Source organism: Brassica rapa, chromosome A05, assembly GCF_000309985.2.
Source record: "Brassica rapa cultivar Chiifu-401-42 chromosome A05, CAAS_Brap_v3.01, whole genome shotgun sequence".
Taxonomy (NCBI): domain Eukaryota; kingdom Viridiplantae; phylum Streptophyta; class Magnoliopsida; order Brassicales; family Brassicaceae; genus Brassica; species Brassica rapa.
Window position 1 is genome coordinate 11,525,668 of NC_024799.2, and position 288,358 is coordinate 11,814,025.

Below are 288,358 nucleotides of genomic sequence, written 5' to 3' on the forward strand. Positions count from 1 at the left end.
TCCTTTTTTCTTATCTAAAAGTTATATTATTCTATATGTTTATCAAAGACAATAACATAAAGTTGATACGATTCATTTCATCAAGAAGCCAAACCAAGCTCTTGAGAAACAATCTAATCTAATTTGTTAGAAAAAAATGATTTGAAGTATACGACTACAATCAAAATAACTGATGAAATCAGAACAAAATTTGGTTAAATACACTATCAATACATTGATATCAGAATAATCTTGTTATACGCGTTTTAAACAATTGAAATGCATTCCAACGTTACAATGGGTTGTAGTCACATTCATTGCCTATACTAATCCTGTTTAGAACCCTTGAAATTTATTAATTATAACTAGATAATAACATGGACGCACGCGCGAGGTGAGTTTTTTATACTTATGTTTGTTCATTAAATAATTTTAACATTTGCAAAATTATATTTTTTTATCGATTATAAAATGACGAATACAAATGTTGGTCTCTTAAATGTATAATCATTGTTGAATAATTAACATATTACAGCTCATTTTATTTATTTTAAAACTTCATATACAGACAAAAAAATTAAGTTTTGCGGCTGACACAAATCATTAAACAAGATAGGAAATTGTAAAATAACGAAAGGAGATTAGGTTTTATTTTCTCAATTTGTTTACTATTGACTCTCCATAAGTAATTTCATTTTGTAACTCTATAAAATTGTGCTTTCGCTCTCGTTTTTGTTTCAATGATATGAATTTTGTTATTATTTTTTAACTTCTTATGTAAATTCTGTGAATTACTTAAGTCTAAATTTAAAAATACGGACATCTGTAAAAATTTGTTCCACTCCAGATACATATCTAAAAATCAAACTTTTGAAGAAATCACCGGCAAACTATATTCACAGGTTAGTATTCAAATCTAATATATCAAGTTGTTATGGAATATATGCAAACTCGAAATATAAATATTTGTCTAGTATATATTAACCAGTTCGGTCTAAAAATCATTTAATTTTGAAACAGCAAAATAAATTACTTTTTTTATTAACCTACTCTTTTGAGGTTAGTTATTTAAGAATATACCAATAAAAAATATAAAGTACTTTTCCATTCCATTATATGTAAACTAAGAAATTTTTGATTTATTAAATTATAAACTAAATAACTTATAATAAATAGTTCAAATATCTTATTCTTACTATTACAATAGCTAGATATGGTATTAGGAAGAAACAAATATTAAATGGAGGATCAAATCTATCATTCTTCGAACATACTCAAAAGGAGATGATTGGAATCTTGTCATGATATTCACTAAAAGCTCTCTAAGAATAAAAATCAAGACTGAATTATTTAATCTGAATGAAATAATATATATAAATATATATATATATATAGCGCTTACAATATTAAAAAGTCACATCAATTTGAAAAAGTATATTTCTAGGATTGTGAGGATCAAATAACATATCAGAAATCACATATTCAAAAAATAATTTGTATACATAAAATTATACGCATTAGAGTAATCACATAAATCAAAACCAATATATTTTGAGGGTTATTTATTTAATGCCATGTTTTTGGTAAATAAATAAAAATAATCATTTTATTTACTTTATATGGTATATAATTAAACTTTAGTGATATTGACACATATATATATATAGTATATTTTAATAAAAATATTTATTATTATAACAAAAATTAAACCGTTAATAGCAAAAAAAAATTAATATGAGATTTTCAATACAAATTTCAGAATTAAAATAGTAAGATCTCAATAATTTTTCAATGCAAATTTTAAAATTAACATATTTTATATTTTTATAGTATATAATTTAAATAATTAATATATGTATGTGAATATTTATTAATGAGATTTCATATTAATACGATTTATGATCATTTTTATTCTTCTTGACAAAAAAAGTTAAACCATTGATCACAAAATATTCAATGTGAGACATATACCATTTTTAGTAATTTATAGTCGTTTAAAAAAATATAAAATATAAAATATAAGAAAAAAAAATATTTTTTATTATATGCTTAATGTGAATATTTAATTTCTTTTAATAATATAAAATTAATTAAAAAGAGAGAGAATACAAAAATTGTTATCAAATATATATTATTTATAATCATTAATTGTCATATATATGTTAATCATATGAGGTAATTTTATAGTTTTTATTTAAGAAAATAATTGAGAATATTTTTTTGTACACTACTAATTAATTTAACAGTTAGTTTAATAAAGATATAATATATATTTATGTGAACTAACTTATTTTTTTTAAGAATTCTAAAAAATCATCGTATTGATAACACTTGGCTACAAAAACATGTTGTAATGTTCCAGAATTAATATACATGAAATGTTTATTAATTTATAGATTTTTTTATTGTATGTAAATCATTCGCTCTTTTCTACGTTTATTAAAATTGAAGTTTAACCAAAAGTGTCATTTTTGGCAAAACTATAACGAAGTTAATAATATAACAAAAATTGTGAGAAAAAGATGGATTTCCTTTTTCGCTTTCTTCCAAACTGAACTCACTCAGACTGCAGCGTCTCAGATAATCAATGCTCCCAGAAACTAAAGAATAATAATCAAATAAAGAAAATAATGTGTCAGTTATCAACTGATCATATGATTGTCTATGTAAGGAAACAGTGATCTGATGCATACATTTTAGAAGATTTAAGTAAAATAATGGACAAACAAAAAGGAATCACATGTTGCGTCAATGCTCTTCGAACTTTATATTTGAAATTTTGAGAAGTGAAATATTATACTTGAAATTTTACTTTTCAAAATTTCAAATTTATAATTCTTAAATACTTTTCCGTTTATCGTATTAATCCTTTATATCTCATAAAAATTTCAATTTCTTATAAACTTATTTTTTACACATAAAATTAAATAAAATTTTATAATAAGATTTAAAGTATTTTAAAACAAAATTTAGACAACAACAATACAAAAAAACTTAACAACAAAAAAAGCTTCTAGAAATTACATGAAGATATAAATATTACACAATAAATATTACAACAACACTAATAATCATTTAAATTTGATCTGGAACCTCCAAAATCTCCAAAATATTGTCTAAACAAATTTTGTGTAACCGAAAATGGTTGTTGTTGTTGTTGTCTTGATGTCTTTTTCGTATCATTATTTCTTATTCAGATCGAATGTATTCACGAGTATTAATATCATCGATTGAAATTAAGTCTTTTAGAAATCTTTATTTTCCTCTTTTACTTTCTTGTTCAGATCTAATGTATTTACAAGTTTAAGACCACCTGATTTCAAAATTTTTTAGTTTGTAAGATACAAATTGAAAATATAGAGAGTCATTTTTTTTAGTTTGAAATGTACTAGTTGATCATATATGCAATACGAAAATAATTTTACTGAATAATACAGTATTTTGCTTGAAGTTTAATATTAACCATGTTATTTCTATTTAAAATTTATGTTTTAATATAACATTTAATTAATTAATATTATTGTAATATTTTTAAATATGTGCTTAATTATTTACAAAAGTTTTATGAATTTAAATTGATTATAAAAAATATAAAGACTATAGTATAAAATACAAATAATTTTGAAGTTAAGTTTGAAGTTTTGTTTTTGGAGAAAAACACTTTTAAACTTCAAATTTAGTGTTGTGGAAATTTATTAATAGAATATCTTTTCGAAGATGTTCTTATCTTTGAACGTTTACTTCTAAATTTAATTATTGTAAAGTACTTACCAAACTAAGTTCGTCTTTAAGTTAACTAGTGGCTGGTCCGCCCTACGGGCGGTGGAGTTTACACTAAAATAATTTTATATTAAAATATGTTTTTTATTGATCGAAGAAATATTTTAATTTTATTAATCAAAAAGTACTTTTATTTTATATTTGTTTTTGGAAATTTACTTTAAATTATATTAATAAATATAATATGTTTTTTAAATCAAATTGTATTAATTTTTTTCTGGTTTTGAGTTGAAAAGACCACTAACCTATTTGTGTTAGTGAACTTAAAATTATGAAATTAAACATAAAGTTTTATATTTAGTGCTTTTAAATCTTTGAAATAATTCTACATCAATAAAATCTAAAGCTAAAGCTGTAAAATTTACAACTTAATTTTTAAAGAAAAAAAATCCAAATCTACGTCCCTACCAATCAATCCCTTATATTTTCATATCTATCCGATACTCCTTTGTTTCGGCTAATTAGAACTTTTTGTTTTCCTATTTTTAATATTGGGAAACCATTTATATAAGTTATTTTGATACATGTTTTCTATATTTAAAATCTTAACTAATGTAGTATTTTTATAATTGATAATTTTGTTTGAGCAAAATTTTTCATATAAATATGTTTTGAAGGGTTTTGCAAATTTTTGTAACCATATTAACAATAACGGTTACAATATGAGATGATACTTATTTATTATAAATATTTATTTTTCTAGTTGTTGAAATTTATTTAACCAAGCATTATTTTATTTTTTAAGAAATATGTCATATAACAGAAAAGGAAAGGAAAATGACAATACAAATTATTAAATACGTACATGAATTTGTTTCATTTATACGTAAAAATATTTATGTTATGAAATTGTTCATATTTAACCATGCACTTGCATGAAGTGTTATATTTTGTTAACTTTTTTGAATAAAATGTTAAATATTTTCTTCATTTCTACGTAATAGTATTTTCATTTGTACGTAAAAGTATTTATGTTATGAAAGTTGCATGAAGTGTTATATTTTCTTAATTTTTAGCATGACATTGTTATATGCTTGAATTTGTGTGAAGTGTGAACTTATATACACAATAATTTAGACTCTCTGTAATATTAAAACATATACGGTAGCTCCGCATCCATATGGACAACAAACGGCGACTGCTTTCGTGCATTGCGTGCAAGGTTATCTGCCCTCGGATTTTGTGTTTGTGGTATATGAATGAGCTCTGAGTTATTGAAACTTCTCTTCAAGGCCTTTATGTCTTCTTCCAAATAACTTGCAAATGCTGGGCATTCTTCTGGTTCTGAAACCATATTCACCAACTGAGACAATATGTTGCCAAAGTAATATTAAATTGTTGTAGATTCTTCATGTACCAATGGCCCATATAAGAGCCTCTATCTCCGAATGGAGAGGCGACTGACTCGCTCTTGTATTTTTCGCTCCCATAAGACTATCAAAACCTTCTAGTGTGCTATACCACCCTTGTCCCGAAAATGCATTCTGATTTTTCCATGATCCATCCGTAAAATACTATGGCCCATAAGCACTTTTTATCTATAAAAATAGTTTAGGTTGGACTATTACATTTATTTAACTTCCTATTTTTTTATCCTACAACTAATTTATTCATTATTAAATATATATCATATCTAACCTATTATTTTAATATTTTCAAAATATGATATCTAAAAAATATATTCTTAAGTATCTTCTTAAGACTGCATTTAAAAAAATATAAACATACATTTCTTTTTAATATTTAATTTTAAATAATAAATTTCATAATTTATATTAACTATTTTAAATATTAATAAATTTTTGATTTATAGAATAAGAAATAAAATTACTATAATACTTATGTCTACATATTTTGTATTCATAATTAAATTGATGCACCAATTAATAAATAGAAAGTAACTTAATTAATTTATTTAATATTTTATAAATTATAAAATTAAAGAATAACATATTTTCATGAATTTTACAACATAAATCAACTTATTAAAACAAAATATTAAAGTAAGATATATAAACTAAGAAATCATTTCAGATTTTAATATACATAATTAAATTATAATATTAAAAATAATTTAATATAATAATTAAATTAGAATATTAAATCATTTAAAATAATTTAATATATTTACATATAGTTAATTTTTATAATAATAAAATAAATTTTACCCAATATAACAAATAAAAAATAAATTTGTACTATAATTTAAAGCTTTAAAATATAAGGAAAATTAATTTTCGGTGGGTTATGTAAATGAAATATCTTATTTTCATAAAATTTTATGCATGTAAATTTTTAACTATCTATACTTTAAAAACAGATGTTTAATAAAAAATACATATGCATAAAATTTCATATGGTGTGTTCTTCATTCTGTTCTTGATGAAAATATACAAAAAGGCTTTGTTAATTTCCATGACTTTCTAGTTTTTTTTGTATTTCTATAATATAAGCATACAAAGGTTTTCTATGTTTGTTTCATTTTAATTTAATTATATTAATGTTCTTCATTACTTTCTATTTTCCTGAAGCATGTTTTCTGTTGATATTAATGTTTGGTATTCTTTAATTGTGGGCTTTGCTGGTGTAAAATGCTTTGAATTTTAATTTGTTGATAGAGTCCTACCTGGATAGCTTTAAGACTCAGAATATATTCATTTTAGTATAGTATATAGATAAAGCAAAAGGCGATAACAACAAAAACAAAAGTAAAAGGCGATAGTAGGAATCAAACAAAAGACGAGAAGAAAGTGAAAATGTTTATGTTAAATAAACTGAGTGATTAGAAAAAGAACAACTCGATATACTAGAAATAAACATACAAGTTATATAATTATTACATATCAAAGCGTAGGGCGCATAACCAAAATCATAACCGAATCAGGACCAAAAAAAAAACAAATCCGTTATCCAATCCAAAATGCAAAAATTGCCGAACAAATCTTGTAAAATAATATAAGGCGGTATTAGTGGGAATTGGATTTATTGAGTTTTAAATTTTTTAAGTCTATTGTTATTTGTTTATAGATTCTCACATCCTCATTAATAGCTAGTGTTATTAGTTTGATGATTCTATACAAAATCATTTATTCAAAAAAATGTAGATTTTAATGATTTTACAAATCTATTAAAGTAAGCGTTACTGGGAAATGAATTCTTAACATTTTATCTCACAAAACAAGGATTTGAGAATACTACATATTTCCCTTGAATTTTTAGAATTATTACATTATTTTATTTTCATAGATTTTTACAATATACAAAATTCTCTACAACTCTTTCCAAATTTAACAAATTTTTTAACTTTTATAGTCAACAAATCTATAGAAATCTAAGTCTCACTAAAACATATCCAAATGCAAAAAAACAATTAACGAACCCTAACGATAACCTAAATTCTAAAATTAATTGTCAATAAAAATATGTAAAACATATATGAAATACTCCAAATCATCAATTTAGTTTTTATTTTGGTAGGATACATAAAAATAAATATTAAAACTTAAATAAATACTTTAAATATCAATTACCTATAAATAAGTACTCATTATTTGCTCTTTAAAATAACAAGTTTATTCCATCTATAAAGTAACACATATCATTTAGAAACTATATTTATTTCATGTTTAATTTAACACTTTATTGTTATTTTGTTAATTTGATGTGTTTTAGATTTTTTTTATTCAGTTTAAATGTTTTTTATTTTGCTTTTAAATTTGTCTTTTATTTCGGATATATCTGAACCGAACCTATATAATTTGAATTTGAACAATATAAAAATATTTTATAGTTTTTAGGATGTCTTACAAATATGAATCCAATGTGTTATTATTCAAATTTGATAGTACTTTAAAAGTATTAGAATGGAATTTAGGAGAATAAATTCAAACCTCAAAATACTAATTCAAATCCAAACAGGTACCTGAATGGCCAGTTATATTAAAGGAATTTTAAAAGAAATTGTTCAGGTTTTACTGGAAAAATACTAAAGAAACATATAAACTTACATATTAGGAAGAATCTAAGGAGTTGAAATGTGTCGAGAAGCGTGAAAACGGGTGCAATTTGCTGACTTTGGTCACCGGCCACCACCGGTGTTGTTATGAAATTTTCTTATTATTCGCGACTTTCCAGTTTTTGCCCTATTCTTAATTACGATCTATCCACCGTCACGTGTCAATTTATTTGATCAAATATACGTCGATTATACTTCCAAATTCCAGTCAGTCACATTACGACATTGAGGGGATGATTGATACGGACTATAGCTTTATATTTTTTTGCGATAGAATTTAATTTGTAGATTTATTGGTTGTAACTTTTATTGCTGTAATTTTCTAAAGCACAAATTTTTTGCTCTGAAAATAAAATTATTTACAGCCATGTTTTGATTTTGCAGAGATTTTTTTGCTGTGAGTTTTTTAAGAAAATAAAAACTCGATTGGTTGACATATATAATTTTAGACTAAATTTTGGTTGTTCAGAACATGCATAAACAAGAATACAAACCCAATTCACTATTTTGTCTTACGTAGAGACATATACTCAACTACATGCTCATTTTCTAGGTTTACGAAACCATTTGAACCAGGAATTGAAATCTTAAATCTTCAATATAATCACTATGTGGTAACATCTGCCAAAATCAGAATATCGAAGTATCGAACTTAAAACGGATCTCATTATGCTGAAAAATTATTCTTTCCACAGTTACGTATGAATAATCATTTGAGATAAGACTTATTTTCTTTAAACATCAAATTTTACTTAGACCTGGTAAATACGTTGAACCATTCCTACCGAGACAATATTACATGCAATATGTTGAACGCATGCATGCATCGTACATATGCATCAAAGGATGTGCAAAACCTTGTATATGAGTTTAAGTGGATGTTAGAATAATATATATTGAATCACTGTCAACGTCAAGTACATATGAACATATGATTGTGAAGTATACACATTTTTGCTTTCAAAGATTTTAATTTATCAGTATTGTGGCGGGTTAGCTTCTTCATCCTTTCCAAATAAGAGCTTCTCTGATGTCCTGGCTCTGGTGGTCCCTCTGGGCATAGCAGCATTGTTAAGTGTTGATGCTCATAGCGTACGCTTCCGTCTGATGTAGTTTCTGGATCTAGGGTTGTAGTAGCTATTTTTTGGAGACGAGTTTGGGCTTGCTTTAGACTTGTAACTCATGGTTTTCACTGATGCTAGTCCTCATTGTGTTCACCTCTGTGTCCGGAAGTGTCTGCGTCCGTCTGATGTAGATTCAGGAGCTTCGGTCGTAGTAGCTACTTAATGGAGGCGAGTTTGGGGAGGCCAAAAGACCGGCTCGTCTCCCTGGGTTTTCCTTTGATGCTACTCCCCTTTGTCTCCACCTCTATGTCCGGATGAGTCTCCACTTCCCTTGGTGTAAGTCTTTGTCCAGCTTCTTCATTGGTAACTCAAGATTCATCAGGTGTTGTGTTTTCCGTTTTGTATTTCGTTGTTGTTTAACTTGTTTTCAATTGTCTGTTACTCGTAATCTCTGTAACTTCTGTAAAAAATTCAAAATGGTATAATATTTAATATTTATCTAGTAAAATGCAAAATGAATACTGTTAATCTTTTACCAACCGCTTGTGTTACACAACGATCACAGTGTGTTACACACGAGTTCGAGAGAAAGAATAAGATAGACGTTTCAGGCTTATAAACTTTTCTGAAAATACTTTTGTATTATTGAGATTCGGTAATATGTTTACAACAGATGATTGATCTTTATATAGAGATCGAATCAATACAAGTATAAGAGACACAACTCTTTATACTAAAGGACACAACTTGAAGAGTTACAACTCTTTGTGTAATAACATAAATAACTAACTTATGTAAATGTATCAAGGAGAGATTAGATTATATAGTTTAACACTCCTCCTTAATCATATCTCGACTTGACTCCAAGCTGCTTCCTTAGATCTTCAAATCTTGAACCACCCAATGCCTTTGTGAGAATGTCTGCGAGTTGATCATCCCCTTTGCAATACTTCAGTTCAATGATTCCCTTTTGCTCAGCTTCCCTCACGAAATGGTACTTGATCTCTATGTGCTTCGTCCTTCTGTGTTGCACCGGATTCTTCCCAATTGCTATTGCTGATTTGTTGTCACATAAGATTGGAATGCCTCCTTCAAACTTCTGACCAAAGTCTTCAAATAGTCTTTGTAACCACACTGCTTGATTTGCTGCTGCACACACGGCTATGTACTCTGCCTCAGCCGTTGATTGCGCCACTGTTTGTTGCTTGCTTGACTGCCAACAAAACATGGCTGATCCAAGAGTAAACACATAACCTGAAGTGCTTTTCTTGTCTTCCTTAGAACCACCCCAATCGCTGTCCGTGTAGCCTAGAAGTCTTGGTTCTTTCACGCTTGTGAAGTACACTCCAAAGTTTGATGTTCCTTTGACATATCTTAACACCCTCTTGGCTTCTTGGTAGTGCTTCATGCGAGGTGATGACATGTATCTTGAGAGATAGGCGCTTGCATACATCACATCAGGTCTTGATGCACACAAGTACAAAAGCCCTCCAATGATGCTTCTATACTTAGTCGGATCTCCATACTCCTTGTCATCCTCAACTCCTTTTCCTTGTGGTGTAAGTGGGTTGCTTACACTCTTGCTGTCTCGCATCCCAAACTTGTCTACAAGTTTGTTTGCATATTTTTCTTGTGAAAGAAATATGCCTCCATTGTCTTGAATTACTTCCATTCCAAGAAAGTAGTTCAACAATCCAAGATCCACCATCTCGAATTCTTTCTTCATGTTCTCCTTGAATGTGTTGATGCTCTGAATGTTGCTTCCTGTGATGATTATATCATCCACATATAGACTCACGATCAACACATCTCCTCCTTGCTTCTTGATGTATAAGGCCGCATCATTCATACTCCTCTCAAAACCGTTTTGAAGAAAGTATGAATCTATCCTTCCATACCATGCCCTTGGGGCTTGCTTTAAACCATATAAAGCTTTGTGTAGCCTTAACACCTTGTGTTCCTTCCCGTGTGTCACATACCCAGGCGGTTGTGTGACATACACTTCTTCCTTGAGGTCGCCATTGAGAAAGGCTGACTTCACATCCATCTGATACAATTGCCACTTCATCTGAGCCGCATAGGCAAGTATGGCTCGTATTGTATCATGTCTTGAGACAGGAGCAAACGTCTCAAGGTAGTCAACACCATACTCTTGAGAGAACCCTCTTGCAACTAGCCGCGCCTTGTGCTTGATGTGATTGCCGTTTGCATCGGTCTTGATCTTGTAGATCCACTTCACACTTATCACATTCTTCTTCTTTGGCTTGTCCACTAGTTCCCACGTCTTGTTCTTCTCAATCATGGCTATCTCCTCATTCATTGCTTCTCTCCATTCCTTGGTACCACACGCTTCATCATAAGTGTATGGTTCTTCATTTGCATGAAGACAAGCTTCTATAGCTTGAGCCGCTTCATCAAGCTCTACTCTCGGTGCCCTTTCCATGATATCAACCATGGACTTGAACTTCCTTGGTGCCTCAGAAGTTTCTTCATCTCCACTACTAGTATCATGATCATCATTTTGAAAAGAAATAGGGCTGAAAGTACCTCCAAATTGTTCCTCAGGACTGGATGCACCTTCGGTTTGTTCCTCAGGACTGGATGCACCTTCGGTTTGTTCTTCAGGCGAGTGAGAGTCTTCCATAGACAACTCCAATGTCTTCCTCACTTCTTCTTGCCTTTTCCAATCCCACTTCTTTCCTTCTTCAAACTCGACATCTCTTGATACTTCAATCTTCTCATTCTCCAAAATGAGAACTCTATAGCCTTTGGATTGGTTGCTATATCCAACAAAGACTCCACGCTTTGCCTTGACGTCTAGCTTCCTCCTCTTTTGATCTGGGATATGTATGTAGCATATGCTACCAAACATTCTCATGTGTGACACATCTGGCTTGTGTCCACACCACTTCTCTATAGGAGTGACATCTTCTTCTATTGCCTTTGATGGCAGACGGTTTTGAAGATATGAGGCAGTGTATACCGCTTCTGCCCATAACTTGAGCGGTAAGTCTTGTTCTGCCAACATAGATCTAGCCATCTCCACCAAGGTCCTATTCATGCGCTCCGCTGCACCATTTTGTTGCGGTGAATAAGGCAAGGTGACTTGCTTATTGATTCCTTCTTCTTCACAGAACCGGTTGAATTCTCGTGAAGTGAACTCACCACCTCCATCTGATCTCAGTGTCTTGATGGTACAATCCGACTGCTTCTCCACCATTGCTTTGAACTTCTTGAACAGTGAGAATGTCTCTGACTTTTGCTTCATGAAGTATACCCAACACATGTGAGTATGATCATCCAAGAATAGCAAAAAGTATCGGCTTCCATCAACAGACTGGTGCTGCATCGGCCCACATACATCCGTATGTACAATCTCAAGCTTCTCTCTTGTCTTAGTTTGAGATTCCTTTGGGAAGCTTTTGCGTGATTGCTTTCCAAGTCTACACGCCTCACATGCTTCCTTCTTGACTTTAAACTTTGGTAATCCCTTTACCAAGTCTTTGTCTTGCATTTGTTGCAACCTTTTGTCGCCTACATGACCAAGTCTCTTGTGCCATGTCTCCATCTTTCCTTGCTCACTAGCGCTCAAGGCCTCTTCTACCTGAGCCGAACTCATCCTGATTCGATAGCTTTTGTGAGTCATTGGGATATCCATTATCCTCCTTCCTTTTGCATCATCTATGATGCATCTCTTCTCTTGGAAACTCACCCGGTATCCGCTTGAAACAATTTGTGGAACACTCAACAAATTTTTCGCCAAACCCGGAACCAAGAATACATTTCTGATGGTCTTCTTGCCACCTTTGGTCATGACGGTAATGTCTCCTTTACCGGCTGTCATGACTGTGCTTCCATTTCCAATCTTTATTGGAACCTTGATACTCCTATCAAGCTTTGAGAAGTAACTCTCCTCCTTTGTCATATGATTAGTTGCTCCACTGTCTACTAACCAGACATCTTCCATCACTGTTGTTGCTGCTTCGCTCGCACTGAACAACATGTGATCTTCATTTGAATCTTCTTCGAGACTCACATGTGCCTTCTCTTTCTTCTTTGAGTAGCACTGATTTGCAAAGTGGCCTAACTTGCCACAATTGTAACACTCCTTGTTACTTCTGTGATCCTTCTTTGGATCTTCCTTCTTCTGTTTCCTCCAACACTCGCTCTCATTGTGGTTGTTTCTCTTGCAGAAACCGCACCACTTCTTGCCTCCTTGGCGCTTTGAGTTGTCTTGTGTAACACCAGAATTTTTGTGTTTAACACGAGCATCGAATGCTCCTTCACTGGTGCTTTCTTCTCTTGCAGCCAGCCTTGCTTCATGAGCCTTCAAGATCCCGATCAACTCTGTCATCTTTGTTGAAGTCAAATCGCTTGTTTGCTCCAACACACTGACTATGCTATCGAACTTGGCTGGGAGAGAGATGAGTATCTTCTGTATGAGTTGAACATCTGACTTCTGTTCACCATGATAAGTTAATTGATTTGCCAATTCAACTATCTTATCTGTGAAGACCTTAATGTCTTCATTCTCATACATCTTCAGATTCTCATACTCCCTTCGCAATGTTTGAAGTTTAATCAAACGAACTTGAGGAGAGCCTTCATACTCCTCCTTCAATGCATCCCACGCCTCTTTGGATGTTGATGCTGCTGCAATCCGTGAGAATATATGATCCGATACAGCAGTTTGCAAGATTTGCAAAGCCAATGTATCGTTCATCATCGCTTCTTCTCTAAGCGATCTTGCCCTTGCTGTTTCAGGGGTTTCATCCACTTGTGCTGGTGGGGCTGCTACGCCTTCTTCAACCACAGACCATAACTTCCTGGTCTTGAGAATGGTTGTCATCTTGATGCTCCAGAAGTCGTACTTCTCTCCATCAAATATGGGGATTACTTGATTCTTCATCGTTTCGAATGATTCCGAAATCGTATGACAAAATCCTCTAGCCTCCTTTTCTCCACGCCAAGTGTTTCTCTTACTAGTGCTTTTTCCTTTGTCCTCTCAAACGTAAAGCTCTGATACCATGTTAATCTTTTACCAACCGCTTGTGTTACACAACGATCACAGTGTGTTACACACGAGTTCGAGAGAAAGAATAAGATAGACGTTTCAGGCTTATAAACTTTTCTGAAAATACTTTTGTATTATTGAGATTCGGTAATATGTTTACAACAGATGATTGATCTTTATATAGAGATCGAATCAATACAAGTATAAGAGACACAACTCTTTATACTAAAGGACACAACTTGAAGAGTTACAACTCTTTGTGTAATAACATAAATAACTAACTTATGTAAATGTATCAAGGAGAGATTAGATTATATAGTTTAACAAATACAACATGGCACCATTTATGTAATATCTCAAAACCGAGCCCAAAAAATTATTAGGTTTAAAAGGAAATTTGTTAGGTCCATCGCCATCAGGATTAAACATAGGATTTACCTCTCTTTTTCTTATAAATAGAGGTTTCCTCTCTCTTTTTCTACAGAACAAAACCACAGACAAACCGTGGAGAGATTCGAAAACTGATACTAGGCTTGGGCGTTCGGGTCTTCGAGTCGGGTTCGGGCCGGTTCCTTTCGGGTCCGGGTCTTTCGGGTCCTAAATATTTAGACCCAATAGGTACTTAGAAATTTTCGGTTCGGGTTCGGATCGGTTCTTCTCGGATCCGGGTTGGTTCGGGTCTATAATTAAAATACCCATAAAATACCCATAATTTTTCGGGTCCATATCGGGTCCGGGTCGGGTTCGGGTACTTAGGATATAAAAAAGACATGAAATAACCAATTCTATCAAATTTAGTTAATATTTATCATATATATCTAAAATTTTACAAAATAACCTAAATGAAACTATTAATAATTAACATAAAACATTTTTAAACTCTAAATTTTACATTTTAAAGCTTTATATTACTTAAAAAATATTACAAAATAATAACAAATGTTGTTAACAAAAGATATTTCAACTAAATCATAAAATAATATATATATAAAATAGAACACAAAAACATTATAGTTTTAGATATACATGTTTTTAAGTCGGGTACAAATCGGTTCTTATCGGGTAGGATCTATTCGGGTCGGTTCTTTCCGGGTCCGGGTCTATTCGGGTCGGTTCCTTTCGGTTCCAGGTCCATTCAGGTACAAAAAAATTAGACTCAAAAGGTACTTATAAATTTTCGGTCCGGATCCGAATCGAATATTTTTAGGTCGGTTCCGGTTCGGCTCTTCGGGTCAAGGTTAAAATGCCCAAGCCTAACTGATATCTTAGCCGTCAAAATACCTCTCCTCTGTCTCGCCTCTCTCATTACAAGAAAATAGCTCTATTGCAACATAAAAATTGCAACGTCCATTTTCGTTAATAATTTGCTACGATTATTGCAATATTTTTGCAATAATGAATATTCTTTATAGTTTCATTACAAATTTATTGCAAAATAACAACTATAACAGACGTATGTTTTTTTTACTAAATTTCAAATTTTTACAACATAAATATATATATCCTGAAAATTTTGCAAAAAACATTCAACACTTTTCAATCATTGCTAATTTGCAAAAAAAAAATAAAAAAAAATGTGTGGCAAAAATGTGAAAGTGATTATACTTTCTTTATATATTTTTATAGAAAAAAATAAATGGCTTTCATATATTAATTACAACAAATATATAATATATATTTCTATTGTATATTTAAATATGTACACTATATTTTTTAAGTTTCAGATTGTTGAGATTTGTTAACAGTTTTATGTTATGAATTTTATTTTGTTTTGGTCTAATATGGTATGGCTTACTTATTCCTAGTCAAGAAAAAAAAAGGAAATTAGACAAAATAATCATTTAAATATTCGTTCAAAGATAATTATAAAATAACTATGCTATAAACGTAACTTTTATCTCTTTTTTCCCTTTAATTCAGATAAAGATAGGTAGCTTACAAAAAAAAAATTCAGATAAAGATAGGTCCAAGGTCTTTATCATTAAAAAAAGAATTAATAATTTCAAGAAAAATAAAACTAGATACATACCTTCTTCCAAATCATTAACGGAAAAAAATACTTCTCATCTCTTTAATTATCGACATACCCCAGAATCTCTTTCTCCACTTTTTGTCGTGAAACAGAGCATATTACAGCAGGTTTCATTAATATCACAGTAAGCTGACTCCATCTTTCTTCCTTTGATATTTCTTCTGTAGGTAATGTTACAATTTCCAGAAACGAAAAGAGATATAAATAAAAAAAAAGAGAATTATTGACCTCTGTTTTTTCATGACGATCCCTCTTATCTATTATGTTTCTCTCTGCATTTATTAGCTTTATAGTTTAAGTCTTATAAGGATTGACTTTTAAATTATTTGTTTAACCTCTGTTTTGATCCATTAAAAAGCAGATAATTGTGTTGCTGTTTCCTCCTTGATTGAACGGCTCGGAATTCTTACTTGTTGTCATACGATTCTGTTCACCTCAGTAAGTTTTGTTACATGCGCTCATGATACATGTTTTTATGCATTGAATTAATGATTTATTCAAGGTCTAGATTGGTTGATCGCAGATTTTTCAAAAATTCAATTGTCTTAAGAGTAATGATAATCATGCTACGAGGCAATGGATGTACGCAAGAATTGATCCTAATACCAATCAAGTTTCTAATGCATTTATAGAAGGATTGAAATATTTCTTGGTTGTTGCTAAAAACCATGTTTTATTTACTCAAAAGCAGAAAATATTTTACCCGTGTAGTAAATATGAGAATAGAAAATTTCTTGACGAGCAAACAGTTGTTGGCCATTTATATAACAGTTAGCCCATTTTTAGTAAAGTTTTACACTCTTTAGCTTAAGTTGTTTAGATTAGTCCATTGAGCCTTCCTTTTGTTTCTATAAACCCACATTTTTATTCTCCTTTTAGACCAAGCCTTTTTTGTGTTGAAAGAAGAGTGAATTATTCTCTAACTTTTTTTTAGGGAAAATTGAATAAATGAGACACTTTGAACTTTTATTTGTCACAATAGAATTTTTGATATTTTGGACAATTCTGGACATATTTTACTTTTTTTTTATGAAAAAAATAGTAAACTGAATTTTAAAAATGTTAAAAAATATCAAAACTATTGGAAACATAAGTATGACAATATATATGTTTAAATTGTTTTTTTTAAAGATGAATCATATTTTATTTCATCTTCTAGCTACAGTTACAATATTCATTCTGGTCATCTACTTAGTCTAGAAATCAGCTACTAATGTTTATACATAGATATATCTTTGGTATACAACGTCACCTATCTTTTCTTATATATTCTAACCATAGCTAGGTTACGTTACGTTATAATCAAGAAAGATGTCTTCCGTATACCTTTAGCTTGATAACGACATATAGCCACAATGCGTTGATATACCTTATCTATATTTGGAGCCATGATATGTTCTGTCTTTTACCTTATCTGGCGCTTGGGAAAGAATATGTTTCACATCTACTCTACTGTGTTCTGACTTCCCTAGGTTATACATTCTACAGGAAATCCGAAAAATATGGAAACTTCCATAATCGGGTAAAGATGTTTCTTAAATCTAAACTAAATCTTCCCTAAATATCTCCAAAAATATTTTCTCCCACGATATTTTGTCGTTGTTCTTTGTGTTTCTCTCTTCTTCATCGACATAATCATCTCTCTTTTCTCTATCAATACAACATGGTTCTAATCTATGTCAAATCTGGTGAATGGATGTGTAGTCGCGGTGATGACTGGAGTTTCGTGGTAGACAAAGAAAGGCGTGGTCGAATGGTAACATTAGCAACTACTACTACGTTGAAGCAGCTCAAGATAATGGTGTGTGAGGATTATGGGGTGGACCATAATGCCATTAATGCCGAGTTCAGTTATTCGTTGTTGAATCAAAGACGGAATCCTCCAATTATTATCACCAATGATCGGCAAGCATCTAATTTTGTGGGCTATGCAAAGAGGGAATCGTCTACTACCTTGTGTGTGATGTTCTCTGTTTCTGGTGTAAGTCAAAAGGAACGAGTCAATATCGATTTGAATAAGGAGCTTTGGGATTCAAGTAATGTTGAGGATGAAGAAGTTCCTGAGATAAATCGAGTAGAGTTTGTGAAGCCGTCAAAGGATTCTTGTGTTAGAAGAACGAATCATGTCGCTGCGGATGGTTGCGGTGCTTTAAGGAGTGAAAACATTAAACTTTGTCAAAACAATGGAGACAGTGATAAGGATGGTCGAGCTTGGAGAGGAGACTTCGTGAAGAAGGATCAAATTTTCACAAGTAAAGGGGTTAAAAAAAGGAAAAAAGTTTCCTAGCTACACGAAGTTTACGCTAATATGGTGGAAACCATCCACTGTATGAGAATGTGTCAACAACTACAAGAAATTTATGTTAATACATGTCACATGTACGAAATAAATAATAATATGGTGGTAACATCACAATCGAGTTTAATTGATTTTAAACTAAGTTAATGAGGTCAATCCGTAATTTACTAAACTTAATAAACTTAATTATTTATTAAATTTAATAAACTTAATTGATTTTGTTAATAAACTTAATAATTTATTAAACTTACTTAATAAACTTAATAAATTTATTAAACTTATAAAAATTAATAAAGTTATTAAACTCAATAAAATTAAGGGAAAATTGCTAAAAGAGAACAAAAAAACAAGGTTGTTGTCCCCTTGGTATAAAACCAACATGAAGTTGTCTCAATAGTATAATTTTTCTCATAATCCCAAAACTATCCCTATATTTAATCTAATTAAACACAATTTAAAAGTTAATTTGAATTTAAAAAAGAAGTTAATGGAAAAAATGAAAAAAAAATTGAAAGGCAATCGAAAAAAAAAAAACGGTATAGATATGCATCATAGAGAACAAGAGTTTGTGAGAAGAATCAAAAGAAAAACTATGGGAAAACCATAGATTGATGAAGAAGAGAAGGGAGAATCATTTTTTCTTTAATTTTTTCAAGTAAAATCGACCATAACACGTTTTAGGAAGTTAGAATATTTTTAGGAGATTTTTATAATATTTCCTTAACTGAAATTTCATTAATTTTCGCAAAAAATCAGGTATTCTTATCCGTAGAAGGCGACTTCTAAAAGTTTAGAAGAATGATAAAAATTTTGAATACATTTTCTACTTTGAGTAGACGTAAGAATACATTGTAGAAAACACATTCCCTAAAATTTAGAATACTTTATAAACGTAGAAGATGCATTCGGAAGGAAAGTGGATACCTTTACGATTAGTAGAATGCACATTCCTCTTTTTTAGAAATTTAGTAAATAGTAAAATGGACGTTCTAAAAGAAGTAGATGAACGTGTTTATTTTAGAAATTGTTTTCTACTATACTATTTTATGTTGAAGACGCATTCTACTTTTAGTAGAACGTATCTTAAAAATCTTATTTACCAAGTTTTTGAACAAAACAAAATTACCAGCTTGTGTATATGGATGTTTTATTAATTGTTTATATTTTTAATAATTTTTTTGATTCTCAAAATTATTTATTTCATTAGTTTTCAGAAATACAAAGGGTAAAAAGAAGAAAAAATGGACAAAACTAGTTTTATACCAAAGGGACAACAACCTGGTTTTTTTATTCTATTTTGGCAATTTTCCCTAAAATTAATCATTAATTAATAAACTTAATAAACTTAATCATTTATTAATAAACTTAATCATTTAATAAACTTAATAAATTTGTTCAATGTATAAAGTTTAATAAAATTTTTAAGTTTATTGAGTTTAATAAATTTATTAAGTTTATTAAGTTTAATAAATTTATTAAGTTTATTAAGTTTAAGTTTATTAAGTTTAATAAATTTATTAATTTTATTAAGTTTAAGTTTATTAAATTATTATGTTTATTAAGTTTAATAAATTTATTAAGTATAATAAATTATTAATTTTATTAAGTTAAAGTTTATTAATAAAATCAATTAAGTTTATTAAACTTAATAAACCATTAAGTTTATTAGGTTTATTAAATTATTAAGTTTATAAAGTTTAATAAATTTATTAAGTATAATAAATTATTAAGTTTTTTAAGTTAAAGTTTATTACATTACTAACTTTATTAATAAAATCAATTAAGTTTATTAAACTTAATAAATCATTAAGTTTATTAAGTTTAGTAAATTACGGATTGACCCCATTAAGTGAGCTTAAAATCAATTAAACCCGATTGTGATGTTGCCACCATATTATTATTTACTTCGTACATGTGACATGTATTAACATAAACTTCGTGTAGTTGTTGACACATTTTCATATATTAGATGGTTTCCACCATATTAGTGTAAACTTCGCGTAGTTAGAAAACTTTTTTCCTTAAAAAAATAAACAAGTCTTTTAGAGAATAAAACTTGGTCAAAAGTCATCAATTCTTGTTAAGAATTAGTCCTGGTCACCAAGGTAAACAATATTTTAATTTTGTGATCAATTTTGTGGTTAATACCAAAAATTAGTGCAACATTTATCTCCACTAAGACTAAAAATGTTTTTGGATTTTCCTAGGCTATATAATGCCCCCTCTCATTCCACTAAGAAGATAGTGAACAACAAAAATCTCTTCCACTTCTTCTCTTTATTTCTTTTTTCATTTGTCAATAAGAGTACACATAGAATGAATGTTTACTAAGCTTCTTATTCAAGTAATGTGAATAGAAGAAAGATAGTAGTTTTATCGTGAGATTATAATCTCAATACAACCGTCACACTACGGGGCGTATTTTGAGCTAAGGAAAGAAATTTCCAAGTCTCGACTCTGCAAAAACTCATTATCCATTTTGTTTGATTCATGGTATTTTGGTATTTATACAATGTTCTTTATAATCTATCTTACAATTATTCAGATTATGCCCCTTTATAAATTAAGGTCCTACAAAGTTTGCGCTCTCTTGGTTTTGGGGTCTTTGGGTTCGTTCTTCGTTGGCTTCTCGTCATCGTTCTGTCACCGGTGGCTGAGTTTAGAGTCTGAAGAATCATCACTGGTTCTAAGTGGTGGAACGTGTGAGATTTTGACAGGTTTCAGGGGCCATCGATTGCTCTGTCCTCTCTCTGGAGGCACATTTTGGACATCTCCATCTCAGTTATAAAGATGTGTCAGTTGGCTATATTCGGTAGGCGCGGTCTTTTTCTTTAGTTGCAGGTTCCCTTTGATGCGCTTCGGATCATAGACCCTGGCCAGGATGATGCGACCATGGCTGAGCCAGATGATTCTTCAACAAAGGATAAACCAGGATGGACTAATGGTGAGCATACTGATCTAAAACCAGCTGGTGAGACAGATGACGAGCTGAAACAGAGTGTGGACGAGCTGGATCCAGCTGAAGAGAGTATGCATGAGCTCAAACCAGCTGAAGTGAGAGTGGATGAGCTGGATGAGCTGGGTGAGCTAAGTGACACTACTTTGGAGCTGGATGAGTTAAGCGACACTACTTTGGAGCTGAGTGAGCTAAGTGACACTGAAGATGGAGCTGGTTTAGCTGTTGGACGAAATGGGCCTTGTTCAGCCCAAGGAAAAGTTCATAAAAAGTGCAATACGGGTTTGTTTCTTGCCAAATTCGACCAGCATTTTCTTCAGTCCATTTCAAACTCATTCTTATCAAGAAATATCTGAACAGAGTCAACAAAGAAGTTCGGGTCGTGGGTTGCATTGACTTCTTCAAAGTCAAGTCAAAATTCAACATCTCGGTTCTACAAAAGTCTTTAGTCTTAGTCTTTGTTTGTGTTTTCTAAGTTTCTAGTTTTCCACAATTTCTTTATGTTTTTCTTTGACCATTTCTACTATAAATATGTAATCTCATTCCATGAATAAGACAATGATTTTTTCCCTTTTTATGAGTTTATCTCTTTGTTCTTTGTAGAACACTTCTTGTTTCTTGTTGAGTTTTCTCCAAGTAAACATTCTCTATTTCGTTAGACTTGTGCGTCATATCAAGCAACGTTTAGAAGCCCTTCTTTTGTTGGACTTGTGCGTCATATAAAGCAACAACTGAAGTCTGGTAGTATCAAGATAATTTCCGTCCCTCTTGTGTCACCATTCAATTCACCAGTTCTCCCTTTTGGCGAGTTCATATCCCCTTAGTCCGGCTGAGTGATCATTCCCCTAATTTAGGGTGTATCACCCTTTCCCCTCACAGAAAGGCGGCTTCATGTTAATCCGATTTTCTCCTTGAGTGAACGCATCTTGGTGTTAGGTTCGTAGTCATCCTCAGGTATGGATTTATCGGATCTTTGTTCACTCTCTCAAGCTTAAGAGTTGGAACACATTCAGCAGTGTATGAGAAATGGGATGCATAGCTCCTTACCCTGATCAACCGATTCAGTAGTGAGAAACAAGTCTGATCTGGGGATGTTGAAAACCATTCCGACTTTGTCGACTTAAGCGAGGAGAGCACACGGTATTCTTTAGTAAATGGCAAAAAAATAGTTCGCTTTGTGCCTCACCCCATGGCTGCGTGATTTCTTCAACCAAGAGAGAGCCACTGTTTATAATCTAACTTCGGCTGCTACTCACGGAAAAAGTGTCAATTTCGGCTCCAACAATTTCAGTCGTGCCAAATACGACCCGAACAATTGATCAGTACCAAAATATGACCTCAACTCAATTATAATTCAAAAAAAACTACCAGAACTTCTTAAAACGTGCCTAAATCTACATTGACTCTAACAGGAGTTAGTCAACCGTTAACAAGATAAAACGACGTCGTTTTGATATACAAAGAAAAGTGCCAATTTCGACCCCAACACTCTCAGTCGTGAAATAGTCAGTGCCAAAAACGACCTCAACTCAATTATAATTTAAGAAAAATTACCTAAACTTTTTAAAACGTGTCTAAATCTACATTGACTCTAACAAAAGTTAGTCAAACGTTAACAAGATAAGACGACGACGTTTTGATATATATATATATATATATATATATATATTTTAAAATATATTCATTTCGGAACTCAAACCCGTGTCGGGATATCCTTTTAAAGGGGCACACTAACAACTAGACTAAAGTAATTTTTTGAAATATTATTAGAAATTGAAATTTCCCATTATATAAACTACTATTCTTCTTCATCTTATCCAATTTAAAACTTTTTTGATTGCTTTATATATATGTTTTAGTTATTGTTTAATATGTCTAATATTTTGTACAACATATCTTAGTGAAAGAAAGGTGAAATGCCTCTTAACATTTTTGAGAGTGTTGGGATCGAAATTGACATTTTTTCTTTATTTATCAAAACGACGTCGTTTTATCTTATTAACGATTGACTAACTTCTGTTAGAGTCAATGTAGGTTTAAGCATATTTTAAAAAGTTTGGGTAATTTTTTTGAATTATAACTGAGTTGAAGTCGTATTTGGCACTGAATCAATTATTCGGGTTGTATTCAGAACAAACTAAATTGCTTGGGTAGAAATTTGTACTTTTCCCGCTACTTACTCCCATGTTTTCGAAGTGGGACTATTAAAACCAAAGAACAAAATATACGCGCTACATATATAAAACTTTAATGGGCCCGAAATAGAATTGGGCTTTGGATAAAACTAAATTAAAAAATTGGAAGCTTTATTTTGGGTGGGGGTTGGCGGGAAAATGGCAGCGTCGTCTTCTCTTTCTCTCGGGAAAATCCCTTAAAATTCCGTTAGGGTTTTCTCAGGCAGTTGTGGAATCAATAATGAGGATGAGGAGGAAGGTGAAGCGAGAATCTGAAGCAACCGGCGAAGGCAATGGGAGGAGACATGTCGACGAGTCTGCGAAGAACAAGGGCGTAGATGACTCCGTCCCAATCGACGAGCCTCCGACTCAGGAAGAAGACCAGGGAATTTCTGATCGGAGGATTCTCAGATCTCAGTATCTCGCTCTTATTCACAAAATCAGCCGTACTTACACTCTCTCTCTCTCTCATTCGCCTGTTTCGTCTTGAAAAATCATGGCTTTTTGTTTTGTTTTGCAGATTCTAAAGATGATTTAACAAGGGTCGATTCTGACAAATTCTCCAGAATTTTCAGTGAATTTGAGAACCTGCACCAGAAAGGTAATACCTTTTTTTTATGAGTCGGAGATGTTCTTTGTTATCTTTCAGTATAAGCTTCATTAAGATCCGGTTTGGTTATAATTGATCTGCAGTTCAGAAGCCAAGAGAGCAAGTTGCAGATGCGGAGGCGTTTCTGGATATAGCAAACACCATTATGTCGTCTGTCAAGTCTCACTCTGCTAATGGGGTTTCTCCTGCTGACTTTGTTAATGCTTTGGTCAATGGATTTGGTCAGGCTTCTCTAGGGGTTGATGAAACTTCTCCTGTTTCTATCAAATGGAAGGATCTTGGGCTTGCTGTCTGCTCTACTCTTTTTGTATCATCTTTCGGTTGTTCCACTATGTGAGTTCTCAAAATAGCCTCTCAACATTGACCTGGCTTGCTAACAGCTGAGCATGTTCTGTTCTTTTGCCTGTTTTGTGAATCAGGTTGGGACCTATGAGTACTGAACTGAAGGAAAGGAAAAGGGCAGTCTACAGAAAGCGTACAAAGCCTGGTGAAGGCGTTCGTCCAGAGGAGGTAAGAAACGTTATGTTCGGTTAAGTTCCTGACTGATAATTTGCTCAAATGAAGTATATGTGATTCAATATTGCTTCTAGACTTTACATATGTAACTTTTAACTCCTCACCGAGTGTTTAGTATCTCAGCTGATCAGTGACGTTTAAGGGTTATTTGCGCTGTTTGCAATGTTGTATATGTCTGAGCACTGTTTAATTGGAATCTCTCTTCTGTTGATTGATTTGAATGCGATGGTTTGTCTCTGGAATTTGTTGATTGTTATGTTTGGATTTAGATAAGAAACGATAATAGTTGATTTGAGTACTGTATTGTACTACAGGTGGATGATACACAGTCTGAAGAGAAGACTGATACAGACAAGAACATGGCGATAATGTTTAACATCCTACGGCAAAAGAAGCGCGTGAGGCTTGAAAGTTTGATGCTCAACAGAAGATCATTTGCACAGACTGTAGAGAATTTGTTCGCTCTATCCTTCTTGGTCAAAGACGGACGAGTAGAGATCATTGTTGATAAGACCGGTTCTCATTTTGCCTGTAAGATCACATCTCCATCCACTGATGTCTGTTTCAGATATTCACTTCGTTTAGCTTAGATCTGATTTCCTAATTTGTCTCCAGTGCCGAGAAACGCACCTGCTGCAAATCTGGTGATGTCAGGGGAGGTCATCTATAACCATTTTGTGTTTAGATTTGATTTCAAAGACTGGAAGGTAATAAAGCAGAATCTCACTTAGTTATACCCTCAATGCGTCCTGATGATATCTTATTTTTGTGGTAATGATGTTTGTCTAACAGTTGATGTCTGAAATGGTGCCGATGGGCGAAGAGCTAATGCCACACAGAGAAATTGCAATCGCTTCATCTTCTTGTCCCTCAGACTTCCCACAAGATTCTCAGACAACGCCAATAAGAAAATTCTCGAGAAACCGAGGTTTGGTTGTACAGGAAGATACTGTTGTTGAAGATTCTCCTGACATCGAGGGGGATGGAACTCGAAAGAGATGTAAGCGGAGACTCGCTTGAGAACATTAGTCTTGTTGTATTTAGTATATAACTATATAAGAGTAGTGTGTTAAAAACTCCCGATGCTGTTTGGTTTTGTGACATTAACTTAACTACAGTTTTCGTCCGCGCTACACGCGGAAAATAGGATTAAATATATTTTGTGTAGTATTAAAATTTTTTAATAAATTTATTATTATTTATTGTTATATGAATATTTAGGTTGAGTTTATTTTTATAATTTTTATTAAGTTTTATAAAATTATGCGCGGAGATAGGATCTCTAGTGAGAAATGTTTCACCCTTGACAAAATATAAGAAATCAATTTTAGTGTATTTTATAACATTGTGTAATTATTTATATTTAATACCAATACTATACAAAGAAATAAACTTATATATTAAGTTTCAAATTTTATTAGTTTAAATATATTAGTCACCTATTTATTTTTATATATACTATTTTGATGTTTTGACATAAGTTTAGAAAAAATGTTTAGCATTCTCTTTTGATAGTATTTTCTAATAGAATCAATGTATTTCTTTAATAATTTTTTGTTTTGTAATTTTAAATAGTATGTGTTTAAATAGTTTTTATTTATTTTAAAACTGATATTTACTGTTAATTTATTTTTATTTTTATAATATAACTAAAATGAAACATTATTTTCAAAAAATGTAAACCACTTTAATTATTTATATCACAATTACAAATATAGATATATCAAACATAAATAATTATATTATATAACTATTTGTGCTTTATCAATTAGTTAGAATATGTACATTATAACATACAATTGCGAGTTAGCATATGAAATACTTGGAGCAGATATACACATGTCAGAATAGGAGGGAGGGATTCGCTAAAGCTCTAATTAGGTATCTCCAAAACATGTTTGATCACCAAGAAACACATCTAATTAGTAACTCGAATCGAAGAAATATTAAAAGATCAAACGAATAATAACACTATTATACAAACAAAGATTTTGAGAGATAGATATTTTGAGGAGTCCCTACCTTAATTTCCTATACAGTCTCTGTTAGCTTTTTCCTTGTTCTCATCTTCTACGGCTGGTTTTTTCGTGTAAGTTTTTTTCGACTTTTTATTTTTGTAGACACCATCCATGCTTGTAAATTGTAAGTTATACGTTTATAACTTTCACAGTTACCTCGTCACAGTACTTTAGACAGCCATAGTCCTATCAGTTAAGGAAATGGAGATCGCATGAAAACAGGGGATAGTATAACATAAATCTTCTGACAAAATGTATCATTGTCATCTGGACATTTACAAATTTATAAATTTTAGCTCTAATAAAAGATGAGCATTCTCCCTTTGTATATCCAAAAAAAAAAAAGAAACTCCAATTTTCAACTTACAAATCTTAGAAGTTTACCAGTGTAGTAGCTAGGGTGCCATACAAATCTTCGAGGTTTACCACTGTTCAATCCAAAAAACAAAAGACTGTAATTTGACCCCAAAAAACGAAATAAAAAAGTTAAAACTCTTTTGCCTCAAGCAGCCAGAGATGTTTGAATGAAAGAACCGCTACGAAAAGATAGAGAGAGTGAGGTCATATAACAAAACGGTCAAAGGTTTCTTCTACCTTTTAATGCCTCAGGTTGCACATCTGTCTCAGCTTTCATCAATCTTCTTGTGAGATAAGCTGCGCTTTTCATCTTCCTCCCTTGCCAGCAAACCCAACATGAACCAAGGAATATAATAAAAAAAAAATTAATGAAACTGAAGATCAAAATATGGACATACCTTTTTTTCCGTTAAGTCTTTCATCATAGAGAGCATATTCTATCAGAATATCTTGTCATAACCCAAGTTTCGCAGCCTATCTCTCCTTCCTTTCCAAACGTCTTCTAAAGAATACAGTGATAGTCAATAATTTTGCACAGTTAGTTTCAATCGTTGAGAGAAATGTTTCACCCTCTCTTGAAAATCATAGTGATAATACTATTACCTCAAGAAAGATTGATACTGATAACCTTCAGTTTCTCTATGTTTTTTTTTCTCCAAACCATAGAGAATGAGAACCTAACCAAAATTTTCATATTTAAGAAGAGAATGAGAACCCATCATTATGAACTCACCACATGTGCTCCCCATAAGACATGTGCTTGTAGTAAAAAAAATGGAGAGGCTTACTACCTTTGGGCTTTTTGGTGTCCTTAGCACCCTCCTTCTCCTCTGCAGCTTTCTTTTCTTCCTCAGTCTCATCACCAAAAGGATCCATGTCATCATCGTCATCAGCTGCAGGTGCCTGTTCACAGAACAGAAAATAGCTAAACACATCATTCCTAACTTCATGCTTTGTACGTGATCTTTCCTCTCTTCCCGTTCTTCCTTGACCCCACCACCTTCTCTTCCTTCCTTTCTTCACACTCCGTAGCTTCTCTCCGCCTTCCTCCTCCACGTCCACCTTTTTTGTTAAGATACATTTGCACCGTCGCACACGCCGCATCATTTGTTACTACGTCCCATAGCCCATCGCTAGCAAGAATCATAAACTCATCTTCTTCAATCCGTTCCGTCACCGTAACTTCCGGCTCCGAGCTCACGTACGGTTTCAAGTAATTGTCTCCGATGGCTCGTGACGTGGCTAAAACGCCCAAGACTCTTCGACCATCCCAGTATATCACTCGCCCTCCTGCTTCTTGAATCTTATCCATGGACCGCCCTCCTGAGATAGAAAAAGACACAGCGGAAAAGATTAAGGTTGGAATTTGACCATTATATGGAAAAAAAAAACTTGAAACCTAAAAATTTATCCAATAATTTGGAAATATTCTAAAACCCCAAGAAAATCTAAAAATATTCAAAATCCAAAATAAAACCAAAAACCTAAAATAAAATAAAAATACTTGAAAAAATGAGAAAAACTATAAGTACCAAGAAAATGTATTCAAATACCTCAAAAATAAAATCATTAGTACCAAAAATATGCAATCAAAATATACCCAAAATCTGTGACAAACTATAAATATCCAACATCCCAAAAATATTAGGGATTTTTGATTTATTTTTTTAATTTTATAGATTTCTTGAAATTTTGGATATACATAGATTTCTTGAGGTTTGGAGTACATTTTTGATTTTTGTATGTTTACCGTTTTTCTCAGGTTTTATAGGTTTTCAGATTTTTTTAAAAGGTTTTCAGGGTTTTAGAATTTTCCAAAATTTTGGGTACATTTTTCGGTTTTTGGATAATTTTTGAAAAAATAAATAAATTACAGATGGCAGCTAGCAAAGGAGAAAGTGTATATGTGCTATTTGACTCAACGTGGTTAACCAATATTATTTCATTTCGACTGAAGTTTGATAGTTCATTTAATTTATTCGAAATAAATGTTAGTTTAAAATGAAATCGACATGGTATCAAAGTTGAAGTATTAATATGCAGCAGTGGCCCTGGACAGAAGCTATAGAAGCATGTGCTTCCGGCCTTTTACGAATATGTATAATTTTCTGCCGCCTTTTTAGTATTGTCTGTAGTTCAGTTGGTAATATCCGATGTTACCTTCTAAAGGTGCAGAGTTCGAACCTATTTTTCCAATATAATTAACTTTTCATCATTATTACCCGTTAGGTACAAATCTTTTTTACCTTTAATTACTAGTTCTAGCCCAATTTTTTTATGAGTTTTCAGGCCAGGCCTGTTAATACGCAGGATGAAAATTGTTAAAGTTGGTATTGACTATGTTTTCTTCTTGTTATAAGATAAGATACAACAATAAAAATGAGTTGATTATTGACACTATTTGTCTTTCCTTTACAGTGAGAGTCACTTTCCACTTATGAGACACTTTCTGGTGAGACCTAGGTGTGTTTTTGACAAATTTGTTCTTGTGGACGACGAGTTTCTCATATTTATGTGTTTTCGAAAGATATTTGCTGATCTTTTGAAACTATAAATCTCTTTTTTTTTGTCTACCAATTAGTGTATGATTTCTAATTGTTTTTATTTTGGTTTTTCTTTGTCAATGCCCAACAAATTTTAAGTAGATTTTATAATAAGTCTCCTAAACCTTGATTATATATCAAATATTTTCCACTAATAACATTTTAATTAATTGTATTAAATTTTAATTTACATATTTCATTGTTACATGATTTATACTAATTTTAATCATATTTTTCTTAAACTTTTAAAATTTAATTATAAAATCAACTTACGTAGTATAAACTACTTTATCAGCTTTGGATTTTGCAAGATTAAAATCATAAATGTATTTTCTAGTTTTGTGTTTGTTCATAAGATGTTAGTTGTAGTTTCACAACCTATTAATGTTACTTTTACATTGAATTGAATAAAATTATTTTGTTCTTTAAACCAAATTTTAGGTCTTTTTGAAAATTTCCCTTTTAAGCTACTCCACTTCTTCTTTTTTTCTGTACCAAGATTATGCAATGTTACTTTAGTTGATGTTTAAGATTAGTGTACACATATTAAAAAAAGTACAATTTTTATAAAAAAATATTGGTAACATTAAAATATTATTAAATAAAAATTAATTTAACCAATAAAAATACAGTATTATGTATTTATTTGCAAACGTCAAATGACAATAGATTTTTATATAGGATAGTGAGATCATCACTAGTTATATAATAAAAAAAATTCTTGAAACATCAAATAAATTGAAACCAAGAGAGTGTAATACTTTCATCCATAACCAAGCAATAGAGTACCGGCACAAAAAGAAAATTGTAAAGTTTGATGGGAAATGGTATCCTAAAATCGTTGTAATTTTAAAATTAGAGTGTTAATTAAAACACATTTTATTAGTAAAATATGAGGTGTTTGACTTGTATAAGTAACAAAGGAAAAGGTGAGATATGATAGAAATTTAAGGGGAGAACGAGCTTAATGTCTTCTTCCAGTAAGGGAAGGTTTCATATGAACAAGCTCTTCTTTATTCGCTCCCATGTCTAAAGCTAAACGACCAGCCTCTAAGAATCGTTTCACAGCATCTTCCATATACTTCTTCCCTTGAATCACAGTCATTCCTTTTCCTATTTCTTTAGGATATGTGTTGAGGAATTGAGCTCCGTCAATTCCACTCCGATCGATTCCGGCGAACTTCACGAATCAAGAACACACTCGATTTCACCCGGTTCGCGGTGTTAACGAACCGCTACGTCCGGTTAGGATCTTTCGATCCCCAACTTCCATAGATGAATCGGAAACCACCTCCGACGGGTTTATACACGAATATCACTCACCACCGATCACACTCTGATCGGTTTACAAGGGAAGAGAATCCTAGAGAAAAGACTACCCCAAGACCCAAGAATACAACCTCACTGTATCTCTCTCTCTTGATCTCTCTCTCACTCTCTTGAAGCTTTTTCGGGAAGAAGACGATGACTTCGTCAATCTCTCGTATCTATAGAAGCTGAAGACTTGTTTCTTTATAAGGATTAGTCATCGCACATGCCTCTCACGTGCTTTCAATAACTCTTCTTTTCTAAGACCTTCTAGCTGAGTCAAAGTGTTTCCCACGCTAATATTAACCCACGCTTCAGTCTTCAAGCTTCTTCTTCTAGTTCCATCATGTTGAATCATTATCTCACAATCTCCACCTTGATTCAAGCTTGAGAACTTCCTTGTAAGAGCTGCCTTTCGAACCCAATTGACCAGGCTCTAAACTTGGCATTTTATCTTCATGTACCTGCATAAGTCCCACTTATACAACCCAAACACATAGTAAATTTAATCAACTTACTGCACTATCAATGACACTAGAGACATTAGTCAAGCTCAATCTCAGTGATCACCAAAGTAATCACGTCCATTCTTGAGTTCCTGACTTCCCTATGTCTCCTCCTGAGTTTTACCAGCTTTGACACATTCTTTTGCAAAGCTAAACTCTCATTGATCCTGTGTTTTCATCACCTGGATACCTGAGTTAAACCACTCAGAAACAGAACATTAACAAGCAAAATAATCATCTCAGGCTTGTTAACATCCAACAGAAACCTTCCCTAAGCATGACTGCTTATTAGGTTAGCCAACCACACAGTTACCACTATGGTTTCTGTCACAACCATCAGCCTGTTAAAGTGATTGAGAAAACTTAACCTTTCTTCCTGCAACATGATTCTTGTGCTATAGCCGTTTGTTTCTTTGTCATGTGCACTGACCTTAGAAACGAACTCCCCTGAATCATTTGCAATAGGTCCTTGAATCACACATGCTTCAACCTGAAGCAATCCTTGATTCATACCTGCAAAACAATCTCAACCAACTATATGTTAGTTTAATTCAAACCTGAGATTGTACTTACAGTCACTTGTTTGAACTTTAAGCATCACTCTGCTCCGCTATTGTTTCCAATAGAACACGCCGTCTAACTCCACCTGGCTAGAAAGACTTTCGAAACATTGATCTTTGCTTAACCTTGTCCAAACCCCTTTCTGTCTCAGACTTGCTTGTATCAGACTTGCTCCAGCTCAAGCAATCTTCCAACAGACCTGCATCAACACCTTAAACCTTCCTGATGACGTTTTCTTTCAACCTTGTCTCACACCAACTGCCTCTTGTAGTGTTCCTGAGACTCACTCTGCATCAGCCCTTAAGATATCTCCTCTAGAACCCTGATATCTTCTCTTTGCTATGCCATCCTCTAACACCTTTACATGTAGAAGAAAACCACACCAGACTTGGTGTTTGCATCACATTCTGTCTCAGACCGAATCCATACCTCATTCTGATTCGCTTCAGTCTTTGAACATGCCTTCAAAGCCTGTAAATCTCCCGTGAGTAACAATCCTCTGTTATCCCTGAGCAGAAACTTTCCTTCGCTTCTTTGTGATGCTCCCAAAGACACAAGTAGACCTCACTTGTTCTTAACCCCAATGCAGTTTTACTCCTCTGCATTTTCATTCAATTATGAATGCCTTCAGTTGCTTAACCTTCTGAGATGACCATACTTCCTTATCCGTTGACCCTGACTTTGAAGCTATCGTTCTTGCAGGCCCTGCAACAGACCCTGCAACTAGCCTTTCTTCAACGTGTCCTCATCTCAGATACTCACACCACCATCTCCTTATCCTTGAGATGCCTGCAACTGACCACTAGATGTTCTTACCACCATCAATCACTCCACCAGACTTGAGCAGCCTCCACTTTTACCTCTGATGAAACCAACCTGTGACTGAACCTGTTGACATCTCTTTCTGACCTTGGAACTTTGTCTTCTTCAGATACCAATCACCATGACTCCTAACAAAACCAGTGACACATTCCCTATTAACTCCTTCTCGCTGTGAGCTAACCATCCTCTGAAACCGTCTTGACTTTAGTACTCCACCTGCAGTTAAACCTCTTAAATGGCTTATACTTTATTTACTTGCAGAGACTCCACCTGAAGCTTGAATCCTTCAACAAACTCCAAATATTTCTCAACTTAGCTCCACCTTGAGAGTTAAACATCACTGTCTCGTTATTCAACCATGGATCATTGCTTGATACTGTGTCTCAGCCTCATGACACACACTCATTGTCTCTGCAGCCACTGAAAAAAAAATCGCTTATACCAGAAGATCACCACAATGCTTCCATTTGCTTCTTTGTGCCACTTAACTTGAACTGGCTTTCACTGCTGCAAGCATTCCCTCTTTTGAATGTGTAACTTGTGTCAATCTTTGAGACATTTCTCATGTTGTATCTCTTTGACATCTTGACTCTTCCTTGTCACTGAACTCTGACCATTCAGAACAGAACTCCTGCTGCCATCTTCAAGTACTTCATTACACTAACGAACCGAGCTTTTGGCCGTTAGGAATGTACCATTTTAAAGCCCACTGTCAAGTAAACTAGAAAATACTTCCCTTTCCATAGGTTTCTATACCACTGATTCCACCATCAGTTGCACCAAGAGTAATCATCTTCCCAGCCAAGTTAAGACACTACTTCCCTGTGTCACAACAGCTCTGACCTGAGCTTGTCTCAGTTAATGCAATACACCACAAGAGCTTCTTGCTTCAGCTCCCACATGAGCATTTATGTTTCAGCAGATCAGACTGTCTATTTGCTTTACACACATCTATTCTGCTCCAAACTGATTCCCTCTTGACTTTGATAACACTCTTTGCCTCCTTCTCGCTACTGATCGAGACCTCCTTGAGTTTGTTCAGCTTGGTTATCCCCTCACACAGCTCCACCTCGAACTGTGCTTCTTTCTTGTTTTGACTCTGCCTTGATGTCTTTGTAATTCATATCCTCTATGAAGAACCCATGCTGACTGCCGACATCCTCTTCACATATGATAACCACACGCTGAAGCCTTCATCTGATGAGACCATGCTGAACCTTGAACTCGTTGATACTCTCTGGGCTTTCTTCTCAGAAACTCCTCTGAAAATAACACTGCTCCACAAGTTCTTCTTGCTGCCACTGAGAACTCCAATATGATCTTGCCTCAGTCTCTGTCCAGCCATCTTTTGAGAACGTTCACGTTCTTCATGTTCTTCCCACAGACATGAACTTTACCCAGATGTATTCTACCTCTGGAGCTTCCTTGTAGAACTCACTTCTGGCCTTTTACAATTTTTTTTTTTTTCCTTCATTCCTGGATCATATCTTCAAAGCTCACCACGCCTCAGAACTAACCATCTGAACCTCACAGATTTCATGATCAACCTCTTGACCACATTCACCACGTTCTGTAGACTTCCCAGATTTTGAGCTTCTGATCCTTACCTCTGAGACTAATCAAACACACAAGCTTCCCTCAAATCTGAACCATAACTTGAAAGCCTTCAAAGTTATTTCCCTGCTCTCATAAACTGATTTTCTGGTCTTGATCCATACTCAAAACACCATATACTTCTCTGAACTCTGAAAACCAAAACTGATGTAAAAGCTTCCACCAACACACAGTAGTCAAACCACCTAAGGCGTCCCCTAGTTCTTCGATCTAAGTGTGTTACCTCCTGCTTATTCCCCCAGCAAACACTTGAACACCAGCAGCACGTACTCCTTTCACACCAAGAATTTAACCAAAGAAAACAACTTGAACCTAGTACAACTTTGGCTATCTCCTTCTGCAAAACCAGTATGCCTCTCTTGTGTTCCAACCAGCTTTCAATTCTTTGAGAATCACCAACCATGAGTACCAAGAACATCAACGAAATACATCACACGATGTACCTTGTGAGTGCATCTAATCTTGACAAACATCCCTGATTTGAGCCTTACTCTTGCTTGATTCTTTCTTGACAAACATAACCCTGCGTCGAAAGCTCTCAGCGTTGAGACATCCTCCTCTCGTTAGCTGCCATGATTTCACCCTCTTGAAATCATCACCAGGGATGAGTTTCTTCCCTGAGACTCTGTCTTTCTTCAAGACCGGCGATATCAACATGAACCCAGCTGATACCTTCTCCTTCCTCAGCTCGAGACGTCTCCGTAACGGTAAACCATACGCTCGTCTTCTTTGAAACTTGACGAAGAGTACGTTATCTTTGATTATCTTTCCTCTTTCCAGAACCTGCAATCTCCATCACATAACAGATTCCAGACTCCATAATTAATTGATCCAAGATCAATCACCAACTTAGCTCGTGATATCGCAAACCCGTAACGATTCATCTTTCTTCTTCCTCCGGTTCGTTTCTTGAACGAATCACTTGAAGATCCGAAGCTAATCCACGCATCGCCATAACCTTGCGCTCTGATACCACTTGTTGAGGAATTGAGCTCCGTCAATTCCACTCCGATCGATTCCGGCGAACTTCACGAATCAAGAACACACTCGATTTCACCCGGTTCGCGGTGTTAACGAACCGCTACGTCCGGTTAGGATCTTTCGATCCCCAACTTCCATAGATGAATCGGAAACCACCTCCGACGGGTTTATACACGAATATCACTCACCACCGATCACACTCTGATCGGTTTACAAGGGAAGAGAATCCTAGAGAAAAGACTACCCCAAGACCCAAGAATACAACCTCACTGTATCTCTCTCTCTTGATCTCTCTCTCACTCTCTTGAAGCTTTTTCGGGAAGAAGACGATGACTTCGTCAATCTCTCGTATCTATAGAAGCTGAAGACTTGTTTCTTTATAAGGATTAGTCATCGCACATGCCTCTCACGTGCTTTCAATAACTCTTCTTTTCTAAGACCTTCTAGCTGAGTCAAAGTGTTTCCCACGCTAATATTAACCCACGCTTCAGTCTTCAAGCTTCTTCTTCTAGTTCCATCATGTTGAATCATTATCTCACAATATGCTGTAAGTACATCATCTCCTTTTAGAACCGCAGCTAGTTGTACAAGCTCTTGCTGAAACTCACTCAATTTAGCATTCTCATTCGCCTCAGTCATTCTTATCTTAACCGGTTCGGGTAACGTCTCGGGACAATCAGTTCTAGGCTCTTTCCGGATTTGCAAAATGTTCTCAAACGTCCCTGCCCATTCATCTCTTTTTGTGAGGAAAGGCGTCGATAGATTGAATAGTTTCTTTACAGTCGCCGGAATCGAAGAATGCTCATATTCAGATGATGGGAATGGTGACCCGTTTGGTCCATGTACGACCGTTCCTTTCTCGATCCATGGAGACACAGCTATTGTTGGTACACGAATACCTAAGCGGTTGAATTCGAATAGGAATGGTTCTGGTCCGACTATACCGTCCGGGCTAGGCACATTGCGAACCGGTGTTGGAACGTGGTCGAAATATCCACCGTGCTCGTCGTAAGTGATCAAAAGTAGGGTTTCGTTCCATTGTGGGCTCGCTCTTAGTGTCTCGTACACTTCCTTTATAAACTTCTGAAAATGTGTAACGAAACATTGTTGGACATTAGAAAAAACATTGGAACATTTTATTTGCACTTCATTTATAAATTCTATAATATTAAGTTATTTTATGATAAGTAGCTTAGAGTCTATGTCATGCAAATTTATATTTTTACATTGTCAAAGAAAAAACATATACATCCAAACATAAAAATTACTAGTCTATTATTATTAACTAATTCATATACTTAGTAAAATATTTATAAATTACATAAACCATAATGTGAATATATATATAAGTATTAAATATTTTCAAAGTTATATTAGCTATGGAAAAATTCTATATAACTAATTTTTGTATATTAAATTCTATATAACTAATTTTTAAATTTGATTTTTTTATATTTTTAGTTTGAAGTAAGTATTTCTATTATATGTAACACAATTAACTAATAAAATATGAAGAATCAATTTCGAAATTTTAGAGTTATGTAAAAAAAATATAATTATGTATAGAAGATAAATTATCTTAGTTTAAAAGATTGGAATCTCATCCCGAATAAATTCACGGAAAGAAAAAGTACTCCAATAACGTACTTAAAATATAAAACCCCCTTTTTTTAAAAAAATGTACTAAATAATACTTTTTTACGTGTAATAGTTGAAAATTGACAATTGAATATCGATCTAGAATATTATTTTAATATATCTAATGGTAAAATTAATTGTAATAAACAAATTTCGAATTTTGTAATATTACATGAATTAGAAGTCTTTAAAATCTAAAATCTATTTTATTAACATAATATTTTTTTTCATTTATTATTTTGACGTTACAAAATATTGCTTTAGTTTTATTTGTATATTATTTTTTTAATAATTTAGTTTATTTTTAAGTAATTTTAAAATTATCAAGAATATAATATATTTAAATTATTTATTTAAAATATATCCAAATATGATGTCTCATTTTTATATGTGTTTGCGTTGAACATATTTAATTTGTAGTTTGTATATTTAAAAACATCTTGGTGCATGCCGTTCTATGATTTTAATAAATGTGTTTTCATTTCATTTTTATTACTACCAACATGATTTTTAGTGATCAGTGATAATGTATTTTTAATGTTATGTATTATATTTTATCGTATATTTTCTAACTCTTCATGCGTGCACTTTTTTTAAATCATTTTAATCAGATAATAGGTTTAAAGATGTAAATAAAACTGTGTATGTTGTAAATTTATACTTTTTAGTATAACTGAGCACTATCAATTATGGAAATTATTGTGACAACCCGTCCCGTGGACCACTCGCCCCGTAGACCCCAGTCTCACAGCGCTGCAGCGCATCGACCCCAATCCATCCCTTATGAGTTCTCACTAACTCCATAATTAGGTTGTTGGTGAGCCTCGAACCCAGAACCTCACCCTTTAACAACTCTCTCAACAATCTAATTATGGAGTGATAGAGAACTCATAATCGAGAGGTTGGGATCGGTGCCCTGCAGGACTGTGAACCTAAGGCCTACTGGGCGGGTTGTCACAATTATATTATGATTTTATTTTACTAAATCTTTATTTCTGTGTATACTTTTGTTTTATTTTGTATTTTTACAATTTTATTGTCTTATTCTTTAATTGCACAGAATTGCTATTTCATATACCTTAAAAATCTTCGGTTGATTTTGTTTGTTTTCTTTCTCCAATTACAATGTACGGTTAAACTGGTAAATGTATAGACATGCTATTAACTATACCATTAGTCTAATTATATGTCAATAACAAAGGCAAAATTTTCTAAATAATGGTTATATTTATCTAATTATATTTTCGCCAGTTTTGGGTCTTCAATGGACCAATCAATTAAGGTATACACGTTTTAATTAAAATTAATATGTAATGTTAATATTCATTATAAGGTGATTATTTATGCATACTGAAATTTATATCAGTAATTAACTTAGGCCTTGATTGGCAGAGCCAGGGGTGTTCAATCCGGTAAAATCGAACCAGTTAAAATCAAACCGAACCAAAATAGAAAAAATGGTTTGGATTTGGTAATACCGAATATACCGAATGGATGTCATTTTTAAGAAACCGCGGTGTATGGATATGGTTAGGTATATAAACCGAACAATTAAAATATAATAGCATAAGTTCATGTAAATTATATAATATAATTAATAATATATACGGTATATAATATACCTAATTTATTTTATTGGTATGATCTTCCTACTTAAATGTTTATTTTAGTTATTTAATATTTTATTATAAGTTCAAAATTTTTTTATCAAATTAAAAAAAAACTTATTTTTTTTACTTTTTTGTTTAATAGTATTATGGATTACTCATATTTCTTACTTTTATTTTACAAAACTATTACTCTTATTAACTAAATATGTTTACTGATTATATAAATAGTAAATTAAAAATGGATTATTTAAAAACCAAAATATCACCATGTTATAATTAAATTTAAAGCCGATATTTAATCTTATAATGTTAAAATAAAAGTATTTAATATTTTAATTTTATAAAACATTTAAAAATAATAAATATGTTTTTTAATTTAAAGTTATATTGTAAATTTTATTAAAATTTGTTGGTTTGAGTTGAAAGAATCACTAATGGATTTTTAGTGTACATAAAACTATTAAAAAAAAAATTAAGGAAAATGTAATGATTTATATTTGTTCTTTTGATTTTTATTTCACTTTGATATAGTTAAAGAAAATCTAAAATAAAAACAACTGATACATTTTCTAAGAGTTTCAAATTTTAATATTTACACTAATTATTTCACACGATATTAATTAATCCTTTTCCAAGATAAATAAATTGAAAATATAATGTAATGTAATAAAATTATAAAATATATATTTTAAAGTACTATATAAATCGTTTCAATAAAGCCATAGATAATAGCCATGTAAAAGCTATTTCCCTTTACTTGTTTAAGAGATTCTCGATCTAAGGTTGTTCTTTGTACATAGTAAATTCTATTACATAGACATAATCATTACAAGACTGATCTCCATTTGTCTTTGGTAATAAAAATTATGTTTTAAAGAAATTAAAAAGAAAATCAAATCCTTTTGTTTTGCTGAAAGGTAACAAAGTGGCTGACGGTGAAGACATTCAACCTTGCGACAATGGAGCCGGAATGGTTAAGGTATGTTTCTTGATCCCATGGAACAATGTATCATTTAGTTTCTGTCTGAGATCATGTCTCTATTATTTGACTTAGGCTGGTTTCGCTGGTGATGATGCACCACGAGCTGTGTTTCCCAGCATTGTGGGTCGTCCACGTCACACCGGAGTGATGGTTGGTATGTGAGAAAAGAATGCTTATGTTGGCGATGAAGCTCAATCCAAACGTGGTATTTTAACTCTCAATTACTCTATTGAGCACAGCATTGTCAACAACTGGGATGACATGGAGAAGATTTGGCATCATACTTTCTACAATGAGTTTCGTGTTGCACCTGAGGAGCATCCCATTCTACTCACTGAAGCACCTCTTAACCCGAAAGCTAACCGTGAGAAGATGACTCAGATCATGTTTGAGACTTTCAATGCTCCCGCTATGTATGTGGCTATTCAGGCTCCTGCTGTTAATTTGAAAACATAAAACCAGATGAGTTCAATCCACCAAGATCGTTTGACAGACTGCTCTTAAAAACCATTAGAGGTGGCATAACAATGTTTTAAACGATTTTATTATATAAAAAAACAGGTTTAGATATTGAAAAAATAATCAATAATTTTCTAAATCTTTTTATAAAACGCATAATTTCCCTATCGCCTAATTACCATATAAATATTTTTCTATAAATTATTATAAAACGCATAATTACTACCGTCTAGCTAATTCTTTAACTTTGGTTTTAGATTGGTTTTACGTATCAAATTAGATCTCTCGAGAAAGAGATAGAGAGACTGACCTTGTGATATGTAGAATACTCTTTAACTTTGGTTTTATATTTTTCAACACTCTCTGATATCATTAACAATACTCTCCTTCTGCTCCCTTTCTTTTCTTCTTTGTCATCGACAAAGCAACTGCAACTGCAATGACAACAACAACAAAAACAATACCTTTAGGGACCATTCATCTGATTTCTCTATTAACTTCCTGAAAGCAAAAAGATATAAAGAGAAGAAGACATGCACTTAGCTACATAACAAAGAGACTGAAGAGTACATGAAACACAACATCAAAGATTAGCCTTGTCGCCATTGTCGGTGAACGGACAGTTCCTCTAGATACCTGCGTTGGGTAAATAAGCAAATAAGCAGGAGTCTGTGATACTTTACTTGGCTATCCTGATGGCGTTTTTGGTTGTTGCAGTTTTGGGCAGACTAATGAGGTTGGCCCTTTATACAGTTTAGACTGGCAGCTGTTGCAACTTGCAAGCCATATAACACCATCATCATTTGTACCAATGCAAATTCAAAATATGCAATATGTTTTCTTAAATTGCAAGTATAAGCTTAGTTTGCAAGTGCTCATATTTCTTTCTATATAACAAAGTTTTAGTACCTGAGACATTTCCTTCACACAGTCATGCCAAGATATCGCCAGTAAAAGTCTCCACCTTGGTCACCTCTGTTGAACTGATTAATGCACCATTGCTTTGGTTCTCTGCTAACCTAAAACATGATACGTAGTTAGCTAAAAGTTGTATCATTGAATTATGGGTATTGAAGAAAGGGTAGATAATTTACCATAGGATGCACTTGATAATTTATAAAAGGTCCTCTGCATATGACAAATCGTTGCTAGGATTAAACTTGAATGCACAATCCACACAGTCAATGATAAGGTTCATTAAAAGGGGAAATATAATTTTCTTACTCTTTAAGCTTAAAGGTCTGAAGTATAGGGAAATGTTGGCCATCAATTAGCCTGAGATGGCCGGATACATCTGCAGAACCAATAACTATCATTTCAGAGACTGAGGTGAGGTTGCTCTATCTTGGAAATGCGATACAATATCCTGATTCTATAGTTCGGATCATTAAAGATACAACTTACCGTACAGATCGCCTTCACGTCACAGTTTCCTTTGAGGGCTTAAACCTGAATCGCTTCGAATCAATGGAAAAGCAGTTCCATTCAATCTAGGACAGCACCGAGTTGTGAGCAATGCTGATAAGGGGTTGTTTTCATTGATAATGAAACCTTGTACGATAGTGCCCTGTCCATGTGTGTCAGGTAGAAGATGTCGACGAACGGAAAAGGAAAAAGCCAGATTAGAAAGAAGAGGCGTACCTGTTCATCGCCATAGCTTCAGGCTCTTCAAAGTAGGCTTTCGGGGTTGCTTGGAAGTAAGTTTAGACGAAATTACGAAACTTTTTAGCCATTTATTCATGAGGAGAAAGAAAGGGAGGTGAAAAGAATCCATAAAGAGAGAAGTAAAGAACACAAATGATTGATAGGATGGATAGCTGTAACGGAGAAGACGAAGTAGATGGGATGCGACAGAGATGATGGAAGTTGCAAAAGTGGACTTGATCTGGGCTGTAAAGAAATAGAATGAGCAAGTTCATAAGAAGCCCATCATTTTTCATTGTCGACTTAAGAAGAAATGACGTGTTAAAAAAGAGAATTTTGATTGGTTGAATTTTTGTGAGGACGTGGACACCCTCCCCATTCACCATATTCCCCTTTTAGTATAGGTTAGATGTCTTGTTTAGTATTGTTTTGTTTATGGTAGGAGTGTTAGCATCTAAGTGTCTTTGTCATGTTAACTCTAAAAAGCATCTTCTTTTATTTGATCAAAAAGAGACATTAATCTTGGTAAACTTAATGTTACATATCAAAACGAAAAGCACCAAGTTTGTAAATCAAAAGCCTTGCGTAATACAAATAAAAACCAAACTCTAATTAAAGTAGCTATTGAATCCTAACACCAAACAGCATGAACCCTCCTTTGCTCACCTCGGATTTGGTTTCTTCTTCTACCTTCGTGCCAAAGAAGTTTTCTGTCTTCATTTCTCTTTCAGAAACGTTATGAACCATCTCGTTAACTTCCTTGGGCTCCACGGAACCCTTATCTGTAAAGTAATCAACATCAATCATCAAGAATTTGTTGCTTTGACCTTCTAAAGTCTTGAAATTGCTAGGGACATCGCAAGTGTAGAAGACAATAACATCTTTCTCCTTTAGATTCTTCTCCTTGACGAAACCATTCCATCCTCTGGTGAAGACAAAGCTCTGGCTACTCTTCCAGTAACAATACCTAAACTTCCATTGCCTCATCGCCCTGTCGTAAAACACAACCTCAACATCCTCCACAGCTCCTCCTGTTTCGCCCTCGTCTCTCTCGCTTATGAAAGGCAAATGCTTCACCGCGTGCTTCTTGGGTATCACAAGCCTGTTGAGCTTCCCAACATCGCTCGGTGTCAGTTCCTTGTGGAAAAGCTCCGTGCAAGAGAAACACTTGGTTGATTCTTCTCCTCCTCCTCGGCGCTGTTTTGATCCCACGATGTTGATGTTGGCGATGGCTACCATCTGAGATCTTACTATTAGATAATCGCTGAACTTCTGTTGGTAAGAACTTTCTCTGATCATGTTCAACACAGCTTCCGTTGTGTGGCTTTTTTGAAAGTCCGGTTCGTGGATCGTGATTTCAGACCAAGGGAAGTTCCGGTGCGAGTTAGCGTCGAAGCTTCGGAGCTTGATAGATGCGCTATCGTAAGCAGCAGCGGCTTCAGCAGCGGATTTGAAAGTTCCAAGCCAAATCCGTTTGTGGTCTGCGTAAATCTGAGCGCCCCAGTGACCGTTCTGTTGCTGAACCACACCTTTGTATTTTGTTGTCGCGGTCGGGGAGACAGTAGGTTTCATGCGTTTGGCCAGGCGCAAGTCACTTGAGACGGAAGTATCTGTCGTTGTGTTGGCTTCATGGCTTGTCTCCTTGAGGCTATCCATCGGTAAAAGAAACAAAAGCAAATCTAACAAACAGAAAAGGAGACAGAGAGACAAAAGAGTATTTGAAGGAGAGATTTGAGAGGAGATTAAATCCGTGAATGTTGTATCCTTATCGATGATTCTTTAGAATGATACACTTTCCATGTTTTGTATTTGTTTCTAACTTTTCTGAGGTAAAAAATGGTAAACTTGACAGAGTTGTTTCCATGTTTGTTCTTGTTTCTAAACTTTTCTGAGGTAGAAAATGGTAAACTTGACAGAGTAATTAATTACACCAGAAGCTGTTTGTGGTAACTTTCCCTTGTTAATGAGATTCTTTTTCTGTCAGATATATTTTCTCGGTAGAAAAGTTAATTTTCCTTGAGGATTAAGACAAAGCTGGAGAAAAATATTCAAGTTTTTTTATAAGGACATATTTACTTTTTTTCTTAATTTAGACATTAGTTGCGAAACTTATATCATCATATCATGTCATGTGGTTTCTTGTTTTTGTTTCTGGTTCTTGTTACATCTGAAAAAAAAACTACTGATCAGAGAAATTTAACAATCAACCACATTTCACAGTTTCTTTCTTTACATGCATAAAAGGATGACCATTATAACAGTTTCTTCTTTACATGCACATGGATATTCAAAAAGGATAAGTAACCTGAAATCTCTTGGACGCAGAAAATGTTATCAAATCCTCAGGTTATTCTCATCTTCAAACATAAAAATTAAGCATCTTTGTATTAATGTTGTTTGTCAGTTCGATCGGATATCTAAACGGACTTCATGTACCTGATGTATTGTCCACTGGACCGGCCAACACTTTTATGGTCCTAAAGCAACAAAAAATAAAAATTAAACTCTTAATTTTATGTTAATTTAATGTTTTAAATAATTTTTATAAATTTTGTAATGATTACATAACTATACACAAAATATTTTGGGACTTTTTTCAATCTACTTTATTAAATACTAGGGGGTTTTCCGGGCTACGCCCGGATTTTTTCCTATAATATTAGTTTAGTTTTCTATTTATATTTTAAAATAGAACAAATATGATATACACTGAAACTTGTTATAGAATTATAAACATAAATGGAAATTTAAAAATATTTGAAATAAATTGTTGTGTTTTATTGGAGTTTTATGTAGGATATTAGTAATATTAATAAAAAGTTAACTAAATTATAAGTTAAGATATATATATATTCTTTATCTTGGTTATTTATTTTTATGTAAAACAATTGTAAAGCTTATAATTAGTACTGTATAAATTTTGATTGGTTTTAAAATTATTAAATTTCATTTTTGTACTTGTCTTTAAAAGAAAGTACCACCGACTTGTATACCGGTTCTTTATTTGTTGACTTCTTAGATCTTTTATCTGTGCTACGCGCAGATTGTTTGGTATAGTTAAACTTTTATTTATTTAATTAATTTATATTTATTTTAATACTCTATATCGTAATTTGTATAGTGATTTTTTGCCTCTGAACTCTCATACTTAAAGTTAAAGCCACTAAAAGATTTATAATCCTTAATAAATAAATATATTTGTTAGTATATAATTAACAATTAATTAAAAAGAAATTTTATTGATTTATAATTATCATTGTCTAAAAATAATTTATATTATGTTATAAAGTCTTCATATCTTAAATAAATAATTAGATTTGTTAATATATTATCGTAAATTAAAATGATTTTTTATTTGGTAATAATCATTATATAAAAATAATTTATATTGTGTTACCAAAAATAATATTTTACATCATTATTATTTTTTAAAATAAAAGAGATATATCTCTCTATATATATTGTATATAATTTTATATATACATAAGTGTTTTAAATATTCTTACACGATAAAGGACAATTTTATTATAATAAATAACTTTGTGATATGTAAAAAAATTGATATTTATTTTTTATTAAATATTTCAAATGCATGAGTATTTTTAAACTGTATTTTACGTGATAAAAATAATTTTGCTATGATAAAAAAACTCTGTATGGTTGATTTAATATTAAATATTCTGAACATATGAAAATAATTTATTCTAGTGATATTTAAATTGATAATATATTTATTTATATGAAATTATTGTGTTTGCAACCAATGTACCGTTGCAACAAAACTCTTTCTTGAGGTCCTTAAGTATCTTGCTGTAAAATAAACATGAACATGACTCTGAACCAATGTACCGTTGCAACAAAACTCTTTCTTGAGGTCCTTAAGTATATTGCTGTAAATATACTCTTTCTTCAACCCTTGGACTGTTGTCAAGCTTTTCCTACCATTGCGCTGCTGCACACGGATGTGGACGTACTCCTTTGTTCCCGCACCTGAGTCCTCAGCATTCGCATCAGCAAACGGGTCTGCAGGTAATTAAAAAATAAACTGATTAGCTAATGAGAAACATTAACCATAGCCCATGTTCCAAATATAAAAAAACTGTAACCAAAGATTTAAGATAAGTCTTAAATGGACAAATGAGGCAGATAAGCAGAGGTATAAAAACAATTTATATAGTGAAACAAAAAAATACTTTTAAACCATTATATTATAAAATAAAGGGAATATTCAAATTATATTGAAACATTAGAATTGTAAGAATTAAAAAAGCTAAAATCTCAACGTCGATCATTTACGTCGGTCATGCCTTAGACCATCTCCAATGTATTCCTCATTTTTTTGGAAAATGATTGGTTTGGGTTTGTTCGTGAATTTCAATGGGATGGTTGTTGATTTTTGAAAACATCTTTGATGTAGTGTTGAGGTAATCAACGCAGAAGAAGTACCTGATAGCGATTAAAATGATCAGAGAAAAATTGATGAGCTACAGTAGTCATAGTATAAGATACCAAGTGCTTCTTTTGAAAGCTGTAAATCATTAAGCATTCTAATGAATCAAAGTCTAAACAAAGAAGCATATTCTTTGCAAATATTAGACCAAAGCAAGAGTGGAAATTCAAAATAAAACGACAAATCATAGTCTTGGCTCAATCTGACAACCATAATGCACCGAATGGAATGAGTGCTAGAAGCTTAATTTTCCATGTTTTGCACGCTTAGCCTTATGCGATTTGTCAATGGCACTGCCACTCCAATTTCTCTCATCAGCAATGAATCCACAGCCATTTGAAAATGCACTAACTACATTTGCAGAAGGCCCAACAACTACATCATCGGCAGCAAGTGGGATCTCAAGATGAACTAACGTTTTTAACTTAGCTATCTTAAGCTTTTATTTTACCTCGGCAGATTCCAGCTGTATGTAAGCAAAGATTTGCAGAATTGTCATTGGCTCAGCTTTAGTAACCTCCTCAGCATTAACCAGAGTAGCAATCCCTGGGTTAGAACTGAACCTGAGACAATGTAGAAAACAATAGATTTATCAGGGTCGCTGAAGAAAGAATGAATTCGAATATTACTTGGAATTGACAAACATAACACTGTTGGCTCTATAGTTACTAACCAGCTGAAGTAATCAATAGTCGGCTGGACAACTTTGTCTATGAAGACACGTGAGGATGCCACAGAACTGAGAGCTAAATTCCCTGCTTTTGGTTAACTCATTAAAAAAGACATGTTAGTGACGTGGTTTCACAAATGGCAACATATTGGTAAAGTCATAATTAACACATACGCTTGAACAGCAACGTAATTCTACGTTAGAAATCAACCTGAAATTTATGAGATATAAGCAATCAAAGTCAACAAAACGCTTTTTAAAACATATCAAGCAAGCATTGATATAGAGGTTGCGTGGAGAGAAAACTAAATCAATGTTAGACACTAACCTGAACTTGATGAGCTTTTAGTAATAAAAGTCTAATTTACAATGGTCACTCACTAACATAAGAACATCGATGCAGTGATTTCTTGAAGAGGACACTATTTGGCACAAGTATGTTTATTTCAAGTTCGAGATCATGAGTGAAAGCAAAATATCTAAAATAAATATCTTTAATATCCACACTACTGCCTATGCATTTTCAAAATACATCAGGTAGGTAAATAAGGATAACAGTACCAACAGATGACAAACAGCTTCGCAAAACAGTAAACGTGAGGATTAGCAGTGTTGGGTATCCTTAAGGAAGAAATAGTTACCTGCAAGGCGTTTTGTGTTCACCGTCGTGACTAAAAGCACGGTGGGATTGTTTTCACTGGGTGTGAACTACTTATAGAAATCTTTTGCAGCCTGGTGCCAAAGGTAAATCTTAACAGGTCCCCTGCAAAAAAAAAAAAAAAAATTAATAGAGGTTAAGTTATATTGGTTTGTGCGGCAAGAGAGTAAGCTTTGCACTAAAGAGAGAAGTCTTCATTCTATTAACAGGAAACACTTACCCTTTTGACTGTAAATGAACCAAAAAACGACATGTGATTACCGTAGTGATCACCCCTGAGCTGAGACCCTTGGATATCGTCATGAGAGTGGAACCTAACCTCTTTCCGTCAATAAAAAGGCTGATGTCGTCAAGCACTGAGAGAAAAAAAAATTAAGCAAGAAAGTAATTGTTAAACTCTGATCAGTAACTCGATAAATCTCCTTGTTTCTGCTAGCGTAAAAATTCAGAAGGCTGTAAGTTGTTTCTGCTTTGGATGAGGCGAGTATCGTGGAGCACGAGCGGAGGAAATGAACCACAATCCCCTAACGGAGTAGATATGTAACCCAAAATTCACGACCTTTTAATCTCATTTTGTATCAAACCCAAAATTCAATGAACTCATACCTGTTCGTCGCATTGGAGGAGCTCCAACCCAATAAAGGTCCTGCCTTTTGTAATGTTTCTTGACTCCCAGAAATGGATTAACCGAAAACGGAGCTCAGTTTGGCTGGTAAATGTGAGACCTCGCTAAAGACACAACAACGGGAGGCTAGCCGGTGGAGACGGGAGACTATACTGTGGATTCCATGGAGGTAGCTGTAGCTATAGCTGTAGCTGTGGAGACGGGAGGGGAAGAGATTAGTTCGTTCGTTCCATATTTAAGGTGAGAGCTAAGAACAAAACAATAAAAAAGAGATTAAAAAACGTCATTGATTGATGAAGAAGAGCAAGATGTAACGAAGATTACATAGCAATCATACCGTGAAGACGAAGTGGAATCGTCAATGCTGCTTTCCACACTTCAGATAAAATTAGGGTGGCGAGATTGGGTTCGATCTGGGCCGTTTAAGAAACGGAAAGACAGCCCAAACAAAGAACCAGTTATGATCTTCTGTCGACAGGAACAGCATTGACGTGGCCAAATAATAGTTTCTGATTCGTTGATTTATTAATCTGACGTGGACAGCTTTAGAATGGAGTATATATCCCTTTTAGTATAGTATAGATTTCAAATATGTATAAATATATATATATAAATATAACCACTTAACTATTAAGATACACTAGAGCTGGATCCGCCCGGTCGGGCGGGTTTTTTTTGTTTACGTAATGTAACTAAATATTTTTTACACCATTATATAATCTATAAAAATTATGATAAAATGGTGACAAAAATACATCACATAATACATATATTGCTGTTACATAATTTCACTAATAATAAAAAAAATGATTTATATAACTGTAAATGCAAATATCACGCGAATATTTGTTTTTATTTAACCGATATCATTTTTATTTACCTGATATCGATTTCGCTAGTGGAAATGGAAATGCTAATAGCCTTTCATTGGTCGGGTTTGATAGGCGTTGAAAAGAATTATTTACAACATTTGGGTTCCTTGTAAAAAGAGAAACCATTTTTTATTTTTTAGGAATATACTTTTGTTTTCTATAAATAATATAATATTTTTTTCATGTATTATGTATTTTTTATTATGACATTAGCATAATAATTAAAATATATATTTTAGTTTATTTTTAGTTTATGTGTATGTTTTGCATAAACTAACATATATATGCGAAAATAATATTTGAGATGTTTTGATATGTTTTTGGTCATAAATGATAACTATATTTAAATTTCCAACCTGTTACATAAGTAGTCTTAAGTTTTAATTTCTCAACCTCATATATAAATATTTGTCATGCATTTTTAGTAAAATATTTATATTATGCTTATTACAATGAGTAATTTGTTAGAATGAGTAATTGCATTTCTTGTATTTATATTATTATCAAATTAATTTTATTTTAACTTATTGACTTTAACATTTTATTATATGTAGGATTTTTATTTTATATGAACTTTTTTTTCTTTTTTTTAGAACATTGTTATCTTGTCTAAATGTTTTTCTTTACGTACAAAACTTGAAGAATATTCTTTTGAAACTTTCCCTATTACAATTTTCTCATAAGAAAAATCTTAGGTTTTTTTTATTTTTTTAATACTAATACTTAAATGTACATGTTATTAGCAAATCTAACATTTCAAATCCTTACTAAAGAAAATTAATTTAAGGTAAAATTCAAATTTTTTTTTTTTTTTTGTCATCAACTTTTACAGACTCAAACTGACTCTGTAAACCAAACTGGGTGATCTGCATCCATGTGAACGACAAAAGACAGCTGCTGTCTAACACTGCGTGCTAGTCTATCCGCCATTGTATTTTGCGTCCTTGGTATATAGATGATCTCTGATCGGGTGAACATCTCTTTCAGGGTCTTCACATCTTCCAAATAATTTGCAAATGCTGGCCACTCCTCAGGTTCCGAAACCATCTTCACCAATTGAGAGCAGTCCGTTGCAAACGTAACCTGAAACTGACGTAAATTCCTCATACATTCCATAGCCCAAAGGAGCGCTTCCATCTCCGCATGAAGAGGAGAAAGACTGGCCCTAACATTCCTCGCCCCCAACAATCCATCAAAACCTTCTAAGGTACTAAGCCAGCCTTGTCCTGAATACATATCCCCCTCTTTCCATGACCCATCTGTGAAACACCATCTTCCTGGAATTGACGGCAAAATGATATTCCCTATCTGTGGTGTTGTCCTTTGTTCGTTCACTATTTGTGCCTCAGCCCACAATGTAGATTCTGTTTCCGCTAATTTGAGTGTGTCCATGGGATCCATATCCAAATTACTGAAAACTTTATTATTCCTAGCTTTCCAGATGTACCATAGTATCCATGCAAACTGATGATCTTCCAACTGTGGAAGTACTCTCCAGAATAAATGATCCATATTTGTGAAAAGAGAACCTGTTGGAAAAATATCTGGATTTGATGGAATCTTCGAAAGAGCCCAAACCTGAAGTGCTGGAGGACATTCGAAAAACACATGGTTTATCGATTCCTCCTGGGCTCCACATCTTGCACAACAAATATCCCCTTGAATTCCCCTTGATTGTAAATTCTTCTTCACTGCTATACATCCTGTCAGCAATTGCCAAAGAAAATGTTTTAACTTTGGTGGACACCGTATTTTCCAGCAGAAGGCTTTCAGAACATCCACTGTGGGACCAATCAGTAAAGGTGGTTTCTCTCTGTCTGGATAGATCCGTTCTACCTGATATCCTGACTTGACCGTGTATTTCCCGTGTTTGGTGAAGTGCCATCCATCAGTATCTACCCTCCGAGTCCTGCTCAAAGGAATGCTTTCTATAATTTTTGCATCCTGTGGATCCACCAAAAACCGAATTGCCTGTGAGTTCCAAGTACGTGATGAGGAGTCAATGAGAGACTCCACTGTGAGGTCCGGGTATAAATTGTGTTGATTTTTGTTAGCTGGTCTCGGGCGAGTGGTTGGGAGCCATGGATCATTCCATACAGATATGGAAGAACCTGATCCCACCCTTTTGATTAGTCCTTTGCTTACCAGAGATCTAGCAGAGACGATACTCCGCCAGCCATATGACGGAGAATATGAACGAATCGGTTCCAGAGGTGACCCATTCCTGAAATACCGACCCTTAAAAACTCGAGCGAATAAAGTATTTGGCTTCTCTATTAGACGCCATAACTGTTTACCAAGCATTGCTGTGTTGAAATCTGTGATATCCTTAAATCCCAACCCTCCTTCATCCTTATCTATACATACTTTATCCCATGATTTCCAATGCATACCTCTTGTACTTCCCCCTGGACTCCACCAGAATTGTGATACAACACTCGTCAATTTTTTCACGGTTGCTTTAGGTAAACGATAGCACGACATCGTATGATTTGGTAATGCCGTAATCACTGATTTAATGATCACTTCCTTTCCTCCTTTTGTAAAGAACCTGAAAGTCCATCCATTGACCTTACTATTTAATCGATCCTGAACAAAGCTAAAAACTTGAATCTTTGAGCCCCCCAGGTTTTCTGGAAGACCAAGGTAAGATCCCATCCCTCCAAGATTCTGAATGCCCAAAATATCCCTTAATTCCTGTCTTACGGATTCTTCAATCTTATGTCCAAATTGAATTGAGGACTTTTCAAAATTTATTAGCTGTCCTGAAACTGCCTCATACTCCTTTAAAATCCTAAGAATAGTTTGACATTCTTCTTTTTGCGCTCTACAAAAAAAGAGGCTATCATCCGCAAAAAGCAAATGAGATATCGACGGACAAGCTCTAGCTACCTTCATTCCCGTTAGTTGTTGTCCTCTCTCCGCCTTTTTTATATTTGCAATTAAGGCCTCAGTGCAGAGAATAAATAAATAAGGCGATAAAGGATCTCCTTGCCGTAAGCCCCTATGTGGAACAATGAGGCCCCGCGGTTGACCATTTATAAGTACCCGATATTGAACCGATGATATACATTCCATCATCAATTTGATCCAATGGAGATCGAAACCCATTTTCTGTAGTAGGGCCTTAATAAAGTCCCATTCCACTCTATCGTACGCTTTGCTCATATCCGTCTTAATTGCCATATACTTTCCTTGACAAGCTTTATTTGTTCGCAATCCGTGAAACATTTCCTGGGCGATAAGAATATTATCAGAAATCAACCTTCCTGCCACTAATGCCGATTGAGTTTCAGATATGAGTGAGGGAAGATATATTTTCAATCGCTGGCACAAAACCTTAGAAATAATCTTATATCCCACGTTACAAAGGCTAATTGGCCGCAATTCCGTCATCCTTGTAGGTCTCTCCGTTTTTGGAATCATACAAATATTAGTGATATTTAACCTTGCGTCCATTTCTCCAGAAACCAAAAAATTATTCACCATCTCTACCAAATCATTCTTAATAATATGCCAGGAGTGTTGGAAAAAAAGAGCAGTCATGCCATCCGGTCCTGGCGCCTTCTCAGGATGCATCATAAACAAAGCCTCTTTGACCTCCTCCTCCGTCGCTAGCCTCAGCAAACGTTGATTCATCTGAGGAGTGATACCCGGTGTAACCTCTGTCAGAAAACCATCAAAATCTGATGGAGAAGTGGTACTAAATAGATTTTCAAAATAGTCGATTGCCACTTTTTCCACACCATTATCCTCTGTAATCCAATTTCCCGCAGCATCATGTAGGCCAACAATTCTGTTACGAACCCTTCGTTGCTTGGTTAAAGCATGATAAAATTTCGTGTTAAGATCCCCAGAAGAATACCACATGTTCCTACTTTTCTGATGCCAATATTCTTCTTCATCCTTATATGCATCTTGTAATTTCCTAGACACCTCGAGAATATCCTCCTGCGATCTTGTATTATCTGTTTGTACCTCTTCAAGTGCTTGTTGTAGATCATTTATTTTTTCTTTTCCATAAGGTGGATTATTTTTCCACCATTTAGCAATTTCATGACGACAATTACTAATTTTAGCCACAATACTCTCAGATCTCCCTTCTTCTCTCCCGTCGCTATGATCCAGCCAGCCCATAGCAATTGAATCCATAAGTCCTGCTTGACCAATCCATCTCTTATCGAACCGAAATTGTCCTTTTCTCTTGGTAATTTTATCTTCTAAATAAGCCACCACCGGCCGATGATCGGAAGCCACCATTCTTAGATACTCTGTAAAGGAACAAGGAAATAGAGTATGCCACTCTTCATTTGCTAAGGCACGATCTAATCGACATCGAACCAACACTGCCCCTTTCCCTTTTCCTCTTCTTCCTTGCCATGACATTTTGTTTCCCCGAGCCGGAAATTCTAGTAAACCACTATTTCTTATCATATTATTAAAAGGAACAAACGAATCCGCATTCCTCAAAGATCCTCCATCTTTTTCATGGTTACCTGTAATTTCATTAAGGTCACCAATGATGAACCAGGGTTCAGATCGCGATAGTCCATATCTAGTTAGACGTTCCCACACCTGTTCCCTCATCTTTTGTACTGGGTCCCCATATACAAAAGTAAGATAAACTGTTTTTCCAAGAGCCTCCGCCTCCACATCAATCATTCGGTTACTAGAATATAATACCTTGACCTGATATTCATTATTGTAAAAAAGTGCCAATCCTCCACTTCGCCCCACGGGGTCCACTATGACCAGATTATCATAACCAATATGTGATTGAAAGTTTTGAACAAACTCTGAATCTTGTTTTGTTTCTGCTAAAAATAAAAAATCCGGTTTATGTTTGTGTCTTATCTCTTTCAAATAACTTATGGTCCACTTACTTCCCATTCCTCGACAATTCCAACTCAAAACTCTCATTAAAAACAATTTTTTTAATTTGCTCCAAAGAGCCGGATTGACGAGTGTAATGATACCCATTTCCCATAATCCACCTATTATCGTTCCTTTGGAGCCTTAACCATTTCATAAAGATCCACAATGCCACTACTCGTTTAAAACTCCCATTTTTGCCACTTTCTTTAGTCACAGAGAATGCATGAAATATCATTACGTGTAGCATAAAATAATAGCAATCCCTTTGACCCCTCAACAAAGATAATAATCTGACGTTCTTTACATTTGGCTTACGTACCCACCAATCCAAGAAATCCCGTATTCCATAAAAAACCTTTAAATATACGTTTAACATAGACACAATATAACATAAATCATTTCCTATATGACTCCCATGCCTCATTATCCAAACCATACTCGAACCGACATCACCAACATCATCCTCTATTATCCAAACTGAACTAAAGAATATTAGGCACACTTTCCTTCCCCCACCACTTATCTCTTCTAAAAATCCTCTGTTTCGTGACTGATTACCTTTGTTGACAAGGAGCACCAAAAATGTAGTTCTAGATAACATGTAGAACTCATCAATATACCCTATAAACCTCCCAGCATCCGTTCTTGTCGATCTATAACCCCTCCTGAGATCTATTGACGAGCTAATAATCATCCTTATTAAGAAAATCATCATTAAAAAATATTCTAATAACATTACCAATGAATCCCAAAAACTCCAAGTATTGTGAGAACAATGAGATAAACCACCACAACAATCACCACAAGAAAAAAATATTGTAAACTCCGAACAATATAAAGGTTTAGACTCAATTACACCAGTGAAAGTACAATTTTTCCACAATTCCTTATGACAACCGTATAGGACTTTGCATGAAGAAAATGAGATGTGCAGTATTACGTGCCACACATTGTCCAAATCCACTGTTCCATTTCCCTTATACATGTATTTCCCCGCAATTGACATCATAATAATACCAAAAAAACCAAAGTTTTGAAGCCTCTCATACTCCATGACCATCTCAAACTCATGTTGTTGATCAAAGCCATCAGTGTACCAATCAGTATATTCCATTAAACGCCATGTCAATCCTCTCTCGCCCCATCTCCGTAACCGTAAAGGCCTCCACCACAACTTGTCAACTCTCACCCATTCCTGCCACACACGTAAACAATACCACCATACACCTAAATACAGAGCCAAGCCTTTTCCAACAGACCACAGCACCATACCAACAGACACAATTTGCCTTATACATACCAGCCTCCGAACGTTTCCACATCTCTGTGCCCAAGTAACAGAGCCATTCTGATGATGAACAATTACTCCCAGCAAATTAAAGTACCAGAAACACCAGAAAATAATTTTATTCCAAAATTTAACAAAAATCCAAAGAACCAAAACAAGAATTAATTTCCTTATACCCATTAAGCCAAATAAAACCCCAATACTCAGAAAGCTTATTATAAAAAAAGAAAACACTCCTCCAAAAACCAATTCCTTCTTGCCTGATCTTGCTGTTCCAAATTTAAGAATCAACCACAAATCACCAATCAATCCAGTTCCAAATCCAAAATATTGAGATGAATCGCAATCTAAAACACGTTTATAGTTCGACGATTTCACCTTGATAATGATCGGGGCCCTGCACCGATCAATCCAACGTTTCCATTTCCTTATCTTCCCCAAAATCTCCTTATTGAATCTCAAATCAATCCCTGATTGATTTGAAGGAAAGCCCTTTTTCCAGTCATCCGAATCGCGCTCTTGAAACTCCTTGATGAACCAATCTCCTACGCAAATACCCGGATCCCATCTTCGAGAATACATCAAAACCCTAGATCGCCATTTTTGTCGCTAGAGAGAAAGCAAGTCAATAAAACGCACGTTTAGACTAACTTTTAGGTAAAATTCAATTAAACATATGTAATATCATACATAATTTAAAAATAATTTTCTAATAGCATTTTAGTTATATATATCTAAAAAAATATCGTCAATTAAATAGATTAGTCAAATTGGTTATTTGAAAAGTTTATTAGGTACAAATTTAGAATTATCAAGTAAAATGGATATTTTAAATATGTTCTCATTATTAAGTTTTTATTCCCAAATAAGGCATATCCCTTAAATTTTTTAAATATTGTTAATTGATTTCATTAACAATAAAATTTTGAAGTGGAAGCACTGTAGCCTATTGGTTAAGGTTTAAAGGCTTCTACACCCAGGTTTGGGGTTCGAATCCCAGACTATGCAATTTATTGCAGATTACAGGAAATCCAGGTTTCAAGTCCCGGAGAAAGCGGTTTATCAAGCAATTATGCAGACTACAGAGGAAAGGCTTGCAAGGGATCTTCAACATGGTGCAAGTAAATCTGGTCAGGCGTGGATCTTTATAGGACGGCTCAGGTGATGCAGTTAGGCGTAGGTCTTCATAAGACAGGTAGTATTGTCGGTTGTCGAATCGTCTATGTAATCTTTCCTATATCATAATTGTAAGATCGTAATAAATCAGCGTTAAAAAAAACAATAAAATTTTGAATAAACATTATTTAGTAGAGGATAATACCCACAAATTTATGGAAAGAGGTTTTCTATTTTACATATTAAGGTTTATAGTATTAATGTGCATTAAGTGTAATATTTATCATGAATTTGTTGTGAAATAGATCTAGAAAAAAAAATAATTTAGATTTAAGTTTATTAATTACTTTAATGGAATTGTATTGTAATTATTAAAATATTTTTGTTTAAATAGAACGTAAAGACGCATGATACCGGTTGAATAATTCTTGTTTATTTATAGGATCAGGACCAAAGTTGAACCGAACATATGATATCTCACAACTCAATTATTAAAATATCTTAAAATAATCCAAATAGTATATTAACATAATTAAATTCAATTATTAAAATATATTTTATCTAAAATATTTAAATTTATCTGAATTATCAGAATTTTATCTGTAAATCTCCAAAATATAATATTAATTTGAAAATTTGATTTTTAAAATTTTAACATGAATTAACCAAAACATCTGGAATCGAATGGGATCAAAAATAACTTGAAAACAAAATAGTTCTCAACTTTGTTATCCGAACCAAAACAAAAATAGAAATAACCAAACCGAAACTGAACCAAACTTTCTAAATAATGTATGAATCCTAAACTTCTAAATCCAAAAAACCGAAGAACTAAAATAACTGAACCAGAATCGAACCGAGAACCAAATCTCCATGGCTATACACTAGTATAGTTTTATTTTAATTTTTAAATGAAACTAACTAGCTTTTTGAAAATAAAATAATAAAATTATATTAAACTTTATTAAAGAACAAAATAGTTAAGCATAAAATTATATAAAGTTAAACACGTTTTTTTGTAAAATAAAATTTAACATATGAGAAAAGGTAAAAAAAGAATACCGTTTTGAAGAAGACCAAAAAAAACTTTATTACTGCATGCTTCCACGTACACAAACATGCATATGACTATCCAGGTATATTGTTTGTATTGTTGAAATAAAAAATTATACTCCCTCCGTTTTTTATTATAAGTCGTTTTAGAGAAACTTTTTTGTTCCAAATTATATGTCGTTTTCGGTTTTCTATGTAAAATTTATTAATAATTAATGTTGTATAACCAATGGTAATATATCTTATATTTTTCTATTGGTTGAATTGTGGTTAGGTAAATAATTAATGATGTTTTTGTTTAGAAAATATAAGAAATTAATGGTTTTCTTAATCTACGTGCATAGCTGTAAAACGACTTATATTAAAAAACGGAGGGAGTATGTGTTAAAAAAAAAGATGAGTGCGTTATTTACAGAACCGCACCTTTTTTCATGTGTTTGCGGTTTTCAGTTTTCAGTGTAAAATGTAAATGCAATATTATGGTAATGAATGGAGCCAGCGTTTTTAGAAAAAGCGGGACGTATTTGTTAATGATGTGACAGAATTCTGAAAGTGTCACCAATCAAGAAAATTGTAATTGTTATAGCGGTTTTGGTCAAAAAACGCTTTCACAAAACTATTTTTTTGTTTGTTCAGGTTTTAACGAATAACGCAAAAGCACTACTTATGGTGCGGTATGTCAGAATAACGCACTTTGACCATCTATTATTTAAAATAAAAGTATTTTGATTTTTGATAAAATCTTATAATATTTTTTTATCAGCTATAAATCCCATATACGTTTCTAATAATAATAATTACATCAATGATTTAGTTTCAAGCCTATATTTTAATATTTTAAAACATTTTATTGTTTTCACAAAATTTTAACCATTCAAAATATTAATACTAATCAAAATCTGATATTTTCACAAATCAACACTATTACTCTTATTTGGGTTTAAAATTCATATATATTAATTTTGGACCAAAATAATGACAATTTTTAGCTTTAACCAATTTAAAAAAAAAATTGAACCGAATAGACCGGTCGAACTGGTAGAACCGTTATTTTTTCTCTCTCTGCGGTTACTAATTATATTAAAAACTATATTTAAGATAAGCAAAAAATTGGTCAAAATTAATCAAATCATCAAAACTGATGACCGGTTCCATATCAAAATTTGATTTTTTTTCAAATTCGATTAAAAATATATTTTATTTATTTTTATGTTACAATTTTTTCTGTCAAATCATATTAATTTTTTACCAAAATCGCGTTGTTCTTTCTATCAAAACCGCATTACTTCTTATTTTTTCTATCAATTTTGTTTTCTTTGTTCTACTTTAACTAATAAGAAATATATATACATTTTTTTTCTATTAAAATGCATTAATTTTTTTTTATCAAAACCACACTACTCTTTTTACCAAAACCGCACTATTCTTTTTACCAAAACCGCACTACTTTTTTTATCAAATCCGCACTTGTCCCGCAAACCGCATGAACCGCAGTTGGACCGCACTTTAATTCCGCACCGCTTATTTTTTTAGAACCGCGGTTACCTTATGTGAGTTATAGGTTTCCGTGTGCGGTTTTCAATTCCTATCTGGCAGTTTTTATAAATTACGCAGATAGAAACAATATTTGTGTGATTGGTGAACAGAGTGCGGTTTTCAAAATTCCGCATTAAGTGCTGCCTTCTGATTTCCTGCAGATCATGAAACCAATCAAGAACAACAAAAAAATAGTAAACGATTTTTTAAAAGACAAAGAGACTTGCAAGAATTTGCCTTTCATGGAGAATGTACATGCCAGAATGATGTTAACTTGCAAAGTTTATTCTTCCACCCTTGTCAATGATCTGAATCAAGTTCCTCATTTTCGCTAGACAAAGCATCTAAATTATCTAATAAAGTGTTTACCTACCTGTCTTCCCATGAGACCATTTACTGCATTTTCAAGCCAATTCATCTATATTTTCAAATGGCCGGCTCTGTTCACAGTATACATCCACGGGTTTGTTTTGGAGACCAACTGTCTTATAATGGGTTCAAAATGTGCCAGTGTTTTTATCATCTTCAAAGACCATTGTTCACACGTTTTCCTAAGATTAATAAAGGAAGCTCATTGAACAGAACATAAGTTTTCTGATTACAGATTTATTTTTATGATCATACCAAGATTTTATTTAACATTACGGTCTCAAAAATTCGATAAGGACCCTGTTTAAGTAAACATACCTTTTGGCTAGACTTAATTTTTGACCAATCACGCCACAACAAAACAAACATGCTACTACTTACGACGACCAGGGCCACTATAAGATTCCAGAAACAAATGAGCATCAAATCAAATAATCTATTGGAGACACCAAAAACGGTGAATATGAGTATGATCATAAGTTGATAAGGGTAGTTTGAAGAAGTTAAAAGATAAAGATGAAAATGATGATGAACAAGCTGAGGTCTCAATGACAATTTCTAACTTAAATTATTCATCTCAAGTGCCACTAACTTCTACTCATTTACATGTTTCTCAGCATTTAAGATCATAAACTCCACAAGCTGTAGAACCATAATTTCAAAAGTTTACAACATTTTGCACAGTTAGTGCATGCTTATTTCCATTTTACATGCAAATGAATCGCATGATGACCATAAATCACAATACAAGTTTGCATAGGATTGTCTACATCAGAAAAGGAGAACCGTCAATAGTAGATGCTGCTCTTTTAAGCAACCGGAGGACGAAGGACATGGTCCTGTGAGGTATCAACTGCAGCAGGTGGCATGAACTGCCACATGGCAAAGCCAGGGTAAGTTGTGAAAGGGACAAGCTTACTTCCAGGAGCTTGAGCCTGAGACAGTGTTGGCGGGTTTGGTAAGAAACAAGGCTGCGTGTTGATCGCTTTGAGTTGCTGCTCGATTCTGTCTTTCTCAGTCTTCAGCTTTTGTTTCTCATCACGCAGCTCGTTCTTCTCATCCTGCATATTGACATACATCGTAGGATTAATGGACAGAACCTCTCAAGGGCTAACGTTCTAGAGTTTTTGTACCTTCAACTCCTTGATTTTCTCCTGGAGGTTTGAGTTCAAGTCTTTCAATCTCTGTGCTTCGTCTCTTGCTTGATTCACCATGCGGATAGCGTCATTGATGATAGCAACCTTGTCTGTTTTCGGAGCTCTCCCAGGTTCCAGTACGGAACTCAACTCCGTAAATCTACAGTTAATATTAAAAGATTAAAGAACTTAGAAGATTGAAGAGAAACGAAGAGAAAGAAAGAAAATACTTTTCATTTAGCTTATCGCGTCTTTGTTTCTCCCTACACGCTTTCGAGCTAGGACCAGCATTAGATTCGGATTTGACCCTGAAGCAATGAAGAACATATAAACCAAAAGAACACTACACAGGTTCAAAATCAATCTATATAACAGAAAGCTAGAACCTTACCTCTTCTTTGAGCCAGGTTCTTTGATCACATCCGAATCACAAAGGAAGCCATCAACTTCTTCAACACTGTGAAACAGAAAACTACTTCACATCAGTAGCAGAATCTAAAGTAGAAATAGAGAGAGATCTGTAGATTCATCTACTAGTTTAGGAAACAGAGGAATAAATGCAAAAACAGAGTTGACAAAAAAAAAGTTTCATATTTTCTAACACAACAGGACCATCTTAAAAAAAAAAAAAAAAAAAGTCCAACGTTCTTTAGATAACCCCTACAACACCAAAAGTCCAAAAAAGCCTAGAAACAAAAAAACAATCAAAAATAGAGAAAAATAAACCTGACAGTAGTAGCTGAGCCATCGATCTGCCAAGGGAAAGTGGGACTGTGATGAGAGAAAACACCATCAATCAACAAAGGGTAATCACTGAGCCAGTTGGTGTTCTCCGGAAACACCATTTCTACAAGTCAAAACCAAAAAACGCGGCGGCTGCTTCCGAAAAAGGGTCGACGAATCTGAATAGACAAAATGTGTGGAAAAGTGAAGAAGAGATATTGGTGGTAGAAACTCTCTCTCTCTCTCTCTCTCTCAATCGGTTTCTATTAAATATATATTTCAAATCTCTCTTTTTCATGGATGTCATACACTATTGCCCCACCAATCATCATCGTCCCTTCAAAATCTTTATAATATACATGTCAGAGTTGCCCAATTATATACACATCCTGTGATGTCATTCACATTTAGCTTTCCCGTTTTTAAATCGAAAAATCACATCTTTACGCAAACCTCCCATCATCAAAACAGATCAATTTAAAAAAATCCCCAAGTGGACAGGACATATACGAGAAATTTACAAATCTGGGTTTTTATTTCATACGATTTTACGAACAATTCGAGATGGAATTTCGTTATATCGAAAAACCCACATATTTACGCAAATCTTCGATCACTAAAACAAAACAAATCAAATTTTATCTCAATTTACAACAATTCTCGGCTTTTTTTTTATTCCATCCAAAATTACGAACATTCGATTGGAGAAACCAAAAAGTCTGAACTTTGATTTAATTCCGAAAATGAAGCATATGAACATTCAATTAAACAAGTTAAAGATGGAGAAACAAAAAAACGAAAAGAACAAGATAGATTAAATCAATCGTCATCCCCAGAAGGCTTGGAAGAAGCACCAGCCTTCTTAGGAAGAAGAAGATTATGAATATTCGGCATCACTCCTCCGTTAGCAATCGTAACATCTCCCAGCAATTTACTCAACTCCTCGTCGTTCCTCACCGCGAGCTGAATGTGCCTCGGCACAATCCTCGTCTTCTTGTTATCCCTCGCCGCGTTTCCAGCCAACTCCAATACCTAATTTCAATTTTCAAAAATTAGGGCTTTTTCAATCATAAAGATCCAATCAGGGGAATCAGATTGGTTTTACCTCGGCGGCGAGGTATTCGAGAACGGCGGATAGGTAGACCGGAGCTCCGGCCCCGACGCGTTCGGCGTACTTGCCTTTCTTCAGGAAACGAGCGATACGACCCACCGGGAATTGGAGACCCGCTTTGCTGCTTCTAGATGTTGCCTTCTTCACGGCCCCGGATCCTAGAGTTTTGCCGCGGCCCGCCATTGAAATCGATTTGAGGGAAAGTAAACGTTTTGGTTCTGTGAGTTTTCCGATCTTCTCTCTTTAGTTTATATACAGTTTGTAGATTCCGCTTAACATTAGTGAACCAATAGAAAGAGAGTGCGCGGATCACTGTTTATCGCCGTTAGATTATTTTCTAATTGACGGTACAGATTGGTCTTTCGGGATCTGTTTAGATGGAAATTACCTCGCTGGCTTTTTATAGTTTGATGTTTTTTTTTTTAGTCCCAAACGTTTCCAATCGAACTAAAGAGCCCAATGAATCCACGCTAATCCTTGAACCTTCGCAATGGAATTTGGGACATGAATTTTAATGGAATTTGATGATTTTAATAGTTGAGAATATTTTACAAGTTAATTAGATTTGACAAATTTTATCCAATATTCTTACATAGATTTTCATTACTTGTGTATAGAATTCTATTGATTGTTATTAACTTTTAAGGTAAGAAATTAATGGTATAATAGGAGAAAAAAAATCCAATTATTAAAAAGACAAAATGTCATTGTACCTTTTAATATATAGATATATAAATAAAAATTATTTTTTATAATTTTAAAATATATGGTTTTAAATTTGAACTTTTTATATAAAAGCTTTCGATTTTTTTTTTCAAATTGTTTTTTTAATTCTTTTTGAATTTCGAAAATACTTTTTAAAACTATTTTAATTTTTTTTTTACTTTTATTAAATTTTTAATATTTGTTTTCTACTTTTATGTTAAAGTTGTGATTTGTATTAGGGGTGGGCATTTTATCCGAAATCCGAAGTGGTACCCGAACCCGATCCGAAAAACCCGAACCGAAATCCGAACCGAAGTAGCAAAATATCCGAACGGGTATTGAATTAGGAGAGATTGGATATCCGAACCCGAACGGGTAATATCTGAACCTGAATGGATATCCGAAAATAACCGAACATATGATAATTAATCTTATATTTATAGTTTACATCTTTCATTTTATATAAAATATTCATATTGATACTACACATACTTTAAATTCATATGATATACATACAATTACGTAGAAGATGATTTGCTATTCGCTTAAAATGCATGTCAAACTTTTTATTTCAGCAATTAACAAAAAGTTACATCCAAAATTTAAAAACAATAACCAAATTAATGTCTTTTTAGTTTGAAAATGTTATGTCCAAATCTATTAGCTATGCAATCTATTAAAAATAAAAAATAGTTAAGTGAAAAGTTATATATTTAAATACAAGAAATTTGAGAAATGAAAATTTTCATTTTTTTTCTTCAAAATCTAAATATCCGAACCCGATCCGAAATAACCGAAACCGAACTTAAAATACCCGAACCCGACCCCGACCCGAAGTACAGAAATACCCGAACGGGTTCTACACCTCTATACCGAAATACCCGAAAATCTGAAATACCCGATCCGAACCCGAACGGGTACCCGGACGCCCACCCCTAATTTGTATTATTTCATTATTCAATTTTGTGTGTTTTTGTATGCGAGTGTATTTTATTGCATAGATTTCAAAAATCTTATGGGTATAGATGATATTCTCAAAGTTTAGTGGGGGTTATTGGTTGATGTATTTTGATGAATTTGAAAATCCAAACTAAATTTAGTGTTATTGGTTCTATGATTTTAAAATATGTATTGAAATCATGTGTTATTCGTTTAATGATTCATAAATTCTAATTCAAATCAAGTGTTATTCGTTTAATGATTCATAAATTATAATTCAAATCAAGTGTTATTTAATCATACGGATTTACTAATATATTTGATTTCATAATGTATTTGAATGGATTTGCATGGATTTCTTTGTGAAAAATACAAAGACCCAAATCCGAAGGAAAACCTCCGGATTTGTAAATACTAATCCGAGAAAATTTGAAAATTTGTATATTTTACTTGGATTTATAAATACTATATGGACTAGAGATTTTGTCCGGGCTACGCCCGGATTTATGCAAATATAATTATATTTAATACATATATATTACACATATATATAAATGAGAATATAATTAGTTTGTTTTAAATATGAGTGAAACATATTTTTTTTTTACTATCTGAATATGTATGGATGGTGAAAAAATGTAAAATTGATAAATAATTTGATAAAACTTATTTTAAATCACTAAACTTGCATTTTTTACTTAACTCCTATATTTTTTAAATATTCCTATTTGTTTTGTGTGGAAAGATTTTTTATTGAAAAAAAAAATTGTTTAAAATGTCAGTATTAAAACTAAATTGTAGAGAATTTATATTTAACTAAGTATATAATCTAAATTAATAAATATTTTAAAGAATATTCTAATTTTTGTTATGCTGGTACGTAGCAAGGAATAATATATATTAAACCAAAATGCATGACTCTTATTTAGTTCTTAACAGTAACATCTACAAATGATAAGAGTAAATATAAATAGTTGTAAATTTAAATTATACATGAATAAATGTATTATGCTCTTTCTGTTTGTTTCTCTATATATTTATAATAAGAACACCTTCACTATCTATCTAATCGCAACTCAACCATCAGAATATATATATATATATTAGGAAATATTAAAAACCATCATAAAAATAATAAATTTCATATTAAAAATTAAAACCGGTATATAGTTTGGAAAACCTTATCTATTAGAAAACAGAGAAAGTAGTTTTTATTGTATATATGAATAATTTCAGTTTAAGTATTATATGAGGGCTCAAGAAAATACATACACTTAATCCTTAAAAATTGGTTATGAATATGTATATTTCTAAGTGGCTTTATGAAGTTTTTTAACATTGAACTTAGTGAATATAATCAACACTTGGAATTATATTCACTCGTATATGTAATGTAAATCGTATTGTATACAACTATCTTTTAAGAACCCATTAGAAATTTATTTTTTATATACATAACGTACTGCTACTTCAACTAAGCTTTGAATAACTAATTTTAATTTGAAATTATCGTTCCATCTCTATATTTGTATTTTACTAAGCACACCATTTTGGCAATGAAAACAAAACACACCAAACTGAATCCTCAGGAACACACAAACCGTAGAAACTTTTTTAATCTTCCCATTACAAATATTCTTTTAGTTTCCTTCGTACATTGTCGTCGCCACTTCCAACTCTTGTGTCTTACTTCTTCTGTGGTGTATGAATCTTGTGACTTACTTCTTTTCAGGTGTTTAAGACATTCCTTTCATGTTCACGGTTGGAGTCAAACATACAAATATTAGTATACAGTTGAACAACCATTTCCGCTTACCAAAAACTAATTCAATACCTTATCTACCCAACACTGATTTGTCTCCAGAGCCGCATTACAACTTCTACTCAACAGCTTGGACCTTGAATCAGGCAAATAATGATAATCGAGTTCTGGGGACATTATCCCCTCCAAATTTATTCAATACTCAATAATGTGTACACTAAGAAAAGATTAATGTACATACACATGCCATTTCAAAGAAAAATAAATTACCAGGTTTGTCTTCCTACTCTGTTGCTCGAGCTATTACAGCCACCTCCTGTCATAAACCCATTTTCAGCAGACTTCTTTGAACCACCTTCAGAGACACATTGACCATTGAGATGAATTAAAATTGAGTACATTACTCTAGTTTGCAGGAAAAGCTTTTTGTAACCATGTATATTTAGTAGTAGTGGAGAAGCAACATAATCTCCAAATGGTACAGAAGTGTAGGAAACTACACGTTCACATAACAATAGAATCAGTCGGTGGCAAGCAAATAAATAAGTGGGAGGTAAAAGTTATTCATAAAGGATAAATCTATGTTCAAGATCTCAAATGCTCAAACACCCTTGACAAATCAAACAATTGCGTCAAAAAGTGAAGAATTGTGTATCAGTACCTTTCGTTCCTCTATCAAAGCTCAGTCTTAGGCTCAAGATGGCTATGTTCCATTGACCAGTTCATCTGTCCCTAAAAAATTAATTATCACAAAGTAAGCCAGTTTACACATTTTGTTAGTAAGTTAAACAACATTCAAGATATTGAGCACAAATATATGCTTGACAGAGATTTGGAGATTATTAAACATACATTAACGTGGGAATCAGGAGATTATAGTTTTTTTCTCGGCTTAAGGGGTACCCTCTTCAGCATTGTAGAAACATGGTGAATAGTCTTTTTCAAGATAAGATTTGTCTCGCCAACTGCTATAAGACTTTTATTTGGTACACCATTTATCTATTGTATCATTAAGATCAAATATGCTTGTTGAAGTAAACTTTCAAGAGATAAGAATACATAAACTCGTGTAGCTGTCATACCAATTCTCTCGTGTTGGTGCGAAGAACATCTGTATAAGAAATGGTTTTCAATAGAATCAGAGTAAGAAGATTACAACAATGCCAGATTCACTGCTCAATTAAAAAAGATGACAGCTTTGCAAAACTTATCTAAATCTCTTTTATGGACCACACCTTCAGGTTCGAACACGTGTAGGCGACACTTTTTCAGATTTCTGTAAAAATGGAATCTCGAACCAGTTAAGACGGTTGACATAAGAGAAATAAATTTACCATCAGGATCGAAAATTCTGGAAAAGAATTAAAGCTTTAACCTTTAGGAGTGGTTGATAACTCTCGCCGCTCTTGCAGGCGACTGATACCTTGGAGACGCCACGTTTCTCTTGACAGCAACCCTTTTAATAGACACATCTGCGTTGTTGTTGCTGCTTCTCTTCTCTTTATCCGTTGCAGGAACCAAAACGAACTTGGCAGGTATATTGTTGTTGTTACTCGAATTTACAGAACTGCCAATGCCGTTATTAGGGTTCGTCGTCTCCGATCTTCTCTCCGGAGATCTGCTTACTCGTCTGCTACCGCTTCCTCTCTCCCTACTCCCCGATCGGTAGCTCTTCGAGTCCTCCCTCTCCCTGCTAGGAGTCCGTCTCTTCCGCTCCCGACGCTGCTCGGAGTCCGTCTCTTCCGCTCCCGACGCGACTCTCCGCCGCCGCTGATGAATCTGCCGCTCGGCTTCTTCTTCCTCTCCTCCCTTTTCCGCATCGGCTTTGTCTGCGTTGCCGTTCTTGTCAAAGTCGAAGCTCCTCTTGGATACAGAATACCTCTTGGTTTTCGCCGCCGCGGCGGAGTTGCTATGGCTTAGTCTTCCGCACTAGATCAGTATCGCGTCTACATCGGCTGGAGTCTGGTTTGTAGTAATACCGGTTGATTTCTCCTCGGAAGCTGTTGAGTCCTTCGGACCTGTCTTCGTCGTCTTGGATCGCTCGTGGCTCCTCCGGTGTTTGATCACGAACACTTCTTTCTCGGGTTGTTATTGTCTTGTATGGTCTCTGCTTCGTTCTTGGGTTTTGATTCTTCTGCTTCGAGTTTCTTCGCATGTGATAAAATATTTAACATCATTATTTATTGAGAAAAAAAAAACAGAATTTGGAGAAGATGAAGTGCAAGCATCTGAAAAGAGTCGCGGAAGAGGGAAGTCGCGAAGATTGAAGGCATGGGTTCTGATGGGCCAAAAGATAATTTTAAAAGAGCCCATATGAATTTTAAAAGAACCCATAGAGAAATCCACTTTGTTTCATTAATGGTGATATGTCAAAATAAAATGTTCTGATTGGCCTGAATTTTCCATCCTACGTGGATAGTCTTAGAGCTCTAGAATAAGAGCTTTTAATATAGTTTAGATTTAGATTTAGATTTCTAAATCAATAAAAATATATAAACCAATAACACCTCCTTAGTCTTATGAGTAAAAACAAAGAGAATTTACATCCCAATAACAATAGATTTTAATAGAATCTTAAAATCAATGAAAACTAAACTTTTCCAATAACAAAAGATTTTGAGTAGAATTTAAAAGTCATCATCCCAATAAAAATGGATTCTAATTAAATTTTAAAAATTCATAAACCAATAACAATGGAATCTCAAAATTTAATAACTCCTCTTGAATTCTTCTACCAATAACCCCCCCCTTAGACTTAGTATACACAAACGATGTTAAGTTAACTTGACTTGGGATCCAAGTAAGCTCCAAGTCATTATTAGGTCCATAATGAGTGGGCTTAAACCCCACATCTATATTAGGTCCGTTTTTGGCCGAGCACTATGGAGGAAAAAGAAGACATATCAAACAACTCATGATTCTTCTCCGACCATCTTTTCATTTGATCAAAGCAATCTGTGAGATTGGCTAAATACAATACATTGTATAAAATATAACTTTTGGGATACCAACAGAGACTTGGAAGCCATCAACAAGAGCTTCATCAAGAAACCGTCACAAATCCGGGAGTGAACCAACCCCAAAAGTCCTCGAATCATTTTTAGTTTTGTAAAATTACTTAGCTAACCGGTTTTAAATCGGCAACCCCGTTATTAAAGTATAATTAAAGAAAGAGTCATGCCTTCAATTCGGACCCAGTATACATGGTAAAGACTTTCGTTTTCTTCATTCGTAGCATTGTTCTAACCATGGTGTATTAGAGCTTCAGTAAATGGTCTTGGCTCTGGAGAAACTACTTTGCTTGTCAATAACACATACCGAGAATTTGGTTTTACTATCTTTGCTCTCAACCTTATAGTCATTGGATGCACATATGATCTTTGATCGATGAGTTGGTCATCTGTGCATAACCAATGCTAGTGGAGCTAGTCGTAGGTGTTAGCTCCAGTATTGGAGCTTGTTTAATGTGCAACAGAGGATGTGTAACACAGATGGGTCGGTATGTGAAATATCGGTTCAAAGTTGTTATGAAAGAATGACGTGGAGACATCTATTAAAAGAGCATTGCTTTGGCGATAAGCAAGTGAAGATTTAATGTTAGCGTAATATTAGGAGGCAAAATATTATGTAACATGGTCTATATAGTAACTAGGGAGATTGCCTAGGGTACGGATTTTGGGTGTTATCAACAAGTGTTAGAGGCTGTTCTACACTGCGTTACATTTGTACAATTAGTGAATTATCATCACCATCTGCAAATTTGGATGGATTAAGGATTGGTCTGTGTCAAGTCAAGTGTGACGTTGTGTAAACCGGATTAGACAGATCTTGGAGGATTGTCTAACAGATTCTTAATAAAACAAGTTACGTTATTTGAAAGGTGCTTATGTTCTTGACTATAGATATCCGTTTGATCTTTCATTTGGTATCAGAGCAGGTCACCTTTGTAGACTCAAGAAGTCTACTCATAGGTTGAGATCATGTGACTATCATAGGAACCATGAAAGAACTTGTAGCACTACAAAAACTGATCATGTTGGATGAGGGAAACTTTGGACATTGGAAGGCTAGGATGCAACACATCATCAGAGGCATAGATGAGGATGCATGGATAGCTGTTGAGCAAGGATGGACTGCTCCTACCATGGTTATGAAAGACATATCCATGAGACCCCTACTTAAGGAGAGGTGGACTGACTCTGATAAAGCTGCCTCAAAGTTCAACTCAAAATCTCTCACCAGAATCTTCTCTGCTGTTGACCTCGATCAATTTAAAATAATCCAAGGTTGTGAATCTGTTAAGGAAGCATGAGACACACTTATCAACCACTTTGAGGGGAACACAAGTGAGAGACGTACAAGAATTGATCATCTAGCTTCAAAGTTCGAGAATCTGCGTATGGAAGATGATGAATCGATTGGAAGTTTCATCTCTAATATCAGCTCTATAGAAAACGAAGCTTCAGTGCTTGGAAAGAAATATAATGAGAAAAAGCTTCAGATGTCTCTTAGCTTGAGAAAAAGAGTCTACCTAATGTAGTTTGTCGTTTATTTTGGGTATGTCCGTTATGTATCAAGTTATGCTTTTGGATTGATGAGCTACTCTTGGTTTGTATCAAAGACCTTCAAAAGGAATGGCTTCGGTTTTTATCTCTGATGGTATTATCTCAGTTCAAATTGAAGAGCTTAGACGAGAAAGAAAGGGAGATTGAAGCAGTTCACATGAACGGCATCCCTTATGCAAGTGCAGTTGGGAGTCTAATGTACGCCATGGTAGGATCAAGGCCAGACATAGCTCATGCTGTAGGTTTGGTGAGTTGTTTTATGAGAAATCCAGGACGGATCCATTGGGAAGCGGTGAAGTGGATTCTACGGTATATCAAGGGAACCTATAACTACAGTTTGACTTTCGCTAAGGGTTCAAGTTTTAGAGTGGAAGGGTTCTGCGATGCTGACTACGCAACTGATCTGGACAGAAGCAGATCAGTCACTGGATATATCTATCAAGTGGGAGGCAACATTGTTAGTTGGAGATCTGGGCTCCAACCAGTAGTGGCTCTATCGACCACGGAGTCAGAGTATATGGCTCTAACAGAATCATCTAAAGAGGCTTTATGGCTTAAGTGGTTTTGCGAAGAGTTAGGCTACGAACAACAAGCAGTCAAGATAAATTGCGATTCACAGTCTGCAATATTCTTAGCTAAAAATGGAGGCTATCACGAGAGAACTAAACACATCCGTACTAAGTTCAACTTTATCAGAGAAGTGATAGCAACAGGAGAGGTTACAGTTGTCAAGGTTCATACTAACCTAAATCTAGCCGATATCCTAAAGAAGTGCGTACCTGGAAAGACTCTGGAGAAGAGTCTTGTAAGCATCAATGTTCTGGAGTAGGCTATGTTGCCTACGGCTGTGGAAGATGACAGAGGAGTCGTCTTGCAGCAGGTAGAGGTGTCTTTGTTGGTACCTCACAGTGAATAAGAAAGACTGAGGGTCAGTTTCAGATTCGATCAGAATAAACAGGAAAATTTTAATCTTTTGGAAGATAAGATCTCAGATCAGTTAGCAGACAAGGTGCAAGTGAGAAGGTGGAGTTACCTTAAGAATTGAGTGGGGGTCTTTTCGCTCAGATCTGAGAGGTTTGTTAGCGTCTCAGAAAGTTTTCAGGTCAGAGGTTGTTCAAAAAGCAGTCGTCGTCTCGATCGATGGTAGTTGTCAGGTCAAGTCGTCTTCATCAGAATCAGAAACTGTACAGAGCTGAGACAAGAAGGAAGAGCTGCGTGTAGGTTTTAGCTTCGAGGTGGAGCTTAACCGAAGGAATCGTAGCTGGAAAGAACGGTGAAGCAAAGCGTTGCTCATGAAGTAAGATGAGTCGAGAGTTTTCGACAGGAGACTAGGGTTTCAGATGTTTTTTGTCCGAATGAGAAGAGAAGAGAGAGAGAGAGCAAAGCTAAGGTGGAGAATGTTGTTTGGGCTTTTGTCTTCATTCTCTCGGGTCTTTGATCATCTTGGGCCGTCCACTATCAGAATTGGGCCTCACGGGTTGCTGAAGAAGACACGAGATATTGGGCTTTCGTCGTCGATATAAATATATCTGCAACAGGAGGAAGAGGCCGTTAGAGTTTGTTACACGCAAGAACAAAGCATCATTAGCTTGTGACAATCGAAAAAGAAGAAGCTTGGTTACTTCGCCGCGAGGAATCTGAGTTCGCCGGAGAAGCTTTTCGATCTCATCGTTCTTGTATCTCCTATTCTTTATCTCTTTTGTAATCTGTAACACAAAGAGATAGTGTGATTAGGACCTGTATCAAACCGGAAGTTTATTCCCGGTGATATGATAGTGGATTGGGAGCACGAGTCTCCCTCTAAACGTAACGGACTGATTCGTGAACTGGGCAAACAAATCATACTTGTTTCTTTCTTTACTTAGAAAATAGATCAAACGCAATCAAGATACAACGAGTAAACGTAACATGCATGTTAACAACTTAACAGGAAGATTCATTTGTACCAATAGTATCCAGTTACGAAAACTGAATATTAGAATGCTACCTCCTTATACCAGCTCTTCGTTCTTCCTTTGGAAGAGGAAACAATGCCCCAGAAATAGATGTAACCTTTTCAAAGAAGTCAAACTCTCTATAGAACAAGTCCAAGGCCTTGAGAGAGAGAGACCAATGATATGCTGTCGAACCTCTGACAAGATTGCTTGGAATGATGATTCATTCTAAAATATAACAGAGACACCCGCATGAACACAAAGTGTTACAGCCAACAATACAAAGCTGTAGACATTTTTCCGAGAATATATGTACATGAACATGCTAGTGGTCTTTTCATGTTTAGTGACTTAGTAATTATTATCACTGCTATCTCCAAAAGCTTTTTTTCAAGAACAAGCCCAAGCAAAAGCAGAACTGTGTAGACTATATGAAACCAGTTTGGAAATATATTGGAATGATTTGCATGTTGTGAAAGATTCAAATCTCATCAGTTGCATAATCCCTATGTTAGCCAAAAAATAATACGGTAATGTTTCCACTCTAAAGTCGTTGACACCAAGAAGTACAAAAGGCTTAATAGAGGACAAACCTTCACGGAAGCACCATCTTCCTGAACAGACTCACCCTAGCATTATATAAAACAAAGTTAAATGAATTTACCAAAAACGGATCTATAGGTTCCAAGAAAATTCAAATATTAATAAACACGACGAAATTAAACTCACCTGCAAATGCCAAGTGAGGATATGAGCAAATATGTATAACTTCTTTGGGCAGCTCTAAGAAGATACCCTTCAACCAAAAAAACGTCTTAAAAATGAGTCACCCTTTTAAAAGCCTTAAAACAAGTGAGAGGAACGATTTAGTCAAGTAACATAACACACAACATCAAAGCCCATGGAGATATGCAAATTTTCACACCTTTTAAAGATCAATTAGAAAAACATACTACTGAGAGTCTATCCAGAAGAAGACCAGACTTGGCTTCTGAAAAATGCGTGGCCGATAGATCGAACACAGATATGAAAATATGGAAAGAAAAGAGCGATGTCGTGCTTTTCAATTTACGACTTACCCCTTTATCATAGCGCAGAGACTGCACTAACTGTGGCATGAAGAAAGTGACACGTTCACGGGGATAAGACTCTAAAACGCGCAGGACATAAGCCATAACACGCGGATGCCCCTTGTAAGCAGGTGTGAGAAGCCCAAGAGCCTGTGTAATTGAACAAGCAGCCAAGTGTGGCAGCTGCTGCAACAGCGCTGAGTTCTCTTCAACGGTTTCAGGTGTGACAAAATATGGCAATGCCTCAGGAATTGTACGAAGATCTACTATATGGGCCTACAAAAGTATTACCAGTGAGAAATTTAATCTAATACTACTGAAGCACTACAAACGCATCATATCAGTTTGTAATCTTTTACTTCCAGAGATCTGAAGCATGAACGACCTGGTCCTCAACAAATTTAGGTAACTTCGATAAATTAGTAGCATGAAAGCCATTTATTTGGTTTCCATCATGCCTCTTAACTTCATAACATTACTTGCAGTCTATTTTCAAGTCCTATGTGAAGTGACATATATATAAATTAATCCGTACCTGTACTAGCTGACGGACTTCGGATTTCACAACAATATTTGCCGGAAATCTTGAGGCTAATGATACAGCAAAACACGGATCCACTAAAAAGACAGTTTTTTAACATGCTCGGTCCATTTCCAAGAGCTTAATTTCAGCCGTGAATATGTACTTTCCCTGTACGTAAGTTGCAATTTGAAAGAATTGAGTATCAAACAATTAATGTAGCTAATATAGTAATGAGAAGTGGAACACCATAAAGATGATGTGTTACACTGGACTTATAGGTTGTGCCCAAACGTCAAGCCTATCGGACTCATGCTGGCAAAGAATTTGTAGCAGCTGATGAGCCCAATTTTAAAAAAAAATATTTTCTTGCACCTGAATATATTAGCACAGAACCGTACTCCAAAAGATGACGCCAACTATGCAAAGATTTTCGACAAAACGGTCGTCAGCTCTTAAGTTAGTAAAGGGTTAAACCTTATGAAACTGTTACTAATAATAGCTTTAAGCCATAACAGTTTCAAATCTTGGTAGAGTATAAAGTAGAATAAGCGTCATTTATCATATATTTTATATAAGGCAGCAGTCATCAACACAGCTTAAGAAGGAACAATATAAGTCCGCCATGTCAATAGTACCTGGGCCTCTCACATGTTTGTACGGTCAGCATAACGCTTTTCAATACTAGTTGAGACCTCTTCTAAGTCAGCATAAAAAAGTAGCTTAAAATCATATTAGAACCATATAATACAACCCTAAATAACCCATGGCAAGTAAGGTCAGTTTCTGGTATCAAGTAGACGGTAGAGGTGTTAAAACTGAAACAAGCTTACTCTTTTTGTGGAAATACTCAGCAGAATCAACTATAAATCATCTCTGTCTGAGACCTACGTTTAAAAGCACACATGGGAAACAGAAAGAAGGCAGATATACTCAACAGCTTTAATATGTCCGTCCACACCTGTGGCTGCAGCAACCATACTGGTGTCTCCTTTTGGGATCTTAAGAAATAGCTTTGAAGCATACGCCTTAGAACTCGTGAGCGACCTGTAAAGAGGAGACCCTTAAAAAATAATGAATTCAAAATCTCCATCCATCTTATATAAGACCACGAATTAGAGCATTTCAACTGGACAAACTGTTAAAGAGCACAAGTGTATATATATTCACTCCCTTGTAGAAACCTAGGCGGCTTGCAAAGCTGATTCAATTAAGAACTAACATGGAAACTAAAGTGGATGTTTAAAAGTCTCATAATATTGGTAGAACCGAAAAAACGGAACCCATGCAAGATCAGAGTTCAGCGGCTTTCACTTGCTTTCTAAGGAATGCACACAACAACCAAAATCAGAGAGGGAGATGAACTAAAAGCAGAATTTGATAAATCTTTGTTTCTGGTCTTTACCTGTAGAAGTAGAGGCACCAGAAAAATTTAGAATATAGTTTAAGCGTATATATACAAAATTACTAAGCGCATAATACATTAGCTGCAACCTTCTTTGCATACTTCATGTGAAGTTTGGATACATTACGACCATCATTTCCCATTCACCTTTTCAGCTCCTAACCATTCGACGACATTAAAGTTGGTTGAGAGGCCTGAGAACATTAAATACGATAATGTGATCAATCATCAAAATAAAACATTAGCGATTTCCTTGAGAGGTAACACAGCGCTGTTAATAAAAATACATTTCATTTTGATATATATATAATGAAATTTTTTACAAGCATGCCTGACCAGAAGTAATCTCTCTATATCTGACTTCTCTTTCATGTTGACCAGAATCGATTTTACCTGCTTTCTGAAATAAATTTATAGACAAATTATGGACGGATAAGAAGGATCCAAACGGTTGAGATACTGCAACCCATTTCTCACAGCAAAATGAATAAAAAACCCAGCAGAAAATACGAAATGAAAAGAAAGGTATACTAGAGCATTACATATAACATACCAGTTCCTACATAAATCTGATCATATGAGATTAGTTCCCTGCTGCAAAAGCTGCGTATCAACTCTTCCCTCACAGATGGCTCCAAAAGCATCAAAAACCAAGCAAGAATCAGATAATTTCCTTAGGAATTTTGTCTCCTCTATCTCTGTCCCAGCACACGTATAAACTATTAAGAACTAGGCCACTTCCACTTGCTCCTCTAAATATTTCCAGAATCACAACAGACACGGGTAGTAGGAGGTATGCCCTTGTTTTCTGGTGAATCATAGACAGCAAAAACTTTAAAATAGAGTTCATGTAAATTTTCCACATAAAGTACATACATTTGTCCCCAGTTCTTTGTTAGCAGCAAAATTATTTACATAGTTCATGTAAATTTCCAGGTCTGAGACAGTCCACAGTTGCACAGAAGAAAAAAACATACCTTTAGTGAGGAACACTAACCTCTGCAGGACATGTATAGTTCCAGAGTTACTCTGTCTGCGGTAAATCATTCCCAAACCAAAAGTAAAGTTTCAAAAAGCATACTTCAAGCTGTAACATAGAAGCAAACCATTTTATATTTTTTTTCATACTGGATACAAGATAAGTTCTCAATCATTCACAAGAAATCAAGAACTAAGTAATAGACTACTCACGAAAAAAAGAAAAAAAAAGAAGATTCACCTGTTGACGAGTTTGATACTATAAGAAGCAGTGATCTTCGACAAAATCTCCCAACCGACGCCGACAAAACAGCTGTTTCCCCCGTCGGTGTCCGTGCCAAACATTCAGACATGAACTTGTACGGTTTATTTTAAATAGGGAAACTCACAAGAATCGTGGTTCGTACACATAACCGGACCGGTTTGGTTATTACTGTATAATCTCAACTCTCTTACCGTTCGATCCTTGTAAGATGTTCTCGGTTGAGTGACGCGGTCCAGAAATCAAACCGAGAACTAGAAGGCTAGTAGAACCGTATTAGCATGGCCTATTAAGACCACCTTCATCGGCGGTATGGTGGATTGTTGATGAGTATCTAAAAGAACATAATTAATGGAAGATTTTTACGATAAAATTTTTATTAGAATATTTAAAAGTCAGTTCTTAATTTTTTTTAAAGTTAAAAGTTAAGTTACGGGATTTTATATTGCGTTAAAAACTCTATCCTAAATTTTTTTCATTAATAATGTTCTAATAAACTTAAAATAGTAAAAAAAATATAGGAAAGACGTACATGACCAGTATTTCAATCCAGGACTTGCTAGAAACATTTGTCCCTTCATTTTAATCAATTTTGTTTTAAAAACATAAAATTATACTTTTATATTTTCTACTATTTTATATTTTTTAACTGGATTAGATATCTAATTATATGTAACTATATATAAAATATCTAGACATATCCGAATATTGTGAAAACGAACTTAAACTATAAAATTTTGACTCGAACAAAATGGAATCAAAGCTCGGATATCTGCTATGCATCTATCAAAAAAAAAAATTGGACTAAAACTACCACACAAAATGTAATGTTACTTTTATTTTTTTTTATTTTTTAGTCTTTTATATTTTTGTTCGAATATCCCCAAACGGACATTTTTTTATTTTCCATTTATGTGCAAAATGACAAAATGATTGAACGATATGATAATTCATTTCACATTTTTAATTAGTGCTGGACTTACGTCAATCTCATTGAAAAGCAGAGTGCAACCTCTTTTTGGAGGGCAGTGCTACTGCTAACCACAATAGCTACAGAAGGGGTATTGGGTACCACAACTGATCATAAGCTCAACAGCAAGTTATATAACGATTGAAAAAAAAATACTGGCATGAGAGAAAATGTGTCTAACAGAAATATGGAAGATATATTTATATAAAACATTAGTTTTCTTACATTTCATTATTAGTAGACCTTGTGGTTTGAGCATATATGTTAAACTCATGAGTTTGGGGAATAGCAGCAAGAGAAAAACGAAAACATTATTTTTAACTTCTGTATATCAAAGGTCAAAGAGATGGATCAGATGAGAAACCTAGACAAGCCTACCTTATCACCAGTTTCTTTAACATCACGTTCACTCTGCTCTTTGTACTCTCTGAAACTGAATCTTCTATACTTCTTCGGATTCCCAGAGAATTCAATCTCTGTTTCCTGATAGGGACATATGAAGAATGCTATCGACAACCTCTCCACGTTTGCTGGAGGTATCACTCTATGTCTAACGCTCTGGTACACTCCATTGCTCAGTGCCTATAGCGTATACATAAGATAATTAGTTAGATTTTAGGATGATTAATTACCTAATTGTAAGAACAAAGTCAAGTGATTAGCAACATCTATTAGATTACTTATAACAAAAACATCTATTCGATTTTGGATTAGTAGTGTTAAGTTTTAGGGACTAGAATCTTACACATAACTTTATGTCCACAACTCCGAAAACGTTTTTTTTTTTAAAGAGTTAGGGTTTCCCCTGAATGTTTTCTTATGATCCAGATGATTTATATTGAAACTACTTGGTAAAGGAATTTTTTTTATCACAACTTACGTAGTAAATTCATTATTTTGTTTTCCTTGGAATTAGTTAAAGATACTGTTGTAACTAGATTAACAGAATATATGAATAAATGAATTTTTGATTGGTGATAACAGAAAAATTGAAAACGCAAACCTTTCTTTTTCATTCTATTTACTTACATATCTCGGATAACATTCTATTATATACTAAACCAGATAACTTCCTTTATAGTTTGATATGTACTCTTAGACTTCTATAGTCTAAGTCATTGGGTTGAGAATTAGTCACAAATAATTTAGAAGTTTAGAACTAAGTAGAACGATTTTTAAATGAGACAACATGTAACCTTAAAAACTTTGATAATTAATGATTAAAAGTTACCTGAAACATATCACCAATGTTCACAGTAAGAGCATCCGAGCAAGGTTTTACGCCAATCCATTGTCCATTTTTCTTCAATTCTAGTCCTCCGATTTGATCTTGAGCGAGTATGGTGATGAAACTTGTATCGGTATGAGGAACCAGACCAAACACTTGCGAACCAAAAACACAAGGGTGATACTTGTTAAGCCTTAGAAAACTGTTTTGTAATGCAAAAATATTCTCGAAATACTTCGAGTTCACTTTCACTTGATTCCCCAGTATTTCGCATATCATGTGTGCTACTCGAGCTACCTCTTGCACATACATTGCAACGGTTCTTCTGTAAAAAAGGATAAAATAAATAAAATAATTGAATGTTTCTTCATCTATATGATTGTATAATAATGATATGATGCTGTATTTATGTGTATCTTTAACAACCGACCGATCTATATATATAGAATGTTATCAGAATTTTCTATAACTATAAAATAATTTGCTATGTATATATACTACTAGATAGACGCTTTGTGACTATGAACCTTGATCTTCCAAAGAACCTTAAAATTTCATTCCAAAAAATTAAAATATTTCCATTTACCCATACCAAATTTCAGAAAAAGCTTACAAAAAATCTTAACGAGTTATTGTGCTTGCTAAGAATTTTGTCCTGAAACGAAATCACTATTTGAAATTCAATAATTTATAGTTATTAAAAGTAAACACAATTCAAGAACTAGGGTTTCATCATACGACAGATCTCAAATCAAATAAAGTAGTTTGAAACCTGAAATTGTTGCCCTCATCAGAAAAACTTAAGATCTCAGCAAGAGTGATGTGAAACGCTTCAGAAAAGGAGTACTGAGTCGGGGAAGTGGCGTTAGGGTTTCCCCACCGGTAACAATGCTTTGATGAGTCCGAAAACTTTTCTCGGACTTTCTCATTAAAGGATCGGTCAAAGAATTTCTTGTCTTCACGAAACATCATCTCAAAGACTTCTTTGGGAATCCCATGGTTCACAACTTGAAAGAACCCCCACTCTTTTGCTGCCTCAACCATTTGTTTCACACATCTTTTACGCGTGACTTCCTCGCCATTAGTTAGATGGCTAAGATCGATCACCGGAAGCTTTATACCTGAGGTTTGGACGGTTGGTTCATCACTAGTTGATCTCGGAAAGGAGCTTCCAAAAATGGATGAGAAATGGGTCTCAAAGGGAGGTCGAGAAGCCATGTAAAGCTGCTATGGTTGGGAAGAAATGAAATTTGAGAAGTGGTTCTTTTCAACTATTCTTTTCTTTTCCTTTATATCGATATATGAGGGAAAAACCCTTACCCTCTATATATAGATATAAAATTTCATGTGTGTCGCTGTCAAATCTTCTGTAGACGGAGCAAATTATTAAAGATCATGTACTGTTAGAGAAATGATTAGATACCATTTAGGGCTGATACATATTAATATCAACATGTGCTTTTTCAAGAGAAAAACGTTGAAAAATATGTCTATATAATACTAACGAAAAGTAGCTTAATTAGAGAACATATTAATCTGTTGACGTAGATTTAGCGTTTGATATTTTCATCTTATTGTGGGTTTAATAAAATTTCACAAAAAACATACATCACGCATTAATTGCCACAATAATACACAGCTATATATGTCGTAAAAAATACGAAGCAAATATATTATAATTTATATGGTGCATAAGCTCATACGTACGTGACATACCGTTCAGACAAACATAAAAGTGAAGAAACCTTCCTAATCATTTTCTAGATAGGGAAATATAAATATAATGGGCCTGCATAAAAAAAGGAAGACGTTAAAAAAAAGTGAAAATGTTTAATTAAATATATAATGGATTCCATAAATATTTGATGGTCGATGTGTCTTGACCAAGTCCATGGTGAGTTGGTGACTCTATGGACTGGACTATCGTTAAGACTCGATCAAGCATTAATGATAGTTTCTCAAGCTATGAAACCACATGTTTATGTTTATGTTTCTTTCTCTTTCTCTTTCTCTTTCTCTTTCAGCCCTTACAATAGTTTTTTTCCTTTTATCAAAAAATCCCGACAAAACTCTTGAAAGACTTTTTTTTTTTTTTGTCAATAGTTTTTCTTGAAAGACTTAACAAGCATGTGTGAATTTACATTAATTTTTGACCCAGATATTATAAACATTTTAGTATATATGAATGAAGAGTTCGTTCGTACGTTTAATCTCCGTACCACATAAAAACCATATAAATAACATTCTCATTGGATTTTTTTTTTGTAAAACCTTTCTTATTTAATAAATAAACTAGATTTTGACCCGTGCAACCGCACGGGTGTTTGTTTTCACTTTTCTATACATAAATTATTGTTTTAGAATATAAGTGGTATATATTTTTAATGTTAACCATATACTTAAATATTTATATAACTATTTCAAATACAATAATTTTATAATTTACATGTTATAATTAATTAATTGTTTAAACCTTATGTATTTGCCACTTCTTATTATATATTTATCTTATTGTATTTGCATTTAGTTATTAAGCAAATTAATATATTCATGAGAAAATATATTTAAAAAATATTTTGTATTTAATTTATGCTAAATTATGACCCGTATTTCAAAACTGGATTTCTTTTTACCAATATTTTTATTCTTATTCATTTTAGATAATTTATTATTATATATATAAAAGTGTAAGATATGTTAATTTTTAGACATGTATTATATAGTTTGTTAATTTTAAGTCGTTCTATCATCATATTATATTTTAAATAAATAGTTTATATTTATGAAAATAAAATTTATAAATTTATCAATTGAATATAATTTTATCATATTTATTTTAGTATAATAATTATATTTTAACATGATCATGACTATAAAAGTGGATAAAATAGGATATAATTTATTTATTTTCATTTCTAAATGATAACTTAAAATACATTAAGTTATTGTTTAAATATTACACAGATTTATTAGAATTTTTAAAATATAATATATAAATATATATTATATTTAAAATGAAAATATATTATGATTAAAGTAGTTACAAAGATTTTATATTATTAACTTTAAAGAAATACATGTTAATTTTTATACATGTATTATATAGTTTGATAATGTTAACCCATCTTACCAACATATTAGATTTTATTTTTGAACATAAATATTTTATAATTACGAAAATAAAATATATAAATATATAAATTTAATACAATTTTATTATATTTAGCTCAATATAATAATTTTAATTTAATATGATTGATTATGATTATATAATAACTAAAATATTATAATTTTTTTATTTTTCATTTTATATAACTGAATATATTAATGTATAATAATATTTTAAACTAATTTCGAAATTAGTGAAAATATTTAAATATAATTTCAAAAATGAAGATCTTGTAAAAATCTTTTTTAAACAGATTTGTTAAAATTTTAAAATAAATATATTTATATTTAAAATGAAAAGATATCAAAAGATACTATGATTAAAATATTTTAAAAATTATATTTATTATTAGTCTAAATTAAAATATAGTATGAATTTCTTTGAATAAGTCTATTAGGTCCATTTTAAAAAAAATCACACATGAATCAAGGTTGTGACTTCTGGTTTAATATATAAAATATTACGTTTTCAGCTGAATTAAATAAAACACATAAACAAAAGCTTTTAATGGTTGTCTCTCATGTGGACAAGCAGATTCTTGAAACTTCGGGACTCTTATTTAGAATTTTTTTCCTATTTTCAGTAAGCACATTAAATTAAATGAAAACGAATTTGAAAAGTCAGATAACTTGGATCCGTTTACTCAATTTGGCGGCAATTTGCTAGGCTAAATTAGAACATAGGTCATAAACGCTAATCCAAACCGTTATTCATGGCCGATTAGACCGGACATATTGGATTGGACTTTTTGATGAGGACTTTTTTTTTTTTTGTGAAACTGAAAGATGAGGATTTTTATTTTTTAAATTATTGATGGGGTTGATTTTTCAGAATATAGTTTTTTGGGATCAGAAAACTTGTGACTGAGTTCAAAATGAATTTTCTTTTGTTTGCTTTTACTTTAAACCAATTTAAGTTTAATCCGTGAATCACTATCTAATTTTCTGATAGTGGTTTCAAATATTGGATTTTTTCTTTTTATTTTATAAAAATATATAATTTATATCAGATAATATTCTTGTAACTTATTTAACTTACTTAAAAAGTAAAATCGAACTTAGTTTGTTCATCATATACTCTTTTTTTTATAATACAAATAGTTTCAAATTTATTTTTTCTTATTTCAAAATATAAGTTGTTTTCATATAAAATGCAATTTGGCATTTATCGGTATGGTGTGACTATGAAAATCCATATATACTCATTTATGATTAGTTCAGTTATATATTATCTATGTATTAAATAATATTCCATCTGTTCTTAAAAATGTATATTTATGTGTGTTTTACACATATTAAGAAAACATAAAAATTGATAATAAATATATTATTTTCTGTATTTAGTTATTTTCCATAGTTCTAAGCTAATAAGTATTCAAAAGTAGTTTTTTTTTAAGTTTATAGTCCACCATTATTAACTAACAAAATTGCATAGAAAATTCAAACATGTATTTTGAATAAATTTTTTATGTTAAACATTTATCGTGTATTTTTTAAAAATCATATATATATATATATATTTTTTAATTTTTGTGGTTTTAGCTAAAGTTACTTGTATCATGAAACATAAGACGTATTATTTTAAACATAAAATAAATTTTACATGTGTTTATTATATATTATATTACTCTTATTTAATAAAACAATATTTCGCAGTGTTCCAAAAAGCATTATTTCGCATGATATCACACTATATAAAATATTCTAAAAGCCCAATATTTTCAATTTAATGTGTATTTTCTACACGTTTTCGCTTTTCATGTGGATTATATATCAATGAAGCACGAGAATTACCAAATTTCTGGTTATGTTTTATTTTTTCCTTTTCTTCCAAGTTTGTAACTGTTTGCAAAAAAAATTTTTTTGTAACTGGATAAAAGAATACAATTATTCCGGAAAACTATTATGAACTTCAAATGTGTCAAAACACCCAGCATGTGACATTTTACGGTTTTAGATAAATCTCAAGAAGTTGCCAAAAGAAACTGATATAGATACTTTAGAGCTTCAGATTTAGTTACTGTATACTTTAACTATATATATACCTGAATCATTAAGAATCTTTTCTGACCTTCATACGTCCCTGATACCCAATATTTGCTTCAACAAAATCCTTTTTTTTTGACGAATGCTTCAACAAAATCTTCTTTGTCAACAAGTATGTATAATATGTTCAACCAGGATATGTAAACTAGTGATTATTATTTATGTGTGTTTATCAATACTTTGCTTTTTGTTGAAACTGATTAGTGATAAATTACATCAACGAAAGTGAAAAAAAAATTCTACACTAGAAATTAAACGAGAACACGTATAAAACGAAGAAATTAGCAAATTTAAATATGTTCTTTCTTTATTATCTTTGTTATTTTTGTTTAGATAGCCAACTTTGACGATTTTCTTGATTATAAAACGACAAAATTCTCAAATTTAAATAGGTTCGTTTTAATTGTCTTTGTTAATTGTCTAAGTTGAGACCGATGTTGCACGAGGTTGAACTGCATAAACGGAAGGCCAAGCAGACTAAAACTAAGTATCCAGAAGACACAATAGATCTTCTACGAGATAAACAAATAAACTTAAAAACTACATTCTAATAAAAAATCTGAATTCCATCAAGAGAACCAACATAACTCACATAACTGAAGCCTATCAGCTACTAAATTTGGCAACAGATCAAAACACGAAGGAAAGGATCCAACCACAAACATTAACCACTAGTAGTCGCCTCAAAGATCAGTTCCAAAAACTGATATTTTCTGTCAGAAAAAGGCTGAAGTCATTTTCAAAAGATAAATTTATATCAACCTGCGTATTAGAAAGGAGACATGGAACAAGATTAGATTTTTTTTTCAATCGTTAAAATCACTATTGTCAAACCAGACAGCCGGAAAGACCACATCATCTTCTGACATGAAACTCCAAGATTCCCTCTAGACTCCTTAACTAGAAGTTTGTAAGTTAATAAATCCTCCAGGTCGAGACTAGAGCATGTAATTTTAGAATCATCCTAAGCATCACTCAATCATGTGACCTCTAGACTTTGGGGGTGATTGGTTGGGTTGCAACAATAGAGAATTTACTTTAGAATTTAGTCTATAGAATTTTTTGATCTAATTTTAATGGATGTAGCTTTAAAATTTTCTATAGCTAAAAAGATGAGACTTAAAAAAAATAAGATTTTTATAGCCATTTATTTTGTTTTTTTGCTGTACTTTTATTTTTTTTAGTTGTAGCTTTAAAAACTAATATAAAACATGATTGGTGCTTTTTAAAGCTGTAGATAAAAATTAAATCTAAAGTCACTTCTTACAGCTCAACCAATCACCCACTTTGTCTTCAGTATTTTCCATTTGAGCTAATGGCATTTGGTATGTAAAAATGGATACACATCTATGGTGATGAAATCTGCACAGCTCAAGCAACAAAGGAGGGTACAAGGGCACATAGTTTACGCACTAAAACGCCTAATTAAGCATGAATATAGTTCCTTTTCTGAAAACATAAACTATTATTTCTTAATAATACAACTATAAAGAGAATATGTTTGTAATTGGGGTGTGAAAAAATGTGACTCCTATGGCCAGTGAGATTTTTATAACAACAGTACTTAAAAGTCATATAAGACTCATAACTCATGAAATCAAATCCTCAATGTCGACGATGTATTGTAGTAATCAAGTGATAGTTATTGAATTGGATTGAATTGAATTTAAATTGACTTGACCGAATAAAATATAAGTTTTTTTTGGTGCCAAATCTAGAAACCAACATTAAAATTCAGTCACGAGTGATATGGTATGGCAGTAGAATGTAGATGTCGGCACCATTTTTATATCGACACGTGTAAAGGTCAGGTTCATCGACATTATATTATATTGTTAACAATAAAATGAAGCCCATTCAACTACTTTTGGGCCTCCTCTTTCCCTGTCTTATCTGAAGAACATTCAGTTTTCCACTCTTACTCTTACTCTCACTCTCACTATCATCCTCTCACTTACTCAGTTATCATTATCACTATCATTAAATAATCATTATACTATTATTTTTTCCTTTTCCGATAATGTTATGATCAGTCAATCATCACGATTTTTATTTATATCGGGGCTAAGTTTGTTTCTCTTGTCGACATGCTTATAAACGTTTTAGATTTGATTTATTTAGATGGGTCGTAAGTAGTGAGAAAAGTTAGGCTATGTATTAACGCACTCCTTTTAAAAAAAGATTAACGCACATCCAATTATTTTTTTCTTTGCAAATTACATCTATGAGATTTTACTCTCGTTTTGGCCTAATGTGGGGGATTTTATTATGGGAATTATCTATTAGATCAATATCAAATTGTAAATAATTATAATGGAATCGGAGACAAATTTATTTTTGAATTTAACTACATCGAATTGTTTTATCCTCGATTAGAGCTTAGTTATAAGATTACGAAAACTGAATCAAAAGCAAGTTTAAACTAATCTAAACTTCAAAAACACTACAAAAATTATGTGCATAACGAAGTCCGTTGACGTGGCATTAATTTTTTTAATAAGTTATAAAAGTTTTGAAAATCAAAATATAAACTACAAAATAGAATATATTAAAATATATATTTTAAAATACATTACAAAACATAAAATATTAATATTTTTTTTTTAAAATACACAAATTAGCGGTTGAGACCCTGGAAGAATTCCGAGATAGTGATATCGGTTCTTCACTCCAGTTTGCTGTGCATTGAGGTAGATATGAAATCACAAGGTTGTGGCGCCTAAAGTCCAGGATCACTTGCTTCTCCGGATTCCTAACAGCGAAGACATCTAACAAACTCCCCATAGATTCTAAGCGCACTTTTGTCGCTTCCAAAGTCGTATGGAGCTGAGACAAATCATCCCATCTCTAGGAATAAAACGATGTTTCCCTCGGGACATCGTTCACCGACCCCACCCTTATGTTCGTCCATTTTGCGGAAAACCTTGAAAATGAACAAAAAAGATTGAAAACTAGATATAAGAAACACATAAAATAAATTAACAAATAAATAAATTCTAAGTATTACCTCCTCAAAAATCTTGTCTACATCTTGCATGAACAACTGAACCGGTATACCATCCAAAGACTGTTAAGTCAGCTGGTTCTGGCACTTTTCGATCCGAGCAGCCACTTTGTTGTGGATCCTTTCAGCTTGGAATCCACAAAATCTCCGGTCTTTGTCATATGGGTAGCCTCAAATAGTCTGGAAAGAGAAGGTAGTTCTCTTTACTTTGAAGCCTTACAAAAATAAATTAGATTAAAGTAAGATGTGCTAAATAGATGATATTAATTTTAAGTTACTTATAATTTGTAGGTGGAAGATGGCGTGGGGGAGTCTGTCTCATCATGTGAAGCATCGACAAAAGTCTGTGTGGACCTCTCGTTATATGGGAAGTGGAGCACTGCATGAACACACAGATCGAATGACGGTCGATCCAGTAGCAAAAATACCATCCCATACGACATCCTTCGTGATGTATATCGGTTTCGTCTCATCGCCTTTGTACTTCCAAAGCTCCTTCCAGTCAGATATGGTGTTTGCTAACTATATCTCCGCCTCGGTGTTAAATGCCGCCTTCACCTTCTTGTTGATGAAAATAGACAAATTCCTTTTTTTTTTGCCGCCAAAGAAATAAACAAAAATAGCTACTGTTAGGAAAAATATATGTAAATATTTTTTTCAAAAATATAAAACCATGTAGTGCGGATGTGCTTAGGCATTTAACTCCAGTTTGGGCGTGGTTTGACGAAATATCCCTTCATGGTTTCAAATATGCTCTCTGCCATTCTAAGTCGACTCCAAACCTGCAAAATTATAAGATAGTTGTTAAGAAATTATATTCACTATAAATTTAAATTAAAAAATAAAACGTACTGGTAAGTGTTTGGCAGTCGATCGGGGTCCAATACATCTTAACCTTTTCATCTAGGTTGGGTGAGAAGATCCTTGACGATGTACCGAGCATATTGAGCTTCAGGTGGCACCATCAATTTTAGATAAAGTCTTGGAGCACCATGAGGCGTATCGGGAGCATACGATGGTGCAGTAGGAGCAAAATGAGGCCCATGAGGAAGAGGCGGTGGTGGTGGAGATCTTTGTGATTGACTGTCTGGGACAGTCTCTGGAACTGAAGTAGGAGCCGAGGAACTAGACCCCACTATATCTCCGGTACTAAATGTTACTATAATGTGGAAGCTTCTTTCTTCTATTTCTAAGAGCCATTTACGAGAAAAAAAATTTAAAAAATTTCAGGAAATTAAATTAAATCTTTCATCAAAACTGATTTTGTAACTTAATCTAGTTCTGCAACCTAATATAATTACGTAACCTAAATTTACTGCAATCTAAATTCTAGACTAAGAAAAATAATTACTAACCTTTTTGTTTACGTAGGAGGCTGGATAGAGAATGCTGTAGAGAGTAGAGAGGAATGGCTGACGAGAACGGGAATAAATGAGTTGAATTTATATAGAAAACCAGGAATCATCGTAAATTCGTCGTATATTTACGGCAAATTAACAATGACCCGCATTTTTGGTTTACGACGATTTAACAAGAAACCATGTTTACAATTTTGATGAATTCAAGAGCATATATGTGACACCCCCGATTGAAGATGACCGGAAATGACACGGTCGATGTTTTTTGATGGTCGATCCGAGGTTTTCAGAATACTCCTGATTGCCTTAGACCAACAACCAAAGAACACTAACTCTCCTACCGGATGCCACTCTAGGCTTTTCAAACCGGCAAAGCAATACCCGATAGTTAGTTCGTTTGGGCAATGACTAATATCATATGAAACCCGTACTTTAAAAAACATTATTTATACATTATATATGATTCAAGAGCATGTTACAAAATTTGTTATAAATTAACATCGAAGTTTTCGGTCAACAAATCTTATACATAAGAAATATCAAAACGAATTTGCAAGGACAATAAAACTACCTCTGGCTAATGTTGTTCCTTCCCGTCCTAGAGTAAGCCCTCCCATCTACTGGTTACTTGCATCACAAATGAGTCATGAGTAACTAATTTGCTCAGTGAGTCTAATCCCGCAGCCCAACACATACAATTAATATCCGAGGAATTGACACCATTTGAATGCAGTGAAAATATATTCCATAATTATTATAAATACATATATGACCTATCATTCCATCGATGTGAATCTTATCTTAACATCACCTCCACAACACCCGCCATTCACTCATACTTATAATATAATATATATATATATATATATATACTAAATCCGGAAAACCACCAAGGCTAACCAAGTCTAGCGGAAAAATAAATATAACCATCATCTCCATCAGATATTCCAAGATCGAACATCTAACGCTGCATGTAGTTACACGGCCTCCAGGGTGCGACCCCATAATCGTGTTTCCGTGACCTTGTTCCGTATCACAGACCAATTCACGGTAATGCGGGACTGGACTTTCGGGAGAGTGAGTATACAATAAGACTTCACAAATTTATTGTTTCATACTGACTTATATACGTATATAAATTAGTGCTTGAGAACAAGTACTGAGGTTTGAGATAAACCTCAACGAATATTTCATAATAATTCTTAAGTGTTTACACAAGTAAACACATCACCATAGTGTTTACACAAGTAAACACATCACCATAATTATAGATTAAGAGAATTTCTTATCAATCAAGCAACACACATTCCAAAAACTCATTAATCATCAATCTAGACTCACCTTTAATCCATGAGACTGGCTAAAAAAGACTAGATTCGAGCTTCACTAAGTGTTCACCACTTTCTGATCACTCCCAATACAGAATGAAGACAAGGCATGATACGGTTGGTCTGATCACCCTCTTCGACCATCTGAATTCAAAACATAATGGTTGGAACATAATGTTCATCAGTATGGTTCAGCCCCACTGTTCAAGATTCAGGACAGCTACTAAGTATCTACTAAGCAAAGTTAAGAGCAGGCTCAATTCGGTTCAATCACAAATTGAACTAACCACTGTTCATATCAGATTGGTTAAGTTCATCTAGAACAGTTCAGAATAAATCAAGTTAGCTTGGTTATTTAAGAGCAGACCACAAGATAAGCAAACACTAAACTGTAGAGTTGCAGACCACGATGATTTAACAAGATATATCGTTTATCATACCCTAAACCGAAATCTTGAATCCCTATAACCTGGATACCTAAACTGTATATCCGTAGAGTTGCATTTGACCATGTATTTATGATGAATCATCGTAAATACATGGTTATTGGTCGACCGAATTACGACATATCATCATAAATTGGTCGTAATATATACATTTAACTTTGTGAAAGCATAGAATTCAATGCAAACAAACATTACTAGGTTCCAAAACATTAATAATGAACAAACAAAACATAAACTAAAATAAATGAATAAACACATTTCAAATTGATTCATATTTATGTATAACATAATGCTTGAGCACAAAACAACACAAAGATCACTTCAGCCGGATTCCTCATTCTTGTTATCATTACACACATCACTTTCATCAAATCCGTCTTCATTTGCATCATCCGTCATATCGTCTGGAAGATTTTCATGTTTACGGTAATGCAGGCCAATAAGAAGGATTTCATTGGTAGGTTATTCAGGTACTTCAACTTCATTTATGTAAGAATAGACAGATTATGGTGTGTGAGTGTTGTTGAGAACAGAGAGTGGTCGGATTGAAAGAGAACAGAGTGAAGACAGTAAGTGAGAATTAAAGAGACTGCAATGGAGCAAAAGAGAGATTAAGTGAGATTTGAGAGAGTATGAGAGAGATTCTTGTAACCAGAGATTAGGGAGAGTATAAGAGACTTGAGAATGGTGAAGAAGAAAGGGGAAACTCCCCCATTCAGCTTAATTTCGTAATGGTTACAATGGGGTGGCTTTAAAGCCTTTACAACAAGACAAACAAGACAATAAACAAAGAATATTTCAGGGAATGAATAAATAATATTATCCTGGGCAAATCAGAAGGGCAGACTGGCTGGAGAGAGAGAATGGCACGTCCAGCATGAGAGAAAGTGACATATCCTAACAGCTCTTTGGTCCTTAAGCTGGCATGTGACTTCTGATCTGATTTGAATTCAAACTTGATGTCTAGGCGCCAATTTGCACACATCACTTTCTGAAGAAGATTCTTGGCGCCAGGGACTCCCTCCCTATCTTTGCACCAACATGATTCGTACTCTCTTGCACAGATTTTGCACATCTCTTCTTTTTGGGTGATTCAAGGCAGTCCCGGACATTGCACATTTCATGATCTTCCATGTGCATTCTCAAGGCTTCTCTTGCACTCACTTCTCAGCTTGCGCTTCTTGCTTCTTCATTCCAACACTCCCCCTCAAGCTTGACCATATGAGATCCTTGGACAAGCTTGGAACCTTGAAGAAGCTCCCTCATTAAAAACCTTAGCAAGAAAACCCATTGGGACAAAACTTGCTAAGGGAAAAAGAGTGGAGTTTCCACAAAGCTTAGGGATTGGCCAGTGAGCCTAAGGAACTTCAGATTCATCATGGTGGAGTCCTTAGGCTCTGGATCGTGGCCTAATAGGTATAGCAAGTATGAATCACCATAACTTGCTATCCTTGAGCACAAGTAGCCGGCTGGATCATTTTGTGTCCGGTTTAGGGTCTCCCCCTCTCAACTGGCTTCAAGCCACCTTAGGAAGGCAAGGAAACGACCAGACCATCTTCTCTGAACCCCCAGCAAAGTTACTTGTTCTTTAGAACTTGGCTTGACCTCTTCATGGAACCATAGACTCGGTTAGGATCTCCCCCTCTCGACTGACTTCTTTGGCCATCTTAGAAATGCTAGGACATGACCGGATCATCATCATCATCTTCAGTGAGGCTCAAGCTTATTTTGGTACCTGATGCATCATTTCAAAAGTGCATCAGTTCTTAAGGAAATGCACTCATCACATCAAACTCAATAATAGTTTAAGTATAAGGACAATCATGAATGTATTGAGATGAGTTTAAGGTGCTTCCCTTTTATAAGAATGGCCAGGAGTGGACTCCAATTGAATCCACACTTGGTAAGACACAGTCCGGATTATGGAAGTTCAATCACACACTTGGAACTGAGCTTCTTTGACCCGGTTGGTACTGAGTAATGCAAGAGTGAATCCACCACTTGCAAACTCCAATTTTGATCAGAGGTGAGGCAATGAACGACTTGGATTGGCGCCAGTTGCTTCACTGTCAAATCACCTTTGAGCTTCTTCTTATGACCTGAGCTTGTCTCCCCCTTTCTTTTGGCTTCTTGCCTCCATTTAAGGGTTGAGACAAAGCTTTTCTTTGTTCATGAGCTCAATAGGTACCTGATTCAATCATCCAAAAATTGCATGTATCAATTCTCAAGGGGCAAACCTATTCACACATAAGAATAATAATGGTTTTAGGTACTTCCCTTGCATCAGTTTGTTGAATGTTGGTGAGGATTGCTAAGCACTTGAATCCTCCACGCCATTCCTTCTCTCAACCAGCCTTTGCATTTTTCTCTTGAAGTTTCAGCATGTAGGGAAGCTCAGCACTTTTCAACTCCATAATTTGCCACCATCATGTGATTGCTTAGCCAAGAATTTCCCTGATTGAATACTCCTTGAGTCCTTGAATATAGCTGGTCAGAGTGGTGGGGTGTGCCAGCTTCTTCAGACTGATCACTTAGGCCCCTCCTTATTAAATCGCCATGCAACCTCTTCTTCTTGATCATCTATTTTGACACATAGATGTTGCTGGCCTTCTATGAGGAAAAGAGACACTTAGGAGCTTCATGGATCTTCTGGTAGCTCACTGATTCCCCTCCTCAAGCTTGGCTGAGTATAGGGACAAGCTTGAATGTGAGCTTCAATGAGTTTTGAAACTGGGAGCACAACAATACCAACATCTGCGCTTAAGCCAACCAGTTCACTATCTTCCAGGAGCACAACAATACCAACATCTGCGCTTAAGCCAACTGGATCACCATTTTCCTTCAGCTCTAATGTCTTTAGGCCACCAGTCTCCCCATGACTTAGGTGATGACCTTCCTTATGAGTCTCTTGAACCAGGAGCACAACAGCTCCTACGCCTGCGCTTAAGCCAACTGGTTCTACTCACAAGGTATCTTTACATGGTCAGGACTAAACACCTTGATCCATGCCTCTGACCACCGGCCACTCTTGGCTTAGTGATGGCCTTTTCTCTTGAGTGCACCTCCTGTACATCCTCTTGGCATCAGGTAAGTCACTTCTGAGCAGTTTCTCCAATTCTCCAACATCCTTTCTATCTTCAGGGTAGGAAATGGGCAGACACATAGATAGGATTTGGGACTGGGCAATCTCCACGGTTCAGGAATATCCATCTTGGGAGGCTCTGTAAAACGTGGGCAATGCCTTCTTCTTTGTCTTAGTTTGATGATGGACAGAGATCACCTCTTGTGTACCTGAAACATCACTCAAACTCCAGCAAGAATCAGACCACACACACTAGGATCAGCCCTTGATAATTCACCAAGTCTGATCCCAATGTTTTAAAAATAAATATGCAATGAACAGAATCTAAACAACTCATTCAGTTCAACTCCATGCATACTAACATCACTAACTGCTCAGGTATGATAACTCATCAATAACAAGGCAATTAGGCTCTTTTTATGAATTTTAAAGACAATAAACAGAGACTAAACAACTCATCTAATCATCTTGAACAATATATATAATGCAATACAAGATCAGGAGGCTCTCCTAGACCTTTATCAATGCAACAAGACAATGACAGTAGCTAACCAATCGCCTAGCACAATACAAACAGAAACAATTAATCTAGGACAGGAACTAAACAATACCATGCTAGACAACTCCTAGAAATAATTTAAGAAACAGAGCAACACACACAATTTAAGTATCATGGGACAGAAACTAGGTTCAACAACTCTAGCAACTTGAACCTGTCCCAAGGATACCAAACACACCACTCAACACAACCAGACATAACTACTCAAGCTCTTATTAAAGGTAGGAGGTTAACTTACAAACAAGGAACCTGAGCTGGTTCCTTGAACCTCCAAGGCACACTGTTCACTTGAACTTGACAGATTTGGAGTTTGGGATCTCTACCCCACGCCATTTCCTTGTGTGTGCTTTCCCTTTAGACCACTCATGCTTAAGACCCCTCCTTTCTTCCTGATTACCAGGCGCCACCTTCTGGCACACAGTGAGAGACTCCATTTTGGGAAGAACTTGAAAATCACTTGTACAGACTTGGTTTGGAGCATTGCTTGCCAAACAGCTCCAAAACCTTCTTTCTCCAAGAGATCTCTTCAGGCTGAACAGGAGAAAGGATGATAGACCTTGGGAAGTCTCTGGACACGCCATGTTTAGTCTTCTTCCTCTTGAAGAGATTGAACAGCTGGCTGGACAGAAACTCTCCAATGATTTGAAATAACAATGAGGATGAGCCTATGCTTGAATTGTGGAAGCTTTGAGTTTCAGATACTAAAGACCTCCTTTATCTTGAGTTCTGGTGAGTCTCTTCCCTCCTGGAAAAGCTTTAGACCAGAGGATACAAGGATGAACAGAAACAGAGATTTTTGAAGAGAAGTATGAACTGTAACAGATTTGCGGAAGCTTTATGGATTCTCAGGAGCTTGGAGCTCTGATACCATGTAAGAATAGACAGATTATGGTGTGTGAGTGTTGTTGAGAACAGAGAGTGGTCGGATTGAAAGAGAACAGAGTGAAGACAGTAAGTGAGAATTAAAGAGACTGCAATGGAGCAAAAGAGAGATTAAGTGAGATTTGAGAGAGTATGAGAGAGATTCTTGTAACCAGAGATTAGGGAGAGTATAAGAGACTTGAGAATGGTGAAGAAGAAAGGGGAAACTCCCCCATTCAGCTTAATTTCGTAATGGTTACAATGGGGTGGCTTTAAAGCCTTTACAACAAGACAAACAAGACAATAAACAAAGAATATTTCAGGGAATGAATAAATAATATTATCCTGGGCAAATCAGAAGGGCAGACTGGCTGGAGAGAGAGAATGGCACGTCCAGCATGAGAGAAAGTGACATATCCTAACAGCTCTTTGGTCCTTAAGCTGGCATGTGACTTCTGATCTGATTTGAATTCAAACTTGATGTCTAGGCGCCAATTTGCACACATCACTTTCTGAAGAAGATTCTTGGCGCCAGGGACTCCCTCCCTATCTTTGCACCAACATGATTCGTACTCTCTTGCACAGATTTTGCACATCTCTTCTTTTTGGGTGATTCAAGGCAGTCCCGGACATTGCACATTTCATGATCTTCCATGTGCATTCTCAAGGCTTCTCTTGCACTCACTTCTCAGCTTGCGCTTCTTGCTTCTTCATTCCAACAATTTATACCCGAGTCTTGTTGAAAATATGGGTTTTCTCCACCAAATATTCAGTCCTAAGTGTCATTTTAATAGCAAATAACCAAGCTATTTCGGAATCTTTGATCCGAGGGTATTAGATGAAGCTAACTTAGTCTTCTTAAGATTACAATATGAAAGAGTCGAATTTGTTGTACTTTCTTGCAGCATTGACATCAACAACTCTAAATTTGTTGTACTGGACACCTACGTTGACGACACGGTCGAACCCCATCATATTTGAAGAGGATGCATTTCATCGGCACTAACCGAGACATTCCACTTCAGTAATCTCTTGCAAGTTCCAGTAAAAATTTGTTTTACCTTTCACACATAGTCCGTAGTTAACTATTGCCTTATGTTTCCCATACTCACAAGCATTAAAATTAAAATCACGTGTGAAATACATTGGTTCCGTGGTGATCTTTGTAATCAGATCCTAAACCAATATGTGAAATCAAGGGGATAAAATGGATAGTCATTATCAACATGCAAAAAATAAATTTGTTTATGCAAATTTATATAATTTTTTTTTTGCTAAAGTAGTTAAGGTGTAAAGCTTATACAAAACTACCTAGGTCCTCAACCACTTAACAACATGTAGATCTTTCTGTTTTTAGCTAACAGTGAATATTCCTTCAATAGCTTCTTGAAATTCAGTAACAAATAAGATGCTGATAGCAATATAAATTAACCAATTGTATGGAAACTTCAAGTACTTCAATAAATAAATATTTTAGCTTTAAATTGAACGTTTCCCTAAAAATTCAGCAAAACATATTATGGGATATGTGACGGTATTTGGGACTCGACCACCAAACTTCTTTCAATTTTCCACCCAAATAGCTGATTTGGCATAAAATGTTTGGAATATCATCAACTGCATATGTTAGCGCAACACCACCATTATCATATATTCGTAGATCTCTTTTTTCGTGTATGTACTTTTGGCCCAAAGTAATACGATGTAAAATGAGATGTTTCTTCTGTCAAACTCCCATCAACGATTGATCCTTTCACTTTTGAAAGAATGTTTTAGTACACATAATTAAATCTATTCTATTAAAAGAGAAGCAGTTTTGAAAAATCTACTTATACAAGGTTGTTTGGACTATTTCCTAAGAATTAATAATTTCATGGTCCTACTTAAATTTCTCATAACAATATATTTTCATAAATTTCTCTGATTTTCTTTAGATATTATAAGTGTGTCACTCCTATATTTATGGTAACTACTATATTACCTTCTATAAATCTCACCCCTTGATTATAAATTTTTCCATTTAGTTATTGATATCTCATATACGATTTATTAACCAACATTTTTTTGATGCATTAATATATAAACTCGTGGGTCCATAGACTAATCTATTATGTATGTGACCATATATATATATTATATAATGTTTATTTTCATTCTTAAATTTATATCTATATAAAACGAATGGTATGATGCATGTCACCATTAAATAATACATGCCATTTGAATTTAAATAGTCTGGTAAGTGATACATGTATTTTAAAGAAATGAGTTAATGAAGTATGATAAATAATTATCACAAAATCATGTTTTACTATAGAACCGATCAAACTTAGTAGTATATTATATTATTTTTAATCCATAAAAAACGATATTAACATATAAGTACTGAACAAATTTGAAAAAAATGCATATGAAGTTAGTTAAAAATTATCCTCGGGCCAACTTATTTAATTGAGTTTTTACTATAATTCAGATACAACCACTTAAACCATATTATGAAAAATTAAAAAATACAAATAATTTAGAAAATATTGCTCCAAATTCTCCCTTTTTTTTATAAAAAAATAAGTTGACTTGATTTTTACTTATGAAGCACAATTACTAAAATCCAAAATAATGATTAGTATTTTTTTTTGGGCAACAAATAATGTTTAGTATAAAAGATGCTCAAATACAAGTCCACTTCTGTAATTCAATTTAAATAAAAAAATAAATTTACAAATATAATTAGGTCCAGAATTAATATTTATATTATTTGAGTTTCAAGCTTGCAGGTTTTCGCGGGTTATTCAATTATATATTATATACTAAACACATTGAGATTAGTATAAACTCTTCACTAGGTTTGGAATACCTAAGTTAAACAAGATTTTTCTCTTTTGAAAAAATATTAACCCCGTGCTTCAAAGCTTGATTCAAAAGTTTGAATTGAGTTTTGAAAAAATATCATCCAATTTATATGGGATTTTATCGGGTCAACCAATATTGGATAGCGGGTTAATGATAGTTTTTACGTTTTTACCGACTTTTATCAGATTTTTATATATAAAGTTTTAACAAAATTCAGACCAGATTTATATGAATCACCTGATTTACTTCTGAGACTGTAGGTTTGGTTCGGGTATGAAAACACTGCTAAAACTATTAAAAATTCTATAATATATATACTATTAGATTAACCCAAAATCTGCCAAGTTAATTTTTTTGTCTCATCAACTCAACAAATATAACTCTTACAAAATACACACAAAATGCAACGATGACGTTGTAACATAAGAATACACATATAAAATCTAAAATAAACTATTTGATAAATTATATAATTTTAAACTAAAATTCTTTTACCTTTTTGATATAATAACACTTTATAACTTAATAATATACTTCAAAACCTCAAAACCAAAATAATAATTCATATCAAACAATATTCTTAATCGGAAAAAAACCCGCGCTTCAAAAGCGCGGGTCAAAATCTAGTAATGATATTAAATCACAATACCAATTATTTACCTAAAAGTGCTTCATGGACATTTGTTGGAAGTAGCTCCGCAATGCAGATGGAAGTAGTAGTTGCATAAACACAAGACAACCATGACTCTTCATCTTTGAAAACTTTTGACTTCGCTGAACACATCTTGAGAGATTTACAATGTATCTATCCGAAAACTTCACTTCAGATGCCACCAAATTGAACAACAGCCACCTTTGCATCTTATAACAATTGAAATTGAGAAGTGTGATTTTTTCTATTGCTTTTGATATATAACTCAATCCCTGAACAAATAGCAGATAAGTCAATCTTAACTTTTTGCTATCTTTTGTCTTCTCTTGGACGTTCATTATTGTATGCATGATGTTGTCGAAAAAACTATTTTCTATATGCATTACATCCAGATTGTGTCGAAAAAGAAAATTCTTCCAGTATGAAAGATCTCAAAATATACTCTTTTAGTGCCAATTGTGATGCTCCCTATAATCATCAAGCATATTCCGAGGAACATGCCAATTACTCCCATGACAAACTATTTTTTTGCGTATCATAGTAATCAATTTACTCTTCGATTTTTTTCCTAGTAAAATGTACAGGAAGAGTGTCTCGTACAGTTACTTTGTACCTAAAAATTTCTTGATTTTTCGGTATTGATGGTTAAGAGAAAGAAACCACTGATGGCAATTAAACCAACATGTCTTCCTACCATACTTCAATTGAAAAACATATATCCTTCCAAGACAACATGGAAAAGATAACCTCCCATGTGTTGTCCATTTTGATAGCATACCGTATGCAGAAAAGTAATTTATGGTCCACATAACACCTGCTCGCATCATAAAATTCATTTTCGATGAACAATCAAACGTGCAGACCCTTATTGACAATAACTATTTCAACTCTTGTATCAAAGGTTCTAGAAAAACACCAAGTGACCGTTTTGGATGCTTAGGCTTAGGACCGGGGACTAATATACTCAAAAATAAAAATTCCCTTTACATGCACATTTTCGACGTAAAAACTACTGCTACAATTAATATTTTGTCCCAGACATTCCAAAAGGAATAAATCTATCTGTGCATAATATAAGATAAACATTAAGAATATTTCTAGTGAAACCAGGGTGTACCATATTGAAATTTGTCCACACTTTTGCATGCATTTAGACATGTTCGGCAGACATCTCATCGCTTCAGCAGTCCTCTTAGATTGATATGATATTTTCAACCTATCTGTGATAGGTATGTATCACATCCTTAGGTACAATACCTTTGTCTGCCCTCTTCCTTGTGGTTTATATCGTGGCTTCTTTCAAAAGAAATATTCTTGTGGCTTTTCATCATTTCTCTAGTATATCATACAATTTTCAATGCGCTCATCTATCATCTCTGAATCCAACCAAAGACTATAAACCAATTTATGAATCTCATAGTATAAATCAATAGACAAGTTGTCTTCTGGAAAATAATCTTTAAACAACTCAGCCCATGCATCCACAAAAGCCTCATGTCAAGCATGATTAGTTTTTAATATTCATCATCTTTTATGCCAGAGAATTAAGATAGACCTTCTCTATAACCGAAGTAAATCGGTTGATTTGCAACATCCAACATATTTAAACCTTTTAAATCCAAGTTAGCTTATTCAACATTACCAATTTCATCCGCTATTGTTGAACTTGCTTCTAGAAATGCATATGTAACAATGTCATGAAACCCATTATGATCTACCCTGTCTTTCTGATGGTAACTAGTTTCAGTATGCACATGAATCGGTTCTTCAATATTACCAACCACCTCAAAATTACTATTAATACTACTAGCTTCATTCCCACCATAACCCTCACCATGTTGAAACCAAATGTAATATTGTGGCATAAATCCTCTTTTATCTCCTAATGGTTCCATACCGTTTCACTACAAGAAAATTTTATATTCTTGCACTTCTGACAAGGACAAAACATCTTACCAGTTTCATGCTTAATCGGTGTAGTACCCGCCAGGAATATGAATATATGTAGACTGTTAAGAAATTTCTTCGTCACCCTTAAGTCGGAATATTTGGGCATATACTTCCAACTTCATGGTTCGTCGATATTGCCATCATATGCGATTTTTTTCTTTAACGGTCTGGAAATTTTTTTTTTGTAGGTTTCAGTATTAAGAAAAATGACATATATATAGGAGTTTTTTTTTGGTCTTTGGTAGGTAGGAAATTACCAACTGATTAAAAATGAAAGTACTTTTCTAGGCTTTTATATCACCATAACAACTAATTTAAGAGGAATTATGTTTGGTATATGATACCATTCAATTTACCCTAAGTAGTGAATTACTCTCTCAAATAAGAGGTTTAGTTGCAGTACTTAGGGATCGAATCCAAAAGGAGCTAGGGAACCTATTAAATCTAGTCAGGTTATTAATTCTAGGTGTTTGTTGTTTTATGGTTTAAAAGTAAATAGCAATCCTAATTGAGCAAGTCTATTGCTCGACTAACAAGATGATTGGGGGTGTAACTTTATTGGAAGATATTAGATGCATGGTTTCTATTCAGGTGTTAGAGATTATAATCCTATAGATGCCTAACAGTTGCATGCATGATATATTAGAGCTCAACTACTTAATCACAGTGATCAGCGATGGCAATGTTTCACTGGTTAACTAACTAGATCTTGGATCTCAATTGTCGTCTTTTGATCACAAGAAAGTGTCGATCGATGATCCTATATGGATATCGATCGATACACCTTTCGCAAATATCGATCAATTGTCAGAAGACAATATCGATCGATGCTTCTAGCTAAGCCCTAGGCGCGGGTTGATAATGCTCACTAGTCTCCTAGATCAGCGGTTAGCTCTCTCTAGAAGTCCTAGCATGACATATTAGATTCAGGACATGATGATCAAGGATGCTTGACACATGCAAATTCCTAGGTTCATGTTCTAGTTAGCAAGGCTAAAACAAGCATTAAGAACAATCAATCAATGAATATCACAACTTAGCAAATCTATAGTTGAGGCTAATCCCTCTAACCTATTTGAACCATGAATCTAACAAGTAAACTACTCAGACATAGCTAAATAATTCATGACACAAAATATAAATAAAAACTGCATAGAATAGAATAGATGAATCAATGGAGTTCCAATCACAAATCTCTCTATGATTTTCTCTCCTAAAACTCTCTCTCTCTCTCTCTCCTGCTGAAAGTAAGAATACAATGGTGGCTGAAGCTCTCTTTGCCTCCTAACACTTAGGCAAGTATATAACTATTAGGTTAAAAACTTATCAGGGGTAATCTTGTAATTTGGTGAAGCCTTGGGTTTAAAGTCGGCTGGAACCAAGTTGCGCGTCTCGCGTCTCGACATAGATCGATGGTACAAGATGTACATCGGTCGATTGCTTCTTCTTCGTCTCGGATGAAATCTCTTTTAAGCTCCTAAAAGCTCCATAATCATCACTTTACTCCAAGATACTCCTAAAACTGAAAACATACCTAATAGGATAGAATATATAATATATGTATAGTAAAACATTAATATACCATGGATGAAAATGGATCAAATCCATGGTATATCAACTCCCCCAGACTTACCCTTTTGCTTGTCCTCAAGCAAAACAAACAGGCAGTCTCTCTAAAAGAGGTTTGAAAACAGCAGGGACTTACAGATTTAAAACATAGAAATCATCACCTCTACAATTTCGCAAACCACATCTAAAAAGTCCTAATCATAAAAGCACATTATGCAATATCCTAGCTTAGAAACCAAATTCAACTAGTCTACAACTCAACAAATCATGTCTGACATTCTCCTCTACTAACCTCATTTCTTAGCATAAATATAAAAGTGCATGCTTTACCTTGGGAGTGTCGATCACAGGATGCAAGGATTTTCAGACAAGTATCTGGAACTGCAGGTAAAAGTTAGTTCCTAATTTCTCTCTCTCTAATTTCTCTCTTGAGTCAAAGTCTGCTTCCATTGCAGGATTAGTGACCAAGATTGGACACGCTTCCATGAATTAAGACTTAATGGTGGTTGCCACCAAGCCCTGTTCACTTCTGTTTGACCTATATCCAAGAATTCTTTGTGAAGCGAGCCCTGAAGATTTCCACCTCCAAGTCCCGTTCGAATTCTTTTATTGGAATCTTTATGAATAAAACCTTAATGGTTTTAGCCACCAAGTCTTGTTCAGACTCCTCCTAACTAGATCCTAAGTCCTAATTAAGTAATAAATTTCGGATTTTTTTTTTAGATATCACGAACTACTCTAGGGTCGAAATAGAGAGAGGAAATGTGATAAATGAATCTACACAAGGCGTTACCTTCCAGACTTTACTGAAGAATCCGATCTCATGTATACCAAGCCCCAAGACAAGCGATTATGTCAGGTTTAGTGTTGGAGGTCAGATTTGGTTCCTTCAAACAATCAAGGCAAGTGTGTATAGTTGACAGGTTGATCCACTTTAGCATCTTTAGTAATATCTGTAATCAGTAAATCTAGAATGGTGCTAAAGAGTGGTTAGACATTCAAGTATAAATCAATAATAAGATCATAATCCCTTTCAGATAGCTAAGCATAACTTTATTAAAATCCTTTTATAAGAATCAAAATAAATTATATCAGTAAACCTCCCCCCCCCCCCCATACTTAAATTACACTGTCCCAGTGTAACACAATCAGAGTTATGGTGCAAATAAATCATAAGTACTCAATGTAACAAGTTAGGAAGATAAACCTGACCTGAGTGGGAATCGATCGATGTGCATCGGTAAGCATCGATCGTCGTATGTGATTGTAGGTGAATCGATGTCGACGTCCAGCTGATGCTGCTCATGCTAAGCAGGTTAATCCCACGGGTTCCGATGGGCGAGATCGTCCTCCAAAAAAGGCAAAGACCACTAGCTTGGACTAGAGGCTGGGTTCATCAGATGACAGCGCTGAGACGAAACCATTCCACTTGCAGTTCTCTCATACGAAAGACTGATCCGTACATGCGCATATGGTGAGAAATTTTAAACCGGCAGGCTGTCCACTTCTGTCTCTCCAAAATATGATGGAGCATGACGCCTACGTAAGTATGGCAGTTGCTCATGCAAAGGTATGGGGCATATTTTATGGGTCGGTGTAAAAATGAATTCTCTGAGATCTTGAAGGCTAACAATGAATTCTCTGCGATCTTGGAGGCTAACAATGAATTCTCTGCGACGTTCGAACAACGCTTGAAGGACATCCCATGCACCGATAAGCTTAAAGAATTCAAGAAAGTTGTCTGGGAACTGAAGGTCAGTCTGAAGCTGGCTCAAGAATGAGAATGTGCCAGTATTTCCCAACAAGCCTCTACCGAGAAGAACGAGAATCAGGCCGCTTCCCTCGACGCTCAACTTTGAGTGATCGGAAACAAGAGGAAGGCGGCCTTCGAGAAGGTTTCTTCACTGGAGACGCAGATCAAGGTTTTGGCAACCAAGCAAGTTGAGAATCTTCGCTTGGCTTCCTATGACACTAAGCCAATCTTGCTCATGGCTACCTCAATGTGCTTGTCTCTTTAAAAGAGAAATGTGAGAGGAAGAAGGTCACAGCTGATTGCGAGTCATGTTTTCGAGAGGTTATGCCTAACATCTACGTCATTAACGAGATCATGAACAATAATCTGCTGGCATATGATGAGCCCTCTCTCCTTCAGGCTAAAGAGATCAATCTTGGTGATGAGCTGGACATCACTGCCATGTATGACTTCTAGGTTAGGAAGTTTGAACTCCCTCATATCTCTAAGGAGCTCCCTAACAGCTCCTTTCTGAAGTTGTCTTCTGTTTTAAAGAATTTGTCAGCAACCTGGACTGTTCCAGAATTGTGGAAAGGGTGGTGGAGAACAAGCTGAGGAGGGTGAGAATGTTGTTGGCGGGTAATATACCCTGGTTTTTACAATTTTAGACCATGGTATAAGTATTATTTAGAGTCCATTATATATGTTTGGAGTAGTTTTAGAGTCGTTTCAGGTTCAGGTATGTTTTGGGAAACTTTGGAGATTTTGGAGCTATTTGAAATGAAGAACTATGAAGATGCATTCGAAATTTAGAAATGGATGGAGGCCTCGCACGGATAGATTGAGAACATATGTTGACACAAGACAGAGCTTTGAGTTAGCTTTCTAATTCTACCGGTTTGAGGTCGATCAGATGGTTGGATCAAAAGTTTTGCTCGTTTTACAGACGTGTAGTGTGTCTGACGCGTGAGAAGAAGCTATCGAAGTTGTAGCATAGTGTCGTGCGACACCACCTGGGTGTCAAACAGCATCTAGAATCAGCATCCGACATATTTAATTAAGTTCCTAGAATTGCACTTTGGTCCAATAGTTGCATTTATTTACAAAAGAACCCATAACGTTTCTTAAATCCCATGCCATTGTTGATTTCTACACTTTCTTTTAAGTCTTGTTTTAAGATTGGGAGAGAAGAGAAGAACTCCTTCGGGAGTCTTCTTGAAACTCCTGGGGATTTATTTTTGCAGTTTATTCATTTTATGATTTGTGTTTTGCATCTATCATGCATGTCTGAGTAACCATCTTGTTAGATTTAGGAATTTTCTATGGTTTTGATGAACTTGTGATTTATAGAACTTCTAGGGTAATCTTCTTGCTTCCTTCCTCGTGATTTTTCTTATTGCTTGTTTTTCGAGTAATTAACTAGAAACATGATCTTAGGGTAGTTGAGAAACACGATAGTGGGATCAACACCTGAACTGAATCCTGCTGGGATAAGTTGATAGTCACAACGAGAGTTGGCCTAGGAACTTAGTGAACATATAACATTGGCACATAATGCTTGTCTAGATAATTGGATCCGCAAGAGAGTTGGTGTTCAATATTTTAGGCATCTGATAGAAATCGCAGATAGGGCAGAATAGCTTACTAATGAATTTTGAGTTCTAGGATTGATCTTAATAAAACCCTTGACACCTATTGATTGCAGTTTCAAATAATCTATTTGATAAATCCATGAATCTAACGCTTTTTACCTATCTATTTACTTTTTTTCCTGCTTTATTGTGTTTCATATTTATGGCTTAGCTTAGTGTAAGACCATAAGTCTATTGTGTGAGCTCCAGTCCATGTGGCTTCGATCCTTAAGTAATACAATGACACTCTTATTAAGATAGTTGCTTGAGGTTAGAGTGAGCATATCGCGGGAAAGACTGAGCTCGGACCGTTGTTGTTCACAAATTGATTGTGGACCATTTCTATTGTTGCTTTTGCGTTTTTAATTATTTTAATCTTGAACTATAGATCAACGAACTCGTCCAGATGAGATCCTTTTTATAATATTCTGAATATTGGTATTCTGTTTCGTTGAGTTCGAATAGGCGTGTAATGAACAAGTGGTATCTTTTTTTTTGGTGGACACGTTCGATTTTCAGAATATATCAAGCTCGGTGTTGATTCTTTCAACCAATCGATGCCGATATGTATATGGCCTGGTTTTGGGTTATTTCTTTGGAACGTCAGTGCTTTACCTAGATGTTTTTTTAATTTTATGAATTAGTTCGAGCCTGACGTTGATCTGTTAAAGCTTAATTGATTTATTTAATACCATCTTGATGTTAGGTTGATGATATAATCACAGAAACAACACCTGAAACAGGGGCCAACCGGATGCACCATTCAGCCAACAGAAGGACCAACCAGGATATGTGTTTAGTCAAAACAGTGTATCTCACCAACCAGGAGGAATTTTGCAATCAAACAAATTTTCATGCATGCTACACTCAACAAGGAGCCAGGAATAATTGGAATCATCGTCAAAGATACTCGGACCAGGAAGATATGCATTTTACAAACCAGAGGTTCCCTAGCCCGTCCATCTACGAGTATCCAAGTTTTAAAGTTGTTTCAAGCCCAATGAAGAAGCGTTCCGACAAAAAACAACTCATGGACTTCAATGTGGATCCCTTAGCTTTCCAAAAAGCCCATAATGAACAGAAATGGCTACAGAATTATAAAGTTATGATCCAATCTCCAGAACCGATCAAACCAGTTCTACACTTGTCTCAATTGGAAGCTAACCGGTTCAGTCAGTTTCAAACCAAAAACTGGCTGCCAGGAGATCAATATAGTAATTCAGGAGGCTCATCCAATTATTAAGAAGAGTCAGACAAGTCTGTTCCGTGCACCAGCAACCACATGATCAGGAGGATCCTCATTAACAACAACTTTCCTTATTGGGATGCATTCACACTTGGAGCCATAACTCATCCACGACCCAGCCATCAAAGCTACAAAGTTTTGGAGTCATTTACAACTTATCCAGTAGCCCCTAGATGCACCATAACACACTGGATCAGGCGGATTCCAATCAGACCAGAAGATAGTCCCGGTTTGCTTAATTTGGTTAAACCGACATTGTTTGAGGAAGGTCTTCTACTCCTTCAGTTTGGTTCGACCCAAACCTATTCATGGTAGCCAGGAGATACTTTATATCATACAGAAGGTATCCTATGCGTCCTACCATGTGCTAGCATACAGAGGATTAGGAGAATTCTCTTGCACTCCAACTTGCCTTATATGGAGTCAGCCGACATATATGTCCAACAGCTCTTTCCCTATCATTTGAAGCACGACCTCAGCACATTCCAGACAATAAAGAAGGTTCCCAGGAAGCTCTCTTACCCTTTAAAACCGTACAGGTTCAAGAAGAATCAAGATTCTTATTTGGAGTCAAATCCCATAAAGAGCTCCAACGGCTAGTTTTCGATTTATTGCTTAGTTTTAAGTTGTTTCCTTTAATTTCTCTTCAGGACGTTAGACTAAGATTCCTGAGCATTATATAAGCTCATTGTTAACTTATGTACAAACCACCTTTCAATCCACATGTTTATTCAATAATAATTCAGTTTCTTCTTCAAAGAGTGTCTTTGCGTATATTGTCTATAGTTTCATTTGAGCCCTGTTCGAAAACGCGGCCACCTAGGCGGTGTTCGGAGGTTGACCGCAGTGATTATGATCAAATCGGTGTAGCCAGGAGTTGATCCGCATAAGACCGCTTAGTTTCCTTGTTGACCGCTGCGGGAACCGGAATTCACACCGTCGAGATTTGTTAATCGGAAGAAAGCCAAGTTAACCTAGCCTTCCCTGAAGGTCCCGGTTATCTGCTGGGCCACGCACAACACAATCAATATGAAAGAGTCGAAAGTAATAAATCGTAAAAGAGCAAAAAGAGAACAAAGAGGTCTTATTTCCGAATTCGCGTTTGAGTGTGAACAACATGTAAGATCCTAGGCCACGAGAGCTGTCGGTACGTTCGCTAGTCTAGTTACCTAAGTTCTAACCTAGTCGAGTCGCAGCTCGATAGTAAAAACGAAAAAAAGCCTAAATAATTCTAAGTATTAAGTTTGCTCTGAGAAAGCTCTCTCTTTGCTCCTCGCCTTAAGCCCTCCTTATATACTCTCTCTAGGTTGGTTTGCACCTTTTCCTGGGCCGGATTCGTCGCGAGATGGGATTTTCCATTTTTCGTCACCCTTCATGATTATCTTCGGAAACTTGACATTTATCTTTTCCTGCGAAATAAAAGTAGTCCGTCATATCAGCTTTGGGCTCAATCCTGTTCTAAAATCGTAAGTGGGCCGTTTGGCCGCGGTTCAGGCCCCTTTTGGGCCGTTTTGGGACTTCGACGTTTTTACGATTTTTTCTAAGAAACAGCCGTTGGTTTTTCCGAAAGGATTCCAATTCCCCGTATAGTTAAGGCAACTGGTGTTCAAGCTAACCATAGCCATTCTATAGGCCAGGCAGGAATCCGCTTCCACGACCAAGTTTTTTATAACTTTTCCCAAAGTCTTTCTTTGATAATCCTAAACGAGACGAGACATGGGTATTGTGTCCAAGGGCCCGAAGATTGTGTTACGGGAACTTAGACAAGGATGCACGGTTTCGGAGGAGGTCGGTCCTTGCTTACGATTGAGACCTCATCCAGACTGATCCTCTTCTCGACGTTCCTCGGTTCACATCCGACAAAAACTGTCTTTTACTTGATTAACCGTTTTGCGGGAATGTCTTATTTTCAAGGATCGATCGAGAGTTGGTTTTCCAGTAACTTTCAGGCATTGATTCCGTCGTGATCGGTTTTGACCCCAACAGTTAGCCCCCCAGCTAGTTAGGATTCGTGGACGTGGGTGTGAGGTCCTAGCTTGCGGTATGACTTGTTTTGATGGAATTAGACGTAATCTTTTGCCGAAAGACCGAGAATGAATAGTAACCTTTTTTCCTATACATAGGTGGAGTAATTTTTTTTTTTTAAGTCTTCATTAACTTCTCTTCACAAGAAAATTTCTCTAAGGTAGAAATTTTTCTTATCCTCTCTCTTTTTACCTTTGTGTCAAAGTTTTTGTTTTTCAAAAAATGACTTCAAGAAAGAGATCCAGGGGTATACTTCAAATGCCAAGGGATGGTTCGAGCGTTTTTGCGCATCCGTCGAGGAGAACTGTCTCCCCTTGTTCCGTGGCAAATGGAACTTTCATCGTGGTACGATGGTTGGAAATTTGGTCCGTATAGATACTCGTAGGTATCTAACGCATTTTTTTTTGTAGCGAACAGTGTTCTTCCCACGATCCCCAGGGACTTGTTTGCTAAGCGCGACCTTCTCTGCAACGGTCCGTTCTTTTGGGATTCCTTCACCCTAGACAGGATCCGGAATGCAGTGGCGCTCTACCGATCGCGAGGCATCTCCCGACCTTTACGTGCATCAGACATGGACGAGCCACACCCCGACCCTGTTCCCGATCAGAGGGAGTGAGTTAGGCCCCGAAAGGACAAGGGAATCGCTCTCAAAGACAGAAACTTTGTCTCAGAAGATCTTCCGCTACCCGGATGGAACCCGGGTTTCATCCCCGGTGATGGGAGTGGAACCAGTGAGGCTCCCCTTCCGGACGACTTTTTTTGCCAACCTTCCTCCCAGTTTTACTACTCCAGCGTCACTGGATGAAGCGTTGAGGATATACGTGGTGCGGAAGGTTCTCAGTTGATCAACGAGGTTTAGTCTCTGTATGTTTTAGACTCAGTTGGCGAGTCTTCGTATGTCGCTTCTATGTTTGACCCTTGATTCGTGTAGGGAAAGCGGGTCTTTAATTCAACGCTTGACGGAAGTTTCAGAGAGGCGCGTCTTTTGCACTTCAAGGCCGAAGAGATCAAGAGGAAATTCATCCGTTTTCAGAACAAGATTGCGGAAAGAGAGCGCAGACAGGCTGAGTCCCATTCCCGAGCTCTCATTCGTGCGGAGAGGAAATGGAGGAGGACGATTGCTGCTGAGATAGCGAGGAGAGCTACATTCTTTGATGCTGAGTTCAGGAGTTTCAAGGACGCTCAAGACTACGTGGGTGACTTCCGCGAATGCCGCGGTTCGGTTGGTACCCTTTGGAAGTTGCAGAACGCTGATTTCTCTCTTCTCTCCGAGGTTGCTCAGATGTCGGACCTCATGGATGGGTGCACCCAGGCCGAGTCGATGGTTCCTCCAATCGAGGGGAGGATCAGAGAGCTTTGGGAACCCATCGAGGTTTCGGAGGACACGACGGAAGTGGGAGCCGATGCTGCGGATGAGGGAGGAGAAGTAGATCAGCCCGCGGACTCATTTGGAGTCTCGATGTCCGGGTATCTTGACCTTGATATCTGAAGGTCGTCGGGATATTTTTTCCTTTACCTTTATCTCAAGATTTCGTATGGTGTTTTAGGCCGAGTGTGGCCATTTGTTATTTGAGTGTGCTATGGCCTTGCAAGGTCATTTGACTATGTATGCGGGACTGGCCGTTGGTGGCTTTGAATCTCAGCCGCTATGCGGCCTTGTTATATATAACAAATGTAATTTTAGCATTCTATGGGATTTAGTTTATACTTCTGCCAAGTGTCGAGGGAAAGACACGAGTAGTCACTTCGTATCTTAACTCTTAATTTGTCGTTCAGTTCATTTGCTCTTTCGAGGGTATTCAAAAACGTTTAGGAGTTTTACGATGTTTTGTGAGCGTTTTAGATGTGGGCGATGAGACCTGTTTTATTGTTCTTAATGATTGTTCTAGCCTTGCTAACTAGAATATTGAACCTAGGAATTTTCATGTGTCAAGCTTCCTTGATCATCATGTCCTGAATCTAATCTGTCATGCTAGGCCTGCTAGAGAGAGCTAACCACTGATCTAGGATACTAGTGAGCATTATCAACCTGCGCCTAGGGCTTAACTAGAAGCTATCGATCGATATTGTCATCTGACAATCGATCGATGTTGCGAAAGGTGTATTGATCGATATCCCTATAGGATCATCGATCGACACTTTCTTGTAATCAAAAGACGACAGTTGAGATCCAAGATCTAGTTAGTTAACCAGTGAAACATTGCCATCGCTGATCACTGTGATTAAGGAGTTGAGCTCTAATATATCATGCATGCAACTGTTAGGCATCTATAGGATTATAATCTCCAACACCTGAATAGAAACCCTGCATCTAATATCTTCCAATAAAGTTACACCCCCAATCATCTTGTTAGTCGAACAATAGACTTGCTCAATTAGGATTGCTATTTACTTTTAAACTCATAAAACAACAAACACCTAGAATTAATAACCTGACTAGATTTAATAGGTTCTCTAGCTCCTTGTGGATTCAATCCCTAAGTACAGCAACTGAACCTCTTATTTGAGAGAGTATTCATTCCTTAGGGTAATTTGAGTGGTATCAGAGGTGGTTGCTCGGATTGAAGACCGCCAAACCCAGCTAACCCAGCAGTCTCCCAATGGAATACCGGTCACATTATCCACACCTGAAGTGGATCAGATTTACGAGGAGGTAAAAAATTTTAAACTTTCTATTATTATTATTCATTTAATCTAATATTTTTATAAATAACATTAAATTTTTTTTAATTAAGGTTGTTCCTAAGAAAAAAGGATGTACGTTGGGGATTGATTATGTCAACGATGTCCCAAGAGAGACATCGTCTTATGGTCAGAGACGGGCTGATTGAGTCACTCAGCTGTGTTCCGAGTTGAACTCGACGCGGTCTGCGTTCAGAGCTCGTATGAGTTCAGTCGAGGGCTTTTTGGACCTTCTAGCGTCTGGAAATCCTCATTTGGAGACCATGTTGGCGGAGATGCAGAGACAAAATCTCCTTCCAGAGCCACTCAGCACACATGAGGATGAGGAAGAAGTACAGAGGAGTCAAGACCTCTTCGAGGAGATGCAGAACAACAACCCTTTTTTTTTTTCTTTTTATTGTATTATAAATTTAAAACTTAAATATTTATATAATATTTTTGTATTGATTTATTATTTTCATTTTTAATTATTTTGAAATAAATTTTAAAATATATTTCATTATATGTTTTTGTAAAAATAAAGAATCAAAGCAAATTAGTAGCTAAATTACGTCTAATTAACGAAGAAATTGAAAAATTGTTAGCGAGGAATTTACTACGAAAGTTACGCATATTCGTCGTAACGATTACGTATAAAGAATGATGAAATTAAGTGTCTACTTTACGAGAAAAATTTTTACGTGTACTTTACGAGGAAACTATTACGTGTACTCTACGAGGAAAATGTTTACGTGGCTTTTACGAAGAAATAGCTGACGTGGCTTTTACGACGAAATTATTGACACTACTTTCTTCGTAACTTTACGACGAATTAGCGAGAAAATATATGTTACGACGAACGTTTAACGATGAAATGGCTTTCGTAGTTATTTCGTAGTAAACTCTATTTTTACGACGAAATAACCACAAATACCGTCATCGTTATACATGTGTTTTCTTGTAGTGAGTACACATGAAAAATAATGCTGATAAGAAACGCAAAGACTTGGTTTTTGAAGTAGGATCCAAGGATCCAAAGTATTTTTCAAGTTGAGACAATTTCGTCAAAACTCCTTAAGTAAAGTTTTCTGCAAGAAGCTTGCAACAAACTTTTATGGACCATTCAAGGTCCTTGAGAAGATTTGTCAGATTGCTTATAGATTGGAGCTTCTAGAGATTTTTAAAATCTATATAGTATTTTACGTGTCCCAGTTAAAGCTGGTTTTGGACAAGGAACATGAAGTCACAAATTTACCATTTTTATTGGAGGAGAATGATGTGTTTGTCCTACAGACAGAACATATATAATGTATTTTTCATGATGTTGAAGGTCCTCTTAAGGCTTTGATTCATTGGAAGGGTTTACCGGTTCATGAGAGTTCATGGATGCAAGTAAAAAATATTTCATATAATTCCCCCATTTCGAGCTTGAGGAAAAGCTTGCTCTCGCCGATGGGGGTATTGATAAGAGCTGGAGATAATATTATGGAAAGAGATTGAAGAAGAACACTAAATCTGATGTGGATCAAAATGAAGAAGGAGATTAATAGATTTACGCGGGAAGTTGTTGGCTAATTAAGATTTTGTTAAGTCATTTAGACTTAGCAAATACAAATTCTAAATAAGGGCTTTAGAAGTTGTTAGATGTCCGGCTTATTTTAGAAGATTTGAGTCTTTGGTATGAACATGAGATTGGGATTGACTCGTGTATCCCACGAGTTAAGAGTGTAATACATTTCATATTAGTGGTTTGCGCTATGCGTGCAGGGTGGCTGTCCTTTGTTATAATTTGGATTTTCTCGATGTAGCATATTTTGATTGGTGGATGGTATTTTGAAAGTTTTAGTTATATGTTAGAAGATGAAGCAATATCTGGATCTATGGTGTTGCTAATGGTTTTATGGTTTAAGTAGTGTAGGTAGATAGTAAGAAAGCTGTGAATTGTATAAAATAGTCCCATCATTTGTAGTTTAATTTTAGGAAGTAATCTTAATTTTTTTAAGTGACATGTATTATTTGTCTTTATTGATGTTATTTGTTTTTATATAATAAAATAATGGTGTGAATTGAAAATATTTCTTAATGAGGATATATTATTAATTATCTTGTATGGAAATGAAAAACCAAAGTAGTAAATACTTCACAAATAAAATTGGAAATTAAAACATGATATTTCATGTTATTAATCATATTGAGGGTGGAATCATAGATTATTTTCCCTTCAGCTTTTATTTGTACGAAGCCATTGATCAATGCATGTAAAATAAAAATTATGGCCGCAAGTAAGAGAGCAAAGTTTGTTTCCATAGATGTAATTTCCGAAGCATATAGTGCATATATTGTTTTCTTCTTATGTAGTTGGAGGCCTATTTGTTTCCTCTATATCTGTGATGATAAGATCAACACAAGTCTTGCAGTCGCATTTTGGTTGTAGTCCCATATGGTAAGAGTAACTTGGAGATCATTAGTTATGGTATTGTAGCCGTTTGGTAGCTTATTCATGACGTATTCAGTAGTCTCTTGAATAATTAAGGTTGACTCGGGGTGGTGAATGTGATGGTATTTTAGCATAAATTCCATATACTCAATTGTTGAGTCTTTTAAATTACCTAGATTGTCAATGATACACGGTAGCTAGAAATCAATGATGGATTGTTATGTGTTGTAGACTTGTAGTGTTGAGATGGGCCTATGGATGTAGACTTGCAGTGTTTGCCGTGGATTTGCTCCTGTAGATTATGTTTGGTGTGAGAGCTGATAAGAAAGAAGTGGCTCGTTATTCATGGTGTAGTATTTTGTGTGAGGATAAGTTTTTTGTAGTTATGTTTTATAGAAGGTGAGTTTAAATTTTTTTTTTCTTTAATTCTTCAACCGTTTAGTTCAAAGGTCCATTTATTCAAAGGCGTTAACATTTTGAGTCAATGGTTTGTGATAAATTTGTTGTTTTGTCTACGTTGAGTTGTTACTTATTTTGTAGAATATGTATAATGATGTGTAGTGTGTATTTGTATGAGAAATGAATAATATTAGTGATTTTTTGTATTTGCATGATTCTCATAATTAGGTTTTTCTTAGTATTATAGATGTTCATTTGGAAATATATTTATTTGTTTTTGCAGATGGTGGGTCCGCGTCAGTTATACCAGGGCCTGCGTTAGTTATACCAAAATATACTTGTTTTATTATTTATACGCGCAGACGGTGTAAATATATTTGTTTGTTTATTTATGGGCCAATAAATAAACATAAAGGTCCAAGAAAAGGAAATAAGAGAAGTTGTCTCTCTGCTCGACACATTGTAGAGTTTTTCTAGTCAACTTTATTATCCCTTTTTTATTGATACATTTCCATCACGTCAAATTTATTACGAATCAAATGTCGCACCGTTGTTGTTTCCTAAAACACATGGTGATTGTCAATCATGTCATTATGAATCGGAGAATCTGTTATGAATCTAACCTATACTAAAAGGTGAATATGGAGTGTTTCTAGCATGTCCACGTAGGTTAATATATTTGACCAATCAAAACATTCCAATAATACACGCTGGCAAAAGACACGAAGCTCTTGCTTTCGTATGGGCTCTGCTGTGTTTCGATGGGCTTCGTCGGTTAGCATTGGGCTTTGCTACCCGGTTCAATTAAAAAAAAAATTTTCAACCCAAGATGGATAACACGAGGCTCTACGCTTCTCGCTCTTCGTCTTCACCGTTTCTTCACCATCGTTTCAGTTCTCTCGATCCAGAACTCCACAATCAATACTCCACTACATCTCCATCCATCAATTCCTTCTTTATGATTTCGAAGAAGATGGGTTCATGTGACATCTGTATGAATGGATTCAATATCTGGGAGATTGAGATATTGGTGGACAGCCGCCACTCCGTTATTTGACGACTCATCAGGGGTTTCTCCAACAGGCACATCAGGGGATGGATTCACCAATTGTAGTCTCACTAATTTAGGCTTTGGTCCTCTCAGATTCTCATCTTTCCTGAAGCTTAAAAGAGATCTCAAAACGTCGGCAGCCAGCCATAATCACCAAAGTCCAGAGGATTATGATCCAACTAATTGTATGTTTCCTATAATCTTTTCTCTTTCATTTATGTGTTGGTATTGTTTTCTTTGTATTGTTTGATTGAATTTGCTTTGTTTTGCGGTGTTTTTGCGGTGGCTCCCTAACTTGAATTGTAGGTTTCTTCAAAGTTTAAGCTCCAAAACAATGGATTTGAACGGTTTTAACTTATCAATGCCTTTTATGATTCGTCTGGTTTTTTAGTTTTTATGTATTTGTCATGCAGAAAGCTAGGATCCAAATTTGGCTATATGAACAGAAAGATCTGGACACTGAAAAAATATTAATGTAAGTGATTTTACGCATTGTTTAGCTACCAATCTGTGCTCTGTTATTCATAGCTTAGCTTTGTTGGTAGAGCAAGTGTGAATACTTAAAACAAATATATATCTGAGCGAGAGTATATGATTGGGTAATTGATGTCTCTTGGTTTTTTCAAGTGTTCAAGAATTCCTGGTGTTCTCTTTGACCTTATGTTGATTTAGAGTACAAAAAATACAGAGGTAATTACTTTTCTATTATCTGCTTGAGGGCTTTGTCTTCGTCATTTACTTATCGCCGTTAGCGTTAAAAAGAAGTTTGTGTCATGTTTGTTGCTTTTATATGGCTTGCAAGTTTTGTCTGAATGACAAGGTGAAGAGAGAGAGAAGCGTCGGTCGCGCTACGTCGGTGCCGCCATTAGAGAGAAACTGTTTTTATTGGCAGCAGAGCAGACAAGAAACAACATGGAGAGTAATAATGAAGTCTATGCTATGTTAAAAGGTAAAGATTTTATATTGTAAACATATGTATTTACCACTAGAAGCTATTTTCTTATTTTTTGAATACTAGGCATGGTGTAGCTGCTGCTAATTTTTTTACTCAGTTCTCACCTTGGTCATCTTCTTTATTGAATGTCTTCTTCCATTCACAAACAGGTTTGAATTCTTGGACATGGTGGTGATGCACGAAGTGTTATTGTGGGCACAAGGAAGGTTTGTGACCAGACAACCTTTTTTTTGGTTCTAAAAGTTCCTCTCATTGCAGGGCTTGTGAGGAACATATACTTCCCGTTTGACATAGAAAGCGACATAGCAATTAGCGTTGCAAGAGAGATGGTGGAAGAGCTGGAGATGGACGACCATGATGTGACAAAGATAGCTAACATGATCGATGGAGAGATTGCTTCTCTGGTTCCTGATTGGAGATCAGGCCTAGGGTTTGAGAGCAGCTTTTGCAACTGCGCCTCGAACCGGTCAGCTATAGACTTCAACGTGAGGCAGTGTTGTACAAACATGTGTGGAGAGAAGCATGGACGGTTTGAGGAGATCACTTTGGGACTACACAACTTTGGCAAAGCTTTATATTCCCATGGAAAAATGACATTTTCGCTGTCTTTTGTTAATATGTGTAGAATTATTTACAGTAATGTTGTCAAACCAAGAAATATCACAGTAATTATTTAATCATAGCTCATTAGGCCGGTGACTGTCTTAAAATCAGTTTATCATTCTCAATTTTGAAAAATAAACAAAAAGACATTCTTTTTTATCATTAAAAAAAATTATATATTTTTAGAAGTTCATTTAGTTTAGTGGTTTTATTAATAGTTCACTGATATCATTACACCACAAAACTTAAGATTTTAAGTCTCAGAAAATATGATGTATCAACTATGCATGAAAAATACGAAATATTTTATTATAAAGAAGGGTTATTTTATATAGATAAAAATCTTGAAAAGGGTGATTATTTACTAATTAACAATTGATATTAAAAATATAATGCAGCTATTTAGATCAAATTTTGAGTAATTATTTAGTTTAATATAATAATTTTGTATTTATTTGTATTATATTATAAATATCTAAACATTAATCACAAAATTTTGGTGAGAATTTAACAGCTTATTAATTTATAGTCATTTTTTTCAAGTTCAACACATAATATATACTGAGTACGAAAAAACATAGAAACACCTAAGATTTGATCATTATATATTATTTATTTCAGTCAAATGCTTTGTTGGGTTTAAAATATAAATATATATAAAAATTATCTATTTTAGCTTATATTTTACTATTAATTGGGTACTTATGCCATGCTTATGGAAGTTATTATCATATAATAACTTATGAAGTGCATCTAATATTCAGAAATATTGTGTAATTATTCAAATGTATATATTAGAACACTACTCTGCGCTGTAACCATTAACAATATTGTAAGCAAAGAGAATTCAACGAATTGCCATGCAACCATATCTTTCTCCACTAGTGCATCGTTGATTAGTTTATATCAAATTTAACCGACCCAATAAAAATTTTTACTCATAAACATTTACTTAATCTACAATTACAAGTAGTCTATTTCCTTACTATACTATTTAGATTCATCCAACTCCAGAAAATTTCCAAAAAAGATGTGATGGCACAATGAAAAAAATACTTATCAAGACAATATGGTATAATTAGTTTTCAAATACGATAGTGTATACAGAATTTAACTAATATGTACATTTTAAATAGAACAATTTATATTGAATATTTTCTCTAACTATTTTAATTATTTTCAAAATATTATCCCGCCCGTAGGGCGAGCCGGTCCTAGTTGTCTTAAAACTTAAAAGAAACTTTATTAGATTCCTAATTTCCTTTGTTTTTAAAATATTTAAAGTGATACTCAACAACGGTGCATGCAAATATTAGTTTCAAAATATTTTCCAATTATTGCATGATTGAAACAAATATTGCCTTAATTCTGGAACTAATTTAATACGCGATTAAAAAAAAAGGTATTACTTTATTGAGAAAAATAAGGTTTTGCATGATTAATATATATTTCTTAACATTCAATTATGGCATTTATCCCCTTACTAAAAACTTTCCAAAAATTGTAAGGAGATTGTCAATTAGCATTACTTGCGTGATAATGCATGGTATTCATAAAATTCCAAATTAGGGATGTTTTGAGCTAAATATGACACTAATTCGGAATATATACGTACTCATTAATATTATACGATTTTGGTAATGGAAATTTTAAGTCGAAACCGAATCGTATATTCTTTTTTTCCGTTGATACTGATTGATTTTAAATTTATTTTGTTGACCAATATATCTGTTTGTTTCCTATAATATTCCAATGAATCCGCTGTGAATTTAAATTATGAAAATAATTATGGCAAGTTTTGGGAATTAGTGCTATTTTGAATTATGCAAATAAAGATGGTGATTAGTAATCATTATTTACCCTATACACATGCCAATTATATATAAATACAGGGGCTTCTAGCTACATTTCCTCACCACCGTCTCCTTCTCAATACATTCTTATCACAAACATTCTTGCAAGCACAACACTCATGGTGGGCTTTAACTTCGTTGTCGATTTGCTTAATTTTTTTTTCAATCTTTACTATTAAATATAGCTTGAAAGAGCTTAAGTGTGTGGCATATGGAATTGAAGCTTAGGAGTTTGTCTTATCATAATGCTATTATAACTATTTGTATAAAAACATTGAGTTCTTTTTTAATTCAGTTTTATATTTATATCATTCCAGGATTCCGCGGGTGGCATGATCGCAAGTTATATTCGAAGCTCTCATTTACGATTGGATGCAATCCCAAAATTTCTATTATGTTTCATTTTATTGCCAATGTTTTATTTTATCTTTTACTTCATAATTTAATTTTTATAAGTTTTTGCTTACTCTTAGGGATTCACTTAAATGAACTATGCTTCAAGTTAACAAAACAAACACACAAGTTTTTTTTTTAAATCGAAGCTTAATTTATATAGACATACACAATTTCGGTTAAACCCCTTATTCTATAAAATGTAATATTTCTTTCTATGACTTTTAACTCTCAAATACCTATATATTTAAAGTGATAAACTATTTAAATCTACTCATTCCGCGCATAGCGCGGGTTATCACCTAGTATATATATATTGAAGAAAAAAACAGTGCTCTATCACTTACACAAGAGACTCCTTCTGTTTTGCCTTCTGTTTCTTTATCTGTTCATTTATGTTAGTAAAATAGTAAATAAGTGTGTGTGTGTGTATTGTTCTCTCTTTTCAGCTAGTGTAAATGATATACAATATTCATAATACCATTAGACCTATATACAAATATGAATGATAAAGACAAATGATGGAGAAAATTTAAAAAAAACATCAAGAATCATGAAGAAATATAGATGTACAGCCAACATTGTTTCCTTATTCTATGAAACTGATATTCCAAAACAAACTTAGTCTACAAGGTATGTAAGAACTGAGTATTTTCTATGGTTTTAAGATCTTACAAGAAACTGAAAAGAAGTAACATCTAAACCACTCATTCACTCTTGATCAAATGTTTTTTCCAAGCTCGATCTTCTTCACCAGTCTGAATGTGTTTTGAAATATCGAATCTAGTATCCCCGCAACCTGAAACCCAACAAGCAGATTCATACAGTCACCATGGAGTACATAAGCAAATGAAACAAAGTTAAGACTGAGAGAATGAACAAAAAAAAAATACTATACCGTGAAAACACCACCTATGATGGCGCAAACATTTGTGATGAAGTGTGAGAATGACTTTGGGTTCTCACTTATTAAGACCTACAAAAAACATAGGGAAGTTTTAAGAGAGGAGAGTATGAATTGACATTGGTGACTGGTGAGAGATCAAATGCTGAAAGAGAAACCTGCATAGGAGAGAGATCAAAGCGAAACTTGGCAACAGGGTAATAGTAACCATGAGCCACACTGCTATGAGCCGTATACTCATACTCCTCTATCACTGAGTGTTCTTGACCGAATCTTCTTGAAACGACCTCTGTTTTGACTACTTGAAGATAGTGTTCGATCTGTATTTTCACACGTTAAAAGTGTAAACCCCGACTAGGAAAGTAAAAAAAAAAAGTGTGGGACTTACGGTAACATTAGCAGCAAACTGTCCTTCATTTACGAACCATTTGCTATTAAGTCTGTCATGGCTTAGGCCAAGATAAGGCATTAAGCGTTTCATATCAGTCAACAACCTTTCTGAAATCATTTTACCAAAGGTGAGATGGGAAACATAATGAGACATGTTCATTTGAGAAGCATCGAACGAATGAGCTCCTGAATGAGCTGAGATAATGATTTCTCCAGGGACCTGAATCAAAAACCAATATCAATACCAAAATGGTACACCATTAGAAGATAAAAACTAGAACATTAATAACTTCACTTTTACCTTCTTGGCACGCACATAGCCTACGATTCTACAACCACCACTAACTGGTGCCTTTTTAATACCTGAAACCACATTATCAGTTTTACCATCTAAAGCTAACTTGTGGTCCTCCTTTTTGATAGGTTTGAGCAGTTCTTCCACCATCTGGATGAAACAAATCATTGTAAATTTGTACAAACTGGTGCACTCATATATTCATTCCTAATGGTTGAATCTAACTTAGACTAGTATTACCTTGAGTATGCTCTCTGTGTCTCTATCTCCATGGTAAGATTCATGTTCATGGTGGCCATGGTCCTCCCTGCACAAAGATTTGAGAGTGACCATTATAAAAAACAATTGATAACCAAAGAGGATGTGGAGTTTACATAAATAGAGAAGAATAAATGGCTTCAAGTAGATGACATGAAGAGCAATTTGCTCACTTAAGATCACTGCCTTTGCGGAAAATCCTGATAGATGGGTAGCCTTGTATATGGTTCCTGAAAATTTCATTTGATACAATAAACTTTAACAAGAAATAGGTGAGAAAACATCAAACTTGGTATATATATATACCTCTTGCATAGAGTAGTTTCTTCTGTGCAGTCAACGCTTCCTAGAAGAACACGCCCATCAGTTTCAGGATTATATCTGCAAACTCCAAATAGAAATCATCAGAAAAGCATGACTTAATAATTCTTAACCGTTTAATAAAAAACGGAAAAGAACACAACTAACTACGCACCTCTGTCTTGTTATTTCAGCTGCTTTCTCCCAAGATGGTTTCTGAAAATGTTTAGCAGAGAGAACAAAAGAAACGTTGTAAAATAGTAAGCATTTACATATTTTATGGACCTAACATAGGTAATTAAACCAACATTACCAAGCGATTACTCCAGTAGCACCATGGAGCATAGAAATTAACAACCAAGATTTGAAAACTGCACAACGAAAGTTCCATTTCAGTTAAACCCTTGGACATGTACTAATAGTAGTATACATAAAATAGAAGAAGTAGTCAACTACTTACTGATGTGAAAACTTGTCAAAGGTAGCACCAGTTAACGGTATAGCAGCATATGTATTGTTTCCATGATCTTCGTCTCCATGGTTGATGAGATGTAAGCCAGAGGTGGAGTGGACTTCTGCACCAGTGGCTCTTAAATACGGATCAATAGGGACTTTCTTAATCGTTTTTGTTAGATTCAACCTTTTCTGAAAAAATTATTAACAAAGTTTAAACATAGGTTATATATAACAAACTAATGTTGTTGTACAATCTAACGTACACTCTAAGAACCATTCTCTGTGATGTCAATACCTTTGTTATTTTCCTCTCATTTCATAGTATACAGCAATCATCAGACAAAGACTGAGAAGTGGAAACAGAAAACTTACAGTTCCCAACACGTTGCTGACATCAACCGATGCAAATTCACATGAGAGGGAAGGAAAGCTACAGAAAAAGGGTCAACTTATCAAGAAATGACCAGCATTGTAGTGAAGACTGAAACATAGTCATAAAAAGAATGATACTGTTAAAATGGCATGCATGTTGGTTGTTGTTCAGTCTACCTGACGTTGAAATCAATGCGTAAGAAGTCCCCATCAGAGCTGTTGTCAACTATAACAGATGTATTAGTGGTAACTGCCAAATAAGTACTCAGTTCCTGCAAGTAAAACCATTAGCTAGAGAATCAGCTGACAATGCAAGAAGCATATAATACTGTAAAGTTGTGAAGATGGAAACAAGGCAAATAGGTTACCATTCCAAACAAGAAGACCATAGCGAGGGCAGCTATAATGGACAATCCAGCACCAGAGAGAGATGCCTCTGTCAAGTCTCTTGGGATTTTCCTGAAGAACAACACAAATCAAACTCAGCAGAAGTATACAATTCTCAGAGTAAGTATCCAAATATACAGAGTAAAGGTCGAGACTATATGCATGTGAATCAAAAGCCAATAATATCATCAGAATTGGGACACAGGAGAGTAAATGCAAGAGAGGATGGTTACCTGTAGAAATCAACGGACTTGATCTTGGTGGTGGAAACCATGGCTGCGAGAAACAAGAAAGGGAATTAAACAGAAGCAGATCCTACAATGAGCTCTCTCTCCTCTCTGTATCTCTTAACCTGTTCCTGTGTGATTCCCACTTAACTAAACTCAAATGTTATCTTTCTTTTAAACGGAATGAAGATTTTTCATCATTTAAAGTTTATATATTTGTAATTCTCTTTCTTAAATAAAATAGAAAGGAATCACATCATATAATTATAATTATGGTATCTAATCCTAGTATGGAAGGGAAGTAAATCAGTTTTGATCTTTGAACTTTGACCTTTTTTATTTTATTTTTAAAATAATGATTAAAATAATAAAATTAATTTTAACCTTTGACCAGAGAAGCGACACCGTTTGTGGTTTCACAAAACGCCGCAGTTTCAGAAAAAAAGCCTCGGCTAGAGAAGAAGTGCCGTCGGTGTAGTTCAAACAATGAGTGGCTATGAACATGTTGGAGATACCTGAGTTGATTGGAGAAGCTTCCGGAAAAGAAATGAGCACCCGAGAAATCCTAAGCTCTCAGGTGCAGACCAGAATAACTAGTATATAGCAAAGCTGTAATGATAAAATGGAATGAATAAATCACTGTCATAAGCTCTCTCTCACTTTTGACTCTCTGCCACGAATATAATACACAAATAGAAACACATTTGCATTACGAATTACGGATTGGGTGGACATTCTTTGGTTTGGGTCTATTCGGGTTTGGGAGTATTGGAGTTTAAGATTTCAGTCTCATTCGAAGATTTATAAATTTTGATAGGGATTCGTTTCGGATCTTTGCGAATTCGGTTCGGGTTCTGATAACCCGTTTAAATTATTTTTAAAAATTTTAAATTCATATATATTTTAAATATCACAGAATTTAAAATATTAAATTTTAGACATTTACTTTTAACTATTTGTATATATATTTTAAATATTTTGGATATTTAAGTATATAAATTTATTTTGGTTTTAGTCGAGTTCGGTTCCAGTTCTTTAGATACCAAAGTTTTGAATCCGCTTGAATATTTAACTAATTTCAGTTTGGGTTCAGTGCTACTTTTAACGGATCGGATTCAGTTCGATTCTTCCAATACGATTTTTTTGCCCAGCCCTTGAAGCCTATTTGACACACCGTTCAAAAAAGGGAGCATTGGAACGACACGCTGTGCGTCTTTATGTAACAAAAATGAGGGATAGTGTGAGATTAGCAAAGATCGCACATCGCTTATGAGAAATGGAGGGGCCGTTGGAACTTTGATATAAATAAGACATGCGTATCATTGAGCAATTCACTTACCTAGACATGGTCAACTCGTAATCAAAAAGATGAGTTACCTAGACTAGTGACTTCATTGCACCTTAAAGAAGGGAGCTTAGCCTAAGGTCTTTTCAAGTAGAAGAGCCTGCGTCATTAGTTGTGGAATAGAAGGTTTTCGTTCGCGCAGCCCCTACCAGTAACTTAGTCTTCATAAATTTTCTGTTAACCGATATTGTCTCTCTTGGTTAGGGAGAGAAAACCTCAATTTACTAATTGATCGCCTGGCTTAATGTTACTCTATTAAACCACAATTTAATGAGCCTTCCATAACTATAAAATTAAACAGATTATTCTCTGATAATATAACAGACTAGGTTAAGATCCGCACCTTGCGCGGGATAAATATTATTTATAAATTATTTTTAAGTATTACATATTTTTTTACATATTATGAAATAATAAATATATTGAATAATTAAAAATTATTAACTATTACGTATATAATTAAATTGGTACAAATACTTAAATAAATTTTATTTATCTAGACAAACACTTTTTTCTATTTTATATGTTATAAAATTAAGTTTAAATGATATTAACATGGATATATAGTACATTTTTAATATTGACATCTGTTAAAAAATATTTTATACTCATATTATTTTTGATCGTTTGTATTTCTTAATAACAAAAATTTTAAATCAATGATAACAATAAAAACTTTATGGGATGTTTAATAGTTTTAGTAATTTATAATTTTAAAAACATTCAATACAAAGTTTAAAATCTAAATATTAAGTTGTCAATAATTGTTCAAAATGTTTATCAAAAAAAATTCAAATCAAATTCGAAATTAAAATACTTATGTATTTTATATGGTATATAATTTATTTTAAAAAAATATTAATATGCATATATATAATATTTATTAAATGAGACTTCCTACTTTTGTAATTTCATAATCGTTTGTATCTTGTTATAACATAAATTTTAAACCATGGATCACAAAAATTTCAGTGTGAGATTTTTAACAACTTTAGTCATTTATATTCATTTTTTAAAATTCAAACTATAACATATACGGAAAAAATCTAAATTTTTATTATATAGTTAATGTGGTTGTTTAATTTATTTTAAAATGAATTAAAAATGATAGAGAATATACTGATTTTTATCAAATCTTTATTATTCAAAATCATTAATTGTCATATATACTTTAGCCATATTAGGTAATTCCGTGATTTTTATTTAAGGAAACAATGAAGAACATTTATGATTAATTTATGGTTAATTTAATAAAAAGCTTATTATATATTTATATATGGACCAACATAGTTTTCTAAGGATTATAAGAAAGATTGTGGTGATGACATGTGACTACAAAAATATGTTGTAATGCTTCTCTTTTAATATATAGGGGATGTTAATTAGGACAAATCTCCTATATATTATTTGAGAAGCATTATAACATTTTTTTGTAGCCACATGTCATTACTAGAATGATTCTTAGAATCTTTAGAGAAATAGGTTGGTCCATCTAAATATATAATAAGCTTTTTATTAAACCACAATAAATGCATTATTAAATGTGCTTCATTATTTCCTTAAATAAGATTGCGGAATTGCCTAATGTGGCTAAAGTATATATGACAATTAATGATTTTGAATAATAAAGATTTGATAAAAATAAGTGTGTATTATAATTATATTTGTTTAATTTTAAGCTATTAAAATAAATTAAACAATCATAGTAACTATATAATAAAATTTTTTAAAAATTATTTATATATTATATTTTGAATTTTTAAAAACGAGTATAAATTACTAAAACTGTTAAAAGTTTCACATTCAAATTTTGTGATCTATGATTTAAAAATTTTGTTATGACATGATACAAATAATTAAAAAATAATATAAATTGAAAGTCTCATTTAATAAGTATCAAAAATAAAAGATATATAAATATATGTATCATTTTAAATTAAACTATATGCCATATAAAAATATATAATTATCTTAATTTTAAAATTTACTTTGAACAATTTTTTGATAAAAAATTTGAAAAAATATTGACAACTTAATTTTTTAAAATATTATAAATTACTTAAACCATTAATTCCACAGTGAAAATTTTGTTATCACTAATTTAAATTTTTTGCTATAACAGATACAAATGATAAAAAAAAAATGAGCAAAAAGCATCATCTAATAAATATTAATATTAAAATATACCATATATATGTTACTATCATTTAAATTTAATTATATATCATATCAAATAGAAAAAATATTTTTTCGATTTATAAAATTTATTTATATGATCGCACTAATTTAATTATATAAGTAGTAGATAATGACTTTTTAATTATTCAATATATATTTATTATTTTATAATATGTTATAAACATATAATATATAAAATAATTTATATATATAATATTTATTCCGCGTAAGGCGCAGATCTTAACCTAGTTAAAATTTTTGTTTGGGCAAATCTCCAAAATAGCACCTTTCTAAGTTTATATCACAAAAATAACATTCAAAAACTAAAATGACCAAAATAACATTTTATCTTTTGAAAAATTTAAATTTTTTTATTTTTCAAAATTTGAAATCTTATCCCCAAAACCTCACTTCTCAACTCTAAACCCTAAAACCTAAACTCTAAACCCTAAACCCTAAACCCTAAATTCTAAACCCTAAACCCCATCTCTTGAGTGCTATTTTTGTGACTTTTGGCCTTGAGTGCTAGTTTGGGAACAAAAACTTGATTTAGTGTTATTTTGGTCTTTTTCTCTTTTTGTTTCACGTCATCATAATTAGCCAATCTTTGGCTGCAGTTCCTTAATCTCTCCCATGTCCAAATTTGGACCAACTTAAACCAGGCACTTAGATCAGTCTTGTCTTCGATTAGGTGAAATCTATATTGTGGTTTTTTAAGAGACTTAGCTCAGCATATAAGTTTGCATGAACAGGTGGAGCAACAGCGGTCTGTGTACCAGTTGAAAGATGAACAACGATTGGAAAAATAGTTTGGTAGAGATGCTAGAAGTGTAGATGGCACAAATTAATAGCTACGCCACAACACAAGGAAAGATACATGTTCAAACCTAAAACAGAGAATTCTACCTTAAAGAACCATTACATCTTCAAGTGTTGTGGTTGTCACCCCAAGGGAAAACGAAGGTTTTGGTGTCGTGTCACCATTTCTCAGCAATAATCAGAACTAGCTCTCTGAGTTTTATGGACCTTGTTTGCGGATGCCATAACTGCTACGAAAATTCCAGCTTTTTCCATGGGTATGCAAATCATACATTTTTTATAGCCAAGACTTGAAACCTATCTTCACCATTTGATTCCTCATTTGACATATCTTTCAAATACTATCACCATAAACTTTGTATCTTATAAGCTGTCGACATATGTAAAGATCAAAATAAATTTCCCCAAAATATTGATAATATGTTACACTGTTGTTTTGATTCCATGATATCCTCTTGGAAAAGTTGCACCTCAAATGGTTAGACACAAACTAGCTAAGAAAGTTATGGAACCTTCTTGTCAACTAAGCTAGCGCCAAACCATGCTAGAACAACTCAGTAAGTTACTATAGGTAGCTGATCATGGACCTGTTGGAAATTTTTTTTAGGTGATACTCCAGTTTCTAATTAAAGAATCTTTCGTTGATGGCAAAAGAAAATAAAATTAATAAAGAATCTTTTGGAAACAAAATAAGAAACTGAAACGCATCTCTTTTATTATTTTACTAGGTAATAACCACGCCTTGCACAGAATGTGATTATTAGTTTTGTTATTTTTTAATAAAGAGATATTAATTTGTTTAATCTGGATATCGGTTTGGTTTTAAGTTGTTTTTTGGTTTTTAATCTCCTAAAACATAACTATAATTTTAAATCAATTTTTATTTGGTTTGTTCAGTTAAAATATTTGATGTTTTTGGTTTTTTTTTCTGTGATAATAAAAATTATTATTATTTGTTTGTTTTCGTGTTATGAATCTTAGATAGTCGTGATGTCGAACCAATGGTTTCATATTATAGTTTCTTAACGGATAATAGTTAAAAAAAGAAAAGAAAATTATTAAGACAAATCATTTTACTACAATTTGGTCGATAGTGAAAGAAGCATTAAGAAAAAGAATATTTTAACTTCCAAAAAATAGATATTTCAATTGCGGTAAATACTTAGGTGCTCACGTCAATGTGCACATGTATGTGTATGTAAAAGTATATAAAGATGATTGATAAATATATAAAGATGCTGTTGATTAATATTAAATGATATTTTTTTCAAAATAATACATGAAAAATAAAATTCCTAAAATGAAATTATTTAAAAACAAAAATATTGTAAAATTTATATAAATTCTAATATATAACTTATATATAATTCTTTAAATATATGTATATATATGCATATAACAGATCAAATTGGATATTTGTTCCTATAAATATTGATATTTGTGATTTGTTTTTTTTTTACGGATATTGCATTTTAATATTGGATTTGTTTCGTAGAGTAACGGATATCCAGATTTTTCGGTTCGAATCAAAACGGATAACAAATCGAATCAAAATTTATGAATAATTTATCCAGCTCTATTCGTAAACAGTAAAAATAACGTAAAGAAAAACCATGAATGTGAGCTTTATGTTAAAAAAAAATGTAAAGTACATAGTGTGAACATATTTATGTAGAGTTTGGCTGAGAAGCTGATATTACGTGTATACGCACACCAAATAACCTAATGTGCACACTACCACAATCGAATGGTATGTCGATGTAGCACTTTAGGATCGAATCCACAGAGACCAAATCTTACACTTTATCTTTATGGGATCAGAATCAAGCTAAAACAATATGGGGGTTTTAAAGTTGAGGAATCGTAATAAGTAAGTAATAGATTGAATTAAAGTTTTCAGATGATTAAAAATGCTAGCCTAGGGTGGTTTGATCGGGTGTTAAACAAGTGTGAGCCAAACAATTATTCAAGTTTAATTAAGAGCAAGTCTAGACCTCGGATCACTCAAATAGAACAATCCACTGTCGTGGTACTGCCCCCTATGCTGATCGATCTTGATACCTAAACTCTCGTTTGGATCAAGATGCGACAGCAAGCAATAGAGATCAAGTCCGATATGTTCACAAAACACCCTAATATCTACTTTCGCTGATTAGGGATGCAATGCTCATTCAAGTTATGTCTAGCAACCTATAACACTTTTGATGAATAGATTAAACCTAAAATCAGGCACTAAGTGGTTAACTTGATGCAAGCCTTAAGAACAACAGTGAATGAAGACAATCGATTTATAACTTATTTATGTCAAGCTCACGGATCTAACACCCTAACACCCTAGACTAAGCAAGCTGACTACTCAGCCATGGAGCAAGAAAACACAGAGACAGAGACTGAATAAAACATGTGTAGATAAAATAGAATAAGGGTTCAGGGGGTTCTTCTCTAGGGTGAGAGAGATGGAGCCTTCTCCCTTTACAAAGTATCAAATCACAAGTCTCCAACTCTAAGGTCTGGTTTCTTCTCCCAAAAACAGCGTAGAATGATAAAGAGAAACAAAAATATGATATATCAAAGCCACAGGCGGCTGGGAGAGAAAATATGGATAATTAGGGCAAATCCCGTAATGATTGTAGTTTCCTAAAAAATCTCTGCCGCTGGAACACTCACTCGGAACAGTCATCAAGACTGTTCTGCGTGAAAACCACCAAATTGCATTGTTTTCTGCCTCTTTTGTTCCAGCTGATCCATCTCCCATAAAATGCAACTCCAGACCTGTAATGACTCCAAAAGGACTAGGAAGACTCGATAAAGACTTGAAAACCAATTTAAAAGCATATATACAAGATGTATAAAACACCATATATCAATTCCCCAAGACTTAGATCCTTGTTTGTCCCCAAACAATGTCAAGTATCAAGAACAGGGAGAAAGGTTTGAAAGTGTGGGAACTCTCCTATTCTCAGCAACCATACTTTAACCACGAATCTCTGAACCATACAAGCAGTAAAACTAGGACAACACACCCTTACCGGAACCCCACTGACTGCTGTTCAAAAATCGTCTTCATACTCTTCATCTCAAACCTGAAAAAGCAACACTATCGAGACAGAACTCCCTACATTCATTTAAGAGTAGCGTGAGCTTCTCATCACAGGCATCATTCAGGGTAGACGGTCTAGGTGTGGAACAGGCTATTTAATGGTGGAGTTAAGAGTGTTTAGGGGCTACCATTTCATTGAAGAGGATGCAGGATATCACACAAAATGGCAAGAGAGGATAGATCCATTGATGTCCACAGCCTCTACTCGTTTTTGCTCTATCTGGTGCGACTGTTCTGATGACGGAACAGGCAACTGATTGTTCTGCTTTCTACTTTCCTCTACACACTCTTCAATACTTGGTACCAACTTCTTGCTCGACCTTTCCAGTGGCTCCATGTTTCTTTTCTTTCTTCCCCTTCTCCATCACATTAATCTCGTTTTTTTTTTTTTTTTTTTTTCGAAGACTGATATGGTGATGTGACGAAGAAGGAGGTAATACATGATCGTTCTGAGTGCCACTGGTGGTTATGATTTTGCAACCATTCTGGTTCTCCACCCCTGCTCTTGCGCAGTTCATTGGTTATGGAGCAGTTGCTCCCTTAATCTGCTTGTTCTCCTTTCTGACTGAATTTCTGCAGCAGTAACGAGTAGCAGGCTGCGTTGATCCTTTCCTCTCCGACCTTTTTGCACATATCTGCACATATGACACTGAAAAACAAATGCATGAAGGTGGAATAAAGGCTAAGGTGCAGGGTGGGAACTAGCTAAAGATGAGCTAGCCACTCAGGATCAGCAAGATGGATAAAAAGGATAAGAAGTCCTGAGTGTGTTCTCGTTTCCCTGATCTAATGCCCATAACAAGAAGAATTTCAGTCAAGATTAGGTTCAAGCAAGGTGGAGTTAAGTCTACCCAGTGTAACCTGATCGGCTGAGAACTTCTGGAGAATCAAGTGAGATATGTCAGGGTGTTCCAGGTCCACATGTGTGTCTTTCGCCACTGCTAAGGTCACTGAATAAGATAACTAAAGCACGAGGTGGTCAGTGATCAACACAGAATAAGATCCTAATTCCCACAAAGTTTTGAATGACTCAATAAAAGACGGACTCAAATTGACCCAAAAGAAAAACAAAAGAAAGAAACGAGTTAGTAAACGACGAAAACCCTCCCCCAGACTTACTTCACAACGTCCCTGGTGTGAAAATAAATCAGAGAGAAGGTGAAATCAAGAATAAACATTTTTTTTTTGTTCGATACTTACCTGGCGCGGAGCAGCCTGACAGAGCAAGACGCGGTTGCTCCAGCAAAGGATGCTCTGGAATGAGAGCAGCCAGCTGCTTGCTCCAGTCAAGGGTCTCGGATTTTCTGATTTATGACCTGAGACTCAACAAACTAAAAACAAAAATAAGTGAAAAAGAAAATCCTAATGTTAATGACACTCACCAGTGGGTTGCCTCCCACCAAGCGCTTGGTTTAAGTCTCTAGCTTGACTTGGTGACTGGGATCAGTCGGATTGAGCAGGAGGGCCTGTTCTAAAACAAGCTCCACAATCAGACATGTTCAGCTTCAGAACTCTGCTCAGCAACCCTTTCACAGCAGCGTCTCCTTTCTCCTTCAGCTCATGTGTGAGAATGGCTCTGACTTTAGAGAACGGTCTGGAGGTACCCTTGCACTTTACCTCATACTCAATGGAGTTCTCATCACACTTGAGAGGTATCAAAGTCATTGTAGGATCTCCCTTGACCCTTTTCTTCTGGACTTTTTGTTTCACCCTTGAATTCCCTCTGAATTTAGTAGGATCAGTGCTAGGATCTTCATCAGAAAACAGCCTGCTCTCACCCTTATCACCATGCTCCTTCTCTGGAACAACCTTCAGCTTTTCTACATCAAACACTGAGATGCGAGAGGCGTGTGATGAGGAAGATCTGGTGGGTACAGCCTTGTAGAAAACTTTCTTGTTGATGTTGGAGAAGCAGACTCTCTTGTTGGGCATATCGATGGTTGCTCCAACAGTAGCCATGAATGTCCTTCCAAATATTAAAGGCATCTCATGATCCTTGTTCATCTCAACAACTTGAAACTCAGCAGGAACAATGCATTCCCCTACTTGAACATAAAGGCTGCGGATGGTTCCATATGGGACTGCTCTGGAAGAGTTTGCAAAGGTCAGGGTCAGCTGAGAACGCTCAATATCAGCAATACCCAAATCGTCTACAATAACCTTTGAGACGAGATTCACACAAGAACCAGAGTCACACAGAGCATCCTTGAAGGTTGTTCCTGCGATGGAACATGGAAAAACAAATTTTCCAGGATCATCAACCTTAGGCAATACCTTCAGTGCTGGTGTAGACAGAGCTTTGGTATAGAGGACCTTGATCTCCTCTTGAGTCTCTCTACAGTGTTTAAAGAACTGGAGCAATGGACGAATCTGCAGAGCATCTTCGAATGCAAGTTCTTTAGGAAGCCTTCTCACCATCTTGTTAAAACCTATCAGCTGCTCTTCACTAATGGGATCCATCAGATGTCTAGGTGGAATTGGATAGGGAACCTTAGGAACATAGACTCGAGATGGTGGAGTCTCGGCAAGTTCGCTAGAAGCAGTCACTCCAGAGCTAGCAGACTGCTCTGCTCTCTCTTCTGCGCCTGGAGCAGTCTCAGCGAACGGATGCTCTATTGCATTACAGTGCTCAGTCCTAGGATTTTTATCAGTTCTTCCAGGGAGCGTCTCTTGTTGCCTCTTGACACTCTCAGCTGTTTGAGCAAGCTGAACATCGATCTTTCTTATGTGGATCGCAAGATTGTCATACTTGTTATTCAGTTCAGTGAACATGTTGCCCATCCTGGTATCCATTTCTGTGGTTACCTGATTCAACGCCTTGGCCTGAACCTGCTGACCCTGCAACAATTGTTGCATCATCATACCCAGACCCTTCAGCTCATCTGGTTGATTGTTCCCGTTAGCTGGAACAGCTTGCTGATTGCTCTGCGGTTGTCGCTTGTTCTGGTTCTGAATATGCCCAGCCGTAGCTTGCTCCATGCTGAAGACGTGCCCTTGGTTGTTTTTCAGTAGCTGATCAACCTTGGCAGTCAGCTCATCTATTTTCTGGGCGTCAGAACTGTTCCCTTTCATGGAGCAATCACTCTCCTCTTTCTTATTAGCTGCGCTAGCAGCCATGTTCTCAATCAGCTTAAACGCTCCAGCAGTGGTTTGAGTCATGAAATCTCCATTGCTCGCGGAGTTTAGAGCACCTTGGTATTTCCAGTCCACTTCATCATAGAAAATGTCCAGGAGATAATCATCATCAAATCCATGGTGAGGACATTCTCTGCGATAGTCATTGAAGCGCTCCCATGCGTCGCAGAAAGGCTCATCAGTGAGCTGTTTGAAGGAGGTGATCTTGTTCCTCAATGCAGCTGTTCTCGCCTTAGAGTAGAAATAACTGAGGAACGCTGATCGGACCTGTTCCCATGAAGTGAGAGAGCCGGTAGGGAGAGAGTTCAACCACCGTGCAGCTTTTCCATCAAGAGAGAATGGGAATAACATGCACCTGATGTAATCTGGTGGAACACCATTAGCGCGAGTGAAACTACAGACTTTTTCGAAGCTCTCAATATGCTCCATTGGAATTTCTGTAGAGAGACCAGAGAACACCTTTCTCTGTACTAGACCGATCAAAGCAGGCTTGATCTCGAAGTCCTGCCTGGTGCAGAGTGGAGGAACAATGGCAGAGCGCGTAGTAGGGATGTTACGCGGAAGGTTTCTCTGCCCGATTGGAACAGTCTGCGCCTGTTGTTCCTGCCGCGCGAGAGCAGCCTGTTCAGCAGCATCCTGCTGAGCCTGGATGGTCTGCTGCATTTGTTGCATCTGCTGCTGCATGAATGCCATAGCCGCAGCGAGATCATCCTGATTGGCGTGATCACCCATAGTGGTGTCAGTTTGCCTTGGCTGTTGACGATTTGTTCTTTCTAACCTTGCTAGCTCCTGGTTGGTAAATGTAACTAACTCCCCTTGTGCGTTTCTCCGAGTATGTCTACTGGTCATGCACCTGGAACATTAGCTGCAACAAAAAGGATAAGGCAAGTTAGAGGTCTTAGACTAAATAATTTATCCAGCTCTATTCGTAAACAGTAAAAATAACGTAAAGAAAAACCATAAATGTGAGCTTTATGTTAAAAAGAAAATGTAAAGTACATAGTGTGAACATATTTATGTAGAGTTTGGCTGAGAAGCTCTCTACATGTGACATGTGTCTATTTTAGTGTAAACGCATTTATTACAATGCTTATACACGTGACATGTATCCAATTTAGTGTGAACACATTTATTACAATGCTTCTCTTTTAATATATAAGGGATAACCCTCTGTATTATCAGATGCATGCTATAGTAATCAAACAGTGTATATAGGCCCTGTTCATTTGTACATCTGGAAGATGCATCCAGATGGTTCATCTAGATGTCTTATCCAGATGCTCCATCTAGGTGTTGTTCGTTTCTTCATTTCGTCCATGCATCCAAATGAATCATCTGAATGCAACTATGTTCGTTTGCTTGTCATTTTTTAACTTTCATCTCCATCTAGATGGACTTGTTAATAAAATGACTAAAATATAATTTTTTACGTTTCGGCGGAAAAATAGCATTTTTACGGTTTTGGCCGAAAATATTTTTGCGATTTTTGAGGAAATATGCGTTTTTCGCGATAAAGTGCATTTTTATGGTTTTGGCGGAAAAATACGTTTTTTGCGGGTTAGACGGAAAAAGTGTGTTTTGAAGTTTTGGCGGGAAAAATACATTTTTTCCAGTTTTGGCGGGAAAATACATTTTTCCAGTTTTGGCGGAAAAATACATTTTTTCTGGTTTTGGCGGGAAAATACATTTTTCCGGTTTTGGTGGGAAAATGCGCTTTTCCGGTTTTGGTGGGAAAATGCGTTTTTCCGGTTTTGGCGGAAAAAATACAATTTTCCGGTTTTGGTGGGAAAATACGTTTTTTCGGTTTTGGCGGGAAAATGCGTTTTTCCGGTTTTGGCGGGAAATGCGTTTTTCCGGTTTTGGCGGTAAAATTTCATTTTCCGGTTTTGGCGGTAAAATACATTTTTCCGGTTTTGGCGGGAAAATGCGTTTTTCCGGTTTTGGCGGTAAAATTTCATTTTCCGGTTTTGGCGGTAAAATACATTTTTCCGGTTTTGGCGGGAAAATGCGTTTTTCCGGTTTTGGCGGTAAAATTTCATTTTCCGGTTTTGGCGGTAAAATACATTTTTCCGGTTTTGGCGGGAAAATGCGTTTTCCGGTTTTGGCGGGAAAATATATTTTTCGGTTTTGGCGGGAAAATGCGTTTTTCCGGTTTTGGCGGGAAAATGCATTTTTTCCGGTTTTGGCGGAAAAATGCATTTTTCCGGTTTTGGCGGGAAAATGCGTTTTTCGGTTTTGGCGGGAAAATATTTTTTTCTGTTTTGGCGGAAAAATATATTTTTCTGTTTTGGCAAGAAAATGCGTTTTTCCGGTTTTGGCGGGAAATGCATTTTTCGGTTTTGGCGAGAAAATGCGTTTTTTTTTTGTTTTGGCGAGAAAATGCGTTGTTTCCGGTTTTGGCGGGAAAATGCTTTTTGCGGTTTTGGCCGGAAAATGCTTTTGAAGTTTTGGCGGGAATATGCGTTTTTTGGGTTTTGGTCGAAAAGTGTGGTTTTACTGGTTTAGCCGAAAAATGAGTTTTAATGAAAATGTGTGTTTTATGTTTTTTTTTGCAGAAAAATGCATCTTGCGGTTTTGGCGGGAAAGTGTATTTTTCCATTTTGCGAGAAAATACATTTTTTGGTTATAGCGAAAAAATGTAAATGCAAAAAAAAATAGAATTTACGGTTTGAAAATAATATTTTGATTTTAAAAGATCATTTTTGTCATTTATTATTTTGGACTGAACTAGATGCATCTGCATCCAGATGCACTATCAAGACTCACCTTCATTTAGGTGAGAATTTGAGATGAATTCAGCTGGGTGATCCATCTGGATGTAGCATTATAATGCACTAAACGAACATCAATTTCCATCTTCACCCAGATAGATCACCTGAGTGAGCAAACGAACAGGGCCATAGCAGATTTGTAACGAAAAGATGGGTATAAGCTCAGTCTCACTTATGATCATAGAGTAGACATTTCCAAAGTGTTAAATTTGCAATCTGAATTCCATTTTCTATATATTTACTTGTCAATAATAGTAAAGATCTTACATCAAAGAATCAGAAGAATAAAAATAATGATCACAGTTAAAAACCCTTTCTTTAAACAAGAATCATCAAGCAATAAAATTAGAAAACGTTGATAAAGGAACTAGACAAAGTCCTCTCTTCTTCAGTTCTGCAGATAAGAATTCTTCATTTATGACTTCATTTATGTTCGATCTTATGTCTCTTGCAACACAATGTTTCTTGAATATTACCTCTGATGTAACATTTACATTATTTTCACCACCATCCAACACATGACAACCCTGAATAAACACCAAAAATGTTAGAAACTTAACAAAACGAAAAGACCAACTCCACAAATTAAGATACACTCGTATATATATATATAATCTAACCTTAGTTTTATTCGAAGGAGAAGAGGCTGTGTCTTCTTCTTCGTCTTCATCTCCTTCTTCTTCTTGTTTTTCTTCTTTGTGTTGATGGATGATACTTCTCTTTTTAGGGTTTGTATTAATACTATTAGCCTTTCGACGAGCAACGTTATGTATCTTTGTGTTGTGGACAGGAGATGCAGCGTCTGAGATCATCGATGAATCATTATCGTAGTAATGACTCATTTCTTCGACCATTTCGTCTTCGTGATCAATGTCTTCAAAGTAGATTAGCCAACTACTCTCTTCTTTTTGATCTTCTTCTTCTTCGTGTATCGTTCTGACTTGGTGATTAGAGAATACCTTTTGTCTCACGCAGTTGTTTACGGAGTTCTCCATTGAAGTGTGGGGGGGGGGGGGGGGTATGCAAAAGAAAGATGTGTATGCACAAGCTGAGACTTTTGTTGCCAAATGATTTTGTTATGAGACAGGGTTTCATTTATAAAGGAAAGAATAAGTAGAGAAAGAGATCATGGAAGGTGAAGGTGTGGCACATTTCGGTCCGTTTGTAATTTTTGTTTTTTTTTTAATTCTTTTATTTAGTTTTTAAATTGTATTATTGTTTTTTTAATATCAACTAGTGTTGGATCTTTGATATGTATTCAAAGACACAATGGGTGGCAAGATTAACACCACTATCTAAATGAGGGAAAGATATGTGCTTCCGTTTATATATGAACATATCTTTTTATAGAGTTTAAAAGCATTGTTTTGTCAAGTATTTTGTACGAACTGAAAATTAAGAAACAAAGTTTACACAATTTAATTTTCATCTGCATTTCACTTTGCATTTACATGTTCGTAAATTATATACGGAAAGGCTAACAAATAAATTTATATTCAAAAAGCAACAAAAGTCACATTCAGATATTTAAAATATATATAGATCGAGTAGTTTGGTTTCTTGTTGTGCAAGAATAACAAAGGAGGGAAAGTGGTGAACCTTCTTGTGGGTTAGTGGATAATGTGATTGTGCACGTTTCACAAGTCTCGTTGGTCTCTAAAGTGAGTTTGCTCAATCTTAGAGAAACAAACATATAATATGAATAATTTCATTTATAAAAGAAATGTATATATACTAAGCTGGTAAGCCGTGACATAATTAATCCATAAGATTCCCTTAGGGTGTTATTCAATCTAAAATCAATTATTAATGCAATCCATCAAATTTATAATTTTCAGATAGTTTAAAGTTAGAAAATTCTAAAATCTGTGTAATATGCCTTAGTTTTTGATTTCAGTTATTCATGAGATTCCACAATAAATGATTTGAAATCAATTTATTAAAAAAGTTTCTTTAAAGTTGAATAATACTAGATTTAAAAAAATAATGGATTTAAATAATTCATCGAAGAACACCAAATTTTAAATAAAATTTATAAATAACATATCTAATAACGCTCTATTCTATTAAAATAGAATCACTATTTAATCTCATGTTGACAAATCATATGACACTAGGATAAGACTTGGATGGTGAGTTTATAAAATTAAAATATAAAACATATGGTTATGACAAATTTAAGATTTATAGATGATTGGTTATATATATATATATATATATATATACATGATTGCATAATTTGAAATTAATTTAAATACAAAGAAGTTCAAAAAAATGAATTTAAATCTTTATTAAATGAAACCAAATTTTAAATAAGTTTTATAAATAATATATTTAATAACAATATATTTTAAAACAAAATCTATAATAATTTGAATAATGATGAATTGTGTTTAGGTTTAAATTTTCTTAAACACATAATTGAATAACATCCGCTTATTGAGATTATCTAAGAATGTGAAAACGAATAGCATTTTCATACCAATGGTAAAAATCCATCACTGACAACAATTGAAACATCATGGTCTAACCTCTAACTAGAACTACATCACATTTTCTACGTAATGAATTCCCTTTTCTCGAATATTTCTATATGTATATATATTATTTTATTTTTCTGGTTAGGTTCTAAGAACTTTCTATATGGGTATTCAAGATAGATTTCGGAACCACAAGAATAGCCAGCTTTTGCAACTTATTTGGAAGATATCAAGACCCTGAAAGAGAGTTTCACACGATCAGAAATCATCTATGTACCACGGACACAAAATTCAAAGGCGGATAGTCTAGCACGCAATGCTAGAAAACAGCCGTCTTTCGTCGTTTACATGGATGTAGATCACCCGATTTGGTTCACAGAGTCAATATGAATCTGTATTGCTGATGACAAAAAAAAGAAGATAAATTTTTTATATATTTATAGTCCAATGTCGTTAAAACCGATTATCTAGCTTGGGGATGAGTTGAACTAATCACTATTATAGTCTTCCCGTAACTAATAATGATTGAACTATTTATACTATTAAAACGGAATCACTAAAAATTTATTACAAAAGTTATAGTTGGACCATTATATTTATTTAACTTCTTATTATTTTATCTACAACTAAGTTAAATTATTATTAAATATATACTCTAACCTTACACATTATTTAAATATTTTCAAAATTAAATATCAAAGAAAATATTCTTAAATATATTTTCTAAAATTACATTTTAATAATATCTTTTGATATATTTTAACTTAAAATATAAATATATATTTCTTTTAATAATAAAATTCGTAATTAATATTAAATGTTATTATAAATGAACAATTTATTTTTGATTTTTTGTCATTATTAAGTCATTTTTGATTTAAAGAATAAGAAATAAAATTTCTACAGTATTTGTATATTCATAGTTCATATTCATAATAAAATTACTACACCAATTAATAAATATAAACTAACTTAATCCATTTACTATTTATTTATAAATTATAAAATTAAAATAATTACATATACGGAATAACATACATTCATAAATTTACATCCTTTAATATTAAAATAAGATATTAAATTTAAATATATAAAATACTAAATAACAATTTTAATATAATATTTGAATTAGAATATTAAAAGATAATTTAATATGTTTGAATTTGTATATACTTAAAATACTAAATTTAGTTTTTTTAAAGGAAAATACTAAATTTAGTTGATATTAATATTATTTAATTATCTGGTACATTGAACTATACGTCATGTTTTACAATTACAGTTTTTTAAGGATGATTTCATAAATATGGGAATATTTTATTAAGTATAAGACGGGTTGAATAACATATATTTAATCTTTATTGTAATAAAATATATATTGACTAATATAATAAGTTAAAAATAAACTCATACTATAATTTTAATTCTTTAAAATATAAGTAAAATTATTACGAGATAAGTTATATAAATAATTTTTATTTATTCTTATAAAATATATTTATATAAATTTCAGTTTAGTTATCTATACTTTAAAATCAAATTTTATAAAAATACACACACACATATATATATATATATATATATATATATATATATATATATATATATAAATATTTGAATTTTCAGTAAATAATTCTTTAAATAAAAATTACTTCCGCGTTTTGAAAGCGCGGACAAAAATCTAGTTTTAATTATGTGCCTTCTTATAATTGATCTTGAAAAGCTATAAATATATAAGTAATTTTAAATTAATTGTTCTCAAATATAAGAATGGATGAAGTAATATAAGTCTTTAGATTTAATACGATTTGGTTACTGAAAGAATTATAAGCTTATATTGTTTGAAAAAAATCCACTTACATAATACTAATCAATGAAATACATATATTAGAACTATATGTAAACAGTTCTTTTGATAATTGTCACACGATAATTAGTAATGAATATTCACTAGTGGCAACCACATATTAACATCAATATTTCACTATGACGAAATCCCATCTAGGTCAAATTTTCGACACCTTAATTAATATGATTACGCATCATCTAACGTCACACATTTTATACGTCACCAAAATTACAAAGAAGAAGAATGGGAACATAAGATAAATTTTTGTTGCACAAAAAATATATAAATTTTATCTAAATATTTCATGACAAGCCAATTCAAATAGGTGTTTACATCAAACATGCTGTTTTAACCCAACACATTCTTAAATGAAATAAAATTTGTTCTGCCGGATTCAAAAGGTTCAAGTAGCGTGGACCAACTATATTAGAAAAACTATAGGTTTAAGTATATATACGTCGCCTTTTGTTAATCTGGCCTTAACCAGACTATTATCTTCATCACGTTTTGTTCTTTAATTATTTATTTGCCTGTTTTAAAAATCAGTGAAGACTATTTTTCGCCTGCTTGCCACGTTATAAACCACATTCTCGTTGAATCTTTATTACCACTTCCCCACGAATTACATGTCTTAATCATTGACCATGTTTATTTATTACAAGAAGTAAGAACTAAGTACTTTGCCGTCTCTTAAAATCTTAAAATCATTTGATTCTGAGATTTGTTTTACACATGTCATCTAGCTAGTCTTTTCTAGTTCGGTCATCAAAGCTAATAATTCAGTTTCTCAAAAGAAAAAAATTCTTCTTCTTCTTCTTCTTCTTTTAGAGTAATTTTATTTTTACTTTTTAAGAGAGAAATAAATCTAAAATAAAAGTATATATGTTCGTAAGTGTACTACTGTAAAAACAAATATAGTAATTTACACAATAGAAATTACATGGTCAAAACTATGTGGACATATAAAATTAAACAACATTTAATAAGATTCTCCAATTTTGTTTGTCAGAAATTATTTAAAATATCAATTATTCGTCGGCTAATGTTTTTTGTCAACATCATCGACTAATATATTTTACCTTCTCTCTCGTCACATTGTGCTTGCGCAATATATTTCGTCACATTAGTGTTGCTTACGTAAATATCTTTGCACACCTAATTTTGAAAAGAAGGCCTTTTAAGAATTTAATTTAATTTTTATGAAAATAAATATTTAAGAAAAAAAAAGACAGTAAAAAGAGAAAAATATTCAGGGTTTTGATTGGATATCACTAGAGTAATATAGAATAAAAGAAATAGATAAAAATAGAAGAAAAAATGTAAAAAACAAGAAAGAAAAAGCGCAAATGAGAGAAAAGTTATTACTGTAGCAAAATATAGGTTGTGATTGAAAAACTTTAGAGTAACAGAGAGGAAATAAAAAGTGAAAAATAGAGTAAATGTTAAAAGGTGAAAAGAGGAAAGAAAAACAAAAACCAGCGAAAAATATATTTTGCTTGTAAATTCAAAAGTAATTTTCAAAGTGCTTTTTCACTAAATCAATAGTACAAAAAGTAAAAGAGCAATAATAATAGTTTACCTGATTGGAAACTTTTTACCTGAATTTAGAGTAAAATGGTTTTATTTTCAAATATTTACTCTAAAATGACTATACAGTCACACCTGCAGAGTAAAAGTGTGAAAATATTTACTCTAAAATAACTATACAGTCACACTCGTTGAGTAAAAGTATGAGTATATTTTTCACCATTTAAATAGTAACTAGATTAAAAATGTAAAAGTAATTTTCCACCTGATTAGTAAATTTTTAATGGACTTTGGAGTAAATTAAATTTCAGAGTAATAAGTTACTCTAGAAATACTTTCCAGTCACACTCTCAAATTGAGATCCTTAAAAAAATAACAAAAATCTGGAATAATTTGGCACGTCACATTATTTTCGTGCTACTCATTTTTCCAACAGGCCCTCAGCACCTGAGCCGAGCCGTATTTTCCAGAGTTAAGCCGAACCAAAAGTTTGGCCAACTCGGGTTGGAGATGATAACCGATTGCTTGCTCGGTTCGGTAGTGGTAAACAGATCGGTTTTGAATTAAACCATTAAACCCTAATTAAACCTCCCTGTGTCTCTCACTGCGTGACCGTGTTCTGAAACTTCCAGACAGCGACTAATAAACTTCTGTTTCTTGTCAACCATCGATTCATTCCTGTAACTATAGATTCTATAGGTAAGGCTTCTTGATTTTCTTAGAATGTGAGTAGTTGAACGAGTCACGCTTGATGTTTCCTTGGTTTTGAGGTGAGCCGCCCCGTGCCAGTGCGTGTTGGTTCTCTGTGTCTCTTTCAAACTTTGTTACTTGCTTCTAATATAATCATCATTCTACTCGTCTCTAGTTCGAATTTTGTGAAGTTTATGAGTCTGAGTGAGTGACTTTGATTCAAGTATGTAACGAAACTGAAACTTTTATTGCAGGCTTCATAATGGTTTACGTAAAATAAACGCTAACTTTTATTGCCTTCGTGGATTATAGATAAGTTTCCAGAGTCAGAAAACACAATGGATGATGATGATATACAAGCCAAAGATATAGAGGAGAAGCTGAAGAGTCAGCTTCGTCAGCTTGAAGTCGAGCACGCGGTCTTCGAGAGAATGGTTTACAAGAATAAGAGCATCTCCAATGTAAAACACCATTTTTTCCTCCAAAATGGAGTAAAAGTGAAAATGAATTAAAATTGCTCCAATCCTACTCCATTTCCCACTCTATAATGGAGTGATGAACAAACAAAAAATAGATTACTCCATTTATGGAGTAAACTTCATTATGGAGTGAGATATGGGGTTGGATTGGAGCATTCTTTACTCCATAATCACTTTTAATCCATTTTAGAGAAAAAAATGGAGTGGGGATGGAGATACCCTAAGAACCAGCATAGGAGATGCTCCTATTTTCACTACCTACTCAAGGTATCTACTTCGTTTGTTTTTTTTTCGTGATAAAGAAGGATTTATTTCAACTGTTTTCAATTTTTATTGCTCAGGGGAGGAGAGATTTGAGGCTTTTGCGAACAGCAAACATGGAGGAGATTCTGAGACCATGCTTTCATGTTATCTCTGGGACAGAAACTTCATGTTTTGAAGAGGTAGGCTTATCTTCCATATGTTTATCACTGATTTATGATGAGAGAATGGAGACTGGAGCATAGCTGACATTTTTAGGGTTTATGCAGCTTGAAGTTGAATAAATCTGATACTGGCAAACCAAAGCTCTTGGACCGACTTCGGGGAGCTCTTCATCTACTCTCACAGGTACTCTTATGGATCTTTCTTTGTTGCTTGGGTAGAGATCAGCTGTGTAAACAAGCTCATAGATATGAACAAGATCCGAGTGTTCTGACTGGTCATTGTGTTTGTTGCAGATGACTGAACCCATCTTGAAGGCAGCTAGGTGTATCAGAACTGTTTGTATAATTCCTTTAGAGCTAATCGCATTCAACTCTTAATTGTTTTGTCTTTCAAATTTTTGTTAACAGTGGGATATCCATTCTGCTGGCTTGTTCATTTTTCTTAGGATCTTCTGTGACATTTTTGGCGCTGCTTTCACGTCTCCGAGTGTTGATTCAAAAAGTAAGTCGACTTTTTTTTTTTTGGTTCTGTCTAATCCGGAGAAACTAAAACAGAACATTCTAGGCAGTTTCTGGTATCATACCGTGACTGATCTTCTTGTTACATGTTCGTCGGTTTGGGTTCTTGCAGATATTACTTGATGATGTTTCAGTTTTCAATTCGGTAACCTCTACATCCTTAGAGAAACTGTCTGTAAAATAGCACATGATGGGGTTGAGGTCAGTCTAAGCTTCTGTGTTGGACCCTTTGGTTGATTTCTTCTTACACACTTTCAGTGATCATGTCAGTAACAGGTGTTCCGCGAGTTTTATCAATAGGATGAAGAGTGCACCACCACCTTTTTGGATTGTGTATGGAAAAATGATAAATATGTCTTACTTGAGACATTGCAAACATAGGCTTAAAATTGTTTAGATCTTCATAGCTTTAGTGTTTTAAAATGGTCAAAGGTTAAAGAGTTCATGTTTTATTGCTTGATTGAATTGTTTAATTGCAGAAGATACCTCTCCTTCTCCTCTGCTTGAAGGAGACGAAAACGTTGGTGTTACTGCTTCCGAGAGTTCAACTCCTCTCGCTGAGGCAGCTTCTTCCAAGACTAACAATGGATGATCCCAAAGAGAAGATTCAGAAAAACCATATATGATAAATCTACAAATCTTGTGAGCCCGGCAAGAATCAACACCGACACAACTAAACCAAGTTCAGAGCAACAACCAAGGTGGTGGATTGTCTACCTGTGAAAAGATCTTCCTCTGCAGTAACACCAAACACCACAGAAGAACCCTCAAAGGAAGAAACAAGAAACATGCGCGAAAGACAAAAGGGTTATAACTATAAAGACAGTTTGTTCTAGCACATAACAAAACTTGCGCAGTTCCAAGTGTTCAAACTTCAAACTGAAGATGGAACTCAAGCCTTCTGAGTGGAGTAGCCAAGGATCAAGTCACGGATCTCTTCACTGTTGGCTCTGTCGAGAGCGGTTCTTCCATCGGCATCTTTGACCGTGTAACTAGCACCAGCTCTGAGCAGCTCCTCGATCTTAGGTTTGTCACCTTCCGTGGCGGCTAACATCAATAGAATATCGACTGGGTGAATGTTTAGGTTAAGAAGGGCTTCCATCTTTGAATAGGTGCCTTCTACCGCAAGCATCCCCATGTAATTGAAATACTACATCAGAAACAAGATACATATCAGTTTCTTTCAAGAACCAAAGTGGTTAACTCGATGTGATTTTGATTGGACAAGAAGACAAAACCTGTTCAACGTCGTCTTTGTCGAAGTCATCACGAGACTGACTGCCGTAGATTCCGGCACTTTCGGCATCGACGCCGTTCTTGCCGAACTTGAACCAGCAAGTGGTTCTTGACCCGTTTGAGGGTCCGAGTCTGGCGGGTCGGATACGAAGTTTTAAGTTTCGGGTTCCAAGAAACCGAGAGGATAGCAGTGTCCGTGTAGGAGAATGGTTGATTGATTTCGTGGAGACAAGTGAAGGTGCGCATGAGAATGAGATAGAAGAGGAAGAAGCCATTGCTGTTCTGTCTCTTAATGCTTCCAACTGAAGCAAGCAAGCAGATTCAGTGGTTTTATTATCCACTCATTTCTTTATTTTTTCTTATTATCTAAACAAAATAAACCTATGAGCCATATATTAAAGGGAATATATTAGTTTTTATTATTATTTTGTATGATTATTAATTCTTAATAACGTTAATTTAATAATAACATAATAAACTCAATTATTACTTTTTAAATTACATTTGATTTCATAAAATATCAAAAAATATCTTTAATAAAATAATTTTTTTGTTTGAAGCATCTATTTGTGCAAAACAGATGGTGTGAAAAAACCAGTGTTATAGTTTACTTTTCCACCTTTATATTTCAGTATGTGCCAGCCAACAAATCATTATGTGGCTTGTAAACTGTCTTTAGTATTATAAATTCAAAACTAATGGAAGATTTTGGTTTCTTATATCCTAGAAAAGCTAGTTTTGTTACAATTCTGTAGAAAAATCTAAAAATTAGATTTTCTTTCCAGTTAATCAAATACTATTAAAAGGGAAGGAGTCCTAAAAAATCTACTTAAAACAAGTCATAGTTGAACCATTTCATTTAACTAGAATTCCTATTATTTCTCATACTACTAACTTAATTATTCTTCATTAAAAGCAAATTAGTCATAAAAAATGGTACTAACCTAATTATCTACTTATACGTTTACTATATACGCATTATTCCATCATAAATATTTTGAGCTAATATTAAATAATGTCCACCCTATATTTATATAGTATATGGTTACTTATGATTTATTTAATAGATAATACCTTCAAAAACTATAAACAAAATATAATATCCATTGTAAAAAATACATTTTTTACAAAAATGAACCATTATTTTATACTAACCTTATTAACTAAACCGATTTCATTAACCATGTTATATATATGAACACTTCAACATTATCATTCACAAACTAAACGATGTTTGTCACAACTTAATATTCCAAGTTGGTTGTATTATTTTAATACCAAACCAGTTCCTATAAAAATCCATAGATATGTTTATGATCTACATAAAACCGGTTCAATCTTTCCATCTGCTATATTTTCAGAAAATGACTATTTATCTTCGGTTCTGTTAGATATTTAGTCTAACCAATTATAAATCGGTTAGTGATAACTTCTAAAACTTTGAAAACACTTTGTTATTTATTAACACTATATCGATACTTTAAAACATGTTAGCAGTAGAATTGTGTTTTAGAACAAAATCTACTTATTTTAAAACATAATATTATTTTAAAAATAGTTTTGATACTATGTGTTATATTAAACATAGTTATATATATTTGAAATAAATAATTATATACATAAATTATACTTTTGGCTAACTAAATTATTTATCAACCAAATAAAAATATTCGGGTAATTCAAGTTTTCGTGTTATCCGGTTTATAAATAGTATTTTTAGGATATGTCGTTATTTAAAAATTGAATGTAATTAATATTTTTAAATATATAATTTTTATTTAAAAATTCAAGTACTCATTTGGTTCTCGGTTCTGTTTCAATTTTTTGGTCATAGATTTATGATTTGCTATATTATTTATGCAATTCAATTCAATTTTGGTTTTTCAGCTTGGTACGGTTTGGTCCCTGGTTTTGGATAAATGTGCTCAAACTTATACACTATCTTATTAGAAATTCGTTTACAATATATTTAATTACAAAAACAAACCCGCGCTTTCCAAGCGCGGGTCAAAATCTAGTTATATACATTAAAACTAAAGTTCTTCATAAATTCAAAGTCTTCTAACCTGTTGCGAATAATTGTTTCTCCCTAATATGTAAAGCAAGATATTTGTAGATATTTTTTCTTCAAAAACAAGAAAGATGCTAAATTAGAAAAAATTCTGTAAAAGCTAGTTTGTCTCAATTCTGTAAAAGAACAGCTAAACATATTTCCAACTTAATAATTATCTGAAAATTAAAAAAAAAAAGGATTAAGAAAGTCTCCATTTTTGCCAAAAAATATCTCGATAATTCAAAATATAGGAGAATATTTGAAAATAATCCAATTTGCAGAAACAAATTAGATAAAATTTTAATCCTATAATTAATCCTATTTTCAACCATTTAACGATACAACTAATTACTCGATACGGTAAAACGGCCATGCATTATCATTCAGTTACACTCAATCTCATTAACATTAGGAAACAAACTAGAGAGTCAGAACCGCTACGGCTCATGTTATATAAATCAAACCTCAGATCATAGACTGAAGAGCACAAGTACAAATTCAAACAACCACAACCCGTACCAACACACCATGAACCGAAACAAAGCATGTATAATTAACATCCCGCGCGAAGCGCGGACAAACACCTAGTTTTACATGACTTGTACCATGAATTACTTAGTGCACGGCTTCTTTCCATAGCTACCCACTTTCATGCTCTGTTCCATCCTCGCTTTTGGACCTTCCATCAACAGAGGTCTTACTTGGATCAACTGGCTCACCAGTCCCACCTGCTGCATCACCGTAAGGAACAAAGCCACCATCCTCCACGGCAGTGCCCTTAAGGCCATCACTATGGCTTATTTTCACTGCTCCAGCACCTGGGAAATCATCACTTGGGTTGTCATTTCCCTCCCCCCTGCCAATATGCATCACTAATCTTAAGTAAACACCAACGAAGTGTAGCTGCTAATGGGATGTCAAGTGTAATATGTTACATTCGTTGCTTGTTAGGATGCGTTTTGTAAACATTTAAAAAAAAAGGAATACAATCATGAGAATTTACCTAACAACTCCAACAGTGTCCTCCTTATTGCAGAAAGCACATGTGAAAGATGAAAACCCACGGTTCAATTTCCTTGCAAATGAACCGCTACAGTATAGTTACGAATGATGTCTTAGGTTGATCTTTATACCTGAGGAGCAGCTTTATGACGTACTCATTAAGTTCATCTATCGTCAGTGGTTCAATCTTCTTAACACCCACATACTTTGTAGGGGTAGAGCGTAAGCCTTCGTCACTCCCACACACCCTAATTGAAACATGTTTAGTGAGCACATGGACTTTTAAGGACATGGTTGAAATTAAAAGGGAGTTGTGAAACTCATTACCTTTCAAGATAACTTCTGCCAGCATCGCACTCCTTATCAAAATAGAAATGAGTAGGAGAGGTTGCATTGAGGAAGAGTCGACCAGGAATGAAACTTATATAGTCAAAGTACAGGTTAGACCTTCGAATAACATGTGTGAGAAATAGTGGTCAACTTAGTACCGCCGACTAACTTAGGGTTGATGTTCGTGGCAACCACCACCTTTGGTTCATGACCCCTACTAATCAGGTCTTCATCAAGACTTAGCTGAGGCGTCGAAAACACTTACGCATACATTTGGATGGCTGGAAATACAGTAAGGCAAAGCTTAAGCCATGTGATTACTACTTGTTCGTGGAATGCTTCATTCTATTTAATTAAGATTTTCTTAAAATACCTACATATCCTTTAAAGGCTCAGGGTGATCATGTGTTGTATACTCGGAGTCGCCTCATTGTAAGTTGTTCTTATCCCTTTTATTTGACCAACGATATCTGAGAAATAAGTACATGTGCAAACGGAGAAACTGTGATTACTTCACTTAAAGCTTTTATAGAAAATTGAAAGACACATAAACAGAACCACACCTGGTAAACCAATGCTCGTATTGGCTAACTCCATAAGTTTCTGGAATCGGTTCAGACGGTTCAGTCAGGTCAACGAAAACAGTTTTGTCTGTGAAACGAATAGCATGGGGGCTCTCACTGTAACGGAAGTTGGGGTTGCTTCGTGTGACATTGAAAACAATAAGCTCATACAATGAACCTTCACTCAATACATGTTGGAAGGTGTTGACTGTTGAGTCGATGGACATTTATGGACGCCTGAACCAGAGAGAAAGTAAAGCAGATATGAGCAACCTTTCAGTTTCTGTAAAATCTTATAACAAACTACTAAATTGTTAAAGATGTCACACGAAGCAACCCCAACTTCCGTTACAGTGAGAGCCCAAACTAACTTTGTCAAGATTCGGAGTTATCAAGGTATGATCTTTTTGATTCTTCAGAGAATTGGGTCAAAGGGGGCGGATTGGTGGGTTTCAAGGATCAGATCTCTGATTCAATTATACCGAAATCATGTACTGTCAGGTTTCTTTGGTCTGATTTGGTGTATCACTTTGAGATTTTTAGATTATTTTCAGCATAATATGATTGATGGTACAATATTTGGTAATCAATGTGTTTACTTCAGATTTCAAAAAGAGGGGAAGATCTATAAAAGGGGAAGAGAGGCAACGTTTCACATCATCACATTTCAAAAAAACAATTCCTTATTTCCTATTTTCCAGTTGGTGGAGTTCGGTGCGATTTTCATTAATATGACTCAAGGACAGCTTCTTGCTACGGTTGGGAACAAAAATGGTGGCGAAGCAGCTCGCAAGCCATTGAGAATCACGGTGCCTCACTTTGATAACTCGGCGCTCATCCAGAACTATGACAAAACTCTGATCGGCAAGTGCTTCAACCCAGAGGAGCAAGACGTTACGGCTTTGCTCATTATGTTACCAAAAATCTGGAAGGTGGAAGATAGAGTTGCTGGTGCTGATCTTGGTCTTGGAAGGTTTCAGTTCGATTTCCACAATGAAGAAGATATCGAGGAGGTCCTGAAGATGCAGCCGTACCACTTTGATTATTGGATGATCTCTCTTGTGAGGTGGAAGCCGGTGATGGAAAAGAGTTACCCAACGGAGATTACGTTTTGGATTCGTGTCTTGGGAGTGCCGCTCCAATATTGGGCAGAGCCGACCTTTGAGAGTATTGGAGGAGCTATAGGCAATGTTGTCGAAGTGGACCTTGACTACGGGAGAGTTAAAGTGGTCGTCGATGGAACAAAATGTCTCTGTTTTGAGACATCAGTTGATTTTCGCGGTGGAGAATTCTATGGAGGAGGGGAAGAGCTGATCGCTTTGAGATACGAGAAGCTCTTTGGCTATTGCTCTAAGTGCTTCAGCCTCTGTCATGACGTGAAGAGGTGTTCACTGAACAAGGAAAGTCCGCAGGAGAAGATGGAGGTGCGGGAGGCAAGAGCTGAACGGGGAGGAGAGCGAGCTGCAAGTTACAAGGGGGTAGTCATCAACGGTCATGATGGTCGCCAGGAACAAAACAACGAGGATAGGGATCATCAAGGAAAGGGCAAGGGGAAAATGTATGAGGAAGATGAGGCAAAATGGGTCCGTGTGTCAGGAAGAGAGGATAAGAAAATGAGTGCAGATAGAAGTCGTTTCAGGAGAGAGGAGCTAGATTCACGCCATCGTCGCCCCAGACATGAGCCTACAAGGAATTCGTTTCAGGAGGGTCGTTACCGGTCTCAAGGGTATCGAGGTATGCGAAGAGAACGTAGTCCCAGAGATCACTTTCCAGAACAGGAGAGGAGTAAGGGGCGCACATATGAAGGTACCATGAGGTCTACTCAATTGTCAGGGGCGGGTGAAACACAACAGGAAGTGCATTCGCAGAGGGACGGTGACGTGATATTGGCACCTGTCAACGGGCTAGGGTCTGTTCAGGTACGTATGGGGAATGAGGAGGTAGAAAATGGACTTGATGTAGTCAACGAGGGCATGCTGGAACAGGAGAACTTGGTGAAAGCAGACAACATGGATACTGACGAGAATAATTCTTCACTGAAAGAGGGAAAGGTAACTAATGGTGGAGAGGATGAGTTCCAGGATGTTACGGATGAGGAGATTGTTGGGAATCAGGGTGTTACACAAGGTGATATTGGCGCTAACATTAAGATGAGTGAAGAGGGAGAGTTGGAAAAGGCTGAGAATGTGGGCGGGGGAGAAAAGAACAAGGGAGTTAAAAAGAAGCTCTTCAGAGGAGGGCCACTTGTAGTGGGAACTTCTAAGATGAGAATGGTGCATTCATTAATTTCACCGCGCAAACGTCTTGCGAGCAAGTCCAACCCCAAGCAAGGTGAGGGCACGAAGCAAGGTGATGGCACGAAGCAAGGTGATGGCATGAAGCAAGGCGATGACATGAAGAATGGAGCGGAGCAGGGTACTTCAAACCCCAAGCCTCCCATTAACAAAAATTGAAGATTTATATGGATTACGAAGATGAAGAAGCGCGGGTTTGTGTGATGGTTTTCAGTTTGTGTTTTTTTAATTCTGTTTTTCAAGTAAGCTCACTGAGCAATATCTGGTGTTTATGGTTAAGTAGTCGTTTGAGTTCTTTTTTCTGGTCTAGTGTTCTGGTCAAGTTTTTTTTAAGGAATAAAATTGGTGTTTTTGGTTCATGGATCTATGGTCTACGATGGTTTTGGTTGTGCAAAGTTACGGAGAATCATGTTGATGTGTCCTCTGGCTGTGTACAAGAGCAATGGAAAGATACAGATTTATTGGTGTTTGAATTTAAATTAGGTGTCGCAGAGGGCTTGACTCGAAACTGTTCGTTTCTATGGTTAGCACGGGATGACATCTCTGGCAGTTTGACCTCATTATGTCATGACATGTGGTATGTATTTTGTACTGTGGTGAGGATCGAGAGCGGAGAAGGAAGGGAATTGGTCTCTTTCACGTCTCTTTTAGGGCAGGTTTGTCTTTGGAGCATGGATGTTGGTGTGGATTTCTTGATGACTTGTACGGCACGTCAAGTAACTGTAAAGGTTTGTGGGCAAGCTCGATTGGGACTGTTTTCAAACAAGAATATATATGAATTTTATGGAGCTTGTCAAATAAGACGTTTATTGAAAGGAGCTCACATTTGGATGGGTTTTCGGTTTATAATGGCAATGATAATTCGCTTATTAAAATTATTGGGTTTGCAATATGGTCATCTTATGATATCTTTGTTAGCAGGATTGTATATATTAGCTCATCAAGTAAGGTTTCTTCACATCTGCTTATCTAGCCTGGAAAGGTTTTTTCAAATATTTTTTAATGAGAGTACTTAGTTAGAATTGTAGAGGCATGGGAAGCAATTGGACCATCAGTTATTTAAGGGAAATTTGGTATAAACATAAACCAGATTTTTTATTTTTATCAGAAACAAAGCAAGCTTTGGAGTTTGTTCAAAACTTTCAAGCACATATTGGATTCGATAATCTGGTTACAGTGGATCCAGTTGGGAGAAGTGGTGGATTAGCTCTATTTTATAACAATGAGTATCAGGTTAAGATTTTATATTCCAGTAACAGAATGATAGATGTGGAAGCGGTGGCTCTTGGAAAGGTAGTTTATTTAACTTTTGTGTATGGTGATCCAGTTCAAAAACTGAGGGAACAAGTGTGGGAAAGGTTAACTAGATATGGGCTCTCACGTTCTGAGCCTTGGTTCATTGTTGGCGATTTAAATGAGATCACTGGAAACCATGAGAAGGAGGGAGGATTTTGAGAAGCCCAGAATCTTTTATTCCTTTCAATAATATGATACGAAACAGTGGATTATTGGAGTTTCCGGCTCGGGAAATAAAATGTCATGGCAAGGAAGAAGAGGAAAAGGAAAAGAAGCAGTGACGGTCAGATGTCGTCTAGATCGCGCTTTAGCAAACGAGGAGTGGCACACTCTATTTCCGTGCTCTTATACAGAATATTTAGGGATGGTGGCGTCTGATCATCGGCCGGTGGTGGCCTATTTAGAAGATAAAGTTTCAAGGAGGAAAGGGCAGTTTCGATTTGATAAGAGGTGGATTGGTCAAGAAGGACTAATGGAATCAATTACAATGGGCTGGTCAAACTATAGGGCAGGACAATCTGAAGGTATAGTGGCAAAAATTGGTAATTGTCGTCATGAAATTGCTAAATGGCGGAAAAATAATCCTCCTTATGGAAAGGAAAAAATAAATGATTTACAGAAAGCTCTCGAAGAGGTACAAACAGATAATAATAGGTCACATGATGATATTTTGGAAGTATCCAGGAAGTTACAAGATGCATATAAGGATGAAGAGGAGTACTGGCATCAGAAAAGCATGAATATATGGCACTCATCTGGGGATCTTAACACAAAATTCTATCATGCTTTAACCAAGCAAAGGCGGGTACGTAATAGGATTGTGGGACTACATGATGCTGAGGGAAATTGGATCACAGGGGATAATGGGATGGAGAAAGTGGCAGTAGACTATTTCGAAGATCTATTTAGTACCACTTCGCCATCAGAGTTTGATAGTTTCCTTTCAGAGGTAACACCAGGTATTACACCTTAGATGAATCAACGATTGTTAAGAATAGCGACTGAAGCTGAGGTCAAAGAGGCTTTGTTTATGATGCATCCAGAGAAGGCGCCAGGTCCAGATGGTATGACTGCTCTTTTTTTCCAGCACTCTTGGCATATTATTAAAGATGATTTGGTTGATATGGTGAATAATTTTCTGGTTTCTGGAGATTTGGATCCAAGGATAAATATTACTAATATATGCATGATTCCAAAGACGGAAAGGCCCACCAGGATGACGGAGTTGAGACCAATTAGTCTTTGTAATGTGGGGTACAAGATTATTTCGAAGGTGTTGTGTCAGCGTTTGAAAATATGTCTCCCTTCTCTTATTTCGGAAACTCAATCAGCATTTGTTGCAGGACGTTTGATTTCTGATAATATTCTTATCGCTCAGGAAATGTTCCATGGATTGAGAACCAATAAGGCGTGTCAGGGAAAGTTTATGGCGATTAAAACGGATATGAGTAAAGCATATGATAGAGTGGAATGGGATTTTATCAAAGCCTTACTACAGAAGATGGGATTTGATCTACACTGGATTAAGCTAATGATGGAGTGTATATCCTCGGTTCAATATCGGGTTCTATTAAATGGACAACCACGGGGATTCATTACTCCACATCGAGGTTTACGTCAAGGAGATCCTTTATCTCCTTATTTATTCATTCTTTGTACTGAGGCCTTAATTGCGAATATAAAAAAGGCAGAGAGAGGGCAACAACTAATGGGAATGAAGGTAGCTCGGGCATGTCCAGCAGTATCTCATTTACTATTTGCGGATGATAGCCTCTTTTTTTGTAAAGCTCAGGAAAAAGAATGCCAAACTATTCTCAGGATATTAAAGGAGTACAAGGCAGCATCAGGTCAACTTATAAATTTTGATAAGTCGTCCATTCAATTTGGCCACAAAATTGAGGAAACGGCCAGACAGGAGTTAAGAAATATTTTGGGTATCCAGAATTTAGGAGGAATGGGATCTTACTTAGGTTTACCGGAAAATCTTGGAGGGTCCAAGATACAAGTTTTTGGCTTTGTTCAAGACCGACTAAATAACAGAGTCAATGGGTGAACTTTTAGGTTTTTTACTAAGGGAGGAAAGGAAGTGATTATTAAATCAGTGGTTACGGCATTACCAAATCACGTGATGTCTGTTTATCGTTTGCCTAAGGCAACCGTAAAAAAGCTAACGAGTGCGGTAGCACGATTTTGGTGGAGTCCAGGGGGAAGTACAAAAGGTATGCACTGGAAATCATGGGACAAAGTATGTGTAGATAAGGATGAAGGAGGTTTGGGGTTCAAAGATATCACGGATTTTAACACAGCGATGCTAGCTAAGCAGTTGTGGCGGCTGATAGAGAAGCCAAATACCTTATTTTCTCGTGTCTTCAAAGGTCGGTACTTTAGGAATGCCTCACCCCTGGAACCGATCCGTTCATATTCTCCGTCATATGGCTGGCGGAGTATAGTATCTGCTAGATCTCTGGTAAACAAATGACTAATCAAACTGGTGGGATCAGGATCTTCTATCTCTGTATGGAACGATCCCTGGCTCCCAACCACTCGACCGAGACCAGCCAATAAAAATCAACACAATTTCTACCCAGACCTTACAGTGGATTCCCTCATTAATACCACTTCGCGAACTTGGAACTTACAGGTACTTAGGGATTTGGTGGATCCGCAGGATGTGAAAATTATAGAAAGTATACCACTGAGCAGGACTCAGATGTTAGACAAAGATGGATGGCACTTCACAAAAAATGGAAAATATACAGTTAAATCTGGATATCAGGCAGAACGAGTTTATCCAGACAAGATAAGACCACCATTACTCATTGGACCTACCGTCGATATACTAAAGGCTTTCTGTTGGAAAATAAGGTGTCCTCCAAAATTAAAACATTTTCTTTGGCAATTGGTGACCGGATGTATAGCAGTTAAGAAGAATCTGCATGCAAGAGGAATACAAGGAGACACATGTTGTGCAAGATGTGGAGCCTCTGAGGAATCAATAAACCATGTGTTTTTCGAATGTCCTCCAGCACTTCAGGTTTGGGCTCTCTCGAAGATACCATCAAATCCAGATATTTTTCCAACCTCTTCTCTCTTCACAAACATGGATCATCTTTTTTGGAGAGTCTTTCCTCAGATGGATGATCATCAGTTTGCTTGGATATTATGGTACATTTGGAAAGGAAGGAATAATAAAGTCTTTAGCAACCTGGACATTGATCCTAGGGACACCTTTAAGTTGGCAGCAACGGAATCAACACTTTGGGCTGAGGCACAGATATTGAACGAACAGCGGACAACACAAACTGTGGAGGATAGGACACCCCCGGCGATTCCAGGCAGATGGTGTTTCACAGATGGTTCTTGGAAAGAAAATGATACCTTCTCCGGACAAGGTTGGTATAGTACGTTAGAAGGATTTGATGGGTTGTTGGGGGCGCGAAATGTTAGAGCTAGTCTCTCTCCTCTCCACGCAGAGATGGAAGCACTAATATGGGCAATGGAGTGTATGAGGAATTTACGGCAGTTTCAGGTCACGTTTGCAACAGATTGTTCTCAATTGGTGAAGATGGTTTCGGAACCAGATGAATGGCCAGCTTTTGCAAATTATTTGGAAGATTTGAAAATCCTGAAAGCAAGTTTCCTCCGATCAGAGATTATCTATGTACCAAGAACGCAAAATACCAAGGCGGATAGCCTCGCACGCAGTGCAAGGACACAATCGTCTTTCGTTGTTCACATTGATGCAGATCACCCGATGTGGTTTACAGAGTCAGTATGAATCTGTATAAGTCGATGACAAAAAAAAAATTAGATAAAAACAACAACTAAGGTAAGCATGAAGCATGACATGGCAAAGACGTGGTCTCCACTCTCGCCGGGGAAAGAAAAAAAGAAAACCCAGACGTCCGTTCTTCTTCCTTTCTCCTCTGACCTTTATTTCTTCTCTCCATCATCATTGCAATGTCTCTCTTGACACCACGATGAAACCTTCCTTCCCCTTCAGATCGTCGTCACACTCGGCAATGGTGGAACAGAAACAGAGGATCCTAACCTCCCTCTCCAGAATCGGCGACCGCGACACTTACCAGATCGCAGTGGACGACCTCGAGAAGCTCGTCCTCTCCGTCTCCGACTCCCCCGAAACCCTCCCGGTCCTCCTCCACTGCCTCTTCGACTCCTCCGCCGACCCTAAACCCCCCGTGAAGCGAGAATCCACGCGCCTCCTCTCCTTCCTCTGCCTCACCTACTCCGATCTCACCCCCTCGCAGCTCGCCAAGATCATCTCCCACATCGTCAAGCGCCTCAAGGACGCCGACAACGGGGTCCGGGACGCGTGTCGCGACGCCATTGGCTCCCTCTCGGAGAGGTTTCTGACGGAGGGTGGGGCTCCGATGGTGGGGCTCTTTGCCAAGCCTCTGTTCGAGGCTATGGCGGAGCAGAACAAAAGCTTGCAGTCTGGTGCTGCCATTTGTATGGGGAAGATGGTGGATTCAGCGACGGAGCCTCCCGTTGCGGCTTTTCAGAAGCTCTGCCCTAGAATCTCTAAGCTTTTGAATAGCCCTAACTATCTTACCAAGGCTTCTCTCTTGCCTCTTGTTGGAAGCTTGTCTCAGGTTTGTATCTCTACTTTTTGCTACTTGGTTAGAGTTGTGGAATCTTGGTTTATGTGGCATTGGACAGGAGACACAAGCTATGTTCTGGTCTTAATTTGCTAGAGGAAAGTAGATTGGTGTGTCGGAATTCATTGGTCATTTGTGATCTGACTGATGGTCAAATCTTACATTCTTGCAGGTTGGAGCTATTGCACCCCAGAGCTTGGAATCATTGCTACACAGCATCCATGAGTGTCTTAGATGTACTGATTGGGTTACTCGTAAGGCAGCCTCTGATGTCTTGATAGCCTTGGCCGTCCATTCTACCAGTTTGGTTGCAGACAAAACGGATTCCACTCTTACAGCTCTCGAGGCCTGTCGTTTTGATAAGGTGACAACTCCGTTTGTCATTTCATTCTGTAAAAATAAGCTACAGTCGTGTGAATATCTTTAAAGAAACGGCTATGTACCTTTTCACGATTTACCATCTTAGCTTATAACTCCTAGAAATAAGGATGGTTTTTGTTCTGTAGTCTTTCTGGAAGAGGAAGTATGTTGCATATATCTAAGGCTAGAAAGAAGACATACAAGTATATGCTTAGCTTGTCCCATTCTCTTTCCTAGTGTCTAGAACCTTATGGTGTACACTGCTATGTATTCTAGTTCTCCAAAAAAAAAAAACTAAAAACAGCCAAAAAACTTGTTGGATGGCGAAAGCTATGTGTAGCTTAGCAGATATCTGTTCTTCCTATGTGCGAATTAATTTGCATGGATATGTTGTTTACTCTGCTACTCTGTATATCCATATCATCATTTATTAAGAAGGGAAACTACTAGACTGGAATATCACATTGTTACTTTTTCCTTCATTTTGTTTTTGCATAATTCCAATAAGTGGCTATGTTTGCTTTGTCTTGCAGATAAAGCCTGTTAGAGAGAGCTTGTCCGAAGCACTAAACGTCTGGAAGAACATTGCTGGGAAAGGTGAATCTGGAACATCGGTCGACCAGAAAGATGTGGCATCTGAGCAATGTATGTTGGAAACAAATGGAGAAACCGATCCGGTGATGCAAGGCTCTTCAGATGACTTGAGCAGTAACTCAGATTCCATTTCGAAAGCGGTTCTCATCTTGAGGAAGAAAGCACCTAGGTTGACTGGCAAAGATCTTAACCCAGAGTTTTTCCAAAAACTGGAGAAAGGAGGTTCTGGAGATATGCCTGTTGAAGTTATTCTTCCCTCTAGGCAAAAGAACTCGTCGAACTCAAACACAGAGGATGAATCAGACGCCAATGCTTCAGTATCGAGGAGTAGGCCAAAAGGTTTGTGCGGAATAGCAGGTGCACATCCCAAACAACGACATTTTGGAGATTTTGCAAGAGCATTTGAGGCAGATGAGACCGAAGTAATCCAGGCGGAGGCATCTGAAAGCAGAGGGAATTGGCCACCTTTACAGAGACAGTTATTGCACTTGGAGAGACAACAAACCCACATAATGAACATGTTGCAGGTACTGTTCTGTTTTTATCTATAAAGGGAATAGCTTTGAAGTAGTTTCACTCTTAATAGGTAACTTTCCTTACCATTACAGGATTTCATGGGTGGTTCACATGACGGCATGAGAAGTTTGGAGAACCGTGTTAGAGGTCTTGAGAGGATCGTTGAAGAGATGTCAAGAGAAATGTCTACACAATCAGGTAAGTATAAAGTAACTGCTTGATCCGCGTGGTTAAGAAACTGTAACTTGTTGCATCCGTTTAAAGCAATATATTTATTATTGGCTTCAGGTGCGAGGGGAAAGGTGGCTGCACCATGGAGGTCTGATGTAGATGGTTGGGATGGTCCTAGCTATGCTTCTTCGAGAAACGCTCAGACCAGTTCGAGAAAGACACTTGGTACCGGTCCTATGGATTCCGAGCACTCAGGTAACAGCAGAAGAGCATGGGACAAAAGCTCTGTACAAATCAGACTAGGTGAAGGACCTTCTGCTAGAAGCGTATGGCAAGCTTCAAAAGATGAAGCTACACTCGAAGCTATACGTGTGGCTGGAGAAGACGGTGGAGGAACGTCAAGGACAAGGAGAGTATCTATTCCCCAGGCAGAAGCAATAATGGAAGACGATGACGATGATGACCGTAGAGGACAAGAGCGGGACCCTGTCTGGACTTGTTGGAGCAATGCGATGCACGCACTCCGAGTTGGTGATACAGATTCTGCATTTGCTGAGGTGTTATCAACCGGTGACGATCTTTTGCTTGTCAAGTTAATGGACAAAACAGGTCCCGTTCTTGATCAACTGTCGTGTGATATTGGAAACGAGGTTCTCAATTCTATTGCACAGTTTCTCCCGGATCATACTCTGTTTGACGTATGTCTATCTTGGATTCAACAGGTAAAACAAGATTCTTACGTCTTCAAATACATTTGACTCAACCTTCGATTTTAATGTTTTCTTCTTTGTTTAAATATCCTCCAGCTGCTTGAAGTAAGCGTAGAAAACGGACCAGACTTTATGGGAATGCCATTGGAGTTAAAGAAGGAGATTCTGTTGAATCTACATGAAGCTTCTTTAACAATGGATCCTCCTGAAGACTGGGAAGGTCTAGCTCCTGACCATCTTTTGTTGCAATTAGCATCTAACTGGAACATCGAGCTCCAACATTTCGACCAGTAAAATGTTTTTAAAACACATTACAGTGTACAGATGTGCGTTTCACTCGTGCAAACAAATGTTCTTTGATGAATTATGATTCTTTTATGACAGCTACAATACATCTGCAAGGAACGATGCTAACCCAATAAGACAAGAAAAAAATCAAATTAAGAAATGATAAGATTATGAGAAAGCCAGCAGATTACACAATTAGGAAGATAGAAAAAAAAACACAGAGTATTGCTGCATAAAGCAAGTGACACTACAAATCAACTTGTACTGTTACAAAGACATAAGACTCTGGATATGATACAGACAAGAAGAGCAGTATGGTTTTGATCATTCTTCATGATTGTTGATCCCAATTTTAAAACCCGACCCTCATCAGAAAATGGGAGGCATGCACGAAATATTCATACGTGGTAGTACTAAGTAAAATGCAAAGACATTAACAGATAAAAACAATCATAAAATTGCATATATATATAAAAGTATCCCCAGAATTTGGGCGTGCCACCCATGCGCCCCAACATCTCTCTCTGAAACCCTTCGTCTCGAGAGCAGCCGCCGTTGTTTTCAACTCGCCTCTCCGGCGCCTCTCGGCGTTGTGAGAGGGCCACTGTCGCTCCCATATGTCCATCTGCTACTCCGTCATGGGTCCGGTCGGTGAATCAGCGCTCTGTTTCTGGTCTTGACTAGCGTTCTCCATCTCTTCGATTGAAGGACTCGCCGTGCTGAGAGAGCTCAGATGCTGGTGCTTCTAGCGACTGTACCGCATCTTCGCAGCCTCTCCTCACCAGATCTTGCGCCGCCTCTCCGTCCACCGCAAAACCCTAACGGTTTGGTTTAAATTGTCGCTGTGAAAGTTGTCTTATCTGTCAAGGGTCATTTGGGTGTGCACCACTACGAGCTCGTGGTCTCGGGACTTCAGACTCAGGATTGGAGGCGGCTTGTTCGTCTCTCCATGGGTCAAGCTTAGGTGTTTGCTATTGAGTGTAGCTTTAATTAGCTCCTCATCCCTCCTTTGTGTCGGATTTGGCGTTGCTTGGTTGTCTGGGTTTTGATTGTAGGTTCAGCTGATACGGGTAGTGGAGGTGGAGGCTCTTCGTTTTCTTGGTGTTTCAGGGTTTCACTTTGTTCCTAGAGGAGGTAGTAAGGCTCGGAAGTGGTGATGCTGCCCCTTTCTCTTCACCGGCTTAGAGGACGAGCGTGGTTGAGGAAGTTGAGCGCTATTAAGCTTCTGTGGTTAGTGTTGTCCTGTCTTTCGTCGGATCTTGGCTCAGACCGTGTCCCAGCTCGGACCTTGAGGGCAGTCTTTGAGCGGGCTTGTGTTTGTTCTTTTGAGAGATGACAAATTGTTCAGGTAGCCGGATGAATCAGCTTCTTGTGAGTGTTGTGCTTTCTCGTTCACTAGTCTTCGGTCCTCTCCCTTTAAACCTGTCTCGGCTTGTCTTCTCGCTCGGACTTCTCAAGTTTGTATCATTACTTTTGGTCCTGTTCGCTCCAACGCAGAACGGCTAAAGTATTGATTGATTTTGTTTCCATGTTTTTACTTTTTTTGCCGTGGAAACAAGTTTTGAGATCTTCTAGTTGTTAATCACATCTTGTAAAATCTCAACTTTCATTATGAAATGATATTTACAATTTAGCAAAAAAAAAAAAAAATTGCATATATAAATCAAGTGTCATTAGAGAAACGAGAGAAAGTTATAAAGACAAAAGAGTTTCAATGTGATTTGGGATATACTGAGGTCTGTCTCCAAGTGAATTGCCTTCATCACCCACAAGTCTTCTGTCTTCGACTCTTCTAAACGTCTTTCTCTTGGGATCAATATATATATAATATATAAAAAATTGGAAAACGTTTTTGGTGAATAAATCAACTCACCATCATCAGTGATACCAATGATTTTGAACTGCTTATGCAAATCCTGACCAACATAGTGAGAAAGAGGTGAATAAAGATGGTGGCACCATTGGTTTTTCCTTGCATCCTCCAAAACGCACATTATTATACTTTTTCCACTCCTAATATTGCCAAAAAAAGCTAACTTTCCTTCATAAGATATCATCATCAGCATTTTCCAAAACATATAGTTACCACCCCATGGATATGTTATGACACTGAAAGTTTCAGATCTTACATCGAAACTCATTATAAACAGATGGGAACCACAAACAGCTTGAAAATATAGAAAACCGTTACTGCAACGTCCACTGAAACCAGTGCCATGGCCATTTAAGGGCGGTGAGTATGCTCGGTTTCGTTGATCTGATCCTAACGTTAAAACCCGACAGTAATCGCAATTTTCATGACTAGGCATCCAGACTAGCTTGTGTTTTGCCACGGTTGGATCTTATCCCAAAAACACTGTTTACCTTTCCGATGTACGGTGTTTCTCACAACACTGAGGAAAGACTCAATTTTGTGCTCTTGTTTATCCTCACTTTCTTCTCTTGTGAAATTGTTTGGTATTTGTTATAGATCAAGTTTATGAATTCCATGTTGTGCGGTTGTTTCTCACGGTGTTGTAGGCTGTTTCGGTCAATATTCTTCTTCCTTATATTTTGGCTAATGTTAGGAATTATATCTCATTGGGTTGAGTCAGAGTTTAGTTGTCTTTGATGTTGTTTTCCTCGTCGTTAGTTTGACGTCGATAGTATCTGTTCGTCTTGGTTTTCAAGATCTGGATTTTGGTGATTTGACTTCTATGCTCTTTTTCATATCTCGAGGATGGTTCTATGGTTTTCTGATTTCGTTTCGTCTCCTTTTCTCTCTTTGTTCTTTCATCTTGTTGCACCTTACATCGTTGCTCGCATTTCTGGGTCTTTCCCTTTCACCATATTTGCTATTCCATATTTGGATAGTGTTCTCCTCTCTGTATGCTCTATGGGTATGGAAGGTAATTTTTGGTCTCAAGCTTAAGCTCTAGTTTTTTGGTGGTTGACTTCCATTCTCATTCTCTAAGGTTTTCTCTTTTCTTCTCTTGTGTCCTTTGGTGTGTGTGCAGAGTTAGTCGTTTGGAGCTTTGGTCACTTATATTCAGAGCTTTAAGGGTTTTCCCTGGCATGTGCCCTTTGTATGTGTTTGTTTAGTTTGTGTGGTGTTTCTTACCTCTTAGCTAGTGGTTGTGCTTTTGGTTCTTTAGGCATGTGTTTTCTTGTTTCGTGGTTGCTTTGTTCTTCCAATGATTATTCTATCTATGATCTATTTTTTGGCTTTTTGCATTGGTACTTGATCACACTCCTTTGTGTTCAGGGGATTGTTTTATTTCAGATTTATATTTGTATCTTGTCTGACATCTGCTTGTTCTATCCAAGACATTATATGGTAAGATGAGGTAAGCTAGTCTTCTTAGTTGATCTCATTTCACCTCTAAACTTTTATTGAGTTAGTGTTATTATGGTATTTTGTTTTTTCTCTGTGATTGTGATTTTTAATAGTAAAATAAATATATAATTTATAAATAAAATAATAAAAATGGAACAAAAATAATAAAATAATAAAATTTATCTTATTTTTGTTGTAAATAAATTAAATATTTAAAATATAATTATTTATTTTCTTGAATTTTAGTGACCAATAAAATAGATTATCAAACTTCATATAATAATGGTTAGTGCGAAAAAGATTAGATAGTGCACAATTAGAAAATATTTAGCCAAAATTGCAATAATCTAAAAGAAGAAGGATCTAAAATATAAGAAGAAAAAATATATGAGAGACACATGTAATCAAACCTCTCTGCCACTTGTCATAAGAAATGAAAAGCTAACTTTATATATATACTAGGGGTTGGCCCGGGCTACGCCCGGGGTTTTTGTTAAATTTTTAATCTTAATTATATCTTTTGTATGCATATTTTAGCATATATATTGTGTTATTATTAAAATATAAGTTGCTAGACAACTTTAAAATTATTTATTTATTTTTCCTACATTTTTAAAACTATTTTAAATAATTTATTTATTAATTTAAATTATATATAAGGTGATGAGCAAAATAAAAAGAAAATTATTTAAATTTTAGTTATATTGTTTGGATTGTAGAAATGTTTCAGTTCACTTATAATTTCTTATAGCTTTTGTTTCAAATTAGTTTTTAAGTAATTTAATGGACTCCTCTCCCCGTTAAATTAACAGTCCTATTTGTTTTTTTTTCATGTTTTTAGTTATTTTATTTCAACCATCGGTTTAAAAGTTATAATATTTTTCTACAGCTAAACTTACAACTATATCGACAAAGTTCTTACAACAATATTTTTGCGTTATAACATTGTTAGATGTACAAACATTTTGGAATTGCATAATCCTGGTGCAAATTTTTCATTTTAATTTTTTTTGTTCTGACTTTGTCCTACATCCGTTTTGATGTATTTGAACCATCTGTAATATATATACAACAGATTTGTCTTCAAATAATGGTTACAGTTTTTTATTAAAAAGTGGCCTTCATGGTAGTAAGGTTTCATGTGAGTGTGCAGAGCTTGGTTTGTTGTGGTTAGTAAGCCGTTGGGTCTTTACCATCGAATGTTAAGACAAAGAGTTTTGTATGTGGTCAATGATATGTAGTTTGTATTTGAATCACATTTATATTTGTATCAAATTTATAGTTGCGTAAAAATTATTGACCGTCTATAAGTTATCGGAGGAAAAAATTGCTGGCTCACTAAATTGTTGCATGGTCATGTCTTTAACACCTTATTAATTAATGCACCCTATTTCGTTCATTTCGTAGGCATGAACCTTCTTCTATGAACATATTATACAGCTTTGTAAATGTTGTTAGAGTAAACTGAGTGATATTTTGTTGAATTATTTTTCTACCATGCCGGTTGCTCAATTTTCTTTAATCTAAATAGCGTTAATTATGTGAATGTAGTTTATTTCCTTGTAACCGAAAACTGAAACAAAGCAAGGCAAAAAAAAAAAGCCATGGAAAATGGAAAGTGTTTAGACTACAATGGTCTGTGTGTTGGTGGTGATTTTATTTGTTTAAATGATGTGCATGAATTACTCAAACTTCTTTACATATTCCAAATTTTGCTCCACTATAGATTTCGTATAATTATATATAGACTATAGTTTAGTTGGGAAATTCCAAAATACATTCCTAATTTAGGTATGTTTTAATGTTTTTAATAACTTTATTTAGCATTATATCTTTACTTAATATTTTGTACCATTTAGATGTAATTTTGTACATCATCTTAAGCTATGTAAAAGTTGCATGTGTGAAATTTAGGTGTCTCTAATTATTCCTATGTTGAATTTCAACTTCTACCTCTATGGTTTCAATGTTTGGTCAGACAAAATCTCGAGGCAGTATACATAACTTAGGTCACACGTATTATCAATGACATCTCAGTAGCTATTATCGTTAACGATTTTAGTTTGTCGTAATGCTGTCATGAGAATAGAACACAAACATAATAGTACACCAATATGTGGCCAAAGATGATAATGAATTCCAAATATAACTTTATATTCCGTTGAAGATAGTTAACATCAGATGAAGTAAATAAAAGCAACAACGATGCCTAAGCATTATTTTAGGAGTCGACGTCTTGGTTTAAGACTGTATCCTCTTCAACCTATTCAAGGTGTGCCTTCTTAGTTGCTTTTGAACATGTCGGATAAGTAAATATGTGGCTGATGCCCTAGTCTTAGCTTTCCACTTACTCTGTTTCAGAGAAATCACAGAAAGAAGAACAGGACAAAAGAAGACGACCGGTTTATCAGTCAAAAAAAAAAAAGACTACCAGTTTATACTGGTTCATGAAGGCGATAGTTAGCCGCTTCTTGTGACCAGGAAGAGGACCGGAGGAAAAATTGCGTTCAGAGGTTTCAAGACCTCCGTTTTTGGCTGAATCTGTTGGCTTTTGCTTTAAAGACTGACCATACCATACCAGTTGAGATTATTGAATACCAAACCGGTTTTGTTTGATTAATACCAACAATCTGTCCGGTGGAATCCTGTTTGGCGATTCACCTTCGCCAATAGACTCTCCCAGAGATACGGTAACGGTCTCCCAAAGCTGGATATTTTCCACTCCATGGCGGATCCGGTGATCGAGCCATTATTGATGATGGTCAACACAGTCCTATCCGTGTTGGCTCTCGTTTACCCACCAAAGAATCTCGTCGTTTATCTCTCGGACGACGCTAGCTCTCAGCTAACGTTCTATGCTCTCACGAAAGCAGCTGAGTTTGCTAAAACTTGGGCTCCGTTCTGTAAGGAGTTCGACATTGAACCGAGATCCAGCTTACTTTTCTGGCAAGGTAAATGGTCTTGATACTGTTGAGGCATTGGAGGTGGCTGAGTTGTATTGAGAAATGGCGGCAAGGATTGAAAGTCGACGAAGCTGCGGTGGATAACCGAGGAGTCACGGTTGAAGTACGGTGCCGGCTTTTGGCTGTGGGATTTTGTAGCTACTCAAAGAAACCATGGAACCATTCTTCAAGTAAGTAAACGCCTGTAAAATTAGCAGCGAAATAGAAACATAGTATGAGTTTATTGGTTTCATCAGATTTTGATGGACAGAAGAAAAAGAAAATATAATAGTGATACCAACACTGGTTTATCCATCGAGAGAGAAGAGACCTGAGCATCATCATCTAAATGACGAAGAAGATAATAACGTGATTGCAAAAAAATAGAAACGGGAAGAAATGAAAAAAAAAAACAAAATCTTTTGATTCTATAAAATGGAAATAGATTAAACCGAGAAGATAATTATATTAGTGGAAAAAGATACTAACTTGTTCATCAATCAATAACATCTCAAGGCTCATCAGTTGTCCCCTTTTGTTGATGTTCTTGGCTTCCAGAATCTCAAAAGACAGACCTCCGCCGCGTTGGAGCATCTCCCGGCTCTCAAGTCAGCAAGAACGGTTTATGAATTACCCATCGAAATCGTTTGCTTGCAAATTAAAAGTTTTCGGATTTGGTTTGAGTTGGAGTTTGCATGGTATGGAGGTGAGATATATATAGCTGGAGATATAGGCGGTTTCAAGGGAAACGTACAGGTGCACCGAAATCTTAATGAATGAGAAGTGGATTACTCAAGGGAAAACTCAAAATAAATGACGGCTTTGAGGAATTGGAACTTGGAAGTCGTTACGGGTAGCGAAGGGAGTGCTTAGTTTCTCTGGAAATTAGACGCTCAAGCATCCACCGCAAAAAAAAAGAATGAAGAAGAACCCTAATCTCACGTGACCAGAGACGATGATGAGCATCTAGGCCTATGTGGGCTTATTTTTCGAACATTACCCAAACCCAAATAGAGGAATAAGGAAAACAGAAAAGAAGCGAGGACTAAGCAAAACATACGCGCAGATAAAAAGCAAACGCGTGAAATTCACATACCACTCAGCGCGCCGACACGTGGCGAGAAAGCCCCCCCTTTCCAGAGCGACGTGGACAGCCTAATGAGGGAGAAAACTCTCCTTTATTATTATAGATATATATATATAAACGGAAAAAAAGAAGCAAGTTTTCCTCGTCTCTTAAAGCAAAGGAAAATGATGCAAGCACCCGTATAAAATTAAATCTTTGAAGTACATATTTTATGTTTCAAATATTAATATTTTTTATTAATTTGACAAATCGAATCAGTTATTTTTATTTTTTGGGTTAGTCAGATTTATTTTGGGTTTTCCGAGTTTTTGGGTTACCTTTTCGAGTTCAGCTAATAACACTTCGAGTTCAGATATGTTTTATACCACCATACAAGATTCATTCTGTTTTTTTTTTACGTTTCGTATCGGATGGTTCAGACTTCGGGTTACAAACTTATGCCCATGTTTACTTCAAATAAAGATAAAATGCGATAATATAAAATTTTACCCCAAAAATTATTTTGTGCTTTGAAAGTGCATGTCAAAATCTAGTGTTTTATTAAATATGGATTCCAAAAAGCAATCAACACAATAATAGAGCTAGGTTCTCTTCTGGTGTTGACACATCAGACTTTTAGAGTATTAAGACTTAAGAGGTTGACATGTCATTAAATGAAAAAAGTTGAAAGCTAATGAAAATATTTGGTTTCTCCACGTCATTCACATCTTAACCTTTTTCTCTTTCTTAATTTCATCGAAGACGGGATTAGTTTGGGAGATGGAGAAAGTCGCAGAGAAGAGTTGTGGGCATAGAAAGATGAGGCGAGGAAAGTCTACGGCGGAGATTCCGTTTGATTTTAGGAAGTGATCATAGCGGAGAGGATGACGGGAAGGTTGTCCACCGGTGGAGCAAGTCTGGGATTGTGAAGGATTATTCCGAGATACGAGAGGCATCTTAGATTTTCACGGTGAAAGGTCTGAAACTGAAGATAGAGAGGTCTAGAGTTTGGAGGAGGAAAGGAAAACGACGAGGATGAAGATAGAGGTTAAAGACGAAGTGAAGCATATAGGTAGCCATTGATTTTGTCGTCGCTTCTTAATTTCACCATCGACGAACAATCCCAGAAGATGAATCATCTTCTTCTGAAACTCCACATCCGAGAGCATCACATGTTAGACGAGTCGACTAGACTGATGATCGAGACTGGAAACATTTGAGCCGGCGGGATCTGATCTGGCAGCGGCTGTGCATACGGCTCAGCTGGATGCCGCTAACCGGATTAGCTTCGAGGAGGAAAGGAAGACGACGAGGATGAAGATAGCCTTGGTGTTAATGCTACGGTCACCGATGAAGAATTCCCATTGACACCTCATCCCTTCGCTATTGGGTATACATTGACTAATTGTTAGATTAATTTGTCTAGAGATGCTGCGGTTTAGAGAACTTAGGGGTTTGCTGGAATTGATCACTGCTACTGCTTAATGCTTGCACTCTGCTTGATTATGACAATGGGGGATTTAAAGATGATCATGAAGGTGTTTACTTTTTTTTTTTTTGTAGGGACATTTGGTTATTAACTATGACCAGAAAGTCATAGGTGGTTTCTGCGATGTGTATGTAATTACATCTAATTCTCTTTAACAAGGGAAGATGCCAGTTCAAGGTTATAACAAACGATTAAAAGTATGTTTTTTTTAGATTTGAAAAAACTGATGTGATCTATGGATTGGTTATAACATATGTGCTTTGTGTGCGTAGACATCATCACTAAGCTTGAAGAGGCGTTATTGCTTGAGCCAAAGAAACATGCTGGGATTATGGAATGGTTTCATGGTCTCAGAAAATCACGTGATAAGGGAAAATCTTCATGGGGTTGGAATCTGAATGGCTAGCATTCTACTCATCATGCGCTATTTCCTTGGGCCTTGACTGTATATGATGGTACTAGCCTATATGACTTTGTCTGAAGGCTATCTTATTTCTCTCTGTATATTACTTGTAATGTTGCTTCTGTTTGTAGGTGAGCCTGACCCAGAGTTTAAGCTTTCATGTCGACAAAGATCTCCCTTTCTACAAAACAATTACCGAGATAGTAGCTTCAGCAGGTATTTTTCAGTAAGTATTCTATTTATCAAGTGGATATGCATATCGAAATCTTGTGCTGCTTTTGTAACTAGAGAAAACATTATTTCTGAAAGCATGTGAAATAAGACTTTAAGAAAACAACTTTTGGAATATCTAAACCGTGCACATTTCACATGTGTGTGTGTCTGTTTTCATACTTTTTCCTTAGTTGATGGACCTCTACACATTGTTATATTTCAATATCTGAAATGGTAGCACTTGTAGAGTATCCTGCAAGCAGAATCTGAGGAAAACCTTAAGATTTACTACTTTTGTTTAGTTGGTGAACACTGGAAAGGAAAGAGCAAAAGTGAGCCTTATTTTTTACATAGGCGGTGAGTTGGCATCTGATTCCTTTCTATTACATTACTTCCAGAAGAGCAGATGTTTACCAGCTTTACATTCTACATAACTCAATTGGTGGGACCTCACATATGTCAGGGGGTCATGTAAATGAGCCATTCATGTAAGGAGGAATATGTGACATATTTTCCATAAGTGATTATGGCTTCAAGTCAATGTGTAATTGTTTTTTGTTTTGGGTCCGTCTTCCTTTCAGAAGTGAAGATGGGTCTCTGGCGTCCTCTTAAATCACAAGTAAGTCACTTTATCTTAATAGCTTTAAAAGTAAAACTGTTGGTTTGCATATATCTCGTGGTCCACGTTGACATTATTTCTTATTGGTTTAATGGAAGACAATTAGGAAAGGCAGTACCTGAAGTTTTATGTTACAAGCGACCTTACATTTCAAGTGTGCTAATATAATTGATCTGATGAATGAAACAAAACAATAAGATTTGTTTTCTAAACCTGATGTCAAAGTTTTGTTCTTAAATCGAATCTCTTTTGTTTTAAACATAGGTTCCACTACTCCACGCAGAGATTCACATGCTAGGCTTTGGCACACTGATACTGAGTGGCACCGGTCAATCAGGAGCCTCAATATTCATTATCATCATCATATTTCATTTCAGTATATGTGTTTTTATTATGTCAATAAAATTAAGTATTTCCTTTTTTCAAAAAGAAAACAAAGTATTCCCCAAAATACAATATAACAGTAAAAAAAATCAAAAATAAAACAAACTTTAATATCATGCATTAAACAGAAAAAAGTGATTACTAAAAAATCCCTTACAGAAGGAAACAACAAATTAACAAATATATAAAGATCTTTATTAAATAAAAAAAAATTAAAACTTTTACTAAAAGTTATACATAACTAAAGTATGTTGATATCTACTAATCACAATTTTCACAATATTAATAACATTAAATTTAAATAAATGACAATTATTAAATAAAAACACATTTTAAAAATATTTAAGGTAAAAATCAGTTAGTGTTATAATATTTCGCGGCGTAGCGCGGATTTTGCCTAGTGGTTATATAATACCTTTATATTTGCATTTTTTACCCTTTAATTTTAAACTACAAATTCGAAATTTATCTTTATCTCAGCCTCCTCGTAGGTTGTATAGTGTGGTTAGTATATAAATTGACATTATTATTAATAAAAAAGATAATAACAATTAGGAACAAGGGTTTAAGGGTAAGGGCAATACGTCTTCAAGCGATGGCCACAATCTTGTCTTCCTCTCCACTTGCTTGAAACCGACAAAAATCGCCACCATAAACCCTATTTTATCTTCGCGCCTGCAGCGAGGAGTCACTCTCTTCAAGCTGGGTCGATTAGCTTCGCTTATGGCCATGGGGGTTTCCTTCACCTCCCACAGCAACCCTCTCCTTCGCCACTTATCTCCTTCCCCTTTCTCGCCTTTTCGTTCTTCCTTCTTCCTCGTGCCTTGCCGTAAAACCCTTCAAAGGTTTCCACTCTTTTTTTGTTCATCTCTTACTTCTTCGTCTGTTCCTTATTATCCATTAATCTGCTCTGTTTCTGTAGTGGTGTTCTTGTCTTCAGTAAAGTTTTAATCTTTCTTCTTCTTCTTCTTCTTGGTGTCTTTGTTGATGTTTTAGTTTGTTAAGAGTTCACTTGATTGTGGATTAATCTTCTCTGTTTCATAGTTCTTAGGTTCAATTTTCAGGGAAAGCAATAGCTTTGTTGTGTCTTCATTTAATTGAAGTTTGAATTTGTTCTGTCTTGTAACTTTTGTGGGTTTTAAGTTGAATTTTGTTCTTGTGAATTTCAGGAGATTAGCTTCCACAGAAGGGAGTGTTGGGTATTCGACCTCCACAGTTTGTCATGGATTCCAAAACCCGGTTCATCAGCGGCCATCTTCTGTTGTGTTCAATGGAGAGTGGATACTTCTGTCGGAGCCTAACAGGGCAAGGATGGTTCCAAAGACGAACAAAGTTGGGAACCAGACAGAAGTTGGAGAAACCGTGAACCATCAAGTTCCTGGAACTGTAAGTGCTTGGAGGGACGAAGCAAATAAGTTTAGAGCAAGACATGGCCAAGTTGCTACTAGAAACCTCGATGATGCTTCTTATTTCAGCGGCTCATCCATCCCAGTTACTCCACCTAGCGCCCCTTCCTATGGAAGAACCTCTCAGAAGATTGATTATGGAGTCAAGCCTAGAGGTAATAACAGTACTTCTGCTACACTCCATAAAGAATCGATTGGCGTTATGCAGTCTGAACCTGTTGTGACGTCGCCAAACAAGAACTTGGAGGTTGTGAGGCTTCAAGGAGATGGAAAACCAAAACCTCTTGTGAGCGGAAAGGCGTCTGGTAAAGCAAGCAATGTGAATCCAGTTACCATTTCCAAAGTGGAGAAAAGCAACGAACCATCGAAAGTCCGAGCAAACCTAAGGAGAATATATGACAAGGTTGTTGTTGTTGATACTGTGCCGGCTGCGAGGAATGTGGTGGCTAAGCTTGTGGATCAATACAGGAATCTTGTTCACTCTTGTGATACAGAGGTGTGCTTCATTTTTTTCTGTTTAAGTTAGTCATTTTACAGTTATGAGTTCTATTGTAATTCTTGTTTTTTCAATGCTTATAGGTGTCCGATATTGAGGTGAAGGATGAAACACCTGTAGACCATGGCAGACTGATATGTTTTAGTATCTATTGCGGGTCAGATGCAGATTTTGGGAATGGAAAATCTTGCATCTGGGTAGATGTTCTTGGTGAAAACGGCAGGGAGGTTTTGGCCGAGTTTAAACCTTATTTTGAAGACTCATCCATCAGAAAAGTGAGTTTCAAACAGTCTGGCACAACTACATCTTTGATATGTTGAATTAAAACCTTGATATGTTTGGCTTTATTCGTTTCAGGTGTGGCACAACTACAGCTTTGATAGCCACATTATTAGAAACCATGGAATTGAGCTTTCTGGATTTCATGCTGACACAATGCACATGGCGAGACTGTGGGATTCCGCGAGACGGACAGAGGGTGGTTACTCGCTTGAAGCGCTTACAAGCGACCCAAGAGTTCTTGGGGGCACACAGACAAAGGAGGAAGCAGATTTCCTCGGCAAAATTTCGATGAAGACTATTTTTGGGAAGAGAAAGCTGAAGAAAGACGGAACAGAAGGGAAAATAATTGTCATCCCTCCGGTTGAAGAGCTTCAGCGAGAAGACCGAGAGGCTTGGATATCGTACTCTGCCTTGGATGCAATAAGCACGCTGAAGCTTTACGAGAGCATGTCAAAGAAACTGCAACTAAAAGAATGGCGTCTTGATGGAAAGCTACTCTCAGGAAGGACAATGTTGGACTTTTACCATGAGTTCTGGCGACCCTTTGGTGAGCTTCTTGTCAAAATGGAAGCGGAAGGGATACTTGTGGATAGGGACTACCTGGCTGAGATTGAGAAAGTAGCCAAAGCAGAGCAGCAAGTCGCTGTGAGTAGGTTTCGAAATTGGGCGTCTAAGTATTGCCCCGATGCAAAATATATGAACGTTGGCAGTGACACACAATTGCGTCAGCTCTTCTTTGGTGGCATTTCTAACAGTGAGAATGATGAGGTGCTTCCGGTTGAAAAGCTTTTCAAAATTCCAAACATTGACAAGATTATTGAAGAGGGCAAAAAGGCACCTACCAAGTTCAGAAACATCAAGTTGCATAGGATCAGCGATACCCCAATCTCAACTGAAACGTTCACTGCCAGTGGTTGGCCCTCTGTTAGTGGGGTCACTTTGAAAACCTTGGCTGGGAAAGTTTCTGCTGGGTACGATTTTATGGAGGATGTTACAGATACAAGTGCAGAAGAAGATGATGATGCTCAGCTACTAGAACAAGCTTCAGAAGCGCAAAAGGCCAAGACGGATGTTGACACGTCTGCTTATGGAACAGCATATGCAGCGTTTGGAGGGGGTGAAAGGGGAAAGGAGGCCTGTCATGCTATTGCCTCATTGTGTGAAGTTTGCTCCATAGATTCGTTAATCTCAAATTTTATTCTTCCATTACAGGTAATTTTTTTTGTGCTTTCTGAATTTTCAATTTTTTTTCCTTCAGGTTGATTGATGTTTATGGAACTGTTTTTCATGTCTGACAGGGAAGTAATGTATCAGGCAAAGATGGTCGAGTCCATTGCTCCCTGAATATCAATACAGAAACTGGCCGCTTATCAGCTAGGAGGCCAAACTTGCAGGTACTGTATATATATTTTTTTGTCCAAACCAACATTGCCTGAACCTAATTTTTGGTAATCAACCGAGCATACTGTAAATTTTTGTTAGTTTGTTTCTGTATTGTTGTTACCTAGAGCTAGTAGTAGATAATTTCATGTGAAATGGTCAAGTTTTATTTTTCTTGGCAAACACTAAGTAAATGATCTTGTAGTTGCATCTAGAGTTTGGTACTAAAGCTTTACTTTATCTGTCTAGAACCAACCTGCGTTGGAGAAGGATCGGTACAAGATTCGTAAGGCCTTTGTAGCAGCACCTGGAAATTCACTTATTGTGGCTGACTATGGGCAGGTGAGAATTACAAAGTTGATGTTGTTGTAGAAACTTTCGGTTGGGTACACTCTATGACTGTAATTCCTCCTCTGTCTTCAGCTGGAACTTAGAATTCTGGCACATCTTGCTGGTTGTAAAAGCATGATGCAAGCTTTCAAAGCAGGTGGAGATTTCCACTCGAGGACTGCCATGAATATGTATCCACATATTCGTAAAGCTGTGGAAAATGGGGAAGTGCTCCTTGAGTGGCATCCGCAACCTGGGCAAGACAAGCCACCAGTACCCTTGTTGAAGGTAGATCTATCCTTGTTACAGTTGGTCTAGAATCCATCGTAGTTGACATAAGCTTTGTGCCTAACTGTTTGTGGATATCTTATACTCAGGACGCCTTTGCTTCTGAGAGAAGAAAGGCTAAGATGCTCAACTTTTCAATTGCCTATGGGAAAACCGCAATTGGGCTTTCTAGAGATTGGAAGGTAGTATCAATATTAATGTTAGCACTGATCAACTTTGATGTGTGATTAAGCTACAACAATGCCATTATTTTTTCTCATCCTCTAAAGGTCTCAAGAGAAGAAGCTCAGGAGACGGTCAATCTATGGTACAATGACAGACAAGAAGTAAGGAAATGGCAAGAGTTGCGTAAGAAAGAAGCTATCAAGGATGGTTATGTACTCACTCTCTTAGGAAGGGCTCGTAGATTCCCAGCATATCAGTCTCGTGCACAGAAGAATCATATCCAAAGAGCAGCCATCAACACTCCAGTGCAGGTTTTCCATTTCGTTCCTTTTGATTAATCAGAATACTGATTTCCTTTTGCTATTTCACCAATCTCGACTCTGAGCATCGATGATCCACACTTACAGGGAAGTGCAGCTGATGTTGCAATGTGTGCAATGCTGGAAATAACGACAAATCAACAATTGAAGGAGCTTGGTTGGAAATTACTTCTACAGGTAACAAACGAAGAATATAAGCTTTGATTTTGTACACTTTTTTAGCCTCTATTCGTTTGAAAATGTGAGTAACAACAACTTGGAAACAGATTCACGATGAAGTAATCTTGGAAGGACCAATGGAGTCAGCGGAAATGGCCAAGGATATAGTTGTGGACTGCATGGCTAAACCCTTTAACGGCAAGAATATACTCTCAGTAGATTTATCGGTTGATGCGAAATGTGCTCAGAACTGGTATGCTGCTAAATAAGCTTAAGAGGAACAAGACAACACTTCAAGGAAAAGGAAGAAATATTATTTTTGGCTATTGGTTCTGGTGACCATGAGGCAGTGTTTGGGTAGTAGATTTGGCGTGTCGGCCTTTTTTTTTCTTCTGTTGTAAATGTTAGAAAAGCCTTTAATACAGTGGGCAGTGTAAATAGATCTCTATTCTGTTCATCTAACTTGACAATGTTTGAATGCAAACTTATGTTATAATCCCTGTTCGAAAACGTGTCATCTAGGACACATAGTCGCTGAAAAAACTTGCGTGGTGATTTGATGCTATTTGGTTACTTAATCATTAGTGAAAATTTTAAAGTTCATCATTTTGTATATTTGTTATATATTTGTTATATTTCAGTTAAAGCTAACAAGATTAAGAAAAAAGAAACAGAGAAATCGCAAAAAAAAAAAAAGAAAAGACAAAAATGAGATTTGCAGGCGAATTGTTGAAGACAAGGACATTTTAATCATTTGACTTCATTAAACCTAAAAATAAAAATAAAAGTACAAAGTGGCTACAAAGAGCAAATGAGTGAAGAATACAATGTGAATGCGTTAAGTAAGCGAACACTAACCACATGACCATATATCAACTGCTTGAATAATTAACATATTTAATATATTTCATTGTGAAATGAGATAAAAGCCCTAAAACTACTCATTAAGTAAACAACGTCTAATTTCTAAATAATAGATTCGATGCTAGGCGCTACTTCACTACACGCGTACACCTAGCGTAATTTTAAATATGGTTATAATAGATAATAGATTAAAACAAAAAGGTAGAGAGTGAACAAATTAGAGTGAAAATGACATGACCAATTTTTTCAAAGGATCAGACCTAAGAAGAAATATAGTGATACAGAGAAGCTGGTGAAAATGCTTCTCACTCACTTGAAAAAAGGATAAGAGAATTTCAGGTGATGGATAGTGATTGACTCAGGGACTTATCAATAGTTTGCTTACAGTAAAAATAGAGCAAATGAGTGACGAGTACGATGTAACTGCAATCGAAGTACAACAAAAGACGATGAAATTTTGTGAAGATGGGGTTGATGTAAATGGAGAGTGAAGGAAAGAAGAGTATTATCATTATGGATATTAGTGATGAGCCTAACTCACACCTAAAAGTTAGCTCAAGAGTGGAAGATTGCCCATACACATATATATTGCCCAAAGACCATTTGCCCAAACGATGTGGAACATTAATAGGCCTCCTCGAGACGTGGATGGGAAACGGTCCAATGGAAATAGTCCAAGCCCAACATCTCGGAAATACACAGCAATATGGGCCACTTTTAGAGGCTACATAGGTAGGAAACTGTTTATATGAGAATCATATATTGGGCCAAACCTTGGGCTCTGATACCATATTAGTGATGAGCCTAACTCACAGCCAAAAACTTGCTCAAGAGTAGATGATTGCCCATACACATAAATATTGCCCAAAGACCATTTGCTGACCAGGGAGACCTGCAAAAAGAACCACACCATCTGAAGCAATTCTAGAAAGGTCAGGCAGGGTCTTGTTAAGGTACTTGGATAGGAGATAATCAAGAGCATCTGAGACGATCACAAGAGATAATTAAGAGCATCTGGGGCATTAATATGGGACCAACAAAGCAGAATGTTGGCTCAATGAAGGAGAAAAGAAGAGAAGATAGTCTTCAAAAATTGAAACAAAGAAAAAGTTGAAGTAGAAAAGACATTAGCGATGATAAGAGAATGGAAAACCAGAGGACACAAGATCAAAATTGAAGTTTCTGCTTAGCTAACCATCTGATCTGAAACTTTTCAAGAGGAAAACAAGACAACAATGTCACACATTATCAATAGTTTGGTGTGAAGAAAATTCTACACCAAATGTATCTAATATACAACAAGATCTTTAATCTTTACAAACCATAACCTTTAAATATATTTTTATGGTTGATGGTTGATTAACAAGCCTTAAACAATACGGAATTTCATGTGAAAATAAGATAATTTTCTTTAATCTATTTGCTATATATAATGCTACTCGTAACTGGTTTGATCAGATAAGATGAAATTTAGATGATACTTTTTTTTGTTTGACAACCATTTGATACTTAAAGATAAAAGTTTCACATGTTTTTAGGATTTATAAGAATAACTTTCTTAATGTTTATAAAATCTGTCAGAACTGAACTATTAAATTTTATATCTCATTGTCACAACTCAACAACAATATATTGTGCTAGCAGAACTTTGGTTTTTCCTTTTAGTAATAGATAATTACTAATAGTCTAATACTATTAGGATTAAATTAAGCTTATCTTATCCTAACCAACTTGTTAGAGATATCTTGGGCTGCAAATTTTCAAAGCTTATCCAATACAAAATATAATGCATAAGCTTGCATAGAATGTATTTAGGAAACAAAACTGTAATGAAAACTTCAGATCAATAAGAATAACTTCAAATTAAAAAAAAAACTTCAAATCACACTACAAGAAAACATTTCCGTAATGACGAAATAGAAATTCGTCATAACGTAGACGTAAAATTACAAGGAAAACGTTTCGTCGTAAATACCTTGTACATTTACGATGAAAGTACGTCGCGAAAAATATTCGTCGTAATTTTACAAGGATATTACGACGAAACATGTTACCGTATTTATTGGTGAAAACGTGTATTCAATGCGCTTTGAATTGCCTAATTTCGTTGTAAATTCCTTGTAAAACCGATGTAAGAGAGATGTAAAACCCTAGTAAAATCATTGTTGTACTTCACCTACCAAACTCAAAAAAATTTCTATATATATGTCATTTCTCGCAACTCACTCTCTCACAACACACAAGGGAAAAGAAGAAATTTTTTTTGAGAAAACAAAACTCCAGAAAAATTATAAAAAAACAATTCCCAAAACAATTTCCAAAAAAAATTCCAAAAACAAATTCTTAAAAAAAGTGGCGGATGACGGTAATATCTACGAGTTACAGAGTTGGATGTATTCCCATAATGATTCGGATGGGAGAGTGACGAATGCATTTCTGAGCGGGCTAGAGACATTCATGTACCAAGCGGACTCTACACCGATCACGCAGGAACGCAGTAATATGTTATGCCCTTGTCAGAAATGCAAGAATTCAAAATTTGCACATAGTGAAACTGTATGGAAGCATTTAGTAAACAGAGGATTTACACCACAATATTAGTAGTAATAATAATTTTGAGGATGCTGGTAATAATGAAGAATTGAATCATTTGTATAATGAATATAATTATCATCAAGAAGATCAGATGATAGATCATGATAGTAGGGGTGGGCACAAGCCGAGTACTTGGTATTTTCGGTATACTTAGTACTCGGCTTGGCTTGTACGAGTATTAAAATTTTGGACTTGTACTTGGTTTGTTAAAAACGAGTACTTATAGTTTCAAGTACTTGCAAAAAATGAGTAGATTACTCTTTAGGACACATTTTGAGTTTCTTTTACATTCATAGACACTTTCCACTTGTGATACACTTTTTTGTGGGGTCTACTGGATTTTTGGACAACTATACCCTTAAGAAAATGAGAATGTTAGTTTTTTTATTATTTTTCTTATTGTACTTCATATTTCATTTGCTTCTCAAAATCTAAAATATATTAAATAAAAATAATTGTCATAATAAATTATATATAAAATTCTCTATCTTTTTAAGATCCATTTTCATATATGTATGTTAACTTGTAAACAAAATTAATTGTGGACGTGGACTCCAAAACGTGGATAGTAGAGTTATACACTAGTTGTGGACATGGACACCTTTAAGAGCTTGTTGTTCGCTATATTCTCTGGGAAGAAGAAACCCACATAACCATGTTTCAACCGTTACTCCCACCGTCACCGGCACGGCCGACACCATCACCACGATCGAGTTTTGGTTCTAACTCGCTAAAGGTCTCATCTTTCGATCTGATGTACATCAATCTGCTGGAGACTTCCTCGTGACCACATCCAATCCAACGCAACTAGCTCTCGATCTACGATAAGACAGCTCGATCAGAGATGTCTTATCCATTGGAGCTCGATCAGAGCTGTCTTATCAGAGATCGGGAGCTAGTTGCGTTGGATTGGATGTGGTCACATGGTAAATCTTCAGCATCCAAAAATGATATTTTTAGCAAGTTGGAACCGCTCGATCGTGGTGGTGGCCTCAGCAGTGCCGGTGACGGTGAGAGTAACGGTGGAAACGTGGTTATGTGGGTTATTCCTTTCCAGAGACTATGGCGAAGAATAACCTCTTAAAGCTATCAGCCAACGACCTTCGTGTTAAGATGTACATGTCCACGACTAGTATATAACTCTACTATCCACGCTTTGGTGTCTATGTCTACACTGAATTTTGTTTACACGTTAATATATATATATATATATATATATATATATATATATATATATATATATATATATATATATATATGAAAATAGATCTTAAAAGATAGATAATTTTATGTATAATTTAGTATGACATCTTTACGAGGAAAAATAAATGAAAACATAAAGTGGAATAAGAAGAGGAGAGAGATTCATGTGATGAGAAGAAACAACTTTTATATTAAAAACATAAATGCAATGAAAGAAATAATAAAGTCTAGGGTCATAAGAGTCTTTTTGGCATGAGAAAGTGTGTCTCAAACACAAAATGTCTTATAGTGTAATTGAAAAATGAGAAAGTGTCTATGTGTAAAAAACTCAAGAAGATTTTGGAGCTTTATTCGGTAATGATTATGAGGATGCTAGAAAGAAGTACATATTAGGTAACGCCATGGGGGTGTTTGGGATGCTGAGACTCGTGATCGAGCAAGTGAGTTCAATGTTGTAACACTTATCTAACAGTCTTAAGCTATTGCATCACAAATAAATAAACTGATGATATTTTACTCTATTTTTCTCTAATAGAGCACTGAGTAGTACGTCAAATGTAATAAGAGTAGGAAGACATTTAACCCTTTCCATCAGACAAAAATTAACATTTATATAAATATGCTAGGTTTGTTACCATTTTCAAACATAAACCATACAGATATTAGTTATCATCAGGAATTACTGTTTCTCTGTGATGAAAAGAATATAGAAAGTAAGAATAGTTCAGATGAAGAAGATTCGTCATCATCCGTACCATGTTCATAAGTATTAGGTAACGCCATGGGGTGTTTGGGATGCTTAGATTCGGCATCCTCCGTTATTTTTTATCTCTTATCTGCCTTTATATTTATGTATGGATGCAACAAATATACGAAGTTTTGATTTTTTTAGCAATTAAGGAACGATGATGGTGTTTGCCTATTCTTTTTCACTGCCTCTTTCTTTTACCATCTGTTCATTTTTCAATGTCAATATGTACTTCTTTCTAGCATCGTCATAATCATTACCGAATAAAACTCCAAAATCTTTTTTATCTGCTGACCAAAATTTGTCCTTTTAAACCTTGGACTGCTTTATTTGTTAAACCACATTAGATTCTCTGTCAACTACGTTCGAATCGTCTTTTTTTCTCTTCTTTTGAGATAGTAAAAATTTTGAACGACATACTTGGTTTCAAACAGGCTTAAAACTGTTAGATAAGTGTTGCAAATTAAATCACCACAAGGTCTCATAAAATCTATCAAATAAAAATGTGAAAATATACAATCGGGGCTTCTAGTTCTAGTGGTAAAGGGCTTACAGCTGTGAGTACCGCCACCTGGGTTCGAATCCCGGCCACTGGGGAATTAACATTTCGGCATCGCCAGGGACAGAGGACCGACACGTGGCAACACGTGACTAGTCTGGATCACTTTTGTGAGGCCAGGATACCTCTGTATAATTCAAAAAAAAAAAAAAAAAATATACAATCGGAGCAAAGTTGAAGTAGTTCAAGAAGTGCAACATGAACTACAACACAGAGCATGAGCATGAGACGTGGAGTCAGCTTGAGGGAAGTATTGGAGAAGAATCAATCGATCTTATGTGTTAAGGAAGATAGGCTTAATCGTTGAATAACCGGAAATGAAAAGTTTTCATTAGGTAGATCATTAGGCTTAGGGTTCTCCTATAAAAGAGGTGTTGGAATTGTCTTTGTTGGGCAACACAAAAAAGTGCTTTTAGCTAAGAGAAGTTTTGAAAGGCCGAGCAAGGAGTAGCAAAACACTAAGGGTTAGAAACATGAGCAGTTCAAGAGATTTGGTGCAAGTCTTTGAACATAAGTGAGTAAGTCAAGGTTTGTCTTGATCTTGATGAAAAAATGCTTTTAAAAATGATACTCGTAAATTCATTTTAAAAGGACATGTAGTCGTAATTCTTGGAAAGATTACCCTGTGTTATTGTGTGTTTAGTTCCTATTGCAGTTAACTCTCACATTTACAAAATGAGCTCTCAGTTACAACCTCCCAGCCAAGTTTAGTTGGAACTACGCTATTGCAATATTATTAGTCGAGCGGCTGAGTTCTCCATCAGTGACGTCTTCCACTGCCTCCATGTCCACGTACGTCAGATCACTTACCTCCAAATACGCCAACACCGTTTACATGAACATCAGACTATGCCAATTTGCCAGAGCTCCACCACAAACACTATGTACAACTCAAAAATGGAATTTGAGAACGATAATAGAGAGGCACAGTACACAGAAGGGTTTAAGGAACATTTCTAGAGAGAATTTGAAAAATGAGGAACAACTTTTGATCTTTTTGGTCATTTTGAACATATTTTATCATTCTGTAATAGGAAAAATAGTAAATTAAAATATAAAAAAATTAAAAAAAAATTATTAGGTACATAAGTATGACTATTTATATGCTTTAATTTTTTTTAAATAGTAAAATTATATTTTATTTTATGTCTTATCTGAAAATAGAATACTCATTATGTCCATCTACTTAGTTTAGAAAATCGGATACTAAGTATTGTACACAGATCTATCGTTGACATATAAAGTAAACAAAACATTATTATATATTCTACATTTCCTATAATTTGTCCGGTTTTATTCTGGCAAGATATCGTTAATCTACCTGAGGCTTGACAACTCTACACTTAGGGAATAGTAGATTTGTCACCCACTATGCAATGTTCTACTCTACGTAGGATCATATTATAGCCAAATTTCATATTTTGGTTAATATCTTTTGTAAATCTATATGAAATCTACAATAAATCTCGCACATTATATTTTCTCCCACGTTTTTACCTTTTAAATATTAAATCAATTACAAAGTAATAGTATTTGTAATTCAGATTAATATATATATATATTAATTTAAAGGTATTATGGTATTAACAGGAATTTAAATCATATTTTCTAAATAATCTTCTAAAAGTTCTACTTTGGACAAACTCAAGTTCTAGATATGCCATTTTTTCCATTTTCATATATATTACAATAACGCTAAGAAGGGCTTTCACCACTTCCAGATAGGCCTGGAACTTATTATCTGAGATCCGGATTCGATCTGAGATCCGCTCCGGATTCGCTCTGAAAATAGGATATTCGGGGTGCTCGAATCCGAATCCAGATAGTAAAATTTTGGATCCGTCCAAACCGAATCCGAATCCGGATATCTTAATTTTTAGGTCTGTATATCCAGATCCGGATCCGTATTTTTAAAACACATTAAATTTTTAAATTTCATTAGTATTTATATTTGTTATATTAATATTTATACATGAATTAATCTTATAATATTATATTTTATTTTTTACAATATTATAGACATATATAAATATATTTATAAATATTTGATCTATGTATTATATTAAAAAAATAGTATTTATTTTCAAAAAAATATTATTTTAATTATTTTTACAGATCCGGATCCGGATATCCACGGATAATAGAATATCGAGATGTATATCCAAAATTCGGATATCCGAAAACCACAAATCCAGATCTGAATACTAAATTCACGGATCTGATGGATCCGGATCCGGAACCGGATATCCCAAATTTCTCGGATATCCGGATCCGTCCCAGGCCTACCTCCAGGCTCCAGCTATCGGCCAACAATTTGTGCGACAGTATGACTTTTTTTATTCTATTCTTATGTTATGCATAGAAAATATATAGTTTGACTAAAGTCACCACACGTTTACGTAACAACTAATAAAATATATTATTTATCTACTTCCATTAATATGTCAATAAATACACTTCAACAAATTTACATTTCGTAATATTCACAGTACAAACAAATACAAACAACATGTTATTAAAAAAATATGTCAACTTTCAAGGCCTAAACAAATTACCTATCACATAAACTCCTTTCCCGAGAACTAGCGACCATCAGGCTAGTAATAATAACAGAATAGAAAACTAACAAATCTATACAGTTAGCAACTCCAAGAATTAATATACAATATACACAATGTTAACTGAAATCAAAATCAAATTACAAAAATGACAAACAACTCTCGCCAAACTCGGACAAACCATTAGTATCTTCCCTATTAAAAGAGAAGTACCATTTTTATCTACTACAAAATAGTCATACTAGAAGTCTAGGTCTATATATTCAAATAATTTTTTTTATTGTTTACATTAGTTTATTTAATGTATAACATTTCTAAATAATTATAAGGATATTAATAACAAATTCATTTTAACTATAAATTTAAATTTTAGTTTTAGGAATAACAAAATCTGTTGAGAAATAATCTAACAATTTTTTTTTTAAATTTTCAATATTCTTTTAATTAATGCACTGATTAATTTCGCAATTAGTAGCTTAATATTATTATAAATTAATTTTAATTAGTTTTTTTTATTATAAACAATATAATGAAATTATATGCTAATTTTATAAATTTTATAAGTATATTTTACATTATATTAAAATAGAAGTAATTAATGAATTACATATTAAAATTATGTTTTTTGTGCAAACATATTAAAATTATGTTGAATTGGTAAACCAATATATTTTAAAAAATAATTTCATTAAGATAAATAAATAAAATTTCATTCACCGTTTAAAGTGACTAAAATATCATTCACCTTTTAAAATGATTAATATCATAAATTAAGTAATACTTTTTACAAAAAATAAAATTGTTAACATATGTTAAATTTTAATATTTAGAACTATATATCATTTTAATAGTTTGGCACGTAGTGCTCGGCAACAACCGTCTTTCGTCGTACACATGGATTCAGAGTTACCACCTTGGTTTACAGAGTCTATATGAGTCTGTGAATGTTTTTTGCTGTCAAAAAAAAAAAAAACTATATATCATCTATTAAGTTATTTTTAAAATGACAGCAATATATTATCATAAATTATTTTATACATAATAATATAAAATTTTATATCTATAAATGAAATGTTATACGCACGGATGTGCGGATTAGAATCTAGTAATATACATAACGTCTGCAACAGACAAAAAGATGTAACCTTTTTTTTGGTGAAACCAAAGATTGTAACTTAATGTTTAATAATAGTATTGAATCTTTTTCATGTTCCTATAGCATGATTAGTACTAATATCGGTTAACACTAACGTAGTTATCTATATATATTCATACTCCAACTCAAATTTGGTATTACGTATATGAACAAAATAATATTTTGTAATATTAATTTAGCAACACATTAGCAATATTTTATTTAAATTATCACTACAACAAAACATAGGATTTACGATGAACGATATGTTATTAATTCGTCATAAATAAAGTGTTACAACGAATAAATAATGATATCAAAATAGTCACAAAACACCATTAAAAAAATTCGTCTTAAATTTCAGGCACATCGATTCGTCGTTAAAATCGTCTTTAACCTACGAGGAAAGGGTTCGTCATAAATTACTCGTAAGGCTTCATTGTAAAGTCCTCGTAAATATTCGAAGTGAACTCGTCGTTTAAATAGTGTCAACACGACGAGTTTATAAGGAAGTCGATGTTAGTTCCTCATAAATATTTACGACAAATTTACATGTACCTCCTCATATATTCCTTGTAAAATTTTATGAGAAATTTACATCTACGTCCAAGTAAAAATATGTAAAAAGTTATGAGGAATTATCATGTACTTCATTGTAAGGTCTTCATGTTTATCTCTGAATATTGAATTTTTGTTTTAGAAAAAAACTAAAATAACCAAAATTTAAAAATTATAATATATTAAATTTGTTAAACAATAAAAATATTAAATTATTAAAATTATTTAATAATTAAATTTTAAATAATAAAAGTTATTAAACAATAAATATTATTAAATAATTAAAAGTATTTACAAAAATATTCAAATATATAGTATAAAACAAAACTGAAAATAAAGCTAGCGGAGGAAGTCGTCGTCTTGGAACTAGTCTCTGGTGATCGTTCTCTCTAACTAAGCTGCCTCCTTATCCGCGGATCAGGAAGGTGGATCTGGAATCCCGAGTACTACCCGTCTATTCCATAACATCCTCTGCATCTATGGATTTCTGTCCGCCATAAGGTCGAGAAGACATTCAAAGGACTCCATGCGAGCTTGCATAGATAGAATCCAAATCAGACCGCATCCGGGAAGACTCTTCTTCCCTTCTTTGGGCATAAATCGATGTTGATCATGGAATATCGCTAATATTCTTATCCCCCGCCTCTTTTTATGGACAATCTGCAAAAGAAAATAAAAAATACTTAAATAATAAAATTATTAAAATACAAAAAGGTTAAGTACTAAATAAAAAAACCATGAAATTGTATATTATCTCTAAAAATCTTGTGCATGGACAACTGGACGGGCTACTCATCTGGAGACTGCTGCATCAGCTGAGTCTAGCATTTTGCAACCTGAGCAGACACGTCATTGTGGATCTTCTCTGACATAGGATCCACGAAAAGACTGCCTTGCGAGTGTGTAGCCCAAAAAGCTCAGAAAGCGATGGTTGCTCTCCGCCTTTCTTTGCGGCTTACAAAATAAAATTTAGATCAAATTCAGTTAATAAAATTATAATTAAAGAAAAAATATTGAAATATAACATTTATTTACCTTTTGCAGACAAACGCCTGAGTGGCATATTTGGCCTGAAGTGTGAACCATTGACAAATGTCGATGCTCATCACTCGTCGAACGAGTAGTGGAGCACCGCTGCGATTCGGACTGAGTGGGATTTAGCTCAATAGCTGATGAGACCATTCCATACATCTTTTGTGAGAGAGGGGGCTTTGCTTCATAGCCCATGAGCTCCCAAATGACTTTCCAGTCGGAGACGGTGTTGCATAGGCACGTCTTTGCCTTCAATACAATTTTTTCCTTAATCTTCTCGTTAATCCCAGTGGACCAATTCTATTTTTTCTTGAGAATGAATATTAGAAAACAATGGTAAAATATATATTATACTAATTAAGAAATTAACTGTTTAAATTTTATTTTTGTACTAACCGCCAAACACTTAAACCAACTGGTTTTGACCATGTCAAAACCACTAACCACTCTGTTGGACATGTCCGTCTACCCCAAACCTGGAAAATAATAATAAATAAGTTAAATAAATTTATTGTAAAAATATATTATTTAAATCATAGTAATAGTTTATATATATATATATATATAAGTTTCATGTGGTAGATCGGGATCTAACACATCTAAACCCTCTCATCCCAGCTGGGCGGAAAGATCTTCAACGGTATAACGAGAGTATAGTGCATCAGGCGACAACAACAAATCATGATGTACTCCCGCTGCAGGGGGAGGAAGAGAACGGTCTGGAGTAACCTGATCATGAGGAGCATCGTTTGTAACCACATAAGGAGCATCGTTTGTAACCACATGAGGAGCGAGTGGAGGTGAAAAGGGAGGAACCGGAGGTGCAGGTGGATGTGCCAGTCATAATGATTATGAGATTTTGGGACAAAATCCGGAGCCGTAGAAGGACCCTATGAACTAGATGTGGGATCTCAAGTGCAGAATGTCTCACTATAATGTGGTGGTGGACCCTTTCTACGAACCATCTAAAACAAATTCAAATTAGAAAATTATATATAGAAATTGAAATCCAATTCCACAACTTAATCTCTATAAATCCCACCTAAACTTAACTAGCTAAAAAAAAAATTACGCCTTTTGCCGAGGGAAACGAGTGGAAGTGAGTTTGAGGGGAACAGCCGAAAAGTGGGGGAGTGAAATGAGTCGAAGTATAGATATAGAAATAGGGTTCCTCGTAAGGTCATCGTAAATTTACGATAGCCTAGCTTGTGTTTTTTCTTTACGACAAATTAACCACATCCGGCGTTGTCATTTTACGAGGCAATTACGACGCATACCATTTACGAGAATGTGCCACGTCTAGTGTTTCTTGTAAAGTGGACTTTGCGCCAAATACCATTTATGACGATTTTTCGAGGAACACTTCTGAATCCCTAAACTTAAATCCCTAAACCCCAAACCATATAATACTTCATATATTTATACATGATTGTCATAACTTCCACAGACATTTATTAAATCTTAATTCATCATTAGAGTCTGAAATCATTTATAAATGAAATATATTAATATTTTCAGAAAGAAACATTAATTAATATTAGTTATGAAAATATTACATTATTCAGATTCATCATTTAAGTTATCATCACAATATTGTACATCACTTTCATCAAACTCGTCTTTATTTTCTTCATCGGTCTCATCGCCAGGACAATTTCATATTCACGGTTATGTAAATCATTAAGAAGGATGTCATCGGTTTGTTGTTCATGTGCCTCTACTGCATTGACACAAATGCTTGTTGTAAAGGGGGTCATCTCCACAGATAATTATATCTCGAGGTGTAATTTTATTAGCAGAAAACCAAGTAATTCTGGAATCTTTGATCTGGGGATATGAGATGAAGCTAACTTGGTCTGCTTGAGATAGAAATGGTCTTAGGCAATCATTATCGATCTGATCGATTATTTTCAACAATATTCCTAGACCAACGCTAGTATGCGCCTAGGTATCTAATCCAATAGGATTCGGGTTCCGTTAATTGATTTCACTCTTGTGCCTCTCAATTGTCCTATGATTCTAGGTTCAAAGAATTAGTCACACTCTCAAGATTTTCCAACTACTCTAGATCCTAGTATTACAAGCTACCCTGGTGTAGAGATCTATAGATATCCTAACAATCATATAATTCAGAAGTTCATTCAAAACCCTAAAAAACCTAGATCTAGCAGGTGGATCTACTCAGACATGATAGTTGTCATAGAAATCATAGATGAATAGAAGAAATTGCAATAGATATTAAAACCAAAACCAATGGAGTTCCAAGAGGACTCTGAAGGAGTTCCTCCCTTCTCTCCTAACTAAGAACAATCAATAAAAGAAAGTGTAGCCGTCAACAATGGCTTAGAAAATACATAAATAGGGTTTTAGGTCGTCTAAGGGTATTCTGGTAATTTGTAGTTGCTTCTGGGCTTCAGTCAGTCATAAAATATGCTCGGCCCGTATTCTGGCATCACCGTCGATCGACACCAAGGGTAAACCGTCGATCGACAGTCTCCTCGACAGCTTCCTCTCGCGAGGCAGACTGACCACTTTTCAGTAAAACGGGCATAACTTCTGCTATAGGATGCTGATTGACCTCAAACTGGTGGCATTGGAAATTTAACTAAAAGTTCAATATAACGTTGGGAAGGTCTTCATCCATAGCTAGACATCTGACGCGTCTTTGCAGCTCTGCATTCAAAATGCTCCAAAAGACACCAAAATCACCACTTTCTTCCAAATCGTCCCTGAACCTGTAAACACTCTAAATAGACTCTATATCGTAGTAAATATATATTAAAACATTTATAAACCATGGCTAAAAGTGGGTAAAATCCATGGCCTATCACATTTCATCTTACTAACCAGAGAATTCTACTTCAATAATCTCTTGCAAGATCCCATAGAAATCTTTTTCACCTTTCACACATTCCGTAATTCCTTGTTACCCAACGTTTTCCATATTCATAAGTATGAAAGTAAAGCCACATTTGAAATACATAGGTGATGTGTGATCTTTGCAACCGGATCTTGAACGAATTTGTGAAGCCATGTGGGATAATATGGATCATCATAATCAACCTAACTACAAAAATAACACAAAATTTTGATTAATACAAAAGTAACACAAACATTCAATTAATTCATATTATTAATTTAAATATGTAAGTACATGAGTCTTTAACCACTTACAAAAGTGTAGATCTTTTGGTTTGTTCATCTCATCTGTGGATATACGTGGTATCACTTATTTCGCTTTAGTAGTAAATAAGCCACAAAATAACAGAATAAGATATATATATATATAAATTGAGTAGACTTTTAACCCTTACCTTTCAAATAAACACTCCATATTATCCTCACAACTGAGAAGAACATATGTGCTGGCACTGTTGGGGTCTTCTTGACTTGAACACCAAACATGTTTCAATTTTCCACCCAAACGCCTGATTTGGGAAAAGATGTTTGGAACACCATCAACTATATATGTTGGCGCAATACCACCATCATCATATCTACGTGTAACTCGTTTTTGTGTATGTACTTTTGGCACAAAGTAATAGGATGTAAAGTGCGATGTTCTTCAGTCAAACTCCCAGCAACTATGGAACCTTCCACCTTTGCAAGATTTTTTGTTTTTTTCCTTTCAACTGCCTCATAGATCGCTCGTATGGGTACATCCACCAAAAATGAATAGGTCCACCTTGTTATATCTAATATGAAAGGTGGACTACGAGATGTTCCATGACATAAAAAACAAAGGAAATATATTCTCTAAGTTGCACAATAAAATCATAATGTTTGTCATTGAGTTGTTGGATGACATCTTCAATTAACATATGTGTGCTTAGATCCCTGAAAAATGCTTCATTAACTTGTATAGTGCAAAAGTAAATATATTAGTAGTTAGTTACTAAGTAAAAAATATGTTATTAATTTGTATTTAAAAAAATATTTCACCTGCAAGCGGTTCATGTATAATTGTTGGAACCAGCTCAGCAAATGCAAATGGAAGTTGACTTTGCATAAACACATGACAATCATGACTCATCATCCATGTGAATATTGATCTTGTTCAACACATCTAGTGATATATGAAACATAGCCATCAGGAACTTGACTTATGATGCCACTTAGTTTAACATCGTTGTCTTTGCTTTTGATGACAGTCTGAATATAAGAACTGGAATATAAATATTGTGTTTATGATGTTGTCGAAAAAATCATTCTCTATATGCATCACATCAAGGTTGGATGCAAAAGCAGGTCTTTCTGGTATGGCAACTCCCAAAATATACTCTTCTTGTGGCAATTGTGATGAACTCCATAATAATCAAGCATATTTCCATGAATATGCCGATTACCCCCACGATAAGTAGTTTTTTCAGCACCGTAGTAATCAATATGCTCTTCAATTTGTTTTCAACTTAAATGTGGAGGAGGAGTGTCGCATACAACTCTTTTGTTCCTAAACAATGTCTTGTTTCTTCAGTACGGATGGTTAACAATTAAAACATGTCTTCCTACCATGCTTCAGTTGAAACTCATATGTCATAACAAGAAAATATGGACAAGATAACTTCTCATGTGATAGCCTAGCCAGATAGCGTCCCATATGCCGGAAAGTCGCTTATGGTCCATATGAGAACTGCTCGAATCGTAAAATTTGTTTTTGTTGAACAATCATATGTGTTGGATCCTATTGACCATAAATTCTTCAACTTATCTATCAGTGGTTGTAGAAAAACATCCAGTGACCGCTTTAGATGCTTATGACTAGTGAATAATATGCTCAAGAATATAAATTTTCGTTTCATGCACAACTTTGGTGGTATGTTGTACATCGTAAGAATGACTTGGCCACAACGAATATTTTCTTGCAGATACTCCAAATTGGCTGAATCCATATGTGCATAACTCAAGATAAACATTTCAAATATTTCTAGGGAAATCTGCGGTGATTCGTATTGAAATGTTTTCATGGTCTTGCATCTGATGGATGAGTGACCTCTCCATCCTTCTAGACATGTTCAGCATGTTATCTTCTCACTTCAGCAATCCTTTGGGATTGATATAATCTTTTCAACATGTTTGTAATTGATAGATACCACATCCTTTGGTACGGTATCCTATTCTGCACACGTCTTTGCGGTTTAAATTGTGTTTTTTTTTCCTAAGTAACACTCTTGTTCCTTGTCGTTCCTCAAGTAGATTATGCAATTGTCGATGCAAACATCAATCATCTCCGAAGGCAACCCAAGACTATAAACCAATTTATGAATCTCGTAAAAAGAATCGACTGACACGTTGTCCTCTGGCAAATACTCTTTAAACAATTCGGCCCATGCATACATGCAATTCTTATATAAATTATGATTAGTTTTAATATCCATCATCCCACCTGATAGAGACAATTTAGAGACACTTTCTCTACAACCAGTGTAGATTAGATAATTCGCAACATCTAACATTTCATTAAAAAAATTTGCATCTAAGTTAGGTTCTTCAAAATTTTGAGTTTCATCAGATATTGTTGTAGTAGTTTCTAAAGATGCATATGTTACCATGTCGTGAACCCTATCATGATCAATCATTTGCTCCTCATTTTCATTATGCAAATGATTTGGTTCTTGATCACTATTACCAGCATTTTAAAATTACTATTACTACTACTAATTTATTCCCACCATAACCATCTCCATGTTGAAACCAAATATAGTAATGTGATGTAAAACCTCTATTTACCAAGCTGTTCCATACAGTTTTATCACGGGAAATTTAGTATTCTTTCATTTCTGACAAGGACATAACATCTTACTGTTTTCATGTGTGATCGGGATACAGCAAGCATAGAACATGAATATCTCTAGCCCATTGAAAAATTCCTTCATGACTCTCGTTTCAGAATATTTGTGCGTAGACATCTAACTTCGTAACTCGTATATATTGCCATCACTAGACATTTTTTCCTTCACATCTCTATGTTGTTTTTTTTTGTGTCTTCCATGCTCAAAAGAATATCATAGGTAAAAATTTTAGGCTCAAGAGAATGTCATATATATATGTATATGAAATTTTCTTCAATGGTAGGTATGAATTTAACAACAGATTTATAACAAAACAATTACAAGTCTTTTACTTCAGTATAACAACGACTTTATGAAGAAATAAGTTAGGTATAGCCTATCAACTATTTCAATTTTACTCGTCGTCTTTAAAAAAATATTTTCATTCATCGTAAAATCGTCGTAAATTAACATGTGTTTTACCATAAATATTTGTTCACATTAATTTATTTCTGCTTTACAACGAATTAGTTTTTCCACGTAAACTACTTGTTAAAAATTATCGTTAATTTATAACGACCATTTCTCCTCGTAAATTTTAGTAATAAATGATATTTTTTCCTCTAGCGTATATTATTTCATCACTTATTAAATAATTGTAAATGTATAAGGATTTTTATTAAGTATTAAAGAATCAATGTCTTTATTTATTGTAATACTAGGGTAAATATTCGTCCTCCTCAATCCTCATCCTTAAATTAGGTTTTTAGTTTCTTAATTTTATTTGTTGGTAAATATCGAATATTATTACGGATTTTATTTTGCAAAATGTTTTGAGAACGATAACAAATAAGCACACTACATAAAAGGGTTTCAGGAATATTTCTATCGCAATGATCGCTAAGAAGGGCCTCCACAAGCTCTAACTATTGGCCAACAATTTGTGCGACAGTGGAACCTTTTTATGGTATTCTTTTGTTATGCATAGGAAATTTTGAGCTTGAACAAGCCACCGCACGTTTACGTAAACAACTAATAAAATATATTATTTGTATTTTTTCTTGTCAACAAAATATATTATTTGTTTACTTCCATTAATGTGTCAATAAATCCACTTACTCAACAAATTTACATTTCGTAATATGCACAATACAAACCACATGTTCTTAAATAATATAGGTCAACTTTAAAGGCCTAACCAATATCAAATAAACTCTGTTCTCGAGAACTAGCCACCATCAGGCTATTACTAATAACATAATCTATACTATACTAAAAGGGGATATAAGCCATGGAGAGGGTGTCCACATAGGATAGAAAAATCAACCAATCAGAGAACCCGAAATTGCCATATCATCTCATTTATTTTTCGTAAAAAATAAAAAAAACAATGCGAAGGTGAGAATCGAACCCGGGTTGGTATGATATATATATAGGACAGTTACCACTAAGCCATTGACACTTTCTTGGACACATATAAAGAACCACTAAGTATATAATCACAAACTTTTATGTACATTTACAATAATATGAATTCAACTTTCAAGACTCCGATACTTTGTTTTGTAAAAAAAAAAAAGTAAGTGGCTAAGTTAATATATTCTTAGAAAGTGTGAGAACGTTGACAAATATGAAAAATCATAGATTTTTGTTTTCGTGACAAAGTTAAGAATTTTGTAAAAGTAAGTTTAACATATAAATTTTCGTGACAAATATGAAAAAGCATAGATTTTTGTAAAATTTTGACAAAACAACTCAAAACATACTTCTCTAATGTCTTAATAAAATATTATTTAAGGGTGTAATAATTAAATATATTAATTCAATAAATTTTGTAATTTATAGACAAAACAATAACACAACAAATTTTGAAACATTTGTTTAACCTATCGATTTTTTTTCATGAGAATCCAACTAAACAAGATAAAACAAAAATTAGATTTACAAATATTTAATTACCATTTTATTCAATTTTGATTAATTTCAAATTGTCATAATGTATCTTTTTGAAGTTACAAATATGAAAAAGCATAGATTTTTGTACAATTTGACAAAACAACTCAAAACATATTTTTCTAATGTCTTAATAAAATATTATTTAAGGATGCAATAATTAAATATATTAATTCAATAAATTTTATAATTTATAGACAAAACAATACCACAACAAATTTTGAAACATTTGTTTAACCAATCGATTTTTTTTTCATGAGAATCCAACTAAACAATTAGATTTACAAATATTTAATTACCATTTTATTCAATTTTGATTCATTTCAAATTGTAATAATGTATCTTTTTGAAGTTACAAAAAAATAATGTTCTTTCTTTATTACACTAGCATTGTATATAGATTCTATATACACAAAATAAATATAATATAACAACATAAGCTTGCTTTCCCCGATTCATATGAAAACTTTTTAAGTTATCCACCAAAGCAAATTAATTAAATCAATGAAATTGTTAAAATACAGCAAATTAATATATAATTTTATTTTAAATTAAATTATTTAAAAAGTGTATTTTCGTTAAAACAAAATAATAAATAAGTAAAACTGATTTGATGGTAATTTTTATGATATATACATATATATATATATATATATATATATATATATATATATATATATATATATATATATATATCAATTCTGTGAAAGAAATAGAAGCTTAATATGGAAAAAAATCTTAAATACAAAAACTTCTAAAAATTAACAAAAAAACTAATAAATTAAACTATGATATCACTTAAAATCTTCTTAGACCATATTAATAAAATATTTAAGCGATAATTAGACAAATTTGATTTTTTTCCAGCAAAAAATTTATTATTAATTAGCATCAGTTATTTCAAGATGTTTAAGAAATGGTGGACAAAAAAATAAGATGGACATTAATGATATATGAACTATGAATAGTACTTTGTGAAGCAGACTTAGATAACATATCTGCACATCCATTTCCAGTCCTTTTTGATGCTTAAATTCAATTTCTTCAGAGTAGTTATTCCACAAATAGATCGTATGAGATATTGTTTTGATATGTAGATTTGTTTTTTTAATGTTAAGAAGATTGATAACTGTAAAAATGTCTCTTTCGAATATGATATGTCTATAACTGAGTCCCCAACATGAGACAAGTTTGTTTAAAAAGTAAATAATTTTATTTTTCTTATATTATATAATCAATATATATTATTTACTGATAATAAAAATATAGTTATTCATCTATCATAAATATCTATGCAAATATGTGAATCAAGTACAACAATCAAACAACATAATGATTTCCACAAAAAAATTTAAAAAATATATTTATGTTATGAAGTCATATTTTATATTCTTTAAATAATGTAATGCAATATTATACATTATTTTTTAGAATTGAGAAATACATATATCAGTTAGACAAATTAAGCGATAATTAGACAAATTTGATTTTTATTTTGTGAGTAAAAAGTTTATTATTAATTAGCATTACTTATTTCAAGATGTTTAAGAAATGATGGACAAAAAAATAGGATGGACATAAATGATATATGAACTATAAATAGTTTTTTGTAAAGCTGACTTAGATAACACATATGTACATCCATTTCCAGTCCTTTTTGATGCATAAATTCAATTTCTTCAGAGCAGTTATTCCACAAAGAGATCGTATGAGATATTGTTTTGATATTCAGATTTGTTTCTTGATTGTTAAGAAGATTGATAAGTGTAAAAATATTTCATTCGAATATGATATGTCTATAACCGAGTCCCCAACATGAGACAAGTTTGTTAAAACGTAAATAATTCCATTTTTCTTATATTATATAATAAATATATATATATTATTTACTGATAATAAAAATATAGTTATTCATCTATCACAAATATCTATGCAAATATGTGAATTAAGTACAACAATCAAACAACATAATGATTTTCACAAAGAAAATATAAAAAATATATTTATATTATGTGGTCTTATTTTATATTCTTTAAATAATATAATACAATATTATACATTATTTTTTATAATTGAGAAATACATATAATATCTTATCCGCGCGTAGCGCGGTTAAAAAATCTAGTAAAAAAATAATAAAAATCTATGGATACAGTTAGCAACTCCAAGAGTTAATTTACAGCATAAACAATGTTAACTAAAAAAATATTAAAGTCAAATTAAAAATGGCAAACAACTTTCGCAAAACGCGGTCCATTAATATGTATACATAACGTCTGCAATACACAAAAGATGTAACATCTTTTTTGGTCAAACCAAAGATTGTAACTTAATGGTTAATACAAGCATTGTATTTTTTTCATGTTTACATAGCATGGTTAGTACGAATACTGGTTAATACTAGCATTGTTACATATGCTCATATTCGAACTCAGATTTGGTGTTCTGTATATGAACAAAATTATATTTTTGTAATATTAATTTAACAACACATTAGCAATATTTTATTTAAACTATAACTGCAAAAAAAACATACGATTTACGACGACCGAAATCATAGTTAATTCATTGTAAATGGATTTTACGAAAAAAAATAATAATGTTATCGAAATTGTCATAAACTACCGGTTGTAACGGACATTTCATCGTAAAATCCTTGTAAACTTTACGATGATAAAGATTCATCGTAAATTCCAGAGATAGCGTCTCACTAGCTTGCACGTCAAAGAAACGCGCCTACTCAGGACCACCACTTCCTGCCTCCATGAATTGCAAAAACATTAGCTTTGGAGAAGAGACTACCGAGATTATGCAACACACCGCCAACATCCAAAACATAGGATTTGTTGTTTGGTATATATTATTTTTGATTTGAAGTTAAGTAATTTAAAAAAATTAGAATTTAAGATTTTAATTAGAGTTTAGGATATATGATTAATTTGAGGTATGATGTAGATCTATAGTTTAGGGTTTAAAGTTTAAATTTAATATTTTATCTAAACTTTTAAAAATATTAAAATTTTAGATTAAATAAAAAATATTTGAGTTTTAGAGGTTGTGTTTAAAATTTAGGTTTTAGAATTTTGGATTTATTTGAATTTTGGAAACAAATGAAATGGAGTGAGAGAGAAAGTGAAACGAGGGTGAAAGGGACAATAAATTATTTCTCGCCCCTTAATTATGCATAACGTTTGAAACTGAAAATGTTATGTATACTACGTTTCCAAAAAGCATTTGCATAATTAAAACTGGACCAACCAAATATAGTTTTTGCATTTTCACAAATGGTATCTAAAAATAACGTATGCCAGACATAGAAGAAAAGAAAGAAAAAAACATTATTCTCAACTTTTTTTTTTTTGGGTACAAATGTTAAATACATTATTCTCAACTGCAATCAAAACCCCTATTTCTTGTATTAACAACTCGATTATCCATGCTTAAATAACACTCTACAAATTGGAAAGTTGTTATGATCGTATTATGTAAATTTTACTTCAGAAAATAGCCAGCGAGTCATGAGGTGGAGAACGTGGAGGTTAAAAATCATTGCATATATTCGTACGAAAACCAGCTTTAAAAAAAAAAAAAAATTATTCGTACGTAACGAGTTAACTTCAAACCCCATGCAAATTCTCATGCACGGAAACCTTCCTATATAAACCCTTCCAAGTTCATTATTTAGTCATCATCATCAAATTAACCATCAACAAAAAGCAAATTTAGCTAAGAACCAAAGAAAGCAAAAACCACAATGTTCTCAACCATGGAATGTCAAAAAGCTCAATTCTTTGTAACCATTCTTATCATTCTCTTTGCGGTTTCAAGTAGCAAAAATGTTTGTAACCCGGCCTGTAAGGCTAAAGAACCGTTCAACTGCGACAATCCACTTACATTCAACCGAACTAGTTTTCCAAAGAACTTCACTTTTGGTGCGGCTACTTCAGCCTACCAGGTACATATATCTTTGAAACTGACCTTTTAATAAGACATAGGGATCTATCAAGATTATTTTCATCAACCAAATATACGAATAATCTTTAACCCGGCCTGCATGATTTTTTTTTTGTACCAGATCGAAGGTGCTTCACATAGAGCACTTAACGGATGGGACTATTTCACTCATAGATATCCAGGTCACAACACATCATTGATTAAAAAAATTCCCGTATAATTAATTAGCATTCACCTTGATGTAGAGAAAGTTAAGTATATAAATAACGGATGGGAATATTTCACTCAGAAGTTATATATACTCATATTTCGATCTGCTATATATTTACAGAGAAAGTGCCAGACCACAGTTCTGGAGACCTTGCTTGTGATTCGTATGATCTTTACAAGGTAAGAGGCTATCCATGATGAATGTGTGTGTATACATGTTGTTTGTTCCATTTCAGAAATGTAACTGAGCTCTGGAACTCTCATATAACAGGAGGATGTCAAATTACTGAAAAGAATGAAGGCTCAAGCATACAGACTCTCAATAGCATGGTCAAGGATCTTACCAAGTAAGCGCAGATGATAAGACTAAATTTTCATTATTATTATTATTATTATTATATTTTAACTAATCTTACGACATATATGCTTCTACCCTTAGAGGGAAGATTGACTGGAGGGATTGACGAAAACGGGATAAAATACTACAATAACCTCATCAATGAGTTAAAAGCAAATGGTAAATATATTACATAAATTTGTATTTTTGATACATACATATATTATCAAGTTTTAATTGTCCGATGTATCAATTTTTGTTGTGTGAATAAAGGCATTGAACCGTACGTAACAATATTCCACTGGGATGTTCCCCAAACTCTAGAAGATGAGTATGGAGGTTTCTTGAGTCGACGCATAGTGTAAGTGCATTAAATAATATTTATCTTAAACTTGTTTTCTTTGTCTTAGGTTATGTTACTTATGTACATTACATAAGATCTATCTTTTTATCTAATATGTATGATACATGAGCAGAGAGGACTACAAAAACTATGCCGAGCTTCTATTTCAGAGATTCGGAGACAGAGTCAAATTTTGGATCACTTTAAACCAGCCTTACTCTCTCGCAAGCAAAGGTTATGGAGACGGATCGTATCCTCCTGGACGGTGCACTGGCTGTGAATTTGGAGGAGATTCTGGAACTGAGCCTTATATAGTTGCACATAACCAACTTCTAGCTCATGCAAAAACTGTAGCATTATACCGAAAACGATATCAGGTTCATATACTTACCAAATATTTCATGATTTTTTTCCTTCCAAGAAGATTTGTATGTAGTATATGTAACTTATAATCCAAAATATCTATGCATTCAGAAATTGCATGGTGGTAAAATAGGAACGACCTTGATCGGGAGATGGTTCACCCCATTAAACGAAAATAGCATTCGTGACACGGCTGCTGCAAAGCGGGCATTTGATTTCTTCGTTGGATGGTATATATATTTTTCAATTAAATTGATTCTCAGATCACATGAATATTCACGAACACATACACATCTATAAAGCTTTTGTTATAGTGTTCAAATGTAACAAATATACTTGCAGTATTTAATTTATTATTTTTGTTCTATATATATATATATGTATGAAGGTTTTTGGATCCATTGGTTTATGGAAGATATCCAAAGATAATGCGACAGATGGTTGGACCTAGATTGCCAAAATTCACACCTCAAGAATCAAAGTTAGTCAAAGGATCACTTGATTTTCTAGGGTTGAACTATTATGTTACACAATACGCGACCAATGCACCTCCTTCTACAAAACCTAGTGTCATAACCGATCCAAGAGTTACACTTGGATGTATGTAAAAAATTGTGCTTCTTATATTATATTATATATATATATATATATGTGTGTGTGTGTGTGTGAGTGTAAATTTTCTAAACTCATATATTTCTCTCTACTTGGATACAGATTACCGCAACGGAGTACCTATTGGTGTTCAGGTAACTATCGACTTAGATTTATAATCATCATTTTTAAGAGATCACAGCGTTTATTTGAATTTCCTTCTGATATGTTCCCTTCTTGTTTACAGGCGCCTAGCTTCGTCTACTACCCTCCAGGGTTCCGTCAGATTCTAAATTATATCAAAAACAAATACGGAAACCCACTTACCTACATCACTGAAAACGGTACCTACATATCATCATACCAATACAAATATGTTTAACCAATGTTTAAACAAATAGAAATATGTGTGTGTGTTTAATTTGGAAATATTGTGTTAAATTTTACAGGAATTGGAGATCTTGATATGGGAAACTTAACCCTGCCAAATGCTCTTGCTGATAATGGACGAATTCAAAATCATTGCAGCCATATTTCATGTCTAAAATGCTCTATCGAGTGAGTTAACTTTATTTGACATACTTTTGAGAATTATAAGTGGTTAACATTATTTCAAATTTATTTCAGGGATGGATGCAACGTAGCAGGATATTTTGCATGGTCATTAATGGACAACTACGAGTTCGGAAATGGTTACACTCTCCGGTTTGGTATGAACTGGGTCAATTTCACTAATCCTGCTGATAGAAGAGAAAAAGATTCTGGAAAATGGTTTTCTAAGTTCATAATCAAACAATAAGAGGAATCGATATGATATACATACATACATACATATATATATATATATTTATATATTTGTGTGTGTGTGTATATATATAATTAAATTAATGTACTTCCAACCTATTGAATCTAATAATTATTGTACTCTATGTATTGTTGGCTTTATTTTATTATAATTATTTAATAAATTTTACGTGATGTGTATGTGTTTCTAATACAGTTGTAATAACCAGGTCTTGATTTCTGGCAATTCATAAATTAATAAATAAAAATTATATATAGCTTTTACCGTTCATATTTTATACTCTACGTGTCTTCTACGTACTCAAGCGTAACATTTCAAAAATTAAATCAGTTTAAATAACAAAATAGGCACATGAAGATGTTGTCTAATTCAAGAGAAAAATCAAACCAAAATGCTTTTGCTTATATTTTTGGTAGCGATTTAAGTTTGACAAAAAGAATGCTCACATATGGACTCTGCAGAGGAATATTCCGGCTGAGTTTTCATGTAACAAGAAAGATACTGAATCGTAAGTGCGGGTGACTTGTGGTTTCTATGATCTTTATAAGGTGTGAGACTATTACTGACTTTCGTTTCTAAATTCCAACAACGTTAGGCTCTCTGCTTTTCAGACTTCCAGCTTCTTGTCTTAAAGAGATAGAGATATTATGTCTAGTATTCCAATTGTCGGGCTAGGGTTGCATATAAATAGTGAAAGATATGCAACCCTATCATAAGCTAAACGAAACATTCGTTTGCAGCCAGTGGTGTGAAAGATTTGGTTTTTTCTCAGCTTTTTGTACTAGTTACTTATTTTCTACAATATAAATATGAATGTGATTAGATCTATAAGACATGGCTTATAAATAAGAAAGTTACTTAGTTGTAGATAATTTACCGTGAAAGTTGTGGTATTCTTACTCCTAACCTAAGAGTTCCACACTTGAATGGATCGGATGTTGCTGGGTTTTAAATCTATTCTCTCAGCAGCAGTTTTTGCAGCACGTACTTGTGGCACTAGTCTTGACTTCCCAGCCCTCCACAAACTTCCCAACTGTTTGAAAATAACAGCTTTCTGCCAGTTTACTTGCAAGTTAAACCTCCTCTGCATCAAAATAAGCAAATGTCAAACATGTTTATAATTTCATCTTGCGATTCAACAAAACATATATATATATACAAACCTGAATTTCTTCCCACATTGTTTCTTTAGTCACTGCATCAAGTTTTTTCCAATCAAAAGGTGTTACCAGAACATGTTCCCTCACAAGAGGACCAAGAAAAGATGATAGTGTTACTGAACCAGGTCCAGCATGATCACCAAAGTCAGTGAATGTAACTGCAACCTTTTCATTAGGATTTTCAGCCATTCTACAGATCTTTGTTGGTCCTCTTTTATTCTTTTCTTTCACTTCATCCTCTGGTAGCTGAAATCCTTCAATACTAGGAATCTCATCATCTTGAGCATTGCTAACTCCATCTTCTTTCATATTAAGAGCTTCTTCTTCGTTCTCTTTCTCATTTTCGTCATTCTCTTTCTCTACGTCTTCACCTTCTTCTTCCATATTGGCAGCTTTTTCTTTATCCTTCTTCTGTTCATGTCAAGTCAAACAAACTTCTCCTTCTATCTCAGAATCTTCTTTATCATCTTCAGACATCGCTCTCAGTGTGATCAGCATCATCTTGCGGTTTTACATCTTCTACCTCCTCATCTTTTGGTGTTACATCTTCTACCTCATCATTATGCGGTGTTATATCTTCTATTTCATCATCTTGAGCAGCCACTTTCTTCTTTCTACCCCTTCTTCTCTTAGTTACAACTACATTCTTTTTTGGGGAAGCCACTTTCTTTGATTTTCTTTTCTTATTCACCTTTAATGTTGTTGAAGAAGAAACTTCTGGTGTTAGATCTTCTACCTCCAAGCCTAGATTATGTCTACTACGACGAGAACCTACTTGTCCTCCTCCTCTTGTCTTCGCCATATCTGAAACTGATAATCGAAAAACAGATTCAATCGAAACCCAAAATATAAATCGAAACCAAAAATCACAAATCGAAACCCAAAATCACATGCATATTTACACAATCTAAGAATCAATACCCAAAATAAAAATCGATTCCCAAAATCACAAACTTCCACATAGATACCCAAAATCAGAAACTAAGAATCGAAACCCAAAATCAATGAGATAGAACAAAGAAGCTACTATTGAATGAGAACCTATTGATTCTTCGATAATCTTTGATTCAAGAGAACTCTCTCAAATTTTTGAAAACAATGAACAAAAAGGTTTTCGTTTTAGGAGAATTCTTCGTTTTATGAGAAGTGAAGAAATAGTCAAATTTTGTGACAAAAAAGCAAAAAAAGAAGAAGAAGAGTTAAACACCAAAATCGAAGAGTGGACTGGTCAAAGGTTAATTTAATGTATTTTTGATTAATATTTTACAATTACTATAGCGCTTAATTTTGGTTCTGCAATGCTAAGGTGCCAACACTTAGCACATTTACGCGGCTAAAAAAAATTGTTTCCCACAACAACAAATATATCATTTCAAATTGACAAACGCTATAATCCGATGCTATTAATACTGACATTTCCTGTAGTGAGAGTAGTTGGTGAAGTTATCCTTCCGTCAGCTGAACGATCCTTCTCATTAAGCGGGATAAACTTCAAAACCCGGTTTAGTCCAGTTCTAATGTGGTTACGGTTTGATTTGAATTCAATTCTTGTCAATCGATCTTTTGATCTAAACTAGATGTCGGTTTACTCTAAGAAGTGGAATCAACGCACCTAAAATGTGTGAAAATAGGAGGCTCTCTAGACCCATAGGCCTAATAATTTTTTCACCATCGAGAATCACACCCTTCCTCTTATAAATAAGTGTTCTTACCTTTGGTTCTTCACATATCTCCATGTTTAAAGGTATTTTCTCTCTATCTCTCTATCTATTCTCTGCTTTCGTGTATTTTCTCTGGCAGCCACTGCTATTTGGGTGATTATTCCGATATGCTCGCTGCTCATCACTTGTTCGTGTAGAAGAAATGTCTTCGATCTAAAAAATTTCAATATCCGATAAGGACGATGTCACTACTCCGAGCCTGGATTGAGATCATTCAGGCGGCGCAAGCCTATTGATGACGGCAAGACCTCTTGAGAATGCTCTGAGGGATAAATTTCGATCAGCTCTAACTAGTTTGTTATTTCGAGGAGCATCTTAGGGCCTATAGGAATGGTCATCCTGCACCTGATGAGGAAGACCTCATGGATGGCACCGAGAAAAATGCCATCATCATCGTAGATGGTGCCAAGGGAAGTTTAAGTGAAAACCCTATAGCAAATCAACCCACTATTGGGTGAACTGTTATCGTAGCGAGACCTTTGAGGAGTTTCCTGCACTTTCTTTAGATATTTTTTGTCTGTCAATCGAGAGGGACATAACTGGGGAAACGTTCAGCCACATGGTCGACATTTCGAGTGTGACGGATATGCTAAGGACATGTCACGCTCCTGCTGGCATCACATTCAGAATTTCAAAGAGAGACCAGCGTCCGTGGACTCCTCCGATTGGGTACATGTGCGTGTACTATTTGCTCTTGGACAAAGATATGAAACTATAATTTCCAATACCTTGGCTTATCACATCGTATTTCTCCCGCTGAGCCATCGTGATGACCCAGTTGGTGACAGGAGCGATCAAGATTGCAGTGGTACTGATGGTTCTGGCTACGGAGATTGACGTATCCATGAGCGTTCATGTGTTCGAGGAGAAGCGTAGACCCAATCTTTTCCGAATAGGCTTTTCTGTGAATATGATGTTGAAACTTCACATTTTGAGTGGCAGGTCTTCGACGAAGCACACCTTGCAGCTTTATTACTTCTATGTCAGGGCTGATTAGGCGATCTTCAAAGTACCGCCAATTGATGATTCTTGCGTGCTGTAGAGTCCTCGACTTGATAGTTGGTCAAAGTGGAGTCATCTGATTTAGTCGTGAATTGCTACCGTCTTGCTTTATTTATGCAGTTAAGAATCCTTGCACTACCGCATATCCAGAGAAATTTTGAGAGGACGTTCTGAAGGTTGCTGCTCTAAGTCGTCAGAAGTGCCCAAAGTTTGACAAAGCGGGATTCAAAAAAAACAGAGGCGAATAGCTAAAGGTATTTTGCTTCAGTGAGAAATTTCCCTCAAGAAACTTTCCTCGGCCGAGGAGTTAAACTTGGTGATATTTTGCAGTTATTGACCGTCGACTATCCCTTGTGCGAAATTTAGCGGGAAGAGACTAAGGCTGCCGATGGGCAATGGACCTGCCAAGTTATAGTGGTGTCTTGGATGCTTAGCTGGACTTAGGGAATCTAAACCCCATGGAGGTCCTTGACGAAATGGCGTCGGGAACCTTGGCGGAACCGGTCCCGGTTGTGGAGACCAATCAGATTGACCAGGACGGTCTAAGAAGAAGAAGACGGAGAGCAAATCTTCAAAGACTTGAAAGGCCGATCACTCTGCGAAGGTAAATAGTCGACTAGACGACGATCAATCGACTGAATAGTCGAGGAAGACCAGGAAGGACTTCCTGAAACTGACCAGGAGAATCCTTCTGAGGAAAGACGGAAGAATTCTAGTAAGGATAAATGGAGAAGGCTGCCGAGAATATATCTGCCGAGAGAAGGTAAAACGAACCTGTCGAGAGGAGTCAGGAAGATCCTGCTGAGGGTTCAGTTCCACCTTCGCGTCTCCTTCTCCTACTAGAGAAGGTCTTGAGAGACCGAACATCGTACATACAATGGTCCCCGAGGCTGCAAAGCGAGCACTCGAAGGAATAGTTGTGTCCCTTCCGAAGCAGCCTCGTTGCGATGTCTGATCGCATGGAACTTCGCTATTCCAAGAGCGGTCCGATCGTTAATGATCCGGACTGATGTGCTGAATTAGTTTGTCAGATTAGAGGCGGGCCAAGAGAAATGCCGAGGGTCTCGGAATTGGTCTTCTCAGACAAGTGCAAAGATGTTTCTCGAGCTGGAGTCGCCGTAAGTTTAGGATTTTCCTCCTGTGTTTTTATCTTTTAGTTTCGACTCTGTTTTGTGTCCAACCTTATCGTTCCTTCCTCGGCAGTACGCTGCCCGCATGAATCTCATGGTGTAGGACTATTGATTTCTTAATGTCCGTCTTTTGTTCCGGTTGTAATATACGACCTTCTTTTTATATATTGGCCTTACTGTGATTCCATTTTGCTTTAGTCATCAGATTCTGTTCAGAATCATTAAAGTGCTAACTGTTTATTTTGAATTAGCGTTAAATTTTTGTTAGTTTTGCTAATGTGTCTGGTTTTTAATCAAATCATCAATTTTAATCAATCTTTGTTTTTCGTCTCTTCATTATGATTCATTGATCGGTTAATTTCTCTGATCGGCTCCGTTTTTTTAATTTTGACATTAATCTTCTCCATCTCTAAATCTCGATTTCATGAAAACTCAATCGACGAGGAGGTGAAATTGATATACAATGATGAGTTTCTTGTGAAGCATATAGAAAAATACGACACCAAATTGATATGGAGATTGCTATTTTTATGTGTCTTTGTTGCTTAAAGTATTTACCAATTTATTTTTCAGAATTTGTTTTTTCAAGCCGATGATGGAGCTGAAGACTAATTATAAAGTGATGGGAATGTTTTGGAGCTTGTTTAAGGCAGATAAAGTTGTAGTCTTAGTCAAACAGGGTCTGCTTTTCAAAATCTGTCTAATAATACAAATCAAGATCATTTTGATATTTGTTCTTTTTTATTGGATTATTTAATCAATGTTTCTCTACGACTTTAATTTTATTTTTTTTGTTCAATGGACCGGAAAAAAGTCTATTTCAATCCGTGTATTTTAGGTCATGCTTTTTCACGCCCAAACAAAAAGTAAGTGAAAAATCATATATGAACTAAATATTTGTTTGAATTTCATATCCGAACTTCTTACCGTGTTACAAAAACCTACTTTGACTAATATTTCATTAGTGCCTGACATAAGAAGTGTCGACACAGTTTTATTTCCATTACACTAATCTTTGTGTAGTTAATATATAAAAAGAGGTTATACATACTTTCTCTTAAATATTTTTATACTGCCTTGAGAAATATTTCTCATTTAAAAAGAAAAACAAACTATTGCGTATAGGAATTGAACCACGAACAAGGTTAAAGTATACTAACCACTCGGCCAAGGTATATTTTACTACTAGCATATAATTTACAACTAGATTCTGACCCGCCCTTTAAAAGGGCGTGTATATTTTTTATTTAAAATTATATAATTTATAATTTATTATTTGAGATTTTGTACGTATATTCTTATTTCACAATGTCATTTTATATTTCTTATTCATTTTACAAGAATTAAATTTGTTGAATTGATGAGATATAAGATTTACTCGGCATATTTTAGACTAAATCAATAATATATATTTGGAGGGGTTTTCATAGTTCTTACCAATGTTTTTGTATTTGATCTAGATCCGCGGTCGAACCGGTAAATTCGGTGACCCATATATATTATGGTTCAGATTTAGTTAAAATTCAATATTTAAAAACCAGATAAATCCGTAAAAATCATAAAGTCTGTTACTAACTCGCAATCCGACACTGGTTGACCGGATAAAAATCCATATAAATCTGATTATATTTGTTTTAAAATGATTCAACTTTTGATATATTTTTAATGGTACATAATTTAAATAAACTATATGATTTGTAATTTTTTTAATTTTGATAATGCTTTTACTATATCGTTTAATTTTAATGAAGAAAATGGTGATCAAAACTAAAAAGTATATATTGTTTTTTTCTTGGAAAAATTATTATATATATTTTCTCATTTAACTGTATCCATTTATAATTCTGATCTTTGTTTTGTTTTATAAACATATTTGTGGTTTAGCTCCATGTCCCCATCATTTTTTTGTATACGTCTTTAGTAAATCAAATATAAATAGCACATTTTTATTATATTTTTATTGGGGCCTCGAGATTGTTTTTAACAATTGTAACTCATAAAATGTAGTATTTATTTTTATTAGCAAAAGAAAGAATGATGTTTCGTAGTGATACGTAGTTATAAAATATGGACTACATATATATATATATTTTTTGTAAGCTAAACTACGTATATTGATATTTCGTAGTCATAAAAAAACCCAATAATATTATGGTTGAAGACGCCGTAATATTAACTTTCACGTGAGTGAGTATGATTTCATATTCTATTTGTAATCAAATATGAACATGTCCATGTTATAATGTTATATTATGGTTGATGTTACTATTGAGCACATAAACGCATAGTTATAATGTTATAATGTTACAAAAAGAACCAGTTATAATGTTATATTATGGTTGATGTTACTATTGAGCACGTAAACGCATAGTTATCAATGTCATATTGGGTTTAACACATTTAAAAAATGCGGGTAGCTTTATAGTTATCAATGTGTGTTACGGGGGTATTAACTGTAATAAAAATATAATTATGGATACGTTATTAGTTATCCCGCATCTTTACCAAATTTCTGTTTTTGTTTGATTAAATAAAATATATGGGTGCAGTTATAAAATAGTAGCAGCCGATAATTAGGCAAGATAAGTGGTGGTTACATCCACAATATATATGCAGTTACATTAAAAAGCATGTATCATTAAAATTTTAAATTGGACTCAACTAATATCAATTGGGCATGTTCCTGTTTTAATAGTATTGATCTATGATCTATATACCCATATTATTTGGACTTGAAGAAACATTCGTTCATCTTATTCTTGCCTTCTTTGCAACCAACATATACGAATCAGCATTTTTGGCTTCATGAAGAGAGATAGGAAGCAAAAAAACGAAATAACAGATTAAGAAATTCTAATTATCATCTCCACCTACGTAGAACATATCAGTTCATCAAAAATCGATTCAGCATGTTCGATCTTTCCTGTGCTTTCTCTCACCACGACCCAACCATGTGAGATCTTTGCTTCTCTCTGTCGCAAATAATTTCTCTCTGATGGATCCCAAAGACTTAGAGAAAAGTTTAACAATTATATTCAAACAATGAAAAGTAGTGGATGGTTCAACAATTCGAAAACAGTAAAACTTAGGAAACATAATTGCATAACTAGATAAATGGAGATATGGAGATCAAGTTCCTATATCCAAGGAAATATTAAAAAACTGAAACTAGGAAATTAGGAAACACCTCATATTTTCTTAACCAAGTCTATGGTTCGATTCGGTTATCTTGATTGGACCATTTGGTTCGCATCAATACTCACCCATTCAACATCAACCTTGTCCTCAGTTGCTTCAGTTGGTAAGTCCTTGCCAATACATTCATGCAAACACTTGACTTGTCGACTAAATTTTTTGTTGTTGCTTCCTTTTTCTCTGTTGGTGATATCTTATTTCTCTTCCTCTTGTGCATGTGTTGTTTTTTGCTCCAGAAAGTGTGATGTTGGTGACTGATCCGAGTTGATCGAGCTCGTCTGCGTTTCGGTGGTGATTTCTTTGATTGATCGAGCGATAAAATTGTGTAAGACCAAACGGCTCGTGACGAACGGGATGCAGTACCAACACTGCCTCCCCCATCACCAGTTTTCATCTTTCTCACTATCCCCACCATATGATTCATGGTAGCCTCAAGACTCCAAAAATTTCAGTCATACAAACCTTCATCTTTTGGAACTCATCGTACATTTGGCGAAGGAGATTGGTCCATTTTGGATTCGGTTATCTTGATTAGACCATTTGATTCGCATCACTCTCTCTCGCAAATCATGCCAGCCTCGTTCTCTATCTGTACTCTTTTGGTCAAAAGTTGTATTCTCATCATCGGATCACAACCCACACTAATTCAATCACCAAAATTAAACCTAAATATAGACGACGAATATGTATAAAATTTCCTATCAATACTATTAAAACACAAGCACTGTGTATGTACTTATAAATAGTTTAGGTTGGACTATTAAATTTATTTAAATTTTCAATATTTCTGACATACCCTATATTAATTAGGGTTTATTTGCTGAATAACCTAAATCATAAGTGAAATTAAATGCATGCTTATGATTTTAACATAATTAGGTAAGTAACAATTATGTATCTTTTGATCCGGTTATAACCCTCTCTCGTACAAGTAGCAGGTGAAAGGAAGAAGGTAATATCACATCACTTAAATTAAATATAGATAATAATGAGGCTACATCACATACATACAAACCACATCACCCAAATTAAATGAGACCACATCATACACATACAAACCACATATGTTTTATTGTTTCAGTAAATATGTAGAGGATATATACTAAAATATGCCAAATAAATCTGAATTTACACCAATTCGACTAACGTAACTCTTATAAAATGCACACAAAACATAATGATGAGAGAGAGAGTAGGTCTAGGCACTCGGGTTTTCGGGTCGGATACGGGTCAGTACCTTTCGGTTTTCGATCATTTGAGTCCAACATATTTTGACCCAACTAGATATATGAAATTTTTTGGTTTAGTTTTGGGCTGGTTCTTTTTGAGTCTGGGTCGGTTCGTGTACATAATTTAAATATCTCTAAAATACTTATAATTTTTAGGTACATAGTGGGTCTGGTTCAGTTCAAGTATTTAGAACCCGAAAATATTCAAAGTACCTAAGACCCCCAAAATATCTGAAACCCGAAAAATATTCAAATATCGAAAAGATACAAAATCTCAAATAAACTAATATATAAATTATATAATTTTATACATAATCTCATATAAACTAATATATAAATTATATAATTTTAAACAAATTCTCTGCTTCGATATAGTAAAACCTTTTTACATAATAATGTACAACATCATAAAATTTTAATTTATATCAAACTTTGTCTATAATAAAAAGAAAAACAAAATCCGCACTTCGAAAATGCTGGTCAAGATTTAGTATATATTAATTAAGGAGCATTGATTAAGTTGTAACATTCTGTACTATGCTGAGGTGTTATCACCATAGCTCCTTTCAGCACTCTAATAAATCCACTAAAATTCTTAGGGAAATTGTATGGACTATTGGAAATAAATTATTTGATCAATTTCTTTATCTCTAAGTTTAAAAAATCTTTTATATATTAATTGAGAAACATTACAACATTGTTTTGTAGCCACATGTCACCATGATAATGAAATTCATAATTCTTAGAGAAATAAGTTAGTCTTTCTTAACTTATATTATATTTTTATTAAACTAACTATTAAATTGATAAATAGTGTACAAAAGAATATTCTCGCACTTTCCTTAAATAAAAGCTACGAAATTACCTAATATGATTAACGTATACATGACAATCAATGATTATGAATTATAAATACTTGATAATAATTTTTGTATTTTAGCTCTTTTTGTTTAATTTTATATTATTAAAAGATATTAAACAGCCACATTAGTCATATAATAAAAATTAATTAATTTTTTCTTATATGTTATATTTTGAATATTTAAAACGACTATAAATTACTAAAAACGTAAAATATCTCACACTAAAATTTTGTGATCAATAGTTTAACTTTTTTGGTAATAACAAGATACAAATGATCATAAATTGTTGAATATGAAGACTCATTTACTAGACATTAATATTATATATTAATATAGTTTAAAATTAAACTATATAGCATAGAAAAAATATTTAAATATTATAATTTCTAAATTTGTACTGAAAAAGTATTGAAACCTTAATATTTTAATTTTGAAATTTGAATTAAAAAAATTGCACATTAGAAATTTTGGGTTTATCATATAAGTATGAATTCTCAATGATAAATATTTATATTAAAATAAGATTTTTATATCACTTTTGGAAATCTGTTTGTGCTTCAGTCTTCATGTATTTCCTTCTCTAATGGTTTTCATGTAAAGTTTCATGTCAGCTCTCCGATGGTTCACAAGTATTTTCATCGTAAACATTTCTTCTCTTTAACTTAAATTGTTATGTAGATCGTGCTTCTTATTTTTAACCTCATCTTGTGAGGTGAAACATTCTGCTCGCCTATTCGGTCTTCTGCTGATCATTTGTGTTCTTGCAGGTTGCCGTCAGGAGACTCAAGGCATGGAGAAACAGAGAAGATATAGATTTCGTTGTTGAAGTCGAGATTCGAAAGAAAGTTTTGTGAAAATTGTTGATCAGAGACTGAGAGTAGAGAACGTGGAAGAGAAGCTGAGAAGTTTCTCTTGGTGGGACTAAAATATGCTCAGATGGAGCCAGAGAAGAGACCAACAATGTCTGAAGTTGTGGAGATGCTAATGAATAAATTAATGGAGAAAATGTCGTCTGAACTTGAAGCCAATTCTCTCTTCAAGAATCCATATATATAGCAGCAATTAAAACTGTAGAGAGCATCAGGAGGTTGCAGATGAAAGCTCAGACGTGATCTCGGAAGAAAAGGATCATTATTAATAGGGTTTTTAGGCACATGACATTTGTTTTCTCAGATTAGTTTTTAACATCTTCTCTTAATTATACCAACACATGACAAAGCTACTACATTTCCAAATCTCTACTACTCCACTTAAACTTCCATTAAAAAGGTGTCAAATGAAACTATTTCACTTAGTTTGTGTGTGACAACTTCGTTTTGTACATCCTTAGAGTTTCTTCATCACAGTTTCTCTGACTTGGCCCAAGTCACCAAACCTTAACCGTAGAAAGAGCTGCAGCAAAATAGAAAACTCATCATATCCCTTGTATATTAATTGAGGAACATTTGAAAAGATGTAACCTCAATTTTGTATTAATTAAAAGAGACCCCAATGCATAGGTGGCACTCAATTAGGTAGTCAATTACATTCAATTGAAAAATAAGTAGGTACACATTCGATTTTTATATGTTGTTAGATACATAAGTTGGTCAAACTATATGATATAATGATATGATATGATATTTTCTTTCCTTAAAGAAAACCTACGGAATTACCATAAATGACTAATATATATATGACAATTAATGAGTTTAATAATAAAGATTTGATAACAATGTATATCTCCTCCATCATTTTTGTTTAATTTTATATTATTAAAATAAATTAAACAATCAAATTAGCTATAAAAATAAAATTTAGACTTTTTCGTATATGTTATATTTTGAATTTTTAAAAACGACAATAAATGACTAAAACTATTAAAATTATTATGTTAAAAATTAATGATCAATGGTTTAACATTTTTATTATAAGAAGATACACATGATTTTAAAACCATATGAGTAAAAAATATCATTTAATAATAAAAAAAAATATATATATATATATATATATATATATTAAACACTATATACCATAAGATTACATAAATATTTTAATATTAAAACTTTCAATGAATTTTCAAGAACATTTATAAATTATAAACTTATTAAAAATTTCAGATTGAAAATTTTGTTATCGATGATTTAAATATTTTGTTATAAAACGATATGAACGATCATAGAACCGTATGATTATAAATTCTTATTTAATAAATAATTATATAAAATATACTATTCCTAGAAAAATAGGTTGGTCCATCTTAACTTATATTACACTTTTTATTAAACTAACTATCGAATTGATAAATAACGTACCAAAAAATGTTTTGCACTTTCCTTAAATAAAAGCTACGAAATTACCTAATATGATTAACGTATATGTGAAAATTAATTATAATGAATAATAAATATTTGATAACAATTTTTGTATCTTAGTTCTTTTTTTAATATTATATTATTAAAATATATTTAAAAATCACATTAAATATATAATAAAAACATTTATAATTTTTTTATATGTTATATTTTGAATTTTTCAAAACGTCTATAAATTATTAGAAATTTGAAGATCCCCACTCTGAAAATTTTGTGATGAATAGATTATTTTTTTTGTCATAATAAGTTATAAATGATCATAAAATTGTATTAAGATGAATTTTTATTTAATATTATAAGAAGATACACATTATTTTAAAACCATATGAGTAAAAAATATCATTTAATAATAAAACATATATATTTATATATATATATATAATATATACCATAAGATTACATAAATATTTTAATATTAAAACTTTCAATGAATTTTCAAAAACATTTATAAATTATAAACTTATTAAAGATTTCACATTGAAAATTTTGTTATCGATGATTTAAATATTCAGTTATAAAATGATATGAATGATCATAGAACTGTATGATTATAAATTCTCATTTAATAAATGACTATATAAAATATACTATTCTTAGATAAATAGGTTGGTCCATCTTGACTTACATTATATTTTTTATTAAACTAACTATCGAATTGATAAATAATCTACCAAAATTTTTTTTGCACTTTCCTTAATTAGAAGCTACGAAATTACCTAATATGATTAACGTATATATGAAAATTAATTATTATGAATAATAAATATTTGATAACAATTTTGGTATCTTAGTTCTTTTTTTTAATTTTATATTATTGAAAGATATTAAAAAATCACATTAAATATATAATAAAAACATTTATATTTTTTCTTATATGTTATATTTGAATTTTTCAAAACGTCTATATATTATTAGAAATTTGAATATTCCCACTCTGAAAATTTTGTGATCAATAGATTATTTTTTTGTTATAATAAGTTACAAATGATCATAAAATATAACGCATATGAATTTTTATTTAATGAACATTCAAACTAAATAATATATATATATATAAACACTAATGATTTAAAGCAACAAGATTGGCTGATCAATTTAGTCGTCCAGTTGAAATCTTTCAAAAGTATGTGAAAAACTAAAGTCAAAGTAAATATGGATTTAGAATGGTAGTTATATTTTACTAACCAAATACCGAAAAAAACCGAACCGAACCGAAACCAATCCGATATCCGGATTAATCCAAATGAAGCCAAACTATTGTTTCATTTTCCAAAATATAATAAAAATAATAACTTAATTCAGCGCAAGGCGCGGGTCTTATCCTAGTCATTAGGTGAAAGGGAAGCATTGTTCTCAACATCGCAACAGTGTAGATGGTTGGAGGCAAGGATCCAAAGCGAGTAATAACCTGCGGATTCCAATATAAAAAATGATCTCAAAGGAAACACCACTAAAGTTTGAAAAACGTTTATGGAAAAACACAAAAGTGGTAAATACATTTAAAAGAATTTTAGTAATTTTTAAAATGTCCAAATATATCACATATTTTGTATTACTGAAAAAGTTTGAAAAAAATAATGATAAAAATTTATTTCACCACTAAAACGCCTTTAATGTATGTATTGTATCTATTTCCTAAAGTGATATATATGTAGTCTTACACTACCGAATTTAATTGAACGATTAGCAAATTTTAACATTTAAGGAACAGATTTATATGATCAAATTATTAAAACAAATGAACCATCAACACATATAATCTAAATTTATTATAACCAGAAGCTTAAAACTTAACACTAAAATATTCATATATGTACAACAAATTTTTATGAGTTAGCTATAAATAAAGTAATCTATAAATTTTTGAAAATAATTAGTCTCTTCTAAAATTTGAAGATTGTAATATAAACCTTGAACTGAAAAAATTAAGCTAATTATTATAAAAAATTATTAGCATATGAATATTTATGTTTTGTGCTGATAAGAGGAAAATAGACCGTGAAATACACAGCAAGCAAAAATTACATTAAAATATTATTGAAAACCAACACTTATAAAACAAATTAGAGAACAAATAAACCTTACAAATCAAAACAATATTTTTCATCATTTGTTCCCATCATCTTATGAATTTAAATTATAATATTAACTTAGAATTATAAGTTTAATTTCCAAGGGATTGAAACAAAATCCATATGTAGAATATAATCTCCCCGTTGATAGTCAGGGTCTTCTGTATTATTGATGGTAACATTCAAGATGGTTCAACCATTGTCCAACCAATCTTATAAACCAATGATGACACTGCAGACTAGGTCTTCGACATTCGGATATTCATTTGGATAGCTTTTCCGCATTTTGAAAAATAGTCTCATTCGGATATTACAAAAATAATCACGTTCAAGTCGGATCTTCCTAGATCCGGGTGGGTTCGAATTTTATCCAAAATAACCAAACTATTCGATTCGACTCGAGTATTTTATATCCAAATTACTCAAACTAATATAAAATAACTTAAAACCTAAAAATACTCAATTTATATAGTTCGAATTGGTTATATTTTGTCTGAAACTAACCATATACATAATGTTATTTGAGTTTTTTTTATCCAAACATCTATTTTTATCTATAAATACCTAAAATAAATAATATATTTGATTTATAATTTTAATTTTAAGTATTAATACTATTATAAATATGATTTAAAATAATGTTATATATATATATATATCTTTGGATACTCATTCAGTTTTCGGTACGGGTCGGGTTTAATTTTGATTTTCAGGTTATTGAAAAATGGTCCTATTCAGATGTTCAGGCAGGATCCAACCAGGTCAGATACCCTATTTTTTGTATTGGTTCGGGTAAATATTTCGGATATGGATATTATACCAAGCCCTACTGGAAACAGAGAGGACAAGTGGACATAATATAAAAAAAAGATTTAAAGCAATTGTATCTAAATAAATTTGTAAAATAAAAACCATATTTCTCCAGTTCTAACAACTCTTCAAGCATATCAAATACTAATATGGATACTAATATATATATATATATATATATATATAGTGCAAGAAGAGATACAATATAAATGATCGGAAAAGTACAAAGAGAATATAAATAAAATTATCTCAACTGTGGTCTAAATTAAAACAAATCGATAAAAATATATACCATTAAATGAGAATATCTTCACTGAAACTTTGTTAATTATGAAAATTAGTTACCCTCAACTAAAATGAAGCTGAATATTAATAAATAAAAAATCAACCAAAAAATGATAAAAGTAAATAAAAAAGGATCAAATAAATAATCAAATCATAAAAATAAATGATACATAAAATATAATTTAAAACTAAAATTCTGCGGGAAGCGCGGACAAACCACTAGTTATATATTATGCTCGCGTAAATTAGAGCTACCGACATAAAGCGTCACTATTGACTCTCTAAATTTGTGTATTTATTTTAACTATTCACTAGAGTTTGATCCATGCATCCACACAAGTTTGTTTTACCTTTTATAGACAAATACTAATATAAATTTTAAAACTTTATCTATATTAAATAATTGTTTAATACAACTTTTCAAAAACATAATAATTTTAGTTTATATTAAGTAATTATATTTTATTATTGAGCTGTCGATTTTATCACTTATTTTTAGAATTTGATTTGAACATCCGTGCGAATGTATTTTTATTTTTTTACGGATCAGAATTTTATACTCTTCAACATTCATATTGGGTTACATTTAAATATATGTTTGTTAATATATTATATAAATTATTATTTTTATGTGGGTTTTAGTTATTACTAATGATAATGATTATTTTAACTATATATCTTTAAAACAATATTGTGTTCTAGATTTAGTAAATAAATACATAAATTGATTTAAGTGGCTTCATAGTTGTTTTATCATTTTTATTAAGTAACTTTTAATAATATATCATTAATAAATCTACATCGGTTATAATTATTCCAGTTATATATGAATATTAAGGGAACAAGACGATGAATAAATAATTTTATATCATTATTAAATGGTAGATGATTTTATTTATAGAAAATATTTATTAGCTAGCTAGATTATAAGAAGTGTTTTGGACCCTAATTAATTGATTAGCTAGGGAGATTGATTTTTTAAATTATTGTTGCTTTTTTTAGTTAAAACTCAAATTAGGAAATATATTAATTAAACAGAAAAAGACATAGAATCCGACAAAGTAACTTAATAATAACTATAATGACATGCCATTGTACATAAGTTAGAAAACCTAGGGGCATTTTATATTTGTACTCTTTTTTTAATAGATTAAACTAGATTTTCAAGCGCGGGTATGTTTTTATTTAGGTTCGGACATATTTATTCGGAGCTACAAACCGAACTGTACCAAACTGAAAAAAAAAATCAAAACCAAAATTGAAAGGAATTTCATAAATAACTGAGCATCTCATATATCTCTGGAACAGAAATATTGAAACCCAACCGAGAGCCTAATGGGTACCTGAATTTTAAAATACAAATTATATACTTATAAATATTAAATATATTCAATTTACCCCATTTATAAATAACCGAATATCCTTAAAATAATATTTATAAACAGAATTACCCAAAAAATGTAAATTTACCCAAATATTTTATCTTCAAAATATTAAAAATTATTTGAATTATCCGATATTTTTTATCCAAACAATCTGAATTACCCTATACTAAACTGAAAGACCTAAATTATCTGATATTTTATCTATAAATCCGTAATTACTCGAAAACCCATAATCAAACTGGAACTGAGTTTGACCTATTTTTATTGCATATTTGCCAGTTCTCAATTTTCTACTGAACCAAACTAAAATAATCCTGAAACATAATCAAATTTTATAAATAATTGAACGGTTTCTAAATTTTTAGAACAGAAACCAAATGTTGAGAACTAATAGTGAATATTCATTTAAATGGTGCGAAAAAAATTTATTTTTAAATATTTAATTCTTTTTACTGGCGGTACATAAGACTTTTTGGTAAATAAGGTTTTTTGGTGAATAAGATTTTAAATGTTGGAAATTCTTCTTCTTTGATTTGAATTGTGGTGAGGATTTGCTTCTTATCTCCTTTTCAGTTCTCTTTCTCTGTTTTTTTGGTCGGACCCGAATACGACCCGCTTTAAATCAGACCCGATAATAACCCCTTATAAACAGTGACTCATTAACAATCAGATATGATCGACACATAGCGCCACAGGGCACAGACTGGAGAGGGAGAGCTCTTGAATACGGTGACAGAGCCATACAAACAGTCGGAATTATTAAAACATGAAACGAAAGCACTAATATGACAACGGCTAATATAGTGTTGCAAAATATCATCTCCAAAACTTTCACATAAGCATTCGACCAATAACATAAGTTCGTGGTGGTCTATGAAACAATTTGGATATCATATAGACTATAGTTAGAATAATTAATTGTAAGACCAAAAATAACTAATAGGTCCAAACAACTTTTTAAAGTAGATTTTTTCAGAATGATTTTCTTTTAATAGTATAGATTATTACAAACCTGGTCTGCTACTACTCTTTCAGAACGAATGTAGTTCCTTTCTTTGTCATAGAAATGGCACCCGACTCATTATCGTCTTCAACAAGCGCCAGTTGCAAGTAGCCAGTTTGTATACTGCAACAGATACCGCAAGCAAGAAACCCAAGAAGCTTCTTTTAGTGTCTAACGAAAATTTTTGGTCATATAGATGCATAAAGCTTACAGCTTTATAGGATAACAAAGTGGATATTACCTTTCCCCAGTTCTCTTGTATAGACTCATGAGCCGCACAGAGGTTGTAGTTATGTATTCTTGGGCTCATGTCATGTGGGATGTGTACGTTGATATCATGGCAAAGAATCTCAATCACAGAAACATCAAAATAATGCTCTCAAACTCGGAGAATACCAGCTTAGCAGGTAAAGATGCATTACTAACTAGGATAATCACAATGAACATTTCCGTTAAGCTGGACTTGAGCTACGTTCCACTCATCCGCAGGCTTGAAAGGAATGTGTGGAGGCGTATGATGAACCATCGTGAACGTGCTCATCTATAGAGAAACAACAAATGCATATTCGTTGTGGCTTCTGATGGTGTATCCAACGAAAAAGAGGAGAACAGAGAGAAGCATTAATCCAAAAGTGATAGCCCAACCATGGCATCAACCAGAACTTTACCCATCCCAAAATGCCAACTTTGTGTATAATCGTTGGCCACTCAACGCCAACGGCCATGAAGGCATAAACACAAGCCAAACTTATCTTCACCCTATTTACTTCGCTCGCTCTTTCTCAGATTTAAGTGCCAGTTCACCCTATCAGAACACTTACTATTTTGTAAACAAGTATACAGAGAAAAGAAGAATTGATCATTGCGTAAAAGAGTAAAGCTTCATGTATATATATTCCAGTGACCTATGGACAAAGAAGGACAAATCTGACCACTTTTTGCAGAACGGGTGATGAATCAACCTCCTCTTGCGGAAGGTTGCCAAGCATGGTTATAGAGAACTAACCTATAGAGAACAAAGTCACGAAGTCTTAAGTAGGTTAGGGAGAGTTACATGTTAGTTTTGGCGTGATGACGGTTGTGCTTAAACATACAAGAGGTAGGAAGGCTAGAGTACCCACAATGTCTTCAACCAATTTGTTCTGTGAAAATGATTTATGAGCACAATCATGGCCTATCACAAAGAACAATGCACTTAGACAACAGTAATTAGCAAGGCGAGAGAGAGAAGAGACAGTGGATGAGAGACCCCTGTAACTGTAGTTCAATGCCAATGACGTGCAACACTTATATACCTCTCAGGGAAGGGTATCCATGATATCTTTAAGAGTGACCTTATCAGGAAGATCTTTGCCAATTTGGTTGAACCCATAGCTTTCTGCTAACTGTTCCCTGTCTTCTGCACTGTCAGCTGTAGGAGGAACAGCTTATACATCCAATCCTTTTCTCTCCAGGGACTAGGAATGTTCTCGTTCTGTGCGTATACAACATAAACTTAGGCAACATCTCAACAAAACGAGAACTAGCATAGCCTCACCGTCTTTGTTCTGCAACAACAGATCCACATATGCGTCCAAGTAGTCTTTACCACAGCTTTTTCTGACGTATAACTAGGCAAATCAACATTCAGGAAGAGCTAAGATGCATCTTTTGGTATATGATTAACAGGGTCAAGTGGGATTTTAACAACAACAAAAAAGGAGCAAATGGTTTGAGACAGTAACAGGTCGAAAACAGTAACTATCCAGTCAGCAATAGGTACCTAAGAATAGGGTTGTTCTGTCTGGCAAAATATCATAATCGATTCATGAATAACAATTTAGAGATGAAAACATTATAAAAGATTTGGGTTTTGAAACACTTGAATATACAGCAGAATGCACATTACATTGCAGAAATTCAAATAGAACTCTACAGCTTTCTTTAGCTTGATTCTTGTTAGCTTCTTGCTCGTTTAGTTCTACAATCCAAAAACACACAGTAAATGGCTTCAGTAGTAGTAGTATTGAATAAATAAAAGAGTGAAGGGTAAATAATAATTAATTACCAATGATTCTGAGAAGAAGTGATACTTTTGTAGAATTTGGAGATTCTCCCACGAGATTCAGGTTTAGGTATAAAGGTCTTGTGCCTCAAACCAAAGATCTCTTGTACCAGAGGAACATGGCTTAGTACCAGCTTCCATGCCAGAAACCACCCTGCCAATTCAATTCAATTCAAGGACAATTACCCAGATTATCTATTTTCTCAAAAGTAAGAGAAAAAAAATGGAGAAGAGAGTACAAAGAGCGATGAAGCAGACGATGAAGGAGGTGGCCAGAAGCGGACGTAGGATGAAGAAGATGAGATTGTCCAGGAACCAAGGAGATTCCATCGATTCAACGATGATCTTCTGTGCGTGTTTGTTTGGGTTAAATCAGCTTGTTTTTCTCCTATCAAATCTTATTTTATTTCTTCAAAACGACGTCGCTCAAAATGTGTGTAACAAAAGTTATTTTAGGCTTTTATCAATGATTTCACGAAAGTTAGGGGGTTATTTCAGCAAATATACTATCAAGGAAGGACTAGTGGAAACTTCGATTGGTTTTTTGAACCAACTGTCGCGGCGGAGGGATTGTGCATCGATGGTGAAGGCACTGCAAGGCGCGGCGGATGTCAACCAATTGATGGATCAGTTAGAGCGTCATTGCCTGGCTCCCGATGGATCTCTTGTCACCAAATCAGCCTACTACGATCTCCAGCTCGTAATCTCCCTCTCTCTCTAGATGTGTTTCCCCAATCCTCTAAGGCTTTTGATATCGCCATTTCAGGCGAGAGAGGAGATGTCTCGGGAGAGATTGCGTTACTTGGAAGCTATGGTAAATATAACTCTTTTTTCTCTAATTACACGATCTATTTTCGCACAAAAAGGAATGGGACAAATAAATGCCTAGGCGTATTGATTGATATGCAATGTATTGTAGGCTATCTATTGTGAAGCTGTCGCTATGGTAGAAGAGTATCAGCAAGCTCTTTCTTTGCCTAACCATGTGGGAACTCGGGATGTTCAGGGTCTTTTCCCTCAGGTTTCTTCTTCTTCTGGGAATTCAGTTTTTTTGCGATTATGTTATTTCATTGACTCCTTTACGAGCCAACTTGTTGATCTTTTTCCAGGTTTATGAGACTTTAGAGCATAGGTTGGTGGTTGCTGAGGCAGCTCAGAAACTTAGGCTACCTCTTATTTCAGATGATGGTGAAATTCACGAGGAAGATATCGAAAAGTGGAGTATACTATCAAGAAGCTCTCTTGATAGTGCGAGCACCACGAGTTTTACAATTAGCTCCGCTTCTAACTCGGTGAACTATGCGAACAGCTCTGCAAACAGTCTTGGTGCTGCTCCTGATACTGACGTAGTTGGTGGTGTGCCGAATCGCTTTCTTGGAATAACCCCTGCTTATTTATCATATGTCCAGCTTCAAAATACTATGTCCATGGTATCGTCACATCATTTTGTGCCTTGTATTGGTCTCTTCATAACTATAACACAAATTCTGATTTTTGTTTCTTCTTTAATGACACTTTTGCTTAGGATATGGCTGACTACCAAATGTTTCTTGCCCGTGAGATAGAAGGTAGGCTGAAGGAAAAGTGTGATAAGTTGGCTGATGCCATTGTTGATGACACTGGTAAGATCTTCCTTACCAGTATATACTCTTGAGGGAGAGATCTTTTGTTCTTTACCGAATTGTCCTGTCTAGTGAGATACTTGGCTCTTCATGTTAAGTTGCACTGAACGTAATGACCCCAGATTTTCCTTATTGTCAGATTCATCCACAGGAAATCAAAATTCAAGTGCTAGGCTCCCAGAAAGGTTAGCTTTACCTCTGAGGTTTAACCATAGCTAAAAACATCTGGAAGGAAAAAAGCTTGTTTTCCTTGTATGTGTTTAATTTTATCACTATAAAACCTAATTAATCTGATTGATGTGATGGTTTTAATGAAGCCTGTTAGCTACTCTTCTTTCTAGGACACATATCTAGGTAATGTGCCATACATTTATACATATGTTAGTTATAAGCCAAGGAATTAAAGCTTCTTAAGATATATTCCGTAGAGAAATAATCATGTTGGTGATTAGTGTTCTGTTTGTCAATAATATTTATTCGAAAATCTTGAAGGAGCAGATGACTTTCTCACATTTATTCATTCTTCTATGCTTTAGCGAAGGTCAATGACAATGTGTTCTTGAATTTCCAGGGTTAAGTTTATAATTGAGGAGATTGAAAGAGAAGAGGCAGCTCTACGAGAGGACCTCTACTCGGCTGACAGGAAGTTTGCAGAATATTACAATGTAGGTGAAAAAGAATATATTTAGGGTAATGTGCAAAACGAAATTTCAGTTACCTGAGTGTTTCATGATATGTTTTATTATAGATAAGTTTCTTGCTACTGCCTGTGAATTATCCTTGTAACCCCAAGTGCTAGTAAGTTCTGATGACTGTCCGTTTCTGTTCTGAACAAGGTCCTGGAACAAATACTCGGGGTACTTATAAAGCTTGTGAAGGATCTGAAGTTAGAACATCAACATAAATATGTAAGCGGTTTCAGTGTTCTCCAATTGATTCAGTTGCTCCCTTGTTCTCATTTTCCTAACTCTGTATATTTGTAACAGGATGAGATGCAGAAGACTTGGTTGTGTAAAAGGTGCGAAACCATGAACGCAAAATTAAGGTATCATTATCATCATTCACTGTTTAGTATCTAAATCTGAAGCTATTTCAGTAACTAATGTCTCTTTTTTCTTCTTTGCTTGAAGGGTTTTAGAACATATTCTCCTCCTTGAAACATACACCCCTGAATCCATACCAGCCTTGCACAGCATCAGGTCTTTAAATCAACTTTTCCAGAACTATATTTCGTACTATCAACTCACAGAGAAGCCTGCTCTCACCTCTAATTTTGTTTCGTATTTTTTTTCCAGGAACTATCTAGTGGAAGCTACCGAGGAAGCTTCAGCTGCATACAACAAAGCGGTTTGTATCTTATCCTCTCTTTAATTGCTTAGCTCTAACAGCTTTTGCCCCATCTTCATTGATTATATAGAGCAATAACCCGAGCCTGCGAAAATGACCAGGTTACACGTCTCAGAGAATACCAAGGAGTGGATCCTCATTTTGATACAATTGCGAGACAGTACCATGACATTGTTAAGGTACGTTAAAATAAGAGCAAACGATCAATTACTTATGTTCCCCCTTTTACTAATTTGACTTGTGAGAATGCAATTACACAATGATAATGAGAGGTTCATATTTTCTGTAGAAACTAGAAAACATGCAGTGGACAATCCATCAAGTAGAAATGGACCTTAAAGCGCATGCTTGAGATCGCTAGATTCATCATGCAGTGGACAATCCATCAAGTAGAAATGGACCTTAAAGCGCATGCTTGAGATCGCTAGATTCATCTATATAACTGTTTCATTCACTACTAGTAGTCTAATCTCTTCCTTTGTTGTATCTATTACTATGATTTTGTCCTTCAAATCTCTCACAAATGAAAAGAACAAACTAGATTTATCAGTTCGGTCTGTAACAAAACAAAACCTTAACCAAATGAAACCAATGGACAACAATCAGCTCTTGTCTTTTTGGATCTTATGCAAATATACAAGACAAATGAAAATATGTTAGAACAATCTTGATTGCTGTGAATTTCCAGATTGTTAATAGCTGATTCTGCCGTCCTGTTAAGAAGAAGATTTGAGAAAGGAAAACAAAAAACGTGTTATTAAGTTACTGTCTCTTTAACTGTAGCAGTAGGCCCGGGACGGATCCACACATTTATTTAAACCCTAATTATATGAATCTTCACCATTTATTTAATCTAATCATCTCTTATTTCTTTCTATTCCACTCGTGACAGGATTTCCATCTCATGATTATTTCAGTCGTTAAAAGTCGTTATTGATGGGGATATATATTAGTTTATATTTTATTAATTCAAAAATCAGCATGATAACTTATTATTTATGTTTTCAAAAAAATTAAATCAAACATCAAATTATATATATATATATAAATATATGACGTAAATTTAATTAAAATATATATGTTTATTATTGTGCTGAAATTTTAAAAGAAAACATTCACATATCAAAAATATTTTAGTAAATATATTTATACAAATTTAGTTGATTAATATTTTAATGAATTTTAAAATGTAAATTTATTTTAAATTTTATAACTGAAAATATGTTTTAAGATAACAATACGATGTAAAAATTATATTTTTGAAAAAAAAATATTATAAATAAAAATTCGTTTTTGATTATATAGTTAATTATATATATATATTAAGAGTATTATAGATATTAACCGCTCTAACTTTTAACGTGAGAGCTCCATTGCTAAAATTTATTTTGCAAATAATAGTATAGATAGATAGATAGATCAGAAGTATTAATTACTCAAGTTTTTCATGAGAAAAGTCGTTATCCTCAAAAACAACATGATGAATGAATAGCCTTAATTATAGAATACTCAAGTTGATGGGGATTAGAAATCTCTTGGCTTTTCTGATCAAATGAATCAGGAACCGTAGTTTGTGTGACTTTGTGATGATTACGAAACCCTAAATTTGGTATATGTTTATAAACGTACACTTGTCTTAAATCTTACATCAATAATCTTAAATCTAGCAAAATATTTTAGTTTAACAAATCACAGATACTCAAAAAAGGAAAAATACTCAGCCACATGGGATGACAAAAAGTTTTTTTTGACTTTTTAACAACTGGTCTTTAATGTTAAGACCAGTTGTTAAATCTTACATCAATAATCTTTAATGTGGAAGCACCGTAGCCTATTGGTTAAGGTTTAAAGGCTTCTACACCCATGTCTAGGGTTCGAATCCCAGACTATGTAATTTAATGCAGATTACAGGAAATCCAGGTTTCAAGTCCCGGAGAGAACGGTTTATTAAACAATTATGCAGACTACAGAGGAAAAGCTTGCAAGGGATCTTCAACATGGTGCAAGTAAATCTGGCCAGGCGTGGATCTTCATAGGACGGCTCAGATGATGCAGTTAGACGTAGGTCTTCATAAGGCAGGTAGTATTGTCGGTTGTCGAATCGTCTATGTAATCTTTCCTATATCATAATTGTAAGATCTAATAAATCAGCGTTAAAAAAAAAACAACTGGTCTTTAGTTACGTTTTCACAAATAATCAAAAACGGAAAACAATGAAGTTACTTTCCTTTTTTTGCAGCTGCACTTTAGTTAGTTTCCTGTTCTGTACCAAGAAAAAGGAAACTTCGAGAAGGTCAGTATTTACCAACGGTAAATTATAGAGACAACAAAAGAATGGAAAATGTGTAGTGTTTACTCTATAAATACTTCTCCTACGTATCTAATCTCCTTACAATTCTATCCTGTTTTTCCAACGTTTTGTTTTCCTTCCCTCTACTCTCTGTTATTGTTAATGGGTATCTGCAACCAGATGACGGAGACTTCAACCTCAAGCAACCCTTTGTTGCCTCTCAAGAAACGCAAGAGACCTGTCGATGACACAACAGACAATGTCCTCGCTGTTGCCACAAAAAAGGTTGCACTTTTAGGGAATTCAAAATACAAAGGAGTAGTTGAACATCATCGTAACGGACACTGGGGCGCTCAGATATACATTGACCACAAGAGGATTTGGCTAGGAACTTTCAAATCTTCTGTTGAAGCCGCCATGGCTTACGATAGCGCATCCATCAAGCTCCGAAGCTTTGATGCTACTTGTCACAGGAACTTCCCTTTGAATACTTCCACGGTTCACGAGCCGAACTTTCAAAAAGGCTACACAACGGAAGCTGTGTTGGAGATGATCAAAGACGGTTCTTACCAACAAAAGTTTAAAGATTATCTTAGTCTCCCTTTTCATAATGTCGCTAGTATCAACTTAGTTGGATCAGAACGAGTCCAAGGAGATCAAGACTCAACCAAGTACCGTTTGACATGCACAGAGCTATTTCGGAAGGGATTGACTCCAAGCGATGTTGGAAAACTCAACCGGCTTGTGATACCTAAGAGGCATGCAGTAAAGTATTTACCTTTCATAAACGAGAGAGAAGAGGGTGAAATAGTAGAGGATGTTGAGGTTGTGTTTTTTGACAAAACAATGAGACAGTGGAAGTTCAGGTATTGTTACTGGACAAGTAGTCAGAGTTTTGTCTTCACCAGTGGATGGAAACGTTTCGTCAAGGAGAAGAATCTCAAAGAGAGAGATGTTATCGTCTTTTACAGATGCGATTTAGTAGGTCAAAGCAAGAACTTCTTGATGATCCATGTTCAATACAGTTCTGAGGGAGAAGTAAAAACAGAGAACTTCGTTAACTCTAAGCTAAAAGAAGAAGAAACCAAATCAGTGGACAACAAAGGAGGGTTTATGCTCTTTGGTGTTAAGATCCAATAGCTACTTCGTTAGAGTTTGTTTCTAATATAGAGTTCATAATGTACTTTTTTGAATTGCAACAGTTAATATACTGATTTAGTTGGAAACAAGACTTTTTCAAATCAAATCTTCTTTTATAGTCGCATATAACCAAAAGAAGAGAAAAAAAAAACGGAAGGAGAAATCTCAGAAAATAGCTTAGAAAAAAAAATCTCAGAAATATAAAATTAAAACTTACGAATTATTTTCTTAGCGTCTTGAAAAACTAAAAGTTCATTATTGATTGGTAAATAAAATCTAAAGTTTTTTTTTTCAAATTTGCTTTTACAGTAGTTAGCTTATTTATTTATTTATTTTTAGTTGAGTGGTGAATTAATAGTTTAAAAACTTCAAAGAGTAAAATATGAAGAAAAATATCGAAGCTATAATAAAACAAAAAAAAAGAAAAAGAAAAAAGCGCTAAAATAATTTTCAACTTTAAAATTTAAGCTGAAAAAATTTAAGCTGAAAAAATCTCAGCTGATTACAAATGCTTTTTTTAAACAACTAGGTGTTTCGCCCGCACGTGCGGGCATAGAGATTTTATAACTACTTATTAATACATGTATTACTAGTTAAAAAATAATTTTAAATTATTATTTATCTTTTCATTGAAAATTATTATGTATTAGAAATTTTTAAAATTCCTTTATGCACTATATTCATTATTAATAAATAATATATAAATCTTAGAGATCATTTGATATTCTCTTTCAATTATATAGAATTAATAATTTTACTTAATATTTAGTTATGTATTTTCTGTTTTTAAAATTTTAACCATTTTATTAAAATATATATTTTTGCATAACAACACAATATTGTTCCAAAAAAGGATAACAACACAATATATTAGGAATTATCTTTTTATTTTAAATATATTTTAAAATTATGAATAATTTTTATTTTTATTAATTGTAAGCACTTATCTAATTAAATAAACACTAAATTCGTTTTTTTTATTTTATCTATTTTATTTAATTTATTCATTAAGAGTATAAACGATATTATCCGTGCTAATTTTTAATGTGAGAGCTTCGTTGTCAAAATTTACTTCGCAAATAATAGTATAGATGAACGAATAAATCTCGTAATCAAGCCATTTTTAGTAGTACTGAACAGTTGACTTTTGACATGTTTAAAATGTGTTGATCAACAAAAGTATGTGATTTTTAGTAGTTCTGATTTAAAGTTGAAAATTAAAATAGTTTTCCTAAATTTAGAAATTTATGTGCATATAATTTTAATGATTCAGATAAACAAATTATCTTTTGGATTTATGCATGAAAAGACCTAGTTTATATACAAGTCGCATATACCAAAAAGAAATGGACATGGAACCCTTAAGAATATAAAATTAAAAATTTTAAGATTTTTTTTTTAATGTACTCTTATTCATCAACCGGTCAAACCGGAATTCAGTGTTTGATACAAGCTTGATTCAACCAAAAATTTTCTAAATCAACCATTACAAGAGTAGCTTCGCTCGCCTACTTAACCGACACCATCTGCTAATCTGCTCGGGAATCCTCATAAAATCAATCTCCGTTCTTTGCCATTGATGTTAACCACAAGGAGGTGGGGTTTACCTCGTTGCCTCGGATGCCGGACTCCTCGACTCCTCGTGACATCGCCGGAGTAGCTAGATTTTGATAATCTCCCCAACACTTGTATCTTGACTGACCATGAAGCTCTAGACTCAAACGGTTAATATGTAAGAGATAGCAAACCTTGAAGAATGCCACCGAGACCTTACCGAACCGTGGACTGAGGAGGAAATCGAGCGCCAAATACCGGTAACAGATAAAGCAACTCAGAACCTCCTAACAAATCAGGCTGCAATGAGGACAAACTAGACACCGGGTCTTCAGTGACTGCAATAAGAAAGAGAGAAGCCTACCATGATCACCAAAGGAAATCTCAGCACTGGGATGGCTAAAACACTAATCAAGTCACTCCGCCAACCAAGAGGTTCAAGACCAACGACTCAAACGATGGCCCCAACCGACGGCTTGACCCGAGAACTAGAGAACCTAGCACGGTCTTCTTGCGCTTCAGAGCTACTCCTTGCTGGTGAAGCTAAGTAACAGGCACTGAAGCGGCACCAAACAACTCAAGGACATTTCCAAAATGAAATGATGAGCAACAACCCGGGTTGGTAAGTGAGGTGGTCTAGCAAGTGGAGAGCGTCATGCAAGGCACAACAGACTCTGCCATAGATGACAGAAGAAGCTGAAACCTCCAGAGAACGCAGACGCAGAACCACAAAGAGACCCTGACCACACGACCAGCAAGCATCCCTGTGTACGTGCCGACGAACCGTCATCTCCTCTGAGCAGAAACACAACTCGGGTCCGAGACGAGACACCAAGTCTTGACTCCAAGAAGGCTTACACACTCCACTCCACAGCGAAGAGACTTCGCCAATAAGTCACACCTGATGAAGAACCGGAGAGAGCACGACCTATCCACCATGCACCTTCACCTCCTCGACGACAGACAAATCTACAACAGGGAAATTGAGATCTGCCATAGCCGAACCCTAAAAAGCCGACTCCTTTCCTCAGTAAACCTCGCCATCTCGTTGAAACTCCAGAGAAAACACAACCTACCACCAGATCTATCTCCCCTCGAGGTAGATCTAGGGTTCCGGCGAGTGGGATCCAGACTAAAGGAGAGAAGCAAAGTGAAGAGAAGCAGAGAGGAGAGGAAGTCCAACCGACGTCGGAACCCGAAAGCCAAGCGCCGGTGGAAACAGTATCGTCTTTTTATCACCTTTTAGAAGAGAGACTTTTTTTTTTTTAGGGAAATTGCCACAAATACCACATTCATAGTACCAATGGCATAAGAGTCTTTTGTCACTTAATGAAAAATGTATTTTTGAAAATGTCTCATTAGTGGTGGTAAAAATGAAAAGTGATACTATGAAAGTGGTAAACATGTAATTTTCCCTTTTTTTAATTTGTTAGTTGTTACAAGATTTATTTTCTTAACAAAAACTTAAATTTCTGTATGCTCTCAAAATTCGGTAGGACATTATTAATTTGTTAATAAAATCTAATGGTTCTTAAGACGCAGCCTATTGAACTTTTAGTTTACATAAGTTAGAGCTGATGATACTTTGATTTGGGAAATTACTACGCCTATACACACTTTTCAATCTCTTATTATACAAATAGACTAACAGTGCGGGATGAATGTTATATATAAAACTAATTTTAATCTATTCTTATCTATTTGTATTCATTTTTACGTATTATGTATATAATTAAATTAGAGTAAAGACATAAATCAAAACAATACATGTTTTTTTTTACGATCATATTTTGGTAAATGAATCAAAATAATAATTTTATTTATTTTATATGGTATATAACTAAATTTCAGTGACATGGACATGGACATAGATATATAGTATATTTTAGTATAAATATTTAATATTGAGAATTAATACTTATATGATAAACACACAATTTCTAATGTGCAATTTTTTAAAGGGAGATTTACTAAATATGACTCAAAACTTGATTTTGATTACAAAAATATACCTAAATTTGAATCAAATGTAAAAGTAACCCAAAAGCCTTGTGAAATTACAGTCATCCTCTTGTGACCAAACAAAAAAAACAGAACTCATTTTACGAATATATCCCCGCTAAGTCTTCTCAGTCTTCTGTGATTTTGTTAAGTCTTCTGGACGACATCCACGGGAGTCGTCTGGTATAGTTGATCTTAAAAATAATTTATAAATTTTGTAAAAAATATTTTGAAAAGCGAAAAATTAAAATCATATAATTATAAACAGTTTTAAGTGATATAAATTAAGATATAATAAAATTGAATTGTTTTCAACATAGATGAGTGAACGTAGTGAATCATGATATTCTTTGGTCTAGGGTTTGGCAATATATGTTGTAGTATTGTATGTATTTTTAGGGTTAAGATTTTGGAAAGCTTAAATGTTTTTTTAAAAAATTAAATTTTTATCTACATGTGATGATTTCTATGTATATTAAACACCTTTTAAGTTTAATTTGATTTTATGAAGTGTTTAGTTAGTTAATTTAGTTTAGGGGTTATGTTTAGGGTCTACACGACTAACATGTAAGTCGTCTGGGAAGTTTTCTAACTCCCGCTAAAAATATTTTAGGTTTTTGCTAAAACTATTTTAGTTTCCTGCTAAAAATATTGAAGTTTTCTGGGCGAGACTTACAAGTAAGTCGACTAGTAAGTCTTCTGATCAAAAATATTAACATTATAGGAATTTTTGTTTCCATATATAAATTTTTTTTTACATATTCTCTCTCCTCATCTCAAATGGCTGCAACAAAAATGGTATGTTCCTCATTCTAAAACTCTCAAACCTCTCTCTAATCTCTTTGAATTTATAAACACCAAACTTTATATCAATTTATTGTTTTTTCTCATAGCTTTCTCACTAGTTTATCTTGTTTTGCAGGTTTTTCATCACATGGTTTTTATCTTCCACTCATTTAAAGGTAGATTTATTAATTTTAGATATGAATTTTTGTGTGTTCTATAAAGATAGATTTATCTAATATTCCACTCATTTTCTCTGTTTTTAAGCCATTTGAACGTTTTTGGAGATGAAGGTTTTCAGATCTGGATTTGGATATGCAGGTTTTTCAGAACTGGAAGACTTCCAAACGACTTCCAGGAAGTCTTCCATACGACTTCCAGGAAGTCTTCTGACAGAGTCTTATCCCATGTCTCCCTTTCATAATAGATATTAGCGTTTTGGTAAGTTCTTATGTTGATTTTTCTTCATTTGCTAACCTTATGTTGCATAAAATTCATATTTTTTTCCAGCTTAAAACTCTTCAAACCCACTATAATCTCTTTGACATGAAAACACTAAACTTTATATGAATATTTCATTTTTGTGTCATGTCTTTCTCATTAATCTATCTTTTTGTTGCAGGTTTTAATCAGATGGTTCTCATCTTCACTTGATAATGTACTTTGTGTGTTCTATATAAGTATGACTATCTAATTTTTCACTCATTTTCTCTATTTTAAGCCATTTGAACGTTTTTTTGATATGATATACAAGTTTTACAGATCTGGGTTTGATATACATGTTTTTCAGATCTGGATCAGACTTTGGAAGACCTATGGAAAGTCTTCTAAAATATAATGCGCAGAAAGTCTTTTGACGGGATCTTCTTCCATATCAAGTGGAGTTTAAGCTTGTCTTTGTAGAGGAATGATCTATAATATTTTTGTTTGTGGTTTGTTTTGTGATTTGCATGTGTACTCCTTTAGTTGTGACTTTTTACGTAAATTTGAAAAGATATTAATGAAAAAGTTTGGTAAATATGTTCATTTTCCACGACATTATCTTGCCAAAATTACTTGACATAATTGAAGTTATTGATACAACTTCAATAGCCAAACACAATAACACAAAAAAATTAAACAAATTTATTACAACTAAGGGAGAAGAATTCTCAAGAAAACTTAGTCAAATTCACAAAAGATAAAACATTACATAAGTTCAAAGCTAGAACACTTCATTAGATACATAAGTAAAAATTATATCTTATGATCTCAGAAGACACATTAAACCATGTTACTTGATATTTTTGAAGTTACCTAACACTTTTAAAAATTATATAAACATATCTTAAAGTTACTGTACAAATTTACAAAAATTAACGTAGAAGACTTCCACGGAAGTCTTCTCAATTAGCTAGAAACTTTACTAAGCATGAATGTTGGTAACCTTATGAATACTAGAGATTTTTCCGCGCTTCGCGCGGATAATTGCTTTTATTATTTTTTGTTTTAATATTTAATAGTGTCATATTTAGTTTGAATAATAACTTGGATAAAAATAATTTATTTGCATTTCTATTTCATCCTCATCGTAAACAGTCCAATTTATCATTAAATAATCTGTTTTGCTTTTAGTTTATTATTAGGTGTTTTGTCCGCGATGCGGGCTTAAACATTTTCATAAGTTTTGAAAAGTTTTTTGTACACTATATTCATTATACTAAAATAAATTTTAATATTTTATTTTTAATTATATAATTAAAAAAATTATTTGATTAATATTTAATTATATAATTTATGTTTTAACTTTTTACTAAAATATTTTTTTAGATAACAATACAATATATATAGAAATTATCTTTTTAATTATATTTTTAGATTTTGGATAATTCAATATTCTATTTTTAATTATATAATTAAGAATTTTATTTGATTAATATTTAGTTATATAATTCATGTTTTTAACTTTTTATTAAAAGACTTTTTTCAGATAACAATACAATATATATAGAAATTATCTATTTTTTAAATTATATTTTCGGATTTGGGATAATTCGTACTATTATTAATGTTAATCAATTATCTAATCAAATTAATTAAAATTTCGTTTTTATTTTTTTAATTTAGTTATATATTTTATTCATTAAAGGTATAAATGATATTAACCACTCTAACTTTTAACGTGATAGCTCGATTCCAAAAATTTACTTCGCAAATAATTGTATAGATTAGAAGAGTTTAAAACGTGTGTGTGAGTAAGGGTCTGACTGGTTCAACCGCAGCGGTTGCGGTTGTGGTTGCGGGAGTTTGCGGATGCGGGTGGTTGCGGTTTCTAGCGGTTTTAAGAGATTTGTATGACTGGTTCTGCGGTTAGAAATTGGTGCGTTTGCGGGATACTTATGACTGGTTAACTACCAAATGCAGCAGCGGTTAAATAATAAATTAACAATATTTACATTTTATACAATTATAAAAATATCAAAAATAATAATATTATAATAAATATAAAAGTTATATTTAGAAAGTTATACTTTAAATTTTTTAAAAATTATAGAAAATAATTTTATTTTAAAGTTTTATAATATTAATTAAAATATAATAGATATATTTTAGCATTTTTATAATTCTAATTTAATTTTTTATTGAATATTTTTATTTTTGTATTTATATTATTTTAGAAAAAAAGAAATTTTTGTTATCCTCCCGCAACCGTCCGCAACCGCAAACGCTAGCTGGAACCAGCTTTTGAATTTATGAGGTTCCGAGCGATTTGGAACGGTTTGAAGCGGTTTGAGCGATTGTTGCAAAACGCCAACAACCGCTACCAACCGCAAAAACTGCGTTTGCGGGTGGTAGCGGGAAAACCAGTGATACCCTAACTATTGACATTGAAAGAAAATGACAAAGTTTAACTATACTGGCAGCCTTCATTTTTCGTGATTAATTAAATATCGAACAGTGAAATCAATTTCTCGAGAAAGAAGAAACATTTTTTTGTAATTTCAGTCACTAACTGAACGTGACTTTACATGGAGCCAGATAAATAGAATTTTTTAAAAGAAAAATTATTCTTCAAATTTAAAACATGGAGATTATACAATATGGAAATATTCATGTTCTTTTTTTTTTGGAACAGAACTGAAATCGAGACCAAGACCCCAATAGTTTATTCCAATCTGAAGAAAATAATTGTTTGTCTGCAACATAGACATCAAGTATCATAACTCTATGTACGGTTTAAATAATTGTATAGCCCCATGGAAAATATAATATATGGACGAACCTCTCCTAAGCCCGCCAAGGACACATTCTCCACTTACGTCGCCTTGTAAACCTGCTACTTTGCCTCCATGTCCATGGTAGAATATATGCATACATGTATTGAAATAGCTAGACTCTGACGTTGTAAAAAATGCATGAAATGGCTTCACGCTTATATATTTTTAAATCTGTTCTTTTGTGAAAGAGATCCTGTTGTACGAAACACTTAGTTTCAAGTATTTTTCATGTTTCTAATAATCTGCTAAAGCAAAGAGAAGATTATAAATTTAAAAGAGATGCATTTTAATTAGAGAAATTGATTAAAAGTGGACGAAGTTAACGTCTCTGTTTTCAAGAAATGCAAGACGAAAAACTTATATGCACACACAAACTATATTTTAGGTTGCTGACAAAAAAACACTATACTTTAGGTTTAGCAAATTTAGCCCAAAATTTAGCAAAAACCAAATTATGTGACATAATCGGCGATAATCTGTTAAACCGCACGAACCGGCGAATTCGATTCAAACTTGTCTGTTACAATCTGTATCATAACCAGCACAAATCAAAGCACTGATTGAGAACAGAAAGACATATAAACATTCAGATAATTAACTTGAGTAGCCAAAGAGTAAATAGCTAACCACCAGCAACACATATAGACTCAGTAGTAAGTGTTGTAGTAAGAGGAGGAGCAGCAGCAGCAGCTTGCTGGACCGGCGCAGCCACTGGTGCTGTAGCTGCAGTAGTTGGGTATGCCTGAAGTTTTTCAAATAAATAATTAGTCATTAGTTGATGAAATTAAACAACTCTTAATCAAACAAACTCTGGCTAGCTTAATAACTGTCGGTTACCTGATTAGGATGCGCGCAATAAGCAGTGTCTTCAGGCACTGGTGTTGGTGTTTGTGAAGCAGCATAGACAGCAGGCTAGCACATTTTGAGACACAAACAAATTGATCGTATGCTTGGAAACTTTCTCACAGTTCAAGCATTGTTCATCAAAACTTAAGTGTGATGAAGCTGCTTGTGTTCTTAACTTGGCGGCTTTTCCATTCATGACTCATCTCTTTACTAAACTATACACAAAAATTATTTCTACAATCAAGAACCATTTGAAGAGTTGATAAATTAAAAACAGTTTCGTTAATATATATATAATATATGTATGTACCTAGACTGATGTTTTAGATGGTTCTCATAAGCGCTGCAATTCTTCCATATTTGATGTGGCCTATTACTATAATGTTGTCAACCTATGCAGAAACAACATGAGAACGACGTAATCTCCTTTTTCCAAGTCCAATTCGTTTTCTGAAGTAGCTGAGAATGGATGAGTCACCTGTCGATATGATAGAACGAACATGTTGTTTATGAAGAGTATTTTTCATTCTCTTAGATAAGAGATGATGATATTTCCACAAGATAAAAACTTACCTCAGCTAGAAAGTATGATGTTTTCTCTGTTAGAATCGAAGGAGCAGCAGATTGTCGTGTTGTTCCTCGGTTACTAACTAAAAAACAATGTGAGTTTTGATGATGAGATTCGGATATGAAAACTATACATCAATTACTAACCTCGAGGCTTCAATGTCACTGAGGACGGCGGCTATTCTGAAATGACAGTTCTTCTCCCTTCGACCTTGAGCTTGAGTAGAATAAGCAATATGGTTAAAACAACAGAGAATACGAAAACTGAAGTGTATGTGTTTAAAGATACCATGGCCACAAGCCTCTGGAAGCTAAGTCTTATGTTGCTGTGATTCAATATCAGCCCGTTTAGAAGTGGCTTCTCTTCCGCTAGTTGAAGCTTTGCAAGGCTTTCTGAGCCGGATCTTCTCTTACACACACTTGCCACGTTGAATCCTTGTCTGCCTGTTTGCTTTCTGAAATTTTAACTCACATTACAATATTAGCCAGCATCATGATCATTGTCAGAAGATTACATGCGTCTCTGCCGCTAGTATCATGCGGCTTTAACATGTAAGAAAGTAACGAAATGACAAAGATGTAAAATTAACAACTGCGAGGAAAATCTAAACAACAATGCAATTATATCCCTTGTCATACCTGTTCATATCAAAAAAATGTATCAAACGGAAACAGAGCTCCGATTCAGCTAAGCCAGGGCCCATGGGGAGATGGTTTTACAGATTGAGCAACTCGAGCCTTCCCTGTGGATTTTGCCGATTAGGTCGTCATTGACTGATGAGATTTTCAGGTAAATTTTGGAGGTTTCGTGAGTTTTTGTGTGGAGTAGGGAATGGAATTAAGGGTTTATATAACCTCACAAACGAAAGGAACCCATACGATAACATGTCTTTTGATTGATTGAGTAAATAGGGGGTTTAATGTGAAAGAGTGGGTAGATCAAGCGTTACTAAAGACAAAACGTTGAAGGTATGAATCGTCGAAGGTTCTCTGAAGAAGAATTCACGCATTTAACCTTTGCTGTCGACGAATAGACTACACCAAAGGATGGGCCTGAGAGTTTATAATACAAAGTGGGCCAAATACGATTTGCTAATGGGGTAAATATTATGTACGTGAAGTTTTTAAATGAACTGAAATAGAAAGTGATATGGCAGATTAGAGTCTTCTGATTAGCTGATTTAATTGCTGACGTGGACAGCTTCTCTGATGCTCATATAACCCTTTTAGTATAGGTTAGATCACCAATTAAGTTATAAATTTCATTCAGTAGCCCCAATATTAACTAATATACATGAATTAACAAAAAAAAATTAAAAAGTCGTTATAGTTTTAGAAAAATGAAAATTTATTAAACATTGACGCAGACGACTTCCACAGAGGTCGTCTGATAGACTTCTAGGAAGCCGTCCATTTAGGTTAGTTTTACAATTGATTTTTAACCTACACGACTTACATGGAAGTCGTCCATCTTTGTTTGTTAAAATAAATCGAGACGACTTCCATGTAAGCCGTCTAGGGAAAATGTGTTAGTTTTGCATTTGACCGGATTTTGTCAGAAATTTGACTTTTCCTGGACGACTTCCATGTAAGTCGTCCAGTAGAAAATTAAAAAAATCAATATTTTATTATACCTAGACAACTTCCATGTAAGTCGTCTCAGGTTAGTTTTGCAATTGAAAAATAAAACAAAAAAAAAATTTCTAGAAAACTTATACGAAAGTCGTCCGTCCGACGACTTACATGGAAGTCGTCCAAGATAAGCAAGGTTTGACCAGAATCTCGGAATAAAATCATGGACGACTTTCGTGGAAGTCGTCTGATGGACGACTTCCGTGTAAGTCGTCTAAACAAAAATAATTTTTATTGTTTTATTTTTCAATTGCAAAACTAACCTGAAACGACTTACATAGAAGTCGTCTAGGTATAACAAAATATTGTTTTTTATTTCTACTGGACGACTTACATGTAAGTCGTCCAGGAAAAGTCAAATTTTTTATACAATCCGGTCAAATGCAAAACTAACCCGTTTACCTTAGACAACTTACATGGAAGTCGTCTCGATTTTTGTTTTTAACAAACAAAGATGGACGACTTCCATGTAAGTCGTCTAGAAAAACACATTCAAAAGTCAATTGCAAAATTAACCTCTGCATTGGCCATAAGACTTCCATGTAAGTCGTCTACAGCCAGACGACTTCCGGATAAGTCGTCTGGACGAACAAATCTGGAAAAAAAAAATTTCATAGTTTCAACCAGTGAGATAACTTGTTTAGCACACAAAAGTCTTCTCCAAGCACCCATAATCTCAAACAAAGAGTCGTAAGCTTCAATGGCTCTATGAACCATAAAATTTTTAGAATCAAAATCTTGGGTTTTTTGGATTAATATGGAGAGAAAGTAAAGAGATGTTGTTTTTGGTTCGTAAGAATTGAGAAAGAAAAAGTGTAAATCGATTTTTAGGTGCATTAAGAGCTTCAAATTGGTTGTTCATAGTGGTTAGTGTATTAATGGCAATGACAATATTGTGAATACTTGAGGAAGATGAGGGTGATAGAGTAAAATATGCATTTTCAAAAAAAAAAAAGTGATGGCATTTTTGTGAATAATCTGAACTTTAGGGGTGAAATAGGCAAGTCAAAGTTCCAAAAAAATATGGGTTAGTTTTGTGTTTGACTTCAATTTTTGAGTCATATTTGCAAAAAGCCCTTTTTTAATGCAAATTACAAAATTAAAATATTAAGGTTTCAATACCTTTAAAATACAAATTTAGAAATTATCATATTTAAGTATTTTTCTATGTTATATAGTTTAATTTTAAAATATATTAGTATATAATATGAATGTCTAGTAAATGAGACTTCATATTCATACGATGTATGATCATTTGTATCTTGTTATTACCAAAAAAATTAAACCATTGATCACAAAATTTAAGTGTGAGACATTTAATGTTTTTAATAATTTATAGTCGTATTAAAAATTCAAAATATAACATATAAGAAAAAAAATATTTTTTATTATATAGTTAATGTGGTTGTTTAATATCTTCTAATAATATAAAATTAAACAAAAATAGCTAAGATACAAAAATGATTATCAAATATTTCTCATTCATAATCATTAATTATCATATATATGTTAATCTTATAAGGCAATTTCGTAAATTTTATTTAAGAAAAGTGCGAGAATATTCCTTTGTATAATATTTATCAATTTAATAGTTAGTTTAATAAAAAGTATAATATAAGTTAAGATGAACCAACCTATTTCTCTAAGAAATCTGAATTTAATTCTCATGGTGACACGTGGCTACAAAACAATGTTGTAATGTTTCTCGATTAATATATAAAGGATACTTCTCATAACAAACTTTTGTTGTGTATAATGTCATATTTATCCATGAACTAAACTAAACCAATCTTTTGTGAATCAATATTTACTCCACTTTATTTTTATCCTTTACCTTTTCAGTTATTTTAGAACTAAATTTTCTTACTTGTCATCTTCTAGGATAAGTCATTAGTTTAATTTATAATATTATTTAAAATTGTATTTTAATATATATTTTAAGATAAGTAATAAACATTAACCTATTCTACCGATATATATACTATTATTTTTAATATATCTTTAATATATACATTTATCATTATATTTGAATATTTAATTAACAAATATATATTAACAATTAATATTAACAATATATACCGATAATATCATAATTATGTTTATCTTGTATTTATTTTATGATTTTAATGATTAATATTATAGTCAGTTTCTCTTATTCTTATTGAAAATATTGATCCAAATACATATTATTACTATATTAAAATTAAGATTAAAGGTAAAGCATCATTGAAAATATGTCATAATATATAAATTATGTACTTATGTTAAATATTTTTCATATATTTAATATTAAACAATCATATTCCTAACCTAAAATAAATTACTTTGTATTTGTACATGACATAACATCTTTTTTTTTGACAGCAAGACATTCACACTCATATTGACTCTGTAAACCAAATCGGCAACTCTGCATCCATATGAACGACGAAAGATGGTTGTTTCCTAGCACTACGTGCCAAGCTATCCGTCCTTTGGTTTTCCGTTCGGGGAACATGGATGATGTCTGAGTTGAGGAAGCTTCTTCGTAAAAGCTTGATATCTTCCAGGTAGGTTTTAAATGCTGGCCATTCTTCTGGTTCTGAAACCATCTTCACCAATTGAGATCAATTCGTTGCAAATGTAACCTGAAACTGTGTTAGGTTCTTCATACATTCCATTGCCCAAATCAACGCCTCCACCTCAGAGTGAAGAGGTGATAGACACGCCCTTACATTCCTTGCTCCTAATAAACCATGAAAACCTGGTAAGGTACTATACCATCCTTGTCCCGAAAATAGTTCATTCTCTTTCCACGAACCATCTATAAAACACCATCATCCTGTAGTTACTAATGTAGGTATGGTCTGTACTTGCCTCTCCCTTCGTTGATCAGTGATAACATGTGCCTCAGCCCAAAGCGTCGATTCCAGTTCTGCTAATCTAAGTGTTTCCCTTGGATCAATATCCAGATTACTAAACACTTTATTGTTCCGACCTTTCCATATATACCATAATATCCATTCAAATTGGTGATCATCCATCTTTGGAGTAACTCGCCAAAAGAGATGATCCATGTTACCAAAAAATGAACAAGTAGGAAAAAAAATTAGAATTCGATGGTATTTTAGATAATGCCCACACTTGACGTGCTGGAGGACATTCAAAAAACATATGATTAATTGATTCCTCCGGGTCTCTGCATCGAGCACAACAAATATCCCCTTGTATTCCTCTCCCCCGCAATTTCTTCATTACCGCTATACAACCTGAAACGAGTTTCCATAAAAAGTGCTTTAACTTCGGCGGGCACCGCACTTCCCAGGAGAAAGTTTTTAACGGATCCACTGTGGGTCCATAAAAATCTGGTGGTTTTTCCTTATCAGGATAGATCTGTTCTACCTGATACCCTGATTTGACCGAATTTTTCTCATTATTAGTGAAATGCTATCCATTCCTATCATCCATCCGATGTCTACTTAATGGAATACTTTCAATAATTTGTGCATCATGAAGATCCACCAAATTTCGGGATTCTAAATTAATGAGGGAATCCACTGTGAGATCCGGGTAACTGTTTTGAAGATTTTTGTTTGCTGGTCTCGGGCGAGTGGCTGGGATCCAAGGATCATTCCATACTGAAATAGATGAACCTGTTCTCACCCTTTTAATTAGTCCTTTACAAACCAGAGATCTAGCAGAGATCATACTTCTCCAGCCATATGACGGGAGTAGGATCGGATCGGTTCAAGGGGTGAAGCATTCCTATAGTACCGTCCTTTAAAGACTCTAGAGAAGAGAGTGTTTGGTTTCTCAATCAGCCTCCACAGTTGCTTTCCAAGCATCGTCGTGTTAAAATCCATAAGATCCTTAAAACCTAATCCACCATTATCTTTAGGGAGGCATAACTTATCCCTTGTTTTCTAATGCATGCCTTTTGTGCTCCCTCCTGGACTCCACCAAAATTGAGCTACTGCACTCGTTAATTTTTTAACTGTAGCTTTTGGTAATCGATAAACAAACATGGCATGATTTGGCAGAGTCGTAACCACCGACTTAATAATCACCTCCTTCCCACCTTTAGTAAAATATCTAATAGTCCATCCATTTACCCTTTATTCAAACGTTCTTGAACAAATCCGAACACTTGGACTTTAGATCCCCCAAGGCTTTCGGGTAACCCTAGATAAGATCCCATTCTTCCTAAATTCTGAATACCCATGATATCTCTCAACTCTTGTCGACTGGACTCTTCAATCTTGTGTCCAATTTGAATTGAAGATTTCTGAAAATTAATTTGTTGCCCGGAAACAGCCTCGTACTCTTTTAAAATCCTGAGAATAGTTTTACATTCTTCTCTGTTTGCCTTACAAAAGAAAAAGCTATCGTCGGCAAATAACAAATGAGATATTGCCGGACAAGCTCTCGCTACCTTCATACCAGTTAATTGTTTTACCCTCTCCGCCTTCTTGATATTCACAATTAAAGCCTCAGTACACATAATAAATAAATACGGAGACAAAGGATCCCCTTGACGTAGACCTCGCTGGGGAATTATAAGTCCTCGCGGCTGGCCATTGAGGAGGATCCTATATTGAACCGAAGAGATACATTCTACTATTAGAGTGATCCAGCGAGGATCAAACCCCATTTTGTTAAGAAGGGCTTCAATAAAACGCCACTCTATCCTATCATACGTCTTGCTCATATCCGTTTTAATGGCCATAAATTTATTTTGACATGACTTATTTGTTCTCAGACCAGGAAACATTTCTTGCGCTATAACAATATTATCCGATATTAACCTTCCTGCCATAAAAGCCGATTGTGTCTCCGAGATTAATCGGGGGAGGCAAATTTTCAGTCGTTGACATAGAACTTTCGATATAATCTTGTAACCTACATTGCATAGACTTATCGGCCATAGTTCCATCATCCTTGTAGGTCTCTCTACTTTTGAAATCATGCAAATATTAGTAATATTTAATCGTAGATCCAAGTTGCCTGTAACCAAGTAATTATTCACCATCTCAACCAAGTCTTTCTTAACAATATGCCAGGAGTGCTGAAAACATAGGGCTGTCATTCCATCCGGGCCTGGCGCTTTCTCTGGATGCATCATGAATAAAGCCTGGCGAACCTCTTCCTCTGTTGCTGTTCTCAATAGTATCTGATTCATTTGAGGGGAAATAGACGGTACTATCTCATTCAGAAAATTATCAAAGTCCGTTGGGTTTGTAGTACTAAAAAGACCTTCAAAATAATCCACCGCCACCTTCTCAATTCCATTTTCCTCTGTAATCCAATTACCTTTATCATCATGGAATCCGACTATTTTATTACGGACCATACGCTGCTTTGTCAGAGCATGGTAAAATTTGGTATTGAGATCTCCAGATGAATGCCACATATTCTGGCTTTTCTGATGCAAATATTCCTCTTCATCCTTATACGCCTCTTGTAACTTTCTGGATACCTCAAGGATGTCCTCTTGTGATCTACTATTATCTGACTGGATCTCCTCAAGTGCATGTTGAAGATCTTTAATTTTATCCTTTCTGTATGGTTGATTATCCTTTCACCATGACGAAATTTCATGACGACAATTACTAATTTTTGTAACAACATCCTTCAGTTGTCCTTCATGATTTTCTGTCCATCCTGCCGCAATTGATTCCATAAGCCCCTCTTGGCCAATCCATCTCTTATCAAACCTGAACTGACCCATTTTTTTCCTTAATATCTCATCCTCCAAAAAAGCTATCACAGGGCGATGATCAGAGCCCACCATCCTCAAATATTCTGTGTAAGAACATGGGAACAGTGTATGCCACTCCTCATTTGCCAAGGCCCTATCCAATCTACATCTGATCGTCATTGCTCCTTTTCCTTTACCTCTCTTTGCTTGCCATGACCATTTATTACCGTGAGCCAGAAATTCTAGTAGACCACTATTCCTTATCATATTGTTAAAGGGTATGGATGAGGTGGAACTTCTCAGGGATCCCCCATCCTTTTCATGATTTCCAGTAATCTCGTTTAGATCTCTAATAATAAACCATGGTTCAGAGCGTGATAATCCATACCGAGTTAGTCTCTCCCATACCTGTTGTCGTAACTTTCGCACCGGGTCCCCCATAAACAAAAATAAGAAAAACTTGTTTTCTTTTGACCACCGCCTCGATATCTATCATTCTGTTGCTAGAAAATAAGATTTGAACTTGATACTCTTTATTGTAACAAAGAGCCAAACCACCACTTCTCTCGTTTGGATCCACAGTAACCAAACTCTCGTATCCAAAATTGCAAATGATGCTAACATCATTTGACATAACATCAAAATTGCAAATGATGCTAATAATTATTTTATCCGTAATATCAGAAATGTTATCAAACTAATATATTTATAACCAAAATAGAAAATATTTATAAGCTACAAATTGAAATTTAACTAAAAATATTTTAAAATATATGGAAGCATGAACATCTTGATTAAAACATAAAATAACACTAAAATTTTGACAAATGATAAACATAATATAAATATAATATAAGAGAATACAAAGATAATATTTAGTAGTTTATTATTTTTTGTGTTTTGTCTTACTATTTTTAAAATCTAAATTATAAGAACATATAATGTTTGTTTGCTATTATTATTTTATTTCTGTTTTATGAGTTGTGATTGTTTATAATACTTAATGCCATTGGATTTCTTTCCAGTCCACAAATACAATGAGTGCTTAATTTTTAAATTCAAGTTTCCTAATTTGGGTATTTATTTATAATTTTTTTTGATCCAAATTCTATCCTATAAATAAAACTATGAAACAAAAAAAAAATTAATACATTGATTACCAATATGAATATTGAAATTTTTTTAATTTTCTAATTTCAATTTAAATTTGCATATGATTTAATTATTATTTTTTACAAAGAAAAAAAATCTTATAAGTAAAATTGTTAGGTACATATATATATATATATATATATATATATATATCAGTCTACACATGGTACGGACCATCAACTAGTTAAATATGAATATACATAATCGTGTTTATGTAAGCCATAACGATAAATTGGTATGATTTTTTTTTAATTTATAAGAATAGTTTAATTTCCGGTTAAAATTGAAAATTATAAAATTAAAATATAAATGGCAATCCTCTTAAATAGTTAATTTCTTAACTTTTTTCACGAAAAAGCCTCAAGAGAGAAAAATGACCAAAAAAAGATTTCATTAAAGTGGCAATAGACTTTTATTTTCCTTGATTTATAGATATACATATATAAATAAATAAATAACAAAAAGTTGAGAAAATAAATACAAATAAAAAATATAGTTTCGAATTACATGTTTTCAAATTCAAAATTTTATAATTTTTATAGTTTTCTTCAATTTTTGTTTTTGAAAGTCAAAAAATCTTTTTGAAACTATTTTTAAAATTTTATTCGAAAAGTTTATATATTTAATTTTTATTTCTTAAAATTTTAAACCCAACCCTCAAAACCCCACCCAACTCTAAACCTAAGTTTAGACTTTTTTTATTATTAATTCTAAGGATATGAATGTATATTTACCCTTTTGTGTAGATCAATGTTTTTGGGGTTTTTTGTGAAAATTGATTAAAAGGACTATCCTACGAAATTTATAAACTTGATGTAATATATGGTTTTAAGTTCCCTTGGATGATGGATCATTTGACACAGTCAAAGTTCAGACGTTCCTATTTGGTGTAAACTTGTTACGTTAAACCAAATGCGAGCTTGTGCTCATTTACATAAAATGTTTGATGGACCAGTTGAGTCTATATATCATTTTCTTTCTGATGTCTCTCATCCTTAAAATTTTAGGCTTTATCAGACTATGGGTCCGACATGTGACCAATAAACGACGAAGAATAATGCATTGCCTAACATTCCTAAAAAAATGTTACCATTCATCATTTTTTTCTTTTCATTCCTTACCATTTCTTTTTTTTGTAGAAAAATAAAGAACAAAGTTATTCTTTGTTAGATATGGCATGGAACAACTATTTCTTTTCATTCCTACAATTTTATTCCTCTACGTTCTTTTTCTATTTGTTCCTCTTGTTTTCAGAATGGTCACCAGTCGGATCCTATATGTTTATTCTGGGTCATTTCCTAAATACATTTATTTACCAAAACATAAATTTTCTGTTTTGGAGGAGGAAGAAAATGGTTCTGCTGGAACCAGAATTCGACACTTTCCCATAAATCATTTGATACATTTGGAAAGCAAATAATGATTTTTTTAATGGTAAAAACACTTCTCTCATCAACACTAATTTGCGATTTGCTTCTCTGAAAACATAATGTTGGAGAAAGGCGAATCTTAAAGAGGAAGAGGAAAAGGATCCCAATGAGTCTCAAAACCGACTTATTGAGGCAGGCTCCCCCTTTACCCCAAATTTCGACTTGTCAAATTAATGCCTCATGGATTGATAAAATTCCGGTTAGTGGCTTATGATAGAGTCTTAAGAACCAAGTAGTGTTGATTTATTCGGTAGAAGCCTCTCAGCGTTACATACTAAGATGGAAGGATTACTGTATGCAGCAACATGTGTGAGAAATATGCAAATCCCCATGATTCGTATTGAGACTGACTGTTCATATTTAGTGGATATGACTACAAACCCTGTTTACTGGCCGATCTTCACTTCTGAGATAGATGTGTTTCGCCTTTTCCAAAAAGATTTGGGAGTGTGAACTTAATTCATATCCACATGTACGTATGTGCAAATTTATTAGCAAAGTAGGCTAGGAACATAGGCACTATATTTCCCATGTAAACTAAAGTCGGTCAGATTGAATTGTTTGAGATAAAAATTTCTCCTCCGATAAAAAATTGGTTTAATCGTATAGGCGTTGACAAAGAAAGTGTTTGATAGACTTTCCAAAACCCTTTTTTTTAACACAGAATTTCATTTATTTGAAGAGGTCCAACATAGTGCATTATAACAAAACAAATTTTGGGCAGAACATTCGAAACAAATGTAACAACAAAAGCGTTAAAAATAGTAAAAAATATCAATAAGTACCATCAAATTATCGTATAGAGCACTCCAAAAGAGACAAAGCGGATCTTACGGAGAGCGAGCAGAGGCATGAAGGGGATGAAGGCCCATTAAACATGCAAGTAGAAGCTCATAGGAGGGTCATAACCTTGAGGGTGATGACATGATTTAACCAAATCAGACCACCGCAGGCTAGTAAACGTGCGGAGCATCACAACATTAATGATTTCCAACTACATCAACTGCCAATCGTTTTCTCATGAAACCTCATAGGAGGCTGAAGACCAAAATCTTAATCTGAGCTTAAGGCTAAATGAAAATCCATGAGTGATAAATTAGAGAACTGCAAGATCTACTTTTATCCACAGTAGCGGCTTTAGAAGAACGCAGCATGATCCAAAGTCCAACTCCCAGTGATGAATCCTCACTCACTCAGACCAGTAACAACCTAATATACACTTGAGGCATTGATGTCTCCAATAACAAGATCACACCATCGACCTTCTGATCCGGTACCCGATCGTTGGCCTTCCAATCCGAAAAAAGCCAAAATTCTGTTACAAAAAAATCATTCCAAAATCCATTGAAGCGCCTTTTAACACCAGATAACGAGAAACATAAACATAAACCGCCACAATCATAAACCCGAAGAAGAGCCCATACCTGCAAACCACCACCAGCAATGAGACAAGTTGAATACCAACGAGATCTGCTACCACCCTCGAGTGAAATGGAAACCTTTTTTGGTAACCCAACAAAGCCTACGACGAAACATCACTCCAAAGGCTATTGCCGGCAACAGATTGACACACCGAAGAGCCACAACCACCGAAAAGATTAAGCTTTTGATATGAATAAGATTGTGCGAAAAAGAACCGTATGAACAAAGGAGGAGCCAAGGAGCTCTTTCCGGCGCCGACAAGAAGCCTAGCTACTGGAGAGGTAAGACGAAAAGCTTGATAGCTGAGAAAAGACTTGAAAGAAAACTAGGTTTTGGTATTCTGATTAAAAGTGGTTTCTTTTGTGGAGACACCATCTCGTCCTAATTTTCCCAGCTTATTTTTTTCTGTAAATTTTCTTTATATAAAGAGATAAAAATTTCAATTAGGTTAAATATTTTCTCTTAAGAAAATTTTTTGGAAGTCTTCTAACAAAAGTAAACTTCCAATAACCCATCTACGCTGTAGATGTTTTATCACTTTTGTTATTAGGATTTTTATAGTAATGCTTTACATAAGTTTTTGCTGTGGAAGCACTATAGTCTACTGGTTAAGGTTTAAAGCTTTCTACACCCATATCTGGAGTTATATTCCCAGAATATGCAATTGCTTGCAAATTATATGATGCGAAGCTTATTCGAAGTTTCAAAGTACTATAGACAGAGCCGTTCGTTGTGGTCGTCTGCTGCAGAGAGAGTTATCCATTGAAAATGTCGTACATGCATAACCGTCCGTCGATCCAAATGTTTTGGGGTGAGCTTCATTGTGGAACCTTTATCCGTGTAATTGTTCATCAATATCGCATATGTTACAGGTAGTTGATATATATAATAGATTTAGAAATTATACGATGATGTAATGGGTTATCCAGTGTTAAAAAAAAGTTTTAGCTGAGATATTTAAGTCACTAACATTTATTTAAAGAAAAAGTCTCCAATATTCTAGTTATCCTTTTATTATTTGGAAAATCATAAATACAAAAGTTTAGGCTTTGAATGTTTTATGGATTTTGAAAGTTTTTAGAAAGAGAAAAAGTGATTAATAAAATAATTTATTTTAACTAAACACTATTGTTGGTTTTAAAGTTTTTAAAGTCTAATTCCCATTCATAAATAAAGTTACGAAATAAAAAAAATTGTAAGACACATTTTAATAAGCTAGAAACATATAACACAAAGTCTCAAGTGAAATATGTAATATATTATGATGCACCTTGCACCAAATCTCATGTTAAGGCTTGCTCAACATGTCTTCAAAGTTTTGAATAAATACAACTAAAATAGTCCATATATAGTATTGTAAATATGCTTAGAGTCGCTTTTCGGACACAAACAAAACGTTCTATAACAGAACAAAAGTGTTATAAAATGTATACACGAATAATAAAATATTTAGCTAGTTTGTAACTTTCCTTGTACATATTTTTACTAGCACTTTAAAAAAAAGTGCTAGTAACAACTTGATTTTGGTGTTGATATGTAGTTTGAAACAAACCGATAAAAGACTGACCAAATCTTTAACATATTCTATTAGGTTTGCACATTCAGGATTTGCGACGGTTCAATTTTTTTTTTCCGGTTTTTGATTCTTTTGGATATATAGATATAGATATTTGTGGCTTTCAGGTAAGTTCTTTAGGTTTTTGGTTTAGTTTGGAAAACAAAGATAAGGAATTGGCTAACATCCAAGAAAATTGATCCAATTCACTTTTTCGAATAATATGGGTAAAAAATATAGTTCAAGTTGTTCGGATAAAATACTAGATAATATGGATAAAATATTGATTAATTCAGATAATTTATTTTGGATAAAAATATTCAAACAATTCGATTTTTTAGATAATTTATTTTTTAACAACAACTTTTATTTATATAAAATGTAACATTAGATAGTAAAAAATCACCAAATGCAAATATAAAATTAAATGAGAGCAATACAACACTTAAAATAAAAGTTGAGGAAGCTGTCTTCAGAACCATCTTGTTTGATAATAGAATAATAATTCAATTTTCCTTGATGTGATCTCTATGTTTAGACATCAAAAATGCAATGAGATTCCAGAATTTTCTTCTCGTTTTTCTTTGTTGTATAACTTTGTAAACTTCAAATTTAGATCTATAGATGTCCATTGGTAAATGATTCAATATAATGATTCTATCAAATGAAATAAGAACCAGAACTGCCAATCTTCAGCGATTTTAAAAACATCGCTATACAACTAAAATTTTGCTTTTCCAGTTTAGATTATTGCATGTACAGTAAATAACCAAACAAGGTGTCGAATTGCAATCTATGTAAATGTCAATTGCCTTTGTGGTTGCATCATCATGGAGAAATCCCATTTTCAATTTTGAACTCTCGATTGAGTAAAATCAAAAGAAGCCAATGGGATTGTCCATCAACTTCTAAATCCCTGACTCCAGTACACTCTTTTCATGGCAGCTTCCAGGGAATTTGTTTACAAATTAACACAAATAGGTTGACTGATATGTCGTCAATCATGGCCAGGAAGTACACGCTGGAGATTGCAACAACAAATTGAGAGAAATACTTAACAATCTATTCGCTGTGAGTAAATCTGAATTTCTTCTCCATTAGAGAGAAGAACAGAACATATAAAAATTGCTTTGAAAAATGCTTTTGATTTCCATCACGGAGAGTGTATATGTGAGACGCCAAAGTATTGTGAAAAAAGACGGTAAACACAAATGGACTCACTGTAAATACTCTCCAATGCAAAATAGAATTGTGGAAAATGAACTTTTTTTTGGATCCACCTGTTTCGATTTTGAAAGCTATGAATAGAAAGGAGAGATTAGACATATAAATCATATATTCAACATTGGAATCACAATCTGCAGGTGAGAAATTGCAGAAAAAGTGATAGTCAAGGCAATCGCCTTAACGATCTTGGAACCGCCTTTCCCTTGCAATATGTTTTTTTAGATAATTTAGTTTATAAATAATAAATATGGTATTTGATTATCTTAAAACTAAATATAATTATTAATACTATTAATATTTATAGTTCTATAAGTTATATTTTGAGTATTTGGATACTCATTCGATTTTGACTTCGGTTTTAGTTTTTCCTGGATAGAGAAACATAAACTGTTCGAGTGTTTGCTTTCAAATTCGATTTTTTTGAGTGTTTGCTTTCAAATTCGGTTTTGGTTTTGATTTTTCATTTCTGCTCCGTTTGTTTCGTCCATCTTTGGATAAAACATCCATGCCTATAGTATATAATGCATTTTGGTCCCAAATAGTCCAATGATATTTAGATAACTAAAATTTTTAATAACTAATGATTAGATGGAGAAAAACGCATCAACCTAGTCAGAAATTAAAGCAAAACATAAGTTACTCTATTAATAAAACAACTAGACTTTGATCCGCACATCCGTGCGGGTAATATTTCATTTTTATAACTTTTGGGCTAAAAATTTTATGATTTTAATTTTTTTATTACTAAACTAATAAATTATTTTATATAAAAAGCTGAAAATTTTGATGAGATTATTTATAAGTTTTTCAACATATTTTGTCATAATTAAAAATAAATATAATTAAAAATAAATATTATTTTTAATTAAAATTGATTTTTTAGTATCTTAAATAAATTAAAAAAATTAAAGTTTTCGAATAGCATATTTTGTAAATATCACTTAAAGTAAATGTTAGCTATATTATATTATATTTGGTATATAATCATTTTTAGATAATATATTGCTTTAATTTTAAAAATAAATAAATAGATAATATATAGTTGTAGATATAAAAGTTTAACATATATTAAGAATTTGATTTTATATAAAAATATTTAATAATTTACAAATTTTACTCCTTTTAAATGGTGAATAATATTTAAACTTTTTAAATGGTGAATACTATTTTATTTATTTATTTAAATGAAAATATTTTTAAAAATTAATTTACCAATTTAATATCATTTCATTTTTAATTCATATATTATGTATATTTTAATATAAATAGACAATAATTATAAAATTTATAAAAATTTAGCATATAATTTTATTTTATTTTGTTTTATGATAAATTTTTATTTAAAAGTAATTATAATAATATTTTATTACTAATTACGAAATTATTCAATTTATTAATTTAAAAAATATTCCCTAAAATTAATCCATATTGCTTACTCAAAGCGAAATCTACAAATGTTCGTATTGAAGAAATGTGCAGCTCACTTTTAGATTCCTTACCTTAAAGACCATTTTGTACTTTAGAAACAAAATATTGAACAACGACCAGCTACGTGGCAACAAGCCATCCAAAGGCCAAATAATGGGCAGTTTCGTAGTTATCATTTATCACTTTGCCGTTAGGCACCGTTGCTGGGAATGAAACACATTCAAGACACTTGTCTGAATATGAACATCATTATTTGCTTACCAAAACAAAAGGAGACTAGGAAAAAAAAAATTGTGCTATAAAATGGAGATGAACCCGATAGGATTTCGCCACCATCTTTTGCAGCCGCATAATTTATATCTCCCAATCTGTAACTCAACATTGTTCTCATGGCTGATTTAAACTTACGGCAGTTTCCCCCTCCTCCTTACGCAACGAGTACGACGCAGACCTTGTTCAACCCCCAAGAGGACTTACCGGGACCGAGATGTGGTCATACACTCACGGCAGTTTATCACCGCCTAATCCTCTTCGGCGGGGTTACTTTAGTCCCGAGCGGTGGATCCGATAACAGTACGTCTTTCATTGACTCCCTAATCCTACGTTTTCAAAATTGTTAGGGTTTTGGATTTCGTAACGTTTCTGGGACGTGGCTGTTTTTTTTGTTCCAGGTTTACAATGTTTAACCAATTCAGTATACTGTCTCAATTCCTTAACCAAGAAGTGGACAAGGTAACTGAGAACATTGATGTATCTCTCGTTTTCAGATGTTAATTAGCTTGTTTTGCTTAAGGTTTTTTGTTGTTGTAGATCTATAAATCATTTGATTAATGGTGTGTAATGATCCTTGATTGTTCAGGGTTTATCCAGAAGGTGAGCCTCCATCTCCTAGGACTAATCATGCAGCCGTCTCATGTGGCGATGGGGTCATTATTCAGGTGATATTGAAATGATCGTTTAAAGATTTTCCTTGGTTAGGTTTTGATTGTGTTATCTAGAGTCTAGACCCTCTATATGTATCTGACTGACACATGAGGATCGGATACTGTTTTCGTTGGCAGGGTGGAATTGGTCCATCAGGCATTTGTAACGGAGATCTCCACGTCCTTGACATGAGTAGTGATACGTTCAAATGGAAAAAGTATGGTGTCATTTATGGATTTCTGTGAGATTATATATATATACACGTTACCTTTTATCAATGAAATGTCTTCGCATTTAATTTATATTGTTCAGAGTGGTGGTTCAAGAGGGTATGGCTCCATGTCCTCGCTATGGCCATGTAATGGGTTTAGCTGGGGAAAAGCTTGTTATATTCGGTGGAATCAACGGTACAAAATATCTATATATTCGTTCCACTTTGGTTTGACATTGGTATACGTAGGACAAGCATGAGTAACAAATCATTAACATACCAATTAGTGTAGTTTTCAATCGCATTTGTTAGCATTGCTCTATATATATGTCTCCCTCTTAGAGAGAAAATTTCTCAAACAAATGTATAACATACCAATTAGTGGAGGTTTTAAATCGGATTTGTTAGCAATTACTCTATAAATTAAACCTTTCATAACAACAATATTGCATTTGTTTATGATTATTCTTTTTTTTGTGTGGGTGAAAAGTTTCTAAACGTTGATATTTAACACAAGTTTGTTTGTTTATGTCTTATGAAGAAGGAAATTTGGTTCTCGCCGATACATGGGCATTGAATACGACTAGGCACCCAAATGTGTGGGAAATATTGTACCCATATGGGGACCTGCCTTGTGGAAGAGTGTTAGTAAATTTGGTTGATTTAACTGAATAAACTGATGTCAATCATTTTTGTTTGCGTTAACTCTTCTTCCTTGTTTCATATTTTTATTAAGGTATGCTTCTGCTAGTAGTACTCGAGATCATCGTTATTTTATGCTCAACGGGGGAAGGGACCAACATGGGATGGTATATTTTCTTCTCCTGTGTAAAGATTAAAAAAAAAGTCCAAAACGTCAAGCGCTATAACTTTTCTTGTAAATTTATTCTTCTTTCGAGTTTTTCTCTATGCATCATGGCATATATATTTACCCTAATGTTTGCCTTTGCAGCCACTGGGAGATACTTACAAGCTGGAACCATTTAGCAGTAGTGGTTTTTGGGTGTGGACTCGTAGTCCACACTTAGATCTTTCCAAGAGATACCAACATGCAGCGGTCAGAACCAGAATCTTACCACACCACTTGCAATACACACACACATATACACTAACTGCGTTTACAAAATGAATTAAAAGGGGAAAGTATCTTAAGCGTAAAAGAATTATCTCTACTCTTAAAAAGAGATGACTGTTATTGCCTATTGACATGAAATGAGATGCATGTAGAAAAATATTACTAACATAATCGTCGTCTCTTTTTTAACAGGTTTTTGTAAATCTGCGATTGCATGTCTTTGGGGGTGCGCTGAGTAATACTCACCTAGTCGATGCTGAAGAAGCTGTTTCAGGTAATATCTAACTAGTTTTTATATTTCATGTGACGTTTTGCTTTTGTGTATTTGTTTCCCAATTTGTTTTTGGAGCTTTAACCAATGGTTAAGTGTTGAGTTCTCCTTCATTTATGGAATGCAAAAAAGTATGGATGATACTTTCTTTGTTTCTTTGTAGTGCTTGATACTTCTACTGGTGTATGGGTTGATACTTCTAATGAAGTTATGCGACGTAGTCTCCATGCTGCTGCATCGATTGGCAGCCGCATATATGTGTATGGTGGGATTAGAGAAGGTAATTATTTTGACCTTTTTCGCATATACCTAAGCATTGGTAATTTTGCAGCTTTCATTTTCTTTACCATTTTTTTGTGTAGGTGTATTACTCGACGATTTACTAATCTCTGGAGAACTTTTAAGTTCTGGACCAACAGTCCCATCCTTTTTGTGGAGGTCATATATCTGAACTTCTTACACCCTTTTAGTCTATGCATAATTTGACTTTAAAAATCCCTCTTTTTTTGTTTATTGGGTAGATCTCAAAACACTCCAAGGCCGCCTGCGAGTGACATGAACGATGGTTATAAGCCAAATTTCTCCAGAGAGAAGTTACATGACTTGGTTAACAAGGTATGAAAAAAAAACATATTCTCTACATCTTCACATACTTCATGCACTTACTTGGTTGATGTGACTGATGTCTAGGTCATCTCAACCTTGTTAAGACCTCAAACTTGGGAACCTCCTGTCGATAGAAAGTTCTTTTTGAGCTTCCCTGAATTGGCTGAACTGTGCTTCGCTGCGAAGCAAATCATCGAGCAAGAGCCAACAGTGTTGCAACTATATGCTCCAATAAAAGTCTTTGGAGATCTCCATGGTCAATTCGGTGATCTGATGCGGCTATTTTACGAGTATGGATATCCTTCAAGGCAAGGAGATATCGCGTAAGTTCAATACCAAAGATGTTCTTCTAAGTCATTATGACAGAGTTTTGCTCATGAATAGTCACTGAACAATTGTTTATAATATATATATAATGTGCCTTCAGGTATATTGATTATTTATTTTTGGGAGATTATGTTGACCGAGGAAAACACAGCTTAGAGACCATAATATTGCTGCTTGCTTTGAAGGCGAGAGATAGTCTATATACATCATCTATATTGATATTGATAAATAGCATTTTATTATTATTGTTTTTATCTTCAAAGATGCGTATATGTGTCTTTTGTGCAGGTTGAATATCCGAAGAACATCCATTTGATCCGTGGAAATCATGAGGCTGAAGCGACGAATACAGTGTATGGCTTCCTAGATGAATGCATAGAAAGAATAGTACGTGTCTGTCAATCTGTTCACAGAATATATATTTTCTACTTGTTCTTGGCTAATGAAGTAATGATAATCTTTTTCTCTGTAAACCACCAGGAGTGTAACGATGGGAATCGTGCATTTAAATTGATTAATGATTTTTTCAGTCATCTTCCCCTTGCTGCCCTAATCGAGAAGAAAATTTTCTGTGTACACGGTGGGATTGGTTCCTCAGTATTCACAATGGAACAGATTACAAATATCAAGAGGCCCGTTGATATGGATTGCGAATATAATTACAAAGTTGTCAAAGACTTATTATGGTAAAATAAAATAACATCCACTTTTCTACTAATTCTTACTTATTTTCCAAGCTTCTGTCTTCTACATATAAACAGGTCTGATCCTACAGCGCATGATAGCATTTTGGGCATAGGAGTAAATGAAAGAGGGTCCCATATTGTCTCTTTTGGGGTAAAAATTCTTTCTTTTCTTTAGATAACATTTCAAGCTCTCGGTCACTACTAAGGCATGGTGTCTTGTATATATATATATATATGCAGCCTGATAGGGTCAATGCATTTTGTGAGAGGAATGATATAGATATGATTATAAGAGGGCACGAGTGTGTACTTGATGGTTTCGAAAGATTTGCACAAGGAAAACTCATTACTGTTTTTTCTGCTACAAACTACTGCGGTAAGTATTTTTGGTTTTATATATTGAAAACAATACAAACATCCTTTTGAAAATGTATTAGTCTCTCTTTGCACTAGGGTAAGAAAAATAAAAATATATATATATATATTTTGGTATTGTGGTAAAATATATATATTTTGGTATTGTGGTAAACAGGAAAGTTCAAAAATGCTGGAGCAATATTAGTTATCGGTAGAAATCTAGACGTTGTTCCTAAGTTGATTCATCCTCTTCCACCTCCCATCTCACCTTCAGAAAACGTTCCGGACAAAGCATGGATTGAGGTAAGACCTTCTGGACCAGTATTATATAGATCATATGATCAAACATGTTTCGGTTGTTGTTTAGATTTATTTTTCTTTCTGCTCCCAGTTATCTCTGTATATCTTCACAAATTTAAAAGTTTGGTATAAAATTTAACATTTTTACCAAAAAAAAACATGTTTCTGTTGCTGAGTTTAAATATTGTTTTATAGGTGGACAGAGAGAGGCCGCCTACTCCAATTCGCGGGCAACGAAAGCCTGACTTTGAGCAAGGCTCAACTTCATAAAGAAGAGATTTTTTATTGGGAAGTTGCGGTTGAAGAGGTGAAAGCGTTCGTCTGCATGTCACAATAGTGTGGAAGAAACTTATGATTATCATTTATCTAGTCCCTAGCTTTTGTTTTCTTATAACTTTTAAAGAACTTGTTTTACAACTTTATTTGGTATTTGATGGGAGACTCAAGTTTCAAAGTGGATAATTTCTTGACCATTTTAAGAATAATTTTCATAATATGCAAATCTCCTAAATAGATTCCCTAGCTTTTGTTTTCTTATAACTTTTAAAGAACTTGTTTTACAACTTTATTTGGTATTTGATGGGAGACTCAAGTTTCAAAGTGGATATTTTCTTGACCATTTTAAGAATAATTTTCATAATATGCAAATCTCCTAAATAGATTTTTATTTTTTTTTATTTAAAAATAGCACACATATGGCAAAGTGAGCAAAATAGGTTTTACTAAAAGGTTAAGCGACAATTATATCTTCATTCATAAATATATACTGAGTGTTCTACCCGCATATGCGGGCATAGTGTTCTTATAAATATTTATATATTTATAACTATTAAATCAAAACTAACATAATAAATTATTAATTATGTTTTTAAAAAAGATAAATCAAACACTAAAATTTATATTTTATAATAGAAATAAATATTTTCAGATAAAAACACAACATATTTAGGAATTATCTTATGTTTTAAAAATATATTTTATTTTTGAAAATTTTATTATATTTACTTATAGTCAATTATCTAATATAACATATAAATAAAATATTATTAATATATATTCATTAGTTTTTATCAAAATATATAAATGGTTATTGGTGTGTTAAATTTTAAGAACATTCGCATATTAGAATTATTTTAGAAAATCATTAGCATTTAATTATAATTTTTTTTATATCTAACTATAAATTTTATAATAAAATATTATTTTCAGATAACAACATAATATATCTAAGAATTATCTTATGTTTTAAAACATGTTTTTACTTTTTAATCAGATAGATTTGAAATTCTTTTTTATTTTTTGATTAATTTAGATAATTTATTCATTAAGGGTATAAATGATATTAACCGCTCTAACTTTTAACGTGAGACTAGGTGTTCTACCCGCATATACGGGCATAGTATTCTTATAAATATTTATATATTTATAACTATTAAATCAAAACTAACATAATAAATTATTAATTATGTTTTTAAAAAGATAAATCAAACACTAAAATATATATTTTATAATAGAAATAAATATTTTCAGATAAAAACACAACATATTTAGGAATTATCTTATGTTTTAAAAATATATTTTATTTTTGAGAATTTTATTATATTTACTTATAGTCAATTATCTAATATAACATATAAATAAAATATTATTAATATATATTCATTAGTTTTTATCAAAATATATAAATGGTTATTGGTGTGTTAAATTTTAAGAACATTCGCATATTAGAATTATTTTAGAAAATCATTAGTATTTAATTATAATTTTTTTTAAATCTAACTATAAATTTTATAATAAAATATTATTTTCAGATAACAACATAATATATCTAAGAATTATCTTATGTTTTAAAACATGTTTTTACTTTTTAATCAGATAGATTTGAAATTTGTTTTTATTTTTTGATTAATTTAGATAATTTATTAATTAAGGGTATAAATGATATTAACCGCTCTAACTTTTAACGTGAGAGTTCTGTTGGAAAAATTTACTTCGCAAATAATAGTATAGATTAATTGACGAAAAAAACGCTTTCTCTGATGGCGATGGCGATGACGAACCAGTTCTAGGGTTCTGATGGTGTTTCGAAATTGGGATCCGGGAAATCGATGGGAAGGAGGAGATTTCGATTGGGTTATCAGCAAAGGAAAGATTGGATTCTCAGGATACGGGACTTCTGAGAGGGATGGTGATCGCAGTTACTTTGGGGAAATAAGATTTAGAGAATCGCAGGCAAAGGATCGAGATGGAGTGGATAGGATCTCGATTGCGATTCTCTTTATGCGGAGATCGTGTGATTTCCCAGGTATTTCTACAAATCATTCATTGCAAAGGATTGTCATTTCTCATATGGAGATTGAGGAAATCATTTACGGATTGGCTACGATGGGGATATGGTATTTGTGGATCTCGTGGGTTTGCGATAAACAGATATTAAGGAAAACTTGGAAGGGAAAACACAATTATGGTTTCAATTGTGGGATATTTGGTCTTAATAAAGGAAAATATGGGTGTAGAGAATCTGGAAACAGTGATCAATATAAAAACCATGGACGGAGCTTTATTTGCTGTATCACTTTTTTAAGTTTCTTGATATTTCTTCATAATAAAGATCCTTCTTTTGCTATTGTTTGCTTGATCATGACTCAGAGTCAACTTTTGGGATCCGGTGGGGACAGCAAGGAGGGTGAGGGGGCTCGGAAAAGGTTGAAGATCTCGGTGCCGCACTTTGACAATTCGGCTCTTGTCAAGACCTACTCAAAAAGTCTAATTGGAAGATGCATGAATCCACCAGAGCAGGATATGCAGGCACTGATACAGAACATTCCAAAAATCTGGAAGCTGGAGGATCGGATCGTGGGGACGGACTTGGGGTTTGGCAAATTCCAGTTCGATTTTCAGACGGAGGAACAGATTGAAGGGGTTCTGAAGCTACAACCTTATCACTTTGATTACTGGATGTTGGCTCTTGCAAGATGGCAACCGAGGAAGTCACAGCTGTTCCCGGCGGAGATTCCGTTTTGGGTGCGCGTTCTAGGAGTTCCCATGGAATTTAGGACACGTCCCACTTTGGAAAGCATTGGTGATTCTCTTGGAAAAACGGTCTCCGTAGATCTCGAGCAATTACGTGTTCAGGTGGTGGTGGATGCTTTTCAACAGCTCTGTTTTGAGACTACTGTGGATTTCAAGGGGGGAGAATATTATGAGGCGGAGGAAACTCTGATTTCTCTAAGATATGAAAAGCTATTTGGATATTGCCCTATCTGTGCTAGCTTGTGTCATACAGAAGCTAATTGTCCTCTTGCCAAGCCAGAGGTGAAGATGAGTCCAGAGAAGAGGAGGGAAACAAGAGAAGGTAATGGGGGGGGGGGGTGGCATGAAGGAGGGAAGCATGAGGATAAGGCTCGGAGTTATAAAGGGGTTGTTATTAATGGGAACACGGGCTATCAGCAGAAGGAGAGAGATGGTCGGGACTATTATGGAAAAGGAAAAGGTAAAATGATTGAGGAGAATGATTCTAAATGGGTGCGGGTGGCTGAGAAAGGGAATAAAGGATCGTCTAACAACCGTGGCAACTATAGGGGAAATGGTGAGGCTTATAGGCAGCGAGTGCCACGCAGAGAGGACTCAAGAGTGATAGCTCAGGAGGGACGTTCTAGGGGTGTTTCAGGACCGGTTGGAGATCAACAACTGCTGCGAGGAACGCACACAGAGGTTCAGGAGAGAAAGGTTGTAGAGGCTCAGGAGGAGGGAGAAATAAAGGCTGTGGAGGTCTCCAATCAACAACTACCTTCACAAACTTTTCAAGAAGAGCTTGCAAAGACGCAAGCGACCGGAACAAAGGTCATATCGGACGCAATGGATGCGGAAAGAGGGATACAAGTGATTCAGGGCCTGGTAGGGAATAAGCCTGCTATCAATGAGGATAAGATTATGGAGATGGATGAGATAAGGGAGGTTTTTCTTGCAAATGGGATCGACATGGATGCCGTAGATGATCTACAAGAGTGCTCTGAAAGAGAGATGGAGGAAGCAATGCGAGAGCTGGACAGGGCAGGTGAAGAAGATTTTCAAGAGGACGAGGCACTGGTTCTTGCTGAGGATGATAAGGTGATGGCTGAAGATGAACTGGAAAAGAAACATGGAATACGTAAAAGGCTTTTAAAACCAGTGGAGGGGACTGCGGTCAGTACTAAGATGAGGATTGCTAATGCATTGGCTTCCCCACGCAAGCGCACTGGAGCTAAAACAGGAACACGCCAGGGGGAGATCAACAAGCAACTGGATACTAAGGGCACGTCAAACCCGAAGCCGGGACTACCAAGACCATAATTTTATGTTTCAAAACGGCAGATTGGGATGGAGCAAGCAGGGCTTGGTTCTTGATATTAGCATTTGGAATTCAAAAATAAGCTTTATGAGCATTTTTCTTTTATTAATAATAGTTAAGGATTATGAGATTGCAATGGTTTTTTCACTTTTATGTTGTTTGGTTAAGCAATGGAATACGAGTTTGTTGCGGGATATGTGGTATTTATTTATTACTTTTGATTCTTTTGGAACATATGGGTCTTATAGAGGAAAATATGGGTCTCAGTGTGCTGGAGAGAAATGGTTTTTCAGGTGTATGGGGGCTTTAGTTGGCTCAATAGGCAAAAGAAAGGTAGTCTTTCCGTGTTTTTGGATCCATGGTTGGTTGGGAGTATTTAGTTTTTATTGTCAGAATGGAAATGGTAGAGACGTGTGCACCTTAGCAGGTATAGGGCACGATAGGGTTGTTGTATTAATGCTATGGCCTGTGGTAAATGTCTGGGTTTTGTATGTCAATATCTGTTGGTGTTGTTTTCGGGTGTGGCAGGAACGAGAGAGAATTGGGCAGATGTGCTGGTGGCTTTTAGGGTTATGGTGCAGTGTGGGGTTTCATTTACAAATTGGGTTTCAGTTGGTGAAGCTTCAGGCGATCATTGAGTATGAGAGGCCTCAAACCTTCGGTTTTTTGGGTTACATTATGGTATGAAAAATAGTGAAAATGTGGATATGGTTACTGTATAATTTAGGCTTTTTGGCTAACATCTCAAGCGGAGAGTATAAGGATTTGGGGAACACAATAAGGTGCAATGGCATAATTGAGGCGGTTGGTTTATATTATTTCGAGATCTTTATATTTTTTACTTATCACAGATTATTCCAGGGCGGGTTAAAGGTATTTTGTGAGGAAGTTTACCTTTGTTATTATGGTTCTTGGTGCTTTTGGGTTTTAATGGTATGCTGTCTGAAAATAGTTGTAATTACGATGGTAATAATAAGAATGATGAGAAGGTCATGTTGGCTCTCATATAGCACACCATTATGGAGTTTTAGATTTCACGACTTTTATGCAGCGGATGAAATGAATAGGCGGGAGTGGCTAATCAAGATAGTTAATGTTTTGAATTATGGTTTCACAAAATGGAGAAGGGATGGGGTAGTAGGTATTTCGTGGTTATCTTCAAGACCAAGTCTTTCAGGCTCCAAGGAGCATTCCATTATTTTTTATATATGAATATATTAAGCTGGAATTGTAGAGGACTGGGGAGTCATTGGACCATCAGTTACCTTCGAGAAATATGGCATAAACATAAACCGGGATTCCTTTTTTTATCTGAAACAAAACAAGATGCTGAGTTTGTACAAGGGGTTCAATCCCATTTTGGTTATGATAGTTTGGTTACTGTGGACCCATCTGGGAGAAGTGGAGGTTTGGCACTTTTTTACAATAATGAGTACCAGGTTAAGATTCTATATTCTAGCAATAGGATGATAGATATAGAGGCGGTGGCAAATGGGAAACAAGTTTTTCTTACTTTTGTCTATGGCGATCCGATCCCAAAAATGAGGGATCAGGTTTGGGAGAGACTGACGCGATATGGAATATCACGATCGGATCCTTGGTTCATCATAGGAGATTTAAATGAAATTACTGGAAATCATGAAAAGGACGGAGGGGCTGTGAGATGCCCAACTTCTTTTATATCTTTTAATAATATGATAAGAAATAGTGGATTATTGGAATTTCCAGCTCGTGGTAATACTTTTTCCTGGCAAGGGAGAAGAGGTAAAGGAAAAGGTGCAGTGACGGTTAGATGTCGTTTGGATCGGGCGTTAGCGAATGAGGAATGGCATACGATTTTTCCATATTCATACACAGAATATTTGAGGATGGTGGGGTCAGATCACCGACCAGTTCTGGCTGTCTTGGATGATAAAATTAACAGAAGAAAAAGGGGACAATTTAGGTTCGATAAGAGATGGATTGGTCAAGAGGGGCTGATGGAATCAATTACATCAGGGTGGACAGGGAATCATGAAGGCCATGTAGAGGATTTTTTCACAAAGATTAGTAATTGCCACCACGAAATATCTTCTTGGCGGAAGGATAATCCACCATATGGAAAGGATAAAATTAAAGATCTACAACAAGTGCTGGAAGAAGTACAGACAGATAATGATAGATCACAAGAGGAGATCCTTGAGGTTTCTAGGAAATTACAAGAGGCTTACAAGGATGAAGAGGAATATTGGCATCAAAAAAGTAGAAATATGTGGTATTCATCAGGGGACCTTAATACTAAATTTTATCATGCGTTGACAAAGCAACGCCGGATCCGTAATAAAATTGTGGGCCTTCATGATGAATTGGGTAATTGGATTACGGGTGACAATGGAGTTGAAAAGGTGGCGGTAGAATATTTTGAGGGTTTGTTTGCTACTACTAATCCGACGGAGTTTGATAGTTTCTTGGATGAGATTGTACCATCCATCTCTCCACAGATGAATCAAACATTAATGCGTGCAGCAACAGAGGAAGAGGTTCGGCAGGGTTTATTCATGATGCATCCAGAAAAGGCGCCAGGACCGGATGGGATGACAGTCCTTTTTTCCAGCATTCTTGGCATATTATTAAGAAGGATGTGGTCGAGTTGGTAAATAATTTCTTGGTTACAGGTGTTTTGGATCCAAGGTTAAATATAACCAATATTTGTATGATCCCAAAGACGGAAAGGCCTACAAGAATGACGGAATTAATGCCGATAAGTTTATGTAATGTTGGTTATAAAATCATCTCGAAAGTTTTGTGTCAACGGTTGAAAATTTGCCTCCCACGGTTAATATCGGAAACCCAATCGGCTTTCGTGGCAGGAAGATTAATTTCGGATAATATTCTTATTGCCCAGGAAATGTTTCATGGATTAAGAACTAATAAATCTTGTCAAAACAAGTTTATGACGATAAAAACGGATATGAGCAAGGCATATGATCGGATTGAATGGAATTTTATTGAGGCTCTTCTTCACAGGATGGGTTTTGACCCTCGTTGGATTAAATTAATGAGAGAATGTATATCTTCGGTTCAGTACAGGGTTTTCTTAATGGGCAGCCACGGGGTTTAATAATTCCCCAACGAGGGCTACGTCAGGGGGATCCCTTATCTTCTTATCTGTTCATTATGTGTACAGAGGCATTAATTGCTAACATAAAGAAGGCAGAACGTCTGAAACAGTTAACGGGTCTAAAGGTAGCGAGAGCTTGCCCAGTAGTTTCCCACTTATTGTTTGCAGATGATAGTCTTTTTTTTTGTAAGGCGAAAAAGGAAGAATGTCAGACTATTCTTAGGATTTTGAAGGAATATGAAATGGTTTCAGGGCAACAAATAAATTTTCAGAAATCCTCAATTCAATTTGGACATAAGATTGAAGATTCTTGTCGTCAAGAACTGAGAGATATTCTGGGAATTCAGAACATAGGAGGAATGGGATCTTATTTAGGGTTACCGGAGTGTCTTGGAGGTTCTAAGGTACAAGTGTTTGGGTTTGTACAAGAAAGACTGAACAATAGAGTTAATGGATGGACCTTTCGATTTTTTACAAAAGGAGGAAAAGAGGTGATTACGGCTTTACCCAATCATGTGATGTCTGTCTATCGATTACCAAAGGCTACAATGAAGAAGCTCACTAGTGCTGTAGCCCAGTTCTGGTGGAGCCCAGGGGGAGGCACAAAAGGGATGCATTGGAAATCATGGGATAAACTATGTGTCCCTAAAGATGATGGTGGTCTTGGGTTTAAGGATCTTACGGACTTTAATACGGCGATGCTTGGTAAGCAATTGTGGCGGCTGATAGAGAAACCGTATACCCTTTTTTCTCGAGTTTTCAAAGGACGGTACTACAGGAATGTTTCACCCTTGGAACCGATTCGCTCTTACTCTCCGTCATATGGCTGGAGGAGTATTATTTCTGCTAGATCTCTGGTTTGTAAAGGACTAATTAAACGGGTGGGGACAGGATCATCCATATCTGTATGGAATGATCCCTGGATCCCATCCACTCGCCCAAGACCAGCAAATAAAAATTTTAATCACAGTTACCCGGATCTCACAGTGGATTCCCTTATTCATTCGGAATCCCGCACATGGAATCTATAGGCAATAAGGAATTTGGTTGATCCTGAGGATATTAAAATCATTACAAGTATTCCTTTGAGTAAAAATCAGATGGAAGATAGGAATGGATGGCATTTCACTAACAATGGAAAATACACGGTACAATCTGGGTACCAAGTAGAACGTGTCTATTCAGATAAGGAAAAACCACCGAAATTTTATGGACCCACAGTGGATGCCCTTAAAGCATACTGCTTGAAATTGCAGTGTCCTCTAAAGATAAGGTATTTCTTATGGCAGTTGCTTTCAGGTTGTATAGCGGTCATGAAGAACCTAAATGCGAGAGGAATACAAGGAGACATATATTGTTCCCGTTGTGGAGACCAGGAGGAATCGATTAACCATGTATTTTTTGATTGTCTGCCAGCACGACAAGTGTGGGCATTATCTAAGATACCATCGAATCCGAATATTTTTCCTACAGATTCTTTCTTTACTAATATGGACCATCTCTTTTGGAGAGTTAATCCAAAGATGGATGATCATCAGTTTGCATGGATCTTATGGTATATTTGGAAAGGTTGGAATAATAAGGTTTTTAGCAATATTGATATTGATCCGAGGGATACTCTCAAAATAGCCGAACTGGAATCAACACTTTGGGCTGAGGCTCAGGTTATAAGGGATCAGCCAGTGGCACCGGATGTACATATTAGTTCCATTCAAACGAATTCAGGAAGATGGTGCTTTATAGACGGCTCGTGGAAAGATAAGGATTTGTTCTCAGGGCAAGGCTGGTATAGTACTTTACCAGGCTTTGATGGTTTGTTAGGCGCACGAAATGTCCGTGCATGTTTATCACCTCTCCATTCGGAAATGGAGGCATTGATATGGGCAATGGAATGCATGAAGATTTTAAGACAGGTTCAGGTTACGTTTGCAACGGATTGTTGTTGGGGGTCAAAAAACGGTTACGACAAATTTAACATTCAAAACGTCCAAGGAAGAAAATAAGAATTTCTCCGAAGAGTATTTTTCGGAATAGACTCTTTCTTACGAAAAAGCTTTACGGAAGAAAGAATCGAGATGTCCGACGAAAAGCTCGAAACAGGTCGCTACGTAGCGACCGAGCGATCGTCCCGCTCGGTCGCTACGTAGCGACCGAGCTCGAGCCAAAGCTCGGTCGCTACATAGCGACCGAGCTCGAGCCAAAGCTCGGTCGCTACGTAGCAACCGAGCGATCGTCCCGCTCGGTCGCTACGTAGCGACCGAGCGATCGTCCCGCTCGGTCGCTACGTATCGCTCGGTCGCTACGTAGCGACCAAGCTCAAGCCAAAGCTCGGTCGCTACGTAGCGACCGAGCACTCGTCTCGCTCGGTCGCTACGTAGCGACCGGGCTCGAGCCAAAGTTCGGTCGCTGTGTAGCGATTGAACCTTTCCGAACATCGATACGACACCAGTCCTTGCATTCTCGTCAAACCTTCGAATGCTATCTCCCGAAGACCGTAGCAAGCTCAGTCCATGTTTCCCGCTATTCTAATTCATCGATCAAACTTCGCGGATTAGAAACCGCGGAAAACTCGTAGTAACGTGTCGAGTCGGAAGACGGCCCAAAGGGACCTAAAACACGACTCGAGGCCCATCCTACGATTTTCCTAACCAAAAGCCCGTAAACCACAGCATGGTTCACGCTTGGCCCACGAGGAAGGATAAATGTCAAGTTTCGCGGATAAATACGGAAGTTTTGAAGATAATTGTGAAGATCGGGAAAAATGGAATATCTCCATTTTTATGCTATGACGGCTTAAGGGCAGAAGAGTAAAAGCGTAAACCGACCTTGGAGCTAGTATATAAGGAGTCCTAGGCGAGGAGCAAGAGGGAGAACTTTTTCAGAGCAAACTTAGCACTTAGAGCAATTTAGGCAATTTTCCGTTTTTGTTATTTCGAGCTGCGACTCAATTAGGTTTAGCCGTCTTAGGGTTGCTAGAACTAGGAATCTCGCCGACAGCTCTCGAGCCCAGGCTTATAGCTTGTTGTAACGCTCATACGCAGATTCGGAATAAGATCTACTTTGCTCTCTTTTCGATTTCTTATTTTTATCGTTGTTATTCTCGTGTTCTGATTGCTTGACGTGTGGTAATTAACAGATATCCGGGTCCTCTGGAAAATTAGGGTTTTCCTAGTTTCCTTATTTAAACGGAAATCGACAGTGTGAATTTCGGTTCCCACAGTTTGGCGCTAGAAGGAGGGGGACTTACGGATCAATCTAACCCGCAAAAGCCACTCAACGATCAGGAACGACATGCGAGATTCGACGTGCGCGAACGTCATCTCATTCAAGGGGGGAAAAACGATCGATCGAGCCAAACCTCGAAACGATCTCCTTGTTATCGAGTTGACGATTCGAGATATCGACGTCGCTAGAGTACTAATCGATACCGGAAGCTCGGCCGATATCATCTTCAAAGACACTCTTGAAAAGATGGGGATCAGTCAATCCGAAATCGCGAAATACCCAAGCCCACTGCTAGGACTTTCGGGGGAAATGACCATGGCCTATGGATCGATTAGACTCGCTGTCAAAGCCGGAACCGTGACGAACATCACAGAGTTTCTAGTCGTTGACCGCCCCGCATCTTACAACGTTATCATGGGGACGCCATGGCTGAACACCATGCGCGCAATCCCATCAACCTACCATCTTTGCCTCAAGTTCCCGACCCCTAAAGAGTTTCGCAGGTTTGTTTCGCCGCGGAACTAAAACGAAAGAGACCGATCCTCGAAGTTACTCCTAAGAAAGCGGAGAAAAAGACCTCCAGCAAAGATACGCAAAGTCAGGATTCAGCGGAATTCTTCTGGCAGTCTCGCAGCATCGCAGCTCTAGATGAAAAACGCGAGCCAACATGTGAACCCGTGGTAACGATCTGTCTCGACGAAGCCTTCCCAGAACGCTGCGTCGAGATTGGAGCCAATCTCCACGAGCCTTTAAGGACAGAACTCATAACCTGTCTTAAAAAGAACCTTAATACTTTCGCATGGGCTGCGGAAGATATGCCGGGAATCGACATTAACATAACATGTCACGAGCTGAATATCGACCCAACATTCAAACCCGTCAAACAGAAAAGACGGAAAAGCTAGGACCCGAACGTGCTGCCGCAGTAAACGATGAGGTCGAAAAATTGCTTAAAGTTGGGTCGAAAACGGAAGTAAGATACCCGGACTGGCTCGCCAACCCCGTAAAAAACAGGAAGTGGCGAGTTTGCGTAAATTTTACCGACCTAAACAAGGCATGTCCAAAGGATAGCTTCCCTCTACCACATATCGATTGATTGGTAGAAGCAACAGCGGGCAACGAACTCTTATCCTTTATGGATGCCTTCTCAGGCTATAAGCAAATTAGGATGAATCCCGACGATCGTGAGAAGACTGCGTTCATTACCGATCGCGGAACTTATCGCTATAAGTTAATGCCCTTCGGCCTCAAAAACGCTGGAGCAACTTACCAACGACTCGTGAACCGAATGTTCTCCAAACAACTCGGAAAAACGATGGAAGTTTATATCGACGACATGCTCGTCAAATCCCTCAAAGCAAGAGATCACGTGTCACATCTCGAAGAATGCTTTGCACAACTAAACTCCCATAACATGAAGCTCAACCCGACGAAATGTAGATTCGCCGTGGCATCAGGAGAATTCCTCGGCTACTTGGTCACCAACCGCGGCATCGAAGCAAATCCAAAACAGATCAACGCACTAATCGAGATGGCTTCACCAAAGAACAAGCGGGAGGTCCAAAGACTGACCGGCAGAATCGCAGCACTTAACCGATTTATTTCACGATCAACAGATAAGTGCCTGCCCTTCTACGACGTCCTGCGAGGAAATAAAAAATTCGAATGGTCGGAAGAGTGCGAAAACGCCTTCCAACAGCTGAAGCGTTATTTAGCTACTCCTCCAGTCCTCGCAAAACCCGTGGAAGGGGAGCCTTTATTCTTGTACATCGCGGTGTCGGCAACGGCCGTAAGCGGAGTCCTGATCAGGGAAGAACGCGGAGAGCAGAAACCTATTTTCTACATAAGCAAAACCTTGCTGGATGCCGAATCTAGGTATCCGTTGATGGAAAAATTGGCATGCGCGGTCGTAACATCGGCCCGAAAACTAAGACCATATTTCCAATCCCACACGATTGTCATCCTCACGACTTTTCCCTTACGGACAATTTTGCATAGCCCAAGTCAATCAGGTCGATTGGCTAAGTGGGCGGTCGAGTTGAGCGAGTATGACATCGAATACCGACCAAGGACGAGCGCAAAATCACAAGTGCTCGCAGACTTCTTGGTCGAACTTCCAACGGGAGCAATAACCAATGAGGAACCAAATTCCACCTGGCTCCTCCACGTCGACGGATCCTCATCCAAGCAAGGATCGGGTATCGGGATCCGTCTCACATCTCCAACGAGCGAGATCTTGGAACAATCGTTCAGGCTGGAATTCCATGCCTCAAACAACGAGGCCGAATACGAAGCATTAATCGCAGGTCTACGTTTGGCTCACGGCTTAAAAATACGTAATCTCCACGCTTACTGCGACTCCCAGTTAGTGGCCAGTCAATTCAGCGGAGAGTATGAAGCCAGAGACGAACGGATGGACGCGTACCTCAAACTGGTCCAAGGTCTAGCTCAAGACTTCGACTGTTTCGCCCTTACCCGGATCCCCCGTTCCGAGAATGTCCAGGCGGACGCCCTCGCGGCCTTAGCATCAAGTTCCGATCCAGGACTCAAAAGGGTAATTCCGGTCGAATTCATCGAACATCCGAGTATCGGACCGCCAGTCGTTGTCAATCTCATAGAGGGTCAAGACGACGAGGAAGAAGAAATTACGATACCACCACCATCGGAGCAATCTGATTACGGCTGTGATACCCCATGGCTTCAGACGATTCGAGACTACATTATCGACGGGCAACTGCCCGCCGAAAAATGGGCAGCTCGCAAGATCCGAACACAGGCCGCACGCTACGTAACAGTGGACGGCGAAATCTACAAATGGAGATTCTCCGGACCACTCCTGACGTGCCTGGAAGGAGAAAAGGCGAGGAAAGTAATGGAGGAAATACATTCCGGCTCATGCGGCAACCATTCCGGCGGAAGATCACTAGCCGTGAAAATCAAACGCCACGGATACTATTGGCCAACAATGATCGGAGATTGCGAGAAATTCGCACGAAAATGCGAAAAATGCCAAAGGCATGCGCCAACTATCCGACAACCGGCCGAAGTTCTTTCCTCCATCACATCGCCTTATCCCTTTATGCGCTGGGCCATGGATATTGTCGGACCTCTGCATAATTCAAAGCAAAAGCGTTTCCTTCTAGTCCTTACCGATTTTTTCTCAAAATGGGTAGAGGCGGACTCGTACGCAAGTATAAAAGACGTCCAAGTCGAGAATTTCGTATGGAGAAACATCATCTGTAGGCATGGAGTTCCTTACGAAATCGTAACCGATAACGGGTCTCAATTCATTTCCACCCGATTCGAGGCATTCTGCGAAAAGTGGAAGATACGACTCAACAAGTCAACTCCCAGATATCCGCAGTGCAACGGACAGGCTGAAACAATCAACAAGACCATTCTCGACGGACTGAAGAAACGCTTGGAGGCCAAAAAAGGTAGATGGGCCGACGAACTCGAGGGAGTCCTCTGGTCTCACCGTACCACCCCAAGGCGAGCAACGGGAAAACTCCCTTCGCCCTGGTATACGGCACGGAATGCATGATTCCCGCAGAAGTAGAATTTCCCGGTGTTCGAAGAAGGTTCTTACCCGAACGAGAGGAACTCAACAATGCTATGCTCTTGGACGATCTCGACCTCATTAACGAACGCCGGGATCGAGCGCTCATCCGAATTCAAAACTACCAGCACGCCGCTGCGAGATACTATAATTCCAACGTACGGAATCGTAGGTTCAATCAGGGAGATCTGGTCCTTCGCAAAGTCTTCCAAAACACCGCTGAACGAAACGCGGGAAAACTCGGAGCAAACTGGGAAGGTCCCTATAAAATCGAAAAAGTCGTCCGACCAGGTTCTTACGAAATAGCCAACATGCAGGGCATAAAAATCCCTAGAACCTGGAATGCGATGCATCTCAAAAAATACTATCACTAAACCAACTCGCAATCACTGAACTACGAGACGGCTTGATCTCCGCAAGGAGTACGTAGGCAGTTTGTCGGAAGGCAAATTCAGCTGTCCCCCCTCATTAAAAAAGGGGGGGAGTGGGTACGTATACTCGTATACTCCCAAAAAATCGAAAAAACTTCTTACCACGCTTGGTGTTTTCGACTTATCAAAACATCCTCACCCGTAAAATCAGAACGAGGTCTTCGGAAATTAGTCGGCCGCTTGGGAAAGCAACCTTTAGCATCGCGAGACGTCGCAAAAGTGCCTCAAAGTTTATTCTTCCGAGCAAACGAAACCTCCGTCACAAAAAGACATATATATGCACACACTAACACTTATTTTGCGCAAAATAATCAAAACAACGGCACGCCACCAAGTCCGATGCTGATCACATCGAACTCACAAACGTCCTAAACAGACATAGCCATCTCACGGAGATGACTCTCTTACATCCGACACAAGGATAATAGCGCTATAAAAGAAATCCGAAATTTTGGTCTAGCACTTCCGGTCTCCGGAGAGATGCTCGATTCGTATCAAACAAGTCGTATAAGCCGAGAACTTTTCGCGGACTTTACATCGATACGAATCAGGAAGAAATCGCGACAGGAAAAACGATAGCCGGTTAGTCACCGCACAATCCTTAAACCGAAAGTAAACCTAGGTCTTGCCCTAAACCCAGCGCACTGGTCTCTAACATCTCAAAGGCATGATATCGAAAGATAGGAGATTCTTAAACCATGCCTCTATGTTTATGTTCGACACCTTCAGCACCCCCGCAGAGTTCACATCTCGCGGAAGAACTCTCGAAACAGATCTCGAATAAAACATTTCACAATCGAAGAAGGATATGAGACGACAACTCATCACCTTCTCCCCACTATTCACAAATTCAAAAAAAAAAACGTTATCCGATTATCGTACCATAAAAAAGAAAGCCGCGGAGCGTCAGGGATTCAAAGCCACACACGGCCATCCCGAAATACAAACAAGTCCATTCAAGGCCGAAACATAAAAACATAAAAAAAAATCTCTCGCAAGAGATCTAACCCAAGTCACCCTCAGAACTTACGCCCCCTCTTCACCCGCTGCCTCGTCCGAGCCTGGAGCCGCGTCGCTTCCGTTCTCTCCGACCATCAGGTCTTTCCCCTCTGGGTCTTCTGAACACGTCGGAAGGAAGCACGCGGATTTCAGGTCGGCCAGGATGAGACCGAAATCTCCATCCTTGGCCGCCATATCTCCCTTGCAGCCGGACAGTCGGGCCTCTTCGGCCTCCAAGGTCAGGGGAGTCTCACTTTGAGACGACCGAACTACGGCCATCCCGCCCTCAATCGTCGCCAAAGCGAAATCCCTGCTCCGGATACACTCGAGGGAACCCAGGGAAGCAGAAATCTTCGCCAAGCGAGCTTGAAACTCCGCGCGAAGAGCATCCGTAGCCTCTTGGATCCCGCGGCGCGCTAGTCCCGCGTCACTCTCGATCTGACGCTGGAGTCGGCGCACCTCCGAGGATTTGGCCTTCCTGGCCTTCTTTTCCTTAAGCAAGGAACTCGCCGTCTTCCCAAGGTCCCTCTCAAGCTCTCCTATCGCAACCTCGAGCTTCGACACTTTCGCAGAGTGAGAGTCCTCGACAGCCGTCAACATAGCCTCGGTTTCGGACCATCTGCCCTGAAGCTCCACCAACTCCCCGGAAAGGCGACTGGTCTCAGAACCACATTCGCTGATCATCCCATCGATCAACGATATGAACTGCGAACGGTAAAAATTCTTAAGACTAAGTCCGTGAAAAGAATGCACGAAAGACGATCGAGAATTCAAACAAGAAACAAACCTTTCCGCGAAGTCCCGATGCTAGGCTCGACCCACCTCGCTGCGAAGTCTCCCCGTCACCGCTCTTGGCAAGTTTCCTCTTCCGACTCTTAGGCTGAGTAGCCAGGACAGCGCTAGGAGCACGCAATGCCAGAACGATTTCTTTTCTGGCTGGAGGCGGAGGCATAGAGTCAGCGGCTTTCTCTTTGTCCTCGACGAGGATCGGAGTCGTGGAAGATCCCGCAGGTAGGGCTTGCGGGAGAAGAGCCGCAACGTCGGTCCCATGACACCGGGCAACGACCTGCGCGGAAGAAGACGGAAACTCGGAGCCAGTTTGAGCCAATCCTTTCTCGGCTTGGCGACGAACTAGTTTCTCTCGGAAAGAAAGATGACCGGCAACACAAGCCGGCACTTCCGCCGGAGAAGTTGGAACCAGAGCCGGAGAAGTGGCCTCACCCATCCCGACGTCGGAATCCTTCTTTTCACCTTGGGAGGAAGACATGTTGAAAGGAAAATTATGAAACTAGAGAGGTTTTTGAAGGAATGAAGGAGGGAAGGTGTGAAGAAAATGAATGACAAGAGCTCACTACTTATAGAAGTATGGGTTCGGAATGTCGTCTCGACAACTTTTTTCCGCAGAATTTTAAATGTAAATTTCGTCCAATACACTTAACCTTGTCAAAGTCATCTATCCGCCCGCTAGAGTCACAACTCTAACGGGCTGGGGGGCTAACTGTTGGGGTCAAAAACGGTTACGACAAATTTAACATTCAAAACGTCCGAGGAAGAAAATAAGAATTTCTCCGAAGAAGAGTTTTTCGGAATAGACTCTTTCTTACGAAAAAGCTTTACGGAAGAAAGAATCGAGATGTCCGCGAAAAGCTCGAAACAGGTCGCTACGTAGCGACCGAGCGATCGTCCCGCTCGGTCGCTACGTAGCGACCGAGCTCGAGCCAAAGCTCGGTCGCTACGTAGCGACCGAGCGATCGTCCCGCTCGGTCGCTACGTAGCGACCGAGCGATCGTCCCGCTCGGTCGCTACGTAGCGACCGAGCTCAAGCCAAAGCTCGGTCGCTACGTAGAGACCGAGCACTCGTCTCGCTCGGTCGCTACGTAGCGACCGGGCTCGAGCCAAAGTTCGGTCGCTGTGTAGCGATTGAACCTTTCCGAACATCGATACGACACCAGTCCTTGCATTCTCGTCAAACCTTCGAATGCTATCTCCCGAAGACCGTAGCAAGCTCAGTCCATGTTTCCCGCTATTCTAATTCGTCGATCAAACTTCGCGGATTAGAAACCGCGGAAAACTCGTAGTAAACGTGTCGAGTCGGAAGACGGCCCAAAGGGACCTAAAACACGACTCGAGGCCCATCCTACGATTTTCCTAACCAAAAGCCCGTAAACCACAGCGTGGTTCACGCTTGGCCCACGTGGAAGGATAAATGTCAAGTTTCCGCGGATAAATACGGAAGTTTTGAAGATAATTGTGAAGATCGGGAAAAATGGAATATCTCCATTTTTATGCTATGACGGCTTAAGGGCAGAAGAGTAAAAGCGTAAACCGACCTTGGAGCTAGTATATAAGGAGTCCTAGGCGAGGAGCAAGAGGGAGAACGTTTTCAGAGCAAACTTAGCACTTAGAGCAATTTAGGCAATTTTTCGTTTTTGTTATTTCGAGCTGCGACTCAATTAGGTTTAGCCGTCTTAGGGTTGCTAGAACTAGGAATCTCGCCGACAGCTCTCGAGCCCAGGCTTATACCTTGTTGTAACGCTCATACGCAGATTCGGAATAAGATCTACTTTGCTCTCTTTTCGATTTCTTATTTTTATCGTTGTTATTCTCATGTTCTGATTGCTTGACATGTGGTAATTAACAGATATCCGGGTCCTCTGGAAAATTAGGGGTTTCCTAGTTTCCTTATTTAAACGGAAATCGACAGTGTGAATTTCGGTTCCCACAATTGTTCTCAGTTGGTGAAGATGGTTTCGGAACCCAAGGAATAGCCAGCATTTGGACCCTATCTAGCAGATATTAAGCTTTTAAAGAGCAGTTTTCTCAACTCAGACATCGTTCATGTACCAAAGACGGCGAACCAAAAGGCGGATAGCTTAGCACGCAGTGCCCGGCATCAACCGTCTTTCATCGTACACATGGATGCAGAGTTTCCAATTTGGTTTACAGAGTCAATATGAGTCTGTAAATTGTTTGCTGTTAAAAAAAAATATATATATATAGTATAGATTACACCTTCATGAATTTGAGTTTAGAAAGACCTTCATGAATGTGCGTGATATCTTCCTGAGTTCGTAGAAAAAAATATCAAATTTAGGAATGCTTTTATAAATGCGTAAATAAACTTATTGAATGTAACATATACGTATATTTAAGAATATCTTCCTAATCATGTATGTCATCTTCCTGAATTTGATTTATATGCATATTTAGGTAAATATTACTCAACTACAACATCTCTAAAAAATTTGCTATTAAATATTTATAAGATCTTAACTAGATCTCGACCCGTGCGGTTTTATTTATTTTTATATAAATATTTTGTCTTCAATTCTAAATTGGTTTATATTATAATAGATACTAGATTTTGACCCGCGCAGGCGCGCGGGTGTATATTTTGAAAAATATGTTGATATTTGTTTTTCATGTAATTATTAGGATTTGAAAAAATGAATCCGAGGAACATAACCGATACCGATCCAAAGATATAGTACCAAACCCAAACATAAATTGATTAAATATTCTAATTATTCAAAATTTTGTTATTTAGAGAACCGAATCTGATCCGAACCGAAGTATTTAGGTATCCAAATTTATCTAAAAATAGATTTATATACTTATATATATTAATTATTTTTAGATTTAACGTATATAAAACATCAAAAATGATACTTTTAAATTGGTTTAAATACTTGAAAATATATATAGATAGTCAAAAGTAAATATCTGAAATAGTTAAAGTATACTCAAATCACCAAAAATACTTAAAATAATTATTGATTTCGTATCCAAAATTTTAAATCAAGCCAATTGATATGTTAAGTTTAAGTATTATGACATATGTTATTCAAATTTATACGTAATATATTATTTTATTTATACATTTTTAGAAATTTAAAATATATAATGATTTAAGACTTTAAAAATAATTTAAATTAGTTATCCAAACCCAAACCAAACCCGCAAAGATCCAAATCGAACTCAAACCAAAATTTAGAAACATTCTAATAAGGCTGAAATCTTTGACCCCGAAAACCCAAAATACAAACCGATCAGAACTAAACCCGTATGGGTATCCAAAAGCCCATCCCTAGTCATTATTATATTTCGTATTTTATCATCATATAATTAATCGTATTTTATATGTACCATCATATAAGTAATCATATAATTAATAGTATTTTATACATACCATCATATAAATAATTACATATATTATATTTTTAAAACTTAATATGAAATATGAAAACCATAATTTGAGTTGGTATTTCAAATTGGGCTTTGTATTATATTTTTCTTATATATATTGACAATATTTTTTTATAATGGTTATTGAAAAATAGTTTAGTAAAAATCCATTTTTGAATATATGTATATTTTTGAATCAATTTTTGATATAAATCAAATTTGAATTATTATTTTGATTTGAAATATGTATATAAAGTTTAAATTTTGTTTTATGGTTAGTTTAGAAAAAAAAATTTTAGGGAATTAGATTGACCCATTTTGGTATATTTTAAAAGTGGCCTAGATAACTTTCAATTTTTTAAAAAAACATAAGCCCATTACTTTTTTTCTTAATACTACTATCCTTGTTTTCAAACAAAAATATTTTTTTTTAAAAGACTGCAATCCATGTTTCCAAACACTCCAAATTTTTAAAAGTCCTATTCAAGTCTCCAAACACTTCAATTTTGTACTTGAGTTTTAATAAGATAGATGTGTCTATCAATTTTTAAAACATAATATGTTGACGGTATATTTTTCATTGAATAAATTGTTTCAAACTTTCACATGTATTTGCATCTTCTTATATATATATATATATATATATATATTTTCGGATTATTATTTCATTATTAAATCGTAACTATATATACAAAGATTAGTAAAATATTGTTTTATTTTCATATTCAAAGATATTGTAACATTTCACAAATTTAGAAAGTTTTTAAAAAATTAAACTTTTCGCTTCATAGATTTATATTATCGAGTAAATAATTAAAAATTTAGTTTTTGTTTAATTTTTAAAATAAAATATATAGTTTAAAATTTGTTTTCATTGGTTTAAGGTAGTAAAGATTAATCATTGTTAGATAATATGATTTTTGTTATTTAAAAAAATATTTATAATTTTAAAAGTTAACATCGACAAATATTTAAATATTTAACATATGGAGGTATAGTATTATAACATTAAATTACATCTATTTAATTTATACTATTTACAAGTTCAATGGATCATCTATTGTTTAAATTCAATTATTGATAGCCAAATAAAAATTTCTGGTAGGCCCAAAATTTAAATGATAAGATTAAAAATTAATTATAACATGATTTTTTAAGAATATGTCTATTAGGTATATTTTTAAAAAAATCACACATAAATCAAAGTTGTGATTTCTGTTTTTGAAAATAAGATGAGTTAAAGGTGACACAAATAAAACAACCCACCATCTGCTATAAAAGACATTTGCAACCAAACATGTATTTGTAAACACTTGCTTCTGTTTTTTAGGTTTTAGAATGTTTATTTATGTTGTGCAACCTCATGGTTGCTGCTGGACCTGTGATTGAAGACAAATACACGTTGTTCTGATAGATAAAAAGCAAGTCATTACAGAGGACTTTGTTCCTTGGTTTAAGGCAAGACTTAAAACAAAAGATGTAATATTTTCTGTAAGAAAATATAATTAGTTCAGTAAAGTCAAGTTTTGGAAACCAACATTCTCTGACAAAAAAACATTTTTGTTCTTCAGATCCGTAAAAAAAATTGATTATCCAAAGTTGGGTTCAGATATCATAATCATTAGGTTTTTAATAAAAAAATTAGAATAGAGTTTTAGAGACAAATAAAACTATGCTCGAAATCAAATACATTAACAACATAAGTAATTACTCTAGAACCTAAAAACAGAAACACATGTTTGTATTTTTCAGCCTTCATTTTCTTTTGAACAGAGCTGCTAGTTTTTTTAGAATTGCGATTATTTAGTTTTCTCTTTCCCTTGGATGGTTTTGGAGAAGGTGTTCCATGGGAAGATGAAGGTGGTGCAGGATTTTGAGGACTGCTTTAAACAGGTTCTTCTTTGGTTGCAACCTTTTATTTTGAATTCGTAAGGGGCTGAAGTTTGTCTATTCCTCCACCGCTTTAAATATAATGAGTCCCATATACACTACCACACATAAGAAGCTGCACATATATATTCACATTATTCTTCTGTTACTTAACCAGCATGAGTCCATTTCTTATGATAAAAAATCTGAAGTTGAGATCATTGGCGTATGAAGAAGAGACTATGAGGAATGTGCCGGTACCCAACACAAGCTCCAACGATTCATTTTATTCCATCATTTAAATGTATGTAGATGGAATTATGCATACTAAGTCATCAAGAATTATTTTATATTAGGGTTATATATAGGTTCACCAGACCTCTAGCTGCATCTTCAGCTATTTCAAGCTGTTTAATTAAAAAGTAAGAGGCTTTGGAGAATACATCCATATCGTTTTTGACTACTCTTGTGGCTGCATCTCTCTAGGATTTGTTCTCATCTTAAGCAAACCTGATACAAATCTTGCTAATTCTCTATGTAAGAGCTGTGGATATCTGATGTATATGAGATAACAGGTTTTGATCGGGGAAAAAGAAACAGACTTGAAAATATGAGAGTGTACCTTTTTGTTGTTGATTACTTGATGACTTCTTGTGTTTATTTTCTGAGAACTGAGTATCATTTTCTTCTGTTTATGTAAACAACCCAGAAATTGAAATTAGGGTTTGCCAAAATCAAATTACAAATAATCATAGAAAGAATCAGACGTATTTGGGCTAAGGTTCATATTTACCTTGGGGTTCGTGATTGCAATTAAAATTTGTGTGTTTTGGTATCTATTAATGTAAATACACTGAATGAAATTTCTAAAGAATAGTCCAAATAAAAGATTACATTTTAAATGATAGGATAATTAAATGTGATGATTTCCTATAAGATGGTCCAAAGTAAAATATCACACATAAAAGAAGTTATAATTTCTGTTTTAATATATAAGATAGAAATTTGATATCAAATTCATGAAGGTCTTTCAACTTTTTTTGGAAGATGTTATATTTAAGAATATCTTATTAAATATATATTTAATTAAAATTCAATAAGTAACATCTTGCATATTTGCATTGTTTTAACCATCCATATTGTATATAATGATCATATAGATTAGGAAATTAGCGTTTTTAGGATCCATATTGCATTCATATGTCTTAATCAGGTAATGGAGTATCCCATAGAGTGATTTGAGGTGCTTAGAAGCACTTTGGTTCGAAAAGAGATGAAGAATGAAGTCTGGTCGAGCATGGATTAATGCAACGCGGGTAAGGTGTTTTAGTATAGATTCATCTTGTTCCTTGCTAGTAGAGTACTTTTAATGCAACTTTAGAGTTGACCTCTCTAAAGTTGAGCTCTAGGCACTTCACACCCGAAATGTGTTCTGTGAAATGCCTGAACCAACTCTACTAAGCCTGTAACATTCTTTACCAAAGAGATTTGTTGTTAATAGTGTTAAAATGGCTAATATACTTAAAATTAATGATTGCTTAGATAACATTCAACCAAAGAGATTTGATGCTTGAGTTATCTTAGCAAATGAGCATTCATCTAGAGATAGAGTTTGTTTAGGATTGTGTCTAGGTCTAAGGTAGATAGATTGATTGAAAGCTGCAACCTTTAGGTTGAAACTTGATCACCCAAGGTCAATTCCCATAGTCCATGAGTTCTCCCATCTCATAAGAAAGAAAGATTTGTCCTTTATTGCATTTTTAGTAGTAATCTAGTCTAAAATCATCTCACCAATTAATAGCACTTAGATTAAGCATAGTCTTGTATTTCCTTTGTTTCAGAGTCACTTAGAACTGGTTTGACATCCTTTATATTACAACATTTGATTAGAAGCCTTGAAAACTCCTATCATCAATAAGATATTCATAAAGGTATATTCATGAAAGTCTTCTTAAATCACATTTAAAAATGTATTTTAAATACAAATTTATGTAAAATATTCTAAATTTTATGAAAATATTTTATATATATATATATATATATATCAATATCCTCTTAGTAAGATAATATATTTATTAGGAAGTTTTTAAAAAACTCAAATTCACGAAGATATCATACAAATTTAGGAAGGTATTCATATACTCAGATTCCTAAACATATCATACATATTCAGGAAGGTATTCTTAGATTTTTTTAAAAATAAAAATCATTTCCTACAATAAATTTGGAATATTTTTTTAAATGTTGTTTTTCTGAAAATAAAAAGGGAAAATTGCCAAAAATGACTCAAAAGAAATGTTTTTTTGCTTAGTTTTTTAATGGGAAATTGCCATAAATACTACATTCATAACAACATTTTTCATGTTTATATTAATCATTTTACCCTCACTTTTTGATGAAATAATTTTTTTTGATGAAAGTTTTACCCTCACTTTTAATGAAAAGTAAAAAAACATTTATACCTTTAGAATTAACTAATCTAGGAAAATTGCCAAAAATGAGTCAAAGAAAGTGTTTTTGCTTCTTTTGTTTATGGGAAACTGCCATAAATACCACATTCATAGTAACACTTTTCATGTTTAGACTAACCACTTTTACCCTCACTTTTAATGACGGGTAAAAAATATTTATACCCCTAGGAAGGTCTTCTTAGATTTAAAAAAAATTGTTTCCTACAATAAATATGGAATTTTGTTTTTTGAAAAATTGGTTTTTTAAAATTTTTGTTTTTTTTCTGAAAATGAAAAGGGGAAATTGCCAAAAGTGATTCAAAGGAAGTGTTTTTTGCCTAGTTTTTTTAATGAGAAATTGCCACAATACCACATTCATAGTAACACTTTTCATGTTGATACCAACCACTTTTACCCTAACTTTTGATGAAGGGTAAAAAATATTTATACACCTATGGTTAAATAATCTAGACTTAGGGTTTAGAGTTGAGGGGTGGGGTAGGGTTTTTGGAATGTGAAATTTAGGATTCTAATAAAAATATAAATAAATACTTAAAAAAAGTTTCAAACATAATTTTTGATTTTCAAAAAGAAATTTTGAAAAACAAATTCAAAAAAATTATATAAGAAAGTTCGAATTTGAAAAAGTATAATTCGGAAACATAATTTTTTAGTTATTATTTATTTAAATAATTATTTATATATATAGAACACAGTATAAGAGTCTTTTGTCACTTAATAAAAAATGTATTTTTGAAAATGTTCCTTTAGGGCATCTGTAATGGTGCTTCAAAATGAGGAAGAACATAAAAAAAAAAAAAAAAAAAAAATCCATCTCCAATGGTACATCATTTTGAGGGAAAATGTGAGTAGATGAACAGTATTACATCATTTTTGAGGGAACACTATTCACAAATTTATTTTGATGTCAAGCTTTTTTTATTTATATAATGGTCCTTTACTTTTTGACAATATTTATTTCATGCATAAACAAAACATTAACACTAAACATAACTTTTATAACTTTACATCCAATATGTATATACTGATTAAACTCTTATTAATGTAATAAATATTTGATTTTTATAAGTTAAAGTTTGGTTAAATTGTAGAATTTAAAAATAAGTGAGTATAATCTAAAATCTTATAAAATAAAAGGTGTTATTTGTAATAAATATGAAGTTGAAAAATGAATATAATAAGAATTGAGAGAGAAAATGAGGGGAACCATAAGAACAAATCACACATTCATTTTGAGTTTACTTCATTTTGAAGGAAAAAATAAGGGAAACCATTGGAGATGGTCTTAGTGGTGGTAAAGATGAATAATGGTACCCTGAAAATGGTAAACATGAAATTCCTTTTTTTATTATAGGGGCTGGAAGACTCACATAAGACTTCCTAAGAAGTCTTTAGGAAGTCTGAGTCTTCTGACATATTTCGCCTAAAGTTTAGTAATTTTCCACCTAAATTTTAAAATAATTTAGGTTTCCCGCCTAAATCGAAGTCATCCAGAAATCTTCTAGGGGAAGTTTTCCAGATGTCTTGTCATGTATTAGATCTTAAAAGTAATTAATAAATTTTATAAAAAATATTTTGAAAGGGTATCAAAATCATATATTAATAAACATTTCTAAGTGATGGAAATTTAGTTTTAAACTGAATTATTATAACATAGATGAGTGAATGTAGCTCGAGTTATGATAGCCTTTGGTTTAGGGGTTGGAAACATATATTATAGTATTGTTGGTCTTTTTATAGTTAGATTTTGATATCTTATCTTTTGATTTTTTTTCATATATGTGTTTAGTGACTATCTTATAATTTGATTTAAACAATTTTTAAATTTCTTTAAAGTTTAAGGAAGTGTTTTTTTCCTTAGTTATTTGATTACAGGGTCTGGAAGACTCCCATAAGCTTTTGGTTTAGAGTTTAGTAACATATGTTATAGTATTGTTTGTATTTAGGGTTAGATTTTGGAATCTTAACTTTTAAAAAAATTAACTTAAATGCGTTTAGTTTTGTGTATATTAAAAACTTTATAAGTTGATTTTAGGTTTAATGAATTATATTTTGCTATTTAGTTAGTTATTTGATTAGGTTAGGGTTTGGAAGACTTCCAGAAGACTGTCTTCTGACATATTTCCGCTTAAAAGAATTTAGGTTTCCCGCCTAAATTTTAGTAGAATTTAGGTTTCCCGCCTGAAGTGAAGTCTTCTCATATATTAGATCTTAAAATTAATTTATAAAATTTATACAATATATTTTGATAGAGAAAAAAATCCAAATCATGTAAATATAAATATTTCTAAATGGTGTAAATTTAATTTACAAAAATTGAATTATTTTTAATATAGATGAGTGAATGTAGATTGAGTCATATTATTTTTAACATAGATGAGTGAATGTAGATTGAGTCATGATAGTCTTTGGTTTAGGGTTTGGTAACATATGATATAGTATTTTTGGTATTCTTACGGTTTAGATTTTGAAATCTTAACTTAAAAGAAAACAATTAAATTTGACATATACGTGTCGTACGAAGTTTACGTGGGATACTTTTGTAATTGACTATATTTAACTTCTATAGAAGTCTTCTCTCTTAACCAAAGGTTTGATCAAAAACTAGAATAAAATTTGAGAAGACTTCGGAAAACTTTTAGAATATTTCTATAGAAGTTTTCTGCGAGAAAACTTCCCGAGAAGTATTCTATAAAAAGTCAAATTTATGACAAACTTCAGTCAATTGCAAAACTAACATGTTTAATTACTAACAAATTTTTGAAAGTCTTCCCAAAGTTTTCTAAAAGTCTTCGTTAACAGATCTGGAAAAAAAAAAGCGATTTCATACCTTGAACCTGTGAGATGACTTGTTTAGCTTCTCCACGTACCCATAACTTCGATATAAAATATACCAAATTATTAATGACCACAAATCATGAGCTTCAATGTCTCTGTGAACCTTACAAAGCTTGGAATCAAAATCTTTGATTTTTGGATGAATTTAAAGAGAAAGTGAAAGAGATGTGATTTGTGAGCATAATTAATAAGATATGAAGAGTAAAAATCAAAACTTTGGTGCATTAAAAGCTTCAAATTGGTTATTCATGGTGGTTAGTGTATTGGCAATGGCAATATTGTAAATCGTTAGTGAAGATGAGGATGATAAAGTAAAAGACTTATTTTCGGAAAAAAAAATAAAATAATGGGATTTTCGTGAATAACTCGAACTTCTAGGGTGGTTAGAAAAAAAAGAATGTTTCAAAAAAGAACATGGGTTATTTTTGTGTTTGACTTGAAATTTTAAGTCATATTTAAAAAAAAATCCAAATAAAATTATCAATAATTTTAAAAAGTATATATTTATTTTTAATATATCTAGTAGAGATATAATTCTCACTTACCTATTTCGTGAAACATATTTTGTTATTTTGACTTTCATATACTATTTTGTGATAACATTTTTTTAAGGATATCCTAAGGTACTTTTCTAATATTTTTAACCATCATTGTCGTGTCTTAGCCAAACAAATCATACCTAATATTTATAATACTTGTTAGAATTTTTTTGTCCAGTTACTTAATTTTTAACTAATTTGTCTAATTGAGTTTGGATTTTGTTCGGTATATTTTCTCGGCCATATAGCATCATTAGAAGTTAGAAGCTCACTAGAATATCTCATAAATATAATAGAAACGCCAGGATTTGACCTTCTTCTTAACCAATAAGACTGGACTCGAGTAAGGACTGCGACTTGCTTTGAGAATTCCTTTCTGAAACATGTCATGAACCAGCACTGTCGTCGCTTCTTGATGTACTTGTAGATACCTATATGATCTGACACTTACTGGAGATGTTCCTTGCTTTCAAACAATCTGGTGTTCAATACCACGAACCGGAGGTAATCCGTCAGGCATACAAAACACCTTTGGAAATTTATCCAAAACTTGCAACGTTCTTAACCAATGTACTCCCAGCACTAAATCTACTCCATTCAATTCCAAAGCTATACAATCGAGCACAAAATCAAAATCTTGCATATGGATGGATATAAACATCCTTGCAAACTCCCAAGCCTTGAACCATAATACCTGTTCCCAAAAGAATACGTGGACGAGAATTCACCGTTTTAGTCAAATGAGCCTTCTTAGTGAACACCGGTGATACAAAATTATGCGTGATGATCACCATCGACGTATTGCCTACACGTCCTCTGACTTTCATTGTTGTTGGCGAGTTCATACCAAGAAAATAATACAGAGACAGTTGCATCAATTGCGATTCCATACTAATCTGATCACCTCCTTCTTCCAAAATCTCAACCTCAAACCCATTGACCATCATCACCATCAACGCACAGAATCTGTTGCGTGTCAATTGATACAGCAAACCTTTCTAACATCCTTTTTCTTAAACTGAATCCATCTTTCAAAAGTTTCCTCTTCAAACTCCCAAGAATATCAGTTCCATACTGGTCCAGTTAAGCTAAGAGCTACCAGCTCCAGTTTCTGTCTATCGTTGTCCTAAAATATCTCTCCACTCGTGAAATCCAGATCCATCGAATATAGGTAATTCAATCTTTTTCAACAAAGTATCTTGATTATTATCAAACACATTCAAAACATTTTGAAAACCTAGCTCCTCTGTTCCTAACTCATTCCGAGGATCCAAGATGGCTATGAAGAGTCCACGATTGCTTTACCTTTTTCACCGATCACATGCAACTCCAATCGATCAAGGATCCGAACCACCGATGATAATTCTTTCTACCTCCACCTTTTTTGTAGTTCAGCCACCGTGTTATCGACGGCGTCCATTAGCATCTTCCAACAACACCATCGCGAAGAATCACCGAGCTCACTGTTTAAACTGAGACTGTCAATAAACTAGTAAAGAGAAGAGACGAGTTCTCCTCGGTGGGTCAAGACAAAGACGTGTTTTATTAGATCAGTGAGTCGAAACCGAGTTACAAAAGGGGAAGAGAACAGAGGAAAAAGTCCGGCGAAGACAAGTTCGTCGGACCGTACAAGTCGGCGAGATGTAAGATGTAAAACCCTAATTCTAGCCGAAAGTAAGTGTAGTGATTTGCGGATCCCCTCCTTGTTGCCTTGTCTCCTCCTTTTATAGATGAATGCTCGTTGACCTAATGTGTCTTGTCTCGATGGGCCTCCTCGAGTAATTGGGCCGACTCATCGGGCCGTTGTGTCAGGTCGTTGAGCCGATGATGTTCAGTCAGTCATCTCATCGACCAAAAGTAGTCTGGAGCCGAGCCGACCACCGGCTTACAAATCGACGAGCCGATCTTCTTTGTTGTAATCATATGTCTGGGTAATTGTCTTGCGGGCCTTTTGGGAGGGCTAGGCCCATACCCAACAGTAAGTCCCCCCAGTTCGCTGGTGAGTAGCGTAGCCGACTCAGCGAATTTGAGAGTAGGGTTTGCGAGACAATTATCTCAGATCTGTGATTTCAATCGACTCCTCGACTATCCAATCGACTCCTCGACTGTGTAGTCAACTTTGTGAGCTCGCGTTCGAGTTTCCGACTGATTTTTATTTAAACCGGTGGTTAGTTCCGGTTTTGATTTGAACCGATTTCGGTTCTCCTCGAGAAGCTGAAAAGTCGCGACGTTTGGTGAGCTCCACGCGCCTTAATGGGCCGACTCTAGGACCATCTAGGTCGAATGATGACGCCTCGGGGTGCGATGCGCTCCTCTCTCTATAAATACCCCCTCTTACTTCTCATTTTCTCCACTCTTCATCCGGCTCAGGTACTTTCTCTCTCTAACGCTCCGCTTCTCTCTCTAACTTTGTAGTCTTAGATCTGAGAATGTCGTCGGGCGGTAGAGGTAAACTTTCTAGGGCCCAGAAAGGGAAAGCCGCAGTGAATGCAACCGAATCGAGTCCTGCACGTATTGTCGAGTCGAATTCCTCGCCCGATTTTGAGACGATTCATCGTGAAGCCATGATGGATACGGAGAACATGGACACGCCCCAGCGAGTCCTCGTTGCTGATTCGGCGCATCAGCTCCGCGAAGAGAGAGAGAGAACGTAACATTAATTTCGAGAGACGGTCAGGGTGGAGCTGATGTCGGAGAGGCTTCCCTCCCCGATTTCGTTCCGTGCTGTTATCATCCGGGGGAAATCTTCGAGGATCTTCCAGCTTTGGCGGCGGAGCAGATGCGTCCTTCTGTCGTAGAGGGACAGCCATGGGAGAATATCGAGGAGACTCGTTCGACTCCTAGCAGCGTGAAAGCTTTATTGAGGGAATGTAGAGGAACCGGGGTGACCTTTTTGATCCCAACTAAATCTCAGAGGCCGTGGTCCCCTCCTTTGGGATTTCAATGCGTCTATGAGTCATACTTTCAGGATGAGACCAAACTTTGGTTTCCGATTCCTTGACTCGTTACGTCTTATGTGAGACGTCGTGACGCGGCAATAAGTCAATTTTTTAATGGCGTGTTCCATACCTCGGTGGCATTGATGGTGACTGCGGCGGAGATCGACGTTTTGATGAGTGTTCGGACACTCGAGGAGTTGACATATACGAAGTCCATGGGCGATGGTTTATTCTCGATCCAGATGAGGCCCAACTACAACGTGATCGTCGATCATCCGTGTAGGACGGCGCACTGGCAGCGTTTCTACTTTTACGTCAAGTCTGACGGTTTTGCCTTCGAGGAGCCGCCCGACGATTCCTTTTGATTTTTGTGGAATCGTAAACTTGGTAGAACGCTGTTGTCAGCTCATCGACTGTCTCTTTTTCTTGTTTTTTGACAAGTTTTCGTTTATTTGCAGTTGATCACCCGGACACGGCCTCTTATCCGGAAGATTTCGTCTCTGATGCTCGTGCAGTCGTTTCGCGCGTCCAAGTAAGATGGAAGGATATCACCATCGAGAGGATTCGACGAGTGCTTGACAGAATCTCGAGGAGTAAGTTTTCCCTTGCGATCACATGTTTTCTTCCAACCCATGTCAGTTCCGAGATTTATTTGAACCGGCTTGCTGATCTTTTTCAGAGGATTGGAGGTCTGATCTATTGCCTTTGATTACCGGTAACAAGCAGCGGTTTTCGATATTCAGTAGCACCGAGCAAAAGATCATCAACGCAGCCAGGGAAATGAAAGAACTTCCAGACTTGAGTGCATTAATCAAGAAAAAGCTGAGCGGGGCGAAAAATGCATCTTCTGCGACTCCTAGCGAGACAACTCCTAGTGGGACGACTCCTCGGGAAGAGACTCCTCACGAAAAGACTCCTCGTGGAGCAATTCCTCCCGCTCATCTTCCTCTTGTGGTTTCCTCCGGACCGTCTACAGGCCCGGCTAACGTCGAGTCTTCGAAGGAGGATCTCACGTTGATCTCTGAACGAGAGACTGCTGAACCATCGGTGACTGGTGGTAATAAGAAGAGATCTGCTCCTGACTCCTCTGCATCGGCTGCTTCTCAAGCGAGGACCGAATCTGATGGTCCTCCGAAAAAGAAAATGAAAAATGAGAGAAAGAAGAAGAAATCTGTTGAGGAACAGTCGGAGCCTGCTGAAGGCGCCGAGAACCGTGAGATCGTTATCGAGAAAGGTTCTTCTCGTGATGCTGCAGCTCGGGGAGTCGTCGACTCGGATAACTCCCCGTCCATCTCTCTGAAGAGGAAGAAGACTGCCCGCAGTCATGGAGGAGAAGATGGTGTCCACCGTGCTGAGACACTTGAAAGAGGTCAACAGATTGAGGGACTCTCGAGGTTATGAGGTTACTCACGAGCGGTTTCGTGTACAAACGGCCATGATTGCTAAGAGCAATAAGCGTTTCTCCAAAATTCGAGATCTCGAGAAGCGTCGTAGTGAGTTCGAAACAGCCAGATCCTTGCAGAGCCAAGCTTTTGGGACAAAGAAATGCCTCGAAGCACTCAAGGAGAGCGGGACCGACATTCCGCAAGAGATGATTGACTTGTTCGCTGAACAACAGAAGGAGTACGAGGCTGCGGCTGAACGCCTAGCTGTCGGAGGGATCCCCGAGGAGCTTCTCTGTCTTTCTCCTCTTCATCTTCGATCCCCTTTTCTAAACGAGAATGTGTGGGCGACGATCGACCCATACGGATCGAATGCGGGCCTGATTGATGCTGGAACCGCTGCTTTCCTTCAAACTCCCAGTAGTTCTCAAGGAGATCATGCGAATGAAGGATCTGTAGAACCGACTGGAAGAGAGCTCGGGGAATCGTCTCTTCAAGAAGGTGGGATCGTTGGCGAGGTCGCAAGGCTCGAGGATACGACCGTTGCACCTGCTTTGGATCCGACTACGCTCTCCACCAGCCTCGTCGTGAATGAAGATCCGCTGGTCCCGGTTC

General features: G+C 34.6%; 17 protein-coding genes, 5 long non-coding RNA genes, 4 other non-coding genes and 1 pseudogene across 40 annotated transcripts in view; 14 read left to right on the forward strand and 13 right to left on the reverse strand.

Annotated features, from left to right (window-relative positions):
- The window catches only part of LOC103868583 (AP2-like ethylene-responsive transcription factor PLT2), a 13,497-nt gene extending 11,853 nt beyond the window's left edge, over positions 1–1,644 (reverse strand). For both annotated transcript variants that reach the window (XM_009146671.2, XM_009146672.2), the window contains exon 1: positions 1–1,644. This exon is cut by the window's left edge and continues 6,107 nt beyond it. The gene's annotated coding sequence lies outside the window, so the exon portion shown is untranslated.
- A 12,639-nt stretch (positions 1,645–14,283) lies between these two features.
- LOC103868585 (non-structural maintenance of chromosomes element 4 homolog A) lies at positions 14,284–26,894 on the forward strand. Of its 2 annotated transcripts, XM_009146676.3 has the most exons (9): positions 14,284–16,008; positions 16,246–16,322; positions 23,537–23,759; positions 23,834–23,914; positions 24,007–24,256; positions 24,343–24,433; positions 24,754–24,970; positions 25,055–25,146; positions 25,232–26,802. In XM_009146676.3, exons 3-9 carry the CDS (start codon positions 23,555–23,557, stop codon positions 25,457–25,459), a joined length of 1,164 nt encoding a protein of 387 aa, XP_009144924.1. In that variant the 5' UTR covers positions 14,284–16,008; positions 16,246–16,322; positions 23,537–23,554; the 3' UTR covers positions 25,460–26,802. The 2 variants fall into 2 exon arrangements, with proteins under 2 accessions (XP_009144924.1, XP_033146914.1); XM_033291023.1 differs by lacking the exon at positions 14,284–16,008 and having other exon boundaries at positions 16,243–16,322; positions 25,232–26,894.
- Positions 22,215–22,335, reverse strand: LOC117134502. The gene has a single exon (XR_004458687.1). It is a non-coding gene; the product is annotated as a U5 spliceosomal RNA (small nuclear RNA).
- A 12,341-nt stretch (positions 26,895–39,235) lies between the features above and the next one.
- LOC117134337 lies at positions 39,236–39,835 on the forward strand (annotated as a pseudogene).
- A 19,772-nt stretch (positions 39,836–59,607) lies between these two features.
- On the reverse strand, positions 59,608–61,240 carry LOC103868591 (transcription factor bHLH115). Its single transcript, XM_009146677.3, has 5 exons — positions 60,857–61,240; positions 60,522–60,587; positions 60,361–60,438; positions 60,128–60,290; positions 59,608–60,055 (listed from the first exon to the last, which is right to left on the reverse strand). Exons 1-5 carry the CDS (start codon positions 60,973–60,975, stop codon positions 59,804–59,806), a joined length of 678 nt encoding a protein of 225 aa, XP_009144925.1. The 5' UTR covers positions 60,976–61,240; the 3' UTR covers positions 59,608–59,803.
- Positions 61,241–61,554: 314 nt separating this feature from the next.
- On the reverse strand, positions 61,555–62,215 carry LOC103868592 (probable histone H2A.1). Its single transcript, XM_009146678.2, has 2 exons — positions 61,959–62,215; positions 61,555–61,885 (listed from the first exon to the last, which is right to left on the reverse strand). Exons 1-2 carry the CDS (start codon positions 62,145–62,147, stop codon positions 61,673–61,675), a joined length of 402 nt encoding a protein of 133 aa, XP_009144926.1. The 5' UTR covers positions 62,148–62,215; the 3' UTR covers positions 61,555–61,672.
- A 2,799-nt stretch (positions 62,216–65,014) lies between these two features.
- On the reverse strand, positions 65,015–80,732 carry LOC103868594 (gibberellin 2-beta-dioxygenase 7). Of its 3 annotated transcripts, XM_009146682.2 has the most exons (20): positions 79,075–80,732; positions 78,306–78,627; positions 76,084–77,656; positions 75,862–75,951; positions 75,418–75,672; positions 74,954–75,264; positions 73,475–74,506; positions 72,949–73,215; positions 72,599–72,683; positions 72,463–72,498; positions 71,923–72,097; positions 71,558–71,641; positions 70,715–71,464; positions 66,746–67,517; positions 66,453–66,646; positions 66,223–66,369; positions 66,032–66,102; positions 65,641–65,725; positions 65,443–65,506; positions 65,027–65,355 (listed from the first exon to the last, which is right to left on the reverse strand). In XM_009146682.2, exons 1-3 carry the CDS (start codon positions 79,518–79,520, stop codon positions 77,426–77,428), a joined length of 999 nt encoding a protein of 332 aa, XP_009144930.1. In that variant the 5' UTR covers positions 79,521–80,732; the 3' UTR covers positions 65,027–65,355; positions 65,443–65,506; positions 65,641–65,725; positions 66,032–66,102; positions 66,223–66,369; positions 66,453–66,646; positions 66,746–67,517; positions 70,715–71,464; positions 71,558–71,641; positions 71,923–72,097; positions 72,463–72,498; positions 72,599–72,683; positions 72,949–73,215; positions 73,475–74,506; positions 74,954–75,264; positions 75,418–75,672; positions 75,862–75,951; positions 76,084–77,425. The 3 variants fall into 3 exon arrangements, 1 of the variants encoding a protein (XP_009144930.1); XR_004458199.1 differs by having other exon boundaries at positions 65,015–65,355; positions 72,599–72,665; positions 76,084–80,685; XR_004458200.1 differs by lacking the exon at positions 71,923–72,097 and having other exon boundaries at positions 65,015–65,355; positions 72,599–72,665; positions 76,084–80,683.
- Positions 80,733–81,760: 1,028 nt separating this feature from the next.
- Positions 81,761–118,694, forward strand: LOC103868598. Of its 2 annotated transcripts, XR_632970.3 has the most exons (4): positions 81,761–114,542; positions 114,771–114,832; positions 114,985–115,306; positions 115,462–118,694. It is a non-coding gene; the product is annotated as an uncharacterized LOC103868598 (long non-coding RNA). The 2 variants fall into 2 exon arrangements; XR_004458167.1 differs by having other exon boundaries at positions 81,761–115,306.
- Positions 106,811–123,538, reverse strand: LOC103868600 (protein disulfide-isomerase 5-3). Of its 2 annotated transcripts, none has more exons than XM_009146684.3 (16): positions 122,266–123,538; positions 121,757–121,799; positions 121,505–121,595; positions 121,314–121,408; positions 121,137–121,194; positions 120,769–120,953; positions 120,622–120,679; positions 120,484–120,524; positions 120,315–120,389; positions 120,182–120,238; positions 119,991–120,057; positions 119,757–119,900; positions 119,454–119,675; positions 119,224–119,385; positions 119,060–119,137; positions 106,811–118,960 (listed from the first exon to the last, which is right to left on the reverse strand). In XM_009146684.3, the coding sequence occupies exons 2-16, from the start codon at positions 121,795–121,797 to the stop codon at positions 118,883–118,885; spliced, it is 1,452 nt and encodes a 483-aa protein (XP_009144932.1). In that variant the 5' UTR covers positions 121,798–121,799; positions 122,266–123,538; the 3' UTR covers positions 106,811–118,882. The 2 variants fall into 2 exon arrangements, with proteins under 2 accessions (XP_009144932.1, XP_009144933.1); XM_009146685.3 differs by having other exon boundaries at positions 122,135–123,538.
- On the forward strand, positions 123,082–123,244 carry LOC117134571. The gene has a single exon (XR_004458755.1). It is a non-coding gene; the product is annotated as a U1 spliceosomal RNA (small nuclear RNA).
- An 8,901-nt stretch (positions 123,539–132,439) lies between the features above and the next one.
- LOC117134454 lies at positions 132,440–132,546 on the forward strand. The gene has a single exon (XR_004458641.1). It is a non-coding gene; the product is annotated as a small nucleolar RNA R71 (small nucleolar RNA).
- A 2,611-nt stretch (positions 132,547–135,157) lies between these two features.
- Positions 135,158–138,353, reverse strand: LOC103868601 (vascular-related unknown protein 2). Its single transcript, XM_009146686.2, has 2 exons — positions 135,719–138,353; positions 135,158–135,625 (listed from the first exon to the last, which is right to left on the reverse strand). Exons 1-2 carry the CDS (start codon positions 136,091–136,093, stop codon positions 135,431–135,433), a joined length of 570 nt encoding a protein of 189 aa, XP_009144934.1. The 5' UTR covers positions 136,094–138,353; the 3' UTR covers positions 135,158–135,430.
- Positions 138,354–138,423: 70 nt separating this feature from the next.
- Positions 138,424–143,905, forward strand: LOC103868602. The gene is made up of 2 exons (XR_004458356.1): positions 138,424–143,050; positions 143,180–143,905. It is a non-coding gene; the product is annotated as an uncharacterized LOC103868602 (transcript).
- LOC103868603 (protein LHCP TRANSLOCATION DEFECT) lies at positions 143,667–144,656 on the reverse strand. The gene is made up of 2 exons (XM_009146688.3): positions 144,306–144,656; positions 143,667–144,217 (listed from the first exon to the last, which is right to left on the reverse strand). Exons 1-2 carry the CDS (start codon positions 144,576–144,578, stop codon positions 143,960–143,962), a joined length of 531 nt encoding a protein of 176 aa, XP_009144936.1. The 5' UTR covers positions 144,579–144,656; the 3' UTR covers positions 143,667–143,959.
- Positions 144,657–144,899: 243 nt separating this feature from the next.
- Positions 144,900–150,910, forward strand: LOC117134182. Its single transcript, XM_033292112.1, has 2 exons — positions 144,900–148,752; positions 148,856–150,910. Exon 2 carries the CDS (start codon positions 148,983–148,985, stop codon positions 150,702–150,704), a length of 1,722 nt encoding a protein of 573 aa, XP_033148003.1. The 5' UTR covers positions 144,900–148,752; positions 148,856–148,982; the 3' UTR covers positions 150,705–150,910.
- Positions 150,911–155,324: 4,414 nt separating this feature from the next.
- On the forward strand, positions 155,325–159,212 carry LOC103868604 (TORTIFOLIA1-like protein 1). The gene is made up of 6 exons (XM_009146689.3): positions 155,325–156,454; positions 156,633–156,824; positions 157,354–157,941; positions 158,023–158,128; positions 158,219–158,823; positions 158,908–159,212. Exons 1-6 carry the CDS (start codon positions 155,684–155,686, stop codon positions 159,103–159,105), a joined length of 2,460 nt encoding a protein of 819 aa, XP_009144937.2. The 5' UTR covers positions 155,325–155,683; the 3' UTR covers positions 159,106–159,212.
- A 2,641-nt stretch (positions 159,213–161,853) lies between these two features.
- Positions 161,854–169,869, reverse strand: LOC108871936. The gene is made up of 2 exons (XR_004458043.1): positions 165,847–169,869; positions 161,854–165,560 (listed from the first exon to the last, which is right to left on the reverse strand). It is a non-coding gene; the product is annotated as an uncharacterized LOC108871936 (long non-coding RNA).
- Positions 169,870–170,101: 232 nt separating this feature from the next.
- Positions 170,102–174,683, forward strand: LOC103868605 (DNA polymerase I A, chloroplastic/mitochondrial). Its single transcript, XM_009146690.3, has 11 exons — positions 170,102–170,376; positions 170,701–171,433; positions 171,517–171,708; positions 171,791–172,927; positions 173,014–173,109; positions 173,345–173,437; positions 173,519–173,713; positions 173,803–173,895; positions 173,983–174,189; positions 174,286–174,375; positions 174,465–174,683. The coding sequence occupies exons 1-11, from the start codon at positions 170,255–170,257 to the stop codon at positions 174,624–174,626; spliced, it is 3,120 nt and encodes a 1,039-aa protein (XP_009144938.1). The 5' UTR covers positions 170,102–170,254; the 3' UTR covers positions 174,627–174,683.
- On the reverse strand, positions 174,682–188,775 carry LOC117133964. Its single transcript, XR_004458042.1, has 2 exons — positions 185,613–188,775; positions 174,682–185,531 (listed from the first exon to the last, which is right to left on the reverse strand). It is a non-coding gene; the product is annotated as an uncharacterized LOC117133964 (long non-coding RNA).
- An 8,321-nt stretch (positions 188,776–197,096) lies between these two features.
- LOC103868606 (myrosinase 4-like) lies at positions 197,097–199,927 on the forward strand. Its single transcript, XM_009146691.2, has 13 exons — positions 197,097–197,285; positions 197,406–197,466; positions 197,616–197,674; positions 197,766–197,841; positions 197,934–198,011; positions 198,105–198,192; positions 198,308–198,551; positions 198,649–198,767; positions 198,926–199,137; positions 199,252–199,283; positions 199,376–199,472; positions 199,578–199,686; positions 199,756–199,927. Exons 1-13 carry the CDS (start codon positions 197,097–197,099, stop codon positions 199,925–199,927), a joined length of 1,536 nt encoding a protein of 511 aa, XP_009144939.2.
- A 19,987-nt stretch (positions 199,928–219,914) lies between these two features.
- Positions 219,915–220,629, reverse strand: LOC103868608. Its single transcript, XM_009146693.3, has 3 exons — positions 220,429–220,629; positions 220,193–220,343; positions 219,915–220,105 (listed from the first exon to the last, which is right to left on the reverse strand). Coding segments are annotated over exons 1-3 (243 nt in total). The 5' UTR covers positions 220,520–220,629; the 3' UTR covers positions 219,915–220,104.
- Positions 220,611–223,707, forward strand: LOC103868607 (AUGMIN subunit 4). Of its 4 annotated transcripts, XM_033292249.1 has the most exons (14): positions 220,611–220,889; positions 220,956–221,003; positions 221,109–221,210; positions 221,299–221,619; positions 221,715–221,811; positions 221,951–221,996; positions 222,383–222,476; positions 222,648–222,719; positions 222,798–222,856; positions 222,942–223,010; positions 223,107–223,158; positions 223,260–223,337; positions 223,448–223,511; positions 223,579–223,707. In XM_033292249.1, exons 1-13 carry the CDS (start codon positions 220,656–220,658, stop codon positions 223,508–223,510), a joined length of 1,335 nt encoding a protein of 444 aa, XP_033148140.1. In that variant the 5' UTR covers positions 220,611–220,655; the 3' UTR covers position 223,511; positions 223,579–223,707. The 4 variants fall into 4 exon arrangements, with proteins under 4 accessions (XP_033148140.1, XP_033148139.1, XP_033148141.1 ...); XM_033292248.1 differs by having other exon boundaries at positions 222,942–223,158; XM_033292250.1 differs by having other exon boundaries at positions 220,654–220,889; positions 221,109–221,207; positions 221,277–221,619; positions 222,942–223,158.
- On the reverse strand, positions 223,446–223,769 carry LOC117134208. The gene is made up of 2 exons (XR_004458403.1): positions 223,560–223,769; positions 223,446–223,492 (listed from the first exon to the last, which is right to left on the reverse strand). It is a non-coding gene; the product is annotated as an uncharacterized LOC117134208 (long non-coding RNA).
- A 588-nt stretch (positions 223,770–224,357) lies between these two features.
- LOC103868609 (AP2/ERF and B3 domain-containing transcription factor At1g51120-like) lies at positions 224,358–230,183 on the forward strand. Its single transcript, XM_009146695.3, has 2 exons — positions 224,358–225,451; positions 225,629–230,183. The coding sequence occupies exon 2, from the start codon at positions 225,629–225,631 to the stop codon at positions 226,586–226,588; it is 960 nt and encodes a 319-aa protein (XP_009144943.1). The 5' UTR covers positions 224,358–225,451; the 3' UTR covers positions 226,589–230,183.
- A 3,861-nt stretch (positions 230,184–234,044) lies between these two features.
- LOC103868610 lies at positions 234,045–238,387 on the reverse strand. Of its 3 annotated transcripts, none has more exons than XR_632974.3 (8): positions 236,236–238,387; positions 235,886–236,051; positions 235,744–235,813; positions 235,603–235,679; positions 235,340–235,507; positions 235,021–235,244; positions 234,189–234,925; positions 234,045–234,102 (listed from the first exon to the last, which is right to left on the reverse strand). It is a non-coding gene; the product is annotated as an uncharacterized LOC103868610 (long non-coding RNA). The 3 variants fall into 3 exon arrangements; XR_004458407.1 differs by having other exon boundaries at positions 234,050–234,710; positions 234,811–234,925; positions 236,236–237,268; XR_632976.3 differs by lacking the exon at positions 234,045–234,102 and having other exon boundaries at positions 234,526–234,925; positions 235,603–235,675; positions 236,236–237,266.
- Positions 238,388–250,896: 12,509 nt separating this feature from the next.
- LOC103868611 (serine/threonine-protein phosphatase BSL1 homolog) lies at positions 250,897–257,709 on the forward strand. Of its 4 annotated transcripts, XM_009146696.3 has the most exons (20): positions 250,897–251,692; positions 251,791–251,851; positions 251,979–252,057; positions 252,181–252,260; positions 252,356–252,450; positions 252,796–252,898; positions 252,991–253,063; positions 253,207–253,311; positions 253,522–253,603; positions 253,764–253,880; positions 253,963–254,038; positions 254,122–254,215; positions 254,291–254,529; positions 254,634–254,718; positions 254,822–254,920; positions 255,014–255,219; positions 255,295–255,370; positions 255,460–255,595; positions 255,752–255,879; positions 256,072–256,347. In XM_009146696.3, the coding sequence occupies exons 1-20, from the start codon at positions 251,509–251,511 to the stop codon at positions 256,144–256,146; spliced, it is 2,193 nt and encodes a 730-aa protein (XP_009144944.1). In that variant the 5' UTR covers positions 250,897–251,508; the 3' UTR covers positions 256,147–256,347. The 4 variants fall into 4 exon arrangements, with proteins under 4 accessions (XP_009144944.1, XP_033147976.1, XP_033147975.1 ...); XM_033292085.1 differs by having other exon boundaries at positions 255,752–257,709; XM_033292084.1 differs by having other exon boundaries at positions 254,822–255,219.
- Positions 257,710–257,881: 172 nt separating this feature from the next.
- On the forward strand, positions 257,882–260,440 carry LOC103868612. The gene is made up of 2 exons (XM_009146698.2): positions 257,882–258,181; positions 258,526–260,440. The coding sequence occupies exons 1-2, from the start codon at positions 258,122–258,124 to the stop codon at positions 260,206–260,208; spliced, it is 1,743 nt and encodes a 580-aa protein (XP_009144946.2). The 5' UTR covers positions 257,882–258,121; the 3' UTR covers positions 260,209–260,440.
- The last annotated feature ends 27,918 nt before the right edge of the window (positions 260,441–288,358 follow it).

Coding starts and splice junctions, on each gene's coding strand:
- LOC103868585 (XM_009146676.3), top strand. CDS start 23,555: ATGAGGATGAGGAGGAAGGTGAAGCGAGAATCTGAAGCAACCGGCGAA. Junction 23,760..23,833: donor TCTTATTCACAAAATCAGCC/GTACTTACACTC, acceptor TTTGTTTTGCAG/ATTCTAAAGATGATTTAACA. Junction 25,147..25,231: donor TTGATTTCAAAGACTGGAAG/GTAATAAAGCAG, acceptor TTTGTCTAACAG/TTGATGTCTGAAATGGTGCC.
- LOC103868591 (XM_009146677.3), bottom strand. CDS start 60,975: ATGGTGTTTCCGGAGAACACCAACTGGCTCAGTGATTACCCTTTGTTG. Junction 60,291..60,360: donor CGCGATAAGCTAAATGAAAA/GTATTTTCTTTC, acceptor TATTAACTGTAG/ATTTACGGAGTTGAGTTCCG. Junction 60,056..60,127: donor AGAAAATCAAGGAGTTGAAG/GTACAAAAACTC, acceptor GTCAATATGCAG/GATGAGAAGAACGAGCTGCG.
- LOC103868592 (XM_009146678.2), bottom strand. CDS start 62,147: ATGGCGGGCCGCGGCAAAACTCTAGGATCCGGGGCCGTGAAGAAGGCA. Junction 61,886..61,958: donor TCGAATACCTCGCCGCCGAG/GTAAAACCAATC, acceptor AATTGAAATTAG/GTATTGGAGTTGGCTGGAAA.
- LOC103868594 (XM_009146682.2), bottom strand. CDS start 79,520: ATGGCTTCTCGACCTCCCTTTGAGACCCATTTCTCATCCATTTTTGGA. Junction 78,628..79,074: donor GATGAGGGCAACAATTTCAG/GTTTCAAACTAC, acceptor CCTTTTTTACAG/AAGAACCGTTGCAATGTATG. Junction 77,657..78,305: donor ACATTGGTGATATGTTTCAG/GTAACTTTTAAT, acceptor TATACGCTATAG/GCACTGAGCAATGGAGTGTA.
- LOC103868600 (XM_009146684.3), bottom strand. CDS start 121,797: ATGGTTTCCACCACCAAGATCAAGTCCGTTGATTTCTACAG. Junction 120,680..120,768: donor TTTGACAAGTTTTCACATCA/GTAAGTAGTTGA, acceptor TTCGTTGTGCAG/TTTTCAAATCTTGGTTGTTA. Junction 119,676..119,756: donor GCTATGTGCGTGCCAAGAAG/GTAAAAGTGAAG, acceptor TTTTTGATTCAG/GTCCCTGGAGAAATCATTAT.
- LOC103868601 (XM_009146686.2), bottom strand. CDS start 136,093: ATGGAGAACTCCGTAAACAACTGCGTGAGACAAAAGGTATTCTCTAAT. Junction 135,626..135,718: donor CTCCTTCGAATAAAACTAAG/GTTAGATTATAT, acceptor GTGTTTATTCAG/GGTTGTCATGTGTTGGATGG.
- LOC103868603 (XM_009146688.3), bottom strand. CDS start 144,578: ATGGCTTCTTCCTCTTCTATCTCATTCTCATGCGCACCTTCACTTGTC. Junction 144,218..144,305: donor ACAAAGACGACGTTGAACAG/GTTTTGTCTTCT, acceptor TTTCTGATGTAG/TATTTCAATTACATGGGGAT.
- LOC117134182 (XM_033292112.1), top strand. CDS start 148,983: ATGACTCAAGGACAGCTTCTTGCTACGGTTGGGAACAAAAATGGTGGC.
- LOC103868604 (XM_009146689.3), top strand. CDS start 155,684: ATGACATGGCAAAGACGTGGTCTCCACTCTCGCCGGGGAAAGAAAAAA. Junction 157,942..158,022: donor ACATAATGAACATGTTGCAG/GTACTGTTCTGT, acceptor TTACCATTACAG/GATTTCATGGGTGGTTCACA. Junction 158,824..158,907: donor GTCTATCTTGGATTCAACAG/GTAAAACAAGAT, acceptor AATATCCTCCAG/CTGCTTGAAGTAAGCGTAGA.
- LOC103868605 (XM_009146690.3), top strand. CDS start 170,255: ATGGCCATGGGGGTTTCCTTCACCTCCCACAGCAACCCTCTCCTTCGC. Junction 171,709..171,790: donor AAGACTCATCCATCAGAAAA/GTGAGTTTCAAA, acceptor TATTCGTTTCAG/GTGTGGCACAACTACAGCTT. Junction 173,110..173,344: donor CTAGGAGGCCAAACTTGCAG/GTACTGTATATA, acceptor TTATCTGTCTAG/AACCAACCTGCGTTGGAGAA.
- LOC103868606 (XM_009146691.2), top strand. CDS start 197,097: ATGGAATGTCAAAAAGCTCAATTCTTTGTAACCATTCTTATCATTCTC. Junction 197,467..197,615: donor TTTCACTCATAGATATCCAG/GTCACAACACAT, acceptor ATATATTTACAG/AGAAAGTGCCAGACCACAGT. Junction 198,552..198,648: donor TATACCGAAAACGATATCAG/GTTCATATACTT, acceptor CTATGCATTCAG/AAATTGCATGGTGGTAAAAT.
- LOC103868608 (XM_009146693.3), bottom strand. CDS start 220,519: ATGGAATCTCCTTGGTTCCTGGACAATCTCATCTTCTTCATCCTACGT. Junction 220,344..220,428: donor CGTCTGCTTCATCGCTCTTT/GTACTCTCTTCT, acceptor TTGAATTGGCAG/GGTGGTTTCTGGCATGGAAG.
- LOC103868607 (XM_033292248.1), top strand. CDS start 220,656: ATGATTTCACGAAAGTTAGGGGGTTATTTCAGCAAATATACTATCAAG. Junction 221,211..221,298: donor TTCAGGGTCTTTTCCCTCAG/GTTTCTTCTTCT, acceptor ATCTTTTTCCAG/GTTTATGAGACTTTAGAGCA. Junction 221,997..222,382: donor AGTGCTAGGCTCCCAGAAAG/GTTAGCTTTACC, acceptor TTGAATTTCCAG/GGTTAAGTTTATAATTGAGG.
- LOC103868609 (XM_009146695.3), top strand. CDS start 225,629: ATGACGGAGACTTCAACCTCAAGCAACCCTTTGTTGCCTCTCAAGAAA.
- LOC103868611 (XM_033292083.1), top strand. CDS start 251,509: ATGGCTGATTTAAACTTACGGCAGTTTCCCCCTCCTCCTTACGCAACG. Junction 251,693..251,790: donor GAGCGGTGGATCCGATAACA/GTACGTCTTTCA, acceptor TTTTTGTTCCAG/GTTTACAATGTTTAACCAAT. Junction 252,058..252,180: donor GCGATGGGGTCATTATTCAG/GTGATATTGAAA, acceptor TTTCGTTGGCAG/GGTGGAATTGGTCCATCAGG.
- LOC103868612 (XM_009146698.2), top strand. CDS start 258,122: ATGGAGTGGATAGGATCTCGATTGCGATTCTCTTTATGCGGAGATCGT. Junction 258,182..258,525: donor GAGATCGTGTGATTTCCCAG/GTATTTCTACAA, acceptor ATCATGACTCAG/AGTCAACTTTTGGGATCCGG.